General features: G+C 37.5%; 2 protein-coding genes across 3 annotated transcripts; one reads left to right on the top strand and one right to left on the bottom strand.

The window, feature by feature from the left end:
- Positions 1-63645: 63645 nt before the first annotated feature.
- LOC131063465 (uncharacterized) lies at positions 63646-213889 on the bottom strand. Of its 2 annotated transcripts, XM_057997285.2 has the most exons (12): positions 213311-213889; positions 212827-212928; positions 150854-150934; positions 124831-124940; positions 124516-124651; positions 124300-124398; positions 115859-115964; positions 115286-115707; positions 115041-115199; positions 114733-114930; positions 87696-87807; positions 63852-63984 (listed from the first exon to the last, which is right to left on the bottom strand). In XM_057997285.2, the coding sequence occupies exons 1-11, from the start codon at positions 213623-213625 to the stop codon at positions 87697-87699; spliced, it is 1839 nt and encodes a 612-aa protein (XP_057853268.2). In that variant the 5' UTR covers positions 213626-213889; the 3' UTR covers positions 63852-63984; position 87696. The 2 variants fall into 2 exon arrangements, with proteins under 2 accessions (XP_057853259.2, XP_057853268.2); XM_057997276.2 differs by lacking the exon at positions 87696-87807 and having other exon boundaries at positions 63646-63984; positions 213311-213887.
- Positions 188218-189085, top strand: LOC131063474 (uncharacterized). The gene is made up of 2 exons (XM_057997298.2): positions 188218-188309; positions 188418-189085. The coding sequence occupies exons 1-2, from the start codon at positions 188250-188252 to the stop codon at positions 188709-188711; spliced, it is 354 nt and encodes a 117-aa protein (XP_057853281.2). The 5' UTR covers positions 188218-188249; the 3' UTR covers positions 188712-189085.
- Positions 213890-288358: the final 74469 nt, after the last annotated feature.

The following is a 288358-nucleotide window of genomic DNA, read 5'->3' as shown; positions in this document are numbered from 1 at the left end:
AGATACAACAAATGAAGAATGGTATTTTCATTACTCAATCCAAGTATGTGAAAGAGGTTTTGAAGACTTTCGGTATGAGTGACTATAAACCAGTTGGAACCCCAAAGGTTATAGGTTGTAAGTTGTCCAGGGAGAATGCATCTAAGTTTGTAGATGAAAAAGAATACAGGTTATTGTTCACAGTCGACCGGATATTGCCCATGCAGTTGGTATTGTTGTTAGATTTCAGAAGAATCCAAAGGAGGCACATCTGATGGCAACCAAGAGAATTTTTAGATGTCTGAAAGGTACTGTTGACTATGGGTTATGGTATCCATATGGTGGAAATTTTGATTTGAAGGCATACACAGATGCTGATTGGGCAGGAAATATTGATAACCGGAAGAGTACTACCGGTGGAGCATTCTTTCTAGGAGCAAGGCTAGTTTCATGGAGTAGTAAAAAGCAGAGTTGTACTTCACAATCTACTGCTGAAGCTGAGTATGTAGCAGCTTATATGAATTGCACACAAGCTATGTGGATGAGGCATATTTTGGAAGGTTTGAAGATGGAAATCTCAGAACCAATTAAGATTTTGTGTGATAATACAAGTGCAATAAACATTTCAAAAAATCTTGTTTTGCACGCAAGGACTAAGCACATTGAATTGAAGTATCACTTCTTGAGGGAAAAAGTTCAAAGTAAAGATGTTATCTTGGAGCATGTTTCTACCAAGGAGCAGCTTGCAGATATCTTTACCAAACCTCTGCCTAAGACAACTTTCGAGTATCTTAGAAGTCAATTGGGGGTTGTCCCTCTTCATGAAGATAGTTGAGCATGATGTTGATTGCATCAGTCCCTGAATTACTTGTAGAATCTTACATGGATTCATGAAGAAGTGGAAGTATTCCACAGGGGGAGCATCAAGTTGCAATATGATGTTGATGCACAGTGAGAGCAGAATTACATGTTTTTACTTTCACTTTGTCATTGCTGTCAAAGGGGGAGAAGAATTTGGTGATTGAGGAGAAGAATTATGTGTCTGATTAGGTGAACCAGCGACAGGCTGAAGACAGACAGAGCATGGTGAATACTTGGTAATGTAAACTAGGATTCCTATTCACCAATCTCAGCAGCAATCAGAGGCGTTGATATTTGTATTGCCATCAATGCCAAACGGGGAGATTGTTGGCATTTTGCATAGAGATTGCATTAATGATATGTTGTCATTGATGTCAATTGAACCGGTAATGGTATTCATGTTATTGCTGATATTGTTGTTTTTGATATTGGCTAGTAACGGGTAAGAAGAGCTTTGTGGAAGATGTTGTAAACCGGTATGGTTAGTTTGTGAGTTGAACCGGTAAACCGGTGTAAAGGGTTAAACCTTTCTATGCATTGTAACTGGTAAACCCTATCAGTTGTTAAACCCTAACCGATCAGGTTTGTTGGTTTATTATCTGATGAGCGGTAATGATGGAGACATGTGTGATCATTGTATGAGGATAAGTTCAAATTGTTTTGGCACGTTTATTGTCTAGGGAAGGAGCAAAGTGGATTGCATCTAATGCACAGCGCGTGACGAGTTACAAAGTCCGATGAAGCCGTGATCATGGAGCGGTTAGAATTTTCTCGAAGAATGTGAAGAGATTGTCATGATTTCTAACGGTCAAGATTGTATCGACTTGTTTGTAATCTCGATGATGAGAATTAGGTTTTTGTTGTGTTACCGACTTGATTGATTTGTATTTAAGGTCGATGAAGTTGTTTGTAAAGGTTGTTGGCAAGATTGGCAGAAACTTGTTGAGTGTGTTGTTGCCTAACCAATGAATGGATCTGCACTTTGAGTGAAGGCAGATTGAAACTTAAAAGGATCTGATCAAGCAAATGTAGTGCTATTCAGACAAATCAAGAAAACCTGTTGTTTTCTAACAATTACAGTAGAACTGAAATCCCTTAAATTGGTAAGCTCTAACAAGCTTGGTTACTCATTAAATCCTTTAACAAGGTGGTCCTTAAATCCTCCAACGAGGTTAGTCCTAACAAGGTATTGTACTTTTCATCAAGGCATATTTGTAAATCCCTTAACGGGGTGATTCCTAACCGGAATTAGTTCTTAATAGGACTTATTGTAAAGCTTTAACAAGCTAGGCTCCTAACAGGGCGAACTTCAGAAGAGTTCGGATAGCTATCCTTGTGAGTCCCATCTCACCGTGGTTTTTACCTATTTGGGTTTTCCACGTATAAACATTTGTGTGAAGTGGTGAATGTTTTTGTGGTCATAATCTTATTTGTTAATTTGATTAAGTTTTGATAAGGCGTGATAACTAGAAGCATTGAGAGATGAATATGTTGAGTTATGATTAAACATTGTTGATGTTTACAAGATTGAAGTTGTTTACTGTTAAGTTTTCATAACAGTCAAACCGGTTGATGTCAAGTATTCTTATGAATATTGATCTTGACTGAGATATGTTTACTTTGTGTGATTGAATTTGAGTTTGGGAACTTTGTATCAGTTTTTCAATATACTGATTCACACCCCCCCCCCCTCAGTATTCTATTGGATACTTATTCTTTCATCATACAATCAATACTGTCCTGCTACGACTCCTATGCCTTCCCCTATTATTTTCAAAATCCATTATGTCAAGTGTGTCCTGTAACCTGTTGATTGCTTCAACAATTCTTGGTTGTGCTTTAGCCAAGCTCCTCATAATCTCATTAGGATTGAGTGGAATCTGCCTCTCCTGTCTGGGTGGACTCCTCTGTCCTTCAGGTATATCACCCATATTAGTCTCAAAGGGTGGTTTTGTGAAAAAATTTAAATCCACTCTAGGTCTCCTGCGTGTGTAATATCCGTGGGTACCAAATCTGCCCCGCTGCATAGAATTACTCTGATGACCCCCAGGTTGGCAGGATCATCGCTCAGATATCATTGAAAGATCCCTTACTAGAATTCTTAACCAAACTGCTGATTGTTTACAAATTCAAATTCTTTGACCACTGAAAAAAAATTTTGAAAGTTTATTGTATTTTCAATTTTTTTTATTTTTATTTTGGATCTTTGACAAGACATGCAAAATAATAAATGCAATACAATAAAGATAGAACTGATAATAGTTTCCAGTATTCTGATTATTAATTGCAGCAAGTACAAATAAACAATAAAGAGGATTCTTGATAGAACTAAGCCGTTCAAGGCTTACCAGGAGTCCTTTGAGGGTGGAATTTGGGCTTGGAATGAAGCAGTGACTGATCCAAACACCTCTAGTTGCTACCAATGGCTGCAAATGACTTTATTTAACTCTAGGATAATTACCAAAAACTAATATTGAAAAATTATTCAGACCCAGTTTAAATTCCAAATTCTTGCCAACCAAGATTCCCAAATTATGTCTCTTTTCCTCAAAGAATTGTTGTTGTTGCCCAAATCTGATATTTTCTCCACACCAAACCAACTATGATCACTTATTAATATCCCAACCATGAATTCACACACCAATAAAGATGCCAAAACCCTTAAGTTTATTTATTTGGCTTCCACAGGCAAGAAGAGTGGTACGACTGGCTCTCGAAGGTTCGATTTGCTGTCTTCGGTAGTAAACCAGGCCCAAGAAACCCTTTTGTCTGGTCAGATCTAATATATTAACCCTGGCAATGTTGTCAATGTTGTATTTTTACTGCAAAACAGTCCCAAAGTTCAAATGCTTCTCAAGGTTGCTATCGTGGTGAAGAGGGGAGTGTGGGATTCCATCCACACAACATGATCTTGAAGGGGTCACGTCCTCCAAATGTTGCTCAGACAAAAAACTTGCTGCTGCAGACTCCAATGTGCAAAGGTTGTAAAATAAACAAATCATGAATGCTCCAAATGAATCCTACAAGCCTCTTTAACCAAATCGAACCCTAGAGGCATCAAAGAAAGATTCTTCGAAATCTTTTATTCTCCAAAATGTGGCGCCCACATGAGGGGGGATCTCCAACATCAAGAAACAACCACCTTTTAAGTTATTGGAATTCGCCTAGGAAGGTGTGCAGGGACTTTTAAAATAAAGTCTTTATTAAGTTTTAATAGTAACTTACAAGTTTCTTTATTAGATTTTTCTACTTTTAGAAAAATGACTTATGTAACTTTTATATCATAAAGTTACTTTATTACACCCACCAAAGTCAAAAGAAGTGACTAATCTAAGTCCCCTTTGGCTAGCGAATTCATCTCCAAACATCAACTTCACCTGTGGAGATGGGTGATAGGTGAATCTGAGCTATGAATGGCACTAAAGAAGAGGGGACATTACAGATGGATTGTTCAGTACTACTGAATCAATCTTACAATATTTTATCTTGCACATACTGACACTACAATATGATTTCAATCTATAAATAGAAATGAAAGTACTCCAAGGAATTACAATAAGATATCTCCGAAATAACTAGCCGAATACACACTTAACCAAATCTGAAATGAATTACCAGCAATACTAGAAACGAACCAGCAACACAGAAATGCCCGTAACTCTCTCAAAACTCCACCAAAGAGCTCCATATCAGCGGCAAAAGAAGGCTAGGAGGAAGGCGATCAAACCCCAACGCAGCAACCACATCAAACCTCATTGAAAATTCTGCTCACGGCTCTAGGGCAAGGCTGAAATCGTATGGCCAGCAAGGAAACTCGACTACCAATGAAAAATTACACACTCCACCTCATAATACGAGCCTCCAGATGCAAAACCGCCCAGCAAAGGGGCTTCCAACGAGCTATTACCCAGAATGAACGTATACACGGGCAGAGAGTTATGAATTAAAATAAGCTACAGCCACACCCAAAACCAGCAAGCTGGAAACACACCAAAACACTCAAAATACTGAAAATAGGCTCACAATCCATTCTATCAGCTCACTCTATCTCTCTCTGCATGAAAGATAGTCTCATTAGACCAGCTAGGTGCTATCTCTCAAGCAGGAAACTAATGGTTGCTAGGAAGCTTTCAACTTCGAAGCTCAACTGGCACCAATCCGACAGTACAACAATATCAATAATCAAGCATCCCCAAATAAGAGCCCAACACTTGTATTTATAGCCCCAAGTCTCCAAATTCAAATTCAAATTCAAGTTCACTCCAAATGGCGCCCAAACCAAATGCAATTTCATTTCATATTAATTTGGCATTGGTATTTCATTTCCCCATTCACTCCAAATCAACCAACATAGGGGAGCATTAGAACTTAATTAAAATGCCAATAATATTGACATAAATTATAAAATTGAACTTTGGCGTCCAAATGAGGAAGTAAAATATAATGCCAAATTGACTTAGGACTTAAAATATTATTTCATTCCCTTAACTCATCCAAGTCAATAATAAAGATATATATAAATCTCATGCCAAGGCATTAAAATATATTAAAAAATACTTTTCCTCAAATATTGAACAACTGCCATATTGAGCTAAGGGCTAAAGTGCTCAAACTACATTGCTAGAAATAACCAACTCAACTGGACCACAGGAACCTGCCAAAATTGCAATTGCTAAAAATAGTGCTTACTAAAAATAGCATACTGCTAAAAATAGTAAGTGTTTCCAAAGTGATTTTTACCATATTTTGAACAGTCGTCGCAACTTACTAAAAATAGTAAGTCCCAAAAAAGTCAGATAATTTGCATGTCACACCATCGCGAAGCTCTTAGAAAACCCAGAAAAACCCATAGAAATGAGTTGTCCTCGCCCCCACTTACTACAAATAGTAAGTTTGCCAAACCCCTCAGCTTGCTATGCATGTACCATCATTGCAAAGCTTTCTGAAAACCCAGAAGGAATCCAAAATCAAAAGTATAAAACTCCAACATGCAAGCCACCAAAAATGCCAAGACATCCCCTAGAAGTAGAAAACCCTAATTTCTACTTCCGACTAGCCTACGGGTCTCTGGAATAGGCTAACAACCAACTGAACTAACTGTTGCTGAGAAGGGGACATTACAGTCTGCCCTCCCCAAGATTGCTTGTCCTCGAGCAATCGCAAGCTGGATGCTGCAAAATCTCCTCATTCTCCCAAGTAGCATCCTCTATAGGCAAATTCTTCCACTTCACCAAATACTCCTTGATCGTCCTCCTCAAAGAGCGTTCTCTGAAATCAATGATCTCCTCTGGAATCAACACCAACTGTCCTTCCTCATACAAGGGAGGTAAATCTGAAGAGACCACAACATTGTGTCCAAGAGCCTTCTTGAGGCAAGACACGTGGAAGACATTGTGAACTTTGTTACTTACGGGTAGCTCCACTCATAAGCCACTGCACCAACTCACCTAATGTGGCTTGAGTTTCTTCGCTCCACTATTCTTGAAAGTAGACTGTCTGAAAGGCTGAAGTCCAAGATAGACCATGTCTCCAACCTCAAATGAGCGCTCTACACATTGCTGATTAGCGTACAACTTCTACTGAAGTTGTGCAATCTGTAGGTTATCCTTCAAAGCTTTCAAAATATCTTGACATTACTGCACCATATCCTTTGATTGAGGGGCTTTCCTATCACCAAACACCAAATTAACAAGGCTTGATGCCTCATCCATACAAAGCAATGAAAGGTGACATTTTGAATGACATGTGGAAGGAAGAGTTATAGCAATACTCTTCCAAATGAAGCCATCTTACCCAAGCCTTTTGCTGCTCTGAAACATATTTTTTGAGATAGCCCTCCAACCATTTTGTTCACAATCTCCATTGGCCCATTTAAGTAACAAACATCAACAACCATACTAAAAATCCCGAGACAACTAAAATCAATGCCATGTAACATATCATGCCAAGGCAACTCTATAAAATCCACATCAGCAAACTCACTGATAATCACGATCTTGGGTAAAAGGAAGAATAATCTACTCAACCATAATACATAAACCCAAGCATCACTTCTCATGATGTCCTCAAAATGATGAAGATTAATCATTGTTACTATTCTAAAATCTACCAACCAAGGAATGCCTCTATTGTCACCAATTGAAATCATATTACCAACCCTTAACCTCCATGTCTCAAGGGAAGAAACTCGAGCACCCCAACAAGCCAAACTCATTGTAGTCAACGAACCATCATCTAGAAGTATGCATACTATCATTATGCAGTGACTGTAGTGAACCAAACTCTCCCATGTGGAAGTGGGGAATAACAGAACCATACCCAGAGGATCTCCCGCAACTAGTTGCATAATTGTCTACAAGTGCTCAAAATCAAACTGCCCAAAGTCAGAGGTCACCATAAATAGTGTGGAACAACTCGGATAGCTATAAACGATCTGAAATCTCATTAAATGCATAGGTGACATGAGTGTGGGAGTAGCTGAAAAGCCAACTTCTCTAATCAATTCATCTCTACCATCAATCCTCAACCATGAACTCCTCATTTGCTACCCTGAAGGAACCCTCCAACACATCTGTTGATCAAAATCTGAACTCATGTGTAAGCTGATCAAATTGTGGACAGTAGTGCTAACGCTCATTGTCACAACTCCAAGGCTCTCTGAAATATGAGCCATATCATAAAGAAGTTCATTGTCCTGGACCAACTTTGGAGGTAAACTGTTAAAGATTACAACACAAACCTTCATAAAGAGAACTCCTTGAGTTTGGAAGGTCTAAATTAAACAATAACTACTGCTGCAAATGATTGAAATCAATGAAGTGCAATCTGATTGAAGTGCTCTACATAGAGGGCAACAGTGGTACCAATGAAATTTCCAAGTATAGGCATGAAAGGTGAGCATTCCAATGCTCAAAAATAAATCAAAAGTGGCTGGAAAACACCTCCAATCAATCTCCAATTGAAAACCATTACTTGCATGACCAAAGAAACTGCACCAACTCCCCCGAATGAGAGCAAACCATAAAGTGAAGTGACTAATTTGCAACCAATCAGCAAGCCCAAATCTCAAAATTGGATCCATTCTTTTCCAAAGAAGATGCCCAAGAGCATGCATTTGATCAATGTTCCAACCCTTACTTAAGATTTCTCTCCAATCCACCTGTACGTGAAACAATGGAAACACACAGTGGCTGGTAAAGAAAGGAACAACACCTTTAAGGCTGAAATCTTGATCCTTATCACTCCAAAGGTCACTCCTATGACTCCCAGTAATCTCTATCAATTCTCGTTGAAAATCCCAAGCAAGGATAGCCAACCAAGAATAATCTCTTGCATACCTAAAGGTGCACACTAGAACTCCAAATGCCATCCAAATCAACATGCACATTAAAAAAATACATGATTTCTTGTGTAACCTCATATAAGTCATCCATGAAAGCATTAATGACTAAGGTACAAGGAGTAATTGTTGACTTCAAAACCAACCCCAAAGAAAGACTAGTATATGCCAAAACATTACTCAATCCGAGGGATGGATTATCAAGTATATAGATTTCATATTTATATCCTTTCTCCAAAGCTACATAAGAAACAAGTTGTAAACTACCTTTCCTTACAGCTGTTCTGAAAATTCCAACAAGCTTAAGAACAATGTTTGGAAACCTTTCAAAATGTAAAGTGCAGAAGTCTCTATGAGTCAATTCATCCCATGAAGAAGCAACATCTCCAACTACATATGAAAGGCATGCAAGACTACTCATCAATTCTTATATGGTATGAAGTGTCCCACTTGTTGGCCAATTCCAAAACTCAAGACCACACTTACAACTCTTCATGTTGTAAGGAACAATGATGCCTCCTACTTTCATATCACTCCAAATGCATCCTCCATCTATCTGTTCATTTGCATATGTCATATCTAATGGCTTCCCAAGAGGGTAGCCAATCACCTCATAAAGTGAACATGAATCAAAACCAAGTTGGGAAGCATATGTCATACCTAATGGCTTCCCAAGAGGGTAGCCAATCACCTCATAAAGTGAACATGAATCAAAACCAAGTTGGGAAGCACACTCCAACTAATGTCCTAGATCCCACACCTTGCTATTTTCTTCAAGTGTAATGCTACAATCGTAAGTCATTCCATCATCCAACTCAAAAAGAGGATTTTCAATTATCTTCTCAACACCCATGTCAAATAATGGGTTTTCAATGGGAACCACAAACTGATTTTGCAAAGAAAGGGAACTGCTGCTATGATGAATACCAAAATCAAAACTATCATTCATGTGATGAATACCAAAATCAAAACTATCATTCATGTCATTAATGATTTCATAGCTGTCCAAAATCTCCTGTGCATCTTCATTATTATTTTCCGCAGTATGTTGTGGGTCCAAATCTTTAAAATCCCTAAACATTTTCTCAAAGTCAACCCCATGCAAAGATAAATCAGACTTTGTATCATGATCTTCAGCAAAAGGAAATTCATCCAATATACGGTCATCATATTTAGGAGCTAACACACTTAGATCCCACATTTCAAGGAGTTGATCACCTTGTTTAGAGGAAATGTACTCACTGAACTCCTCATGGGCGGTAGGCTTTGTGAAAGTGTCATTCCCAAACTCACTAGCACTCATGTCATCATAAGCATCACTCTTCAGAAGTTACGTTTGGACATTCGATTTGTATCCATCTAGACCGACATCATTGGAAATGTCTAATATCAAACTCAAGGTTGTTGCTTTGTTCTTTTCTTCATGCAATACCTCCACCACAGGAGTTGCATGCATCACCAAAGAGTCTTCATGAAGCACTGTCTCAAAATTATGTGTCAAAGCACCAACTCCATCATTTGTCTTTGTATTAAAGATATTATTTTAAGACTCTTCCTTATGTTTGGATTTTGCAACCACCTTTACCAACCCCCTTTTAATGTATGGATCCTTCATCAAATTAATCAATCCTTCAATTAACTCACACATAGACTTATCTGTTGTAGACATTCTTCCAAACTCTGATATGTGACCCAAAAAACACGACCCAACAAGATGGCAGGGAGAAGTTGCCTCTAATACCACTGGGATGTCCCCCTCAATTTTTTTTCAATTTTTTAACAAAAGATCACCACCCGTTAGCATTAGCAATAAGAAATATCATGATCAATACAATTGGTGGTTAAACCAGCCACCTCCACTTTTCAGCGGTGAAGTAAGAACAGTAGAAAATAACAATTCCTTGGCGATATGACCAACCAATTTACAAACCAAACAGACATACAACAAGACAATCACTCAACCACTTTCCAGCAGGAGGACTATGCATAGACAAAAACTATCACTCGACCACTAATTCAACGGGGGGGCTGGAGTACAGTAAAATAGAAAAATAGGTAGCTAAGAAAGCCTCTTCCACTTATGCAATGGGTGATACAAGTATATTGCAGAGATATGGATTGTTCAGTATTACTGAATCAATCTTACAATATTTTATCCTACAAGTACTGTCGGTACAATATGATTTCAATCTCTAAATACAAATGAAAGTACTCCAAGGAATTACAATAAGATATCTCTGAAATAACTAGCCAAATATACACTTAACCAAATCTGAAATGAATTACCAGCAATACCAGAAACAAACCAGCAACACAGAAATGCTCGTAACTCCCTCAAAACTCCACCAAACAGCTCCAAATCAGCGGCAAAAGAAGGCTAGGAGGAAGGTGATCAAACCCCAACCCAGCAACCACATCAAACCTCATTGAAAATTCTGCTCGCGGCCCTAGGGCAAGGTTGAAATGGTATGGCCAGCAAGGAAACTCGACCACCAATGAAAAATTACACACTCCACTTCATAATACAAGCCTCTAGATGAAAAACCGCAGAGCAGAGGGGCTTCCAACATGCTATTACCCAAAATGAACGGATACAAGGATAGAGAGTTATGAATTAAAATAAGCTACAGCCACACCCAAAACCAGAAAGCTGGAAACACACCAAAACACTCAAAATACTGAAAATAGGCTCACAATCCATTCTATCAGCTCACTCTATCTCTCTGGATAAAAGATAATCTCATTAGACCAGCTAGGCGCTATCTTTCAAGTAGAAAACTGTAATGTCCCCTAATGCTACCCTCTTTTATTCTGTCCTAGGATTACAATTTTAGTACATAGAGAGAACAATAGAAGGACACTAATGTCAAGCTTTCTTTTCGTCCACTCAAGGAGAATCACACAAGATACCACAAGGTATTACAAACTCTATCGTATAATTTACTTAATTGTCATATAGACAGTTATTTATTAACTGTCATTATGACATTATTATATTATATCCCATTAATAACATTATATTATGTTATCTACATTATGTAATAACATTATTATATTACATTACATAATTATGTAATAACATTATCATATTATATTACAGTCTGATATTTTATTACCAACATTATATTATATTATATTACAGTATATTATATTATTACAATATTAATAATATTGAATAGTGCCACATCATATTAGTATTACTTTATTCCTTAAGGCCAGCAAACTTCTTGTATGTGTCTCCTTAATTTTTACGTGCTATTCTTTTTTACTATTCTCCCTATGCTGTGTGATGAATGTTACTAGTCAGGCTTATTTTCTTAATATTCCCTGGTATATTCCGCTTTCTCTCATCATGATTTCTATTATATATCTTGTCTTATGATGAGACACACCTCTTTATCGAGCCTTTTGACTACCTCTTAATCGTGCCTTTTTGTTTAATATTTGCTATCTTTTTATTAGTAATTGCTACCCCTTACTAATAGAGATCACTCTAATCTTAATGTTAATTCATTGCCCGTCTTAAAGGTAATTGCTATCGCATTATTTCCTTTAAACATATGCAACCTCCTCTAATTGAGCAGCCACGTAACCACATTCTTTAGATTTCTTTTAATAACTTTTAGTCACCAATTTGACGAAATCATGTATCTTCCTTAATATAGAGCTGATCATGTATAATATTATTAATAAATAAATAAATAATAAATAAGTAATAAATAATAGTATTAGTAATAAACATAATATGTAAATTATGTTTATAATATTATTAATTTAATAAACAAATAAATAATAAATAATTCGTTGGTAATTATTATATTAATTAATAATTATTATTTTATTAGAATATATATAACGATTAAGGAGGGGATATGACAAAAACTGATGGTTGCTAGGAAGCTCTCAACTTCGAAGCTCAACTGGCACCAATCCGGCAGTACAATAATATCAATAATCAAGCATCCCAAAATAAGAGCCCAACACTCGTATTTATAGCCTCTTGAGTCTCCAAATTCAAATTCAAGTTCACTCCAAATGGCGCCCAAACCAAATGAAATTTCATTTCATATTAATTTGGCATTGGCATTTCATTTCCCCATTCACTCCAAATCGACCAACATAGGGGAGCATTAGAACTTAATTAAAATGCCAAAAATATTGATATAAATTATAAAATTGAACTTTGGCGTCCAAATGAGGAAGTAAAATATAATGCCAAATTGACTTAGGACTTAAAATATTATTTCATTCCCTTAACTCGTCCAAGTCAATAATAAAGATATATATAAATCTCATGCCAAGGCATTAAAATGTATTAAAAAATACTTTTCCTCAAATATTGAACAACTACCATATTGAGCTGAGTGCCAAAGTGCTGAAACTGCATTGCCAAAAATAACCAACTCAACTGGACCAGAGGAACCTGCCAAAATTAGAATTGCTAAAAATAGCATACTGCTAAAAATAGTAAGTGTTTCCAAAGTGATTTTTACCATATTCTAAAGAGTCATCGCAACTTACTAAAAGTAGTAAGTCCGGAAAAAGTCTTCAAATTTATTTGCATGTTACACCATCGCGAAGCTCTTAGAAAACTGAGAAAAACCCAGAGAAATGACTTGTCCTCGCCCCCACTTACTACAAATAGCAAGTTTGCCAAACTCCTCTGCTTGCTATGCATGTACCATCATTGCAAAGCTTTCTGAAAACCCAGAAGGAATCCAAAATCAAAACTGTAAAACTCCAACATGCAAGCCACCAAAAATGCCGAGACATCCCCTAAAAGTATGAAACCCTAATTTCTGCTTCCGACAAGCCTACGAGTCTCCGGAATAGGCTTCCGACCAACTGAATTGACTCCTGCTGAGAAGGGGACATTACACTCCCAATTGTTTTACTGTAGGGAAACACGCCTTTCTTATGTGCTCCTCCCTTTATCGTGTGGGTGTTTTTACCTGCATGGGGTTCTTGTCTTTTGGTTGCCAAGTGCATATTGTTGTGTGTTTTCCTTGCATATTTCTTTATGCTCACTAGCAATTGGGTCTCAAAATCCCAATAGCAAGCCTTTGTTTCATCTTTGCATCTTATTTGCAATCGGGGTTTTGAGACCCGATTGCAAGTATCGTCTTCAATGCTTTTTCCCATCGCCTTTCACTTGCAATTGGACCTTTAAACCCCGATTGCAAGAATGCTTTCATTGTTTGATTGCACTTGCAATCAAGGCTCCAAGGCCCAATTGCAAGCCGCCATTGCATGAGCATTTCAATGTGCTTACTTGCAATCGGGTCTTGAAACCCCGATTGCACATTTGTCCCTACCTTGGTAACCTCTTCCACTTGCAATCTGGGTTTTGAGACCCGATTGCAAGTATTTTATCCCATCGCTCTTGCAATTATATTCACTTGCAATAGCTAATGCTTATCATGCAAACTTGCTTACTTGCATTCGGGTCTTCAAAACTCGATTGCAAATGTAAGTGTCAAAGTTTTCTTTCCTAACTTGCATTCTTCTATTTCCACATTCCAAGTTTGTTGCGATCCACTTGCATTCCACCTTCCAAGATCCGAAATTTTGTCCTTTGTCTCCATATAATATATTATTCAAGCTTGTCTACTCATTTCCCCTTTCCCATGATAAATATCATGATAGGTGAAGAGTTGGACATTGCTTTACAAGCTCTTTCATTTGAAGAAGGTAGCATGGGGTCTCCAATAGCCTGTGATGATGTTTTAACTCTTTGGGGTTTTCATCGCAGCGTTACAGATTCTTGCTCAATGACATAAGAACCCGCATCCCCTTCAAACAAGAGGATGAAGTACAAATATGACAAATACCAGAATGAGATTTCTCCTTCTCAAGTGAGTTCTTCTGTTGATGAAATTAAAGATACGGACATTGGGCATGTTGATATGTCCGAATACATTGGGAGAGCAGAAGAGTCAACGAATCATAGCATGCGACTGCTTTTGAATAGTTATATCCACTTGGTTTTCACTTTTCCAGTGGCTGCCCTGGAACCAAAGTTTGTCCTTGCTTGTGCTGCTCATTTTGACAAGGAATCTAGGATGATCAACGACGATGATGGCAATGTTGTTATCAGATTGGATGTGGAAACCATTGACAAAATCTTTAAGGTTCCTGCTACTCCAATGTATGTAGACATCACCATGAAAAGTGCTCTTGATCACTATAACCAGTTAAAGGGAGATTGCATAAGGCACATCAATTCCAAATGCTTAAGACTCCTAGGACCTGTTTGTCTCGATGGCCCAAATTGTACCGCTTTGATTTCATTGAGGAAATCAATGACATGATCACACTCCTGAGCAGGATAATGGGGTTGAAGCAATCTAATGTGTTTGAGGTTTGGATGTATAAATAAATTGTGGTTATGAGGAAGGCTCAGACACATTTTCTGAAGTGAAGTGATCGGTGATAATCTGTGTGAGCAGCTTTCACAAGTTTCAACCACTCTTACTTTCTACATGAATTCCTACCTGGTACATACAGCAACGTCACTAAGTTTCCGGGCCTTTTTACCAGAGGTAACAGGTCACTGATACCAGTATGGAAATATTATGATCAGCTCACTTTGAGACCCAACAGGGTTCATTACAAGAGAGTGTAGGATGCCTTCTTTGGTCATTTCATGTGTCTGTTTGATAAGACACTTAAGAACAAGAGAGTGTCTGAGGCAATTTGGAAGAAGCTGAATGAATACGAATGCCTATTTCTTCAGTTCCCGACTTTCACTTACATAAGAGTTGGTTGGTTTGAAGGCCATCCATATATGCTTTCAAGATATCCTACTAACCAGATCATTCTGATGGAGTTGGCGAGACAATTGATTACAGTTCATGCATACCAATTAGCTCATCATAAGTTAGGGATCAATATATCCTCACATAATCCACTGCAGGTTGGCAGATACACTTTGACAACTTCAGCAAGAGCCAAGGGGATGGAGACAGAGCTTCAAGAAATCAAGTTGAAAAAGTTCAAGGCTATGAAGGATTTTGACTACTAAGGGATGAAAGATAAAATCAAGAGGGCTTTCACTCATGTTCATCGTCTTGAGGATATCTGGGTTGATTTCGGTACAGAGGAAGACATCAGGAAGATGGACTATAGCAAGCTTACCTTAAAGAAAATTGTAGATCTGAATCTAACCAAGATTTCATAAGGCATGGTAGATGACTGGAGAATACTTTGATCCAGAGTATATAGACTAAAGAGTTGGAGAAGCTCCTCTCCCATCTGTACAGTGGTCACAAAAAGAATGCACCTCAATCTCTGATAGATTTCAATCTATTCTTGCTAATACCAATGCTTGGTTGAAGAGCAATAGTATTAATACCATAAAGATTAAGGCCGGAGCAGGGGATGATTCAGCAAGACCAATTGGGTGTAAGTCTAAAATAAGGGCTAAGACCAAAGAAGGTGCTTCTACTTCTAGTACCAGAATCAAGCTTAAAGTCAATAGAGCTTTGGTTATTCCTCCAGAAGAGGTATCGTTGAAAGGGAAAGAAAAGCATCAAGTGCAAATCTAGGTTATTGATCCTGAAGATGAACAATAAGAGGAGAACATCCCAAAATCTCTTGTTACTTTGAACTTAGATTCTCCTCACATGGCCATTTCCCAAATGTCTTTGGATGTCACTATGTCCCCAATAGACACAGATGTTTATTCTTTCTCTACGGTTCATGTTGATCATGTTGTGCCAAGTGTATTCACTTGCACTGTTGTGTCATCATCAGTAGCAAAGATACCTATGGACGCCTCAGATGACAACTTGGAGAATGTTTTTGATGCAAATCCTTCATATGCCATCCTATCAAGTATGTCACTTCCTGAGATTGACACCTCTATCGTGAGCATTAATAAGTTCATGTCTAAAGCCTGCAATGATATGTCATCCGAACAAACACTTGTTGTTGTTCAGATCGAGGCCTCCCCTAGAATGACAACTGTAGTACAGATTGAGCCCATTTCTACTCAAACTATAGTTGTTGTTACTAAGGCAAGCTCGTTAGATTTGCCACCATGGTTGAGCTCAATCACTTCAAAGAGGAAGAAGCTGGAAATTTCTCCTAATGTGTTTGACTTTCAACAGCTTAGAAAATCCAAGCCAAAGGCTGCCAAGAAAGCCAAAATAATTTCGCGAGTGATTGTGGATAGTAACAAGATAAAGTATGCAGAGGTGGTAGAACCTATTGCTAATAAGCCACAAGGGGAAATGCAACTATCTAGCTATAGGTTCACGGGAGTGGAGCTAGGAAAGCAAACACATGCTGGAATGATGCATGATGCTCAAAACTCCGCAAGCTTCATTGGTTCAAAGTTATGATGAGCTTTTAGCAAAGAAGGATAAGTTCAAGGAAGAGAATGCACAACTCATTTCAGTGATCCAGAAGATCACTAAATCTTCTAAAAAGATTGATCCCTTGACTTCTTCCACTTCCGAAGAATCCATCAAACAGGTTGAAAGAGTTACGCAAAAGGAAAAGGCAATTGACTATTGGATAGATCAACTGGCAGATCAAAATACTCAAGTGGTGAAGAAAGCTTTATAGCTGTTGGGCAATGTGAGGGCAGCAAAAATGATGCTAAACCATACTTCTAAAGCTTTTAAGCAAAGTCTAGAATCTATTGAAAAGAATTTCAAAATTTGGCATGAAATGGATCAAGTGAAGTTAGAAATCCCGTGCAACAACACCGTAATAACAAACAGATAAAGGTATATTGAATTTGAAGAGCTTATGATCAAGAAATCATTAGTTGTCAAGGACCTAATTAAAGATATAGAAGCTTCTCTAGAAATGAGTGCTGAATTGGACCGGGATATTTTCTCTAGTTTTGAGAAAATGTCCTACAAGATAGTAAGTCAAGATGAGGAGTTGCTTCCTAAAAATGTGAGTTGGTGTCAAGGCTTCATCAGGAGCTTGAATTTGAACAGTTTACGGTGGCTTCAATTAATAGATTTGTAAATTGTCAAGTCTTTTTTGATAAGATGCAAATTGTTCTTGAGGAGCATAGAGTAGCAACAGTAAGGCATTTCGATGTCATCATCAAAATGGATGTTGTTGCAAGAAATACAGCAGGTCCAGAACATGATGAATTGCAAGAATCAATTGGCAAATTCCAAGCTTTCATTGCCAAAAATAGAAAAGAACAAGAAGTATCTCCTGACACTTGAATCATGTCTTTGTTTTTGTTGTAAAATGTTTTTCCCTTTTTGACAAATTACATGTAATATCAAAACTTGTAATTACAAGTAGTCACATTACTTGTATTCTTGTAACTTGCAATTACATGTAAACAAGTTACAAGTTGAAAGACAGTAGGACTATAATTTGGAATAAGTCTTAGTTAGTTAGACTTCTCCCATTTTTTGCTCTTAGCCCCTCTCCTATATATATTGGAGGGTGCTCTATGTAATTTTTATCTTTTTGGCAATCAAGAAAACTCTGCATAAATTTACAATGATAAAAACTTTGTGTTTTATACTTGTAAATTGGACTCTCAAGCAATATAAGGAGGACATTTGAGTTTTGGACTTTGTGTTGAGGCTTTGTTCATATATCTATTGTATTTTTATGTTACAGTGATATATCTTTCTACGTATACTTGAGATTCTAATAAGGTTGTTGGCAAAGAGCTTCAATCTGATTTCTTGCAGACTTTGTGCTGCAAATGTTGAGGGTTAAATTAACATAGTTAAGTGTCAGGATAGGAAGAGACTACAAGACTTTGTGCTTGTAATTGTTCTTATTCAATAGCAGTATAGAGGTGCATCATATTGACAGACTTTGAGCTGTTGTATGTTGTATATTGTTATTATACTAATCATTTTGGAAGGTTCATAAGACAGTAGAAGAGCGAAGACTTTGAGCTTTTGTTTCTACATTCACGTCTTAGGGAAGCGACGGAAGACTTTGTGCTTCCATGGAAACTTCGCTTCCTTTTGTATAAGCATTTTTATAATTGTTGGGATTTCTTAAAAGTTTTTGTATTTGTTACTATAAGTCAAAGTTTCTTTTCTGAAAAAAGAGAAGAATATCATCTTTTTGAAAAGGAGAAAAAGATGTTGTCTCACCCAAGTTAAATTAGTGTTTATAGATAATCGTTAATTTGTAATAGTTAGAAGAATTAGGAAGGGGGGAGCCTTCCCTTAGAATTAGGAGAGTTTCTAACTCACACGCTGTGGCTAAAACCATAATTTTGCACGCCTTCCCAGGGGTACAAAATTTTCAACCAACATAGTGGTAGTTAAAGCAAGTGAATAAAGCATTTGAAGCATTGTGTTTTACCATTTGCTTTCATCTATTTGCATGGTGAAGTATGAGGATATCTAATAGATTTCTATTTCATAACATTGGAAGTTTACTGATTGTAATTCTCTATGCATGGTTAGTTTGAGCCTATTATTACTCTTAGTTCAATTGTGAATGTTTGTTTCGATTGCATTAGAATTGGGTATCCAAATGAATGTTCATGGTCTAAAAAGCTTTTATTCCCCCTTGGAGCTTGCACTATTTCTGTGGAGTTGAGTTTATCTCTGGCTGAGTAGGAAATAGTTTTATTTGAAATCTGTCTATCTGCAACATCAACCATTGATATCATTGTTCCTAGGATCTAAAAACCCTGTCCTTTTGGCATTTATTTAGCCAGTTTCAGAAGTAAAGCATCACCAAATAGCCATATCATATGCAGGCTAGCTTGTCTGATGCATAATCCCCTTGAGATTACCAACAAATCACATCAGCCCCAAGTTATCCTGAGTTTAGTCATGGCCCGACGATAGGAACCTTGAGGTCACTTTGTTTGGACAGCGTGAGGGCATACAAAGTTCCCTTATTGAAGAGAGAGTAGGATGTACTCAATGCATTTTATTATGTGTTGACAAAAGGGCCACATTTCCCCATCAACATTATCTAGCTGTTTCCTACACCTAGTTTTATTGAGGTTCAGTGAGAGATTTATTTTAAATTTTTGTCTAGTTCTTATAGGGTAGTCAGGAAGTCCAACTCTGCAACTCAAATTGTGCACCATATGTACCAAAAAAGTCGATTACAATCTTAGAAATGCATTTTTTGTCACTCTATAAGCTCTAATTTGCTCATGTTAGACACACACCAACATTACAACATTTTACAGTAAATTTCAAAGATTTTTTAGGGTAGTTGAAGAAGAAATTTTTGGAATTTCAGATTTGCGGGTTAGTTCCTTTTTTCCCTTTTATTTCAAGCATATAAAATATTTCTAATTATCTAGCATGTTAAATATTTTATAGCACATAAAATTTATAAATTTCATCACATTGAATTCAATTTATGTAATTTTTTTGTTGATCTATAGTTAAATTTTATATAAAATATTTCTTTTATATATACGAAATACGTTTTAGATAAAAAACATGTTAATTTTGTTAATTTAATTACTGTATTACATTTCAATTTTTCAAATGGATATATATTTCACAAGATTTAAAAAAAACATGTTCAAGTTGTATATTTAGTTGCTATTTTTTTATTTTATTAAAGTTGCAAGTTAGTATACAATGGCATCCGACACTCCATCATGTCCAAACTCAGCAAGAAAAAGCCATCCCATTGAAAGTAAACCCCTAGAACCTATGACCCTACTTGGAAACATGTTGAAATGGAATCGATAGCAAGGAATATGAATTCTATCTACTGCATAAAAAAGCTTAATGGAGGCATCAATCAGCTCAAACACTATCTAGCAAGAATTCCTCATCACAACACCAAGATGTGTCCAAGTGTCCTAGAAAAAGTCAAATGAAAAATGAGAGCATTTCTTGCACTATTAGATGAGAAGAAATTGAAGAGGGCAATGACACTAGCAGCCGTTGGAGTTGATTTGCCAACTGAGATTGAGGTAAATATGAAAGGCATTGTGGGATCTATTCCAAATCCATGTGCACATGGTACATCCACCTCATCCAACTCAAGTACAACCCAGTCACAAGGGCCTTTTGCGGCTAGAAGCATACCTAAAGCACAACATTCAGCAAAAGATAGAGAGTGTAATAAGGAGATGCAAGAAGAAGCAGATAATACATGTGGAAATATCTGGTATTACAATCTTCCCTTCAACACAGCAAAGAGTACAAGGGAAAGGGTACAAGGCACACACTCCAAGAAAAATTAACGGGGAGGTTGCTCCAAGATGCTATTACAGATGCCAAAACAATTGTTGGAGATCAAAAGAAGCAATTGTGAAAATTTAAATGCACAATAGATGGGTGGACGGATGGAACTGCACCCTCATCAATTTTTAAGTGGCTTCCAAAGATGAGTTAATTTTCTTGAAGTCAGTTGATGCCTCCAACAAAATAAAAAAATTGTAGAAACTTTGAGATTGATGTTGGATGAGGTTTCTTTAGAGGTAGGCATACAAAAATTTGTGCAAATTGTCACTGGCAATGCAACAAATGTGGCAACTAGAAGATTGTTTCAAGAGAGATATCCAACACTATTTTAGTGTAATGTCCCCCCTTTGAAATAGAATTTAATAATAAATAATAAAAATAAAATTAAAATATTAAAAATAAAATTATAATATAAAGAATATAATTAATTAAAATTTAATTAAGTTAATGAATGGTTAAAAGACATGGAAGGAAAAGTTGCGACTCCCTCAACAATAAGATATAAAAGGGAGAAGAGAACCTCATTTGGGAGGTGGATAATTTGGAAATCAGATGTGCAGATCTGATTTAAATAAGAAGTGCAGGTCTGATTGTGAAAGGTTGTGTCCCTTTCAAAGGGCAGAAATAATGAAGAGTTGCACACTTTCAAAGGGTGTTAATGGTGAAAGGGTGTGTCCCTTGCCAAAGGGCATACATGATGAAGAGGTATGACCTCTCCCTCACATTGAGAGATATAAAGAAAAAGGGGGGATAGTGCTAACAGGGATAGCCACGTTGGAAGCAAAAACCGTGGAAGGAGTAGCGCGTACCCAACATATCCAGGATACACCACCGACAAGTGAACGGTAAGTGGTTTGCCCTAAACCGTAGGAAATACTTCATGAATAATGTCGTGGAATTCGAATCATACCGCAAGATAAATTAAAGCAGAATAGCCAGTAAATAACAGAGATACATTCTAAATTAATATATCAGAGATGCATTTAGAATCAATGTTGCAGAGATACATTCAAAATTAGCATAATAGAGATGCACTCAGAATTGTAATGACACTTCTAGAGACAGAGATACACTCAGGATTATAATATAATAGTGATATATTAGTGATGTTAAATAACAATTACCATAAGATTGTAGAGATACACTCAGAATTAAAACAGAGGAAATAGAGATTGCTTCAGAGGCAATTTACAGAGCTAGGGATCATTCAGGCATTTCAGAGCAGAATTATATTTAGGTCCCTGATAATGTCTATGATGATTGCTCCTTTTAAAGGAGCCATAGAGACCAGAGGGCATAATTGAATGCCAAGATTCCAAGAGGAATCCAGAGAGAGATTCATAGGGAATCTCTTAGAGACAATATATATTATATTGTAGAGGTTAACCATATGCATATGTTAGAGATAGAGAAGTTTGAGCAGGGGTGGGATCTCTGCCAAGCTTTGAGAACATTAATGATTTCACTCATTAATAGAGATCCCAAATAGAAACCTTACGAGGATGACATCCTGGGTTGCTCCTAACTGAGAAATATTTCTCAATAGAGGGTTGGGTCAATCCAAGTAAGGTCCAACTAAGTATTGTATCTTTTTTTATAGATACAATAAATCAGTTAACATTATTTGTTAAATATGTAGAATAACGTATAGCATTCTTTCTTGTATAATTGCACAAATAAATATATATGTTTAATTATCTTTCATATTGTTTGTATACTAACGTTTGTTTACAAGACTTGAACGCCAAATAATCCAATCCCCAAGTGGGAACATTACATTTAGACCCCTTGTATAGTGCATCGCCTTGACCTTATTTTAGAGAACAAACAAAATTTATTGGGTGACACCAATTGTAGAAGATCTAAGGAACATAGCAAAATAATATTTCTAATGACCCTTGAGTTTTCAGCTCGATGAAAAATCACATCAAGTGGAGAAATGCTTCTGTAATTAGGTGTCACAAGGTTTGCGACTAATTTTCTAACATTGCAAAGCATTTCTAATTCATTGGCATCCTTGAACCAAATGTTTGTGAGTCAAACATGGCTAGCCCCGAAATATTCAAAGAAGCTAGTGACGAGAGAATCTTAAAGCCAACTTTTTGTCTTTGGCAAGAGAGCTATAGAGACTATCAAGATAACTTCAAGCATCAGGTTAAATTTCAAATTGAATTTTTTTTAAGAATTTAGTTTCATTGTAACTTTATTTATTTGTACTTTGTAGGTATTGCAGTCATTGGTGAGGGTTTTGTGCTTGTGCGATGGAGAAAAAACCTAATGGGATACATTTATGGGGCTATGGATAGTGCTGAAGTAGCCATCTAAAACTATTAAGGGGGGGTGCAAGTAGATCTGCCCCCATTTGGGAGATCACTGATTGGAGGTGGAACAATAATTCTACCAACACATCATGTTAGAGGGTGTCAACTCGAGTTTTTCTTTTCCAATATCACACAAGGTTTACATACTTGGCGAGTACTCACTGAGTTGACAAGTACTCACGAGTTGCAGGGATTGTTGGTACTCGCCAAAAAATTGCCATGATTTGGAGAACTCGTCGGGTGCACCCAGAACACACCATAAACCACTAGATGCACCCAAAACGCAATAAGAAAATCACTGGACACACCCAAAACATGCAAAAAATGTGACATGAAAAATGCACAACAGGTAAAATGAGGTAAACACGCATTTTTTTCTTTTAAAAAAACCTTAATTTTTGTCAAGTTCTTATTGAGTTTTTGCAGAGTCAAAAAACTTGGGCTTGTTGAGTAGTCTCCAAGTCTAAGTTTGCAATCTATGGCTTCACAGATGCTAATGGGGAGCTCATGGAGGTCTCTCAACATGCATTGAGATAATGTCACCCAAGGTTGAGATGAGAGACCTCATCATTTCAAAGTTGCAAAATTACAAACAAGTAACAAGGAAGCTCTTTTCTTTACCACTAGCTATTCGAGGAAGATCCACACAAACACCAAGAAAAATCGAAGTATTATATCTCACAAGTTACAAATTACAATTATTAATAAAATATTTTTTGCTTACAAATTCTTGAAAATCTTATAAGCAAGTTCTTGGTGGGAAGATTGGCATGAAAATATCCTAATTTTTTGTTGTTTATGTTCATGTCAACTCTTGCCATTCCATCTAAGCCTGAGCTATGATCCATCTTCTCAATGGAAAAGTTCTAAAGCTTAATTTTGTTATACATAATTTAGAAAAGTTAATTTGAACATGCATGTTATATGCAACATTATTGTGACACTGAGGTATTTGTTGTTTTTCAATCTTGATTTATGCATACTAGTTATGAACCTCCCTAAATGTATATTTCAACATTGGACTCAACTAGACTTTACATTTTTGTTAAATGATATTTCTAATGCATTATTCCAATGAACTTGATTAAATATGTTTTTATTTAAGTTGGCAATCCTAGTATGAGGACAGGAATGGGTTTGGGTATGCCTATATAACATTATTATTTTTCTCTAGGTAAGAGAGAGTGGCACTTTGAGTTGTCATCTTACATGTGAAGTAGCATGGATGAAATGGTTCCTATTTTTTAGGAGATAAGCATCCCACTTTGTATTAGTTGATCATACTTGCCAATAAGCAAAATATGTAAGTACCTCATAATTTACAAAAAAGAAAAGACAAATAAATTCATAACTTAGTGACTGGTCAAATGTCAATATATAATGAAAATTACAATCAATATTCAATGATCTTTGCATTGCTTTTCATCAAGAGCATCAAAGTCAACATTTTGTTAATGCCACTTCCACTAGCCATGTCATGTATAGAAGCCGCCTCATCTAAAGAGATTCTTGGCAAGTCGCACAACAGTAATGTCTAAGTTAGCACACTTGAGAGTTTCCCAATTCCTTGTCACCTCATTGTAATTAAGTTTCCCATGTGACAAGAGATCCCAATAAATAGAGAAGGTTGAGAGTAGAGACCCCAATGGGGTTGAGGTATAGCACCCCTAGTTGGGTTGATGGGCAATCCCTCACACAAGGTCCAAAGGCAGTGCTTCAAGTGCATTCTCAATCACTGTACAGGGCAAGGTCAACAGGTAGAACCCCCGCCACCAAACCGAAATTAAGGTCTTTGAAATCACATAAGCCTTCATGGCACATGCCATTTTCACAATTTCATCACTTCAGGGCAAAATTAGGTATTTGACACTTTTTTGATTATAAATAGGTTTCTAAAAGATTATTTAAAAAAAAAAAAATTAAAATTCTATGTCTACAACCTAGATTGAATATATTTTTATTTTCTACGAAAACTAGAATGTAATGTTTAATTGTTCCATATCTCTTCATTTTTTGTGTTTATGTGACATTTCTGATTTAACAGTATACAAACATTTTTAAATTTATTTTCTAACCTGATTGAATGTTAGAAAAGGTTTAAACAATACATTGATTTAGAAAATGTTTAAAGACCAAAGAATTGCAGCAACAAACAGTTACAAAATGCCATCAATAGAAAAGCTAAAAGCATCGATCCATAAAAATCAGTGTTCCACGAGGACACGTTTCCCCCCCTTTTAGGCCGCATCTCGGAGACGGGAACGTTTCCAGGACGGAGGGGCGGGGACGCGACATCTCCTGTCGTCCCGCCACTGCCATCGGAGCTCCACCAAAGACGGGGAAACGTCCTTGCGTCTCCCAAGGAGACGTGGGGACGTCCCCAAGTCTCCTTGGGAGACACAGAGGCATTTCTCGAGGGGCAAGGAGACGCCTAGACATCTTTCATCACCCACGACAAATGCAAAAATAAAAAAAATAAAAAATTTAAAAAAGTGACATTTTTGGGGGTTGGGGGGTAACCCTAATTTAACGGGGGCCCCATCCCTTCCCCCAAAACAACACAAAACCATTTTATTTGTTGATTTCACTCTCATTTTGAAAGACTGATTCTTTTTCCAGCAAGCTGAAGAGGAGCAAAATGTTGTAGAAGACTGATAGAAGGAGAAGTGATTGTAAGGGTGATAGAAGTGAGAAGACACAAGAAGAGGAGGAAGAAGATTCTACTGCATTTTGGAGAGATTTTTCAAGCACAAAGTAGGGTTTTTCTTGTTTTTTTTGTTTTATTTTCTAGTGTAATGTCCCCACTTCCCGAGTGATCTATCAGGATGGAGATTCACCTGTCATTCATCTCCACAGGTGAATTTAGTGGCTGGAGATGAGTTGCTTACCAAAGGAAGTTCTATACTTAGTCATTTTTATGACTTTGGTAAGTTAATAAAATAACTTTATAATTTAAAGTTATAAAAGTTACTTTTTTCTAAAATTAGAAAAAGTAAATAAGTTATAAGAAGTTATTAAACAACTTTATGTTTTCACCAAGGCACATTTTCCAAAGTTGTTTATTAAACAAAACTGGCCCCACTTTAATGACTTAACAACCCTCATGGCTGATCAAACTTATTAGAGGAATGGAGATTCTAAAGGAATCTTTGAAAGATGCCAAAAGAGGTTGAATTAGGGTTGAGGATGAGTAAAGGTGTTGGGAGATGTTTGGAGACTCATTATGTTCATTCTATTTTGTGAATTTATCCATCTTTCAGCAGGTCTTCATGATTTGCAGAGGTCTAAGATCAGATTGGAGGCAGCAATCTCATATTTGCAGGTGTTTGGACGGCAACCCATACATCTCTAGCTGGGCGGCATCAATTGGAGCCTCATAATTGGCCATTCAGGGTCATAATTCAGGGGTTTATTGCTTGTGACAAGGGTATATTGGCTTTAATCACAAATCTGATCCGCTTTAAGGGTTATTACAGCAGAATAATTGCATTTATGGCAGTCATACCTCTCCAAGTAGCTGGCCGTACCACCTAAGGAAGCCTCTACCTTCCATTAAATAAACTGAGGGGTTTTGACTCCTCCATTTGTGTGTGAATTCATTGTTTTGGTATAAATAGGTGATCATAGTTGGTTTAGTGTGAAGGAAATATCAGATTTGGGCAGCAGCAGCAAATCATTGAGGAAAAGAGACATAATTTGGGGATCTTGCCTGGCAAGAATTTGGAATTCCAACTGGGTCTGAATAATTTTCAATATTAGTTTTTGGTAATTATCCTAGAGTTAAATAAAGTCATTTGCAGCCATTAGTAGCAGTTGGAGGTGCTTGGTACAGTCAGTGCTTCATTCCAGACCCAAATTCCACCCTCAAACCCCAGCGTTGGACTCCTGGTAGGCCTTGAACATGTTAATTCTATCAAGAATCCTCTTTATTATTTATTTGTACTTGCTGCAATTAATAATCAGAAGTCTGAAAACTATCATCAGTTCTTTATTTATTGTATTGCATTTATTATTTTTCATGTATTATCAAAAATCCAAAAAACTACAAAAATTTGAAAAAACAATAAACTTCCAAAAAGAAAAAAGAAAAAACTTTTTGTTGGTCAAAGAATATCAGTTTGGAAACAATCAGCAGTTGGATCAGATTTATTAGTCAGGGATCTTTCAGTGGTATCAGAGCCCTCTTCCTGCCAGCCTGAGGATAATTTCTATACAGTGGGGCAAATTTGCTTCAAACAACTTTTACACCCGCAGGAGACCACAAGTAGAGTTGAATTTTGATACAGATTTTATACCAGCAATTGACATGGGTGATATTCGTGAAGATCACCAAAGTCCTCGTGGAGAGGCAAGACAAAAGCAGATTGATCCTGATGTGGTTATGAGAAACTTGGCAAATGCCCAACCAAGAATAGTACAGGCTCTAGATAGACTCCAGGGCACTTTGGATAGAATGAATTTGGGACGTCACAAGGGTAGACGTAATAGTCATAGCAGATCAGTTACAGCGGCGAGGAGTCATGGCAGCAACAGAGTTCCTACTTCCTACCATAGTCCATCTGTATCACCCAAACAGGATAGAGCACATACTAGGACTGTTGATAGACCTATGGTTCTGTTGATGTGTATTTTAGGCACATAACATTACAAAATAAATTACCAAGATAATTTACCCCCTCTTGAACAAAATCACCTCAGATGCTAAGAATGAGATCAACTAAAATGATTCCAAGATTTCTACATGTTAGGTCTTGACGAGTGGGTAACTCAATGATCGATGTGAATTGTTGTGTTCACTTGGGGACTTACGCAAATGTTTGGATTATCATGAATGATGCGGAATAGGTGTGCTGACAACTTAAGATTTATCAATGTGGCTCTGGATTTACTTCTTACTAAAAAAGGGGGAAAAGGAATAGGGTTCACGAAATCTATTCTAAGCCTAGAATGTAGGAAATGATGAATGGATTTAATGGAATCAAACCAGGCAAGGTCTCACAATCAGGTATTGACACAAGCTCAGTGCAATCGTCCAAGGTATACTTCAAGATTTTCAGGCTATCACCATCAAACGTTGACACCATCCAGGTTGATGCTTGTCAAAGGACGTGTAATAGTTGAAGTTAAGCTTACTTAAAATTCCAGTTGACCACACAAGGCGCACTTACCAGCGACAAGAGGCTAGTGGTATGGATTAAGGATTCCACACAAATGAATTCAACAAATCTTTCACTCAATCTAACATACATGAAAATAAATTCTAAACTAAGATTCTAATCTAACTTGAAGGAATTGAGAACCATGAATGCAAATACAACACTTGAAGAGCAAAATCACCAACAATTGAACAATGATTATGATTCAAATAGTTGCAGCATATACCAACAATTCTACAAAAACTCTCTTACAAATGAGAGACAAGGAGGCATATATAAAGTCTCTTGCAAAATGGATGGCCAAAATTGATCCAAGATCAACGGCCGAGATTACAATATAAAACCCTAATTAGGTTTTGTACAACCACCATTACATTGGCCAATAAGAAAAGAGGGTAGGTAAGATAAATAATATTTGATACAATATAAAACCCTAATTAGGTTCTGTACAACCACCATTACATTGGCCAATAAGAAAAGAGGGTAGGTAAGATAAATAATATTTGATGTAGTGCCATGTGTCACCTATTCCCTCCTTGAATGAATGTTGACTTGGTAGCCTTTGATTGAACGAGTGGTGACTAGGATGCCACCTTAGCTTGCCTTATACACTTAACCAATTTGCCTTGTACATTCTTCATCTTCACAATGTTTGGAATTCCTTATGATACTTTACATTCCATCCTTAAGTTAAGGAATTCCATGAATTGTTCCCTTCTTATGTTTGGAAAATTTCCCAATCTTGGAATCCTGAAATATTTCCTTCCTTGACGCACTTTGAGATTGGAAGTCCTTGATGTAGTTCTGGATTTCTTGATGTAAAATCCTTCGTGTTCATTTCTTGAACTTGCTTTCCTTCATTTGTTCACCATCAAAGTGAACTCTTCTTCATGATTGATCTAGTCCTCATCTTCACCTTCTGGAATCTCTATCCGGAAATCCCCATCCAATCTTTGAAGTATTTATCTTCTTTATCCTCATTGCGTGCATCCTCCTTCACCTCAAGCCCTGATCATCGTACTTCCTTAACTCGTAACAGTCCTACAAAACAAACAAGCATTGAATCAAACACGCATGGGATAAACTTGATTTCAACCTTGGTGGGAAATCCATCTGCATATGGACTGATCTTTCCTCAAAACCATCCGCAATATCCTTGTCCATTCTTCACTTGGTGGAAATTTGATGCCTATCTGGACAACTTCCTTCCTTTGTAATTCCGCCCTGTAGTGGAAATCCGACCATCCAGACTCACTGTCCTTGAAAATCTTGTGTTGACTGGATCACCATTCAATGGAGTGGAAATTCGGACACCATCAGGACTTCGTTCCTGACATTTGTCCCAATATGTGATAGGTAGTCTTAGAAAATTGTAACACCAACTTTGGAAAATATGAAGGTCGCGATTGAAATCTAGAAAATTCTCCTCAAGGAAACCAATTTTCAGACTTGGAATAAGTCTGATCATAATTGCTAAGTCTGAAGACATCCATGTAAACTCAGAAAATCAAGTATTTGGAGCCCAAAAATGAATGTCCAAATCTGGAAATATCACTTGGAGGTCTGAAAACACTCAGAAAGTGACTAATTTTTTATATCAAAGTTGTAATAAAAGTCTGATTTTCTGAGGACAAAGTCTGAATACGCCCTCCAATGTCTGAAAATACTCAGAAAATGATGTATTGAGGTCTAATTTTCTGATTCTTAAGTCTGAATACACCCTCTGAAAGTCTGAAAATGGCTCCAAAAAGTCTGAAGACACTCTGAAAATGATGAATATCAATGGCTAGAAGTGGTAACAGCCCTGCCACATGCTTGCATTTGAATTATTTTGACCCTCAAAACTCAAAAATGGTCACATCTGGGCACAACTATGTGGCTGGAAATGAAGTTTCAATCTAAAGACAACTTGGTATACTCAGAAAAATATCAAAATTAGTGCCAATAAGTATACCACAATTCTGAAAATGCTTGGAAAAGGGTGTGGAAAAGTCTGATTTTTAGTTCTTAAAGTCTGAAGACACCCTTCCAACGTCCAACAATGGCTGCCCAATGTCAGAAGAGAACCTGCAACTTTAATAAATCAGTCGTTTAAACTTGTCGCAGTCATAGGAAACACCTGTATTTGATGAATTTCATCTTCCCAAAATGAAGTTTGTCAAATGTGGACACAAACAAAGGGCTGGTAAAAAAATATCTAAGTCTGAAAACAAATCTGAAAATGGAGTTTCAGACTTCGATCAGCTATGGAAGCTCCACCAAATGCCCAAAAAACTCATAACAAATGACGCCCAAGTAAAATTTTCCAAGTTGGCAAGTGGTTGGAAATGAAAATCAGACTGAAGACAAATCTGAAAATGGAATTTCAAACTGTAACAACAATGGCATCCCTTGAAAATGCACTGAAAACTCCTCCAAACAGCCCTTAACCAAAATCGCCTTAATGTGGATGAGCTGGGCAATGAAGAATAATTCTGAAAATATGTTCCCAGCCAACAATGGAGGTCAAATCACTCCTAGCAATGGTGCCCAGCAAGGTCTGAAAATAATGGCAGCCCCTTAACACTCAAAAATATCACCAAAATTCGTCAAGATATGGAGGAATCAGCCTCCCAAATAAAATCACCCAACTTCAGCCATGGCGCCACCTCCCAAATCTGAAAATTACTCTCAAAAACTTGCTTCAATGGCTGCCAAGAAATATCGCCCAGCTGGGAATAGGCAAAAAATATACAACAAAACTAACTTTCAGCTCCAAATGTGTCAAGTAGACACTTCACCAAAATCGCCCAGCTGGAGAAAATCACCCAAATCAGCAACTTAGCAATCACACTCATCAAATATAATGGATTTTTAATACTAGTCACCTCTCTTTAAACATGTTTTCACCTTGAGTTTTCATCACACAAGCAATGTGGGATAAAACACTTGCTTATATACTTGTTTGGTAAAAACTAACTTGCTTCTAGAAGGTTTAAATATTAAATGATTATTGCAAGTTATTTAATTTTGCTTTTAAAATTTTAAATAATCCTTAATCATCATTTAAAAACAATTAAATGGGACTCACTTATTAAATATTTCGATTTAAGTCCAAATTGAGCCTCCAGGGGAAAATCGACTTTAGTTGGGATTTAAAAAATCCCTTTAAAAATCATTAAACTGTCAAAAATTTCCCCACAAGGGAAAATCGATCCTAGCTTGGATAAAAATCCATGCTTAAATTTCATCAAAATGCACATAAAACACTTCAGGGGAAAATCGATGGCAATCTGGACACAAAATCCACACTCCAAACTCACTTTACTTGCAAAAAATACTCCCTGGTGGGAAATCATCCTCTGTCTGGATGAAAATCCGGACTTGAAACTCTTCAAAATGCTCTCAGTGGAAAATCGACTTGGGTTGGGATTGAAAATCAAGACAAAAATCCGCACTAACTTGTCACAAAACATCTTGGTGGAAAATTGACCCAGGGATGGAATCATCTTCAACGTTGTCCGCGCTATAGTCCACACTCCAGTCCGCACTCCTGGTGGAAAATCGATGGCAGTCTGGATAAATTCTGACACTTAGCCAAATTTTAGCACTCCCAGGGGAAAATCGATTTACGTATGGATAAACAGTGGTGGAAAATAATAGCTAGTATGGATTTCAAGGGAAACCCATGTGTAGTGTGGATTTTGAGTGGGGGAAAAGGGTGGGTAGTTTGGAATATGAGGGGAAAAGCACCTCTAACATGGAATTTGACCCTCTAACCCTTGGAATATGGATTTCCCTTAGGAATTTGACAATTTAACCACTCAAAATCACTTAAAAACTTCAAATTTAGACTGGACTTAGGCAAATTTTCCAAAATATTGAGCGAAACGCTAGGAAAATATTGGGATAAAGTGCGAAATCAACTTAAATAATACCTTAGGTGCGAGAAAACAACTCCAAAAGGTCTAGGAATACCTTGGCACTTTAAAATCACTGATGCGCGTGTTTAAAAACACGTTAACGCTCAAAAAGTCAACACTTAGGCAAAATTTAGGATCATTAAAATATCAACGTTAACAACTTGATCCTATAACTTCGAAAACCCTAGCCAGCACTAGGCAAACACTAGGAAACTAGGCAAAACTTCTACTCTAAAAAGCGAAAAGTGGGGCTCCCCATTTGCAATGGGGCGATGTGTGAAGACGTCACAACAGGTTCCCCGATTCACTCCTAGAGAGGAACAACCATCAGCTGACCCACGGGATAATATTACCTTTTCAGACACAGTTATGGCAACCAGTGAGGAGTGGGCACGACTCCCACCTCATGTCAAAGATGCATTTCCCTTGCACCAGTTTTGTATGCAGCGTAGGGATGCCATGAGGAATAGGAATGACAGGTGGCCCAGACAGCAACGGAATTATGATTTAAATAGGGTCACTAATAAGGTTACCATGACTCCTTATGACGGAGTGGCACGATGAGTGCTAAAGCTTGGGTGCATAAGTTGGACATTTACTTATCACTCAAAACCATGCTTGAGGAAGAGGCCATACAGTTCGCTCTCCTACATTTGGAGGGTGTTGCTTATGATTGGTGGCATCGTGGATTAGTGACACAGAACCATGCACTTATCCATTCATACACAGAGTTCACAGAGAGACTGATAGCACACTTTGACCGTAAGGATGTGGAGCTCTACTACAGGGATTTGGCTCATTTGAGACAGTCGGGACATGTAGAAACTTATATTAATGAGTTTCAATGTGTGGCAGCTCTGGTTCCTGAGATGCCAGATAGACGTGTGGTTACGCTCTTTATTGAGGGCCTTCATGAGTGCCTTCGAGGGTTGGTTAAGGCTTTGAAGCCTAAGACCCTGCAGGAGGCTATACAGATTACTTTGGATCTTGATACTTCTCCTCCACCATTCACAAACCAGCAAAATAAAAATTTCCCTACTTCATCTAAACCCTTCCAGAAGACATATCCACAACAGAAGGGTAATACTTCCACTCCTAGGTTTGATCAAGAGTCTCGAAATGAGCTGAGAAGAAAGAAAGTATGTTTCTCTTGCAAGGAGCCATGGAAACCGGGTCACAGATGCCTTGGTAAAGGCAAAGCTCACCATATTGAGGTCTATTTTGATGGTGAGGAGGAGCAGGCAGCAGATACAGGTTCAAATAGTGGGAATGAGGAGCAGAGATCCCCACAGATTGAGTTGGTTGACACTGATGCTACAGCTTTGGCCAACGTTACCATGGCCACTCTTTCAAGATATCCTAAGTTTGATGCATTCAGACTTAAGGGTACTATACAAGGACAGAGAGTTGTGTGTTTGGTTGATATTGGTGCTACACACAACTTTATTAGTGAGCAGTTGCTAGAGAGGCGTGGTCTTCCTACTGAGGAGTTTTTAGGATTTGGAGTGAAGGTAGCTGATGGAGCTATCTTGGGATGCACTAGGAGGTTACCTCAATTACAGATTCAGATGAAGGACTATAGTTTGACTGATGATTTTCATGTACTCCAATTAGAGGACTATGATGTAGTCCTGGGTATGCAGTGGTTGCAGGGGATTGGCTGATATATCATTGACCACTGCAGGATGCAGTTGGAGTTCATGTCAGGAGATAAGAAGACTATATTGCGGGTCTATTCTGATGGTGGTCCCAAGGTAGTATGTCATAACCCCTCTTTGGACATTGGATTATTGTGATTAAATAAATACGATAATTAAAAACATTTATTAATTAACATTTAATAATATTGGAAAATCATCTCATTTATGAGACTTCACAATTTTCCTCTAATATATAATTATTAATGTTTATTATTATTTGTTATGATTATTATTTATGTTATATATGATCATTATTTATTAATAACAAATAAGATTTTATATAAAATTTATATTGCTTAATATTAAATTCATATTTATCAAATAATAATAATATAAGTAATATAAATAAATAATAATAATAAAATAAATATCCGGTGAGTGCATACGAGTAAAGATAACTATGATACATGAACGATATGCCAAATCGATGTTAAGATAGCCGTTTTACACTATTGATGGGTTGGCCATTTCAGAATTGTTTCTACATTAGCCGGACATGGAGACAATTAAAATCGATAAACAATTAAATAAGTTTAAATTAAAGATTTAAACTAATTCATAAGAAAACAAGTATGATATCAAGGAACCATTAATACCACTTCCGGTCATCATCAAGAAAACTATGATGTTAAAGATATAGGATCAACAGATACAATATTGGCACCATCAATTATTCATATGCAGTCTTAATACATAGCAATACACTCAGCTATGTGGTGAACACATGTAGTAGAGTCAACAAGGAAAAGAGGAATATAAACACCGTCGAAACAATGATTGAGGAGGCTATCATATTTAAGGATGCCGTAACATATACAAACTATAGTTGGCAACTATATTATTGCCGACAATGATTAATAACGACGCCTCAAGCAAGGAGGCAAATCAGCATCTAATCGACATTATTATGAAGATAGATTATGGCTCAAATATAATGATTAGAAGAATCGGTGATAACAATGCTTCAAAGATCGATTATGATCATACTAGGTTCAGGCATGAATCGATAGCAATGGAAGTTATTATAATAATTGATGATGATTGAAACGATATCCAGGCTAGTGCAAACACCGATAATTAGTTAGTATTAACTATTGATTATCATATCCATCCACCCCCCCGTATCTTACGGAATGGCACGATAATGACTAAACAATGATTATGTCTAATCGCTGACAAACGGAGAGTTATATTATATTAAGGGATGCCTAATAAATAAGTGGAGAAGATATAATAATGTTATGATCAGCAATTATGAGAGGACTCAATAATGACTACTTATCAGCAACGCCGATGTATATAAAATAATTGGGTTGCAGCGATTAGTAATGACGGGGTGCATTTAGGAAAAGGAGATGCTAAGGAGACATGTCTGTTGGCATCATGTCTCATCATTCCAAACACAAGATAAAAGAAGACAGTTGTAATCACTAAAAGGGCATTGTGTGGGTTTATATTTTATTCTCTTTATGCAGTTTGGATCGCTCTTCTAAGAGCAGTTTGCCTTTGGCACATCAGATTGCATGCATCCAAGTTCGTTAATCAGAAACAGCACCATCTTTGTTGCAAGTATATATCTCCAGATCAGAAACAGCAACCTATCACTATAGGTGATATCATCATATCCATATACAGAAAAGATGTAAGTGAATATCAATTGTATACTTATCAAGAATCAATCTGAAACAACAATTCACTCTACATCAGTTTAGGTGAAAGGGAAAGTTTATCAGCATTATGAGAGATTTCTTGCATAACTCATATCAATATATCAGAAAGAGCACATATCTCTGTAGATATAATTTGTAGATTGGAATATAATAACTTTGCATATTTCTAAGGATCATATCACATATAGCATCAACCTGTTATCCAATCCATATATTGTTCTTTTTGAATAATATTGTCATTGTTTCTCAGTTATATTTCATAATTCATACATTTGCAAGATAACATCAGTATCATCAAGGAAAGACATCCCTTTAAACTAATATTTGATATATAATTGTCCCTACCTTCTAAATAACTGAATAAGGGACATTACCAGTAGTATCAAAGAATTACATTTTGTAGTTATATTGCATTGTTCCTAAAACGGGACATTACATAGTATCTTCTCACAGGATGGAGACCATTTTCAGACACCAAGATATCATTTGGGCTACCCAGTGCTTTATTTTATCCAAGAAGTCTTCACCACAAAGTGTGAGATCATTCCATATTGATATACAAACTATCTTGGACAAGCACGGAGTGGTGTTTGGAGATATTCCTCCAAGAAGTCTTCACCACAGAGTGAGAGATCATTCCATATTGATATACAAACTATCTTGGACAAGCACGGAGTGGTGTTTGGAGATATTCCTCCTGGAGTACCTCCTGATAGAGGTTTTGAGCATGTTATTGAGCTTGAGCAGGGTGCCAAACTAGTTATGACTACTCCCTATAGGCACCCTAAGGCATACAAAGATGAGATCGAGAAAACTATCAGGGAGCTCTTAGATATGGGGTTCATTAGACCCAGTTCTAGTCCTTTTGCTTCATCGGTAGTGCTTGTGAAGAAGAAGGATGGTACTTTACGTATGTGCATAGACTACCGGGCTTTGAACAAAAAGACTATTAAGAATAGGTATCCTATTCCACGTATTGATGAGTTGTTAGATGAGCTTCATGTAGCAATGTATTTTTTGAAGATAGATCTTCGTTCTGGATACCATCAAATTAAGGTGAGGGAGTCAGATATTCCTAAGACTGCTTTCAGGTGCCATTATGGCCATTATGAGTTCTTGGTGATGCCATTTGGCCTCACTAATGCCCCAGCTACTTTTCAATCATGCATGAACCACATCTTCAATCAACATCTGCGTAAATTTGTTCTTGTATTCTTTGATGATATCTTGATTTATAGCAGATCTTGGGAAGAGCATTTGAGCCATTTAGATGACGTGTTGAGCATCATGGAGACACAGTCCTTGTTTGCTAAGATGTCCAAATGTGAATTGGGATTAACTGAGGTTCTATATTTGGGGCATATGATTGGTGTGGATGGAGTTAAGGTACATCAAGAGAAGATTCAAGCCATATGTGATTGGCCACCACCCAAAAACATTTCAAAGTTACGTGGGTTCCTTGGGCTTTGTGCCTACTACAGGAGATTTGTTAGGGGATATTCACAGCTTGCAGCACCTTTGACAGATCTTACCAAGAAAGGGGCTTTCAGATGGACTCAGGGGGCATACGGAGTGTTTGATATATTGAAGCAGGTGATGAGTACTTGTCCTGTGTTAGCACTGCCAGATTTCACCGAACCTTTTGTACTTGAGTGTGATGCTTCAGGTGAAGGTGTGGGTATTGTTCTAATGCAAAACTATCATCCCATTGCATATGAGAGTACGAAACTTAAGGATAATAAGAAACTCTACTCTACATATGATAAAGAAATGCTTGCTATTATGCATGCTTTAACTAAATTCAAGCAATACTTAGTTGGAGGTAAATTTGCTGTGAGAACTGATCATAACAGCCTTAAGTATTTTCTAGAACAAAAGGAACTCAGTGAGAAACAGCAAAAGTGGGTTAGTAAGATACAAGCGTATGATTTTGACATCGAATATGTCAAAGGGAAGAAAAATGTAGCCGCTGATGCATTATCTAGAAAACCTTATGTTGCTGCCATATGTTCATTAAGTGAGATTTCAACTAATTGGAAATCTCAAGTTTTGGTTGAATATTCAAAAAACCAGCAAGCATGTGAGATAATGGATGCGATGGTATAGGATGAAAAATTCTTTGTTGTTGATGATGTCATTTTTTATAAAGGAAGGATATATTTAGTTCCGGAATCTAAACTGAAAAATCAGATTTTGCATGCATTTCATGACACTCCAATAGCAGGACATCAGGGGTATGGTAAGACATATAGACAGGTTAGAGAGAGGTTCTCTTGGAAGGGCCTCAAAGATGATGTTTTACAGCATGTAAGGGAATGTATGACTTGTCAATAGAATAAAGATGAAAACACACCCTCTTGGTCTGATGCAACCTTTACCCATTCTGGAGCAAAAGTAGACAAGAATTTCGATGGATTTCATCACTGGACTTCCTAAGGTACATGGGAAAGATTGTGTATATGTGGTAGTGGACAGGTTGACTAAATATGCTCCCTTCTTTTCCATAGCAGCAGATTAGACTGCTTCACAGGTTGCTGATGTGTTTTTCAGAGAGGTATTCCAACTCCATGGTCTTCCAAAGACCATTGTTAGTGACCGTGACAGCAGGTTCATGAGATCATTTTGGCAGGAGTTGTTTAGACTCACTGGCACAGAGTTGACACCTTGTACTAGTTACGATCCTCAGACTGATGGTCAAACTAAGATTGTTAATAAGTGGATTGAGGGGTATCTTCGCAACTATGTGTCAAGACAGAAACGTGCTTAGGTTCGTTGGTTGTATTTGGGAGAGTTTTGTTATAACACGACATATCATATGTCCATTGATATGACTCTATTTCGTGCTCTTTATGGTTGTGATGCCATGTCATTCATGGATTTAGCACTTGGAAATAGAAGAGCACCATTGGCCCAGGATTGGCATCAGGAAAGCCAAGACATACTTAGATCACTCAAGGACAATATTCAACGAGCTCAGAATCAGCAGGAAGATGTATGATGACCATCATAGGATTGAGAGATCTTTTGAGATTGAAGACATGGTTTTCTTGCATCTCCAACCATATAGGCAGAGTTCCTTGAAGATGAGTGGAGTAGAAAAACTTAAACCCTGATTCTATGGTCCTTACCAAGTGTTGAGGAGCGTTGGAGAAGTGGCCTATGAGATTGAGCTACCCCCTGAGTGTAGAGCTCATAATGTCTTTCATGTGTCTTCCCTTAAGAAGGCAATTGGATAGGGTACAGTGAACTCATCAGTACTACCACACTTGGATGAGGAGGGTAAGTTGATTATGGTACTTGTTGAGATATTGGATCAGCATGAGAAGAATTTACGAAATAGGGTAATCCGGGAGTATTTGGTTAGATGGAAAGATTTACATATTGAGGATGCCACTTGGGAAGGTGAAGCTATTTTGCACCATCCATCTCTTTGGTTACTTGAGGACAAACAATCCCGGGAAAGGAGGACTGTAATGTCCTGTTGTGTGTTGCACACACTCCCTGTCGCTAACAGGGTCCCCCTCATTTCTTTTCCAACCTTCGTCCTGCTGAGTTTCGAATTTAAATTTTTATCCGCCATTTTTGGGATACAACAAGTGTTGATACAAATAGCATCGGTCAGATAAAACTGATACAAACCCCTTTCATCAGATAGCATTAATGCAGATATATATATATATGTTTGATATTCAAGATGTATGAATATATATATAAAGTAATATTAATTACTTCATATGTATATTAATATATATTGATATATCATGATCTATTGAACTCCTTCATAACTATCTATTTGCACTTAATAAAGATGCCACCGATATATTATCGGACGTGATTAGTAATGCACCAATTAATATATTGGTCTTGTTTAACTGCCACCGATTGAGAATCAGTTAAGGATGCCTTAGTTACCGATACATATTATCGGGTTATCCATTAACACCAATAGCAATCGGTTAATATGAATCACGTAACGGGACCGATTTATATCGGGTTAATTAGCATCATGTCGGTTGGGTAATGATAGGATGCGATCAACGGTTATCTTGATCGACCAAGGCAACTCTTGGTCTTCCCCCATTATCTTATATAACCCGATTCATTTGCTTGGAGAAGGACATCGAAATCAATTAATGTTGTCTCTCCATCTGCAGGAAATAACAATCAAACATATTACATTGTGAATAAAAGAAATAAATACACTATATTGTATTTCATATATAACTTGTTTTCAAATTGAAAATTGCTTATACCTTTCCATGGTATCAAAGCCAAGTTGATCAAAACTGAGGCTGTTCAATTTTGTGATTAATTTAAGAACAAGGTTATATACTACATCACATTTCTCCAATGGCCAGCGCTATCAGATTCGAAGACGGACTCAAAGGTGGCGATGATTTTTAAGCCTGGAAGTTCAGAATCCAGATGATCTTAAAGAAGAACAAAGTGGATTCATTTGTTCAAACTAAAAAATGATCAGCCTGAAAATGAACCTGAGAAAACAGCATGGATTGAGGGAAATGAAAAGGCCATTAAAATAATAGTTGATGGGGTGAGAAACAACATAATGCCCATCATAAGAAAACATCAGACATCCTATAAAATGTTCAAAGCACTTGAAAGTACATTTGAGATATCAAATGCAAGTCGAACTCCGGCATTAAAACGAGAAATAAATCATATCACCATGAACAAGGGGGAGACAATCAACGCCTACTTTATGCGGATATCAATTCTAAGAGATGAACTAGCAACTCTAGATTACGAGATCCAAAGCAAAGAGTTAACACTCATTGCTCTAGATGGGTTGCCTTATGGATGGAGTACATTCGTCCAAGGCATCAGTGCAAGGTCCAAATATCCAAAGTTTCAAATATTAAGGGATGATTGTCTCCAAGAAGAATCAACATTGAACAAGATGCGAATAAAACAAAAGAACATAGACGAAGACCTTCAAGTTCTAAATACTAACACAAATAAGACAACCAAGAAGAAGCAATTTAGGAAGAGGAAGGGTCATCAAGGCAAGAACACTTCAAAGAGAGACCTATCACATATTCAATGCTACAGGTACGACAAGTTCGGGCACTTTGTTGCAAAATGTCTAGAGAGAGCCAAAAAAGCCACATTTGCCAAAGCAGGAAAATCTAAAAGAGAAGATGACTCCCAGAACTATGTCCTCTGCTCAGCACTTACAAGCCATGCATCAAATAAGTCTAACTCCTGGGTGATCGACAGTGGCTCATCCAGACACATTACAGGGTTTAGAGAAGTACTAGACTCCGTGACAGAGGAGAATGATGAGGAAGTAACTATCGGAGATGATTCCTCACATCCAGTTAGAGAAATTGGTTCCTCCACAATCAAACTGCAGACAGGCATATCATTGCAACTCGAAGGAGTACTATATGTCCCCGGCATCAATAGAAATCTAGTCTCCATATCAGCCCTAGAAGATAACGGATACAGAGTAACCTTCATGGAGAACAAGGTGTTGGCTTGGCCAAGAAATTCTTCCATCAAGAAAGCTAAAGTCATTGGTCAAAGACTAGGCTATTTGTATGAGCTGTGCACAGAGCCCAACCTAGCCCTAACTCATGAAGCAACAAATGCAAATGAAGTCTGGCATAGAAGACTAGGCCACCTGAATTATAGAGCTTTATCATCTATGGGAAACCTTGTCACAGGTTTACCTAAGTTGCAGCAATATCATTCAGAGGCATGCAAGGGATGCGCCCTAGGTAAAAATATCAAGGGTGCCTTCCATAATAGTACTAGGAAGACAAGCAAAGTTTTAGAGTTAGTTCATTCTGATATATGTGGACCCATGTCTGTACCCTCTCTAGGAGGATGTTTGTATTATGTAATATTTGTTGATGACTACTCTAGGAAAACTTGGATCTAATTTCTGAAGTGTAAACAATCAGAAGAGATCCTTAGAAGGTTTAAAGAGTTTAAATCACTAACAGAGAAAAGGAAATAAAATTAAAATCCTAAGGACTGTGTTGTGACCATTTCACACATCGCCCCATTGCAAATGGGGACCCTTGCTTTTTTGCTTTTTAGGGTTTGTTTTCCAGGTCTTTTAGGGTTTTGTCCGTTAGCCTTTGCATTTTGAGTGTCGCCAAGGGGATCACATGGATAGCAAGTCCGGCTTGAGTGAAGTCTTGATCCTGAAATTTTGGCTAAGTCTGAAAGTCCTGATCCTGAAATTTGACTAAGTCTAGAAACTGAAAAACCTCAAAAAACTAGATTTTGCAATATAGCTCCTGGAGGTCTGAAACCACTCTCAAACATCCTAAAAGTATATATGGAATTCACTTATACTTAAATGTTATATTCCATAAAATTATCCTGTCGGAGAGTTCAAAAGAGTCAAATTTCGCTCCTGACCCTTGCTGAGGATCCAGAGTGAATTTCGCTCCTGTCCCTCCCAGGAGGTCCAAAGCGAATTCGCTCCTGTCCCTCACCAAGGGTCCAGGGCGAAAATCAACCTAGGACTCATTCCTGGCCTTATTCGACCAGATTTTGATTTGCAAAGCATTTTGTTTGGACTTTGGGATTGATTGAAAACCTTGAAGAAAATGATGAATTTTGGCCAAGATTGGGAATTTCGCTCCTGACCCTTGCTGAGGGTCCAGAGCGAAATTCATTGTAGATTTCGTTTGCCAACTCGCTTGAATTTGAAACCTTGTTCCTGGCCTTGAAAATGATCTTACCTCGCCCTGTGAAGTAGTTTGAAACTAAAAGATTGAACAGTTTAGCCTAGATTGTGAAATTCGCTCCCGACCCTTGCTGAGGGTCCAGAGCGAAAATTTTATTTGAGCCTATTTGTCACTAATTTTGGCTAACTTGTTTTGTGCAGGGTCTCCCAGAGAGAAGATTAGACATCACTTGATGCAAAATGAAGGTTGGAAGGCATTAAAGATGATGAATTTTGGGCAACAAATCAATATCGCTTCTGACCCTCACTGAAGGTCCAGAGCGATTTTCTTTATATGTACCATCTTGTGACCTTTTGGGACATGAGAATTTATTCATAGCATGAAACAAGATAATATCTTCCTTAGCCAAGAAATTTCGAGATGAAAAGTGGAACGATTTGATCATGATGGCAAAAGGTGCTCCTGTCCCTCACTGAAGGTCCGGAGCTAGATTCTAAAAATGCAATTTTTTGACAAGTACAAAACGAGTTTTGTGGTTTAAATGAATGGAAGAAGGTGTGTTTTGCCCGTTGAAGATAATTTGGAGGGCTAACAAAGGACGGATAAAACTTGAATTTGCAAAATCGCTCCTGTCCCTCTCTGAGGGACCAGGGCGAAAAACCTAATATCCAGCCCTTCTCTCCAAGTTTGGACAAATCTAAGCCAAGGCGCAAGTTTGAAATGATGTTTAAAATGCCTTGAGGTGGAATTGAGATACTAGGATTACGAATTTGGATGACAATTTGCAAATTCGCTCCTGTCCCTCACCGAGGGTCCAGGGCGAAATTTCTAAGTGTGCCCACTTTCCTTGCATTTCAAGATGACTTTTTGTTTCCAACACTCAAAAGGGAGTGGAGAATGATGTTCTACGCCTTGAGGGTAATTTGAAGTTGAGGTAATTAAGAATTTGTGCAAAAGACTTAAGGTCGCTCTTGACCCTCACTGAAGGTCCAGGGCGATTTTTGCAAAACCAATAGCTTCCCTCTAAGATTACGCTAAGGCAAGGTTGTGCAAGGATGGAAAAGGTCTTCTAAAGCATGGTGAACAAAGACTTGACTTTTAAACTTGATAATCCTAGATTAAAATACAAAAATCGCCCCTGTCCTTCACTGGAGGCCCAGGGCGAAAATCTTTAGAACACCTATTTTGCCTTGTGGAAGCAAATTAAACATGTATGGAGCGAATGAAAGAGATCATTACTTACCCCACAATGAGAATTGACAAATAAAAGGTGAAGGATTAAGAGCAAAAGTGAAAAGGCGCTCCTGTCCCTCTCCAAGGGTCTAGGGCGAAAAAGGTCCCAATGCACTTCCCTCCTAGAGATCAAGTGAAAATGCCATTTTAATGCCTAGATAAAGTCTTGGACAAGAAAATGAGGAATGCAAGGCCGAAATTGAAAGTTCGCTCCTGACCCTTGCCAAGGGTCTAGGGCGAAGTTGGTAGCATTTTTTATTTTCACCATATTTGAGCATTGATATCCTCCAAATTGCATTAGATGCCAAATTGCTAAATTCAAAATAGTTGGAAAAATTAAATTAAATTGGCATTTAATAAAAGGCGCATTGGTATTTAATAAATGAATTTTGAGCCTTAGAAAATCGAATTTTTGTTATAAAGGCATTTAAAATTAATTTTTGTGAAATTAAAATTGAAAATGGAGCGCTTGAGATCTTATTTTATTTATTTTATCAAGTCGGCCTCTCCTTTTTGCAATTTTATTTATTTTTTTTAGCCTATTTTGCCAAGTCGGCCTATGGGAAGTAGAGTGGTGAGCGCCCTATATAATAGGGGTGCTTTGATCAAGTTTAATCAATCATTCACTCATTACTTCAAGTGCGAATTTGGAGAGCAAGAAGGAAGTGCGAAATCTGGTCTATTCGGAGCGAATTTATCTCAAGTGTTGGAGGCTAGAAGGTGGTGGAGTTGATTCTTGTGAAGACTGAAGGAGGCGCATTTTGCTCAAGGGAGAACTTTGATCTGCATTTTGCCTAGCGAATTCACCTATTTTTGCATCATTTCTTAGAGTTTAATGCTCAAAGAGGAGGTATGGCGAAATCATCTTGACACCATTGTTGAAGATTTGAATTTTGAACTTTTATTTTGAAAATTCTAAGTTTGGCATAGTTAATTAGGAAATGATAACTCAAGATTTATCATGAGGTTTCCTAATTAAAATCTTAAATCTTCCTTCTAAGTTTAATTTCTACACTTCAAGATATATTACTAATTGTGAAATGTTGTGTAGGTATCAAGATGGCGATTCCAAAGCCCGGAGGGTCTACAAGTCGTCAGGTTCCCATCAAAGACGATCAAGCAAGGATAAGGGCGACCTCCTCCAGTCTAGCATTGACAAGGACGGCTTTCTTCGGTCAAGCATCATCATGACTAACCTCTTCCAATCCAGCATTCCAAGGCGAGGCACATCATCATCCTGCAAATCAAGGACACAAGAAGTCAGAGCAAAGGGTTCGTTGAAGAAGCAGATAGTTCCAGAAGAATTAATTAAGGCTAACTTCTCAACGTTACCAAATTGAATATCAACCAAGTGTCAAATGAGGTGGCATCCCAGTCATCACTCCTCCAGTCGGATTGATCCCACCTCAACAATGTCCAGATTCAATGTACCTAACTCATGGGAGGTGGCACAAACTTCTATGTACCTACCCCAGATATCTATTGGTCGAATTTTCCAGAGAAGACATGTGTCCTAAAGATATAATTTTATCATTCGTCAAGCATTAAATGTTATGTAATGGTTGTAACAAACCCTAATTAGGGTTTTCATTATTGAATCTTGGCCATTGATCTCAAATTGATCTCAGCCATCGAATTGTATTATGGGCACTATATAAGCCCCGACTCTTCATTTTGTAAAAGCAGTAAGTTAGAGAGTTAGAAAGGAGTTAGTGAATAGAGAGTAGTTAGAAGGTGATTAGCCAGTTGATAGAATAGCAATTAGAGTAGAGTAGAGAGAGAAGGCAAAGATTGTTGCCAAGATGTTGTAAAAGACTTGTAACTTCATTGAAGAAATGGTGAAATTTATGGGTCGATTCGACAATTTGCATGGTCTCTATACTTCTCATATTTGATTTCATGTTATTAGATGAGTGGAAGAAATGTGCTTGATTGATGGTGAAATTCGTATATCCATACTACTAGCAGTTTGTTGATTGCAGACTTGCTTTGTGTAGTCAACTGGAATCATTCAGCTTAAGCTTAACTTCAGTTATCGCTTCTTCATTGATATGCATCAGCCTGATGGTGTCTATGCCTGTAGTGATGATTTGAACATCATAAAGCTTTCCTTCGAAGATCGCACTAACCTTGTGGAGATGGTCCTGGGATGTCAAAACAAGACTTAGTTAGAATTTCATCAAAGATCATTCATTGCTCCTACATTCTTAGTATTAAGATTAGATCCTTTCTTTGCCCTCATCTTTTTTCTTTTTTCCAAATCAAAGCTAATAAAAACCTGTGTTCCAGCAATATTCAAAGCAAATCAGACGTTCAGTCATCAAGTGTAAGTCCCCTTGTGATTCCAGCAAATCACATCATAACACTGGAGCTTATCCACACGTAGAGATCCTACATACAGAACCTTGAAGTCACCCTGATTGATCCTTTTCGCGATATCTTCAACATTCAGAGGCTTCACTCAAGAGACGATAAGGTACCCTTAGGTATTTTATTCTGTGTTTGATAGTGTACAAAATACACGTCAACAAACTGATAATGGGGGGGAATACACATCAGAATTATTTAAAGATTTTTGTAAAAACTCAGGGATTAAGAGGGAGCTAACAATACCTTATAATCCTCAACAAAATGGGGTAGCTGAGAGGAAAAATAGGACAATTGTAGAAGCTGCCAAAGCCATGATTCTTGATCAGAATCTAAATATCAATCTTTGGGCAGAAGCAATTAACACTGTTGTGTATATACAAAACAGATGTCCTCACTCACATCTTGAGAATAAAACTCCTGAGGAAGTATTTACCAAACTAAAGCCAAATATCAGCCACCTTAGGATATTTGGGTGTCCTGTCTATATAAATGTACCTAAAGACAAAATACCAAAACTAGAACCTTCTGGAAAAAAGGGAATACTTATAGGATATAGTGAAACATCCAAGGCCTATAGAATATTTATACATGGTCAGAGAAATATTGAACTTAGTAGGGATGTAATCTTTGAAGAAGATTTAGCCTTCAAAAGAGCCCTAAATACAATAGAGCCTCAAAATCTATATCCCCACTCCTAACATAGAAGAAGATCCTACTCCATGAGCTTCAGAGGGAGAATCTTGAGGAAACTATAGGTGAAACTCCAAACCCACCTAAAGAAAACCTCAAGAAAAGACCACTATGGGCAACCAAGACTATAGCAGAAGCTCAAAAGTTTGCTGCTCCTTCAAGAACCTTCAGGGAAAGCAAAAGACCTAATAAATTCACTAGCTATGTTGCTCTTATGAATGATCTCTCTAAAACTAAACCAAACAATGTATTAGATGCACTTAAACATCAAGTATGGAAGGATGTCATGTCTGAAGAGTATCAGTCCATTATGAAGAATGATGTTTGGGAGATCGTTCCTAAGCCTACTAAGAAATCTGATGTTTCATCTAAATGGCTTTTTAAAATCAAACATGCTGCAGATGGCACTATTGAAAAGCACAAGGCCAGATTTGTAGCTAGAGGGTTCTCTCAAAGGGAAGGGATAGATTATGAAGAAACCTTTGCACCTGTAGCCAGATATACCTCAGTAAGAAATGTACTAGCCATTGCAGCAGCAAAAGGGTGGAAGGTACACCAGATGGATGTTAAGACATCACTTCTTAATGGTGAGATCTCAGAAGAAGTCTACCTAGAGCAACCTGAAGGATTTGAAATTCAGGGTGCAAAGTCTATATGTTAATGACTTACTAATCACGGGAGAAGATCACCTCATAGATCAATGCAAGAAAGATTTATCTAAAGAATTTGATATGAAGAACTTGGGACTCCTTCATTACTTCCTAGGTTTGGAAATATGGCAAACTTCTGAAAACATTATACTAAACCAAGGAAAGTATACCTTGGATATTTTGAAGAGATTCGGAATGCATAACTGCAGACCTATGACCTCTCCCATGGAAACAAATTTACATAAACTTAAGGAAGCAGTAGCAGAGTCACAATCCATTGATCCTACTCTATACAGACAGATGATTGGGTCCCTGATGTATCTGGTAAATACAAGGCCAGATATCTGTTATGCGGTCAATGCCTTAAGTCAGTTTATGTGTGAGCCTAAGGAAATCCACTTGATTGCAGTGAAACACATTATGAGATACTTACAAGGTACTCTAAACCTTGGTCTCAAATATGAGAAAGTTGATCTAGACCTACACGGATTTACAGACTCAAATTGAGCTGGGAGTGTGACTGATAGGAAAAGCACTTCAGGGTGTTGCTTCAGTTTAGGTTCAGCCATGACATCTTGGATCAGCAGAAAACAGTCTTCTATAGCTCAGAGTTCCACCGAGGCCGAGTACATTGCAGCTTCCATGGCTGCTCGAGAGGCAGTATGGCTTAGGAAGTTGCTTGTGGGATTATTTGGTGAACCCATTAAACCCACTGTCATCCATTGTGACAACCAGAGCTGCATAAAGCTTTCTATAAATCCAGTATTTCATGACAGATCCAAGCATATTGAGATTCCATACCATTATGTGCGAGAAATGGTAGACAAAAATGTGATCAAATTGGAATATGTTAGTACAGGAGATCAGACTGCAGATATTGATATTCTGACCAAACCACTTTCTAGAGTGAAGGTTGATCACTTCAGAAAAGGTTTAGGTATGATAGAAAGGTAATTTGTTGTAATCTGTACTTGCATATCAATAAGATATTTAATGTGTAAACTTCTTTGTCATGATAGGACTTTTATGGGTTTAACCCCCTGTGTTCATATCCAAGGGGTGACGATCTCTCAGATAATGAACACTTGTATGTAGACATTGTAAGGTGACGATCTTATAATGTTCAAACCAGTTATCATGTTTGATCTCTGGTATGTCATGGATGTGCCATGACTGTGTTGTGGTATAACATTTGAATGAAATGTTAGTGCACTTACCACAACTTGGATAAGTTGAAGATTTAACTATTTTCATATGTTTATCCTTAAGTATTGCGTGTTTAAGCAATACTGATATCACGTGGTTAGGTGATATCATGTCATCTCAAAATGATGAACCTCTTGTATCACGTGTTTAGGTGATACTTCATATGATCCTATGAAGAGTGTGATTATAAGACTCCATAAGGAATCCTGACCATCATGAGAAATAAGATGCTAGACATTATGACTTTATCTTCCCTAGCTAAGAGGGAGTGTTGATACAAATAGCATCGGTCAGATAAAACTAATACAAACCCTTTTTCATCAGATAGCATTAATGCAGATATATATATATATATATATATATATATATATATATATATATATATATATATATATATATATATATATATATATATATATATATATATATATATATATATATGTTCGATATTGAAGATGTATGAATATGTATGAATATATATATGAAGTAATATTAATTACTTCATATGTATATTAATATATATTGATATATCATGATCTATCAAACTCCTTCATAACTATCTATTTACACTTAATAAAGATGCCACCGATATATTATCGGACGTGATTAGTAATGCACCAATTAATATAACGGGCTTGTTTAACTGCCAGAAATTGGGAATCGGTTAAGGATGCCTTAGTTACCGATACATATTATCGGGTTATGCATTAACACTGATAGCAATCGGTTAATATGAATCACGTAAAGGGACCGATTTATATCGGGTTAATTAGCATCATGTCGGTTGGGTAATGATAGGATGCGATCAAGGGTTATCTTGATCGACCAAGGCAACTCTTGGTCTCTTGGTCTTCCCCCATTATCTTATATAACCTGATTCATTTGCTTGGAGAAGGACATCGGAATCAATTAATGTTCTCTCTCCATCTACAGGAAATAACAATCAGACATATTACATTGTGAATAAAAGAAATAAATACGCTATATTGTATTTCATATATAGCTTGTTTTCAAATTGAAAATTGCTTATACTTTTACAACAAGTGGTAGTGAAGCAATGAGCTTTATAGCCATTAAGAGAAAGGGTGTGTTTGAGTTTTAAGTCGCGTGGCCCGGGGGTCGTGCGCAGATTGTCTCGCAATATTTGAATGCCCAAAATCAATCCAGGGGAGACTAGTTCCAGCACAAGCTCCAAAATCGGCTAAATAGGCGAGGGTGTCAATTGTCCTTGGGTTTGCAAGATCGCTCTAAGGGCCAAATTTAGTTTCAAGGTCGGGCTTTTCAAAAAGGTCTTCTAGCCCGAAATTGAAAGCATAAAGGGCGGTTACGAAGTTTTCAAACTCCCTGTTTACCCCGAAAATCGCCTAACAAGGAAAGAACGTTAAAGTTTAAAAGGCTTGCAAAAGGCCTCTTTAGGCCGAAAATGAAGGAGGTAATAGCGTTTAAGTTAAAAAACTTTTCAAAAGGGCCTTTTAGCCCAAAATTTGCAAACAAGGCAAAATCGTGAACCTTGAAGAAGCTTTTTCATTCTCCCCTTTTAACCTGAAGTTGCAAGTCAGGGGGAAGGCGTAACTTAAGAGCTTTTAAAAGTCTTTCTAGCCCGAAGTTGGATACGTGAAGGGAGTTTCACTTTAAAATGCCCATCCAGCCGAAAAGTCGAAAGTTTACATTTTGACTTCCCAACCCAAAAATCGGATAGGAAAGAGGAATAGTAAAATCACAAAGTCATAAAGAGTTAAAACATCTAAAAACTTTTCAAAAGTGCTTCACAAGCCGAAAATGGCAAAGTTGGCAAAAGTTACGCCCAGCCTGAAAAACGCAAGTTAAGTGAGAATCGCGCAACTTTAAAACGTTTTTTTTCAAAAGGGTCCTTTACCCCGAAAAATCAATAGAAAGGAGTTTAAAGATAACTTAAACATCCTGCAAAAATCGCCTCCCGGCCGAAAATCGAAAAGTAAACTAGTAAAGCGTTTTACTGAGTTGGCCAAAGATCATTCTATCCCGAAATTCGCCAAATAGTAAAATCACGAAAGATGATAAAAGGGCGTTAACTTTTGGAGTTTGCATTTTATCCCTCTACCCCGAATACCAAAGGGGAGTCAAATCGCAACATTGGAAACTTTTCAAAAGCTTGTTTCGCCCCAAAATCGGACAAACAAGGAATATCGTGCGGGTTATAGGTGAGGCGTTTAGTCTCGAAACCCCTAAAATCACAGAGCACAAAGACTGCGGAAGTCTTCATTCCATCTTGTTTGGCCCGAAAATACCAGAGGAGTAAAATCGCGAAGTAAGAAAAGGAGGTTAAACCGCGAGCTTTCCAAAGGATCCTTTTGCCTCGAAAATCACGAAGTAGAAAAGGCGTTTTGCAAAGTGGCCCTTTGCCCCGAGAATCACCATAGTGATATAAAGTTTAACTTTGCAGTATTTCCAGAATGTCGTCCAGCCCGAAAATACCAATCACAGAAGAGGTAGAGTGTTAAACTCTCTCGTTTTTATGAAAACCCTTGCATTCCGAAAACACAAGTTAGGGGAAGATAAAGCGGCCTTTTACCTCAGCAGTTCGCAAAGCCTGGCGGTCCAATATCGCACAGGAAAGAAAAGTAGAAAGGCGCAACACTTTGCAAAATCGCCTAATTCTCCGAAATTTCAAGAGTTGCAATTTGTTGAGAGTCGTTTTTAGCCGAAGTTCGTTCATTAATTTGGCAAGTCGCCAGGTATGATTCGTTTTCTCTCCTTTAAATCTTTAATCAATGCACAACTAGTCGTTGTGCTTAAACTGATAATGGAGAATTAATCAGATGGTGAAAATTTGTAGATCACAGTTTTCTTTTTGAAAGGTATCAAGCAAAGCTTTAAACATAGTGCAAAAGCAAAGCCTATCAGGAAAATTAACCTTGAAATGTGAAATTCAGACTTAGGGAAATTTTGAACATCTCAAAAAACTGAACTTAGGCAAAACTTTTCTAGCAATTGTTAAAAGACCCAAACCCTCTGCTGCAAGATTGAGCATTTGTCCGCACCATCATAGTTAGTCGGAAGTGGCACCTTTTGAAGCTCGCTCCAATAACAGATTTAAACAATCCAGCTTAATTTCCTATTTCATAGCATTTCGCTTCTAGATAAGCAGGCTCTTTTACTAAAGCGTCGTACTTTCTTCAAATTTCGGTTTTCCCATTGATCATTATGTGCTAACATCATCCTCTATTTCGACTAACCTGTTCACTTCCTTCATCTCATCTTGTAATTTGCGTCCGATTGTGTAGTATAAATGACTAAATCGGCAGTAGAATCCTCAAAAACACCTTGTGCAACTGGAACATCTCGGGTCTCTAAATCTGACATTCCCCACAAAGGTGAGAAGATGAAATACCAATACCAAAGAGGAGGAGTGAGGGAGTCAAAAGTCCAGAGCATATGGGAAAACATAGGTGATACTAATTTGGGCCACATCGACATTAAGGATTTCAGAAACAAGGTATATTCTCCTAACGCCTATGGCAAGCCTAGGCGGATGATAGAAAGTGGTATCGCTCAGGCAGCAGGTTTCCCTCCATCCATGCAAAATTATGAGCTAGTAGTTGAGGTTGCCCGACATTGTCAGCCAGAAACCAAATTAGTGGTTCTAGAAAATATGGTGCTAGCTGATTTCACACCTGAGGCCATTGGGGAAGCATTTGACATCCCATTTCCTGATAATCCCATTGCTACAACTATAGATGAGGCACAAGTTGCTTACAACATGAACCCTGCTAAATGCAAGACATTGATAAACGAAGAATGGTATAAGGAGAGAAGGCCTCCGAGTATTACGATCAGTAAAAAGACCCCCAGAAGTGACTTTCATAACGAGCATGGTGATATGGTCACCTTACTCAACCGGGTTATGGGACTCCCTCAGTCTAACTTTTTTGAAGAGTGGATGTTCTACTTTACGGAGCAGATCTTTGCCGAGAAATCCAAGTTCGACTGGGCTCAAATCATCAGTGATAATATCCATACACAACCCGGCAGGGAAAAGAAGTACTTTACCATGACCTCCTACCTGATTTACATGTTCGCCCGACACCAGCCACTGACAGGATTAATCAAGAAGGGTGAAATCGGGAACGGCCCAAAATCAAGTCAAGGTGTATGAATGTTACCCCCAACTGCATTACTATGGCATAGCTCAAAGAGAAAAGAACAAGGTTGCTTATGCAATTGGTCAATGTGAGCGTGTCAATGACGCCTAGTCAGGTTGATGCAAGGGGGATTGCACATAAGGCTCTCAAAGCAGGCTACCATTTTGGTACAAAAGTATGGCGCATGGTTCATTCAATTCCCTAGGTTCACCTATATCAGGATAGCCGGCTTTGAGGGAGCACCATTCCGACTTCCACGCTATCCAACAAACAAAATAGTCCTTATGGAAGTCGCAAGGCAAGCACATCCAGCGAGCATCTTACTCAGAGAAAAGAAACAGTCCGGATTCACCTTCCCTATGATTTTGGGTGCCCTCGATGTGCATTTCAAGAATTCGGTGCAAGCTGATGAATCACTTGTTGAATTAGCATCTTATGGCCTATAGGAACATTTCCCAAAGAAGTATTTCGATCATGACAATTTGGCAAAAAAAGCCTATGGCAGGCGCTACAGAGCGAAGGCATCAATTGAGGATTATTGGAGCAACTGTTCCGATGACTATGAGGACCGACAACGTGAGTATTCGAGGCTAAGTGTGTAGCAAATGCGACTTTATGAGTACCGTCGGGTCCCAGATCAGGTGACAGATTATGGCAATTGCTTGCAAGTCCAAGAGTTTGAGGAAGTAAAATATCTCTTGTCGGGCATTGATTGGTCTCAGGACACAATTACTGATTTTGAGGCAGTTATGGCAGCTCCAGGAAGGTATAACGATCACTGGTTATCCCAACAGATTGAGAAACTAACCCATGAAGGAATTCGATTTACATACCATGTGATGGGCGCTCTCGATTCCCAGTCTTTGGAGGATGAGGGAACCTCAACTGCAGCGAAAGAAGAGGTTGAGAAACCCGGAAAGAAGAGGAAGAAAGCTAGAGCTAATAGAGGGACTTGGACATCAAAAAGAACTAGAAGGGAAAAGATCCCCATTAGAAGGCCAGAAGTCAGTTCGTCATCCAAAGACCCCAGTTCGGAGGATGACGTAGTCAAGCTTGACTATATACCTGCTCCGCCCTCCCAGAGTGATGTGGATGCATTCGAGGCTAATAATCCTCTAGCACAAGGTGAGCCATATGTAGAAGTCAGGATCGTTGGTTCTGATGAACCTGGAAATCAAGTTGAGAGAGAAATTCCGCCTATTCAAGAGGCTAGTAGGCGTGAGCTCACCCAAGGGAGTTGGCATGTATTACAATTGAATAGCGTCGGCAAGGATGACACCACCATTGAGGGAGAACGAAAGGGGGATGAGACACAGGAGCCCAACAAAACTGAAGAACAACCGTCACAAGGGGATACCCGACAGTTGTTCAGTGAGGTAGGGGAGAACTCGGCTATGAGTAAAGGACTAGATACTGCATTTGTTCCTTCTATGACAGATCAATTGCAAATAGGCAGTGAGCCAGCCGAAACATCTAAGGAGCAAAGTGGGAATTTGGCCATTACATCCGAACAGACCATCCCTCAAGACTGGCTAATTGCTCGTGCATAGTGGAAAGCAGTCATCAAGCCGCCTATCAACTTGGAAGATATCTTCTCTCGCATTGGAGAGATAAAGTCCAAAGGTAAGAAAAGGACCAAGACCTACTCCCAGATCACCAAGGATGAGCAGAGGAACCGTACAATTCACATTGCTACCCCACTTGTCGATAAGCCAACAAATCAAATTGCATTGGTCGATTATAGCATTGCAACCATCCCAATAGGGCGAGCCACCAAAGAGAAAGAAAGGAAAGAGTTCAAGGATTTCGTGCAGAATATGCTCAGACAACTCGACGAAACGACTGCGGAGAGAAATATGTACCAAGTTTGTGTTGAGCAAGCTGAGGGATATATTGATCACCTGCTAAAACCATTGCAACATGCCCTTGAATCCCATGCTCCCCCATTGGCATTGGCACAAAGGACTACAACAGAGTTTGAAGGAGTACGTGATACCGCCAAAGCTATCAAGGAATGGACTCGAGACATTAAGGAAAAGGAAGAGCGGATCATTGAAGATGTAAAGGAAATGGCCCACCACCGAGAGACCATTCTTGTCAAATTGTTCGAGGTAAAGGAGTGTTTCAAGGTCCATGAGGTGGTTGGTACAATTCTTCCCCTCATGAGAGCTCTTTTTTGGACCCACACGAAGATTCCCACATTGTCCGCTATCCTGGATCCTTATGACATCAGCGTTTTTAAAGAATGGTACTAGACTGCCAACATGAAGAATGACACAAAAGACACCATTAATAAAGAGCAGGAGGAATGCGAGGAAATTTTGAAAAACATGAGGGATCTTGGTGGAAAGATCCTCCGATCAATGGTTCTGGGCTGCAAAAAAAGTTTGTCCGATGATAAAGTACAACCAGATTGGGAGGATAGATTGAGAATTGAGAAGGTCGCATACTCCATAGAGGACCTAGAGTTTGCCAGTGGGTTGCATTCGGACATATTAAGTTTTGAGGCTCATCGGTCCGACTGGAAGGATGGGTTAAAGCATGTAGATCACCACTTGGAGGGGATGCCATATAAAATACGCCATCCTCCCATGCCCCAAAGCATGGTGTTGTTCCAGCTATGCATCTGATTTCAAGAATATGTCCGGGCCGAGCATACAGCAGGTCGGGACATCTGGAAGGAGTATTTGCACAGCGAGGATGAATTTTTGGAAAAACAGTAGAAAAGGAGAAAGTGCTTTCATAAATGCAAGTTTCTTTTAAAATCTTTAAAAGCACTTTTTAGGCATAAAGTTCATTTCTAACTGCCAAAACAGTTGTAAATCTTGAGCTCCGTGCATGCGCATTTTTTGGAGCAGCTTTTTGGGTAGTTATTAATTACCTTTTTGGTAGTTATTAATTACCTTTTTGGTAGTTATTGTTTCTCCTTTTGTTGTTGCTGATATTTTGCCTCCCATTTATGGGTATGGGCAGTTTTGATAGAGGATGAATTTGGCCCACTTGTTTAAGTTTAATCTTGGCCATTCATCCGTTTATGGAATTCTATATAAAGGAATTAGTTCCTCTTTGTAAGAGGAGAAAAAACAAAGTTTGTTGCAAAAACTCTGGCAAAATACATACAGGATTTGATGGATGTTAAAGTTGTGTTTGTTTTACTGTGAGTGCATGGTCCTCTTCTCCATTTATTTCATATTTCTGCAATTGTATTTAATTTCAGGCAGTTATTTATGCATATATTTGATGGAAAATGTCGGTTCATACCATTAGGGAAAAGTTGATTATTGTTTCTTCTGCATGGTTAGTCTGAACCCCCTTTTGTGCTAAGTTTGGTTATTAGATTTGGATAAATAGGTGTAAGAGTCTATCATTCGTATCTAATAGGCTTGAAAATTCAAAATCCTTAGATGATTGCACTAGTTTTTTACCTAGTTGTGCTAATTAGCTGGCAAAGTAATTTCTAGTTATTTTGAGTCTTTCGTCTATGTGTTGAGATATGTTGTCTTAGTTAGAATTAGTTAGTTGTTCTTATTCACTTTTATCCTTATCCCTCCTTTTTCCTTTTTCATTAAAGAAACCCTCCAGTCAAGCTGAAATAACATCAATCAGAAGCAAATCAAATGATACAGGACTGTAAATTTTAGGGAGCCTGTACGAAACCAATTCCGTCCAACCGTAAGTCCCCTTTGTGTTTCTAGCAAAATACATCAACTACTAAGCTATCCTGCAGTCAAGACCTGACAACCAAAACATTGAGGTCATCCCCATTGATCAAATTCACACAGCATTAGGAATTTCCTTATCTCAAGAGAGGATAGGATTCTTAGCAATTTCTATTCTGCGTTGGCCGGATGAAGTCGCAGTTCCGCGACTTTAGACACGTCAACATGTCCCCACTTCCTGAGTGATCTACCAGGATGGAGATTCACTTGTCATTCATCTCCACAGGTGAATTTCGTGGTTGGAGATGAGTTGCTTACCAAAGGAAGTTCTATACTTAAGTCCTTTTTATGAATTTGGTAAGTTAATAGAATAACTTTATAGTTTAAAGTTATAGAACTCATTTTTTTATAAAATTAGAAAAAGTAAATAAGTTATAAGAAGTTATTAAACAACTTTATGTTTTCACCAAGGCACATTTTCCAAAGTTGTTTATTAAACAAAAGTGGCCCCACTTTAATGACTTAACAACCCTCATGGCTGATCGAACTTATTAAACGAATGGAGATTCTAAAGGAATCTTTGAAAGATGCCAAAAGAGGTCAAATTAGGGTTGAGGATGAATAAAGGTGTTGGGAGATGTTTGGAGACTCATTATGTTCATTCTATTTTGTGAATTTATCCATCTTTCAGCAGGTCTGCACGATTTGCAGAGGTCTGAGATCAGATTGGGGGCAGCAATCTCCAATTTACAGGTGTTTGGACGGAAACCCATACATCTCTAGCTGGGCGGCATCAATTGGAGCCTCATAATTGGCCATTCAGGGTCATAATTCAGGGGTTTATTGCTTGTGATAGGAGTATATTGGCATTAATCACAGATCTGATCCACTTTAAGGGTTATTACAGAAGAATAATTGCATTTATGGCAGTCGTACCTCTCCAAGTAGCTCGTCGTACCACCTAAGGAAACCTCTAGCTTCCATTAAATAAACTAAAGGATTTTGACTCGTCCATTTGTGTGTGAATTCATTGTTGGGGTATAAATAAGTGATCATAGTTGGTTTAGTGTGAAGGAAATATCAGATTTGGGCAGCAGCAGCATATCATTGAGGAAAAGAGACATAATTTGAGAATCTTCTATGGCAAGAATTTGGAATTCCAACTGGGTCTGAATAATTCTTCAATATTAGTTTTTTGGTAATTATCCTAGAGTTAAATAAAGTCATTTGCATCCATTAGTAGCAACTAGAGGTACTTGGTACAGTCACTCCCTCATTCCAAGCCCAAATTCCACCATCAAACCCCAGCATTGGACTCTTGGTAGGCCTTCAACGGCTTAATTCTGTCAAGAATCCTCTTTATTATTTATTTGTACTTGCTGCAATTAATAATCAGAAGTCTGAAAACTATCATCAGTTCTTTATTTATTGTATTGCATTTATTATTTTCCATGTATTATCAAAAATTCAAAAAACTACAAAAAATTGAATACACAACAAACTTCCAAAAAAAAAAAGAAAAATACTTTTCGCTAGTCAAAGAATATCAATTTGGAAACAAGCAGCAGTTGGATCAGATTTATTAGTCAAGGATCTTTTATCTAGTTTTCAATATCATTTTTGGTTCTTTCATCTTTGTTTGTTTAGCTTTAAATTTGTTTTTTTTTCCTATTCATCTCAAAATCAGATTTGATGTTGAACCTTGAGGGCAAAAGGATGAATAAATCATAAATCATTTTGCCCTCAAGATTCAACATCAAATTTTATTATTTTTATTTTAATTTTTAAATTAAAAAAATCATAAATTGTAAATTTTATTTTCAAAATTGAAATTTCAAATTTGTTTTTCCAAAAAGATTCAACATCAAATCTGATTTTGAGATGAATAGGAAAATAAATTTAGTTGTTAAACTAGGCTGATTTTATTTTTATTTTTATTTTGTGAAATGCAGTGTCAATTTCACAATGAGCTCCCAAGACATAAGTGAGAATGAGATGGAAATCAAATTGTCATAGTGAAAATGATTCAGAATTTGAAGCTAAAAATGAGGGGGGTGACCATGGGGCTGATCGAGGAGCCCAATCTAGTTCCATGGCGAGTGCACTAGCTAGTACAGGTTGCCCTTCAGAGTTGTTGGCACCGTATACTAAGGGTCCTTTTGATCCTAAGTCTCCTCTCAAACAGTTTGCTTCAAGAATATCAGTACAAGGCACATCACATTCAGGTGGGGGAACAAGGAAGTGGAACTGCAACATTTGTGAGACTGAATGGTTTGGTAGCATTAGTAGGGTGAATGTACGTTTTCTTTTTTGGACAGGAAAAGGTGTGAGTCATTGTAAGTTTTTGAAAGAAACTAAAAATATAAAGTACAGAATTGAGTTTACCAAGCATTGGGGGGTTCCAGATGACACAAATATTTCAGTGCCTACTACTTTGTCTGCTAGGGAAGCCCTTCAGCACAACCAGAATCCGCCACATACTTCTCATGCTTCGCAAACGGGAGGAATGATATTTGGATCTCCATCCACTTCAACTTCTGGTGCCACCAGGGCAGGGAAACGTAGGTTGCAGACACCACAAAGTAACCCCATTGCTGATATGTTTAACGTGCACCTGAGAGATGAGATAGATGAATCCATTGGCAAGTTCTTCTTTGCCAATGGCATTCCATTTCATCTTACACAATCTCCTTATTCTAGGGAAATGATGGCTATGGTGGGGAAGGGAGGAACATCTTATGTGCCACTAGGTGAAACGAAAATAAGGACCTCGATCTTGGATAAGTGCTATTCCAAGATCAATATTTTGGTGGAGAAGATGAACGCATGTTGGGTGCCATCGGGTGCAGCATAGTTATGGATGCGTGGATGGACATTAGCCATCGTCCACTCATCAACATCATGGCCACATGTGCAGAGGGCCCATACTTTCTTAGAACAGTTGATTGTACACGGCATCGCAAAGATGTTGATTTTCAATTTCAAGTCCTCAAGGAGGCTATTGAGGAGGTTGGGCCACAAAATGTGGTCCAAGTAGTGACAGATGCAGCCCATGTGTGTAGAGCAATAGGGAGACTCATTGAGGCAGCCTATAGACACATTTGGTGGACACCATGTTGTGTGCATGCCATGAACAATGCACTCAAGGAGATAGGGAAGATTGACCGGATTAGAGGAGTGATCACCAATGCAAGAGATGTGCAGATGTTTATCTGCAACCACCACACTTCACATGTACTCTTTAGGACCTTCGCGAAGGAGTTCTTGAAACCAATTGAGATCAGATACTCATCCTATTTCATTCTCTAGGAGAGAATGATTGATTTGCAAGAGGCATTGCAACTCATGGTTATGACTAATGAGTGGAATAGGTGGGCTGAGACCAAGATAGAGCAAGGGAGAAGGGTGAAGGAGATAGTTAAGAGTGATGTGTTTTGGACTGATGAGAAATACATTGTCTCCATCATTTCTCCAGTATTCTAGGTGATCAGATATGGGGATGGGGATGCACCTAACCTTGGAGAGGTGTATGAGTGCATTGACTCTATGCTTGACTAGATGAGGGCTGTTGTGCGAGTGAAGGACCCCTCTCTAGCATTCTACAATGAGCAAATCCGGCCTATCATTCAACGCAAATGGGACAAGTTGAACACTCCTTTGCATATGGCTGCCATTGCCTTGAATCCTAAGTGGTACAAGGCTAGACCAGGTAAAGTGACATTGATTACGGATGATGAGGTGAAGGAGGGTTTCTTTAGGTGCATAGAGAAGATGTTTGATTCCAAAAATGCCGGCACAATTCGCACTGAGTGGACAAAATTTGCCACTCTTAGAGGTTATTTAGATGCGGCAAAGATGGAGATAGAAACTACGGCATAGGAGGACCAACTTTTGTGGTGGAATTGTCATGGCCCGAAATCTTTGACCACCACTCCAGCCATCCATCTGCTATCCCAGGTTTCCAGTTCTTCAGCTGCTAAGAGGAACTGGTCTACATATAGCTTCATCCACTCTCCTAAGAGGAACAAACTTACCTCTAAGAGAGCAGAGAAGCTTGTGGTTGTACACAGTGCTTTGCGTCTCATGGACCGCAAGACACTTGTGTACAAGGAGAGTACAATGGCACGATGGGATGTAGAGCCAAAGGAGCCTTCACAGATTGATGAGGATGATCCTACCACTTCAAATGCAAGGCTGGTTGGTGTGACCTTGACGGATCTTGATCTTCAGAAGTCCAGCAATTCCAGTGAGGAGTAGTTTGCAGATGATTAGAGGCCTCCATTTGCTACATTTTGAGTTTTGTCATTTACATTTTGGCATTTTGTCTTTTGACTCTTTTGTAATGCTATTGCTATTAGTATTTGTATTTGGCTACTCATTGTAATGATGAATCATGTAATCATCTTTAAAGACTTTGCAATGGCATTAGATATTAATATTTTCCATTTTCGATATAATAGAAATCTCCAATTTGACAATTTCATTTGTCAAATTTTATTTAGCAATTAGCATTGAAGAAATCTTGGTATTTAGATTTAGTATTTTAAATTTCCTATAGTTTCATTTGAAATGTAATTCTTCAACTGCATGAAATTTTTATAAATCAACGTTTTGGATCATACTCAATGATCCATCATTAGGATGAGATAGTTGAAGGATGATCATCAAATTTCCTATAGTTTCATTTGAAATGTAATTCTTCAATTATGTAAAAAATTTATACATCAACGTTTCGGATAATATTCAATGATCCATTCTCATCCTACATCTCTCTCATCCTGATGATGGATCATTGAGTATGATCCGAAACGTTGATGTATAAAAATTTTACGCAGTTGAAATCCAGAAACAAAGACAACAATATGGATGGACTGTGGAAATCTATCTCATGTAATTCTTCAACTGTTATACTATCATACATCTTTTCAAAACTAGTTTTTCAAGTATTATATGTATATGTATTACTATATCAGCACCGCCACCCTGTCGCCGCCATCCCCAAACTTAGGCCCTTGGTCCCCCTATCCCGGAAACCCATCCCGACATCCCTGTGTCCCGGAAACCCGTCCTTGCGTCCCCCCATCCCCAACATCGGTTGTAATATCCCGGATAAAAAAATTTTGTTTTTAAGAGCAATAAGAATTATCAGCCAACACATAACCCGTTAAGGTTAGAAAGCATAAACTCAAAGCTTGCTGAAAATGCAACCCTTCCACTTTTTGATCACCAAGTGCCCAATGTGGGAAGGTGAGAGCATACGGTGAAGAGGGGATCGTTAGATCACAAATCTGCTGGAATGATAAAGTAAATACAATACTCAGCGGCAAGCCAGCCCTTTCCGCTTATCCAGCGGGAAAGCAAGAGACTTGGCGCTGAGCCAGCCAAGAGAACCATATAGTAGACACAAATCACTCAGCCACAATATTTCAGTGGGAGGACTGAATTACAAAATACTCAACTCAACCGCTTATGCAGCAGGAGGACCATTACAACCAATCATCACTCGATCGCTTGTACAGCGGGAGGACTGAATTACAATTTATCAGATGTAAGCGGCAAGCCAGCCTCTTCCACTTTTTCTGCGGGATAAGACATTACAATCCAGAATGGGTTAGTAGAACTACTACTTAACCTTACAATGAAAGGGAAAGTGAGAGAAGAAGAATAATGCTGAACATAAAAGATAATGATCATGAACTCTTCCAACATCAAAAACAACAGACTGGAAATGCATAACCAGCAACATATAAACCCACTAAATTACTCATATCTCTCTCAATAATCACTCAATTCACCCAAAATCAGTCCTAAACCAACACTATACCAGCAGCGATGAAGACAAACCAGAAGTAAGCTACAAAAACACCCCAATTTAAATGGCACACATCCCAATGTACCCTCTAAAAGCCACGCCTAGCCAGGTATTTTCGATTTGCAATATTAAATTCAATACTCAATGAAAAGTGCCATAAACTTACAGTATGAATTACCAGCAGCAAGAAGGATGCTTGAAACAGTACCCAAAATGATCAGACACTCAGGCAGAGAGGTGTGATCAAAAACATGCTTCAGCCAAAGGGAAACCAACAATTCCAGAAATCACTGCAAACACCAAAAAGACAGATATGCAATGAAAGTATCGTAGATTACAGCACGCAGCTAGGTACTATATTTCAAGTACGAAACTGGAAAGCACTAGGGAACCGCACTTCGAAGCCTCAAAGTTCTGACGCCAATCCGGCTGCATAACAATGCAAATTTTCAAGATAACCAGAATGAAAGCCTAAGGCTCAGCTTTATAACTCCACGCCTCCCCAAATGCAAATGCAAATGGCGCCAAACTCCATTCAAATTCACCTTCATTTTGCCTTATGTCTCCCCACTAACATGGCGCCCACTTACCTTTCCTAGGCAAATTTGAACTTCCTCATGGTGGCGTCTTTTTTGCAATATTAAACATTAGACCAAAGATGTTTAATCCCCTAAATGGCCACCACAAATTCGCCCTTTGATTTAGGAAATAATCATATGAATATTAATTAGTTATTTTTCCTAAGTCATCTCCACAATTGATTAGTAACTGCAAATATTTAAATATTAAACCTTTAACAAGGAAATAATATTTAATTAAATTACTTATGACTCCCATACTGATCATTAACAGAAACCAGGATGAAGCGGAGTAAAGAAGACCAAAGAACTGCTGCAAGACCGAGATCCTGTCCCCTGCCAAAAATAGAAATACTCCATACTGCCACTTACTAAAAATAGTAAGTCATGAATTACTGCTCCAAAAAGCATGATCTTCGCACCCAGTGACAGAGCATGGAAAGCTCAGTAGGACACCATCATTCAAACAGCCAACCCCTAACTTACTAAAAATGGTAAGTTCTCGCCTCACCAACGTTTGAAACCCTAATTCTTCATTCCACATAGCCTACGGGTCTCAGGAATAGGCCAATGGACCACTGAAAGCACATCATCGAGAAGGGGACATTACACCGGTGGAGCACTATAAAAAATCTAACATTCAAGATAAGAAGCCCCAACAAACCCTAGGGCATAGACTAGAAGTAAAATCACCCTGTGATTGCATGCTGTGAAAATATAATGCAAAAATTACAAGCAAAAACTAAGTTACCGATTCGGGTACGGATTTGACCCCAAAAAAAAAAAAAAAACTTGGGTACAGGTACGGGTACGTCCGTACACACACACAGGTGTTTTTTAATTGTTTTTGTGTTTTTATGACCTGTGGGGCCCGTTTTTGGGAACCCACAGACCTTGGTTCTCTTGGGTCCGCCTGGGTTCCTCCCGGGTCCTACCCAGGTGGCTGGGTTCTTTGTGGGTCCTGCCCAAGGAGAACCCAGTGAGAACCAAGACTGGGCAAGAACCAGGACCCACACCCAGCCCATTTTGCCAAGAACCGGTATCTTAGGGTAAAAACCATACTGACAACTCCCTTGGGCAGGTAGGTGAAATCCAACATTTTCAACTCAAGAAAAATCGCAATTATACTTTAAAAAACCAGCAAGAATCAAGAAAAACCGGTTAAATTTGGTGGTCAACTTTTTTTAATAAAATCATGTTTTTTACAATGGAAAAATTGGGAATTTCACTATTTCATGATTAAATACTGTTTTCCTGATTTTTTTCCCAGTTTATGTTTTAATGGACTTCAGGTTGGGCACTCATACAAAGCACAGAGAAAGAAAGTCTTTCCTTCATATGCTTGTCCATCTAGAGTCATGGGAAAAAGAAATTTCAATATTTACGTTGTCTGGCATATTAGTCAAACCTCTAAAATTGATTATTAAAGCAACAAGACAACTACATTTATATAATATCAAGTGATTGTTAGGAAGCAAAGATGAATCATAAATTCTCTTGTAGACTTTGAGAGTGGTTGCAGATCTGATCTAGGAAAATGAAACAAATTAAATTTTACTTTTAAACACATCTTACCATTACTTGTAGTATTGCAGTTTCATTAAAAGCCAAATCTCTAGAAGGATCTAGTGGTTGATTACTGCCATCCGATGTCCTTGAAGTACTTGAACTTCCAATTACTTGTGCAGTAGCACCCGCAAAAGAGTCTGGGTTGTACTCAGAATTTAAGTTTGTGTGCATGCTGCGTTCCATCTCTTTCAACTCATTTATTCTCAGGAGTTTCTCAAATCGATCTGTACACATTTGAAGCTTAAACCATTCTTCATGAGTGTATAGAGTGGCTCTTATTATCTTCATCAATAGTGGTTCTTCAATTCCCAGACTTTCACCCAGTGCAACCTGCATTATAAAGAAATTAATTCTCCTTACTAGAAACAATAATTATGAATCCTATTTGGAAAAATAGTCTCATTTTTATCATATATAAATATGGGAAAGAAAGCTCCTCAACTACACTAAAAAAGATATAATTTCTGGCCTAAACACAACAAAGATAAGATATCAAAGAACTGACATTTAAGCACAAAACAGTCATACTAGGTAATGCTCAGCAACGATTCATATTCACTTGAAAATTTGTGTATTTTCCCATAATTGAAACTTAAAAGTTAGTGTTCATTAGTAAAGGATTCAAGAATAGCTACTATGAACAAAAAATAAGTGCCTTAAAGCTTATACAAAATCACAGTGAGACCTTTTGATTAATATTTTAATGGCAACAATTAAGAAAATAACCCATTATCTGTTTGCCTTGGCTATCTGCATCCAATCTATCAAAAAGCTTGCAGAAGCAATTTCAATTTTGACAGAAACTAAATGCCATTTATACTTACTGGACTTGAACCATCTCAGACTTGAGTTGCCATGTACTCTATGTGTTGTCTTTATTTTGAAAAAGGAATCATAAGTAAGGTTTTGTGTGCACACATTTCTTTTCTATATGTTCTGATGTGTTAATTTTGATCAGATTATAGTAGGTAGGTACTTTTAAATTTTATTTGAACTTAGATCTTAGTTTTCATATTCATTCAACTTATGAAAGGTATGAATTCAATCTGCAATATGTATGTTGAATTCACTGTGAATGTATAGAATGAACTTCTATGTGAACATAGACTGCTGTATGTATAATTCAATATGCCATGATATATATGAATAATCCGATCTGCCAATTATATATATATATATATATAAAAAATCTTTCGATGATGACAAACTGTTATATGTTATTGAATTCCACCAAGTTTGAAATTATATTTGACTGCAATCTACACAGAATGCTGTGTTTTTACTTCCACACAATTTTTGTGCATACAGTAATTAATCGATCTGTTTATTACCTCTCCTTGTCCCATTCCAAAGGAGACAAATCTTTCTAAAATAAGAAGACCGAAGTCTTCCTAAGGGGTCGTGACTCTTTACTAAGAGTCCGATATGTTATAAAGTCAAACCAATTCACTAATAGACATAATCGGTTATGCAAGGGATATTACTAATCAACCCAATCACAACCAATGCAAGGGATAATAATAATAATAGACAACCCGATACTCAGATTTCTATCTTGTTTGTCGTATCGCTGTGTTTCTTTTAATGTTCACAACTGGAGAATCTTGTTGACTTAAATTCTTTTCTCATCTGTTATCGTTCAAAGGGGATTCATATACTAATATGATGCCCGATAGTCTCTTAGTGAATCGTTTCTCTTGTCTCTTCATTAAGAGACTCGATGACTATAGGCAACAAGGATTAATACGGAGTAACTCCCAACCGTTTCAATTACAATCGGTGTTAACTTAAGTGATAACCAATACAATCAGTTTAGGTAAAGCCGATAGTAACTAAAACAATTATGAATCCAAGTTGATAATAATTATAAGTATGTCAATCGATGATCATCAGAATTCTAACTAGTATTCAATTAAGTAATTGAATATACAAATGTCTAAGGCCGATAGGCCAATTGGACATTTGGATTGGCTAGACTAATCAGAGAGATCCGACCGTAGCTACACTTCTTCAACATGATGTACATTTGTCCTTAACAAGAGTTGATAAAAATAAAAGATGATAAATTAATTATATTAAGTGGTACCAAAAACCAATTGGATAGTGCCCAACTCAATTGGAAGCAAGCACTTCATTCACAGTTAACATTAAAAATAATCCTCACCTTGTTGGATCATGAAGATTCTTTCCATTTAAGCAGAAAAAATGCATGCTTACATTCAAATGTATGACAATTGAGTCTCCAACTTAAAATTTATAGGATGGTGTTAATTTCCTTCTACTATGTCTTGGTCCTAACCTTCTAGCCACCTTCCCATGATAATCCTATTTTATGGTGCACTAATTATACAGGAGATTCCACTGCAACCAATTATAAATATTATGGGATTTGTTTACTTGTGGATTGAGCACCTATTCAGCCCTGAAACAATTGGTGGGAAAGGCAAGCTGATAAGTGAAAGGATTGGCACGTTTTGTCAACATAATTGAAGAAATAAAGGCCAATAAAAGTGAAACTGGTGAGTTTTGGAGTGGGACAACTCTTCACAGAGATTTCTGTTGAGGAAGCCATAGCAATATTTGCGAACATAACAGACCAGCAAACAAGGAAACTAGTACAACTTTTCCTGAGGTCAACTTCAGGTAATATTGACAGGTTGAAGGTGTAGCATCGGGATGTCCCCTCACCTTATAGAAAGCAAATATTTTTGCGCATAACTTTAAGAAGAGAGGCAGATAAGATTTGATGATGAGATCAACTCTTCTTAGCCACACAGAAGATAAAAGTTGGGAACAAATTTGAGACAACTTAATGGCCAATGGCAACAACTAAAATTTACTGGTTTCCTTTCCACTTTTGGACGTGTTAACATCTAAGAGGATTGATGAATCTCCCATTCACAATGTGTACTGAAATAAAACACAAACTTTTACCTCAAAGGTAGCTCACATTGCCACCATTCTCAAAAGATGGTCATATCAGACACCGTAGAAGCTAGGGCAGTCAGGATTTCAGATGAGGAACATTTCCAACATGAATTGGTATAATTCTATATGGTCTTCAAGGAAAATAGCTATCAGGAGAAAGAAATTCAATGAGCAATTAAAAGGGCAAACGAACAAGATTCCAGATATAGAAAAAAAAAGCTAGAAACAAGGGATGAGGAAATGACACCAATGGTCAACCTTCCATGTATGCAAGATGACAGATATTTGGCTAGACCTCCAAATAAAGGTCTTAAAGTTTTTTTAAGTGCTTTTGAGACCCTTAGGGGTGTGTCAGACAAGGCAAGAGGCCTGAAAGTATGAATCTATACAAGGGAGTATGTCAACTACATTTTCATACAAAAACCTATACACTAAAGAAATACCCAGATCAATGCAAGCAGGCCTAAAGGAGCATTATGCAGACATCATGCACAACTAACTTTGAAAATCAGCATTGGCAAAATAAAATGAGCATCATGTACCACGTTATGCACAACTGAATCAAGGAATTCCAACAAACAGAGCATTCTTTAAGCTCCAAGCAACATATTTGTGTAGGAGACATCAGGCATATTGCCAAAGTCAAGCACAATTGATCCAAAAAAACATATTAAGTTGGAATTGACCATTGGGGTCATGTCATTTTAGTTTAATTGGAATGTAACCGAGACATTTCAGTGTGAAAACATCATCAGACCAGTATATAAGGGTGTGGAATTGATTGGTGCAGATCAAGGATAAAATGGAACTCCTCTCAAATGCATTCCCTAAAAGTTGCAGACCTGAAAAGGAGAGAATGGAAATTCATTGGGGTGAATATAGCATTTGCCAATGGTGAACAAATTAATAGCAAATGCGGCAAACCCATCTTTTGGCAAACAATGAGCGGAATTTGAAGCATTATGGCATTTGATCTTCCACCACGGCACTTCGCTTTTCAACTTCTTGTATTTGGGAGGTTGCTGGAAGCCTATATGATGTTTTTCCATGTTTGGGAGGGTAAGACTTGTTGACGTGTTTTTTATGACTACGTTGAACACAGAATAAAGTTGCCTAACGGTCACTTCACTCTCTCTCTTGATCAAAATGCAATTGCATGCTAAGATTGCAAGAAGTTCAAACAATCAAATCCAAGGCTCCTTTATGCTACGGACGTGACTCAGTTGGCTGATGTGATTGCTGGTAATCCAAGGGGCCTTATGTTTGCATCGTTCTTTCACTTCTTTGCTGTGGCTGGAACACCATCATCGGATATGACAATTATGCGATGCTGCTGCCTCGAATGGACTAAAATGAACTGAAAGTAAAAGGGAAAGGGTTTAGAAAGATCTAAATCTACTCCTAGGGGCAGTGATAACAATGAATAGTGCTCTGGTGGACAAATTCCAAATAAACCAAGCTCTGCTTTGCCAAGATCAACTACAACTCCGCAAGAACCGGTGCAATCTTCTGGGGATGCTAGAGGATTTTCAAATCGAGAAAGTACATTTGAATACGCAATCCAAACAACTATCCACGGTCAAACTTAGCACAAATTTAGGGGGCTCAGACAAACTTTACACTGCAACTTACAATCAGCAAGATGCAAAAAGTATGAACGAGGGAAATTCATCAGACACCATTACATTCTCCATTGAAATCAAAGCACTTTACTATTTCTAATCGAAGTGAGGAAGGTGAAACCATGCAAGTTTTGAAAACATAACTTAAGTGGACATCATCAGAGAGCAATGTTTCACTGTTATTATTTCAAAATCTTATCACAACAATTTCATACAAAGCTCTCTCTCTTTACAAATGAGGGGGGTCACCCCTTTATATAGGCTTCAAGCCCTGGCTACATGCAAACCCTAATTAGGGTTTTCCCTAAAAGATTCTCGACTCAAGATGCAACATGGTGGGAATCTCCAATTAATAACCCATCATGCCCATATACAATTAATTCAAAAGTACCCAAAATAGCATCCATTGCACATTAAATGTACCACCTCCTTCAAATTCGCCCAACATGCATTGAATATTCATCCATGCAAAAATCACCCCATTATGTCATAAATGATCCATCATTTCCACATATGGCGGCTGCATGCAAAAGGAATCTGCCATAGATTCAACATGCAATGACCGGGTTGCCATTTCGTCAAATATTCTAGTAATGAATGCGCCACTCTACTGCCACGTGTTCAATAGATCCTCGCCATGCAAGTGGACCCCGTCGTCGTATATCCGCTCCTGCACATCTGGAATTGTTGGAGAGGGTGTTGTGACCATTTCACACATCGTCCCATTAGAATGGGGACCCCCTCTTTTTGCTTTTGTTTTGCCTATTCTTCTCTTTGTTTTTAGGGATTTGAGTGAGTGAGTGGTTTGTCTGGGCTAGGGCTAAGCTTTAGGAGTTTCTTTTCGATTTTTTTTAAGCTGAGTCCAGTCAAATTTTGAAAGTTATTAAGCGTCCTTCCGAGGGTTGATTATTGAAGTAAGATAAGTCTGTCAAGAAGTCAGATATGTCTCAGGTTAGGTCTAGTCAGGGTTTTTTGGGGTAAAATTCAAATTTTGTCTAAGTGTTAGCATTTTGAAGATGAAATTGTATATTCTTGCCTAGGTAAATTTTGATCAAATTTCGGAGGCAAGATGATGCCTGAAACAGAGAAAGTGCCCCTGTCCTTCACTAGAGGCCCAGGGCGAATTTCATTCTAAGTGCAATTTCTCATTTTGCAAGAGCTTGCTAACTGATTCCTGACCTTGAAGATGACCTAACTCTGCCTTGTGAAATGATTGGAGACCTAAATTTTGAATGGATTAGCCAAAAAGGACAAAAGTGCTCCTGTCCCTCTCCAAGGGACCAGAGCACAAATGTTATTTTATGCATATTTGTCACTGACTTTTCTGTTTTGTTTTGTGCAGGGTCTTCCGGAATGATAATTGGACATGACTTGATACTTTTGAAGATTTTGAAGGCACAAAAATGGTGAATTTTGAAGGTTAAAGGAAAAAGTGCTCCCGTCCCTCGCCAAGGGACCAAGGCAAAGTGCTCCCGTCCCTCACTGAAGGACCAGGGCGAAAGGACTTATTTGAGCCATTCCTGGCCTTGTTTGGTCAAATTGAAACATCAAAGGCATAGTGAAGGACGAAATGAACATGATAGAACATCCAGACTTGATTGAAAACGATGAAATGATGAAGTTTTTGCCTAGAAGGTAAAAAGTGCTCCCGTCCCTCACTGAAGGACCAAAGCACTTTTCTTTATATGCACAATTTTAGACCTCTATTGGACATTAACTTCTATTCATAGCATGAAGTAAGATGAAATCTTCCCTAGCAAAGGAATTTTGAGGTGAAAAGTGAGACAATTTGGCTTAGAGAGCAAAAAGTGCTCCCGTCCCTCACTGAAGGACCGGAGCTTGAATTTCAAATTTGCACTGCCTTTGCAAGATTAAAGTGATTTTATGATTTGAAAAGGTTAAGGGAGGCATGTTTTGTCCATTGAATATAATTTAAGCGGTCCACAAAGGAGTAAATCAGCCCAAAATTGAAAAAGTGCTCCCGTCCCTCACCAAGGGACCAAGGCGAAGTGCTCCCGTCCCTCACTGAAGGACCATGCCACTTTTTCAAGTTTCTCTTCTTTGTTTGATATTTTATGGCAAAACTTGACTTGGATGGGAAGGACTAATGATGTTTTATGCCTTAGACGCAATTGAGAGGTTTAAAGAACAAAGAAATACACCAAGATGCAAAAAGTGCTCCCGTCCCTCTCCAAGGGACCAGAGCGATTTTCCAAAAAGTGTGAATTTCCTGCAAGGCCAAGGCAAGTTTGTGATTGAAATGAATGAAAGAGGACATGATTAGCCCATTGAAGATATTTGGGAAGCTAGCAAAGGCCGGATAAGCTTAAAATTGAAAAAGTGCTCCCGTCCCTCACCAAGGGACCAAAGCACTTAACATGTTATCTAGCCTTTCTCGCCAATTTTGGACAAATTGAGGCCAAGGCGCAAGTTTGAAAAAGTGTTTAAAATGCCTTGAAGTGGAATTGAGATGCGAGAGTTGCAAATTTTGACGACAACTGGCAAAAGTGCTCCCATCCCTCACCAAGGGACCAGAGCGCTTTTTCCAAATATGACCATTTACCTTGCATTTTGAAAGGATATTTTTATTACCAAGGCTCAAGATGGAGTGAAATGTGATATTCTACGCCTTGAGGGTAAATTGAAGATTAATGTGATCAAGAATTTGCACAAGGACTCAAAAGTGCTCCCGTCCCTCACTGAAGGACCAGAACACTTTTTTATGAAACAACAAATTCCCTTCGAGATTATTCTAAGGCAAAGTTGTATGAGATGGGAAGGATCTTCTAAAACATGGTGAACAAAGGTTTGACTTCAAAAAATTGAGAATCCTAGCCTAGAAATGAAAAAGTGCTCCTGTCCCTCTCCAAGGGACCAGAGCGCTTAACATGTGCATTCTTTATTTTTGCCATATCCCAACGTTGACATCCTCCAAATCGCATGAAATGCCAAAATCATCAACTTCGAAATAAAAAAAGAATTAATTAAATTGGCATTTAATAAAAGCGCATAGCATTTAATAAATTAATTTTTAGCCTCAAAAAATTGATTTTTTATTATTAAGGCATTTAAAAATAATTTTTATTAAATTAAAATTGAAAAAGGAGCGCTTGAGGTATTATTTTTATCCATTTTATTAGGTCGGCCTCTTGTTTTTCCAAATTTATTTATTTTTTGGCCTATTTTGCCAAGTCGGCCTATGGGGAGATGAAATGGTGAGCACCCTATATAATGGGGGTATTTTGAGCGATTTTAATCATCATTCATTCATTATTTCAAGTGCGATTTGAGGAGCAAGGAAGGAGGTGCGAAATCTAGCCTATTTGGAGCGAATTATCTTAAGTGTTGAAGACTAAAGGTGGTGGAATTGATGCTTGAGAAGACTAAAGGAGGCACATTTTGCTAAAGGAGGGACTTCAATCTACATTTCACCTAGCCAAAATTCACCTCATTTTTGCATCATTTTTTAGAATTAATTCTCAAGTGGAGGTATGGCGAGATCATCCTAGTCCCAATGTTGAAATTTTGAATTTTCAACTTCAAGTTTTTGAAAATTGCGTAGTTAATTAGGAAATGATAACTCAAAGATTTATCATGAAGTTTCCTAATTAAAATCTTTTATCTTCCTTTCTACTCTATATTTCCACGTTGCAAAATATATTACTCATTATGAAATGTTGTGTAGGTGTCAAGATGGCGACCCCAAAGGCAGGAGCATCCACTAGTCGTCCAGCTCTCATGAAGGAAGATCAGAGGAATGAAGAATTGGAGACCAAGATCGTGTCAAAGTGGAGCAACATTGGAGATACCAATTTGGGAAACTTCAGTGTGAAGAAGTTTCGAGAGGTCCCTTACATTGGAAAGCCATCACTTGTCGCAAAGAGAATAATTGAAAGTGGCATCATCAAGGCAGCCGGTTTCCCTCCAGCAGTCCAATGCCATGAACTGATGATCGAGTGTGCTCGCCATTATGACCCACAATCAAGATCGATCGTATCCAAGGAAGGGAACACTTTGGCTTACCTTTCAGAGGAGGCTATAAGTGAGGCTCTCCATCTTCCAGAGCATAAAGATATGATTTACAAGAGCCTAGAAGGAGCCAGGTCTATGTATGAAGATGATCCCGACTCTTGCTTGAGCGTCATCAATAAGAGTTGGTTACTCAAAAGTCGTCCTCACCTGAGCAAGATTCCCAACACACCACATAGGATCGACTTCCAGGAGGAGTACAGAGATTTAATAACTTTGCTCAATCGAGTTACCGGGGCTCCTTAGGCCTTCTATTTTGAGAAGTGGATGTTCTACTTCATCCAAGTGATAGTTCAAGGAAAAGGAACAATTCATTGGGCTAGAATTATTAGCCATTGCTTGGACGTGCAGTTAAGAAGACTAAAGCCTACCAATTCATTTCACATGAGCTCATACATTATATATGCCTTGATCAGGAGTTTCGAATATGCAGGATTACCTCACAGAGGAGTGATCGGAAGAGGACCCGGAGAAGTCAGAGTTTGTGATTCTTATGTTCATTTGCATCATCCACCAGGAAGTGACTACAAGTTAGTCAATGATACCTTCACGATGAACATCACTAGGATATTGCAAGGCGGGATTCACAACCGACTATCTCAAGATGCACAAGAACTCATAAAGAGGTACGGTGCTTGGTTCATCCAGTTTCAAAAGTTTACATATATCAGAGTCCATGGATGTCCTTCACCCCCCTACATGTTGCCGAGGTATCCGACAGACAAGATAGTGCTACTCGAGGTGACTAGGCAGTTGGCAGAATATGCGAAGGCATTCAGACACAGGCATAGAAATGGAGCGCCCGTGCCCATCATATTGGGGAATTCAGTTGAGGTATGTCCTAATGCTCTAGCCTTGGATGATGCAGAGAGGGAGTTGGCCTCATATTCATTCACGTTCTTTGCCTCGAGAGAATTTTGATCCTTATGGGTATATAGAAGAAACATATGGTAGGAGGTACAAGCACGAATTTCAGGTAGAAGACTTTTGGATGAATCTCTCAAGTGATTTCGAAGTGAAAAGAAAGATGCATTCCAGATTACCTTTAGATTTCATCAGGAAATGCAAAGTTTACAGAGTGGCCGATCAAGCTCAGGACAGTGGCAGACATCTCCAGTCATCTTATGATAGAGAGGACAAGGCAGTGAAGATAGATTGGAACGAGCCTGAGATTACAGACTTGAGGGTTTTGATGGCTCCAGTTTTGTCATGTACTCGCAGATGGGTGGATGTACAACATCAAAAAGTTAAGAGAACAGAATGTACCAATGACTTATACTTTGGAGGAAAAACCAGAAGAAGGAGGAGCAAGCGCAAGTGAAGACAATTCTCATCCTAGAGGCGCGAAGAGGAAAGAAAGACCTAAGAAAAGGGAACCCTCCAAGAAGAAGCAAGAGGCTAATCGAGATCGCTCATCAGGTACATCATCTCGACATGAGAAAAGGACAAGTCAAGTTGAAGGACAAGAGATGACGATGCTTGAGGTTGATGAATCTATGGAGTCAATAGTACAGAATGATAGACCTGAAAAAGGGAAGGCACCTCAGCATTCGTCAAGTCGATCTCACCAAGTCAATGAGCTACATGAAGACAAGAATGATGATGAAGTGACATCTCCTCTCCGAGAAGAAGAACCATTGCCTAAAGAAATACAAGTTAGAGAGACGAGATCCGCCATTCCAGATTGGTTGAAGGAGAGACTGACAAGGGTGATTGTGATCGAGGATGAAGATAATGTAATTGACTTAGAGAGCCTTGTAGGAAATTCTCAGGAAGTAACGGAGAAGAAGAAGGCCACCAAGATGTCCAAGATGATCAGAGATAAGACAGGATCCAAGAAGTTGCAGATAGCTACACCGGCAGTGGACAAGTATGAAGGTGAAATCCTTGCAGAGGAGTATGATGTAGAAACATTTGAACTTGGTCCACTCATTGCTGAGCAGGCACTGGATGAGGCAACCGATTCATTTGAGGCACTTAAAGACAAGCTTAGGGAAGAAATGGAAAAGAATAGAAAGCTTGAAAGAGAGGTCGACGCTTGGAGAGGCTACTTTAGTCATCTCAATCAGCCCTTGGGACGTCAGGATCCAGCGGTGTCTCCTGTGCAAGCACTTCCCCTTGAATCAGTTGGCGAGGCAGAGAGAGTCAAGAGCTTGGTTCAGCTTATGAGCTCTTGGATTGACAAATCCCACACAGTAGCCGTTGAATTTGCAACAAGAATGATGCAGACAATCCATCGAGCTATCCAGGTCCTTGAGATCATCCACAACCTAATGATAACAGTAGCCGCTTTCGCCCACACTAGAGATGTTATCATTCCTGTTCTACAAGTAATCAGGCAAACACCAAGGAAGATCCTAGCACAAGAAAAGATAATGGATGGAGGAGCTCATAATTTACTCCAGTGGTCAACTCTACTCCAGATGAAGGAGGTTCTTTTCGAGGACATCAGCACCAAATGCAATCAAGTTGAAGGCCTCATCCATCCAATTCAGGACAAGGTGTTTGAGGTGTTATGTACCATTCTTGGCAGGAGGATCGAAATTGAGACAGATGTGGACCTTCAAGAGTTGGAAGAAAGAGTCAAGGTCATCTTTTGCAAAGATGAGAATATCATCACGGATGAGCAACGGAATCTAATGTTCGCTACTATGCTCCTGATTGAGAAGATCAAAGAACTCGAACCTGGATGGGATGCGACTCTTCTCAAGGCCTTTGATCAGGTTATCCACTTGGAGGAACGAATGAGGAATCTTCCCGAGATTCCTATTGCTGAGATTGAAGGAATTGTGTCCAGATTCATTGCATATGCTAAGAAAGAACATTGGAAAGGAAATAAGGTTCTAGAAGAGAGGTTGTTGTAGATGATGTGGCACCTTAATTATCATTGGTCTATGTTTCCTAGATTTTTGTGCCAATTAAATATTTGGCTATGCATTTAATATTGTTCAATAAAAGGGGAACTTTTTGTAATAAACCCTAATTAGGGTTTAGGTGTCAAAATCTCAGCCGTTGATCTTCTTTTGATCTGGGCCGTTCATTGTAATTGAGGATGCTATATATACCCTCGCTCATTTTCATTTTGTCATTAGAAATTAGATGAGAAATTAGAGTCAAATTAGATAGTCAGATAATTAGAAGATTAGAGCTTTGGAGAGAAGAAAGTTATTTTGTAGCAAGATTGAGTATTGAAGAAGGAATTTCAAGCAATTGTTGTCTATTTTGGCTTTGAGATCAATAAAATATTGAAGTTATGGTGTTTTATTGCAATTCTTGTGGCTATCTTCATGGTTGTTTACTTTCTTGAATCATTCTCGATCGAAGTAGTATTTAAATTTGAAGGACTAAGTGTTGGGCTTGATCTTTGGTGAGATTCACATTCCAAACCACTAGCTTCTTACTGATTGTAAGAACGCCTTGTGTGGTCAACTGGAGATATTTGGATTGCTTAAACCTTCAATCATTATTGAACTATTGATATGTACCTTCATGGTAGTGTCTATGATTCTTGATGAATTGAAAAATCATTAGTCACCTTAGAAGATCGCATCAATTTCAGTAGAGTTGTTATTCCTTGGCAATACTGAAATTGGTAGAATCTTACCAAGTCTAGCCTACATTGAGTCATTCTTAGGATTAGATTAGAATTCATCTCTTGCAAACCCTATCTTTTGATCTTTTTGAGAACTTGTTAGTTTAGGAAATTTTGTTCCTACAATTCGGAAACGTAAGGCCCCTTGATGAAACAGCATTCACAACGACCACTAGTGCTTATCCACACGTAGAGACCCTACATCGAAGAACCTTGGAGTCATCCTGATTGATCCTTTTTCGCGACATCTTCAGCAATCAGAGGCTTTATTCAAGAGAGGATAAGGTACCCTTGGGTATTTTATCTGTGTTTGATAGTGTACAAAATACACGTCAACAGAGGGAAAATTCGATTCAGGAAGAATTTTCTTGAAGTCTCTTCAACTTTCCTTCTCAAAGAAGGTTTTTCATCAATTCTGCACATTTCCTATTTTTTTAGGAAAATTTCCAAATCAGAGTTCCTTGGTCCAGAAGAGAGAAAATTCTCCTACGAATCCAAATCTTTAAAAAGTTTTGAAATTTGGATGTGATTTGATGCCCGGGGAAGGATTTTTAAAAACTTTTCCTGGGGGAAATTTCTTGTTTAGTTCATCCCTGATTCCTTCCTTGCCTTAGAAATTTTATCTTCAATTCATCCTTGGATGTGATTTCTTGTTGTGGAGGAATTCTCCTTTGGAAAGAAATTTGTTCCTTACCCTGAGGAAGGAAATTCTTCATACCTTAGCCAATTTTCATGATTTCCAAGAACTATGTCCTGAAGGAAGAAATTTCAAACACTTAGTCAATTTTTCACCTTTCCTGGAATTTCTTCTTCTTGGGTGCAATTCTTCCCCGATGAAGGAATTCATCTCTTTGTGCACTGTTCATTCTAGCGCCCTCCACAAGGCTGGGGCGGAAATTCCTCCTGAGGAAGGAATTCATTGTTTTGTGAATTGTCCATGTCTTCTTTTCAACATTCCAATCTTTTAGGGATCCTCCTAAAATTTAGGAGTCAGGTTCATTGGATGGAGAATTCTGCCACGATTCCAAATCTATAACAATTTCCTCATTCCGGCGAGATTCGGTGTCTAAAAATAGCAAATTCAAAAATTTGCCCGAGGGGAATTTTGCTTTTTATTCCTCCTTGACTCCTTGGATTCCATGCCTTAGGAAAAATTTCAACTTTTGGCTTGGGTGTTGAATTCACTGTGCCTTGGATTTTTTTCATTTTTTACACCTTCCATGGGTATACCATTTTGGCACCCAAGCACTCCTTCACTATGTGGAGGATTCATGAAATTTGTCCATCTATCCTTGCCTGACCCATTTTGGCGCCCAACAGCATCCTTGGGCGGAATTTTCACTATGCCATGGATTCATGGAATTTGTCCATCTATCCTTGCCTGACCCATTTTGGCACCCAACTCCATCCTTGGGCGGAATTTTCACTATGCCATGGATTCATGGAATTTGTCCATCTATCCTTGCTTGACCCATTTTGGCGCCCAACAGCATCCTTGGGCGGAATTTTCACTATGCCATGGATTCATGGAATTTGTCCATCTATCCTTGCCTAACCCATTTTGGCGCCCAACTGCATCCTTGGGCGGAATTTTCACTATGCCATGGATTCATGGAACTTGTCCATCTATCCTTGCCTGACCCATTTTGGTGCCCAACTGCATCCTTGGGTGGAATTTTCACTATGCCATGGATTCATGGAATTTGTCCATCTATCCTTGCCTGACCCATTTTGGCGCACAACTGCATCCTTGAGCAGAATTTTCACTATGCCATGGATTCATGGAATTTTTTTTCCGCTTTGCAATTTTGGAAAGACATCCCGAACCTTGGTGAATTTCAAAGCTTTCCATTTTAGGCATAGGCTTCCAGCACTTGATCAATTTCTGGCTTTCTCTGTCTGTTGTCTGACTTACCGGAATTAGAAATGTCTGTGAACGTCTGATCCTTGTCGGCTTGTCTGACTGACCCTGCCAGTACTGACTTTCCAAAAATAGAAACCTTCAAAGTGTCAGCATTAGACCCCTAGACAGGGTGCAGGAATGACTTACTATAAATAGAAACTTACTAAAAATAGAAATTACTAAAAATAGTAAGTTTGATTTTTGGCAAAATGACGACATTCCGGGACCCAAAAAAATCCCTAAAAATAGGGACTTTCTAAAAATAGAAAGTTGCTCCGTTTGGGCTCAAATTTTACTGGCAGGTTCCTTGAAGGGTCCTGATTACAATTGTATGTTCAGCTTTCCCAAAACCCTAACAGAAACCCCTAAAATCTAGGACAGAAGGCAAAAACCCTAAAATTCACAAAACGAGTCCTAGACTTCGGCGAATTTGCTCAAACGAAAGGCAGACTTGACCAATATGGCCCTCAAACACTTGCAAAGCAGAAAGACTGACAAGATTGTTGCAAAAAGACCCAATAAAACAAAGCCAAAAGACTGGAAGGGCCTAAAAAGTAGGGGGTCTCCATTTGCAATGGGGCAATGTGTGAAAACGTAGGGGGTCTCCATTTGTATTTGGGAGGTTGTTGGAAGCCTATATGATGTTTTTCCATGTTTGGGAGGGTAAGACTCTCGTTCAATTGATAGTTGTTGTTCATTTTGGAACCAATGCAAGTGATGTAGCAGTTTTCCTTCACATTGGAAGATGTGGGAATTGTTCTATTTGGAGTTAGGAGTTTAGTCATTCACGTAGTTCTATGGTTAGCTTGGGCAAGTATTCGTAAATAATCTTGTTGATGAGTAGATTTATGGTTGTAGACCCTCTCCCCATATGTTTTGATGATTGTTGTCCATTCTATTACTGTGGCACGGGTTGTTGCAGGTATTTATTGATATCAAACAGTTACAAGTGTAGGGAGTTGGTAGTTGCCATGTGCATGCTCTTATACTAGTCCATGAGGCATGTAATCGCTTGTAATGGCTGTCATACAGTGGTATGAGGAGTTTACACTCTTCCTCAATTTTTTCCAATTGAGGGATTTGGCCCAGAAGTATATTGTGTTTGCAACTGTGGGGGAGTTGCAATATGTTTATTCCACATTCTGATGCTTAGTTCTCTATTTGCTATGTTGCATTGCTTGTGCATGTTAAAATCTATTATAAATGGTAGGAACATGTGTAAAGGAGTATAGAAAATATGGGTATTGTAAATCCGCATGTTGATGACAGTGCACATGAGATATCTGACCCAGTTAATGGATCAACTATGAAGACAGAAATGTTAGAAAAGGAATTGATATTAAATTTTCCAACTAATTTAAATATGGACAATTGCCTATTTCACACAATACGCAAATGCCTCGTAATAAAAGCAATTAACAAAAGGTAGGATGATGCATTTAATTCATATTTTTTTAGTAGACAAAAGGTACATGAGCTTGGAAGGCCAAATAGTCGGCTTCAATCTTGTCTGATTGTTACCTTTCTAGTTGTGATCTTCTTCTCTCCTCAATGGAACATGTCCACTGATGATGGTCCAATAGATAGACCCAAAATGCAAAGGTTTTCAAATTAATTCTATTGCAAAACTTATAGGCATGCCCCTACGTGGACATGACTCTTCATCCTTTTATTTATAGGCATTGACACTTGTTGTGAACTAAAACCAATAACCGTGGCAGTTTCACGAACCAGCAAGCTCTCGATATTATCATAGAAGATTAATAGTTAGAGTTTTATATATATATATATATATATATATATATATATATACACACACATCGGAGGTAAAACATATTCATTGCAGTGATCTTATTGAAGTCTATCCTCACTACATATTACTAGACTATTGTATTCTCTATCTTTGATCTAAATTCGTTAACATGGTATCAGAGCCACGTCGGTAGAGAAATAATAAAATAGTGACACCTCTTTTCTAAAAGAAATTCAGACTTGCACTCAGAATCAAAGGAAAAACAATCATGGTGAACAGTGTTAGAGTGGAGGATAGACAAGAAGGCGCATCCAACTTCGTCTCATTGAGAATTCGAATAACAACAATTCTTCAAGAACTCGAACTAGATGCATACATAGAAGAAGATACTAAGATGCCCAAAGACGAGCTAGAGAAAACAACCTGGAAAAGACACAACAACAAGGCTAAGAAAATCATAATTGATGTTGTTAAAGATCACATTCTCCCAACCATCTCAAAACCAACTACAGCTTATAATATGTTCAAGACCATTCAAAACTCATATGAAATAAATAATGCAAGCAGATTGCTCACTTTAAAACAGCAATTAATGCATATCTACATGAACAAAGGAGAAACAATCACATCCTATTTCATGAGGATTTCAGAATTAAAAGACCAATTGTCAACTATTGGGAATAATATAGATGATATGGAGCTATCTCTAATAGCACTTAAGGGATTACCATCCAGTTGGGAATCCTTTATTCAAGGCATTAGTGCTCGTCCGACACTGCCAAAATTCGATCAACTCAAGAATGATTGTACTGAAGAAGAATCTCGACTAATCACAAGAGGATTAGGGGGAGAAATTCAAGCACTACATGCTAACACAAGCAACAAACGGAAGAGAGGAAATAATCACAAAAGCAAACACTTCTCCAAGATTCAATGCTACAAGTGTGATAAATTTGGACACACTCACAGGTTTTGCCCAGAAAGAAAGAAAGCTCAAGCAACCATAGCTGAAGTCAAGGAAGCAGAGAATCCTCTATTATTCTTAGCCTTATCAAGCGAACTAAACTCAAACAAAAATATGTGGATAATCGACAGTGGAGCATCTCGACACATAACCGGTTTTAGAGATCAATTCGAAACCTTTGAAGGCCACTCAACTGAAGAAGTTACAATAGGAGACAATTCTACCTATCCAGTGAAAGGAATTGGGACCTGCTCAATTCAATTAAGAACAGGAGTTACATTACAATTGAAAGATGTTATCTTTGTACCAGGTATCAAAAGGAATTTGGTCTCTATTTCAGGACTAGCTGATCAAGGATATCGTGTCACCTTCCATTAAGATAAAGTTCTACTCTGGCCTAAAAACTTTAACATAAAGAATGCTATTCCTATAGGATCTAGAGATGGTAGTTTATACAAATTATGTAATACTCAAAAACAAACACTAAATCATTAAGTATCAAACTCTAATGAAATTTGGCATAGAAGATTCGGAAATCTTCGATTTAGTGCCCTACCTTCTATAGGAAAACTTACCACAGGATTACCCAATCTAAGATCTGATCATGTTGGAACTTGTAAAGGATGTGCTCTAGGGAAGAACTCAAAAGGGTCCTTTCCCTCAAGTGAACACAAATCAAAAGTTGTACTAGAAGTTGTCCACACTGATTTGTGTGGTCCAATGTCATTACCATCACTAGGGGGATTCTTGTATTACGTGATATTTGTTGATGATTACTCTAGGGAAACTTGGATCTTTTTCATAAAACTCAAAGAATCAAATGAAGTGTTATTGAAATTTCAAGAATTTAAGGCCCTAGTGGAAAATCAAACTGGAAAGAAAATAAAGACTCTAAGATCAGATAATGGGGGTGAATATATCTCTGAAAATTTTATAGAATTCCGCATTTCTGTTGGGATTAAGAGGGAGTGTACTGTACCTTATAATCCTCAACAAAATGGAGTTGCAGAAAGAAAAACAAAACCATCATCGAAGTTGCTAAAGCCATGATGCATGATCAAAATCTACATATCTCATTTTGGGCTAAAGCCTCAAATACAGCTATGTACATTCAAAACAGATGCCCTCATTCAATCCTAGAGAATATAACACCTGAAGAAGCCTTTACAGAAAATAAACCAGATTTAAGCCATCTAAGAATCTTTGGTTGCCACGTGTATATTCACGTTCCTAAATAAAAGAGAACCAAACTAGAACCCTCCAGGAAGAAAGGCATATTTGTTGGCTACAGTGAAACCACTAAAGGATACAGAGTCTATATTCCAGGACGAAGATCTATTGAAATCAGTAGAGATGTCAAATTTGAAGAAGATGCTGCTTATAAACTATCTCTAAGTGCAGAAGATGATCTAACCACAGAATCAGATGAAAATCCTACAATTGAAAATCAGAGGGAGAATAGCATAGAAAATCATGAACTTCAATCACCTAATTTCGAGAATGCTGAAAATCCTAACAACAAGAAAAGACCACTATGGGCAAGAAAGATGATTGAAGAAAATAATGTGGGACTCGATGAAATCTTCAAAGAGAATAAGAAAACAAGAAGTCAATCATGCTATGTTGCACTCATGACCGAACTTACAAAATCTGAACCATCAAATATTGAAGAGGCTTTAACATGTCAAGCTTGGAAAGATGCAATGATTGAGGAATACCAATCTATCTTAAAAAATGATGTCTAGGACATTGTACCTAGACCAAAAGACAAATCAGTTGTCTCATCAAAGTGGTTATTCAAAATCAAATATGCACCAGATGGTAGTATTGAAAAACACAAAGCGAGATTCGTTGCCAGGGGGTTCTCTCAAAAGGCTGGAATTCATTACGAAGAGACATTTGCTCCAGTTGCCCGATATACTTCTATAAGAACCATCATTGCCATTGCAGCTTCCAAAGGGTGGAAGATACACCAAATGGACGTGAAGACTACATTTTTGAATGGTGTTATTGAGGAAGAAGTATATATAGAACAATCTGAAGGCTTTACTACACATGATAGAAATCTCTATGTATGTAGACTAAAAATAGATCTCTACGGCCTTAAGCAAGCTCCCAGGGGATGGTAAGGAAGGATAGAAAGTTATCTCTCCAAACTAGGATATTCCAAAAATGAAGCAGACTCTAACATATACTTCAAAATATCGGATGGTGACATGTTAATACTTGTTCTCTATGTTGATGACTTGTTGATAACAGGAGAAGATCACCTCATTGCAAAATGCAAACAAGATCTTGTGGCTGAATTCGATATGAAGGATCTCGGTCTACTGCACTATTTTCTGGGCCTAGAAGTATGGCAAAAAGAGAATTATATTTTCCTAAATCAAGGAAAATACACCACTGATATCTTGACCAGATTTGGTATGATAGATTGTAAGCCTCTATCCATTCCAATGGAAACAAATCTTCATAAGCTCAAAAGTGAAGCAGCAGATTCAGAACCTATAGATCCTACATACTATAGACAAATTATTGGATCTCGTATGTACTTGGTAAACACTCGCCCTGATATTTGTTACGCTACCAATGTGTTAAGTCATTTCATGTGCGAACCTAAGAAGATTCACCTAATAGCTGCTAAGCATATTCTGAGATACTTGCATGGCACTATTGGACTTGGCCTGAAGTATAAAAATGTTGAGATACAACTCCAATGGTATTCTAATTCCGACTGGGAGGGAAGTTCCATTGATTGTAAAAGTACAACGAGGTGTTGCTTTAGTCTTGGATCAGCTATGATATCCTGGTTTAGCAGAAAACAGTCAGCAGTTGCTCAGAGTTCCACTGAAGCCAAATATATGGCTGCCTCCATGGGAGCACGTGAGGCAGTATGGTTAAAGAAATTGCTAGTTGGACTATTTGGGAAGCCCCTAAACCCCACTGTGATTCACTGTGATAATCAAAGTTGCATCAAACTTTCTGAAAATCCATTTTTTCATAATCGATCCAAGCATATAGAAATCCCATACCATTACATAAGAGATATGGTAGACAAAGATGTCATCAAATTGACCTACATCAGCACTGAAGAGCAAAGTGCCAACATATTCACCAAACCTCTTGCAAAGTTGAAGTGGAGTACTTTAGAGGTAAACTTGGTATGACTAAATTATAATGGAAATTTCTGATATTAATCTTAATCATATGTAATTGATATATTCATGAATATCTTGAATGCAATATTGCATGTATGTGTTATGTCATGGAAGGTGACGATCTTTCATGTGATGTAAGTGTAAGATCGCTATTGTAAGGTGACGACTTTCACAATAGCCTAATCTGTTATCAAGATTGACTACATTAAGTTGCTGTCCCAGAATGTGCCGGAAATCTTGATACTAAATTTGCTATGATGAGTTATTGAATTGTTATCATTAAATGATTGTTCCGAAATATGTCGGAAATTATGATAACAATCATATCATGATTGACTACATTAATTTGTTGTCCCGGAATGTGCCAGATATCATGATACTAAAATTATTTCACTTGTGATAATGACAATGTTACAATTATCACTAGAATCAAGGTTGTAATCTGATAAGACTTCAAGTAGTTGTTGTCCCAGAGTTCTGGATATCAGATAATCCATATCTCTCTGAGATATGAAATATTTCACTAGTAAGTGTTACTGAGTAAATGATCATGTCAAATGAATGTGTATATCTAAAATGTTGTTCCTTAAAACTTAATTATGAAATTCAATCCTCTTTTGCTAAGAGGGAGTGTTAAGGATACAGCTTCATTCCGATTGAAGCAAGTAATATATAACGACATTGAACAAAGGGTCATGTCCCTGTAGGGTCATGACTCTACGTGGCATAAGCCACGCAGAAGTCATGCCCCTACGTGGACATGACTCTTCATCCTTTTATTTATAGGCATCAACACTTGCTGTGAACTAAAACCAATAACCATGGCAGTTTCACGAACCAGCAAGCTGTCGATATTATCATAGAAGATTAACAGTTAGAGTTATATATATATATACACACATCGGAGGTAAAACATATTCATTGCAGTGATCTTCTTAAAGTCTATCCTCACTACATATTACCAGACTATTGTATTCTCTATCTCTGATCTAAATTCCTTAACCACTTTTTGGAGTTAAAAGGCTTAATAAATTAATGAAGTGATTTTAAAGGGGAGTTTCCAGAAAGTTCCCTAAAAAGTGTATAAAAAGGGGGATGGAGAGCTGATTTGGTATGTTTAGTTTATTATTTCTAATATTTCTCTCTAAGAAAACCCTGCATAGTTCATAGAGTTAGATTTGGTTCTGCTAGAGCTTTGTGAGAACAAAAACGCTTCCAAGGAACACCTTCTCTGTTGATGAAAAGTCCAATCTGAAGGATTACTCAATGATCACAGTTGGGCTTCATTGTGAAAGATTTCCATTGTATTTACAGTTTTGAAGGAGCAGATTAAAAGAATTATTTGTCGGTTCATTTCCTTTATTTTTTGGCCATATAGCCTAGGGAGTGGCATGAGTATAGAGGAAGGTGGTGCTTGGGGTTTGAAGAGGTTTCCATTGTCCTTTGGATGATTTTAGGGTCTGCACTACCATTTCTATCTATTTCATGACCTTTGAAGAAATTATTGAAGATTGGTGGCAAAACAAGAAGTGTGAATTAGCTGATTTTAATACTAGTTCAATCTATATTTCATTGTTGCATTTTCTATATGTTTGAAATACATTTGTAAAACTATTTTATGAACTAGGTTGTTCATACTTTTGAGAAATATTGTATTATCAAATCAGAAATTAAATCTGAAATACTTTAGACTTGCGGGTTTCTATATATTGTCAATTTCCTGAATTGTTTAATTGCTGCAAGCATTTATATTTTCTGCACTTTCTATATCATTCAAAATAATTGCAAAACTCAAACCAAAAACAAAACAAAAAAATTAAGGCAAAACAGGGTAGCATATTACAACTTATCTGTGGCAGTCCTTGTACACTAAACAAGTTGTCCAATGTATGAAACAAGACAATCCTTCACTGTAACTTCAACTATGAAGATGTAGAGATCTGCAATAGGTGATATGTATTTTGTAGATTCTATGATCACGATTAATCAGTGGTCTATTACTTGGTTAGACTTATAGATTGGTGGGTGTTTGGGAGTAGCAACCCCAACAGGTTAAGGGGCAACACCACCAAGCCTAAATGAAGACCATCAAAACCACACAGACTTAATTATTTTTGTAAATCTTAGATGGGCGCGTCATAAACCAAACAGGCATTGAAAGGTTGTAAACTTAAGAAAGAAAAACACTAAAATGTTCTTATGCATGTTAGGTGGCAGCTAGCTGTCCCTAGGACAAATGGGGGATGTTTGGACATCGCCTGGCCATCCCAGGGACAGCAAACCATCCCCTAAAAACGTTTCAGTACTGAGGACATTTCCAATTGTTTTGCAAAATAGGGGAGTGGGCATAGGCACTTCCTACCTGTTCTCACATCCCTGAAATGTCCCTGATGAGGGACAATGTCATATTTCACAGGGGAGGTGTTCCCAGGGAGCATAACTTTGAAACATTCAAGATGATTAACAAGAATGTGCCAGCATTTGCAAATATCAGATATCACTTACGGAAGGACTATAATAATAAACAAAAAAAAATTGTGAAAATGGATGTAATGCTGGTAAAAGCTGAGATACAAAGAATTCGTGGAGAGAAGGAACATTTCTCATTCCAGTTTTCCAAGGTGCACCTGACATTGGTGTCTACATTGAAGGCAGATTTATGGAGGAAAACCTAAATATGTTCAGTATTAAAATCAAAAGTTACAATGCAGGTCTGCCAGGATAAACACATCTAAAAAATTCAAAGATTGCTTAAGCATCACCTCAGATAGAATATTGAGGAATATTGAATTCCGGGTGAGGGTCAAACTGCCAAAAATAATAGTGCCATCAAAGAAAATCATAGACGCATCATTGTAGTGGCTAGCTAGTGGAAGATGCTAAAGAGATTGAGCATGTATGCAACACATGTCAAAGAAAAGAAAACTGCCTCAAAATTAGAATTTCGTAAAAGAAGAAAACTTGTCCTTTGGAAATTAAGAATGCTTTGGATACAGCAACTGTAGAGGCTATTAAAGGGAATACTACAGTAATAAAAAATAGGGAAGACTAAGATGATGAGTGTAAAAATCTCAAGGGACCGAGTGCTATAGAGAGATGGATCATAACCCTAAGGATGTATCAAGACCCATACAAAACTCCACCTTGGAAGATACTGTACAGATAATACTACAGCCTAGTGCACCAACAATACCTGAGAGATATGGTGCACCAAAGCTAACACAAGAAAGGTGTTTCATTCGAACCAATCAAAAACACAAGGTCTTCACCTACACATAGATAAACCACCTATTTAGAAAAAACAAATGAACACTTGGTGGGAAAGATGAGCTTATATAGTATATACAAAAGCCTCAATGCCTTTTGTCAGCATAACTAAAGAGAAGAAAATGGATTTTAATATGATACAGCTCTTCACAAAGATTCTTTCAAGTAGCCAGAAGAATAATTGGCAACATCACTGATCAGGAGATAGGGAAACTAGTAGAAGTGTGCCTCAGATCAACCTTTTCCATGATTAAAAGTGAGAATTTTAAAAAGACATAAAGCACAGCATTTGGATTTCCCCTCTCCCTAGACAATTTTTTTCATGGAAAACATTGAGAAGAAAGAACTAAGCTAATCTCTTTGAGGCAAAAGATGGAAAAAGATTTGTTGAGGGCACAAACAACTGTTGACAGCATTGTTTCAAAACTCACCACTTGGCAAAATTTGGCAGACCCAAATATTGGCTCGACTTGGCAACCCACCAAAAACTCAGGAAAACTTGGCAAATTGTAAAAAAATACTTAAATAAATTAACTTATCAAAATTTGAAAGCATTCACCAAAACTCGGTCAGGTGAGTTAATGGGCTAATTATACAGCAAACCAAATACTCACAAGTTAGGCGAGTACTAGAGATTTTTGAAACCATGGTTGGCAGCATGGAAGATGAACTTTGAGGAAAGTTTTGAACCTTAATGAAAAATTGCCACACATCAATTTATGATGAAGAAAGGTAGCTTTCCTTTCTTGGAAATGCTCATATCAAAGAAATTGGACGGATCTCTGACACCAAGTTTAAACAAAGAAAAAACTTACAAACTTGTACCTCAAGCTGGCTCACATTGCCTCCCCTCTGATAAAATGTTTGTATTGGACATCTTGGCAACTAGAGCAGATGAGGAACACTTAGATAACCAATTGGGACGCCTCAGAAAGGTCTGCACAAATACAAAGAGGAGGAGAAACAAATTCAAGAAGAAATTAAAAGTGTGAACAAACGGGATGCCACATATCAAAGAACAAAAACAAAGGGGCAAGGAAAGACATAGGTGGCCAAGCTTCCATATATAACATGTGTAACATACAATTGGGCTAGAATGATAGAGAAGGGCCTTGAAGTTATCTTTACTACACTTGAGATCCTTAGAGACGTGTTGGACAGAAGAAGAACCTGCAAGATGCAATGCTATATAAAGGATATACAAATGTTCTGTAATTTATCCTAGAGATATACTTGACAGAAAATACTGCAGAATTTATTTTAACCATGGTAGTATTCCTTGAAACTTCAAATTGCAATGATATTACGGCATGTAGGGGACAGTGCATTAGAATGAGTATTTGAACTTGCAACCTATAAGAAACCAGAAAGAATAGAAACAAGGCACATGACACAGAATTTTAACCTGGAGACTTCAATCTAAGGGAAACAAACAGAATTTGGCAATCCACAGCTTCCTCTTCTTCCTCTTGCAATGGGACATTAGAAAGAGCTCTGTGGAGCAGTGATTCCTCAACTCTCTTTTGCTTCTAATCTTCCTAATTATGTTATACAGAGATTACAAGGAGCACAAAGTAGACATCAGCTATTAACAACTGAATACTCACCATTACCCATATGTTCATCAGTTCAGTTATTTATCATGCCTTGTAATTAAGCGTGTCCTCCTATAGAAAATTTAGGAGCATCATTATGAGTATTAGACGATTCCCAAATGACTCAAAATTGTAAGAGATGTTGCTTCCTGTCATTACTCTATCTGTTCAATTCTTTTTGTGTCAAACCAACACTTCCATCAAGGCACAACTGCCAAGTAGCTGATAAAATCACTACAACACATTTGCAATTTCTGTGCAACAAACACAAATGCCAGATAATTATCCAAACCACAATAGCACATTCAGAGAATCAGAACCTCAAGACGCAAATAAAACCACCATTGACAACAACATGATGTCACACTATTGTATCTAGCAATATTACCACTCTATGCAAAAACTATTTTGTCTACATGTCTGATTGTTATGTTTTCTTGGATTCCAGTGGAATTTGATGTTTTTTGTATATCCTCGCAGAACATACATCCTTCTTTTCTTGGTGACTTCTGTTACCACAAGACTTGGGTTTTACAAAATGTGGAAGCAGCTACCTCTTGACATTTATTACCACCATTGACAACAGCGTGATGTCACACTATTGTATCTAGCAATATTTACCACCATAGTTGAACTACTTGCCATGGCCAAAAAAAAAGTCAATAAATGAGTACACATAAGAAACAAGCTGAGTCTACATATATTTAATTCATTTAAATGCAAATTGGGTACAAAACGGCATCCTCATCTGGACTGTTGATGGCTGGTAGCCTGATAGTCTAAAGCAAAATTAAAATAGCAAATTGTTTTTGTAGAACTAAAAGTAAATACAACATCAAAACAGTTACATCTTTCTCTTCCAAACTCTAGTAAAAACCAGGGGAGAGGTAGAACTAGAGGGTCTAGTCCTAGGAGTCCATTGTGGTTGCACCTCCTCGCTCGACATGACTGGCTGTGGCTTGACCTTCAACATGGTTGTAACACTAGTTGCCGATGGCACTGGCAATGACTCCTCATCATCATCCTCAACTTCATCAATGTCATCCAGTGTAAATCCAAATCCACCCCCCTCCTCCATAGCTTGCCTCTCCATATCATAGATGTCATCCTAGGTAAACAAAAGAGGTTGCTCTTGCGATGTCCAGTCACTGTAAGGATCTATATCATCCAAATCAATTGGACTAGTTGGTGTTTCCTCTACCTTCCTTGTGAGCAACCGAAGATTATATTGCACAAAAGAAAAGGTCATTGAGGCATTTCTAAGCTAACTTGTTCCTCTTCTTCATGCAAATGGCCTTGAACAAGCTCCAGTTGCACTCACAACTGGATGAATTACAAGGCTAGCATAAGATTATAAGGGCCAGAGATTTGGGGTATGTCCACCCCAACTTCGCCACCAAGCATCTGCAAAATAAAATATTGAAGAGTTCGAAAGCAAAGTGAAAACATGTTTTATTAAATTATCAATTGTTGTAACTTGTAAATTTGAAATTTGTAGCTTGTAAGATACATGTGAAAGACTCCAAATATTATACTTGGGGTTTGAGTGATTCTTCCTCTCTCGTCCAACTCTCAAGAGAATAGCATACTGCTTGCTTCCTTGTAAATTTGGAATTCGGCAACAACAAGGTCTCCCACCTCAAGCTCAAGTATCATCCTCTAATGCATGTAGTGATGCCCTCCATTACCTCTCCATTAGGAACTGAGTAGGAATCCTCGAACTAAAACGAGGGTCGAGGAAGTATCCTGTTGCATGAATGGGTTGTTGGAGCTGACTATTTCACCTCTTATCAATAATCTTCCCATATGGGATCAAATTTGAGGCTATCCCCCTTGTAGTAATTTTGATAGACTCCTTGGCCCTATCCATAGCCTCATAAACATACCCCATTAGGTTTTGATCGCCATCTACCAAGCGGAGAACTCTAACCAAGGCCTCTGACACCCACAATTGAAAAATACGAATCACAAAAAGATTAAGCATTAAAGTTACAAATTAATAATGAGAGACTTGAATCAAAAGAAATTAAATATTCAAGTTTTGAAGTTACCTTGACAATCTCTACAGCTCTTTGTGCAAATAGATTGTCGAAGACTATACATACAACACCCTCTCCTTCAAGCTTCTTTGAAAAAGTTGAGTCTAGCCATGCTTGACTCACAAACATTTGTTTTAAAGTCGTCAATGAACCAAGAATGCTTTGCAACGTTAAGAAAACCGTTGCAAACCTTGTGACACCCGCTCTTACCAACTCTTTCCCTTAATTTGTATTTGGGATGTTACAACTACATGAGTTAGCCGAACAATATCTTACAACCTTCTCATGATGCCAAAGCATGTTACAAATTTACAATAGCTCCCATGTTCAATTTGCATTCATTCTTCCTACAAAAATTGTCATACTTAAGTTTATGCAACTTCTCTTTACACAGCTAACCTCTACTTTAATCTCTCGGGAGGATATTTGCATCAACACAATATAATCTAAGTTACCGATTCGGGTACGGATACGGATATGGAATTGGGTACGGAATCAGCAAAAAAAAACCTTGGGTACAGGTACGTCCATACAGATATATGTGTGTGTGTGTGTGTGTGCGTGCGTGCGCGTGCATGCGTGCGTGTGTTCAAACATCAAAATTATTAAATATAATTATATAAAATATCACTACCATTATTGATTATTACAATGATACAATCCATACAAATATGAAATATACAATGTAACTTTCCATACATAAATCATAAATCCATAATTGCCAATGCCTTTACTTCTCTCTCTAAAGCATTTTTAGATTTTGTTTGAAAGGTTTTTAATGCCTAGAGTCTTAGACAACTGACAACCATGGTATTAGTGTAATTAGGTAATGAAATATCATTTGCATTAAAACCCTTGCAGTACTCCATCACTGATGATGCATATCACTGCAACAGATGTTGCTCAGATCCATACAAATCCACTTTAATAACACAAAAATTGCAGTTGTATATGAATGAACTGAAAAAGATCTGGTATACAATACTAAGGAAAACATTCTAAATTTATAATTGGGTTTATGGAACATTTTCTCCCACAGAGGACCTGTTGTGTGAATCGCACACCCATCCCCGTCTTGGACAGGGACCCCCCCAGTTTGTGCCTTTCTATCTTTGCGGAAGAGGAAGGGGATATGAAGGCTCAAGTTGGTGAGTGATGGAGTCTGGAATGTCATCTTGATCTCCAAATGTCCTGATCCTGAAATTTGGCTAAGTCTGGAATGTCTTGATCCTGAAATTTGACTAAGTCTGGAAAACTAAGGAATCCTCCAAAAACTAGAATTTGCAATATAACTCCTGGAGGTCCGAAACCACTCTCAAACATCCTGAAAGTATATATGGAATATAACTTAAAGTATAAGTCTTTCTCCTTTCTTATACTTAAATGTTATATTCCATAAAATGATCCTTCAGCGAGATCTTGACAAACTCACCCAAGTGCCCAAGCCCGCACTTCTTGAGGAAAAAGCTTAAAATGCCCAATTTCGGACCCAGAAGCCAAAAATGGAAAATGTTTAAATGTTGCAAAAAGCCCCCAGAGGTCCGAATTTCACTTAAGTCCTCCAATTTCGGACCCTGGGGCCGAAATTCAAAGTTGTATAAATTTGCAAAAAGCTGGTCTAGGTCCGAAAATGCCTCCAGTTCGCTAAAAACATCTAAACACTTTGAAAATTTGCGAAAAGGGGCTAAAGGTCCGAAATTTACATTGAGTTTTCGAAAAGGTGTTAAGAGGTCCGAAGTTTTTTTTTTAAAAAAACTTGAAAAGAGTGGCAAAAGGTCCGAAGTTTCTTGTTGCAAATCATGTTAAGTAGTCCGAAAATTCTTTAAAACTCGCCAAAAGCCCTGAAGCCGCGAAATCCCAAGAGCGATGAATGCTCTGAAGTTTGCATAACGCGAAGAGGCGTCCAGGTCCGAAACTCCGTGGTTCTTGTTAAAACGCGAAAATCGCAAAAGGCATTAAAATTCATTCAAACACTCCGAAATTTGCAAAAGAGTGGTTCAAGTCCGAAAATGATAGAGTCCGCCAAAAGCGTTTAATGCTCCGAATTTGCAAACATGTTTAATGGTCCGAAATTTCTTCGATTTTCCAAAAGAGGGCTTAGGGTCCGAAGTTTTCTTTAGAGTTGCAAAAAGTGTTCGATGGTCCGAAAATTACCCTTTGACTTGCAAAACTCCCCAGGCTCCGAAATATCTCCAATCGCAAAAGGCGTCCAATGGTCCGAAGGTCCGAAAACTCCAAAATTGGTGAAAATCGCAAAAACTCCGAAGTTCTGGTAAAAACGCCAAAATCACAAAGGGCGCCCAATGGTCCGAAGGTCGCCCTTAGGGTTAGAAAACGCAGTTTAAAGTTTGCAAAACCCCCCCCATTCTCCAAAATTCACCAGAAAAGGCATGACTATTAGGATTTTAAAATTTGCAGAGGCTCTTCAAACCTCCAGAATCGCGCTATAAGAAGTTTTCAAAACGCCATAAACCCATTCAAAACGCCCAAGACTCCAAAGGTAAAATCACGCAGAAGTAAATCGCCCAAACACTATCAAGACCAAGGATCAGATTTCACATTCGAAGAGAAAGGAGAAGCATTTTCAAGATACATCTCACAAAGAGCTCCTCAAGCCAAGACGTCATAATTAAATTTAATATTTGTTAAATTAATTAATTAATTTTTCAAATTAATTTAATGAAGTGAAATTGGTTGATTGATCGCAGGACGTCATTGGAGAACCGGGAGAAAAAAAACCTGAAACGCAAATCGAAGAAGGATCGCAATCAAGGCCAGGCGCTGAAGACTGGAAAAGAAAGGATGCAAGAGCGCGAGAGCGGGAGAGCAACCAAACATTGGGAATCGTGCCGCTGAACAAAGATGAAGTCCACCACCAGGACCAAAGACCAAAGAACACTCTCAATGCTGCAAAGTTTATGCATTGTCGAGAAAAAGCACAAAGCTGGATTTAAGTCCAGAAATTCAGTTTTAAAACTGAAACTGCTTTATTGTAAATTGCCTGTGGGTCCCGTGCAAGATATTTCTGTGGATAACTATTCCCAACCACCAAGAAGATTGGATAGACCTGAATTAAAGCCAAATAGTGGCAGGTAGTTGAGATAGTTGTTGGTTGAATAACTGAAAATTAATTCGGCATGGGTTAAAGCTGCCAGCTTCTGGAAGGCAAATCAGGACCCTTGGATGCAGTCCATCCTAGCCTTCAATTCAAAATTGTAATATCTATAAAAGGCAGAGGCCTTTCTTTTGTAAAGGGTAAGATGGTTAGATAGTTAGAGATTGTTAAATAGTTAGACTCTGGTGAGAGAGTTAGATTATAGAGTTAGAATAGGTTAGATTTTAGGCAGTAGCATAGAGATGTTGCAGAAATTGTTGTAATAGGCAGCTGAAATCAATATATAGACATTGAATTGGTGTTTATTGTCTTGTTTTCATCCTGTTTGCATGGTTTCTCTCAGCATTTTAGATAGATCTTTCTATTTTGGGTGTGCAGGTATTTGATAGATTCAGGCTCATACCACTGAGGATATACTAATTGTGTATCATTTTGTGTGGTTAATTTGAGCCTTCGATTGTGCTTAGTTCAATTGTAGGTGTCCGTCTGAGCTGCGCCAGAGTTGGGTGCTTAGCCGTGCATCTCCAGTCTGAAAATCTTCCAAGTCCCTTTGAAGATTGCACCGTTCCTGCAAGGTTGTGAGCTATTCTGGCCAAGTAGGAATTGGTTATGTTGAATCTGTCTACCCGCATACCCGTGTTGTTAGTTTTAGATCTCCTAACCCTTTCCTTTTGCTCTTTATTGCGTAATTCGAGAATCACAGCAGACCAGTTTGTTGCAAATCGTAAGTCCCCTTATGTTTCCAGCATAAACACATCAAACCACTGAGTAGTCCCGCAATCAAGACCTGACAATCAAAACCTTGAGGTCGTCCCCTTTGATCAAACCAAAAAATAGCATTAGGGACTTCCTTATCTCAAGAGAGGATAGGATACTCAGCTGGTTATTCTATTCTGCGTTGGCCGTATGGAGTCTGCAGCAATGCAATTTCAGACACGTCAACAAGACCCAGCCACCTGGGAAAAACCCAAGTGGAATCCACGGGGGACCAAGCTCGGACCAGGACCCGTAAGGAATCAAGATCTGATTCCAAGGCTGCCATGGCGATTCCGGTAAATAAGAATATAATGAATATTGTAATATAGAAATGCCTTTCATTGAAAATGTTGTTGATGTTAGCAGCCTTCGAAGTGTCTCTTGCTACCATTGCTCAAGCATCCCACCTATCTGTTTTTCAATGCCAATCTTGATCATAAATTTCCATCAAACGAAAATCAGATTTGAAAACTCTTACAACCATGTCCAATATGTATACGATAACTGAAATATGCATTCTCCATCAAGCAACACCTATTGCAGCACCTTATGTGCATGCCATACACACTCAATACAGCCCCTTGCAATCATTGTGATGTCCATATACATACTATAGTTTTATGATGTTGAAATCAGTCTCATAAATAATAATAGCGTCATTTCAGTGCCCATATACATGCTACAAGAACCAAATGATGCTATACCAAACACTTTCTCATTTGCTCATCACATGAAACAACTATGATGAGAGACAATATACAAGCTACAACTATGGAAATGCAAACCAAAGGGCATCACTAAAAACCCAAAATGTTTGAAGTGGCGCCTGAACGTTGTCTTCTGTATATCCTCTTTCCTCATTTGTATCTGATGGTAACTTGATCTCAAGTCTATCTTTATAAAGCAACCAGCACAATGCAACTCATCAATCAGCTCATCCATCTGAAGAATAGGATAGCAGTTTTTAGTTGTCTTCTTATTCAGTGCCTTATAATCGAAACACATCGGCATGTCCCATCTTTTCTTTTCACCAAAACTACTATTGATGCGAATGGACTCTTGTTGGGTCTTATGCACCCCATCTCCAGTAATTCCTTAATTGTTTATTCTATTTAATCCTTATGCCTCCTAGGATGTTGGTATGACATAGTGATTACTAGTTTTGCACCCTCCTCTAGCTCAATAACATGCTCTAGCCTCTTTCCCTCTCTCAAGTGAAACTCCATGTTGAGTACTCCCAAACACCTTGCTATGCTTGAATAGCAACTTCTGAATATCAAAATGCTAACTTTTCTTCTACTAATTTGTAACCACAAAGACTACTAGCATTATGAGACACTTTGCTGCCCACTCCTCCTAATCATGTCTAATCAACTGCTCCATCCTCTTAACTGATACCACTTTAGGCCCTCCATCTAAAAGTCCTTTGAGTACTACTTCCCTCCCTTGATGTTCAAACCTCATCTCCAACTTCTGTGAGTTGAAACAGAACTCTAGAAGTGATAACATAAATGTCATACAAAAGATAACATCATTGTCCCCCATATAAACCACAGAGAATTCATCTTTCAGCTCATAATCACCCAGCAGTGTGATCAAATTATTGATCTTGTTAGCACAACGAAGTTTGTACCCATTAGCTACCATCAACTTAAACCCATTATGTTCCTCTATTTGCAAGCCTCTTATAGCCACAAAACCTTCATCAACAAAATTGTGTGCGACTCCTATGACAATTAATGCAACTACTCATTGCCCCTGTATTACACCTCTTACCTTGAATGTGATTGCCTTTTGAGTGCTAGTGAGTTGTGCAATGGTCCTATCATCCTTTGACTCTTCTTCAAATGAATTTTCCTCTTCACTAATCTTTGAATCAAACTATTTCTCTGATTTTTTTTATGCTGATTCTTCAATAGTAAAATACTCGAGCAGTTTAGCTTTGCCTTTCATATTGCACTTGTGTGATGGATTCCAAGGTTCTCTGCAATAAAAGCAAAATGTCTTCCTCTTGAGATTATTCAACTGCTCAATATCCAATCTATTTAGGTCATTGTGTGGCTAATGTAATTCTCTATTAAAGTGCTTGTCCTTATCTTTCTTTTACAGGAATCCTTTTGATTCAATTTTGCTTCTATAAGTGGAAGCCTCTATATCTCTAGCTTTTTTTCTGGCCTCCTGTAAAGTAAGTGGATCGAGAGACTTAATCCAACCTCTTAATGGATCTGTCAAACCATCAATCATAACCACCATAGGTCTCCTACTGGACATATCTGTGACCAGCACTACAAGTCTCTGAAAATCAGCTAAATGCGTATCCATTGAACCCCATTGCTTCCGATATGCCGATTCCTTGAAACGTAACTCTGAATCTTTCTTATCAAACCTTTCAATCAACTTCCTTTTAAACTCAGCATAAGAGATGATCCGATCATACCCCATGGTGATCATCCCATGATGCTACCACTCAAGTGCAATGCCATCAAGTTGTATTGTTGCATAATTAATGGCCTCTTCCTCTGGCATAAGGTTGAGCTGATAATTGGCATCTACCTTCTGACCCCAAGCTCGAGCTGAAGTCTTTCCTAAACCCTTATAATAAGGAAGAGTCGATTTTCCCACATTCCACAAATCATAGTTTTGTGCTCTATCATCAGTGTGGGGTCAATGTCAAATGATAACTAATAGTTCGATATTTACAAAGGAGATGAAAGACTCCTCAAATAGAGAATACAAGACGATCTTTCCATAATGGAAACGATCGAGAATAGAAACACAAATGACATAAACAAAAATTTCTAAATACAAGCTAAACATCAAAGATGACTAGTATAGACACCTTACAATATTATTTCAATACCCTCTCTTAATGGTCATTGTATTAACAACCCTACAAAAGACATAGTCCACAGCCTTTTGATCATGGATACATAGAAGGCCACCCCCTTCTCTTCAAAATAATCTATGAAAAGAGTTTGTTGTGAACATCATCCCTGGTTTTGCTGAACTTTTAAATAAGACCAAGATTACCACAATCCTTCCAACTTGATGTTTGGGTAATAAAACTATCCCTCCTGTTAAGTTTTATGATCAGATTAGATAAGCAATAATTAAAATACAATAACACACAATGTACCTTGGGAAAACCTTCCTCTTGAAGGTGAAAAACCCAGCAACAAATGTCTTGTAATATATTAGTGAAATGTCTTTACAAATGCTTTACTCTTTGAAGCTATACAACAAGAAGATTCACTCTAGAATCAAGCAATAAAATATAGGTTCGATCTGCCTTATATCAGAATCACAATTTGTTGTAGGAGATATCAAACTGTTGGAGATAGAACCCAATCTTGATGAAGATGATATCTCTACGATCTGCTCGAATGTGAAGGAGAGATGCCGATCTACTATAGAAGAACACGAACTGCAGAAGAAATACGATCTCCTCGTGTGTTGATTCGATCTGCCTTTTGTGAATTTGATTGCCAAGGAGATGGAATTCTTCGATCTATATACTCCACCACGATAGGATCAAGCAACACGACTTATGCCAAAAATCGGCTTCTAACCAATCAATACGACTCATTTAATATTCATTGGTTATGTTATACTTTACCTGACTTTTCACTAAACATGGCAGGATTACATTTAGTTATACTAACAAATACAAAAATCGACAAGACTGAATAAGTATTAAATCGATACACATATAAATCGATCTCCCGAAATGTGTAAGGCCGAAAGGCCAATTAGACATTTAAATTTTGCACAGTCGAGTTAGAGAAGGATACTGACCGACGCTATAAACATCAACACTCCCTCTTAGCTAGGGAGGAATTCTTCTAGATGTATGAGTCACGTAGTGACATCCATCATGGCTACTCCCATGTATGAAAATGTAAGCAAACACAAGTGCTCATCACAGAGTCACTCAACATGATGTCGTCATCTCAACATGACGTTCACCATGGCTACTCCTAGAGGGTGAATAAACACAAGTGCCAAGTCAAGGAGTCTCTCACATGACATCCACCATACCTACTCGCAGAGGGTGGAACAAGGGCTTACACCTCAAACTTCTTTCACAGAGAAGAATGCATTAACAAGGGCTTGAACCTCAAACTTCTCTCTCACAGAGAAGAATGCATGATAATACATATCAAGTAATCACTTATGCTGAGACTCCCTCTCAGCAAGGGCTTCATTCTCCACAACTCCAAGCTTGTCTCGAGAATGCACAAACTTCACTTTGGCAAGAGGCTTGGTGAGAATGTCAGACGTATGCTCCTCAGTACAAATGTATCTCAATTGAACACCATTCCTCTGTACCATATCTATTATCTCTAATATAGTGGTATTGAATCTCAACATGCTTTGTTCTGTCATGGAACACTGGATTGACTGAAAGCTTCACACAGCTTTGGTTATCACAATAAATGGAAGTAGGCTCCAATGATTGTCCAAACCATAGAAGCAATAATCTGCAAAAAATCGCGATTATACCCGATTAATCCTGGAGCCAGCCGATTTATTCCTCGAAAAAATCTTGATTCACGAAAAAAATCATTGACCTAGTTTTCAATGATTTTTTGCATTTAAATCATGTTAAAAACCCCAAACAATGGCAAAAAAAGTGAAAAAATCATTGTAAAAACTTGCAAAACCCTAGAAAAACTTGTGAAATTACTAAATTGCTTAGAAATAGGGTTGATCTGAGATGGAATCAGAGTCAATGTGGGATCAAAGTTGAAAAAGTATGTTCTTTTTTCCATTTTTGGGGGGTTTATCATTCCCCACACTTCACTTGTTCAAACCCAAGAGCTCAACAACCCAACAAAGGCAAAAAGCCTCACACTTCACTTCTCAAACCCATGAGCTCAACTACCCAACAAAGGCAGAAAGCCCACAAGCTCAATGGCCCAGCAGGGGTTTGAACCTTGGTGGCTGCCTCATTGTAATGTCCCCTTTTGGGAGGACACTAAATCTTGCCTAATATACTTGTAGAGTTGCAAGTTATGTATATTCAATCTAGTATAGTATTTTGGATAGATTCAATTTGATGTTATTTCCCTCTTTAAACGCACAGTTCTGTTGTTTATATCAATCTGATTTGCTACCTATACTCAAATATATATACATTTGTATGAGAATCCTTTCTATTCCATCAGGTTTGATTCTCTGATTATTGATATAATGTTTCCTCTTCTTTTCCTTCGATGCCTACTTTATTATTGTTTGCAGATTTATATTTGTTCTGATCTCTTTGATAAATGTTCATATTGTTAAGGCCCAAAAGTGCACCCGAAAACTAAGTTATTATCACCTAGCACTTTGGGAACAATCATGAGTCTGTGGGTAAACTATTATTATGATTGGACCTCCGGATAGGCCAGTTCCTAATAATGATGGATCACCCACTCTAACAAGACCTTGAAGAACAGCTTCTAGAGAAAAGGGAGAGGGGATAAATGAAGATAAAAGGAAAAATAAGGAAATCTAAATAGGGTGACACACCATATGATCTGAAAAATGACAAGAAAACTCTTCTAAATCCATCTGTTTTACACATATAACATCTCTGAATTCATATCACAAAAGTGTTTCATGCAAAGGATCATTGCTCAGAAAAATTGAAAGGAAATGACTTTCACAAACAATTAAATTGATAAATCACAATGCATGACCTATGATTCATGCATGAGACAGAAACTTCAAGAAAGGTTATTTAATAAATAACACAAAAATGATAATTACTCTCAATCACACAATGAAAAATAGCTCAGAAATGTGAAGGCATAAATTGATATTTTTATTGAAATTCACTGTCAGAACTGCAAATGGGTTACAAGAAAGCAAACTCAGCTAGGCTTGAGAAAAAATCCAAAACCCCCTAAAACTGAAATCCTTCCTTCCTTTATGCAAAAAGCCTTCCAAAGGCAAGGATAAGATGACTGCAAGTCAACTGAAAGCCTCCTTGAGTGATCTCCAAGTCAAAAATATCTCCAAATCCGAGTAGAGAAAGAAACCCCCACAAAAAGGCCTCAAACTCTGCATAAATGTGTGAAATCAGGTGTAAACTCTTGGTCAACTGAAGGTTGACCCATGAAATACTCAAAATCAGGCTTTAACTGCTAGAGAACTAGCTCAAACTCACGGATAACTGCATTTCAAGCTCAAATTCGACCCCAAATTCTTGAGATAACTTCACCTCTTTAGGATTCAATATTTTCCCTCCATATGCATATTGGGAACAATTTTAAAGACACAAATAACAAATATTAATTGGATTTATCAATTATCCAATTAAAATATTCATTTTACAGTTTTCATGTGTCTATGAATGAAAGGTATTGAATCCTAAAGTTTAAAAGATGCAAAAAATTCAATTTCCTTATAAGAATATTGTTAGGAAATTTCAATATATGCGAAATAATTAATTTGAATATTTATTAATTATATTAATGTTGCTAGAAAATGTTAGTTTTTTCAACATTAATATAATAAATAAATATAAAAATTAATTTGCATCTTTCAAAGTTTATAAGTCTTTGAAAGACTTGGGGGTTTTAAAGCCTCCCCACGGCTAGGCAAAGTTATTGTCTAACATATAAGTGGGAGTTTGGAACTCGACCACCATATATTAATTACCTTGTTTTACAAAATGAGAAATAGCAAGATAGGGGGGAATATAGCGATGAAAACCTAAAATCATTATTCATTTTGCATTTGTAAATTTCACATTCTTCCAACGCTAAAGAACTCGCTGAGCTGCTAGGGTTTCGGACTAAAAATGGAAAATGGGATTTGTGCGTTGACTCCTTTTGTACATCAGTTATCTGAGACTTAACTGGTCTGCTCCATGTGTTGGAAATTATAGGGTTTTCATTATAAACCACGACATTGCTCCATTTTTTGCAGAAAATGAGAGGTATTTTTGAAGTTTCTCAGCAAAACTTTTCTTTGATTTCAAACTGCAAACTTGGCATTTTGTTTGGCATGAGCTCTGCTAGTAATATTTTACTTTTCCGTTTTCCCTTACTGGAAAAAACTGCATTATCAAAGGAAGATTTTCTGTATTTTCTGGAAGGAAACTGCGTGATGACTTTTGCCATTTCATTTCTTATCTGCTCTGAAATTCAGACAGAATCTGTGAGCTTTGCTCTGCATTTTTCCTTTATAAAGAAAACTTTGCAACTTTTTAAAAGGAACAAAACTCTGTTGTGTAGTTTCTTTACGCATAAACCTTTTTGCAAATTTCTGAACCAGAAAACGTTGATGGTTTTTCGTTTTCTGTTATTTCTGCACTTTCCTGAAAATGAAATTCTGTAATTTTTCTTGGGTTCTCTGCATTTCGAAAAGAATTTGGGGTTTTTTGGCATTTGATAGAAGAAAATTCTGCACTTTTTCTGGGTTTTCCATTTTCTGTGAAATCTGAAGAAGGAATGGAATCTTTGTAAATTTCAATATCCTTATACTTTGGAATCAGCATAAATAATTTTTGTTGCAGACTTTGGTACTCCCTCCATAACTTTTTTCCTTATTTTAGAATATGTGAAGCTGCTGATCCAGACTTCAGGCCAACATCATAAGTAGAGAAATGAGGCCATTCACTTATCTTGAACATCCATCAATAGGATGCTTGTTTTTCAGTCAAAAATCCTCCAGTCATAATCTGATTTCCAGTTCCCTCGTCAAAGCATAGGCTAACATGAATCATGTCATTTAGATTGTTTGAGAGACCAAGTTCCTCTCCACAAACCGGACAGTTGTTAATAAGTATTTCCTTGCCTTCGTGATTGGTAAGAAGGTTAGCAAGCTCCTCTGAATCGACTACATCATCACCATCAATATCTGCTTTCTGTATATACCTGCAAGTACACTCTGAATAATCACATGGTTTCTATGAGCTGGGCTCAACCCTTGTGGGAGCCTCATTTAATCCCACTCATAATAAATCCTCTGAAATCTGCAATTCTTTTACCTGTCTCTGCACATTAAACAAACAGTTAGAAAAAACACTAATTCTCCAAGCAACGAGAATGACCTTTTCTTATTTGTCTTCCAAGATGTTTATTTTTCTGTCAAAAAGGGATCTTGATTAAATAATGCAATCGTATAGGCAGGATCAGTAGGAATTTAGTCATTGCTTGGATCTTTTGATCTAACCCACTTCACTTTTTGACTTTTTCAGGACAAGGAGGAGACTGGAAGAGAAAAGATGTCGGGAATGCAGACCTACAATTTTGAGAGTAGACTTATGCCAGCCATATACCCCCAGGCAATGGCTGGTTCCCTTCTTATCTCCTCTATGCATTTGCTTTGTTTAATTCAGTTCTTCTCCTTTGCATAGGAAAATAAGGATCACTCTCACGGTCTTGTGTGAGAGAAAATTTATTCTATAGATTACTTTCTCGTAATCTTTTCAACTGTATAAAATATAATGAATTGAAAAACAATTGAAAGATTTTCTGAAATTCACTCATGTAACTGTAATCTTTGCCTAGGTACTTGAATTTTCCATTAAATTGTAAATATTATGAAAATTTCAGTAACACATATCATTCTCCAAGATTTTCTTATAATTCTGATTTAGGTCTGCTCCTAAATCTGCTTTTAACGCTTCAGATATTTTGTTCTACTCCATGGATCCTACCTTCTCAAATGAAAACTTCTCCACTCTATATCCTCCAATGTAAGGGAGAATCACACCTCTTCTTAATGGTCAAAACCTTTCACAATTACCACCCTTCGAAAGGGTCACAACCTTTCATCATTGTTTGCGGTTTGAAAGAGTCACTTCCTTATCTTCTTCCCATTAATGCTTCCTTAATTCCTTTGCTCCCTTCTTTTTTCCTTTTTCCCTTTTTTCCAAATGAAGTTCTCTTCTCTCCCTTTTATATCTCATGTTTGAGGGAGTCACAACTTTTCATTTCATGCTTTTTGACCATTCATTAAACTTAACTAAATTTTAATTATATTAATTTTTATTTTTTATTCTTTTATATTTTAATTTATTATTATTATTTATTAATAAATCCTATTTCAACAAGGGGACATTACACTCACCAATGGAGTGTTTTTACCATGACACTAAATGTCCGAAGACATATATAATAATGATATATATAGATATAGATATATGATTTTTAATTTTTAGTTGATATAGTTAATTTTTGCTCAAACAAAGACATGCAATTCATTATGTGAGCAATATATCCAAAGTGCTCCATGAAATAAATTTGAATGACAACAAACAAGCTTACATAGTTGTAATAAAAGAGCCTCCAACACACAATCATTAAAATTTGTCTTTACCTAAAATAGTAGTTGCAAGCTAGGTATTGCCAAAACCAGTGGCTTGCTAATCTTTTAATTCAGCTAAACAAATGTCTTTTGTTGAATTCTACCCCATGTAAAAGACTTACTAATTGCCATCAGGGAATATAAAGCATTGCAATTGTGGAATATGATTTGATAAGCTTTCTCAAATATTCAACTACCCCTAGAAAAAGCCTTGCCTTAATCACAATGAAATTATTGGATCACTTCAAAATGGCTTCCACTTTTACTAAATTCCTAAATAGATGGATCTCTATCTGACAAATGTTGATCTCAGCTACTTCATAGAATTAGCTAATCTTTGATCTTAGACTTTGACAACTATTTGGTGTATTTGGTGAATGCCCTTTTAAAAAGTTAAATGAATATTTGCCTGTGTAATCAGCAGTATGAATATAAACAACAAAAACCGATTTTCTACTATTCATGGGTTAAACTCTATTTTATTTACTCTCTATATCTCTATGCTATGGAAATGCCCTTAAGTTTTTTAGAAAAGTAGTTTGTGTCTATTTTTCTACAATTTTTTACGATTTTTTAAAATCCAATTTTTTACCCATTTTTTCAAAATATCTTATACTTTTGGTTTGCCAATTTTTTCCCCATATGATTTTTGTTGTTATGATATAAAGCATTGCAATTGTGGAAGATGATTTCATACGGTTTCTAAAATATTCAATTAACCCTACAAAACTCCTTGCCTCAATCACAATGAAATTCTTGGATCACTTCAAAATGGCTTCCACTTTTACTATTTGTCTGTTAACTTTTGATCTCAGTTACTTCATAGACTTAGCTAATATTTGATCTCAGATTTAGACAACTATTTGGTGTATTTGGTGACTACCCTCTTAAAAAGTTATTTGAATATTTGCCTATGTGATCAGCAATATGAATATATATACAAAAAAAATATTTTCAATTCATGGGTTAAAGTCTATTTTATTTGCTCTTTATATCTCTATGCTATTGAAATGCCCTTAAATTTTCAAAATAAATAGTTTTTGTCTCTTATTCTACAATTTTTTATGTTTTTTTTTTAATCCAATTTTTTCCCCATTTTTTGCTGATTTTTTCCCCATTTTTTCAAAAAATCTTATACTTTTGGTTTGCTGATTTTTTCCCCAAACGATTTTTGCTACTATGGTCCAAACAATCCTGCAAGGAGCTTCTGAAGCCATACTACTTCGCGAGTTGCCACACATACTGCAATGTATTCTGCTTCTGTTGTGCTCAGTGCCATTGTAGATTGCTTCCTGCGACACCGAGAGATCATAGCAAATCCCAAATTGAAGCAACAACCAGAGGTTCTCTTCTGATCAGTAACACTCCCTGCCCAATCAGAACTAGAATAGGCTTCAAGAATCAGGTCCACACTAGAAGAATATTTCAAGCCATATCCAACTATGCCACGCAAGTATCTCAAGATATGCTTGGCTGCAACTAGATGTATTTGTCTAGGTTCACTCATGAACTAACTAAGTGCACTCACTGCATAGCAAATGTCTGGTCTAGTGTTAACTAGATACATCAAGGACCCAATCAACTTCCTGTACATAGTAGGGTCCACAAGATCTGAACTAGCTGCAGCTTCTCTCAATTTCTTCAAGTTAGTTTCCATCGGTGTGGACATAGATTTGCAATCTAACATTCCAAATCTCTAAAAGATATCAATGGTGTATTTTCCTTGACTTAGGATAATCTCATTGGGCCTCTACCAAACTTCCAAACCTAAAAAGAAGTGCATGAGTCCTAAGTCCTTCATCTCGAATTCTGAAGTCAACTCCTTGCATCTATGAATGAGATGATCTTCTCCAGTAACAAATAGGTCATCAACATAAAGTACCAAGATCAACATATCACCATTGAATACCTTGAAGTAAAGGTTCGGATCAGCATCATTCTTGAAGAAACCCAAACCCACTAAGTATCTGTCAATTCTTTCATACCAAGCACGAGGCGCCTGCTTAAGACCATATAGGGCTTTCTTCAATTTGCACACATGAGACTCTTTCCCATGAATCACAAACCCCTCAGGTTGCTTGATGTAGACATCTTCTTCAATCACACCATTGAGAAAAGTTGTCTTCACATCCATCTGATGTAACTTCCATCCCTTAGTTGCTGCAATGGCAATGATGGTTCTAATGGAAGTATAGCGAGCAACAAGAGCAAATCTTTCTTCATGGTGTATTCCCTCTTGTTGAGAGAAACTACAAGCCACAAATCTAGCCTTGTACTTTTCAATGTTGCCATCAGCGGCATGCTTAATCTTGTACAGCCACTTGGAAGATACAACAGACTTCCCTTCAGGTCTAGGCACAATATTCTAGGCACAATATCCCACAAATCATTCTTGATAATGGATTGATACTCTTTATCCATTGCATCTTTCCAAACTACTTGTTTTGAGGCTTCCTCAACACTGGAAGGTTCAGTCTCAATAAGATTACACATCAACGCAACATAGCTAAAAAATCTCTGTGATCTTTTACTTTCTCTGAATGTGCCTCTAGGAGCTGCAAACTGTTCTGCCTCCTACATAGTGTTTCTTGCCCAAAGAGGTCTCTTTCGAGTCACAACAATATCTCTAGGCCCATCAGTAGGATCCAAAGGTTCAATTGGATCATCATTCACTTCAGGTTTTGAAGACTCCCTCTGAATCTCAGGAGCATGATCAACATCCATGTCTAGGAGTCTCATGATTTTCATCATCTATCTCCATGCATGAACCCTTTGATTTTCTGAACTCAACATCTTCCTCAAATGTGACATCCCTGCTTACTTCTATTTACTTCTGACCAGGAATGTAAATATGGTAGGCTTTGGACATTTCATTGTAGCCCACAAATATCCCTCTCTTGCCAAAGGGTTCCAACTTGGTCCTCTTGTCCTTGGGAATACACAGGGCAACCAAAGATTCTCAGGTGACTGATATTAGGCTTAATCACTGAAAAGGCTTCTTCAGGAATCATATTTTACAATATCCGGTGAGGACTTCTATTCTGAACATATACTGTTGTTCTAGAGGCTTCTTCCCATAGAAAAGTCTAAAGGTCTTGATCATGAATCATAGCTTTTGCAACTTCAACAATGGATCTGTTCTTCTTTTCTGCAACCCCATTTTGTTGAGGGTTGTAAGGGACACAAAACTCCCTCTTGATCCCTGCCTCGATACAGAAATCACGACCCGAGGTGTACTCACCTCCACTATCAGACCTTAAAACTTTAATTCTCTTTCCAGATAAATTTTCTACCTGAGCTTTAAACTCTCTAAACCTACCTAGGACTTCATCAGACTCTTTAGACCTTAAGAAATAAATCCAAGTCTTCCTAGAGTAGTCATCTATGAAAGTTATATAATACAAAAATCCACTTAGAGATGCAATTGACATTGGACCCATAAATCTGAATGTACAAGCTCAAGAAATTCTTTAGACCTATTTTCACTGCTATGAAAAGGACTCTTAATATTTTTACCCATAGCACAACCTTTACAAGTACCATCATGTACATGATCAAGTTTAGGAATACCTTTCACCATCTTTTCTAGTGATGGAAGAGCCCTGAAATGAAGATACCCAAGTCTTTTGTGCCAAAGTTCATTGGAACTGGAAGAATCATGAAGAAGAGCTTGGACTGGAAGAGTGGAGAGCTTATACAAACTCTCATGTCGATTTCCGATCACACAAGCAGCCTTGATGCTGGACATCTTTGGCCATGCTAGAACTCTTTCTTCAGAAAATGCAATTTGATAGCCCTTATACTCCAAGGCTGAAATAGACACAAGGTTTCTCTTAATCCCCGGCACGAACAAAGCATCACTTAGGTGAAGTGAGATTCCAGATTCTAGGTTTAGAGATGTAGCACCAAATCCTCTTACTTAATAGTGTGCATCATCTCCAATGATCACTTGAACATTAGACTCCTTCTCCACCAAATCTGAAAGGTGCTCTTGATAGCCAGTGATGTGTCTAGAGGCTCCACTATCAATCAACCAGGTATTACTATATGTAGGAACATTGCTCGATTATGCTGATATGAAAAGAAAACCATTTGAGTTATCTTATACCTCCTTCTGAGATGAGACTTCATTGATGTTTGCCCCTTGATGCTTAGGTATTTTCAAACAATCCCTTGCATAGTGACCAAACTTGTCACATCTAAAGCACTAGAAGCGAGAGAGATCTCTCTTCTTCTTCTTTGAATCAAGTACGGAATCTGATTTCTGATCTCTATTCCTTTTGAAGTTGCCCTTCTTCCAATTCTTTCCTTTCTTGGTAGAATGAGTGGCAAGAACATGAGTATCTTCGTTTTGAGAGCTTTTGATAATTCCTCTAGCCACCAATCTTGATTCTTCTTGAATGCAATCTGCAGGAAGTCGATCAAACTTAGGTAATTTGGATCTTCCACTTATGCTTTGGATAAATGCCTCCCATGAATGAGGAAGGCCATTCAAAGCCAGCATGACAAGGTCTTTATCTATCACTTGATCTCCAATTGCACTTAGTTGATCTCTCAATTCTGAAATTTTCATGAAGAATGACATAACTGATTCTCCTTTTGCCATCTTTACTTGATGGAGTTTTGGCCTCAAGGCAAGAGCCCTACTTGTGTTGTTAATCTCATATAAACCTTCCAAGGTCTTGAACATATCTCTCGCAGTTATCATCTTTGAGATGAAAGGCACCAAGTGATCCCTCACAGAATCGATTAATATCTTATTTGCTTTGATGGCATTTTTCTTAAATTGAAGCTTCTCCTCATGATCTTCAAGTTCAGATAAATCCTTTTCCTCCACAAATTGAAGATCATTTTCTTCAAGTGCAATGAGCACTCTAAACTTCAATGAGGTGAAGTTAGATGCGCCTTCAAGCCTATCCTCGGCCTTAAGACCGTTCACCATTTTCGAGGCTTAGTAGATACTTAAAGAAGAGAGAGGAGAGAATACTTTGAAGTTGAAGGAAATCTGATCACGATCTTTCTTTCACCGTGGCACTAATACCGTGTTAAGTTTTATGATCAGATTAGATAAGCAATAATTAAAACACAATAACACAAAATGTACCCTGGGAAAACCTTCCTCTTCAAGGTGAAAAACCCAGCAACAAATGTCTTGTAATATATTAGCGAAATGTCTTTACAAATGCTTTACTCTTTGAAGCTATACAACAAGAAGATTCACTCTAGAATCGAGCAATAAAATATAGGTTCGATCTGCCTTATATCAGAATCACAATTTGTTGTAGGAGATATCAAACTGTTGGAGATAGAACCCAATCTTGATGAAGATGATATCTCTACGATCTGCTTGAATGTGAAGGAGAGATGCCGATCTACTATAGAAGAACACGAACTGCAGAAGAAATACGATCTCCTCGTGTGTTGATTCGATCTGCCTTTTGTGAATTTGATTGCCAAGGAGATGGAATTCTTCGATCTATATACTCCACCACAATAGGATCAAGCAACACGACTTATGCCAAAAATCGGCTTCTAACCAATCAATACGACTCATTTAATATTCATTGGTTATGTTATACTTTACCTGACTTTTCACTAAACATGGCAGGATTACATTTAGTTATAATAACAAATACAAAAATCGGCAAGACTGAATAAGTATTAAATCGATACACATATAAATTGATCTCCCGAAATGTGTAAGGCCGAAAGGCCAATTAGACATTTAAATTTTGCACAGTCGAGTTAGAGAAGGATACTGACCGACGCTATAAACATCAACACCTCCCTGTAGCCAGACACTGAGGTCAGCTTTTCAAACTAAAATCACAATTTTTTTGGAAAAAATCATGCAAAACCCTTCAAAAATTTCAATTTGTAGACCACCCACAAATTTGTGTGAAACAAACGGGCAAAAAAAAGTGTTCCACAAGCATTCAGGACAGGGGGACGCAGGGACGCAGGGAAGTGGGGACGGGTTTCCGAGACAGAGGGACCAAGGGCGTAAGTTTGGGGATGGCAGAGGGACGACAAGGGGACGGCACAAGGGGGTGGTGGGGTGGTGGTGTCGATATAGTTATAAATATAGTACATGAAAAACTAGTTTTGAAAAGATGTATGACAGTATAGCAGTATAAGAGTTACATTTCAAATGAAACTATACGAAATTTGAAATACTAAATATAAATACCAAGATTTCTTCAATGCTAATTGCTAAATAAAATTTGAGAAAAAGAAATTGTCAAATTGGAGATTTCTATTATATTGAAAACGGAAAATATGAATATCTGATGTCATTGCAAAGTCTATAAAGATGATTACATGATTCATCATTACAATGAGTAGCCAAATACAAATACTAATAGCAATAGCATTACAAAAGAGTCAAAGACAAAATGACAAAACACAAAATGTAGAAAAATGGAGGCCTCTAATCATCTGTGAACTCCTCACTAGAACTGTTGGACTCCTGAAGATCAAGATCCCTCAAGCTCACACTAACCAGCCCTACATCTAAAGTGGTAGGATCATCCTCGTCAATCTGTGAAGGCTCCTCTGGCTCTACATCCCATCTTGTCGTTGGACTCTCCATGTTCACAAGTGTCTTGCGGTCCATGAGATGCAAAGCACCGTGTACAGCCACAAGCTTCTTTGGTCTCTTAGAGGTAAGTTTGTTCCTCTTAAGAGAGTGAATGAAGCTATATGTAGACCAGTTCCTCTCAGCAGCTGAAGAACTGGAAACATGGGATAGCAGAAGGATGGCTAGAGTGGTGGTCAAAGATTTCGGGCCATAACAATTCCACCACAAAAGTGGGTCCTCCTATGCCATAGGTTTTATATCCATCTTTGCTACATCTAAATAGCCTCTAAGAGTGGCAAATTTTGTCCACTCAATGTCAATTGTGTCAACATCTCTGGAATCAAACATCTTCTCTATGCACCTAAAGAAACCTGACTTCACCTCATCATCCTGAATCAGTGTCACTCTACCCGGTCTAGCCTTGTACCACTTAGGATTCAAGGCAAAGGCAGCCATATGCAAAGGAGTGTTCAACTTGTCCCATCTGCGCTGAATGATAGGTCAGATTTGCTCATTGTACAATGCTAGAGACGGGTCCTTCACTCGCACAGCAGCCCTCATCTGGTCAAGCATAGAGTCAATGCACTCATACACCTCTCCAAGGTTAGGTGCATCCCCATCCCCATATCTAATCACCTGGAATAATGGAGAAATGATGGGGACAATGTATTTCGCATCAATCCAAAACACATCACTCTTCACTATCTTCTTCACCCTTCTCCCCTGCTCTCTCATAGCTTCAACCCATCTACTCCACTCATTAGTCATAACCATGAATTGCGATGCGATGCCTCTTGCAACTCAATCATTCTCTCCAAGAGAGTGAAATAGGATGCGTATCTGGTCTCAACTGATTTCAAGAACTCCTTCTTCGCGAAGGTCCTAAAGAGTGCATGTGAAGTGTGGTGGTTGCAGATAAACATCTACACATCTCTCGCATCAGTGACCACTCCTCTAATATAGTAAAACTTCCGCATGTCCTTGAGTGCATTGTTCATGGCATGCACACAACATGGGGTCTACCAAATGTGCCTATAGGCTGCCTCAATGAGTCTCCCTACTGCTCTACACACATGGGCTGCGTCTGTCACTACTTGGACCACATTTTGTAGCCCAACCTCCTCAATAGCCTCCCTAAGGACCTGAAACTGAATTTCAGCATCTTTGTGATGCCATGTACAATCAACTGCTCTAAGGAAGTATGGGCCCTTTGCACATGTGACCATGATGTTGATGAGTGGACGATGGCTAATGTCCATCCACCCATCCATAACTATGTTGCACCCCTATGCCAAACAAACATGCCTTCATCTTCTCCATCAATATATTGATCTTGGAATAGCACTTATCCAAGATCGAGGTCCTCATTTTCGTCTCACCTGGTGGCACATAAGATGTTCCTCCCTTCCCCACCATAGCCATCATCTCCCTATAATTAGGAGGTCGTGTACAATGAAATGGAATGCCATTGGCAAAGAAGAACTTGCCAATGGATTCACCTATCTCATCTCTCAGTTGCACATTAAACATATCAGCAATGGGGTTACTCTGTGGTGTTTGCAACGTACGTTTCCCTACCCTGGCGGCACCAGAAGTGGAAGTGGATGGAGATCCAAATATCATTCCTCCCGTCTGCAAAGCATGAGAAGTATGTGGCGGATTCTGGCTGTGCTGAAGGGCTTCCCTAGCAGACAAAGTAGTAGGCACTGAAATATTTATGTCATCTAGAACCCCCGAAAGCTTGTTAAACTCAATTTTGTACTTTATATTTTTAGCTTCCTTCAAAAACTTACAATGACTCACACCTTTTCCTGTGCAAAAAAGAAAGTGTGCATTCACCCTACCGATGCTACCAAACCATTCAGTCTCACAAATGTTGCACTTCCACTTCCTTGTTCCCCCATCTGAATGTGATGTGCCTTGTACTGATATTCTTGAACCAAAATGTTTGAGAGGAAACTTAGGATCAATTGACCCCTAGCAAAAGATGCCAACAACTCTGAAGGGCAACTTGTACTATCTGGTGCACTTGCCATGGAACTAGATTGGGCTCCAGGATCAGCCCCATGGTCACCCCACTCATTTTCAGGTTAAAATTCTGAATCATTTTCACTATGAGAATGGATTTCCATCTCATCCTCACTCGTCTTGGGAGCTCATTGTGAAATTGACACTGCATTTCACAAAATAAAAATGAAAATAAAATCAGCCTAGTTTAACAAATAAATTTATTTTCCTATTCATCTCAAAATCAGATTTGATGTTGAATCTTGAGGGAAAAATGATGAATGAATCATTCATCATTTTCCCCTCAAGATTCAACATCAAATTTTATTATTTTTATTTTTATTTTTAAATTAAAAAAAAATTGCCCAAACCCTCGAATCTCTTTAGACCCGAGTTACCGGTTTGGATTCGGGCACACGAACCCAATTCAAGGGTTTGGGCAAAAAATTTCCCCTTTGGGTTCATGGGTCGGGTTTGGCCGTGTATATATATATATATTTAAAGAAATATACAAAATTATAAACCTAAATACATTTGATAGTATGATACTTCATTATTTATCAATGTCAAATGCCAATTGATAGTTCAGAATTGAATTGGAAGATGGAATAATGCAAAATGGAAGAAGAAAAACATTTAATATATAATACTTCATCATTGATCAATGCGTGAGGAAAACCCAATGATAGAAGGGGTCCTTTTCGGGGCATTTAAGAGTTTGAATGCAAAAAAAGGTCAAAAATATCTGTTTTGTTATGTTTTATTGCTCAGAGCCTTGGGATACACCCGAGTTTGTACCTGGCAAACGCAAACCCTCGAGTATGTACCCAAGGCGAACCCAAATGAACCCCCAAGCGAACCCGAACCCAAGCAAACCCGGTTTGGGTGCATGGACCAAAACAAGCAAACCCAGTAACTGAACTTTAGATAGAAAGACCCGACCAAAATAAAATAGATTTAATGGTTTTTATCTGGTTAATTTAAATTGAAAAATGCTTGTGATGTGCACATTGAAAATTTTATTTAACAAATTATTCATCTATTTGTATGTGCTGGCTGAACTTTATGTAAATACTAATCATATAACATGAAGTTATAGAATGTATTTGCAACAATGTTACAACAAAATTTGCCTAACTCCAATTCAATGTGTTGCATCCTGACTCAATGCAACTTTGCAATTAGTTGTGCCCTCTATGTGCATCCTAGTGAGCTCTAATTTGTAGTTGTGCCCTAAAAGAGTTGCACAACTATGATATTTGTAAAATATTTTACCATTTCATGGGGGAGGGTGGGAGATTTATTAAGGTTTCAGGTGTGATTTAAATGTGAAAACAATGTTGAGAATCGCAATCAACAATTTTTTTGGGGGGGGTGGGGGGGAGGAGGGGTTGCCTGCAGTACCTAATTTGGAAAAAATCGTGTATAACCATGATTTTTAATTTAGGTTTTTCTTCTATGCTATCAACTCTGTTTTCAATTCTATATATTATGGGTATTTTATATATTTTTAATATATGTAATATATATTGTATGGTTGTACTCAGCCATACCAAACCCAAGAAAAAATCACCATATTAGTGAACTGGAACCCTAAATCCATACCAACCCTATGCCCAAACATATAACTTAGCTATTAAGGAATATGCAGAATATTAAACTGTAGAATTTGAAGATAAATACATTTATGTTAGAAAATATGCATTGGCATATGGTGAGATGAGATGTTGAAGAACAAAGGCACACAACTAACATAAAATATGCATTTCAATAACATGGTAGTGATAAAGGGATACTACCTTATTGCATATGAAGATATTCTAATGTGTTTATGTCAAGATGGAATACTTGAAACCAATTGAAGGCATGAGTAATCACAGTGCTTAAACATTGTCAGATATACATAACTTAAACTGACGCTCTCATGTTTAATTTTGCTGATCGTAGTTAGTATGGCTAGATGAGACCACCCTGATTAAAGGTAATTTTTGTAGCATGGACTAAGTTGCAATGGACAGGTGGATTGCTAAAACCACAATGTAGAATGAATGCTATCTCATTTTAAAAATTCTAGTTTAGCAGTCATACATTAATGGCTGCTTGTTGAGTTTTTGTAATCAACAAGTGAGCTATTTAAATGTCTCCTACAGGTGTAACAACATCTGGAAAATGCACTAAATATGATCTTCAGCTTCTCTTTAAAAAATTATATACTGTTATTTAATTAGAAGACATCATCACAGTGGTTTAGTTTTACTGCAAACAGAAACCACATGCTATAAGTGAAATCTCAATCAGTTAAGCTCGAGATAAAAATAAGCATGTTATATTATGATAGCACTTCTAATATAGCACAATTGAGTTAATAAGCAAATGATGCACTTTCAATTCAATTCCTTCAAAAAGATAAATATGTGATTTGTCTTAATAACACTCATAACTGTGCTATTCAGATTCCGGATTATACCTGAAGAGAAGTTGCAAGAACAGATAATGAAATGCACTTTACTGATGCAGTGTCCTTTGCCCTTGTCAATGCCAGCATTGTCTCTTTCAGAGGTTTCAACAAGTCTGAATAGCTTTGAGCAAGTGGTCCCATGTCAGAGCGTGCAACTCTGAGAGCCCCCACATAATCCCCATCCCCCACTAGCTTAAGAAACTCAACCTGCACACCATAACCATTAGACTGAAAATGCCCTGTGAACATAGACATAATTGACAATCCTTTATGTCAAAATATAGTAAAAATTATAACAGATGAGACTGTCTCAATACCTGCTTTAGTTGAAATAGCAACACAGGATTTTGCTCAAAGAATTTTTTATTCCGTTGCTTGATCTCTTCAACAACCTTGACAACCATACCTTTGCTTGCCAGTTCTCGCATCTCCGATACAAAACGAAAGTTGTCCACATAATTGCAATTCAGACCACCCTAAAGAAAAAATTAAATAGAATTGAGGGAAAGTATCTAAGAACACATAATCTCATAAAGAGAAAACTGATCCCATTTGCTCTCACCTGTACATGATCAAGAGTCTTACTACTGATGCCAGAAAGCAGCTGATTATAATCTGTCTGTTTGGTAGAATCCACTGATAAGTTCCCTTGTGATTCACTCTCATTGTGTCTACCTTTCCATCTGGGACGACTTCCCAGATGTACTCCTGATTTATCAGTCTGACATGTTCCACTGGTGCTGCAAGCCTCACCACCATAAACATGTTCACTTGGAGATCTCAATTCAACATCTTTATCTTGCTTATGTGAGCAATTTTCTAGGAGGTCATCCATCACCATGTCATTTGCAAATGTTTTAATAACTGCCTGCCTTTCTCCACTCTCAATGTTAACAGTAGAAAAGTCCATTGAGCAAGTCTCATCTGGCTTGGTATCTTCTGCGATAAGCTTCAATGATCTACTTGTGAGAGAGACATCTGAGCCTGTCAGCACAGTCACAGATTATGAAATCTGCAGTAATGCTTTGCTGAGGATAAATTCTTTATGTTGAAGAATATTGGCATTTCGAAATAAACTACAGGCACTGCTTTGAAAAGACACTTCACCTTTTCCCAAATCTATCCATGACCTTACCTGAGGGAGAATTTATGCTAGGATCTACAAGGCCTCTGTATACACAATATTCTCGAACCAGGTCATCAAGCATTGGCACATTCAGCTTCATTCGACTAAGTTCATTCTGTGAGAAGAAATGCACATAACAAATGAAATTCATGCAAACAACTTTGCCAGGCTTATCTAAAAAATTAGTTGTATTTTGAATCCCTAATGACACAGGAATGTGCAGACAAGTATATTGCACTTGCTACATGATTTTAGAAATTTCTTGAATAAAAATACAATCTGACACCAGACCAAAGTCTTGCAAGAAATCCAATTCAAGCTTACTATTTGACAGAAAGCTTCTTGTACTGATGTCAGTGCATTTCATTTAGACCAGCAACCAAAATAAAACTTCAACTTTTCATAACTGCATTGCTGGTAAAATGATTTCAAAACTATAGTTCTAGTTGCATCTAAATGAATCACTCCTCTCAGAGACTGAAATGAAGAACTTTTTCTTCAAGGAACATAAAATAGATGGAAACACACGTTTAAATTTTAGCAACCAAATTATTCAACTTTTACCCTTGGTAAACACATAGCTCCACCATTAGACAAAGCTCATTTGGTATAGAATTCACCAAAGATTCTCACTAATCATAAAGTAAATTTTTCTAGATACCGAATAGCATCTTCAAGCAAAATGAAGATTCCCCTTATTTATACTTAGATTAGTCATAAAGTTCAAAACATTCACAATTAAATCAATAGATTTCGTTACACTGAGAATTTTCCAGTGAAATACAGATGTTTCATGATTGGGACTGACCCAACCTTATAAAGACTATCACTCTTCATTGGCCCTTCCCTTCCTTTAAAATCATAGGGCCTGGGGGGCCTCACAGAGTGGCTGTTTAGCCACAACTCAGGAGGCCCATTTATCTATGTGTGGTTGACTCGACTGACTCGACTACAATATAATTCATTCTCAGCTGTCTCTACTCTAGCGAACTGATGTCTTATGCTAATTTAACAAGTAGCATCTTCAACAGTAAGTGCAACATTTTATAGCAGAATTCAGACTTGCAGAATGATACTTGTGTAAATTTTAAAGGGCACAATGGAGGTTCAAAAAAGGCTAAGCTAGTATGAATGAGCACAGCTGTGGCTCAATCATCATAAGCTTCCACTCAAAACTGAAATTGGCCGAATTACCACATTATTCTGCTTCCAATAAAATATTGACAAACTTTGCTTGAAGTTTCACTTCAGATCTTAGAAGTGGCATTGTCAATGCAAAAATCTGCCCAAGCCATCCAAAAGTGGCAATGATCCCACTAACGTGTTTCAGGCTTGGTTGAGCCATTGTGAATTTCTACTTTCATCAAAAACATGCAAAGTTAGTGGAATTTTCTGCCACAACAAGAATATGTCATAATTATGCCTAGCATAGTTGGTGAAGATTTCTGCCTGGCATAAGCATGTTAAAGTTCTGCTGTTAAATCTATAATAACAATATCAACAAGAGTGCACATAAATGATGGCTAGGCCACATGTTCTGGCTGGTGTTTTAAAAAATGGTTAAGTCACTTGAAACTTCTGCCTCAGATCTGAACATGCTTGAGTCACTCAAAGTTCTATCAAGACCAAAACTGTGCCAATTACACTTTCAAGGCACAGCTGTCAAGCAGTTAAGACACAATTTCTTAAAAAAGTGACTTCACATTGAAGAAAGCTGATTAGCTAGGTTCAAATTGATGCCACAACTATACACAGTTATCCAGGAAAGCAAAAATCAGAACTTAAAGTACTAAAACTTCAGAGATTTTTCCTTATAGATGAAAGTCATTTGTCATTGGATGTCCAAAGCAGAAATTCATCCCTTTTTAATCATTTTTCTGGTCTGTCAGCAGGATTTCATTGCCATCACAAGACATTTATAAAGTTACAGCAGCGCTGAAAGTGGTCATATTGAGTGGGCAGCATTTGAGGGGCAATAGTCAGTGCGGATTTTGTGATATTCCAGAAGTTTCAGGGCCTAGGTTGTTGCTGATAAAGATCATTTTCCAACCATATAGGGTTTCTGACACTTAGATGAATACGTGATAATTCCCTAAGGTCTGCTGAGCCTGAATTTCTTTCAGTCTATTAGATTTTGTTTTTTCATACGCGAAACAAAAGGTCAAATCCTAAGATTTAGTCTCCATTTCCTAAGAATAGTTGTAGTTATGCCCATGGCTAAGCTTTTTCTTGTCTCCACCTCTTTGTTGTCCTCATTTTTTAATTTTCAAAAATGTGACAACCCTTACAAAATTTTGGTTTAAATGTGTTGTTTTTGTCTCCAAGGCACATTTTACAAGGTACAAAACTCACATTTGTTAGTGTCAAATCATTGGGGGGTATCTTTGCCATCATTGTTCAAATTTTGGTGAGTTTTGGTCTTCATTTTCCTAGCTTTTTGTGCAATTTCGGGTTTCAGAGCAGTCACTGCAGGTTGAAGATTTTACTCTTAAGGCATGTTTCCCAAGGCATAATTTTTGTTTTTTGTTGAACTGGACTGATCTTCAGTCTATCCTCGATTCACTTTTCAAACTTCATCGCGTTTCGAGTTAGTTTGCTATGGTTTTTCTTCAATTTTGGGTTTTTTCTTCCTAACTGCAGGTAGGAAATTTTCCTTTGATTGCAAGTTTTAATTTTCTCTTGTTTTAGTGTTGTAGGGAAATTTTAAAACAATTACAAGTGCACTTTATTTAAAACTTGTCACTTGTAACTTACTTTTTATTTCCCCCTTTCTTTTTATGTCTTTTAAGTCATTGTAGGAACTTTACGGACAAATTACAAGTGAATTTAAAATTATAAATTATAAGAACTTGTAATTTCTTTTAAGAGTTCCTACTTCAGTGATATTTAGATGTAATAGGGATTTTATTTCCCTATTACATGTTTTATGTCCTTTTAGTTGTTTTTGTCTTTTAAACTTGTAAAAGGGATTTTATTTCCCTATTACAAGTCTTTTTGTCTCAGTCATTTTAAACTTGTAAAGGGGATTTTATTTCCCTATTACAAGTTATTTTGACATGTCTTTTTGTTCTTTCTTCCCTAAAACCCGAATTTGCCCAAGGAAGAGAAAAGTGAAGTAATTAAAACTTGCAATGGGGTTTCTAAAACCCGATTGCATCTTTTTGAAGGCATTTGTTACTTGTATTTGCAAATGAAGAACCTGACCTGCACATTTGCTCCCACAAATCCGGTTTTTGTGGCTTTCTTCCCCAAAATCCATCCAACATTCATGCAAAATCGTTGGGAATCAATGTTGGTTGCCACGTTTTTCACCAAAAACGGTTTTGGCAAACACGTTTTGCATTTTTGAAGGCATTTTTGAAGATGTTGTTGAAGACGTTTTTGAATCCATTTTTGCCTTACGTTTTGGCCACATTTTGCACTACATTCAAATCGTAGTGTTTGGCACTTAATACTTGGTGTTTGCATTCAAGAAGAACGTGTTTTCTTCAAATGTTTTCTGCTAAATGTGCCCTACATTCATGCTGGTTGTTGAGCCTTAGATTTTGGACGTGAAAGAGGTTGCATTGATCTTGTTTAAATTCTGTTTTTTATTTGTTCTTCCCATATTGTAAAAATAGTTAATCTTCTTTTTACAAAATTTACAAATGTTGAAGAATTGCCATGAGACTCATTCATTTGATTTCGGGATTTCAAAATCCGATTACAAGTAGGTAGTTTTTCCCATTTTCCAAAATTGTCAAGCTGAAAATGTGTCTTTCCTTGTCACATAAAGTTTGGAATTACCGGTTGGTATCATTCTTCCCATTTTCCCCCCATGTCAAAACCCAAGTGCAAGTTGTAATGTTCTCTTACTTGCAGTCAGCCTTCCAGAACCCGAAATTGGTCCAAAACGCACTCAAAAAACACTTGAAAATGAGTTTTAAAGGTCCAATTACAAGTGCAAACTTGTGGTTACCCATTACACATATGAAGTTGCATGTTTGTTCTCCACAATTGCAAGTTAATGCTCTTGTTTTTCCACACATGTAATGCAGTTTCCAGAACCGGAAATTGAGCTTTGACCCCAATTTTGCAGTCCCATTGTTTCACCCATGTCAGTCTTGTTTGCACACACGACCTACCAAATCAATAGATTAAGGCATGGGCCTTATTTTGCAAGCAGATTCCAAGATTGGAGAAAGAACAACAACATTCCGAAGCCACACAAGGAGATGGATAAGTGATATGAATGGTTGAGAGCATAGAATGCTTTCAAGATAGAGATAGGCTTCTTATTTCAGCCTTGCAAAGAACTTCCCTCCTGAGAAGTCAGTACTACCCCAAGCATGTGTAAGGTTGAAGTTTGTTGGTTAAAGACATAAAGACTATCAAGGGTGCAAGTTCTTGTTCCGGTTTGAGATGTCTTCACCAATCCAAAATACTTCAAGTTCTAACATCTTGTAGCAGCATGAAGATCGTCACAGACAAAGGATGATGTAGTTAGAGTCGTGTCTTCGGACAAATAGAATAATTTCAATTATGTATTTGTAATTTTGTTTTGACAATTACAAGTAAAAAAAAAAACTTTGTAATTGCAAGTTATTTCATCACTTGCACTTTTGTAATTACATGTAAAGCAACTACAAGTTGAGTTCAATTAGGACTGTAGTTGGAATAAGTCATGGTGATTGAGAGAATTTCTCTAGTTAGGATCCTCCCACCTTTTTCTCAAGGTTCCTCTCCTATAAATGCTTGAGGGGATCTATTGTAATTTTAATCTTTTGGCAATGCAACAAAACTCTGCGAATTTGTATGTACACTCTAAGACTTTGAGCTTAGTTGTAAGTCAGATTGTAGTCAATTAAAAGAGGCAAATTGCTTTCAAACTTTGTGTTGATTCAAGGTGTTATGTGAAGACATTTTCTAGAGATTGATTGTGAGTTTTGAGGTGTTATAGAAGGGGGATTCAAGCTCAATCTTGCAGACTTTGAGCTGCTTATTGTGTTTGGAGATTAGATTGGTTTTAAGATTTGATACTGCAGACTTTGAGCTGCTTGTCACGTCTGAAACTCTTGTAGGACGCTCAAGCAAATGGGTAACTTGCAGACTTTGTACTGCTTTTATTTTCTATGTTTGTGCATAAGAGGTGCATCATGTAGTGAGACTTTGAGCTGCTACATACTATGCTTGGTTATCAGAAAATCATCTAAAAAGGTTGATAGGAGAATAGATAGTTGAAGACTTTGAGCTTTCTTTCTATTTTCCTGTCCCGAGGAAGTGACGGAGGTCTTTGTACTTTCATGGAAACTTTGCTTCCCTTTATGTTCCAAAAATCCTACAAAAAGTCTCATTTCTATATTTGTTGTTATTTATTTCCAATTACTATTACTTTTCTGTGAAGAGAAAAGAGTATAGTTTTTCTTAAAAGAAGAAGAAAGACTATTGTCCCACCCATATTAGATTAGTTTAGTTTGTAGATAGGGGGAGCCTTCCCTAAATTAGGAGAGTATCATACTCACACACTATGGCTAAACCAACAATTTTGCACATCCCCCAGGTGTACAAAATTTTAAACCAACACTCTTGTTGTTGGTTTAACCAAACTTTGAGTCAAGGTTTTCAAGGGAGGATTTCTAACATCATCAAGTATGTTTGAAGATTCAATAGTATTGTGGTGACCAAGGTCTCGGAGGTCGTCAAAGAATTCATCAAAGTTGCAATCCAAAAAGTTTTCTCAGAATCATAGAGGGTGGGCATGTGCAAATCACTATTAGCTACATCTACTAGTAGCTATATCTGGTGTTCTACTTCTGAACAATGGATGATGGCCTATTTTTAGGCCACTTTAGTTAGTTTTATTTTATTTTAAAGCATCTTTCTTCTCCACTTTTCTGCAACTTTTGGAAGGTTTGTTTTAAAACATTTCTTTTTGGGATTGTAATGTCCCCATTTGGGATTTGCCTTGGGCTTAGTCCTGAGACCACAATTATTTATAAATCTTCCAATAATCCTCTTAATACTTATCCTTCATTTCCAGGTGTAAGTGATCAAATTCATCTTCTTTCCTTCAATGTAGATCTTCAATACTGTTCCATACATCCTTGAAAATCTTCTTTTTATTTTATATACTCACTCCCTTATTTGCATTACAAAATCTCCCATTATAGCGTCATATTCCTATGAAGATATATAATCTTTGGAATAGTGATGTCCTTTTGAGAGGACATAACCTTTTGTTAATAAATGATCGCTGCCTTTAAACTATCTCATTACTTACACTATTTCTCCCCCAAACGTCTCTCCTTCTCTTTATTTTTTTAATTGCCTTTTATATTTCTCTCTTATGAAGAGAGACATCCTTCACAAAGGAGACAACCTTTTCAATAGGTATGTCCCTTGTTAACAAATCTTTCTATGTTTTAATCGCTGCTTTAGGTAAGCATCACTAGGATTTTAATCGCTACTTTAGAAGACTTATAATCACTACTTCCTTCATTTTAGAATACATATAATCTTCCATTGACCCTCCATATAAGCCTACATATGATATTCTATTTCTCAATACTCTCCCCCTTCCGCCACACCACACCCTTTCAGATATGAAATAAAAACGTATTGTCATTGTTAGTCTTACCACATATGTCAACTCATTTAAGAATCGCAGTAGCACATAGATCGCATCCTCTGTAAAGATAATCACATGATTATAACAATTTTGCTTGATATACAATCCATTTCATCGAGCCTTCCTGGTTCAATTCAGGTCTCCGTCAATTGGCAGATTCTATCAAATCTGCTCAACAGTATATATTCATGTTTGTGGTAATAATGTGTTGATGTCTTCTATGGTGCTATATTTATATCTGCTGTGATGACATGTCATGGTCTGAATTCTACTATCCTTATTCAATTCAACCGCTACTTGCAGATTAAATTCTTCTTTTTTTCTCTTCCTCCCCCCTTCAATGGATGATGGGCTGCATATATATTTCCTTAATGTGGACGGAGGGTTATTTCCTTCCCAAACGGTCATCCCTCTTGCAAGGGTGGCATCCTTTAGTTTTTAATGACTTTGGCTTTTGATTAATTGATTGTTATTGTATCATCTTTAACTATGGAAATTATCTATTATTGTTATCGCCTTTAATCCTGGATTAGTAGCCCATACTAATGTGGGCATTGCATTATTCGCTGCATCTCTATTTTGTATGTGGATCGTTGTATCCCCCAAGTGTATGCATCGATGTCATTGATGATGCTAGCCTCTCAGGTCTACTTTATGGAGACATCTATTGCCCAAAGCATTAATTCCTTGGAAGATCATGAAGTGTAATAATCAATCGTGCTCTTCCAGTCATAATGGGGATCGATCATTACTGCTTCTCTTTCTATTGCTGCATGATATCCATCGATTAATTGTACCTTTAGACTAAACTTGATATGTTAGTCATCACAGAATGTGCATCTATAGTATTTGGTTGATCGGATACTCTTTGTCGATTCTGTGTGTTTTAACCCGCCTTTCAAAGAAGGAAACTTGGAGTGCTACGTATGTCTGATTGCTTAATACAAATTGGTATCTGTAAAGGCAATACTTATCGAGAGGCTTCTCTCATTCAGCATATATTCCTTTGTCGATTCTTTTCTAAGCTTAAATCTATTGATTATTTGCAATCTGGTTTATCTTACACATTGTTATCTTTATTTATAAAGATAATACAAGGAGCTTTCTCAAGTTGTTTGGTTCTAGAGATTTAGCATTTGGATGGGGACATCACAGGGATCATTAATCATTATTTTTTAAATCCCATAAACTTATTCTTTGTAAACCTTCCATAGGCTTTGTATCAATGTCACAATTCATCTTAGCAAGTAACTCCATGTGCTTCTAACCATTCATTTTTCTAAAATCTAAATCTTACATGATGGATGTTTGATCGAAGTACTTTTGTTTACCCATTCTTGTGTATGTGGATCTATTAAGCTCTATTTTGAGACAATTAAGAAGGATTCTATAATCTCATACACTTAGTTTCAGTTGCAAGTTTTAATCATAACAACCTTGATCATGAGAAAACATTTCAGATCTTATGCTCATCTTGCTAGAGCCAAAAAAATAGAGCAGAGTTTTATTTCAGTTATTTCATTTATGCAAACCCCTTTTGATAATATTGTAAAGTGTACGTAATGGTGCATTTTGTTTATAGCTTAGGCTTTACGACATAGTTTAATTTTCAGTGAACTTTCCTACAAATTTAAAGACCTATCTTCATGTGCTGTTAAGTCTCAATTAGTATGAAAATTGAAAAATGCCGCTCCCAATATTTAATGTATTTTGCAACTGTAAATTGCAAAAAAGTACACACAAACAAATATACTATAAATGAAACATGTCCATGAAATATGTACCTCTGCATAAAAATTCAAGTCCTAAGAGAAAATGGTAAACATAAAGTTTTTCAAGGCACCTGAAAGGCTGCAAATAAGTCACCATCTGTGTATCTCAAGCTGTCAATTGCACCTTGTCTTGGAAGCTCCACTGAATGTGCAAGGGCTTGCACGTCAACCTGGTCAAAGCCACCTTTAGACTCTTTGAGGCATCTCTAGGAAACAAAATCGATAATCTAAAATATCATAATCATTGATATTTCAAAAGGAATTACAAACCAGAAATAAAAACACACCTCGTTAAATTGAGAAGCTTCATATAAAGACTCACGAAGTGTTGCGGGAGGATCTCGTTCTTGTAAAAGTAATTTGTCGCTAACATCAGAAATTGGAGATCTAGAATTTTGGCGAAAGTAATATGAATTTTGTATACTGCAATTGATTGTGCATATAGATATCAATCATTGACTCTTTATAACCTTTTAAAACAAATGCATACAGATGAATATTCTAAAGACAAATTTGTTAAGTAATGTCTGCATTTTGAAAATTTAGACTCTCTTTTTTTTAAGAAAAACACAGAGCATGCTTGATGCAAAGCAAATGCAGACCTCAATAAATATTTCAGTGTCTGGGAAAAGCATGGATCATATGCCCGTAAGCAAGCCTTCAATGTTGATGTCATCAAGGCTGCTAGCTCAAATCTCCTTTCTTCAGACCACTAATAAAAATCACAAAAAAAGACAGAAATTCTATCATTTTCAGAATAAATTTCATAATCAGGATAAGCATGAAAATATTGCCATCAAAATACTTTGCCTCAGTACATGTTTCTCAAAAACAATCCACATATGAATCTTACTAAAGAAATACACACAACTGGAAAAAAGCATTAAACAATTAATTTAACAATAAGGTGTAAACATAAGAAAAACACACAACTGGAAAAACTCATTAACCAATTAATTTAACAAATAAAGTTCTAATACAACGGACAACAAATATCAAGAAGAAAACTGAAGCATTGGCTCTGGGATAGAAATTAACAAATCAAAAGTGATACCGTGATAAGCATCAAGAAGTTGACTAATGAAAACAATTCATGGAATTTGAACTGCTACAATCTGCACTACATTGTTGATTTTAAAGGTCCAATGAACTCTGATAAACTTATAAGACACTGAGAGGGAGGGGTGAATCAGTGCAAGCAAAAACTTAATAGATCTGATAACAACTTTCACCAACTTGAAAATCAATAAAAATGCAAGAAATATAACCACATAAGCAAACATCCAACAAAGCATGCAGACCATAACACAATGATTTTTGACGTGGAAACCCAACTGGGAAAACCACGATGGGAATTAGCACCCACAATATGTATTTGCACTCTTTTGGAATGCACCCGGATAAAAGCCTAGCCCGATTAGGAGCTTACAATATATCCGGTTAAGAGCAGACCCTGTTAGGAGTCACCCGGTCAAGGGATTTTGCCTCAGCCCTGTTAGGAGCTCTACCCTGTTAACAGTAACCTTGTTAGAGCATTTCAAACTCAAGTTAATGAGCCACCCGGTGAAGGGATTTACAATATCAGACCTATTAGGATCTACCCAGTTAAGGGATTTCAAACTGCTGTAACTGTTAGGGAACAACAGGGCAAATGATCAGATTACAGCACTTCATTGCTTGCTAGTACAAATCCTTTTCAGCACAACTCTGCTACACACATGCAGACACTTCAAACTGGTTCGGCAATACCTTCTTCTCAAACCACCAACACAAAATCTCTTCTCCAACTAGCACTAAATACACTTTTTAGTTAGGGCGCCTACAAACCCTAATTACACCAACAAGATACAATGAATTTACATTTAGCGCGGCAAAACACTACGCCAAAAATACATTACAAATCATTACAACAAATTTCTAGATGATTTTCCCCGTTGAATGATCACCGCACATCAATTTGATAAGCAATCAAACCCTTGTTTCATTCTTCTAAGCACTTTGTTGTTTCCCAAGAAATCCAATCCTTGTATGCGCTCAATACCATCTTATCATTACACACGGATTATGACACGACATCACTAAGTTATGATCATGATAAGATCCACCGCCAAACCTTAAATCATTACCGGTTAAAGATCTGATACCGGTATTCATTCTTCTTCACGGAGTCCATAACAATCAATTAAAAATGTGCTTTCCGGTTCACCAAACTTGATGCGATTTCAATCACAGACTCATGCCAATGTTATGAACATATATTTTGAACCGCAACAATGAATTCTAACCACAATGCATGATTCAGCTTCTCCTTCTCTCCTCTGCTAGTTTTGCATCCGATCAAACTAGTTGACATCAATGATAACATATACCTGATCATATCAACTTTACCGGTCATCTTCTCATCTCATCATCATCTCCAACAGCTATGCCAACAATCTCCCCCTTTGGCATTGATGGCAACACCAAAAGCTCACCATGCGAAACTGGAACTCTAACTGTTATGACTGTTGTACTGTTCTTTTCTTCTTCTATTCTGTTTCACTTGTTCTTCTCCCTTCATCAATATGTTCTTCTCTTTTTGCTCTTCACTGTTCTTCTCCCCGTTTACTTTTCTTCTCCCCCTTTGACAACAATGCCAAAGGTGCAAAGTGTCAAATTCATCTTCTATTGCTATTGTTTTCTTCATCTCTGCTGCTCCCCCTAAGGGGTAGCCCTTCTCTCATCAATCCATAGTGAAAGATCTTCAATTAGTCCACTGGATTGATGCTGCAACAGTATCTTAGTTGACCTTTTGTAGGGGTATAACCCCTAGCTTGCTTCTGAGATACTCAAAGGTTGCTTTAGGCAATGGCTTAGTGAAGATGTTAGCCAACTGCTCCTTGCTTGACACATGATCCATCCTGACTTTCTTTTCCTACACTCTTTCTCTCAGATAATGATACTTCAGTTCAATATGCTTTGTTCTAGCATGCAATACAGGGTTTTTTGAAATGTTTATTGCACTTGTATTATCACAATATATGACCACCAGTTATGTCATATTCTCCTTGAATCCTTCTAATACATGTCTCATCCATATTGCTTGAGTACAGTTCATAGATGCAACCACATACTCTGCTTCTACTATAGACTGAGAAATGCAACTTTGTTTCTTACTAGTCCAGGATACCAGTCTTCCTCCTAGAAAGAATGCACCACCGGTTGTGCTCTTTCGGTCATCTACATTACCTGCCCAATCAGAATCTATGAGCACCTGCAAAGAGAAGTTTCCTTTGTATGGATACCATAATCCATAATCAATAGTTCCTCTAAGATACCTAAAAATTCTCTTCACTGTCACCATATGAGTCTCTTTAGGACTTTTCTGATATCTAGCCACTATACCAACTGCATGAGCAATGTCCGGTCTGCTATGAACAACATAGTGTAGTTTACCGATCATTGATCTATACTCAGTTTTATCCATTGGATCGGAATCATCTTCCTTGGATAATCTGCAACCAGTAACCATAGGGGTTCCAACCGGATTAGGGTCTTCCACTCCAAAGGTTTCCAATACCTCCTTCACATATTTGGACTGGTTGATAAAGATTCCTCCTTTCATCTGTTGGACCTGCAAACCAATGAAAAATTTGATTTCACCTATCAAAGACATTTCAAATTGCTTTTTCATTTCTTCTACAAAAGTTAAACTCATGTCATCATCTCCTCCAAACATGATATCATCTACAAACACTTTTGCAATCAATAACTTGTCTCCTTCTGTCTTCAAGTAAATGTTGGTGTCCTCACTGGTTCTTTGAAATCCAATCGTTATCAGGTGTGAATGGAGTCTCTCATACCATGGCCTTGGAGCTTGCTTTAATCCATATAATGCTTTATGAAATTTGTACACCATGTCCTTGTCTTCAGTCAATGCAAACCCATCTGGTTATTCAATGTAGACCTCTTCTCCTAGAATTCCATTCAAAAATGCAGACTTGACATCCATTTGGTATACCTTGAATCCTTTGAATGCTGCAAATGCAAGAAGCATTCTTACTCCTTCAAGTCTAGCAACCGGTGCAAAGGTTTCTCCATAATCCTCACCTTCTTCTTGTGCATATCCTTTGCAAACTAGTCTAGCCTTGTTCCTAACCACTTCACCATCTTCATTCAATTTGTTCCTGAACACCCACTTAGTACCAATCACATTTTTATCAGTTGGTCTGGGAACAGGTGATCAGGTGTTCTTCTCTATTTGATCAAGCTCCTCCTTCATAGCCTTTATCCAATCATCATACTTGAGAGCTTCCCTCACTGTCTTAGGTTCAATTGTGGAAATCAGACAAGCACATTCTCTGATCTTTCTTCTTGTTTGTACTCCAGCATTCATGTCTCCAATTATTTGATTTGCAGAGTGATTCAACCTTACATATCTAGGTATAACCGGTTCCGATGTAGAAGCCTCTTCTTCTTCTTCTTCCTCTTCTTCTTCTTCTTCCTCTTCTTCCAGCGGTTGAACAGCATCCTCTGCACTGTTTTGCTCAACATCATTTTGAACTTTTGGTTCAATGATCACTAGCTTTTGTTCATCTACTGTATCAGACTTGCTAGTATCATCAGATTTGTCAAAATACTCATCAACTTTCAAATTAACACTTTCCACAATCTTCTTGGTTCTTTTGTTAAAGCACTTGAATGCTTTGCTCTTAGTTGAGTAACCAAGGAAAGTTCCTTCATCACTTTTAGGATCAAACTTTCCGGTATACTCATCTCTCTTTATGTAACACCTGCTGCCAAAGACTTTGAAATGACTAACATTAGAAGTATGACCATACCATAATTCATAGGGAGTTTTGTCACTACCTTTCTTGACCAATATCCAATTCATTGTGTATACTACAGTGCTGACTGCTTCTCTCCAAAACATTTTAGGTACATCTCCTTGCATCAACATTGTTCTTGCTGCTTCAACTATGGTTTGGTTCCTCCTTTCTGCAATCCAATTCTGTTGTGGTGTAGCCATTGTGAAAATTCAAACACAGATTCGGATTCACAGAGAAATACCTTTAGACTTCTTCGCAACTAGGGTTTCCGGTCTGAATACTCTCCCACCGATTCACTTTTCCACAATCTTCACAATCCGCTATCAATTTCGCCGAAGTAGCAATCAAATGCTCTTCTATGTTTTTGTCGCTCTCCAAATGTGCTCTCAAAAATGCTAAGTGAACAGTAAGACTATAAAACACCTTTTTATTTGCCTTTTACCAACTGCATTTAATGCTAAACCGGTTGAACATACCCTAATCACCGTTCAACCCTAGAACTTGCTACCGATTCACATATTACATCCAATGTATCGGTTACATCTCAAAATCACTTCATAACATCATTTTGCATCAAAACATGCAGATTTGACACACCGCACACCATTTAGGGGGTCCGGAAATGGATCTGACAATATGCTCCCCCTAAGCTTCATACATAGCGTAGTTTTCCAGTGAGGGATTCTCCACACCAGGTGAAGAATTGGAGTCCTCTGATGGTTTATCCTCATTTTTCTTCCTCCATATCTTGTTCATCTAACTTCTGGTTTCTTCCACATCTACCTTCTTCTTTCCTTTCCGGTCAACAGACTGATTAATCGGTTGGTTCATTCTAGCTACAAAACCTTGCAATGTCTCCCGGTTTGTGACAGTGGAAACATACCATTCCAGATGCTCTCCAGGGTCTAGCATTGCGTCTATCGGTTCTTCTCCGGCAATTCATAGCCACATGACCATAGTTGTGACAGATTGAACATGTCACATTCCATCTATTCTCCATTTCATATGGACTAGACCAGTTCACATAAGGTCTCTACCAAGTAGGGTTTCTCCGGTCATTGTAAGATCTCTGCCATTCACCATTAGACCTCTAATCCATGTAAGATCTTTGATTGTTTACTCTCGACCTGCACCCAACAGCTCTATGCCCATACTTGTTACAATTGATGCAATATCCATCAAAAGTACTAGGCTTATATCCTTCATATGTATTAGGTCTATATCCATCAAAAGTACTGGATCTACTTCTACAAACATTTGTAGTATGACCTACCTTATGATAGTTAAAACATATTGGTTTGTAGGTTCTCTTACCAGTGTTTTTCTTGGTCTTTGGTGCAGATTTGGCTTCATGCATGGTGTCCTTGGTACCGGAAGGCTCTCCTTGTTAAAAGGTTGTGTATCCCAAGCCATGTGTATCTCCTTTCTGCCTTTGTGTCTGAATCCGCTCATCAAGAATAGCAGTGCTCTTGTTGAATTTAGCTAGTAACTCATTTGCATCAGCCAGCTCCTTGGTAAGCTCCTCATTCTTCTTTGTGAGACTTTCTTTAAGAGATATAGCCATGTCTAGGTCAGCTTGTATTTCCTCTTTTCCTCTTTGGTCTCATGAAGATGTGTATGCAGGGTACCAATCTCCTGGTTCAGCTTAAAGATCTCATGCTCCTTATCTCTTATTTTGTCTTCAGCTGCCCTCCTGGCTTCCAACTCTTGGCTCATCTTGATGGTAAGGGCTTCCAACTCTCTCCTCGGATTTGTCTTTTCATCATTCACCTTTTCCACCTCATTAGACAAGGCATCAATGGTTGCTTCCTCAGATGAACTGCTTTCACTGAAATCCAACAACTGCTCAGCCAGCTCTCTTCTCTTAGCCAATGAAGCTTTGTACTTGACCTTTAGTTCATCAAGGGCTTCTTCAAATTTTGCAAGCCAGTTTGAAAGCTCTTTGTAACTCATTGAACCTTCCCCCATGTTAGCCTTAGAGATCCTTCCCAAGCGGTTAAGCCTTAAGGGAATTAGGCTCTGATAACAATTGATAAACTTATAAGGCACTGAGAGGGGGGGGGTAAATTGGTGCAAGCAAAAACTTAATAAATCTGATAACAACTTTCACCAACTTGAAAATCAATAAGTATGCAAGAAATATAACCACATAAGCAAACATCCAACAAAGCATGCAGACCATAACACAATTATTTTTGACGTGGAAACCCAAATGGGAAAACCACGGTGGGAATTAGCACCCACAATATGTATTTGCACTCTTTTGGAATGCACCCGGTTAATGGCCTAACCCGGTTAAGAGCAGACCCTGTTAGGAGTCACCCGGTCAAGGGATTTTGCCTCAACCCTGTTAGGAGCTCTACCTTGTTAAGAGTAACCTTGTTAGAGGATTTCAAACTCAAGTTAATGAGCCACCCGGTGAAGGGATTTACAATATCAGACCTGTTAGGATCTACCCGATTAAAGGATTTCAAACTGTTGTAACTGTTAGGGAACAACAGGGCAAATGATCTGATTATAGCACTTCCTTGCTTGCTAGTACAAATCCTTTTCAGCACAACTCTACTACACACATGCAGACACTTCAAACTGGTTCGGCAATATCTTCTTCTCAAACCACTGACACAAAATATCTTCTCCAACTAGCCCTAAATACACTTTTCAGTTAGGGCGGCTACAAACCCTAATTACATCAACAAGATACAAAAAATTTACATTTAGCGCAGCAAAACACTCCGCCAAAATACATTACAGATCATTACAACAAATTTCTAGATGATTTCCACTGTTAAATAATCACCGCACATCGATTTGATAAGCAATCAAACCCTTGTTTCATTCTTCTAAGCACTTGTTGTTTCCCAAGAAATCCAATCCTTGTATGCGCTCAAATACCATCTTATCATTACACACGGATTATGACACATCATCACTAAGTTATGATCATGATAAGATCCACCGCCAAACCTTAAATCATTACCGGTTAAAGATCCGATACCGGTATTCACTCTTCTTCACAAAGTTCATAACAGTCAATTATAAATGTGCTTTCGGTTCACCAAACTTGATGCGATTTCAATCACAGACTCATGCCAATGTTATGAACATATATTCTGAACCGCAACAATCAATTCTAACCACAATGCATGATTCAGCTTCTCCTTCTCTCCTCTGCTAGTTTTGCATCCGGTCAAACTAGTTGACATCAATGACAACATATAACTGATCATATCAACTTTACTGGTCATCTTCTCACCTCATCATCATCTCCAACAGTTATGCCAACAAACTCATGGTAAGAAAAGCCGACAAGTTTGAGCCTGCAACTCACCGCCCTGTCTGCAATGTGGGATGCACTAAAAACTAAGTTATTAGTTCAAGCTTGGGCTCAAGCTCGAGTTCGATGATTCAGTTCCCAGGTTCAGACAAAACAAGTTTGGGGGGTTTGTAATGTCCCCATTTTTAGGTTCTCTTACATTGTTGTTGACATTGACATTATGGTTGTGTGTCAACCAGATCAAAGTAGTAATTTTAAGTTACCATAGAGCTCAGATCGTTTAGAGGACTTATTTGATGCTTTCAAATGTTATTTTCAGCTTCCTGTGTGTTCTCCAAGATTCTTGGAGGGGGTATCAATTTATAGTAAGTCACGTAGTTGGGTCTGATTAACATCTTTCATCATTGATATCGCTCCTGTGCGGTCAGTTTTTTATTTCGCTACACTTCAGCTATTTTGACTAATTGGGTGTAATATTCAGCTATATTTAATTAATTCTACTAAAATTGTCATTTTAATTAAATTAATTTATCGGGCACCTTAGTAATATAGCTAGTTGGAAAGAGAAGGGAAAGTTTTAAATGTTAGGATGTAGAAATGTTTTGAAAATAAAATAAATCGCTTTTCAAGGTTATAAGGTTTATTTAGTTATAAAGTGATTTTATAATTGAGTTTTCAAGAATTTTCTCAAAATTACTTATAAAAAGGGATTGAGAGATCTTTTGGTATTATGCAATTTATTCTATTTCTCTTATTGAAACCCCCATGGTTCAGAAAAAAAAAGAGAGTCAATTTGTTATTCACATTTAATGCAAACCCCATTGAAACATTGTACATGTGCATACTTGTAAATTATGTTTATAGTTTATGGTTTTTAGTCCCATGGAGCTTCCCCCATGATTTGAAGAAGAGTTCTATCAGTTGTATTGTTCCATTTTTTGTTGTCTTGAAAAAGACTAATTAAAATGTTAACACATTCATATGGTAGATCGATGGTAAGTGACTTCACCAAAGCAAACCAGTATTGTATCGTAGCACTATGCATAGGGCACATCCTCATCATAAGTATACCATGGCACACGCTTCCACTCATTGCCAAGGGATCACTAGGGTTGGAAGTGTAGGATTGAGGAATTGGTGGAGGCCTAAGTTGAGGCTCCAAGCAAGGAATGATGGGGAACATGTAATGTCCCCATTTTTGTGCCTTCCTAAGCATCAGTTACTTTCAAAGGTTAGCCCATTATCAGTGGTCCCCGTAGGCTAATTGGCGATTAGAGGGCCCTTTGACGGCAATTCAAGGTTATTCAGCAAACCCTTTGGGTGTCTATTTCAATACTCTCTATCTCAATGCATCACTTTATTTGTGGTTTGCCTTCCAACAGTCATTCAAGATCCATTTATACACACTTACTATTTATAGTAAGTCACTTGGTTGTTTGGATCCATACTTCCTATTTATTGTAAGTCATCGGGATGCTTAGAGGGCACCATGGCTATATCTGAAAAGTTGGCAGGAACAGTTGTTGGTTTGATATTTGGCTTTTAGTGGAGTTTAATATAATTAATTTAATTAAATATCTTTATGATTAAAGGGGATAGAAGGGGTCAAGTGTGCATTTAATATATTAATGTCAAAGTATTTAATTATTATGCCAAATGGGATGCCAACTTTGGGAATATTATAAAGCAACAAAATCATTTAATATTTAATGATTTAAAAAAAAAGTCGAATGAGGCATTGCTTTTTGGTGTGCATATAAAAAGCACACTTAGTGCTTTTTCATTATTATTGATCATTTGCAAATTGTTGAAGCTTTTTGGAGAGAAAGGGTTTGTTGTTGAAGATCCAAACTTCTGAGAAAGAAAACTCTCAAGAGGAACAATACCTGCAAGTGTGAGACATCATCCAAGGGTGTACTTAGTTGATAATCTCATCTAGAGATTATACTTGCGCTTATTTGAATTCAGATTTCCAAGGTTGACAGCTTTACCAAGTTTATCAGGCATTCGGAGATTGATTGAAAGCAAATCGGGGTGGTTTATTTGCATGTTGGAAGAGTTGATCAATCCCTAGGTTTTGACAGGTGAATTTATGCAGTCTATAGGCAAATGACACCGTTCTTGGTGTGTTTTTGTAATTTGGAGTTGTATGCTAAATGAGGAACTGTTGATGAAGTCCATTTTCTATTGTAATCTGAATGGTTGGATCAATGCATCACAATCCCTATATAACAAGAAGGTGTTTATATTGAAATTCACTATTTCAGTTGTTACAATTTCCTGAGTTCTTTATGTTGAAGTATGTAGCGTCGATAGAGATCTTCTTCCTGTTCGTATGCTCAAAATATGTGTGTTCGTGTTGGCGTATCCTTTCATACTTTTACGGTGTGATGACTTAAGCCTAAATGATCTGGCGTTTTCTTATTATCTGCCTATATCTCTTACTCTTCATGTATCACGTTGTTTTTGAAGGCTTCCATTACTCCTATTTCATCTTCTTTGCTTCGTTGGCTTCCGTTTCAAATTCGAGATGCTTCTATCATTTATATGAATGCTCCTGGCTGTTTGTGTAATGCCTATGTGGTTGTCGGTGGCATATGTGTCTACATGGTTGTCTGTGACCTTTCCTCTGTCAGCGTGGAGTCTTTCCCTTTGCTATTCGATATATTATATATATCGTATTTCTATGTTTGTGCAACTTCTTCTTTTTCAGCAGTTTGTTTTCTGTATGCAGGGTTATCGTTCTGTTTCAGCAAGATAATTGCTATTATACATGAGTGTAGATCATTGAGATTGATCACATACTGAGTTGTATATTTCAGACTTGTCATTATCTGAAGTGTATTGTTCGATTCCCTTGAAGTTATGTGTGTTTTCTATTGAATGGGAATCATGTGTTTCAGGACTTATTGATGATAATCTGAGAATTATCAATACTTGTAATTACTTCTGAGATAGAAATAAAGATCATATTTGTGTGGGCTGGGTTTTTCACCCTCGGGTGGAGGGTTTTCCCAGGATAAGTCTTTTGTGTCCTTGTTATTCTTAAATTTTGTGATTTCTTTTATATATTCTGGTTCAAATTTTAACATGGTATGAGAGCGGGTCTAGAAGATCAATCCAGAACCAGAATCTTGTTTTAAGTACCTTATTTCTTTCAGTTGTTTTTCTAAGTCATTCATTATGGTGAATGCATTGAAAGTAGAAGATAGACTAGATGGTTCATCAAATTTCTCTTCTTGGAAATTTAGAATTCTGATTACTCTAGAAGAGAATGATCTCCTTGACTATGTCTCGAAAGATGTAGAAGAACCTTTTGTTGATGCAGAGAAAGTTCAATGGAGAAAGAATACGACCATGGCTAAGAAAATGCTGATTGATTCTGTTAAGTTGGTTCAGCTTCGGAAGACCAATGACAACCTTCTCCATTGAAGACAAAGTTCTGAAATTTAAATATTCTGGTTCAAATTTAACACTTTATTTCTGCTGTTCACTAAGATCGGAGCATTATATGTGCACATTGAGATCCCCTACCATTATGTTAGAGACATGGTGGAGAGAAATGTTATCCAGCTAAGATATATTAGTACAGATGAACAAACAGCAGACATTCTAGCCAAGCCTCTCTCCAAAACAAAGGTGGAATACTTTAGAGGTAAGCTCGGTATGATTAAAATGTAATTTTCTTGAGATTGAAGTCTCAACAATATAATATTATTGTTCTAATATTTAAAAGATGTTTAATGTGTAAACTCTTTTGTCATGTGTGATTACATGACTTCATGGGCCCCTGTGAACATCTTGAAAGGTGACGATCTTTCAATGATGTACACTTGTTCTTATGGTTACTATTGTAAGGTGACGACTTTACAATAGTTAAACCTTACTATCATGATGGATATCATGTGACTTGATATCTGTGTACATGTCATGATAGTTCATATCTCTTCAGCAATATTAACTAAGTTGTGAGTAACCAAAATAAGTTATATTACTGAGATATTTTCATGGTGGATATTATGTGACATAATATCCGTGGATATACCATGAGCGGATATCCTTATGATAGGCATCATGTGACTTAATGCATGTGCACATATCATAAGGGATATTGTGAGTATGGCAAATATCATGTGACTTGATATTTGTGGACATGTCATTACTCCTGATATCACATTGAGGTGATATCTCTCCCACTCATATATGAATCCAATGTGTTTAATTCAGGATAGTAATCATCCTCCCTAGCTAAGAGGGAATGTTAATGATTTGCAGCTTCGATCGGATTACTCCTATCGATGAAATCAAATGCATAAATGGCCTGATTACTATCTTTTCTTTGTATTTCACTATGATTATTGATTATCATAATACATGATTAATAATAGTAAGATAACTATCATATATATATTTAATATTGTACATGTATATTATATATACATATATACATGATTGAAATATAACCATTGTTAATCTTGCTAATGATGGAAATCATGCTGTTATTCATACTATTTAATAATAATAATCATGCTGACAATACTTATCGCATTGTTCATAATAATTCATACATCAATATTGAGTATCGATATCCATACTAATGATATCAATGATAGCATACTATGATACCGATATTATTAGTAATGCCTTGATGTAACTACAGTTCGATAATGTGTATCGAACTTAAATATATTGCAATGTGTATCGAACTTAATTATATCACAATGTGTATCGATGTTAGTCATCGATAATAAACAGCCGATAACAATTCGTGGACATGTCTGCGTAGAGGCATGTCTCCACGCGGACTATGTTCGCGTAGAGACATGTCTCCACGCTGTTGTATATATAAAACCGATTCAATATGACTTGGGAGGTACCGAAATCAATAAGTGCCGAACAAGTTACAGAAAAATATATATTTTTGAATCATTGAATCAAGCATACATCAGCAGCATTATATATACCATTCTGATCTGCATTACAATCTCTTTATATTGTTTACTTCTCCATATCATCAGTATTGATATTATAATTTCTGCAAATTGACATATATATATGTTGATATTCAAGAAAAAAGTACAAAGACCTTGTGATCAATATCTTATATAGAAAAATTAAAATACCATAACCTGTAAATCTGATCAAACCTTAACAGTGCGAGAACATATTGTTTCTCACAAAATCTAGGAAAATGCCGAGTTTGCATTTCGGGATTCTTGAGTTTAAAAAGGCTTCGAATTTCACTCTGAATTTTGAACCACAAAAGCCTCTCGTCCCTTTCTCTCTCATCCTCGCCCAGCAAATGGGGGTCCCCTGTGTTAATTTTTTGTAACATCGGTCGTGCTATTTCATGCTTCCGATATATATTAATTTGATTACATACACTAATATGTTAACTTGTAGTATATATGTTAACAAATGATAAATAAAACCAAAGTTAACTTATCGCATTTGACCAACGGTAATACCGTTCATGGTATCGGGTGGTAAAGCGATTCTCAAACAAGTCGCACTCCTTCTAATCGGGTAAGTAAACAAAGATTAGTTTATGTGTTGTGGTGAGAGGTACGTAGGGAAGAGCTATGTCTTCCCACGTGGGAAGACATATCTCGGAAGACATATCTCTTCTGTACGTAACCCCTCCTCCACTTATATAACATGCTTACATTGAGGAGGATGCATACACCGAAATTGATAAGTGTGGTGCATCTCTAAAATCACACTATAGCAGATAAAAATACAACTTTCAGATCATATCTCCATCTCTTCAATTTTGATCACAGAATTTTGAAAGAACTTAACATGGTATCAGAGCGAAGTTAAGGAAGATCATATTAAAATTCTGTAACGATCTCATAGACATTCACCAGGCTCTTACTAGATCACATTCCTATAATCCTAATGGCAACCGGAGTTAGGTTTGAAGATAGATTAGATGGAGCATCAAATTTTGTATCTTGGAAATTCAGGATCATGCTTGTTTTGAAAGAAAATAAAATTGACTCCCATGTCAAAAGTGAAATTCCTGAACCCTCTGATGATACAAAGAAAATTCAGTGGAGCAAGGACAGTGAGAAGGCCCTTAAGATAATTGTGGATTCAGTGAGAGACCACATTGTGCCAGTTATTTCTAAATATGAGACGGTCTTTCAGATGTTCAAAGCACTAGCTAACATTTATGAAATCAACAACACTAGCAAGGCTCTCACCCTAAAGAATCAACTACACCATATAAAGATGAATAAAGGAGAAACAGTTACATCCTATTTTTTGAGGATCGCTGAGCTTAGGGATCAACTATCCACTATTGGACATCTAATAGACAACAAAGAACTTGCTATGATGACCCTAAATGGACTTCCTACCTCATGGGAATCGTTCATTCAAGGAATCAGTGCCCGTTCTAAATTTCCTAAGTTTGATAGATTGAAAACCGATTGCATTCAAGAGGAATCTCGGCTTGTCACAAGAGGAATAAAACAAAACAATGGTAATGAAGACATTCAAGTTCTAAACTCTAATTCCCACAAGAAAGGAAAGAAGAAGAACTTCAAGAGAAAGAGGGACAACAACTCAAATGGGAAGAGGTCTTCAAAGAAGAAGAGAGACATTTCTGAAGTACAATGTTTCAAATGTGATCAATATGGGCACTATGCAATGAAGTGCTCAGACAGGATCAATCAACAAAATTCAATGGCAGAAATTAAGAAAGGGAGTAATTCCGAGAAGCTAGTCTTCTACTCCGCCCTCTCTAGTCAAGTCACCTCCAGTTTCAACACATGGGTGATTGACAGCGGAGCATCTCGACACATCACTGGATTTCGTGAGCACCTAAATACACTTGTGGAAAATTCAAATGAAGAAGTGACAATTGGTGATGACTCAAATTATCCAATTATGGGAATAGGAACCTACAATATCAACCTAAAGTCAGGCATATCCCTACGGCTGACTAGAGTTCTATTTGTACCTGGTATAAAGAGAAACCTTGTCTCAGTTTCTGCACTTGAAGATAAGGGTTACAAATTAACCTTTATGGAAGGAAAGGTACTTGCTTGGCCAAAGAACTCCACCATCAAGAAAGCCCACACCATTGGAGTAAGACAAGGGAGCCTCTACAGACTTTGCACCACTCCACCTCTAACCTTGATTCATGAGACACCAGATTCGAATGAACTTTGGCACAGAAGATTAGGGCACCTTCATTTCCATGCCCTACCTAAGATAGAGTAGATGGTGATCGGCTTACCTAAGCTAAGTCAAAAATATGAAGGAGCCTGCAAAGGGTGTGCCTTGGGAAAGAATACTAAAGGGTTTTTAAATTCTAGCAACAGTAAATCCAAAAATATATTAGAATTAGTTCATTCTGATTTATGTGGACCCATGTCTGTACCCTCATTAGGGGGATTTTTATATTATGTAATATTTGTAGATGATTATTCTAGGAAGACCTGGATATATTTTCTGAGGTACAAAGAGTCTGAAGAAATCCTTTCTAAATTTAAGGAATTCAAAGCTCTTGCAGAAAATATGATAGGTAAGAAAATCATAACCTTAAGAACAGACAATGGGGGGGAATACACTTCTGATATGTTTAAAGATTATTGTATAAATGTTGGGATTAAGAGGGAGTTAACTGTACCTTGTAACCCACAACAAAATGGGGTGGCTGAAACAAAGAATAGGACTATGGTAGAAGCTGCTAGGGCTATGTTGTTTGACCAAAATAAGGAAACCTCATTTTGGGCTGAAGCATCTAGGACAGCTGTGTACATTCAAAATAGATGTCCTCATTCTCTTCTTGACAATAAAACCCCTAAAGAAGCTTTTACTGGTAACAAACCTGACATAAGTCATATCCGGATCTTTGGGTGTCCAGTCTATATTCATGTCCCCAAAGAAAAGAGGTCAAAGTTAGAACCTTTTGGAAAGAAAGGAGTATTTGTTGGGTACAATGAAACCTCTACGGCCTGCAGAATATACATACCTGGTCAAAGACAAATTGAACTAAGCAGAGATGTCATCTTTGAGGAAGACATAGCATTCAGGAGATCCAAAAGCTCTAATGAATTAGAACACCAAGATCCTCCTACAAGCTTGGATGAGGATTCCACCCCTGAGATTCAAAGGGAGACCCCTGAAGATACTGAGCATGAAGTTCAAGGCTTACCTTTAGAAGAACATTATCCTGAAACTAGGAAGAGACCACTTTGGGCTAAAAAGATGCTTCAAGAAGCTGAAAATTATGCTGCTCCAAAGGGGACCTTCAGAGAAAGTAAGAGACCTAACCTATTTTCCAGTTATACTGCCTTGATGAGTGAGATCATTGATGCAAAACCTTCCTGTGTTGGAGATGCGCTCAAGCATCAAGTTTGGAAAGATGCTATGTCAGAAGAGTATCAGTCAATTCTGAAAAATGATGTTTGGGATATTGTGCCTAGGCCTAAAGGCAAATATGTGGTATCTTCTAAATGGCTCTTCAAAATCAAACATGCAGCAAATAGCAGCATTGAGAAGCACAAAGCAAGGTTTGTTTCCAGAGGTTTCTCACAGAAAGAAGGTATTGACTATGAAGAGACATTTGCTCTTGTTGCCAGATACACTTTTGTCCGAGCAGTTTTGGCTATTGCAGCATCTAAAGGATGGAAAGTCCATCAAATGGATGTCAAGACTGCTTTTCTAAATGGTAAGATTGAAGAAGAATTTTATTTGGAGCAACCTGAAGGTTTTGTGATTCATAAGGATGAATCACATGTCTGCAGATTAAAGAAAGCTCTTTATGGACTGAAACAGGCCCCCAGAGCATGGTATGAAAGAATTGATCACTATCTCTTGGAATTAGCGTTTTCCAAGAATGAAGCAGATCCAAATCTCTACTACAAGGTAATCAATGGTGAATTATTAATTCTTATTCTTTATGTTGATGATCTACTAATCACAGGAGAGGATAATTGTATTTCTCAATGTAAGAAAGAATTAGCCTCTGAGTTTGATATGAAAGATTTAGGAATTCTTCACTACTTCCTTGGATTGGAAGTTTGGCAGCAGGCAGATGGTATAATCCTCAATCAAGGAAAATACACCACTGATATACTCAAGAGATTTAGAATGTTGGATTGTAGATCCATGACCACACCTATGGAGACAAATCTGCACAAGCTAAAGGAAACAGTTGCAGAATCAAAGTTTGCAGATCTTGTTAATGCATAATAGCTTCTACAAGATAAGACATCTCTAACCATCACTCTATTTGATAGTTACAATTGATCTCCTTAAATCTGTTATAGTTTATTCATCTATTTTATGCTTTCCGATTTGAATATGATTATTGGGTTTTATTAGATGATTGACAAAATTATAATGTTGTCACTGATTATTATGTCATTAGCAATTGTTAACACTGTGCATATATGTTAAGCATTAATCTATATGCTATCGGGCTAATAAACCCAATAGCATATTAATGTCGATTCATTTATGAATCAACATTAATATGTTATCAAACCCGATAACATATGATGTTATTGTTATGTTATAGACCCGCAATGCATTTATCGGGTAACATAAATTAAACTCGACTTTGTAATAACACCGATTCACTATCGGGTTAATTATGAATTGCGTTCGTTAAATGCCAAACTAAAACCGATTTCGGATGTGATTATATTGAAGAGGCACCAACCAATGAATGCCTTGGTCGGTCATGTCCAAAAGACATGACCGATCAAGTCATTCATTGATCGGTTCATTCTCATATATAGACCGATATGTTTAATTGGAGAAGACATAGAAAATATCAAATGATCTCTCTCCCACACCCTGCAAATAAAATCAGACATTGTTAGACAGTAAATCTGCAATTAATAATAACATTGCATCATCAAAAATATAACTTGTTCTTCAATTGAAAATTGAATAAACTTTACATGGTATCAAAGCTATAGTTGATCGAACCTGAGGCTATTCGATTTTGTGAATAATTTAAGAACAAGGTTATATACTACATCACATTTCTCAAATGGCCAGCACTATCAGATTCGAAGACAGACTCGGAGGTGGCAATGATTTTTCAGCTTGGAAGTTCAGAATCAAGATGATCTTAAAGGAGAACAAAGTGGATTCATTTGTTCAAACTGAAGATGCAGAACCTGAAAATGAACCTGACAAAGCAGCATGGATTGAGGGAAATGAAAAGACCATTAAAATAATAGTTGATGGGGTGAGAAACAACATAATGCCCATCATAAGGAAACATCAGACGGCCTATAAAATGTTCAAAGCACTTGAAAGCACATTTCAGATATCAAATGCAAATCGGACTCTGGCATTAAAACGAGAGATAAATCATATCATCATGAACAAAGGGGAGACAATCAACGCCTACTTTATGCGGATATCAACCCTAAGAGATGAACTAGCAACTCTTGATTATGAGATCCAAAGCAAAGAGTTAACACATTGCTCTAGATAGGTTGCCTAGTGGATGGAGTACATTCGTCCAAGGCATCAGTGCAAGGTCCAAATATCCTAAGTTTGAAAGATTAAGAGATGATTGTCTCCAAGAAGAATCAAGATTGAACAAGATGGGAATAAAACAAAAGAACATAGACGAAGACCTTAAAGTCCTAAATACTAACACAAATAAGAAAACCAAGAAGAAGCAATTTAGGAAGAGGAAAGGTCATCAAGGCAAGAACACTTCAAAGAAAGACCTATCACATATTCAATGCTATAGGTGTGACAAATTCGGGCACTATGTTGCAAAATGTCCGGAGAGAGCCAAACATCAAGCCACATTTGCCAAAGCAGGAAAATCCAAAAGAGAAGATGACTCTGAGAACTATGTCCTCTACTCAGCACTTACAAGCCATGCAACAAACAAGTCTAACTCTTGGGTGATCGACAGTGGCTCATCCAGACACATTACAGGGTTTAGAGAAGTGCTAGACTCCATGATAGAGGAGAATGATAAGGAAGTGACTATCGGAGATGATTCCTCACATCCAGTCAAAGGAATTGGAGCCTGCACCATCAAACTAAAGACAGGCATGTCATTGCAACTCGAAGGAGTACTATATGTCCCCGCCATCAAGAGAAATCTAGTCTCCATATCAGCACTAGAAGATAACAGATACAGAGTAACCTTCATGCAAAACAAGGTGTTGGCTTGGCCAAGGAATTCTTCCATCAAGAAAGCTAAAGTCATTGGTCAAAGAGGAGGCTATTTGTATGAGCTATGCACAGAGCCCAACCTAGCCCTAATTCATGAAGCCACAAATGCAAATGAAGTTTGGCATAGAAGACTAGGCCACCTAAATTATAGAGCTTTATCATCTATGGGAAACCTTGTCACAGGTCTAACTAAGTTGAAGCAATATCATTCAGAGGCATGCAAGGGATGTGCCCTAGGTAAAAATACCAAGGGTGCCTTCCAAAATAGTACTAGGAAGACAAGCAAAGTTTTAGAGTTAGTTCATTCTGATGTATGGGGACCTATGTTCGTACCCTCTGTAGGGGGGTTTTTGTATTATGTAATATTTGTTGATGACTACTCTAGGAAAACTTGGATCTAATTTCTGAAGTGTAAAGAATCAGAAGAGATCCTCAATAGGTTTAAAGAGTTTAAATCACTAACAGAGAACTACTCAGGAAATAAAATTAAAACCCTAAGAACTGATAATGGGGGGGGAATACACATCAGAATTATTTAAAGATTTTTGTAAAAATTCAGGGATTAAGAGGGAGTTAACAATACCTTATAATCCTCAACAAAATGGGGTAGCTGAGAGGAAAAATAGGACAATTGTAGAAGCTGCCAAAGCCATGATTCTTGATCAGAATCTAAATGTCAATCTTTGGGCAGAAGCAACTAGCACTGCTGTGTATATACAAAACAGATGTCCTCACTCCCATCTTGAAGATAAAACTCCTGAGGAAGTCTTTACCAAAATAAAGCCAAATATCAGCCACCTTAGGATATTTGGGTGCCCTGTCTATATACATGTACCTAAAGAGAAAAGATTGAAACTAGAACCTTCTGGAAAAAGGGGAATACTTGTAGGATATAGTCAAACATCCAAGGCCTATAGAATCTATATACAAGGTCAGAGAAATATTGAACTTAGTAGGGATGTAATCTTTGAAGAAGACTTAGCCTTCAAAAGGGCCCAAAGTACAATAGAGCCTGAAATCTATATCCCTACTACTAACATAGAAGAAGATCCTACTCCTGAGCTTCAGAGGGAGAATCTTGAGGAAACTCAAAACCCACCTAGAGAAAACCTCAAAAAAAATACCACTATGGGCCACCAAGACTGTAGCAGAAGCTTAGAAGTTTGTTGCTCCTTCAGGAACCTTCAGGGAAAGCAAAAGACCTAATAAATTCACTAGCTATGTTGCCCTTATGATTGATCTCTCTAAAGCTGAACCAAACAATGTATCAGATGCACTTAAACATCAAGTATGGAAGGATGTCATGTCTGAAGAGTATCAGTCCATTATGAAGAATGATGTTTGGGAGATTGTTCCTAGGCCTACTAAGAAATCTGTCGTTTCATCTAAATGGCTTTTCAAGATCAAACATGCTGCAGATGGCAGTATTGAAAAGCACAAGGCCAGATTTGTAGCTCGAAGGTTCTCTCAAAGGGAAGGGATAGATTATGAAGAAACCTTTGCACCTGTAGCTAGATATACCTCAGTAAGAGCAGTACTAGCCATTGCAGCAGCAAAAGGGTGGAAGGTGCACCAGATGGATGTTAAGACAGCATTTCTTAATGGTGAGATCTCAAAAGAAGTCTACCTAGAGCAACCTGGAGGGTTTGAAAGTCATAATGCAGAGTCTCATGTGTGTAGACTCAAGAAAGCTCTCTATGGGCTTAAACAAGCTCCCAAAGCCTGGTATGAAAGAATTGACACCTATCTCTCAGAACTAGGTTTCTCTAAAAATGATGCAGATCCTAATCTCTGCTACAAACAAAATAAAGGTGATATGCTAATATTGATTCTATACGTTGATGACTTATTAATCACAGGAGAAGATCACCTTATAGATCAATGCAAAAAAGATCTATCTAAAGAATTTGATATGAAGGACTTGAGACTCCTTCATTACTTCCTAGGTTTGGAAATATTGCAGAATTCTGATAACATTATACTAAACCAAGGTAAGTATACCTTGGACATTTTGAAGAGATTCGGAATGCTAAACTGCAAACCTATGACCTCTCTCATGGAGACAAATTTACATAAACTTAAGGAAGCAGCAACAGAGTCACAAACCACTGATCCTACTCAATACAGGCAGATGATTGGGTCCCTGATGTACCTGGTAAATACAAGGCCAGATATCTGTTATGCAGTCAATGCCTTAAGTCAGTTTATGTGTGAGCCTAAGGAGATCCACATGATTGCAGTAAAACACACTATGAGATACTTACAAGGTACTCTAAACCTTGGTCTCAAATATGAGAAAGTTGATCTAGACCTACACAGATTTACAGACTCAAATTGGGCTGGAAGTGTGACTGACAGGAAAAGCACTTCAGGGTGTTGCTTCAGTTTAGGTTCAGCCATGATATCCTGGATCAGTAGAAAGCAGTCTTTTGTAGCTCAGAGTTCCACCAAAGCCGAATACATTGCACCTTCCATTGCTGCCCGAGAGGCAATATGCCTTAGGAAGTTGATGGTGGGATTGTTTGGAGAGCCTATGAAACCTACTATTATACATTGTGACAATCATAGCTGCATAAAACTTTCAGTAAATCTAGTGTTCCACGACAAATCCAAGCATATTGAGATTCCATACCACTATGTGCGAGATATGGTAGACAAGAATGTGATCCAATTAGAATACGTTTGTACAGGAGATCAGACTACAGATATTCTGACCAAACCTCTTTCCAGAGTGAAGGTTGATCACTTCAAAAAAGGTTTAGGTATGATAGAAAGATAATTTGCTTTGTAATCTGTACTTACATATCAATAAGATGTTTAATGTGTAAACTTCTTTGTCATGTTAGGACATTTTGGATTTTATCCCCTGGGTTCATATCTAAGAGGTGACGATCTCTCAAGATAATGAACACTTGTATGTAGACATTATAAGGTGACGATCTTATGATGTTCAAACCAGTTATCATGTTGGATCTCTGGTATGTCATGGATGTGCCATGACCGTGTTGTGGTAAAACATTTGTATAAAATGTTAGTGCACATACCACAACTTGGATAAGATGAGAATTTAATCATCCTCATATGTTTATCCTTAAGTATTGCGTGTTTAGGCAATACTAATATCACGAGTTCAGGTGATATCTTGTCATCACAAGATGATGAATCTTTTGTATCACATGTTTAGGTGATACTCCATGTCATGTGCTTAGTTGATATGGTTTCTTGTATCATATGCTTTGATGATACCTCATGTCATATGTTTAGGTGATATGAACTCTTGGAGATTGACATTATAAACTACATTAGAAATTCTGGTTATGAAAGAGAAATGTGATGCAGGTTGCTTTATCTATCTTCCAAAGCTAAGAGGGAGTGTTAATGCATAATAGCTTCTGCAAGATAAGACATCTCTAACCATCACTCTATTTGATAATTACAATTGATCTCCTTAAATCTGTTATAGTTTATTCATCTATTTTATGCTTTCCGATTTGAATATGATTATCGGGTTTTATTAGATGATTGACAAAATTATAATGTTGTCACTGATTATTATGTCATTAGCAATTGTTAACACTGTGCATGTATGTTAAGCATTAATCTATATGCTATCGGGCTAATAAACCCAATAGCATATTAATGTCGATTCATTTATGAATCGACATTAATATGTTATCAGGGTATTAACCCGATAACATATAATGTTATTGTTATGTTATAAACCCGCAATGCATTTATCGGGTAACATAAATTAAACTCGGCTTTGTTAATAACACCGATTCACTATCGGGTTGCTTATGAATAGCGTTTGTTAAATGCCAAACTAAAACCGATTTCGGATGTGATTATATTGAAGAGGCACCAACCAATGAATGCGTTGGTCGGTCATGTCCAAAAGACGTGACCGATCAAGTCATTCATTGATCGGTTCATTCTCATACATAGACCGATATGTTTAATTGGAGAAGACATAGAAAATATCAAATGATCTCTCTCCCATAGCCTGCAAATAAAATCAGACATTGTTAGACAGTAAATCTGCAAGTAATAATAACATTGCATCATCAAAAATATAACTTGTTCTTCAATTGAAAATTGAATAAACTTTACAGATCCTACACTCTACAGACAGATTATTGGATCTCTGGTGTATTTGGTAAACACAAGCCCTGATATATGTTATGTTGTTAATGCACTAAGTCGGTTCATGTGTGAACTCAGGGAAATACATCTTGTTGTCGCAAAGCATATTCTGAGATATCTTCGAGGAACTATTGGTTTTGGTTTGAAATATAAACATGTAGAACTTGACCTACATGGATTCACTGATTCTGATTGGGCTGGAAGCATAGTTGATAGGAAAAGCACATCAGGATGTTGCTTCAGTTTAGGATCAGGAATGATCTCATGGATATGTAGAAAACAGTCTTCGGTTGCTCAGAGTTCTACAGAAGCTGAATACATTGCAGCCTCCATGGGAGCAAGAGAAGTTGTATGGCTTCGGAAATTGCTTGTAGGACTGTTTGGTCGGCCCTTAAATCCTACTGTCATCTACTGTGACAATCAGAGTTGCATCAAGCTTTCAATGAATCCAGTATTTCATGGCAAGTCTAAACACATTGAGATTCGTTATCACTATGTTCAAGATATGGTGGAAAGGAATGTGATCCGACTAAATTATATTAGTACAGGTGATCAGATTGCAGACATTCTTACCAAGCCTCTCTCCAGGATCAAGATTGAACACTTTAGAGATAAACTTGGTATGGTTGAAAATGTTATTTAATTTTGAGATAGAGTCTCATTTATTCTGATATACTAATATATTTAAAGATGTTTAGTGTGTAAACTCTTTTATTTGTCATGTGTGTGACTCCATGACTGCATGGGCCTTCTGTGAACATTATGGAAGGGTGACGACTTTTCAATGATGAACACTTGTTTCAAATTGATATTGTAAGGTGACGATTTTACAATTATCAATTTAACTATCTAAGATCTTGATGGATATCATGTGACTTGATATCTGTGGACATGTCATGATAGTATATATATCTCTGAGACATTATGGTAGATATTTGTTGGTTGATATCATTAAATAAACCATGATTGTGATAGAGATCTTCATGGTGAATATTATGAACATAATATTTGTGGACATGCCATGAAATCATAATCAGTATGGTAGGCATCATGTGACTTGATGCCAGTGCACATACCTTACTTGATAACTATGAGTTATGGTGAGTATCATGAGACTTGATATTCATTGTTGAACCATATCTCTGAACATCACTATGGTGTGATATCTCTTCTCTTCCCAATCAATGGATGAATTGTGATGTTTTCTCTAACATGAAATGTGTCCTCCTTAGTTAAGAGGGAGTGTTAATTTTTTGTAACATCTATCGTGCTATTTCATGCTTCCGATATATATTGATTTGATTACATATACTAATATATTAACTTGTAGTATATACGTTAACAAATGATAAATAAAACCAAAGTTAACTTATCGCATTTGACCAACGGTTACACCTTTCATGGTATCGGGTGGTAAAGCGATTCTCAAACAAGTCGCACTCCTTCCGATCGGGTAAGTAAACAATGATTAGTTTATGTGCTGTGGTGAGAGGTACGTAGGGAAGAGATATGTGTTCCCACGTGGGAAGACGTATCTCTTCACTACGTAACCCCTCATCCACTTATATAACATGCTTACATTGAGGAGGATGCATACACCGAAATTGATAAGTGTGGTGCATCTTTAAAATCACAGTATAGCAGATAAAAATACAACTTTCAGATCATATCTCCATCTCTTCAATTTTGATCACAGAATTTTGAAAGGACTTAACACCCTGAAATAGGGGTGTGTGTGCAACGAGCACAACAGGTTTTCTGCTGACGATCCAGACTTTTTAGAAAGAAAACGCTCAAGAGAAACAGTGCCTGCAGATGTAAGACATCATCCAAGGGTACTCAGTTGATAATCTCATCCAAAGATCATACTTGCGCTTATTTGAATTCAGATTTCCAAGGTTGACAGCTTTATAGGGTTTATCAAGCATTCAGAGATTGATTGAAGGCAGATTGGGTGGTTTATTTGCAAGTTGTATGAGTTGATCAATCCCTAGGTTTTGATAGGAAAATTTATGCAGTCTACAAGCAAATAGTACCATCCCTGGTGTGTTTTTGTAATTTGGAGTTGTATGCTAAATGAAGGACTGTTCATGAAGTCTATTTGCTGTTGTAATCTGAATGGTTGGATCGGTGCATCACAATCCCTGTATAACACGAAGGTATTTATATTGAAATTCATTCTTTCAGTTGCTACAATTTCTTGAGTTCTAAATTTCTGCTGTTCAATAAGGTCAGAGCATTATATGTGCATCATTCTGATTTTCTCAGCTGTATACAGCAGTCCATAATGTTTAAACTTTAAATATTCCGTCATATGGTATTATTGCAAACTGTTTGTCACAATGTCTCCTTGATTGTATGAAAGTCAAGATAATTTATATGGAGGGGGAAAATGTTATGAAAGCATTAAACAAATCAAATAGATGATAATATTCAGAACCATTCATATTCAAGTTCCAAGTGTTTGACAAAGTAAAGAAATTGGTTGCACATCGGGGTGGGACACTTCAGAATAATATAAGGCTGTTGCAATATTGTGTGTTTTGGTCTCTCTAGAGTCCACCATGCAGGTTATGTTTTGCTTTGTTTTCCTACATTGCTTGGCAGCTTTTTGGGTTGTTTGACAGGTTTGATACTGGCACGATTTTTGGTATTTAGCATAGCATTGGTTAGCAGATGGAATTTTCTAAGCTTGGATTCATATCTGTTATCATAAGGTAGTAATATATTGATATATATAATATATGTAATGGAATTTCAAGGGAAAGGACCCCAATTGAACTCCCACTAAATTATTAAAAGAATATAAACTATATTTTTGTTTGACTTTGAAATTTTCAAATTTCACATTGAGTGTTTGAGAGTCATATGTAATCTTTAAGTTTTGACCAGCCAATGATTGAAATAGATTTGTGTGTTCTAAAAATGCATTTATTTGTGTTGTTTTTTGTATGATTGCATTTCTTTTTTTTCTTTTTTGCGTGCCGTGATTTGCCCTATTTTTTGCCAGTCCAAGTCATTACTTTGGGCTGCTGAGTGTGAGTTTTCCAACTATGGCACATAAATATAAAATTTGATAGTTCACAACTGAAAGGTATAGCATTACTAACCCTATTCCATAGCAAGACACAGCACAATATTAATGACTAATAAGGATTAATTTGATTTCCTACTGACTAGAACTGAACTTGACACGCAATAAATTGCAATAAAATAAGATATTACCTCTTCTGCCACAGGTGATGTTTTGTCATCTTTGTCATATATAAAGGCCAACATTATGCGCTTGAATTCCTCATAAGCCTCCTATGATGAAAGAAAACAATTAACTGTATTAAATAATGTAACAATAAGCAAATTACTAAAACACTATCAGTCCAAATTACAGAAAGATAAGTTTTGAATATGGCAGGCATGTATTTAAGTAACTGAGATGTGTGATGATCAGCATTCTATGGTATATTCGATGACCAATCATGCATAAAAAAACTCAGAATACAGAAAAAAAGGTAAACAGGTAGGGATATTTCACTAAACGAATTGAATTATGTGGCAATACAATCTCAGTCAAATTTTCACAGCTTGTCCACCATCTATAAATGAATTAAAGATGATAAAAGAATAGAGTTAGACCATATTCATTATATAGTCTGATATAACTATTACTATGATATGAAATGAATGACGAAAAGAATGAGTATATATCTGTGATATAAGACTCGCTGGGTACTTGGCAGACTTGTGCAGTCGCAAGCTGAGCTAGGCCAAACAAGGGTTACAGACTCAACTGCAAGCTTGGGCAAGTCTCTGTCAAACTCACCACACTCACTCGCACTCATGAGTCCCATGGGTCAAACTCAACCATGTAATAACCCCATCAAAAAAATAACAAAATGACTTTCTAAACATTGAAAAGCCAAATACAAATAAAGGAAAGAGACATAACTTGCAACCAATAACAAAGACAAGAAAAGATCATGGACAGCAAAAAGAGGACATTGCAGCAATAGGCAGCCAGCAGATTTATCTAGCAAACTGTGATTGAAGTGTGTATATGCAGATTTGCAGTAGCCCAAAATGCATTTGGAGGAACCCATGGTAAATCAGGAGCAGCCTGCGGCTTGCTCGGAGCATCAAATTTGAAGAGGTCTTTCTTTAAGGGAAAAAAGAAAACTTGTCTCTCTTCACTTTTCTCTCTTTTTTTGTTATTACATAAACCAAAATGTTTTTTCCAATTTCCTTCTCCTTTTATCTACAAAGTAGAAAACATTAAATAATCTTCCCATTTATTTATTTTGCAGCCTTCTTGCAATTTACAAAACACTAAGTTGCTTGTTCTGCTTCAGATACGGTTCAGGTTTGTGGGTTTGGTATGTGCATCTCTCGAAAAAAATATGGGTTTGGGTTCATTTTCACAAAAAAAGGTAGACAATAAATATATATTTGCAACCTTATAAACAGAGATTTAATTTAAAATAACAACATAATGAATATATAATAAATAAATCAACCAGAAAAGTTTTATAAGCTCACATGGACCTCAATATCAAAAAATTAATAAATAAATCAACCAGAAAAGTTTTATAAGCTCACATGGACTTCAATATTAAATAATAAAAACTGTAACCCAATTAAAAAGGCACTAAAAAGTAAACCATGTATTGTTTTTCTATAGCAGTTAGCAAGTAATGATTGCTTTAACAAAGAAATGCAGCAGGTAATGTGATTCAACTTGCCATGCAAAGACAAGCCCTAAAACCTCCTGACAGCTATATATAAAAACAGCAGCAGCATTAACAATGATAACACCACCACCAAAACATTTTCATTGAGAGCATAAATAGCAGCTTTGAAATGGTGTTTGTAGAGGTTGGCATGTATTAATTTAGTCAGGAGGTTGGTGAGATGAAAATTGGTGGATGAAAGTGTAAAAGGTTGCATGCTGCAGTGCAGGCAGAGAGACTACTACAATCCTACAGAAAACAAAGAAAAATAATACATGAAAAAGACGGGTTCTATGAACCCAAAACAAATTTGGCCCCTGCCTACAGAAAAACCATCCAAGATCCAAACCAAGTTCCAACCATACTTAGATCCAGAGCCCCAGGCACACAAACCAGTAGCATAGACAAAATATTGTAACATAGACAAAATATTGTAATGTCAACATCAATTTGAAAGGGCTTATGTTGGAAAATGCCACCCTAAAAGCTAAGAAAAGGAAATTGGTTTGCAATTGTTGCAAAATAAAAATTAGTGGGTGAAGCATTAATCACCTAAATGTCACCTTGTGAGTATACTGAGTAGAAGTTAAGGGAGAATTCCAAACTCTAAGAGAGCTCTTGGAGGAAAACAGCCTTAGAAAGAAGCAAAAAGAAAAGATGTTACCAAAGGGCGAGATTCTTCTTTTTCTACAATTTTTCCATTCCCTTCCAATTCAAGCACTAATGTCAAGCCTAGAGTTCAGAGATCAAGGGCAGTTAGATTTGTATACTGTACCATTCACTTCTCCAAGTTCCCCACCATTGCTTGAGTGCATAGGTTAGCATAGAGACAAACATTAAGCAGCAAGGAATGCAGTTGGAGATTTTTGGTTCTATTGTTTGTTTAAAAATATGATTTGTAATATAATTTTGTCACTAAAATTTTTTAAATTTAGTGGTTTTTCAAAATTTAGAATTTTTCTTTTAAAATCTCCTGTTTATCAAAATTTAGAATTTTTTTTTTCTAAATCTCCTGTTTATCAAAATTTAGTGGATGTCATTGTTGATGTTGAGGTGTGGGTTAGTGGATGTCTATAGTTGGAATGTCTCATGTAGCCAATTAATTAGTTCTTAATTTTGTTTTAAAATATGATTATTCATATATTTATGTCACTTGAATTTTTTAATTTAAAGATTTTTCAAAATTTAGAATATTTTTTAAATCCCCTTATCATTAAAATTTAGTGGATGTCGTTGTTGTTTTTGAGGTGGGGTTACAAGTGCCTCACGATGAAGTAATATGGGATCCAATTCTGAATTAAAAGTAGTAGGTGTGATGGTTATTACTGATGAGCAATGTGAGATAAGCAAAAGGTATCGTTGAACCATCATGTTTAATGGTTGGATAAATACAAAATATTTAAATATATAATGTTGAATTTTCTTGTTTCTTCCTCAAATACTATCATTTTTCTCAATTCCATGGATGCTTCAAGGAGAAAATGCAAATTTCTATTAAGAAAATTTGGAAGAAGTCAAGATTGAGGTAGATGAGACTAATGTTGTGCAAATCATCACAAATAATATAGAAAATTATGATTTTGTAGGTAGAGTTCTTATGAAAAAGCACCCATTTACAAACCGTACTATTTGTGTCCCTCATCACTTGACCTTATAATGGAAGATCTCAACAATATTCATCAATCAAACTAGTTGTGGGTCATGGTCAAAATATATTGTGAATACATATACAACTATGCTCCACAGGGACATGTCCCCCGCCAAAAATGACCCACCCACCATAGAGGCCATTTCAAGGGGGGGCGCAAGGACGGTGGGAAATGTCACCACTCCACCCCCTCTTTTGTTAAAAAAAAAGGAAACATCCCTAGAACTTTTTTTAAATGGACCACCTAGGTACATCAAAGAACAACTAGCCATCCCCTGCAATCTCAGCACATTTTGCTGCCTTTTTTTTAACATATCTTTGAGAAGAAAAAAGAAACAAGGGGATGGGTTGGCCTACAAGAACCTCATACTACTTTAAACTAAACCTAAACCTAAAACAGTCCCATAAACAACCAAAAAATAAAAAAAGAAAACTCATTTCAACATTTTCCACTTTGTGAAAAAGAAGAGAAAGAGAAAGAGCAGTAATGAGAAGAGGATAACAGCAGCAGAAAGAAGGCAATAGAGCATCAAATCCACATCATTTGAGTTAAGTTTACCATACATTATCCATTTATTTAAATTCCTTTTCATTTTTTGTTGGTTCCAAAGACTTAGAGAGGGTTTTTTATTTATTTTTTGTTCTATGTTTGCACATGCAGCTGTGTTTTAAATATTCAACAAAGATACATAATGATCCACGATGAGAATACTAAGAGTGACAAGATTGAACTCAAAATTCAACAAAAAAATAATAGTCATCAAAGTATGACTGCCACTGGGGGTTCTTCTAACATTAGGAGTGCTACAAGGACTATGAGTTCAAGTGACCCATCTAAATGCCCTTCTCAACTCCTAAAACAATATGCAAAAGGCCCATTTAATCCCAAAAATAACTCTCTTACTATTTGCAACACACATAAACAAAGTATACCTAAAAAAATTAGGAGGGAGAAGAGTATGGCTATGATTTGTGCAGGAGAGACAAGAGGAGTAGCTATACAAAAGTTTATTTTTATCTTTTGTGGATATAAAGGCTAGGGGTAAAAGGTGTTGGGAAAATAATCCTACTTGAAAAGGCTGAGGTAACTAGATTACACAGGCAGGAGAGGGCAAAAAAACGAATTCCAATGGAGATTATGCATCCTAGTGTAGCATTGCCTACAGAAACCTAGACATGGAAAGTCAAAGGAAAGAATTCTACTTCTAACAAGAGAAAGAAAAGAACTACTACTATTGTAATGTTGTTTAATGTGTAATCACATGAGATGGCATTGTCTTCAATTGCTAAAAAATTTATTCCCATTGCAGAACGTAAGCTATTTTTCATTTAAAGATCAAAGCAGCGATGACTCCTAAGTCAATACCGATGCATAATCATACAGTAATTCATAATCAAGCTAACTTGGCAGTGAATAAGTTAAGATATGTTAAGGATTGTATTGCATTAATACATGTCACTAATAATTGTAATACTCTAAAAATGGTCACCTAAACCATGGGCCTCTAATCTCGACCACATCACCAAGGTCCTAACCAAAGGCAATTAAATCAATCTTGAGCACCTAATTAATTAATTCCTAAATCATCAATGTCACATGGCAAATAAATCATTCTAAATTATTTAATTAATTAATCATTTCAAGTAAATCATTTTAATCAATTATCCTATTTATTTAATTAAATATCCTAGCATATTTAATTAATAAATAAATTTGCCATTAATTTACAAAAAGAATTAATTTTAAAAAAAGAGAGAATTAATTTACAAAAGGAATTAAATTGAGAAAAGAAATCAACTTGAGATATTTCTTTTTCTAAATTTGAGACAACTTGAGAAATCTCAGAAAAGCAAGAAAAGCAATTAAATTGAATAAATCATTTTTTCTAAAATTAAAACTCAAAGCAAATCTTGAGGAAAGAAGTTTAGTTGCATTGAAAAGGCTTTTTCTAATAAAAATCTTGAGCAAATAAGAGGAATGTGCATGGAATCAACTAATTTTATCTCAAGTGCATGGAATCAACTGATTTTATCTCCAATGTAAACTCAAACTTATAATCTCAATGCATTCAATCAAGCTTTAATTGGAATTTATCTCAAGATTAACTCAATCTAATCTTCTCTGAAACTGAATCAAAACATCCAATCATTTCAATTCACCTGGATTGTGCTTTCTCTTGAGGAATCTCAACCACTCATCATTAATTGATCTTGACCGTTGGTCTTTCTTTGGATTCTCTATAAATTCAGCCCTCATCTCCCAATAAAAAGACCCTAGAGATTTATTGTTATTATGCAGTTTTTGCTCTAGAGTCATTGAGAATATTGTGCTTTGAGATTATTGCATCTTAGCTTTTTGCATATTTAGTTTAATCATTCATAGCTTAATCTTGCATATCTAGCTTAATCTTGCATCCATTTAGCTTAATTTTGTGCTCATATAGATTAAATCTTTCGTCTTGGTGTAGTCTAGTCACTGGTATCGCTTAGACAAATCTGAGAGCAAGTCTATACTCGCATCTTTCATAAGGCAATAAGTAGATTTGTTATGGTTTTTATATTCATGCTTATATCTGTCTAACCATGCATGCAATGATTTATTGAAGTGTTTGTGCCTTACAGCTTACAGATTACCACTTTTCACACACACAATAATCACTAATAAGGTGCAATCATAGCAACCAATATTAATTAAACAGAAAGGATTTTAGTAACCCTCAATGGTTTAGTCAACCAAAGTCAATGGACATAAATAGAGAGACGTACTTTTTAAAAGAGGATCAATCAAAGGGACGTGACATTTCCCAAGGGATAGGTCCCAAAAGAAATAAGATGACTCCCCCATCCCTGCTTAAGGATATAAAAGGCATCATAAATTGCATCAGATTAGAGAATCAAATAAAAAAAGGATATAAAAGGGTCAATACCTATGTTACCCGGAAACGCGTTTCCAGCTTCAAGGCACCTATTTCGGAAACCATCCTGATTTCGGGGACTTGGGGACGATCGGAAACGTTTCCCAGTCATCCTTGATCCCCGAAAAATTTCCGGAAATCGTCCCAAAAACTCGGGGACGGTCAACATTTTCCCCGGGGACCGTTGACCGTCCCTGAGACGGCAGGGGACGCCCAAGCCGTCCCTGGGGACGGCTAGCATTTCCGGCTCATACAGCAATAAATAAAATTAAAAATTAAAAAAATTTGAGCAAATATAAGATTCTTGTTGTTGTTGTTCACATTCTGAGTACCTATGCATAAATCTGAGTATTTCTTCATCCATTTGCTGCACTGGGTATGTTGTTATCTGCTCAATATTAAGGTTAGATTTCTCTGCAATTATTTCCATGCATGCTGGAAGAGATTTTAATACTGTAACTATCATATATGGATGCCATGAATTATTGTTATCAATCAATGAACAGATACCATTACTAAAGTCTGTGTTTCATTTGTAACATGTGCACTCTGTTCTTATATTTCAATGTTCATAGCTTAGTCTTAATCATTCAATCTAAGTGAGAACAATTAACTTATTTTGCTGATAAATGAAAATCTTTTTGAGAACATTGAACATCATCTGCAAATAATTAGAATTAGAATCAAGACTCTAATTTATAAATGTTATTATGTTGCTACTTGCTATTATTAAATTTCATTATTCATATATATATATATAGCTAGCCATCGCCTGCCATCCCCTATTCCGGGCCAAAAAAAAACGTCTCGGAAACCAGTTTCCCTGTCCCCTTGTCCTGGAAACTCGAGGTAACATAGGTCAATACTCATTGAGGAGAAGATCAGCAGGCATTACAGTTCTATGATAGCAGATTGGTATGAAGATAATATCTTATAACATCAATTTGTTTATATAACTAAATACATTGTTTCCCAAGTATTTAATAAAATCAATTACATACATGCACTAGGAATATTGATTGCAACATGATTGATATCTATATTATGTTAATGATATTGATATATGCATATATTCATAATATAGAAGATACTAGCATATTCATAGCCCAATTACTTAATCATTTCTATTCCCCCCCCCCCACATAAGGATAGGTGTGGTATTGTTAGGGAGAGGCAGAGTAAATCCATCCCATATTAGGTGAGCCCCAAGGGTGGTCTGGATGGATATTCCTAAAACTTGGGCCCAATTATGGAGGTGATGTCATCGCGTCCTAGACAAGTAAATCCCCATCCAAGGTTGAGGATTAGAAAGGAAGTAAGAATGGTTGGATTATTTGTCATTGATGTCAAAGGTTTATTTGAGTTTGATCATGAATTTCGATTGAGTTGCTTGTGTGCCTGGTTGAGCAGCTTGAGCTGCTTGGTTGCTTGCTGGAGCTACTTGGCTGCTTGTCTATTGAAGCTATGTGCCTACTTGTCTTTTAATCAGTTGCTCAGTCAGATTTCATGCCTCATCATCAGGTGTTTGTCTAGCTGTTTTTTTTTTAAATCTCATCAAAGCTCTTTATTTTTACTATATGCTTATTTTGAGATGTAGCGGCTATTTTGAAAAAAACAAAGATAGCGTGAGCTTGCATATGTAACGCCTTGTATTTATTTGGACAGCTCATTACTTTCGACAACTTCAGATATTTATTGGGGGTGTTATTTGAAATAGATTCTTTTCCCATCTTTGATGCGTCCCTCTGAGTAAGGCGGCTACTTATTATTTGCGTTCAGCGCATATTGTCTATTTCTAGCAATTCGTGGTGTTAGTGGTGAATCGAAAATTAATCCCAATCAGACTTGAGTGTGCTGAAAAAAAAACGTTTTCTTCTTTTGTGATTCGTTTTCTCAAAATTCAGAGATGCCTTTAGATTTCGAGGTGAAGTTTGATGGGAGGCATTTTTTTTAATAACAGATTCTACATATGCAGGTTGGTGAACATGCTGTAGCGAACCCACATAATTGAAATTGAAAGAAAAAAAGTATCAATTAATAGATGTATCGCATTTTTGCATTTTTGGAGTATTGGCGGGTGTGAAAGACGTGTGCATATGCGTGGAGCTTTTGACATGGCTGGGTGTGTTTATGTCTTGCGCTCTTTTTAGAAAAGACTATACGATTTAAATGCTATTTTCGGTGATGACTTGAGAGGTGAAGAAAAACAGCCTCAAGGGGATTAAATTTCAGCGACGTGGGTCTGTTTATGTGGTACGAACAATTTGTAAAAGGTTTTAGAAAAAGTGAGTGGGGTAACGAAGGTGTTCTGGAATTTTTCAGTAAGTCGTGGTGTGAGCTGGGAGATACTTTTTGAACGTTTTTTGGAGCATAATAATTAAAGGCAGTTCGACTTAGGTGTAGCATGCATGAGTTTTTTTTCCAAACATGTATCATTTACCGTATTGAAGATGTGTGGGCTTGGAACCGAAAATTTTTGGCTATATGTGTTTGTCACTACTTTTTGAATTTATATTGACAGCATTTGCCCATCAATGTTTTTTAAAAAGGGAGAAAAAGTGTGGTCTGTCATATGCTGGTGTGAAGTGTCTTTTAAAAATTTTGAGTGTTGAGAACATATATATTTGAAGGTTTGTGAAGCTGCTCTGAAAAGTTAGTGGGAACCATAACAGTGTCCTATGTTTATTATTGAAGAAGGTTGTTCATAGCATATTCTGGATTTGAAAGTAAGTGTTTCAGTAGTAAGAGTTTTGTGTCTTATTTATTCAGAGTTGGTGCTCAATTTTGAATGGGGGTTGGAGCCCCTACTATTCTTAGTTGGCGCTCTCTTTTGATTGTTGCTTTGTAAACTGGGTTGGAGCCCAATTGAAGTTAATAAAAGTTTTCTAATGCCGTGGTTTTTTACCCAAAAGGGTCTTCCATGACAAATCTCTGTGTTCATGTTACCTGGTTGTTTCTTTATGTTTCATTTGGCTCAATTCTGATTTTTGTTTTTAAAAGTCTCAAATACTGATTCACCTCCCCCCCACCCCTCTCAAGAATTGGGGCTTGAATATAGCCACTATCAATTGTACTATGAATAAATATGGTAATCCAGTTTAATAAATTAATCTAAGGCATGATAATATTATGTAATGGGTGTTGATTTTTGGGAAATTGGCAGTAGGGGACATTACAATTGGTATCAGAGCTTTGATCCTACCATCTTGTAGGGTAAAGATGAATCAATGAATCATTCTAATCAACAAGAAGGGATCTAAAGTGCATATTTGGGTGTATGCTTCGTGTCTGCAGATATTCATGTGTATGCTCTGTGTTTTATGTGTATAGTCTGTGTTTTATGTGTTTCCATCATGTCTACCCGTGAGTATCTATGATTACAATAAAATGAGATTTTATTTTGATTGATCTAGAATATGAGGATGTAGATGTGTCACGCTTCCAATCCTCATCTTAAAATATAAGTTCTCTCTTTAACGTTAAGAAATATCTATGATATGATGCAAACGTTGGAACAACCTAATCGAAGTAATGAGAACAAGAATGAGAGAAACTTACAAACCATGACAACTCTAGATTTTGTGGTTATAAGTTTAGTTCAACGGTGCAGCTAGGGTAGCATCAGAGTTGCACAGCAGAAGTTAATTACACCATAAACTCGAGGGGTTGATTTGGATCATCATAGTAACAAGAATTCAATAAAAATTAACCTGCTTGAGGACGAGCAAATTTTGGGAAGGGGGGACTGTCATGGCCTCACCTTGACAATAAATGCTCACATCCTAATAAAAGAAAATTGTCTTTTCAAAGACTTTCACAATTTTCTGAATTCCTAAATCGAACTCAAACAACAGCAAAAGCGGGATGTTAATAAGTAAAAGGATGCACCACTTTTCTCTTGATCGACTAAAACAATACGCACTCGTTAGAAGATCAAAGCAGTGATGACTCCTAAGTCTGTACCAATGCATAAGCATACAGTCATTCATGTTCAAGTTAACTTGGAAGCGAATAACTAAAGATGTGTTAAGGATTGTATTTGCATTAATACATGTCACTAATAATCAGCGATGAGGTGCGATCATAGTAGCCAATATTAGTTAAAGGGAAAGAATTTTATTGAGTCAACCAAAGTCAACATACCCCAGTAGAGAGACGTACTTTTTAGAAGAGGATCAATCAAAGAGATGACATTTCTCAAGGGATGGGTCCCAAAAGAAATAAGATGACTCCCCCATCCCTCCTTAAAGATATAAAACGCATCATGATGTAATGTCCCCTAGTTGGAAGCTGTCATGTTTTCAACCCTTATCATACAGCACCCGAATGCATTATCAAGTTATTATGCTTTTTAAAATTAATTCCACATTTTATAATTCATAGCCCTCTATATTATGATCTAACCTTGTTACTGCCTAACCCTAAGGGAGGAAGGGGTAATTATGTTACCAAGGGCACTAAGAAACCAAACTACAATACGCTCCCTCAAGGTTTATGGATGCAGGCCCTTACCCCATCTCGGGACTACTCCCTCAAGGTTTACGGAACATTGATCGATACCCCATCTCGGGACCACCTAATTGATTGGAATTGGACCGCCTCTCCCTTAGCACAAATCTAGCCCATCCTCCATAGGCATTACAATAATATAAAGGACTAGGCTATGAGAATACTAACCTCTCATGAATTGTGAATATATATATATATATATGAAATTAAGTATGACTGTCATACATATTGTAATCTGTATAAATATTACTACTGAATTCTGCATGAGAACATTATCAGGCTTCATATATTAAGCACATCCTCATGCATACCATCGAGAACACGGATGTTATTGCCTGTAACTTAATAACAGTTCTGATCTAATCCGATTGATGGTAACCCAACCTTCTTTTATGAGCACAAACTATATATAATAATTTCCAATCCAATCGACAGTTGCAGATAATATATATTCCCTTCTCCTTCCTTCACGCCACTTGGTATATTGACCCCACCCTATATATTCCTCAAGAGGTGTAATAGGTTGTGTCTCTTGATCGATTATATCCTTCAAAAGATGGTGATCCTTTACTTCGTGACTCTTGCTTTTTTCATTGTGATTTTACCTTAGTGAATCGGTCCCTCGTTAACTTGATAACCCATGCCTGAAGTGTTGTCATTTGTACTTGTCTAAGCTTACTCTTTGTTTATTCATTTCAATCATTGACCCTTAACATTATTGTTCATAACTATGACAGAACTTGATATTGATGAATACCACTCTATTGCCGTAGTAAGGGAATAGTTGCTCCACACTAACCACATGTGCCCTGGTGTAGTAATCGCTAAGTATAGATGGTCCTAAGAATCGAGGCTGGATTGAAAGGATAGATTTAGTATCTATTTGTCTTGTCTCGATCAGATCACAGATTAAGGAGAGATACTTACAGGCTGCTATTTAGAAAATTGTGAAGTCTTATTTCATAAGACAATTTTCTGAATGCATAGATGTATTTAATTAATTTGTTCTTCTTTAGGGTAGGTTGTGAGGAGTGTCATGACAGGAACATGACACATGGATCGAATCAGACCAGAGAATCAGATAAAAAAAGGATATAGAAGGGTCAATACTCATCGAGGAGAAGATCAAGTATTACAGTTATGTGATAGCATATTGGTATGAAGCTAATATCTTATAACATCAATTTGTTTATATAATTATATATATTGTTTCCCAAGTATTCAATACAATCAATGACATACATGCACTAGGTATATTGATTATAATATGATTGATGTTTATATTATGCATATATTCATAATACAAAAGATACTAGCATATTCGCAGCCCAATTACTTAAATCATTTAAATGTTGTTAGCGAGAGGCGGAGTAAATCAATCCCAAATTACATGAGCCCCAAGGGTGGTCTAGACAGATGTTCCCGAAACCTGCGCCCAATTATGGAGGTGGTCTCATTGCGCCCTAGCCAAGTAAACCCCCATCCAGGGTTGAGAATTAGAATAGAAGTAAGAATTGGGGCTTGAATATAGCCACTATCAATTGTACTATGAATAATTATGGTTATCTAGTTTAATAAATTAATTTAAGGCATGATAATTTAGGTAATGGGTGCTGATTATTGGGAAATTGGCAGTAGGGGACATTACAATTGGAATCAGAGCTTTGATCTTGCCATCATATGGGGTAAAGATGAATCAATGAATCATTCTAATTAATGAGAAGGGATCTAACAACATGTGTATTTGTGTGTATGCTTCATGTCTGCAGATATTCGTATTTATGCTCCATGTTTTTATGTGTATGCTCTGTGTTTAATGTGTGTCCAGCATGTCTGCCTGTGAGTATCTATGATTACGATAAAATGAGATTTCTATTTTGATTGATCTAGAAAATGAAGATATGATGCAAATGTTGGAACAATCTTTGTTGAACACAATATACAACTGAGAGGGGGCTGAATCAGTGATTTCTAATCTTTTCCCCTTGTTAAGTCAACCTCAGAATACCGATTGTTATCCTAAGCTTTAAACACTCAAACCGGTAAGACAAAAGAGAATATCAAAAGAGACAATCACACAAATGCAACCCACAACACCAGATGTACGAGGAAAACCCAATATGGGAAAAACCTCGGTAAGAAATGTTGCTGGAGACTACTGCTCCAATCCAGCCTCACAAATGAAACACTGAATTACAAAGATTTAGGGCACCCACCCAAGGAGCACCAACCCCTTCTGATTTAAGGCACCAACCCAAGGAGCACCAACCCCTGCACCAAGCTCCAACTTAGTGATGTATATTGAAATACAATTTTGATACAGTTATAGCTTCTTGTTGCAAATGAGTTATGCAACTCTTGATCAAATAGGTTACTGTCGGTTGACAGTCTTCTCTTCTTTACTGGATCTCGCACTGCCAATTATGAGATTACTCTCTCTGATTCTTGGCCTCTCTTCGCTCTCTCTCTGTCACAGCCTCACAATACACTGTGTCACACTAGGATGCCTTCTTGATCATTCACACCTCACCAATTAGCAAAACTGTTAGACCTGCTACAGTTTACCGATACTCTATCACTGCCGGTTAAACCCTCTCACCGGTTTGCTTGCTCACTCACTCTGCAACTTTTTTAGAATAAATTCTAAGGGAGATGATCCTTCTCTGCACTCAAGCTCTCTTCACTCTTCTTCTTCTCCTAAAGCATCATCCATTTCTGTTTCGAGCTCATCTATTTGTAATCGTTGATTCCCGTCAAGAATGCGTTCAAACACTGTCGTGTTAGGTTTTTTCTTCTCCAACTCGATCCAAATCCGATTTGATTTGATTTGTTTTTCAGGGATAAGATCTTCATCACATCGATCAATCAGTAGCACAGTTTCGCATTCCAATGTGAGTTTTCTAAATCTGGAGGTCCGCACCACACTTTTCTGCTTCTCTGTCATTCGCCATTAATGGCTTTGCTATTTCCTTCACCAAACGGGTGTGAAGATCAAATCTTCTTGCAAGATCAGTTTAGTCGCTTTGCCAGCTTGACTTCCTCCAGCCGCAATCCTCTAGCATCCTCTGTGACTTGCAGGTTCCTCATTAAAGCCGACTTGCTTGCAGATTTGTTACGTCGATGCACACTCCACCGACCTGTGCGATACCTCCACCTGGCATCCAGCTATCATACTTGTCGACATCCACCTCTGCTTTTATTCCTATGTCGGTTTGACACTCTTTGTCGACCAAGGTCAAGGTGGACTACCGGTTTAGTTCATCTTACCGATATGACCATCAAACATCCTCTCTGTTCAGCTCAGCCTTCATAACAAGCAAACAACCTTCATCTCGGTTTATGCCTTACCGGTAAGCCTTCTTTACCGGTAGATGACACAAGTTATGTGTACCGGTAGCCTTCCTTTTGTCTTGCTCTTTTTATACCGGTCACCACATCTTACTTACTGGTGACTTTGCCAAACCAATTTGACATCAATGACAACTTAATGCCAATAATGCCAACAACTTTATTGACGCGATGAGAACAAGAATGAGAGAAACTTACAAACAAAGACAACTCTAGATTTTGTGGTTATAATTTAAGTTCAACAATAGAGCTAGGATAACATCAAAGGTGCACAGCACAAGCTAATTACACCATAAACTCTAGGGGTTGATTTGGATCATAATAGTAACAAGAATTCAATAAAAATCAACTTGCTTTAGGAGAAGCAAATTTTGGGAAGGGTGGTAAAATGGCCCCCTTACTTTTTTGCGATTTTAAACATCACAAAGCACCCGTTAAGGTTAGGAAAGAGAAATACAATTCTGCTGAAAGGTAACCCTTCCACTTTCTGATCACCAAGAACCTAGTGTGGGTGAGTGTAATGTTCCCTTGCTAATGTATGACAATATTGAGAGCGTGTGGGTGTGACCGTACGGTGAAGGTGAGGGCGTATGATGGAGGTAAGGCGTACGATGGGCGTGCGGTTGAAGGTAAGGCGTACGGTAGGCGTACGGTGGAGGTATGGCATATGATGGAGGTAAGGCGTACGGTGCAGGAATGGCGTACGGTGGGAGGTAAGGTGTACAATTGGCGTACGGTGGGAGGTAAGGCGTATGGTGGGCGTATGGTGGGAGGTAAGGCGTACGATGGGCGTACTGTGGGAGGTAAGGCATACGATGGGCGTACAGTGGGAGGAATGGTGTACGGTGGGCGTACAGTGGGAGGTAAGGCGTACGGTGGGCGTACGGTGGAGTAATGGCGTACTATGGGAGGTAAGGCGTATGGTGTGCTCCAGTGAATGTGCGGTGAAGGGTTGATCTTCCGTAAGCAATAAATTTTGAATGTATCGGATTAACAAATATGCAACGAAACTGCAAATACCAAATAGGGAGGATCTTTCACCTCTGAAATGGCAGATACCAGAACTCCAACAGGAATTCGCACGGGAGAAAACAAAATATCAAATTCGCATACCTACAACAATGACTAACTCGGCCATATATATGGGCTGCAGGAAGTTTCCCGAAGGGTTACAAACGGGCCGACACCAAAAAGTTTATAACTAACTAATTAATTAAAGGGGCCCGAAATATATTATGAAGTACGGGGCCGTACAATAAATTATTTAAATGGACTATTTAATTATATCGGGGACATTACAGTCCTCCCGTCCCAAAAATTGCTTGCCCTCAAGCAATTGCAGACTCTGATGCTCCCCGATCTGTTCACTCTCCCAGATGATGTCAACATGTCTGAAGATTGCCTCCATCCATCTTGCCGAAATTTCCCTCATGCGGCCATTGGACATTCCCCTTAGTACCACCTTCTTGCCATCCACTTCGAATGAGAATTCCATCCTCTTGAAGCTTTGTGTGTACTGGTCGAGGGTTTCCATCCATTGAATACCCAAGATGGCATCTGTATCATCCAAATCAATCACGAAGAAATCATTTGTCACTGTGTAGTTTCCCATGGTGATGCTGAGATGTGGAACCAGATGAGTACATGACAATAGATTTCCTCCCGCTACCTTGACTTCGAACCCCTCATGCTCCTCTGTATGCAAACCCCTCCTGGTGACGAGCGATGAGTTGATAGAGTTGAGAGTGGCCCCACTATCCAACATGACTATGGCCCGTTGCCCTTGGAGTGTGCCACGAACCCGAAACACACTGCACTCAGGAGTGTTGGTCAGGGCGGCAATGGTACTTCCCCTACGGACCAATGTGGAGATTCTCTCTACACGATCTATGTTTTCTTTAGCCTCCTCCGTGCTTTGCTGACCATCTTCCTCATTCTCTTATTCGCTGTCGGACACCACTTGAATGGCTAAGCATCGGTGTCCTAGTCCCCACGGCTCCTTGCAGGTAAAGCAAAGTTTCCTTCTCCTGAGTTTCTGCCTAGTGGCTTCATCTAATGATGGCTTCCTTAGGGCTAGGGGTGGTTTGTCATGCGAGTAACTCTCGGAGGAAGAAGATGAGGTTGTCATGTCATGCGCCTTCTTAATCGCTTCAGAGAGTGTTGGGATTGAACCCTTTCACCCAACCTTTCAGTGGTTCCATCAACCCGTCCATGAACAAGACCACCAATCTCCGCTCTGAGATGTTTGTTACCAACACAGATAGTCTCTGGAATTCTGTGATGTAACTGTCCACAGGCCCCAACTGCTTTAGTTGCGCCAACTCCTTAAAATTGAGTTCTGGATCCTCCCCGTCAAATCGATCTATGAGCTTCTCGGTGAACTCCGCATAGGAGGTTATCTGGTCATGGCCGAGAGTGACCATTCCATGATGCCACCATTCATGCGCGACCCCTTCCAGGTGGAGTGTTGCAAACTTAATAGCTTCATCTTCAGGCATCGGGTTGAGTTGGAAGTAGGTATCTGCTTTTTTAACCCAGGCTCGTGTCGAGGTTGCTCCGATCCCACCAAAGGATGACAGGTTGATCCTGCCAACCTTCCGCTTGATGTCATTGTTATAGTGTCCATAATAGCCCCGACTTCTGCCGCCCGAGTATTTCATCCGGAGCTCAACATAATACTTGAAGGATATGTCCCCCTCAAGATTTGCATCCCTCCAATCTTGGTTCAACTGTGCTTGCATCTCCTGGAAGGTGGGTTCTTTCTCCCCACGGGGTGCTTCTGATTTCTGAGGAAAAGTCGGCATCAGCGGCCGTGAATGCGAGCGTTGGACGTTTGACCTTGTTGTGACTGAATCATCGCCCTACCCATTTTGTTCTCCATTCATTTTCCCCAAGGCTAATTGTCATAAGGTTTCCTCCATGATTTGTTGTCGTTGCTCCCCTCTAATTATGGTGTCATTGAGCCGAGCTTGGCTTTTGGTTTAGCTCCCTTAATAGTACCATGACTTCTCTTTCAAGATCCTATGGTTCCCCCTTTCGATCGGCCGAACGGTACCTCCTTCGGGTGTACACTTGCATCCACTATACGACAAGCTGGCAAGATCACAAGCTCTGATACCACTATAATGTTCCCTTGCTAATGTACGACAATATTGAGAGCGTGTGGGTGTGACCGTACGGTGAAGGTGAGGGCGTACGATGGAGGTAAGGCGTACGATGGGTGTACGGTGGGAGGAATGGCGTACGGTGGGCGTACTGTGGAGGAATGGCGTACGGTGGGCGTACGATGGGGGTAAGGCGTACGGTGGGTGTACGATTGGCGTACGGTGGGAGGTAAGGCGTACGGTGGGCGTACAGTGGGAGGAAGGGCGTACAGTGGGAGGTAAGGCGTACGGTAGGCGTACGATGGGCGTACTGTGGAGGAATGGCGTACGGTGGGAGGTAAGGCATATGGTGTGCTCCAGTGAATGTGCGGTGAAGGGTTGATCTTCCGTAAGCAATAAATTCTGAATGTATCGGATTAACAAATATGCAACGAAACTGCAAATACCAAATAGGGAGGGTCTTTCACCTCCGAAATGGCGGATACCAGAACTCCAACAAGAATTCGCACAAGAGAGAACAAAATATCAAATTCACATACCTACAGCAATGACTAACTGTTGTGACGTTTTCACACATCGCCCCATTGCAAATGGGGACCCATGTTTTTTTTGCTTTTTAGGGTTTGTTTTTTGGTCTTCTAGGGTTTTGTTAGTTAAGCCTTTGCATTTTGAGTGTTGTCGGGGAGATCAATAGGATAGCAAGTCCGGCTTGAGTGAAGTCCTGATCCTGAAATTTGGCTAAGTCTGGAATGTCCTGATCCTGAAATTTGGCTAAGTCTGGAATGTCCTGAAAATTTGGCTAAGTCTGAAAGTCTTGATCCTGAAATTTGGCTAAGTCTGAAAGTCCTGATCCTGAAATTTGGCTAAGTCTGGAATGTCCTGATCCTGAATTTGACTAAGTCTGGAAACTGAAAGACCTCAAAAAACTAGATTTTGCAATATAACTCCTGGAGTTCTGAAACCACTCTCAAACATCCTAAAAGTATATATGGAATATAACTTAAAGTATAAGAAAGAAGAAACATAGAAGGAAATGTCACTTATACTTAAATGTTATATTCCATAAAAGTTATCCTGATAGAGAGTTCGAAAAGTCAAATTTCGCTCCCGTCCTTCATTGAGGATCCAGAGCGAATTTCGCTCCTGTCCCTCCCAGGAGGACCAAGGCGAAGCGCTCCTGTCCCTCACCAAGGGTCCAGAGCGAAAAAGCTTAGTGGAGTCATTCCTGACCTTGTTTGGACAAATTGAGACATCAAAGGCATGGTGAAGGGCAAAATGAGCATGATAGAGCATCCAGACTTGATCAAAAACGATGAAATGATGAAGTTTTTGCCTAGAAGGTCAAATTCGCTCCTGTCCCTCACTGAAGGACCAGAGCGATTTTCTTTATATGCACAATTTTAGACCTTTTTTGGACATTAACTTTTATTCATAGCATGAGGCAGGATGATATCTTCCCTAGCAAAGACATTTCATGGTGAAAAGTGAAGCATTTGGGCCTGGAGGGCAAAAATCGCTCCTGTCCCTCACTGAAGGACCGGAGCTTGAAATCCAAAATTTCCTTGTCCTTGAAAGATTTGAACGATTTGACGACTTGAGGAGAACCAAGGAAGTGCTTTTTACCAGTTGAATATAATTTGAAGGCACAAACATGAGGAAAAATAGACCAAAATGCAAAATCGCTCCTGTCCCTTAGTCAGGGACCAGGGCGAAATCCATTGTAGCTCCCGTCCCTCTCCCAGGGACCAGAGCGAAATTCTTCATAAGGTAAAATTCAGGCAAAAGCAAGCAAGTTTTAAGTTTGAAGGCAAGAAAGGAGGGTGAAACTAGACCGTTGAAGATAAATTTGGAAGTTGGCAAAGTGTAGTTGAGCTTGAAAGTACAAATTCGCTCCTGTCCCTCAGGCAGGGACCAGAGCGAAATCTTCATGAAAGCTTAGATTTTGAATGTTGATCACGTTTCAAGTGTCCAAAGGGGACCAAGGGACTTCATTTTACACGATGAAAGCAATGGCAAGTTGATGAAAGCAAGCATGAGCCCAGGACATTGAAGTTCGCTCCTGTCCCTCAGTCAGGGACCAGGGCGATATCCACCATATTTGCCAATTCATTCAAAATTTATGCCAAGTCAAGATTGTACATGGTTGCACAGGGTCTAAGGCGTCTTAAGATGATGATATGCAAAGGTTTCAAACGTCAAAAGACTATCAATTTGAACAAGGAAGCTATATCGCTCCTGTCCCTCATCAAGGGACCAGGGCGATTTTCATTAAATCATTCGTTTTCCTTCAAGATCACGTCAAAGTCAAGGTTCGCAAGATCAAGGATATCATTTGCAAGGTGATGAACAAGGAGTAAAGCTTGAGAGGTAGCAAATGTTGGCCAGAGCATGAAGTTCGCTCCTGTCCCTCACCAAGGGACCAGGGCGATATCCACCTTAGAGGGCATTCATCCACCCAATCAAGACGATCAAGCTCGAGTTTTTTGGCAAACATGCCAGTCTCAACGTGAGGATGGAGGTTTTGAACATAAAAGGCAAGAGAATCAAGACTAAACATCAAATTCGCTCTGGTCCCTTAGTCAGGGACCAGAGCGATAGGTTTGTGTCCTTACCTCTTCCAAATTTGGCGCTAAAACATTCTTTAGATTTTATTAAATGCTAGGAAAAAATCGATAAATTTGAAATCCAATTAAAGTTAGCATTTAACATTAGCGCATGGGTCTTTATTAATTAATTTTTGCCTTTTAAAAATCAAGTTTATTTAAAATTATAGGCATTAAATTAATTAATTATAAATAAAATGGGGCGCTTGATTTAAAATTTGTTTCATTTTACAAAGGTCGGCCTTTAAGTTTATTTTAAATTTGCCTTATTCACCAAAGTCGGCCTAGAGGTAAATGAGAGGTGAGCGCTTATAAAGGAGGGGTGAGTTATTTCATTTTCAAATCATCATTCAAACTTCCTTTGCATGCGATTTGGAGAAGACAAGGAGGAAGTGCGAATTTCATTGAGGAAAGGTGCAAAATTTCCATTCAAGGGGAGTGCGAACTTGGTTTGAAGTGGAGCGAATTTGCCATCAAGACGTTGAAGACCCCCCAAAGGTGGTGAAATTGACAAGGAAGGCGTTCGCTAGAGGAGGATCACATTGAAAGTTTCAAATTTCGATTTTTGCCTAGGTGATTTTCTTCATTTTGCATTTTTTGAGTTAGCTCTCAAGTAAGGTATGGCAAGATCCCTTGTTTTAATCGTCATACCCTTAAAGTTTGAATTTTGAAATTTTGAATTGTGATAGCTCAATCGTTTTTTAGGAAATGATAACTCAAGGACTTATCATGAAGTTTCCTAAATTTAATCTCTAATCTAGTTATTCATTGCAAAATCATGTTACTAATTTTGAAATATTGTGTAGGCATCAAATGGAGATCTCATCAAGGACGATCAAGCAAGGACAAGGGCGGCCTCCTCCAATCCAGCGTTTCAAGGCGAGGTACATCAATCATCCTACACATCAAGGACACAAGAAGTCAGAACAAGGGTTCGTTGAAGAAGCAAATAGTTCCAGATGAATTAATTAAAGCTAGCTTCTCAACAACACCAAGTTGAATATTTACCAAGTTACAAGTGTCAGATGAGGTGGCATCCCAGTCATCGCTCATCCAGTCAGTGTGGTCCACCTCAGCATTTCCAAATTCAATGTACCTAACTCATGGGAGGTGGCACAAACTCCGATGTACCTACCCCGGCTATCCATTGGTCAATTTTTCTAGAGAGGACATGTGTCCAAGCAATACAATTTTATCATTGGTCAAGCATTAAATGTTATGTAATGGTTGTAACAAACCCTAATTAGGGTTTTCATTGTAAAATCTTGGCCATTGATCTCGAATTGATCTAAGCCATCAAATTGTATTGTGGGCACTATATAAGCCCTGGCATTTCATTTTGTAAAGGGAATTAGTTAGAGAATTGGAAAATAATAGAAAGCAGTTAGTAGATAGAGAGTAGTTAGAAGTTGATAGAATAGTAATTAGAGTAGAATAGGAGGACAAGGCAAGAAATTGTTGCCATTGATTGTAAACAAACTCCATTTTCATTGAAGTAATGGTGAAGTGTATCGTTTCTTGCAATTTGCATGGTTTCTTGTTGAGTCTTCAATCTTAGATGGTAGATGATTAGATGAATGGAGGAAATGTGATTGATTGATGGTGGAATTCGTATATCCATACTACTAGCAGTTTGTTGATTGCAGACTTGCCTTGTGTAGTCAACTGGAATCGTTCAGCTTAAGCTCAATTTCAATTTGTCGCTTCTTCATTGATATGCATCAACTTGATGGTGTCTATGCCTGCAGTGATGATTTGAACATCATAAAGCTTCCCTTAGAAGATCGCACTAGCCTTGTGTAGATGGTCCATTGATGTCAAAACAAGACCTAGTTAGAGTTTCATCAAAAATCAAATCATTGCTCCTACATTCTTAGTATTAGGATTAGATCCTCTCTTCGCCCTTATCCTTTTTCCATTTTTTAAATCTAAGCCAGTAAGAGCCTGTGTTCCAGCAAAGCAGATCGGAAGTTCAATCATCAGATGTAAGTCCCCTTGTGATTTCAGCAAATCACATCATACCACTGGAGTTTATCCACACGTAGAGACCCTACTAACCAGAACATTGGAGTCATCCTAACTGATCCTTCATGCGAATCTTCAGCAGTCAGAGACTTTATTCAAGAGAGGATAAGATGCCTTTAGGTATTTTATTCTATGTATGATGGTGTACAAAATACACGTCAACACTAACTCGGCCATATATATGGGCTGCAGGAAGTTTCCCGAAGGGTTACAAACGGGCTGACACCAAAAAGTTTATAACTAACTAATTAATTAAAGGGGCCCGAAATATATTATGAAGTACGGGGCCGTACAATAAATTATTTAAATGGACTATTTAATTATATCGGGGACATTACAGTGAGGTTAGAGCATACGGTGAATAGGGGATCGTTAGCTCCAAAGACAAACTGAAAGTACAATGCTAGGCAGCAAGCCAGCCCCTTCCACTTGTTCAGCAGGCAAGAACAACTTAAATGTAAAATCACTCAACCACTTTTCAACGGGAGGACAGTTATTACAATACTAAAAGTAAGATCACTAAACCACTTATTCAACGAGAGGACTGAGAAACCAACTAAAAGTAATAGATAGGCGGCTAAGCCAACCTCTTCCACTTCTTCAATAGGAATACAAAATGTAAAATGCAATGAAACAAAGGTTGATCAGTACTACTGATTTTCAGCGTTACAATGAGAGCATTAGCTTGCAGATTACAATAGGAAATCAATATCCAAACACACTAAAATGTTAGGAATTGATCTTCTAACAAATAGGAGCTATCCAGCATATGAAGAGTATCCAGACATGTAAATAACTCGAGTATGATATAAAGAACAACAAACTGAAATAACAGACCAGCAAGAAGAGAAATCACCTAGATGCTCATAACTTTGCCCACACAACTCCGAATGACTTGAAATCAAACGCGAATGATCCCTAGAGAGGAGGTGTCCAAGCCATGACCAACCACCAGCTACAAATTTGATCAACACATTTAATGCACACTTCCCAAGGCATTCACATACATGGTATGGCCAGGTAAGGAGGGCGATTTTGTTTATAAAATCCAAATTGATGCCAAAAACCACGAAACTTAGCAAAAGGAATCACCTAACCAAGAGGAAAACATAGGAAGAATACCCAGAAGCAGCAACTGAACTCTCAGAAACTTATAAATGAATTTCACGATTAGCTCCAAAATCAAAAAGCATCATATAACTTTATCTTCATTGAACTCAATCTACTCCTTTGGATGAGAAACAGACACAGTATTCAACTAGGGGCTATCTTTCAAGCACGAAACTGAAGGAAGCTAGGAGGTATGCATCCCTCAAAGCAAGAGTCTAAAATGATTTCGGCAACACTTCATTATGATAAGCAATAGATAGTCTCAAATGAAGGCCAAGGCACTTATTTATAACTTCCTCCCAACTCGAACCTCTTTTTCCCTCCAATGTGGGACTAAACAATGACATTCGAATTCACTTTAATTTGCATTTCATTTCATTCCTCACCAAGTCGTCCCATTTTGCCTAGACAAGACACTTTATTAAAATGCAAATAATACATAATATGGGCGCCCAACATATAATTGAGAAAATGACTTTTAATATAACTTAAGCAATCCCTTTAATAGATCGTCCATTTTTGCCTTAAGTTATAATTCAACTTAGAACACCACTTTCCATCAAATACTAAACTTGCCGAAACAAGCTCCAAGAGTATGGGAGATCAAACTGAGAGAACTGCCCTGCCAGATATAGCCATTGCACTGAGCTGCAGGACCCTGTTGTGACCATTTCACACATCGCCCCATTTGAAATGGGGACCCCCTCTTTTTGCTCGTTTTTCGCTCGCTTTTCGCTTCGTTTTTAGGGTTTTGTTAGTTTGTTAGTTGTCTGGATCTAGGGTCAAACCTTAGGGTTTCCATTACTGTCTTTTCAGGCCAGAGTCCAGTCAGTTTTGAGAGCTTTTTGAGCCTCCTTTTGTAGGATGCAAATTTTGAATGGAATGAATTCGCCAAAATGGTCTATTTTCAATTGGAATTTTGAGTGCAGAGTCTTAAATTTGTCTAAGTATTGATGATGAAATGTGAATTTTTGTCCAATTGAGGAATTTTGACCAAATTTTGAGTTTTTTGATTTTTGATCTTGGGCATAGGGAATGATTTGTTTTTGCCTTGTGAAGTGATTAAATTTGTAAAATCTTGATATTTTGGCCTGTAGGAGCAAAATCGCTCCTGTCCCTCAGTGAAGGACCGGAGCTCGTTTTCAAATATCTTACTGTCCTTACAGGGTCAAGATGAATTTCGAATTGGAAGTGGTAGAGAAAGGCGTGATCGTTCCGTTGAATATAAATTGAAGAATTTCATGAACACGGAAATGCCCCAGGAGTGAAAATCGCTCCTGTCCCTCAGTGAGGGACCGGAGCTTAAAATCAAATATTATTTTGTCCTTGCAGGATTTTAATGACTTGACGATTTGAAGAGGTCCAAAGAGATGTGTTTTATCAAATGAATATAACTTGAAGTGCCGTCGTGAAAGAGAATGACCCAAATATGCAAAATCGCTCCTGTCCCTCAGTCAGGGACCAGGGCGAAAACCATTGTAGCTCCCGTCCCTCTCCCAGGGACCAGAGCGAAATCCTTCATACGGCATGTTCTGGGCAAAGATCAAGCAAGTTTTATGTTTGAAGGTAAGAAAAGATGTGACTTGAACTCGTTGAAGACAAATTGAAGATTATGAAACGTCAACAAGGGACCCAAATGCCCAAGTTCGCTCCTGTCCCTCAGGCAGGGACCAGAGCGATTTTTGTCTTAGATGATTTTTTTGCCAAGTTTGAGAGAATCTCAAGACATGGATGAATGAAAGGAGGTATGTCGAATCCATTGAAGATAATTTTTGAAGGTGATAAAGTGGAATGAAGCCTACAGGACCAAGATCGCTCCTGTCCCTTTCCAAGGGACCAGGGCGATGTAATGAGTATGTTGCCTTTTCTTCAAGTTCAAGACACTCCAAGTATCGGATACATGGTGGCAAGAGCATTTCGAAGCATCCCAATAAAGAATGAAGGCATCAAAGGTCACTAAATTGAAGGATTTGCACTAAAATACCTAATTCGCTCCTGTCCCTCTCCAAGGGACCAGAGCGAAATTCCTATAAAGGCCTAGATTTTGAAAGTTAAACAAGTATCAAATGATCAAGAAGGATTGAAGGACTTCATTTTACCCAATGAAGGCAGTGGCAAGTTGAAGAAGGCAAGCATGAACCCAGGACCTTGAAGTTCGCTCTTGTCCCTCTCCAAGGGACCAGAGCGATATCTATTATATTTGCCAAATCTTTCCAAAATCACGTTAAGTCAAGGTTTTGCAAGGTCGCACAGGGTCAAAGGTATCTTTTGAAGATGATATACAAAGGTTCCAAACGTCAAAATGCTATCAATTAAGCCAAGGAACTTATATCGCTCCTGTCCTTTGGACAAGGACCAAAGCGATTTTCATTAAAACACTCATGTTCCTTCAAAATCAAGATAGGGCAGAGTCGCACAAGATCAAGGATGCCATTTGGAAGACTCTGAACAAGAAAGAAAGATTGAAAGTTGGCAAATTTGAGCCAGGACACCAGGATCGCTCCTGTCCCTCTCCAAGGGACCAGGGCGATAACCTTCCAAACATCAAATACGCCTTGTAGAAGTCAAGTGAGACAAGCATGGAGTAAAGAAACAATGTTATTATTCACCTTATGATGAAAATTTGAGATCGAAGATGTAAGATCAAGGAGAAAACATCTAGATCGCTCCTGTCCCTCTCCAAGGGACCAGGGCGATAGTAGTCATAAAAGGCATTTGTTCACACAAGCAAAACACTTTAGCTCGAAATCCCTAGCGAGAATGCCAAGTTCAACGTGGAGATGGAGACTTTGAACGTCAAAAATGCAAGAATCAAGACCAAGATAATGGATCGCTCCTGTCCCTCAGTCAGGGACCAGGGCGATGAGGTTTGTAATTTTCCACTCTCCAAATTTTGGCGCTCAAACACATTTTTGAATTTATTTAAATGCTAGGAAAATCAATATTTAATTAAAAGCATTTAAATAGCGCATGGTATTCATTAATTAATTATTATTTTGCCTTGTCAAAAAAAAAAAAAAAATCGAATTTATTAATTTATAAATGATGGCATTTAATAATTAATTATTAATTAATAAAAAATTTAAAAGAGCGCTTGGTTTATGAAAGTCGGCCTTCTATTTTATTTAAAAATTGTTTTAAATTGCCTTATTAATTACCAAGTCGGCCTTAAGGTGAATATGAGGTGAGCGCTATAAAGGGAGGTGAAAGACTTTTATTTTCACATTATCATTTTATCATCTCACATGCGATCTTGAGGGAGAAGTGCGAATTGTGTTTGAAGAGTGCGAATTTCATTTCAAGCAAGGTGGTGCGAATTTATATCCAAAGGTGGCGCAAATATTATCCAAGGAGGTTCGAATTTGTCCAAGGCATTGGAGATCACATCAAGGACATATCAAAGGTGGCGAAGTTCCTAATTTGAAGAGGAGATCACGTTGAAGATTATCTAACATCAATTTTGCCTAGGCGATTTTATTCATTTTGCATTCTAGAGTTAATTCTCTAGTGAGGTATGGCGATGTGGTTTTATTGTTTTAATTTTAATTTTAGATCGTCATAGCTTAAATTTTGAATTTTGAATTTTGAATTCCAACTAGCTCGATCGTTTTTTTACGAAATGATAACTCAAAGACTTATCATGAAGTTTCCTAAAATTAATCTAATCTATGTTATTCATTGCAAAATCTAGTTTCTCATTATGAAATGTTGTGTAGGTATGGCGACCCCGAAGGCGGGAGCATCCACCAGTCGTTCAGCTCTTATGAAGGAAGATCAAAGGACTGAAGAAGTGGAGACCAAGATCGTGTCGAAATGGAGCAACATTGGAGATACAAACTTAGGCAACTTTAGCACGAAGAAGTTTCGAGAGGTCCCTTACATTGGCAAGCCATCACCTGTCACCCGGAGAATAATCGAGAGTGGCATCATTAAGGCGGCCGGCTTTCCTCCAGCTGTTCAGTGCCATGAGTTGATGATCGAGTGCGCTCGTCATTATGATCCACAGTCCAGAACGATCATGTCCAATGAAGGAAACACTTTGGCGTACCTTTCAGAGGAAGCTATAAGTGAAGCTTTCCATCTTCCAGAGCATAGGGACATGATATACAAGAGCATAGAGGGAGCCAGGTCAATGTACGAAGATGATCCAAATGCTTGTCTAAGCATAATTAATAAGAACTGGTTACTCAAGAGTCGTCCCCGTCTAAGCAAGATCCCGAACACACCGCACAGGATTGATTTCTAGGAGGAGTACAGAGATTTGATCACAATGCTCAACCGAGTTACAGGAGCCCCTCAGGCCTTCTACTTTGAGAAGTGGATGTTCTACTTCATCCAGGTGATTGTTCAAGGAAAAGGTACGATACATTGGGCTAGAATGATTAGCCATTGCTTGGATGTATAGTTGAGGAGACTCAAGGCTACCAAGTCCTTCCACATGAGTTCATACGTCATCTATGCCTTGATCAGGAGTTTTGAGTACGCAGGACTACCTCACAGAGGAGTGATTGGAAGAGGACCCGGCGAGGTCAGAGCTTGTGATTCCTATGTCCACTTGCATCATCCGCTAGGAAGCAACTACAAGTTAGTTAATGATACCTTCACGATGAACATCACAAGGACGTTGCAAGGTGGGATCCACAACAGATTATCTCAGGATGCACAAGAATTGGTGAAGAGGTACAGTGCTTGGTTTATCCAATTTCCGAAGTTTACTTATATCAGAGTGCATGGATGTCCTTTACCTCCATACATGTTGCCGAGATATCCGACAGACAGAATTGTGTTACTTGAAGTAACAAGACAGTTGGCAGCATATGCGAGGGCATTCAGACACAGACATGGGAATGGAGTTCCAGTACCTATCATTTTGGGCAATTCAGTTGAGGTATGTCCTAATGCTTTAGCTATGGATGACGCAGAGAAGGAGTTAGCCTTGTATTCTTTTTCAACCTTTGCTTTGAGAGAAAGCTTTGATCCACATGGACATTTAGAGGAGACAGTCGGTAGGAAGTTTAAGCATGAGTACCAAATAGAAGATTTTATGATGAATCTCTTAGATGATCTTGAAGTGAAACGAAAAATGCATTCTAGATTGCCTTTGGATTTTATCAGGAAATGCAGGATTTACAGAGTGGCCGACCAAGCACAGGACAGTGGCAGACATATCCAGTCATCCTATGATCGAGAAAGCAAATCAATAAGGTTAGATTGGAATGAGCCCGAGGTCGTGGATTTAGATACTTTAATGGCTCCAGTCTTGTCTTGTACTCGCAGATGGGTTGACGTACAGCATCAGAAGTTGAGAGAGCAAGGCATAGCTATGACTTTCACTTTGGAAGAGAAACCAGCCGAAGGTGGAGCCAGTGTAAGTGAAGGCAATCCTAATCCTAGAAATTCAGGTGAAGGTAACCTTCGATATGCCAGCGAGGGCAATCTCCATCCAAGAGGCTCGAAGAGGAAAGAGAGACCTGGACAGAGAGAATCTTCCAAGAAGAAACAAGAGGCCAACCGAAATCGTTCATCCGGTACTTCTTCTAGACCAGAGAAGAGGACACTTCAAGTGGAAGAATCCATGGAGTCGATGGTACAGAACGACAGGCAGGAAGGAGGACAGGCACAGCAAGGGTCACCAGATGGATCTCTCCAAGATTATGAGTTAGATGAAGATAAAGAAGACAATGAAATAACATCTCCTCCCAGACAAGAAGAAGTAGTGCATAAAGAAATTCAAGTTCAAGAGACAAGATCAACTATCCCAGATTGGTTGAAGGAAAGATTAACCAAGGTGATCGTAATAGAGGACGAAGATAATGCAATTGATTTGGAAAGCCTTGTTGGACGTTCTCACGAAGTAACAGAGAAGAGGAAAGCTACCAAGATGTCCAAGATGATTCGAGATGAGACTGGATCCAGGAAACTGCAGATAGCTACACCGGCAGTAGACAAATATGAAGGTGAGATCCTAGCAGAAGAATATGATATACAGACATTTGAGCTAGGACCATCCACAGCAAAGCAGACATTGGATGATGCTACCGACTCATTTGAGGCATTGAAAGACAAGCTTAGAGAAGAAATGGAGAAGAATAGAAGGCTTGAGAGAGAGGTCGGTGCATGGAGGACATATTTCAGTCACATCAATGAACCTTTGGGACGTCAGGATCCAGCTAGATCACCAGTGCAGGCACTTCCACTTCAATCAATCAATGAGGCAGAAAGATTCAGGAATATGGTCCAGCGTACGAGTACTTGGATGGATAAATCTCATACAGTTGCCATTGAGTTTGTAACAAGGATGATGAAGATTATTCATCAAGCTATCCAGGTTCTTGAGATAATCCACAATTTGATGATAACAGTAGCCACATTTGCTCATACCAAAGATGTTATCATTCCTGTCTTGAAAGTAATTAGACACACATCAAGGAAGGTCTTAGCGCAAGAAAAGATCATGGATGGAGGACCTCACAGTTTGCTTCAGTGGTCAACCCTACTCCATATGAAGAGTGTTTTCTTTGAGGACATCAGTACTAGATGCAGCCAAGTGGAGGAGGTGATCAATCCAATCCAGGACAGAGTATTTGAGGTACTTCGTACCATTCTTGGCAGAAGGATCGAGGTCGAGACAGATGTGGATATGCAAGAATTAGAGGATAGAATCAAGGTCATCTTTTGCAAGGACACAAATGTTACAGACGAGCAATATGATCAGATGTTTGCCATCATGCTCCTGATTGAAAGAACAAAGGAACTTGAATCTTCATGGGACGCAGCTCTTCTAGATGCATTCGATCAGGTCATCCACTTGGAGGAAAGTATGAAGAATCTTCCCGAGATTCCAATTGCAGAGATCGAAGGAATCGTGTCAAGATTCATTGCATATGCTAAAAAAGAGAATTGGAAAGGGAATAAGATTCTAGATGATAGGTTGTTATAGATGACATGGCATCTTATTTGTCATTGGTTTATGTCTCCTAGGTTTTTGTGCCAAATTTAATATTTGGCTATGCATTTAATATTGTTCAGTAAAAAGGAGGCCATTTGTAACAAACCCTAATTAGGGTTTAGGTGTCATGATCTTGACCGTTGATCTACTTTCAATCTGGACCTTTCATTGTAATTGAGGATGCTATTTATACCCTCATTTTTCATTTCATTGGGAACTAGAATAGTTAGATATCAGAGAATTTGTTGTATTAGAGAGATTAGAGTTAGAAGCAATTTTATTTTTGTAGCAAGATTGAGTTTTGAGGAAAGGAATTCAAGCAATTGTTGTACATGATGACTTGGAAATCAATGAAATATTGAAGTTATGGTGTTTTGTTGCAATTTTCTTGGTTATCTTCATGGTTGTTCAATTTACTTGAATCATGCTCAATCAAAGTAGTGTGTTAATTTGGAGGACATAGTGTGAGACTTGATTTTTGGTAGGATTCGTAATCCAAACCACTAGCGTCTTGCTGATTGTAGGAACGCCTTGCGTGGTCAATTGGAGATATTTGAATCATTTAACCTTCAAACATTATTGTATCTTGGATATGTACCTTCGTGGTAGTGTCTTTGATCTTTGATGCATTGAAAAATCATTTCGTTACCTTAGAAGATCGCATCAATTTCAATTGAGTTGTTATCTTATGGCTAAATTGAAGTTGGTTGAATCTTGCCAAGTCTTGTTCACACTAAGTCATTCTTAGGGTTAGACTAGATTAGACCTCTTGAAAACCCTTCTCTTTTGTCATTTTTTTTAAGAAAAAAGCTTCTTAGTTTAGTAAGATTTCGGAATTTCGGAGTGTAAGATCCCCTCGAGGACACAGCAAATCACATCATACCAACTAGTGCTTATCCACACGTAGAGACCCTACTAACCAGAACATTGGAGTCATCTTAACTGATCCTTCATGCGAATCTTCAGCAGTTAGAGACTTTTTTCAAGAGAGGATAAGATGCCTTAAGGTATTTTATTCTGTGTATGATGGTGTACAAAATACACGTCAACAGAACCCTGCCAAAAATAGCACTTACTAAAAATAGTATATTGCTAAAAATAGTAAGTGTGTCCAATTGCATTTTAAGCACATTCTACGCAACCGTCGCAACTTACTAAAAATGGTAAGTCCGGAAAAGTCTTCAAAATCATTTACATGTCACACCATCACGAAGCTCTCTGAAAACCCAGAAAAACCCAGAGAAATGAGCTGACCTCGCTCCCACTTCCTAAAAATAGTAAGTTTACCAAACTCCACCGATTGCTACACATGTACCATCATTGTGAAGCTTTCAAAAAACCCAAAAGGAATCCAGAATCAAAACTATGAAAATCCAACATGTAGACCGCCAAACTTCCATAGAATTCTCCTAGAAAATAGGAAACCCTAATTTCTGCTCCCAACTAGCCTACGGGTCTCCGCGATAGGTTAACGGCCAACTGAATTGATTACTGCTGAGAAGGGGACATTACAAGTGGACTGTCATGGCCCTACCTTGACAATAAATGCTCACATCCTAATAAAAGAAAACTGTCTTTTCAAAGACTTGAGAATTTTCTGAATTCCTAAATTGAACTCAGACAACAGCAAAAGAGGGATGTTAATAAGTAAAAGGATGCACCACTTTCTTTTGATCAGTTAAAACAATAAACTAGCGGTTCCCAATTGGCACTCGTTAGAAGATCAAAGCAGTGATGACTCCTAAAGTTTGTACTGATGCATAAGAATACAGTGATTCATATTCAAGTTAACTTGGCAGCGAATAAGTTAAGATATGTTAACGATTGTATTACATTAATACATGTCACTAATAATCAATGATGAGGTGTGATCATAGCAGCCAATATTAGTTAAAGAAAAAGGACTTTATTAACCCTCATCGGTTTAGTCATCCAAAGTCAACATGCACCAATAGAGAGACGTACATTTTAGAAGAGGATCGATCAAAGAGACATGGCATTTCCCAATAGACAGGTCCCAACAAAAATAAGATGACTCCCCCGTCCCTCCTTAAGGTTATAAAAGACATCATGAATCCAATCATACCAGAGAATCAGATTAAAAAAGGATATAGAAGGGTCAATACTCATCAAAAAGAAGATCAAGCATTACACTTCTTGTTGGAAATGTTGTCAATGATGTCAAGAAGGTAAGAAGACAATGTTATAGATAAATTTGTCATTGATGTCAAGAGTGAAAATATTGTTATTGGTGTCAATATGCAGTGATAAGTTTATAAGACAAAATAGTTCTGTTGATACTTAGAGAAAGCTCCATGTATTATCTTTACAGTGAAGTTGATGCAATTGGAACCAAATGATTTGACAATGAAGGATGTCTATGATAAAGGATATCTACAAAATAGATTTAGTCATATCGAGATTGTGGTCCAACATTCTAACCAAGCAATCAAATTAAGGATGCAAAACATGATAAATATTAAAGGTAAAACAACTTTATTAAGAGAAGTTGATGCAGCAAATTACAAGGGGATAAAAGCAAAATCTTGATGTTACAAACTACAATCAACCACATAGTGATCTGATATTACAAGTTTTTATATTGCCGACTTCATATATAGGACAATCTAATATAGCAATATGAATAGCGATGATATAAGAAGAATTCTAGGATGAACATACATGAACAGCGATAATATTCTAAAACCGACTTGAAGTATGTTAAATAAATATGCTCGACTTTATAAGACAAGAAAGCCGACTTCATGATAGCAAACGCTGATTCTCTACTTGGTAATGCACAACGGATAGACTTTAGATCAGCGACTACACAGATTATTGTTTGCAAGAGCAATTAAAAGAAATCAGTAACCAGAAGATTATGATAGAAAAAATCAAGATATCATATCCTCAATAAAGTTGACTTAATTCAATATGGTACAGTTCAGTTGGTCAAGCAACTACAAAGGAGCGATCTGTATATAGTTCACTGAAGAATAATAGATGCAGCAATTGAGAATCATTTATAATATTGCTCAAATAAACTAGCATTGGATTTGTTTATCAGAAGTAACATTGGATTTATTTATAAACGACCTAATAAAAGGAACAGTAATAAAGATCATTATAAGCAGCGATCATATGTCTATGAAACAAGCAGCAAGTTACAAAAATAAAAGACAATGCACAGAGACATACTATAGACAACGATTATGTAATGTCCCCTTTTCCGTTGTAGTTTGTTCTGGGGACTGTTGGCCAATTCCAAGACCTATCAATCAATCAGAGGCAGAAATTAGGGTTTCCTTTTTTCTAGGAGGATGCTTTGGCAGTTTTGGTGGCTTGGAATTTTACAATTATGATTATGGATTCCTTCTCGGTTTTCAGAGAGCTTCGTGATGGTGTGACATGCAACTGAATTTGAGGATTTTTCCGAACTTACTATTTTTAGTACGTGGGGGCGAGGAGAGCTTATTTTTCTAGGTTTTTTTGGGTTTTCAGAGAGCCTTGCGATGGTGTGACATGCAAACGAATCCAAAGACTTTTTCGGACTTACTATTTTTAATAAGTTGTGATAGCTGCTCAGAATGTGGTTAAAATGCATTTGGACACACTTACTATTTTTAGTAGTATGCTATTTTTAGTAAGTACTATTTTTAGCAATGCTATTTTTGGCAGGTTTCAGTGGTCCAGTTCAGAGGCTAATTCTGGCAGTGCAATTTTGAGTACTTCTGGCCTTCAACTCACTATGGCAATGGTTCAGCACATGGGAACAGTATTTTTAATATTTTTTAATGCCCCCCTTGGCCTAAACGTATGACTCATGTATTTTTGGTTATAAGTTAAGGGGACGACTTGAGGTGATAAAGTATTATTTTATATCATAAGGTTTGGGCGATTTATTGTTGAGGGAAAATATTTTATAAGTGAAATATTGATAAGGCAAGATGGACGCCTTATGGAGAAACAAGTTAATTTTATAATAGATTTCACTTATCTACCTTGGGCGCCACATTATTAGTTTATTGTCATTTTTATAAAGTATATTTGCTTCTATGTGAAGGTCGACTTGGAAAGGAATGGAAATGAAATGTAATTTCAAAATAATGTGAAGTGAATGTACATTTGTGTTCGGCATCCATTTGGAGGGAATGTGAATTTAAATTTGGAGACACAGAGTTTATAAATAGGAGTGTTGGGCTCTTGTTTTTGGTATCCATGAATATTTGTAACGAAGTGCTTCTGAATTGCTTTCAGAGTCTTGGCTTCGGGGTTGTGTGCCCCCCTAGCTCATCTTCAGTTTCGAGTTTGAAAGATAACTCCTAGCTCACAAAGTGATCTCATTGAGAGATTACCAGTGGATTTCAAGAAGTTTGGTGTGATAAATTGGTGAAGAAACCCTACAGCTGATCTGCATTTCTGCTCATTTTGGTTGGAGCTTTCATTCAAATTTTGTGGGTACGGATTCAAAAGTTTCATATGCCCTTGGCACCCATTTGCCCAGACTTCGGTGGATTTTGGTGGAGTGGTTGATTTCTTATTTCAAATCAAGCTTGCTGCTGTTTGCCCTCGTTCAATTTTCCGTTTTGGAGAGTGTGCCCTTGCTGAGGCCCCTTGGTGGCGTGTTTCCTTGTCTTTCCTTGGCCATCTAGCTCTTGTGCTTCATCTACAATTTATTGGAGCTCATTTGTATTAGAATATTTAATTATATTTTAGTCACCTATATTTAGTTCCTTGTTTAATGATCATTTAACTTTTTAGTTAATTAGCTTTTAAGCTTTATTTAGCATTTAGCTTTTTCTTTTTAATTAATTAGCTTTTAAGCTTTATTTAGCATTTAGCTTTTTAATCTTTTATTTTAACGTTATGTTCTAATTATAGAACATCGTCTTGTAACCTCTATATATACGTGTGTATATCGTTCAATGTAATCATCCGATTATTGAATCATTCATTCAATTTATTTTTCATGGTATCAGAACATGGAAATTAAAAATTTCGAAAAAATTTTGTTATTAAAATTTTTCAAAGTTTTTATTCAAGAGATTTTTTTTTAAAACTGTTTTTTTTTAAAAGCAAATTTTTTTCTCTTCCTGGGTAGGTTTTTTTTTTTTTGCAGGTTGAAAATTTTCCTAGGGTTTCTGCAATTTTCGACTAGGGTTTTGACCCTTCCGTTCAAGTCGAAATTTTCTTTTGGTTGCAGATTCTTGGTGGGTTTTTCGCAGAGAAATGGGACTCGCCCAGACTCGGCGAGTCCGAGTCCGAGTCATGCTCGGCGAGTCCCAAGGGCTCGGACTCAGACTCGTCCGAGTCTGGCGAGTCGCCGAGTTGGCGAGTTTGGCCCAAACTCGCCGACTCCCGAGCCTCGGACTCGGCCGGCGTCAAGCCAAAACGAAAACACAAAAAAAAAATAGTTTGCAATGTTTTTTTAAGTCCGTTTTTTTATGTTAATTGTCTTCTAGCCCTAAAAGTGACTTTCATTTCATTCACTTGCAAAAAAAGGAAGAGTAAAGTGAGTTGGGAAGAAAAACAAGGGTGCATAGAAGAAAAACCAGCAAGAAGGAAGCTCAAGTTTTCTTCAATTTGTCACATTGGAGCTGCATTGTGTTTCGATTTGGTGCATCAAGAGTTGGATAGGAAGACTTTGCAGCTCATTTCAAGCTTGTTGTAAGAGGTACGGTTGTTTTTTTGAAGATTAGTTTGTTTCTTGTATGCAAAAATTCAATTTTGTATCCATTTATTTTGAAAGTTTTACATCTTCTTTAAAAATCTTTTGTATGTGTGTATGTAGCATGTAGTATGTAGTTGTAGTGTTGTACTATGTAGGGTTTGTAAATTTCTTTTTTTTTAAAGTAGGGTTTGACAAACCCTACTTTATTTTTTTTTGAATGTATGTAATATGTATTAATTTTATTTTGTATTTGTAATGTTTTATTGCAGCAAACTTCACTTTATCATTTCAATTTGCCTCAACTTCAAGTTTCACAAAACTATCCTAAAATGTCTACTTCAGCTTCTAGACCCCCCATTAGAAAGGACCCTACTTGGAAATATCATGAGGATTTTCCAGGGCAAAGGAAGGGGCAAACAAAATGTATATTTTGCAAAACAATATTCCATGGAGGTATATATAGGCTGAAATACCATATTGCTGGTGTGCGTGGACATGATGTCGAACCATGCCTAAAAGCAGTCCCTGAGGCCGTACGTGATTGTTATTTAATGGTTGAGGAGATTGAAAGAAAAAAGAAACAAAAGGAGGATCGAGCGGCCATTGGGAGAGAGACAGTTTTAGGAAGAGGGACACAGTTAGGTTGTGTTGGAGGCCCTTCTTCCTTACCTCCATATCGTCCCACTCAGTTTGCTACTGCTGGTGCTTCCGTTTCTGCTTTTGCTTCTATAAGTGGCAATGCCACCGCCACTTCTCATGCTCCTACCACTAGTAGTTGTAGTGGGAATGTTACCATTGGACCTAGGATTCGTAAATCTAGGTTGGATTCCTTCTTTGTGCCTCGCACTACTCCTGGGTCCCAACCGTCGCTTGAGGGCATGGGTTGGAACAAGGAGGTCCATGATGCTGCTAAAATGGCAGTTGGCAAGTTTTGGAGCTACGACTGTATTCCATTCTTTGTAGCCAAGTGAATGTTTTACTAACTTTTATGTTTGATAACATTGATTGTTTTAATTTTTATACTTAACTTATCTCATTGAATTTTTATACTTAACTTATCTCATTGAGTTTCTTTGCGACAGGTCTCCTTATTGGCAACAAATGGTTGATGCCATTACCATATGCGGGGCGGGGTTCAAAGCCCCTAGTGAGAGTGATTTGAGAAGACCCATTTTGTCTCAAATGGTGGATGATGTGAAAGAGGATTTAGATGAACAACGCCACATATGGAGCACTAAAGGTTGCACCATCATGACTGATGGTTGGACGGATAGGAGAAGTAGAACTCTCCTTAATTTTCTTGTTTCTTCTGCAGGTGATTGATTAATTTTAGTTTCATATAGTCTTTAATTTTTTATTTTTTATCTAATGGTTTATTGAATGATCATTGACCTAGCTTTATTTTTTTATTTCAGGGGGCACCGTTTTCATCAAGTCCATTGATGCCTCCGCCCATTGCAAGAATGCCACCTACCTATGTGAGCAGATAGAGGAGGTGATTGAAGATGTGGGTGAGGAGAACGTGGTACAAGTGGTGACCGACAATGCAGCAAATTATGTTGTTGCGGGTAAACTTTTGATTACAAACTAATTTTGTTTGCAAATTAATTACTATCTTGTAGTTTGTACCTCCATTAATTAAAATTTACAATGCAACAAATTATGTTGCTGCAGGTAGACTATTGATGGAGAGGCACCCATCTATAGTTTGGACTCCATGTGCTGCTCATTGCATTGATCTCATGTTGGAGGATATTGGAAAAATCTCATGGGTCAAGAGATGTGTAGAAAGGGCAAGAAATGTCTGCAAATTTGTATATAATCATTCATGGGTGTTGGCTCTTATGAGACAATACACAGAGCAGAAGGAGTTAGCTCGTCCAGGAATCACAAGATTTCCCACAAACTTCCTCACATTGCAGTCCATGCTTAGGTCTAAGTCTGCCTTGAGACGTATGATTGTTAGTGAGGAGTGGTCTTCCTCATCCTATGCTACCACCCCTGCAGGGATAGAGATGGCAGACTGCATTTTTGATGAGCAAGGCTTTTGGGTCCCTTGTGATGAGATAGTGAAGGTAATTTTTTTATAAATTCTACAATTTAACTTCATTTTTTATAACTTATTATATGTATTCTCTTATTTGCTCATTTTTCTAAATTACACAATATTTTCAATTTTGCAGTTTGTTAAGCCCTTGGTGGTTTTGTTGCGAGTTGCGGATGGAGATAAGCCCACAATGGGCTATATATATGAGGGCATGGATAGGGCGAAGGAGGCCATCAGATTCGTCTATGGAGCAGATGAGAGCAAGTATGGTCCCATTTGGGAGATCATTGATAGGAGATGGCATCATCAGCTTCATAGGCCCATCCATGCGGCAGCCTATTATCTGAATCCGGCATTCCGTTTTATCCCTTCTTTCAAGGCTGATGTGGAGGTCCTTAATGGGCTATATGCAACCGTGGAGAAGATGTGACCTGCTGGTACTTCTCAAATAGACCTTTTTCGAGAGCTACAGATGTTCTCAGATGCACAAGGGGAGACCTTCTCTCGTCCTGTCGCCAAAGACGGTAGGACAACTATGATGCCAGGTAAAAATAAATTGTTAGGCTTAATTTTAGTTTTATTCAATACTATATTGTAACTTGTTAAATGAGTTCATGAGTGAGACTGATTTTATTTATTTTTCTCATTTCAAACTCAGATCATTGGTGGAACTTTTTTGGCCTAGACACACCAAATATTCAGAAGTTGGCCATTCACATCTTGAGCCAACCATGCAGCGCATCAGGTTGTGAGCGCAATTGGAGTATGTTTGAGCACATACACTCCAAGAGGCCCAATAGATTATCTGTGGAGAAGATGAATGATCTCGTCTTTGTTCACTACAACCTCCGCCTAAGAATGAGAAAGAATGCAATAGTTGACATGTCTCCTATCATTCTAGATGAGGTTGATCTTGAAGCAGAGTGGGCCAATGAGAATCAGACAGCTCCTGGGACTCCTACAGCTGTATTTAGTGATGATGACATTAATTGGATTGACCGGGTAGATATAGAGGCTGAGGCTATAGCCATGGCAGAGGAGGAGCAGAGAGCATGAGCAGAGACACGAAATACTGAGACTCAAAGTGACACAATTGTTCCTGATGTTGGCGAGCATGACACAGCTGTTCCTGATGTTGGTGAGCATGGCATGGTGTCACAGGGAGCGACTATGGCTGCTGAATCATCCAGGACCTACTTTAAACGCCTTCGCAGGGGGCCAGGGCGAGAGGGTTCAGTTGCACGGCCCTATGAGCCATAGGCTTGTACACTCGTAGTTGTATTTAGCATTTACTATTTACATTTGGTATTTGTATGAAACATTTGATGATGATCATATGATGACATGGATTTTTTATTCCATGAGTTTTGTAATATTGTATACATTTGACAATATTTATATATCTATGCTTATTATTTTCTTCAGCTACAATTTGCATTTATGCTTATGTGATTGATGTATACTTGTGTATGTAATCAAATGAGCCGCGTTTGATGATGACTTTGTTTCTTTAAGGTGTATTTAATAAAGGGTGTCTGAAACAAGTTTTAAATCTTTAAAAATCTCTAAATTTCTTGAGTTTTTCACTTTCTCGAATCCAGTCGAGTCTGGAGCCGAGTCTGACGTCGAGTCCCGAGTCCGAGTCCGAGTCAGCCTTGCCGAGTCCGAGCCGAGTCTGAGTCCCGTTTCTTTGGTTTTTCGAGAGCTCAACTGGGTCGTTGTCAGATTTTTCTGGGTGCATCGTTTTCTGTGCCTCAATTTTTGAGCCGTCGGATCTGCATTCTGTTTTCAGATTCTTGGTGGGTTTTTCGAGAGCTTTTTTGGGTTGGTCTCATATTTTTCTAGGTGCCTCGTTTTTCGTGCCTTGATTTTTGTGCCAGCAAATTTGCTTTGGAATTTAAAAACAGTTCACAATTTCTGCTATTTCTGTAGACGTTGGGTTTTTTGCTGTTTTTTTGGCACCATTTATGCTGTTTTAAGTGTGCAAAAAATTTTAATTGTTGGGTTTCTTCCAAACCTCGAAATTCGTGCCTTGGAATTCATGCCAAAATTCTCCTATAGGGTTTCAGTTTTTTCAGCAGTTGTTTCTGTTCTGATTTTTTTTTAAATCAGATTCTTCTGTCTCTTGCTTTCACTTAGTTGACCTCGATCAACCTCGATTTCCGTGATGGCATCATTAACCAACATCATGTTGGAACACAGTCAGAAGTTCAACGGCCACAACTACAACCCCTGGAAACAGCGTATGCTTACCATCTTTGAGTATCGTTGCCTTGATCAGCTTGTTTTGGGCAAGGAATCTCGTCCTACAACAGCCGGTGATGATCAAGACAAACATGATGTGAAGAATCGAGAGGCTGCCATGCTTATCAAACTCTCTGTCACAGATGATCAACTCCCACAGGTGCCTTCAGGTAAAACAGCAAAAGAGATCTAGGATCTTTTGAAGGATCTTCATGAAACGTCCGACAAGAGCCGAGCTTTCTTTCTGAAGAATATGTTGTTTTCTATCATGATGGATGAGAAGTCATCTATCCAGGCACATCTTACGAAGATCAAGGACATCCGTGATCAGTTAGAAGCTATAGGCCAAACCATGGTGGAAGAGGATATGGTAGTGATCATGCTGAAAAGCCTTCCCAGATCCTACGAGCATTTCATTGATACGCTCAATATCTCCTCTACTAGTGTTGATTCGAAGTTTCTTGATCTTTGCAACAAGCTGCTCCAATAAGATCAATGGAAGCAGCAGTTTGGAAGCAGCGCTAGTTCATCCGCTGAACAGGCTTTCACAGCCTCAGCTTCGCATAAGTACAAGGATAAAGCTCTGTCCTTCCAGCAAAAAGGACAAGGTCAAGGTCAACCTCAGCAGTCTTCCAAAAAGAAGAGCTTACAGTGTTCCTACTGTCATATATATGGCCATTTAGTGAAAGATTGCCGGAAATTGATAGCATCCCAGCAATCCAAACAGGGAGGGTCCCAGCAGAAAGCCAATTCTGCCACGCATCTTGATCAGAAGGAATCTACCTTCTATGCGTTCATGGCCCAAACCTCCTCTGATGATGTTCAATCATCAGCCTGGTACATTGACTCTGGAGCCTCTCGACATTTCACACATCATCGGGATTGGTTTATTGAGTGCATGCCTTTCACTGATTCAGTGATCTTTGGTGGAGGTGAAGAGTATACTGTTGTCGGCAAGGGCAACGTTCAGATTTCATCTGGTGGGAGGGATTTAATATTCCTCAATGTATACTTTGTACCTGGTATGAAGCTCAATCTACTGTCAGTCAGTCAGATTATGCAGCATTCACCACAGCTGGATGTCGTCTTCGGGTTGCACAAGTGCAACATTGTTGACAAGGAGACTCGCACTACAGTTGCAGTTGGTATTGAGGATCATGGTCTTTATAGACTTGTTGATTCTACTGATTCTCAGGAGCTCGCCATGGCAGCTAGGAGTACTTCCATCAGCACTCTTTGGCATCAGCGATATGGGCATCTCAATGTCCACTATCTCTCTCAGTTGGTTCGAGAGGATCTAGTCGTAGGATTCCCTGAGATTCAAACTCAGAATCATGGAGTTTGCAGAGCGTGTCAAGCTGGAAAGCAGCATAGGACTCCGTTTTCAGATGGAGACGCTTGGAGAGCATCCAAGGTCTTGCAACTCGTTCATGCAGACATCTGTGGTCCCATGAACACTCCATCAGTCACTGGATGCAGGTATTTTCTATTATTTGTTGATGATTTCAGCAGACGCATGTGGGTTTATTTTCTTAAGCAGAAATCAGAGGTGTTCACCATGTTTCGAATGTTTAAGGCCTTAGTGGAAAAAGAGTCTAGCTGTCAGATAGTCACTCTTCGGTCCGACAATGGAGGGGAATTTTGTTCTACAGAGTTCACCAACTTTTGTGCATCACATGGCATTAAGCATCAGCTTACCACACCTTACACCCCACAGCAAAACAGTGTTGTTGAGCGCAGGAACTGTACAGTCACTGAGATGGCATGGTCTATGTTGGAGCATAGAAATGTTCCAAAACACTTTTGGGCGGAAGCGGTCTTCACTGCAGTCTACCTTCTGAACCGGTCTCCCACAAAGGCCGTTAAGAAGATGACTCCAGAGGAAGCTTGGTCTGGCAGGAAGCCCAAAATCAGTCATTTGAAAGTTTTTGGCTCTACAGCTTATGTTTGGATTCCAGATGCCACGCGCACCAAACTGGATCCAAAGAGTCAGAAATTGATGTTCATCGGCTACAATGACAACCACAAGGCATATCGGCTGGTTGATATAGACACTAATCACCTCATATTCAGTCGAGATGTAGTATTTGATGAAGAAAGAGGGCCTTTTCAGCCTTCCTCTCCTAATTTGAGCACTAAGGATCACCCTCCAAAGGCTGTAAGTATGGGTGTTCGTCTTCCCTTAGCTCCACTTGATGGGAGGGATTTAGTTGACTCTGAAGTTGTGGGGTCTCCCAGGCATGACATTGCACCCCCTGACTTTCCTCAAGATCTTCTCGATCCACATCCAGAGGAGCTTGCTCCAAATATTCCAGGCACTCTTCATCCTGCAGCAGATGTTGGTACTTCTACTCTCCGGCCTAAATGGTGGGCCAAGACCACTGGTGATCTTCATGATGATGAGCTCATTGAGGGTAGATCCGTTAGAGGTAAGAGCCAACAACACATAGTTAATTTTGCTCTTATGGCCAACATTCACAGTATTTATGAGCCTCAAACATATACATAGGCTAAAGGTGTAACTGAATGGGAAAAGGCTATGGCAACGGAGCAACATAGTCTTCTGACAACCAACACTTGGGTATTGTCTGATCTTCCTCCAGGAAAGAAGCCCATTGGCTGCAAATGGGTGTTTAAAGTCAAGTATAATGTTGATGGAAGTCTTGATAAGTACAAGGCTCGTTTGGTGGCAAAAGGGTTTTCACAGAAGGAGGGCATCAACTATGAAGAGACATTTGCTCCCACAACCAAGATGAGTACCATTAGGCTTGTCCTCGCTCTCTCAGCTCAATTTGGATGGAAAGTCCATCAAATGGATGTCAAGAGTGTCTTTCTCAATGGTGATTTGCAGGAAGAAGTCTACATGACGCAGCCTCCAGGTTTCAAGGTTGCCGGTAAGGAACACCAGGTATGTAGACTAGTCAAAGCACTCTATGGCCTCAAACAGGCTCCTCGTGCATGGTACATCAAAATTGATAAGTACTTGATTGATCAAGGCTTTCAGAGGAGTCCTTCAGATCCCAATTTGTATGTCAAACATACTAGTGATGATATTCTATTTCTAGTAGTCTATGTTGATGATCTCATCATTACTGGCAATGCAGCACATCTGATCATGCAGGTCAAACAAAATTTGTGTCAGCATTTTGATATGACAGATTTGGGACTTCTCCATTATTGTCTCGGTGTAGAGATTTGGCAGACTAATAGCCACATATTCATTTCTCAGTCAAAGTATGCCAAGAGCCTACTAGATAAGTTTCGAATGCAAGATTGTAAACTTGCATCTACACCTATGGAGATAGGGCTCAAATTATCAGCCAAATCAGATTCACCTGTAGTGGATGAGTCTTCATTCAGGCAACTAGTAGGAAGCCTCATCTATCTCACCGCCACTAGACCTGACATCAGTTATGTTGTGAGCTATATTTCTCGCTTCATGTCAGCCCCAAAAGTTGAACATTGGGTTGCAGCGAAGCGTGTGCTTAGATATGTAAAGGGCACTCCTGATTTTGGCATTCTGTACAACAGAAGCAAAGATCCTAGGCTGGTTGGTTTTACAGACTCAGATTGGGCAAGTTGTGTTGATGACAGAAAGTCAACTTCTGGGTATGTTTTCAGCTTGGGTACAGGTGCAGTCACATGGACCAGCAAGAAGCAACAGGCAATAGCTCTTTCCTCGACCGAAGCAGAGTATCGGGGAACTGTTAAGGCAGCATGTGAGGCAATTTGGCTACGTACGATGCTTGCAGACATGCAAATGTCTCAACCAGGACCTACTCCCTTGTTTTGTGATAATCAAGGGGTTCTAAAATTAGCCAAAAATCCAGTCTTCCATGAGCCAACAAAGCATGTGGAGCTTCATTGTCATTTCATCCGCCAGCATGTTGAAGATGGATCAGTGATACTGCAGTACATTCCTACAAAAGATCAGACTGCAAATATCCTCACCAAGTCCTTGAGCCCGGCAAAGTTTCTCAAATTTAGAGGGCAACTTGGTGTGATAGATAGCATGACCATTAAGGGAGGGTATTAGAATATTTAATTATATTTTAGTCACCTATATTTAGTTCCTTGTTTAATGGTCATTTAGCTTTTTAGTTAATTAGCTTTTAAGCTTTCTTTAGCATTTAGGTTTTTCTTTTAATTAATTAACTTTTAAGCTTTATTTAGCCTTTAGCTTTTTCTTTTTAGTTAATTAGCTTTTAAGCTTAATTTAGCTTTTAGCTCTTTAATCTTTTACTTTAACGTTATGTTCTAATTATAGAACATCGTCTTGTAACCTCTATATATACGTGTGTATATCGTTCAATGTAATCATCCGATTATTGAATCATTCATTCAATTTATTTTTCAATTTGGAGGTGTTATGACGGAGTTATGGACTTCCTAGTGCTGCTGGTCTGACTTTGGTGATGCTGGTGTGTTATTTCACATTTGATAAGGTGTTCATTTTTGGCTTGTGTTTTCCAATATTCTTGTTGTAGCTTTTTGGAGTACTTTCTTGTATCCATTAGAGATTGGAGTTTTAATGTACTAACAGTATCTTGCAGAGTTTTCTTATTGTAAGACTATATTTGGTAGTACTAAAACAGTCCATTTCATACTACATTATACTTTCTTGTACTACCCACTGCATAAGTGGAAGAGGCTGGCTTCGCCGCCTATCTCTATTTCATTTTGTACTCCAGTCCTCTCACTGAATAAGTGGTTGAGTAATAGCTTGTTATTCCTAGTCCTCCCGCTGAATAAGTGGTTGAGTGATAGCTTTGTTGTTCCTAGTCCTCCCACTGAAAAGTGGTCGAGTGATTGTCATTTACTTAATTTCAGTCTTCTTGGGTTTGTAATTTTCCCCACTGATAGTGGAAGTGGCTGGTTATACCGCCAAGTAGTTGTTAATTTTCAGTATTTCATTATCCACTGAAAAGTGGAAGTGGCTGATCTAACTGCCAACTTTTATTGCTCTCAGTATTTCATCTTGCTAACGCTAATGGGTGAAATTATTGTGTCGAAAATTTGAAAAAAAACCTAAGTGGAGCATTTCAGATTATAACATGTTGATGCAGCGATCTGTATGATGAAAGAAGCAACTTCATAAGGCAGTGTCTATATGGTTAAAGTGGTAGCAATCTTATTAATAAGCAGATTTAAATATAAACTACAGCAATTTAAATAAAAGAAATTAATATGCATTAGAATGTGATAAAGTCTAACTAATGGGCAGCGATAAAATTAAAGAGAAGCATTAGCAAAAGTAATAGTGATCAACAAGCAGCGCTTATGTGAAAATAATGCTTATGAAAGCAAACAAATAAAGATTATCTTGATGTTGATTTTATGATCAGAAATGAATTGAGCAGAAATACAGAAATAAGAAACAATAAGACACAGTCAATACCCTGGGAAAACCCTCCTCCTTGAGGGAGAAAAACCCAGCCAAATAATCTCCTTGTATTGTTATATTGAGAAGGGCAGAAATCTGCTTTACAACTGGCCCAAAGGCTACGCCGATCTGAAGCAATGAAGATAGCACCTCTCCCTAGGTGCAATTTATACAATGAATGAGATATCTCCTTAATATATCGATCTGAAGCAATATGATAATATGCTGAAGATGATCGATCTTCTTGAAGTCACACGAACTTGCCTTGATCAAAAATCGAATGTCTCTTTAATGAATTCGCTTGAGTAAATATATATATGTATGGTGACTATTCGTGAAAGGTCAGCCTTCTTCACATATAAGGCGACTTTACAAAGAGAAAGGAGATGACTTTTGGTGAAGAGTCAGCCTCAATAAAAAAATAAAGAAAATGAATGCTGCCGATTTTATATATATTTTATTATTTGAATTTTTGGGTGGAGATACTCTCCTGCCGCTATACAACAACACTTGAAAGGTACGAATTCAAGGTTCAAATCTTAATATAAGAAAGGTGCAAATAACAAGTAATATGTTTGCTCATTAAAAGAAGATTTAAATTGAAGAGGTATTATTGTGATTTTATACCCTAGGTTTGTTAAACAGATTTATATCCTTTAAATATGCCCTAGATTGTAATCAGATTTGTAGCATTTTAATAAGTCATAATTCAGTAAAATCAGAAATGAAGGAAGTAGATTAGAGACAAACACAAATACCCTGGGAAAACCTCCAAGGAGAAAAAATTTAGCATTAAAGACCCTTAGGTCAGATTATATATTCTCTTGATAGCAAAAGTACAATACTTAGCTCCCTTTACAAATTTGAATCCTTCATGAATGACAGATCTGCACTTCTTCAAGTCTGTACCAAAATTGCCTTTGTCCTCTAGAACTAGTTCGCATAAGTCTGGACAATTTCGCACCCTCAAGAGCAAGTTCGCACTTCTTCAGGCAAAGCTAATTCGCTGAATAATGAATGAGTGATATTGACTTGCAAGGTGTCTTATATTTATATGCATCTTTAACTTTGTTTTATTGCAAGTCGGCCTCCTTTAATTTGGGCGCCAATATTTGTTGTAGAGTGGGGTTTTTAGGATAGGGTTGGGCTTAACCTTGGGGCACGTTACCCTTTAGGATAGGGCCCAGTCCTAAGTGGGTTCGGATGTTGCCTTTAAGGCAATCCGAACTCATACATTATCCTAGTTACAAACAACACTCCCTCTTAACTAGGGAAGAAGAGAATACATAATCTGAACCTTTAGAGTTCCATCTAGCACACAAGCATAGAATGGATCTAGCACACAAGCATTGAATTACATCTTCCACCTAGCACACAAGCATAGGATGGTTCTAGCACACAAGCATAGGATGTGTAATACACAAGTGGGTCTTTACATAATTACAATTATCCATCTAGCACACAAGCATAGATTGGACATAATTCATTCTTGCACACAAGCAAAGAATGATTCAAAGTGCTACAGAAGAGTCACTGAGATTGAAGCTCCCTCTCAATCAGAGTTCCCTTTTCCACAACGCCAAGTCTGTCTCTGAAGTATTCGAACTTCACTCTGGATAAAGGTTTGGTAAGGATGTCCGCAATCTGTTCGTCTGTGCTAATGTACTTTAGATGAATGGCACCTCTTTGCACCATGTCCCGAATGAAATGATAGTGAGTTTCCACATGTTTGGACCGATCATGGAATACGGGATTTACTGACATCTTTATACAGCTTTGATTATCACAATGAATGGTGGTAGGACCACTAGCTTGACCAAATAATCCAACAAGGAGCTTGCGAAGCCACACTGCTTCTCTGGATGCAACAGATGCGGCAATGTACTCAGCTTCTGCAGTGCTTAATGCTACCGAAGATTGCTTTCTACATGTGCAAGAAATCACTACAGAGCCCAAGTTGAAGCAGATACCTGAAGTACTTTTCCTGTCCTTGACACTTCCTACCCAATCTGAATCTATGTAGCCTTCCAAGAGGATTGAGGTATTAAGTGAATACTTCAGCCCATAACCAATCATGCCACGCAGGTATCTTAGAATGTGCTTGGCAACAACCAGGTGAACAAGTTTAAGTAAGCTCATAAACTGACTAAGAGCATTCACAGCATAACAGATATCTGGCCTAGTATTGACTAGGTACATCAGGGAACCAATCAACTGCCTTTACTCAGATGGATCTGCAAAATCAAAGTTAGTTGCAGAAACACTTAACTTCTTTAAGTTAGATTCCATAGGAGTATGCATAGGTTTACAATCTATCATTCTAAATCTTTTCAAAATATCAATAGTATATTTTCCTTGACTTAGAAAAATTTCATTGGATCTTTGCCATACTTCTAACCCTAGGAAGTAATGCATTAGACCTAAGTCCTTCATTTCAAATTCTGAGGCTAATTCCTTCTTACATCTTATGATTAATTTACTTTCACCAGTGAGAAATAAATCATCCACATACAAAACTAAAATAAGCATCTCATCATTATAAACTTTCAAGTAAATGTTAGCATCAGCATCATTCTTGCAAAATCCTAAGCTTAGTAAGTACTTATCAATTCTTTCTTACCAAGCACGAGGAGCCTGTTTGAGCCCATATAAAGCTTTCTTCAACCTGCAAACATGAGAATCTCTTTTATGGATTACATAACCTTCTGGTTGCTCAATGTAGACTTCCTCCTCAATGACACCATTGAGGAAGGTTGTCTTAACGTCCATTTGATGCAGCTCCCAACCTTTGGCTGCAGTAATAGCTATTATAGATCTAATAGAAGTATATCTAGCAACAGGGGCAAAGGTTTCTTCATAATCTATTCCTTCCTTCTGAGAAAAACCACGAGCTACAAACCTAACTTTATATTTTTCAATACTACCATCAGCATTATGTTTAATTTTAAACAACCATTTAGAGGAAACAACAGACTTACCTTTGGGTCTGGGTACAATGTCCCAGACATCATTCTTGATGATAGACCCATACTCTTCATCCATGGCTAATTTCCAAGCATGATGGGACATAGCTTCTTCGACATTGTGAGGTTCAAACTCAATGATATTGCACATCACAGAAATGTAGTTGGCGTGATTTTGGAATCTCTTGCTATTTCTAAAGGTTCCTCTGGGAGCAGCAAATCCTTCAGCATCTTGAATCATGTTTCTAACCCAAAGTGGTCTCTCTTGCAGACCACAATATCCTGAGGTATATCGGTAGAGTGCATAGGTTCTGATGGGTCATTCTGAACTTCCTAATCTGGAAGGTCAGTAGACTCCTCCTATATCTCAGGGTTAGCATCAACTATTGAATCTTGATTTTCAATCACCATATCATTATTGTTGGATAATGAACCTTTAGATCTTTTGAAAGCAATATCTTCTTCAAAAGTTACATCTCTACTTACCTCAACATACCTTTGACCTAGAATGTAGATCCTGAAGGCTTTGGAAGATTCGTTGTATTCCACTAAGATACCTTTCTTTCCAGATGGATCCAACTTGATTCGTTTTTATTTAGGCACATGGGCATACACCGGGCTCTCGAATATCCTTAGGTGACTGATGTCAAGTTTGATTCCTGTAAATGCTTCTTCAGGAGTTACATCCTTTAGGGCGCGATGAGGACATCTATTATGAATATAAACTGTTGTTTTGGATGCTTCCGCCCATAGAAAAGGTTGCAGGTCTTGATCATGGATCATGGCTCTTGCAGCTTCAACAATGGTCTTGTTCTTTCTTTCAACAACTCCATTTTGCTGAGGATTGTAGGGAACGCAGAACTCCCTCTTAATTCCTGCTTTAACACAAAAGTCATAGAAACTACCTGAGGTGTATTCACCTCCATTGTCAGACCTCAAACATTTAATTCTATTTCCTGTAGTATTTTCAACTAAGGCTTTGAATTCTTTAAATCTGTTTAGGACTTCTTCAGACTCTTTGGATTTAAGAAAATAGATCCATGTTTTCCTAGAGAAATCATCTATGAAGATAACATAATATAGGAAGCCGCTAGGAGATGCTACAGACATAGGACCACATAAATCTGAATGAATAAGTTCTAACCTTTCTTTAGCCCTACTATCGCTTTTATGAAAAGGATTCTTTACATTCTTACCCATTGCACAACCTTTACAAGCATCATCATGAGATAAACTGAGTTTAGGCATGCCTTTAACCATTTTACCGAGAGTGGGGAGAGCTTGGAAGTGTAGGTGACCCAATCTTCTATGCCATAGCTCGCATGATTCAGGGGTCTCATGAATGAGGGCTTGAATTGGATTAGCTGCAAGCTTATATAAACTATCACATCTATTTCCAATAATACAAGCAGATTTGAAATTAGATTTCTTAGGCCAAGCGAGTACTTTCCCTTCAAAAAATGTTATTTGCAAACCCTTATCTTCTAAGGCAGAAACGGAAATAAGATTTCTTTTAATACCAGGTACAAAGAGAATATCACATAGTTGTAAGGAAATACCAGAATCTAGTTTTAAAGAGGTAGTGCCAGAACCTTTTACCGAGTATCGAGCATCATCACCGATTACTACATGAAGGTTGGTGTCCTTTTCAATCAGATCTGAGAGATGCTCACGAAATCCTGAGATGTGTCTGGAGGCACCACTGTCAAGTATCCACGTATTGTTGTCCGTGGGAACATTGCTGGATAGAGCAAAGATAAGAAGGTAATCTTCACTTTGTTCGACAACTTCATTTAAGTTGGCTTCCCTTTCCTTTGGGTCATTCTGACAATCTCTGGCATAGTGACCATACTTATCACATCTGAAGCAACGAATGTGAGAGGAATCTCTTGACTTTTTCCTTGGATCATAGGAGGAGGATCTGAAATCTTTGCTTCTCTTTTCTTTCTTTCTTCCAATGTCCACCTTTCCTAGATTTAGCTAAGAGAACATGATTATCTTTGTGAGAGTTCTTGAGTTTTCCTCTTACCTCAATTCGAGATTCCTCTTCGATGCAATCAAATTGAAGACGCTCAAAGTTGGGACGATCGGCTCTTCCACCAATGCTACGAATGAATGGTTCCCATTCATCAGGTAGACCATTTAATGCAATCATAACAAGATCTTTATCCGAGATTTGGCAATCAAGAGTGCTTAGCTTGTCCTTTAGTTCATTGATCTTCATGAAGTAGGCTATGATTGAGTCTTCTTCTTTCATTTTCATGTGAAAAAGCTATTGTCTTAGAGCAAGGGCCCTGCTGAGGTTGTTGACTTCATACATCCCTTCCAAGTGTTTGATCATTTCCCTGGCAAACACAAACTTTGATATGACAATGACAAGATGATTCTTGACAAACTCAATTATGATCCTCCTAGCCTTGAGGGAATCTTTCTTGAACTGTTTCAGCTCTTCAGCATCTTCTGGAGGAGACAGCCTTTCTTCTTCTACAAATTTCAGCAAATCGTTCTCTTCAAGGATCAATAGAATACGGTGTTAATGTTTGTAGCTTCAGTCGAATGATCATTTAGAATACATATAATATATGTTGATTAATAATAATATATTATTATGTTATATTATTATATTATTATTAATCATAGAAAATTTAATATTCAATATTAATCTATTATATTATTCTAAATTAATAATTGATTGATGAAACATTATAATATTGATTAAATTATTATAGTTAAAGGAGAGACATGTCCGTTCAAGGACATGCCTCTCCAAAGGAATATATATAGTATAATGTTATTCAATTTGAGAACACATAGAATTCCAAGAATGCAAGTATCAGATTGAATCAGATATATACATTAAAATAAATCCAATAAAACCTGGGAAAATCAACATATGGACTTTCCAAGCAGCAAAATCAATGGCTCCCTCAAGTCTATCTTCAGCCTTCAAACCTGACATTTTAATCTGAAAACACACAGCAGCTATATGCAACAAATGATTTGCTAAAATCAGAAGTTAGTGACACCTTGGCTCTGATACCATGTGATTTTATACCCTAGGTTTGTTAAACAAATTTATATCCTTTAAATATGCCCTAGATTGTAATCAGATTTGTAGCATTTTAATAAGTCATAATTCAGTAAAATCAGAAATGAAGGAAGTAGATCAGAGACAAACACAAATACCCTGGGAAAACCTTCAAGGAGGAAAAACCCAGCATTAAAGACCCTTAGGTCAGATTATATATTCTCTTGACAGCAAAAGTAAAATACTTAGCTCCCTTTACAAATCTGAATCCTTCATGAATGACAGATCTACACTTCTTCAAGTCTGTACCAAAATTGTCTTTGTCCTCTAGAACTAGTTCGCATAAGTCTAGACAATTTCGCACCCTCAAGAGCAAGTTCGCACTTCTTCAGGCAGAGCTAATTCGCTGAATAATGAATGAGTGATATTGACTTGCAAGGTGTCTTATATTTATATGCATCTTTAACTTTGTTTTATTGCAAGTCGGCCTCCTTTAATTTGGGCGCCAATATTTGTTGTAGCGTGGGGTTTTTAGGATAGGGCTGGGCTTAACCTTGGGGCACGTTACCCTTTAGGATAGGGCCCAGTCCTAAGTGGGTTCAGATGTTGCCTTTAAGGCAATCCGAACCCATACATTATCCTAGTTACAAACAACAATTATTAGTATTGTTTTGGACATGACTCATTTAATAGAGATATCTGTTTGCAAAAGGATATGTCCTTTCTAATACACATGAATATATCTAAGAACGAAAGATTGAAAACAAAGTGGGTGGTGTGTGTGTGTTGGATGAGAGTGAGTAAAATCAAGAAAAATATTATTATACACTAGCATTGATTTGGCGCAAAGAAGAATGTATGAGTAATAAGTGTATAAGCAAATTTGATGAATAAAATATGAAAAGAGGAAAGTAATAAATGTGATAGAGAGTTGTATGTTGCAAATATTATATCTCAAATTTCAGAAGAGCAATTATCTGCAGATTTAATGAGAAGATTGTAACAGATTTTCAAGTGAAGTCTGTGATCACTCTATGATAGATTTATAATGAGTTTCATGAAGGATTGTGACCAGTTTTGAGGCAGATTTATTGTCACCATAATAGCAGTTTGAAGAAGAGAACTTGTGAAGAATGGGATCATCCATCATCCATTAAAAGGTGGAAATTCAAATGAGGGGTTGGTGCCTCTAGTCAGTTGGTGCTCACGAATTAGAATGAGGGGTTGGTGCCTCTAGTGGGTTGATACCTACAGATTTCTAAAAGAGATTCTTGTATATAAGGAAGCTATTTTGCCATGGTTTTCTCCCGTAAGGATTTCCACATATACATCTTGTGTTCTATTTGTGTTCATAATAGTTAGATCTCATGTGAATTTTAGTATGCAATGAATATGTTTTGAGATAAAGTTATATGCTTATAATATTAAGTTGAAAAAGTAAAAGTTTGTTATACTGATTCACCCCCCTCCCCCCTTTCCCCACCTTGTTATACTGATTCACCCCCCTCCCCCCTTTCCCCACCTCTCACTATAACCGTGTTCTCAACATGTGATAGCATATTGGTATGAAGCTAATATCTTATAACATCAATCTGTTTATATAATTATATTGTTTCCCACGCATTTAATACAATCGATTACATACATGCACTAGGAATATTGATTACAATATGACTGATGTTTATATTATGCTAATGATATCGATATATGCATATATTCATAATTTTAGAAGATACTAGCATTTTCTAGCCCAATTATTTAATCTTTTCTATTGCCCCCCCCCCCCCCCCCCATAAGGAGAGGCGTGGTGGAGTAAATCCATCCCAAATTAGGTCAGCCCCATGGGTGGTCTAGACAGATGTTCCCGAAACCTGGGCCCGATTATGAAGGTGGTGTCATCGCGCCCTAGACAAGTAAATCACCATCCAGGGTTGAGGATTAGAAAGGAAGTAAGAATTGGGGCTTGAATATAGCCACTATCAATTGTACTATGAATAAATATGGTTATCCAGTTTAGTAAATTAATTTAAGACATGATAATATTAAGTAATGGGTGTTGATTATTGGGAAATTGGCAGCCTTCTAGTAGGGGACATTACAAATGTGTTGTTTCAGGTGAAGGTAATTGGACTCAATTACTAAAAAGATGGGACTACATTCAAATTGAGAGGAAAAGGAAAGATACAAAAAATGGGTTCTATTTTTATTAAAGGAGATTTCAATATTCCCCAAAAGTTGCAATGGGTTGGAAATCGAAATTGATCATACACAAGCATAAGGAAATGGTTCAATGGCTGCAACTTATGAGTCCAATGCAGGGAGCCAACCAATATCCCTTCTTATTTGATTGTGATGCAAGAATCCAAAACTCGGATGGAATTGTAAAAGTTGACAAAGTGACTTGGAAAATCTTTGTAGATAAAGAATGGAGTCAATTTCAGATGAGAGGTTATAATGTACTTGCCACTATCTCTTTGGGAAGTGTTTTGGGTGATCATTTTGTGCTTGTGAAAGGGCATGGAAAGTGCACAATTTCCTACCAAAATGAGTTACTATTTGCAGATTTAGTTTTTCCGAAAATGATGGTCCAAATGTTGTTATTATATGATGCTATATGTTGCCCCTCTACATAATATTTGCTATTATAGACCAGCAAATAAAGATATATTACTGATTGTGAGATAGACAAAATTGATTGATCAATTAAACTCAGAGTGAGTGGGAGTTGATAGGTGGAAGTGGAGATAAAACAACATAAAATTAAAAAACAATAATAAATTCCTTTTTTAATTTTTCATGCATTTAAGTATCACAAACACATCAAATTAAATGCTTCTAGTTTTGTTGACAGACGTTTTTGCATCCATATGTGAGTATGATACGCCTTCGGCATAATTAGTAAGTCGAAGTACAATATAATAATAACACTAATTGATACTTTATTCAAATGTTAGTGTTCAATTACAATGCAAGTAGTATGAGGAGGACCTTTCATAAAAATCAGCTCTCTTGACCCAACAACAAGTGTGCCATTTGAAGGGTCAGTGGTTGTCGACTAAGACACAGACATTGGTCTAACCGTTTATATCCCTCTGATAACTTGCACTACCTTACCAAAGTCAGCATAGCATGGATTGACATAACACTATCTACAAGTATGCTCGTGAAGAATGTATTCAAGTTCATCTACATTTATATTAAAAAAATTCCATGAGAGAGGGCATGCCTATTTTATTTGAAAACCATTCTTCACAAAATCAAAGAGAACATGAAGAATTCATAATCAGCCAATAACCATCTCATAGAGCCTCATGATGGTAGAAAAGAAAACATATGAAATACTAATAGCATTCAACTTCTACGAAAGCATGTGAACAATGTTAAAGGCATAACTGAAACAAAAAGAATGTGTCATAGAACAAAGTTAAAGGCCTTCCTAAAGTTACAAATAATAAAGTACCTTACAGCATCAATAACAAGCCTCCTCAATAATAGCCTTGAAAGTAAAAATATGGTCAATCCTATAGAAATCTTACATAAAGTTTGCCTATCCTCTCTTCTCATGCACACCACTTACCTTTGTGCTCTATGTGATAGGTATTTGGCCAAAAATAATCTCAAGATAAAAAAATTTATAAGGAGAAATCTCTCAAAAAAGAGGGTAGATACACTTCACCCAAGATAATGTGAGCGTTAAAAAATATTTACCAGAACAGAGCAGGTTGCATATATTCTGTGACTACCCAAGAGCATAAAACATTTAAAAAGTCGATATTAAGTTTGGGAAAAATAGTACAAAGAAAATACCGAAAGATCAAATATCTGGTTGCTACAAGATGATGAGGCCTTCTCATAATGATCCCAGCATGCTTTATTTTGTTTGGAAGTTTACATCAAAGTAATTCCTTAATGAGCCATGTGGATGACCATACATCTTTTCAGTTTGGTTGAGACGGTCTTAACTGGTAACTATTCCACCAAAATTTCAATGAAACTCATATCCAAACTCATCCATTTTACAATGTTGGGACTATTCTGCTGGAAAAGAAACCTGTTAGGCCATATAACAACTACGTTCACAAGTGAAAAACAGTCTGATAGTTGTAAAACACGTATTGGATTCTCTAAAGATAAAATTGAAGAACAAAATCTTGCAAACAGTATCTCATTCAGTGAAAGGATAAACCCTTAGGAGGATTCTATGTGAAACGATCTAGAAATACTACTGCACCCGACAGTCCAACTGCTTTGGAGCAAAAAATTCTAGAGGCAATATTATGTTTCTAAGACTGCCAGTTTCAATTTTTACAAAAAAAAATAGATGACATAATTCAGCAAGTTTGGCTTTTGTTCAGTGGAATTTCTGGCAATGAAAAATAAATATTTAGAGAGTTTACGTTTGAAGCAGTAAATTTAATATAGGCTTCTTTGAATAGCTGAGTTTGGAACTCTAATGTAAGCAGTCCAAGCTTCACTAAGGCGTTTTTGCTAGATTAAGGGGAAAAAAACCCTAAATTTTGAGTTGCTAAATTGTAATGTCCCCTTTTCTCTATTTGCCACTCTGGAGCACGGATTTGCCTGTTAGCCATCTCCGCAGGCAAATGCAGAGGTTAGGAGATGATTGGCTAACCAAGAGGATTTATACTTAGTCATTTTCTTGGCCTTGGTGACCTTATATTATGTAAACTTTATAATATTTTATTATAAAATTGGACATTTTATAAAGTAACTTTATAAAGAGGGGTTAATTAAATGTCAATGATGAAATATAAAGTTTACCCCTTTATGCACGCCTATCTAGGCAAAAAGGAAAATAAACTTTAATTTAAAGTGGCCCCATCAATGATAAATCATAACCCTCAAGCTGGGTGCCTAAGTTGAGGAATATTCTTTTGGAATCATGGCATATTGGAGCCCTAATTTGGGCGTGGGGTTAAGGAAAGCATAAAGGACAGTGTACAGGCATCATTTTGCATCATTATTATTCTTTTTTTCATCTCTCTTTTAGGAATTGCAGCTCTGAGATCAGATCAGCAGCATTTAGGTGTTGGAGAACGAAAACTCTTCAATTCCAGACAAACTTGGACGATACCCCAAGCCATAATTCAGAGGAATTCATTCAGAATTCCACATTGGGCAACAAATTCAAACTTCATCAGCAAATTGCAGGCCTGTAGCAGTAAATCAGTCACATTTTTGAAGCATTAAGAGGCAGAAATAACCTTCTTTAGCTCCCACGTGACTTCCTAGGACAGGCAGTATGTTTTGGAGACACCTGGGATGCCTAATAAATAAATCAGCAACAACTAGGGTTTGAAATTGGTTGAAAATTCATTGTTAGCAGCAGGAATCATCAAATAAATTTCCTTTTCAGGCTTATCACAGCAAAAGTGGATGATATGAGAAAATCAGTGGGAGAATTAGTCAAAATTCAGAGAGCTTGCCTAGCAGTTTTTTGGGATTTGTTCCAGATCTACCTATTTCAGCAATAAAAGTTTAAGATAATTATAGTTGATAAGAATAAATCACTTTGGAGCACTTGATACCCTCTAGAAGCTCCTATATTGCATTATTCATCCATTTAGTCAAATAAAAGTACACCTCCAAGTCAGCATTGGACTCCTGGTATGCCCATTTGACTTTGGATGTTACAAATTGTTTATTTCTTGTTATTGGTGTTTGCTGCAATAAAAATCAGAATTCTGATTTCCTGATCAGTCTATTATTTTATAGTAGAAAAGTCCAAAAAGGTATCATTGTTGTGTTTATTTTCCATTTCAAGCATTCTATTGCTGTTTGGCATCAAAAAACTCAAAAATACAAACCAAATCAAAACACTCTCTTTCGCTGGTCAAAGAAAAATCAGACAAGAAAACAAACCAAAAATCAGAAAATTTCAGTTCAGGGTAGAAAGGGAATAAATTTAGAACTTTTAAAAATATGGAAAAGGATTGCATATAACCTAATATAAACAATATTTATGGCCAGTTTGTTAAGTGATTAGAGTAGGATATATTATTTGATATTGTTTGTTTAGGTCACCTAAAAAAGATTAAGCTTTAGGCCAATTGCCTTACTAGTGACTCTTAGGTACCCAAAAATGCACAGGTCAATAGTTTTGCTTCCAATTATGATTACACTCCCATCTTGCACCATTATGGCTTAAAAAATTGACAGCTGATCTTGATTCCCATAACATCCCCCATCAATTCAATCTCCTAAGTCTTCCTTGGCATACCTTCTAGTTGGTCTTACCATTTTCTCTTTGTGTGTCCATGTTAGCTGAAGGCCACCATTTTTTCCCCCAATTGACTTTGCACAGGGTTTGGGCCAGTGCCCCCAAAAAAAAGTTGAGATGCTATTCGGTTTTTCTGTAGTTTTAGCTTTGTTTTCCCAATCAGGTCAAAACCACCAGTTGGCAAGCAGCAGTGGTTGTGAAACTGCTGCAGAGATTTCACAATTGTCATATCAGTTTCACCTATGCTGCAGTGGTTTTGAGACCGTTTGTCTACAGAAAGTGGCAGTTTTGACCAGTTCGCCAAATTGGGAATTTGAAGTGTCAATAGTCACATGTTCTAGAATTCTCTTTTTGTTAATTTTAGCAATCAGATTAGCAGTATAGAACAGAAAATCAGAATGCAAAGTAATTCATATGCATAACACACATGTACCCTGGGAAAACCTCCCTCTTGGAGGAAAAACCCAGCAACCAAAGATCTCAGATCTGATTAGATTAATGTCAGAAGATAATCAAATACAAATTCGCCCACCTAGGGCATGACAGAATTGACTTATCTGAATCACAAGTTCTGATTTGAACTTGACTGAATCTCCAATCAGATGTAGGGCAGACCTTAGGGCAGATCAGTCTGATATAGTTCGCACAGCAAGAGGATAGCTTCTTGGATCAGAAGTCTGCCGATTTACAAGAATGTGAATTCACTGTCACTCAGAATGTGTTAGCTGACTCTTGGAGAATATTCGCTGACTTCAACATTGAATTCGCTGGCAGAGTGGTATTCGCTGATCAAGTGCACATTATTGTCTATTAAATGGATTACAATCCATTGATTATATAGGAGGTACAAGCATTATATCTTGCCTTAGTCGGCTAAGGACTTTGGCGCCAAAATATAATGCTTTTAGTTTAAGTTACATGAATAGGTCCATGCTTCCACACGTTACATTTGTGTTTGCCCTTTGAGTGTTTTATGTGCCTAGGCGGGACCAATCTCCAATGGTCACAAGTTACATTATGGGGTCAGACCCATTTATAACCACAAGTTACATAGGTTAGGACCTAACCAATAACCCTTTAAAAATTACACAATAAATTTTAAGGCCGAAGGCCACATCTAAAATTTACCAAGCTAGGTCGGCCCAATCAAGGGATACGACCTAGCTACATTTTCAACACTTTTGATGAGCATTTCATTTTCCTTCTTTTGGCAGGTTTTTGTTGTCTTAGCATTCCCTTTTCTTTATATGCATGCCTTCACAAGCAAAAGAAAGCAAGCCAATTTCTTAATCATTTTGTCAGCCATTTCTTCACTGCATGTTTGCCCTTAGGTCAATTCAAAGTTGGAGGCAGTGGCCAGTACTTTGCTTCTCTTCCATTGTACAATGTTCTTTGCAGTTTTTCTATTTCAATCCTCCGTTGCAGCCTCTGCTCCACGGTTGTCTTCCATTTTATTGACTCATTAAAAGTTGTTCTCTGTGATTGCCCATCATTATCAGCATGACAAACAACACGTTCTCTATGATTGTCTACTATCATTAGCACTACAGCAGCCTTAAATTTTTGGTATTTTCTTACCCTGCTCCACCTGTTCTGGAAATCATTCAGCTACAGCTTGCAAAGACTGTGTATACTCCAAGGATGACATTAGTGAGAAGCCACTAAGCCAAAAGATCAGGATTTCCGATTTTTGTTTATTTCAGGTTTTCATTCATAGCATAGTTTAGTTAGTTGTTAAAATTAATTAGTTAGAATTAGTGTTCAGTTATGGATAAGATTAAATTAGATTAGTTTTCCTTCAAGTTTATCTTGTCATTTCTATTCAAGCAAGTATCAATTCATATCAACCTATTAAACTACTTTTAAAACAGTTCAAATCTAGACAGTTAATACTTGTAAGCTCAAAATTTTGGCAACCTCTTTAAATCTACAAACTTAATGACTATATCAGTGTTGTATGTTTGTTTGTAGGAGGATTAAGAGGGATCTTTTCATGATCTCATCCTTTCATCTCTCCATCAAACCTCTAGACAATTAAGAGGGCTATCTCAATTCATTCAAAATGACCTTTGCAAACAAAATCCATTTTGGCAGCATGTTGTAACATACATTGCAAATCAAATCAGCATATACAACAACACAGATTTACAAATTTATGAAATTTACATTAAAGTTCAACAACTTTGCAAATTTATCAACACTAAACAATTCTTGGCAAAGCAAACATTCACAACAACTTTACACCGTAAAACTTCAGAACAATACATCTTGCAGATTTACAACACTTGCAAAATTGGCTGTTCTATCTCAACAAGATTCACATTTAAAACGATCCTCACACACTATCAAACTTGTTAACCTTCTCCAAATAGCAGGACATCTTACAATGATTTTGTATTCTTGCAATTTTGCAATTACACAAGAATGCAACTTTGAATTTTTTTGTAGTTCTGCGACAACCTGATAACTTTTCAGGATCTGTCAAAAACCACTGCCCTATTGCACACACTCTCAGTCAAGTCAACTGACTCTTTGGCAAGTGAAGTCCTCAGTCAACACAGAGTCTTTTCATCCAGAGTTTCCGTTTTGGGATCTCTTTTGTGAGTCTCTCAAATCTTGATTCGGGTCTGAGTATTTGAGTATTGAGATTTTGTTTCCCAAGTAGACTAAATCTCTTTCAAATTTGTAATTTTTGGATCTCATCTTCAGACTACAGATTTTCAGATTTCCCTTGTAGGTTGTTTCAGTTATCATAAATGAGGACATGGAGATTCATATGATTCAACCAAATCTATGTTACTGGGTTCTCCCAGAACCACCTCCCCTACCCCCCAACTGCTCCCCCACATGTATGGGTCTCGTCTGGGGCTGGTTTGCCAATGGGTTCACCTAGGGTCACACCCAAGGCACCCGGACAGGACCCTGGCAGAACCTAGGCCAAACTCAGGGGAACCTAAAGGCTGCCCAAAATACACAACTCGATCTACAATGGATGACTGGATCAATCATAAAGCCAACTTAAATACCGCAATTACAGGGCGACTGGCTTCCTTATACCTTACCAAGGATGGGAACTAACCGGTCTGACTGGGAGACAGGGAGACAGAACCAAGGAAAGGTCTTTACCGGTTAGTAAGGTCTTCACCGGTTAGTCAGGTTCATCAAGACTAGGTAGAAAACAAAAAAATCATTTTTTTAAACACTTTTATAAACAAAAAAGTGTCAAATACCTAGTTTCACCCTTAAGTGATAAAATTGTGAAAATGGTTTGCACCATGAAGTTCAGTGGAGGGAGCTCTGCCCCTTAACCCCGCCCTGTATCACGACAAGGAAAGTGGCAAGGACGCTGTCCCTGGACCCTACAGGGGGCACTACCCCTCAACCCCACAAGCAGAGCTGCCCCCAAAGCCCCACAAGGAGGGCTACCCCTCAACCCCACCAGAGGCATTGCCCCCAAACTCTCACTAGTTATTGGGACCTCTTGTCACATAAAAAACTCAATTACAATGAAGGAATGACAAGGAATTAGGACCTAACTCATGAGTGTTCTGACTTGTTACATTATTGTTGCACAATTTACCAAAAATCTCTTTAGATGAGGCAGCTTCTACATATGACATGGCTAGTGGAAGTGGCATTGTAAATCATTGTGGTTCAAATGAAATTGCCAAATGTTGATTTTGATGCTTTCAGTGGAAAGTAAAATTAAGATTATTGATATTGATTGTAACCATTATAATAGAATCAATTTGAACTAGCAAAACAAGTAACCATATGCTATAACAGCAAGCCAAAAAAACAGAGTTGTAGTCAACTTTAAATTAGTGCAACTGAATCCATTGTTGTTATTCTTCATGAAACAGAGAATTTCTGATAAAAACTTTTACTTCAATATCAAGAGCAGTACAAAACACACCCCTCTCAGGTGCAAAAGAAATTGCATCCTCGTTATTCAAAAAAAATTCTGTTTGGTTGATCGAACGATATGGTTGAGATCTAGCAGTAAGGTGGGTCATTTATCACCACAAAGACCCTAGTTAAAATACTAAGAGGCAAACCCCAAGGTGCTCAGGTGGATGCGTGCCAAACAGTGAAAAGTTTGAATTTTCTTAATTTATCAATGAGAAGAGGTTGTGCAACTTACATAGATTTTCTGCTCAGAATTATTGTCTTATGGGAGGAAGGCATGCTTCCCAATAGCCAATGTACCATTTACTTTAACTAAAGGGGTATACAAAAACTGCCTTTTGCTATTTATGGTTCAAACTGGATAGTGCCGTTAAGCACGCTAAACTTGCACTAATTTTAATCATCCTAGTTTTTACTTTACTCTCTGATGAGTTTGAGAATGGATGTTTATTTTTCCAGTTCAACATGCTCTCAACTTCATATATACATAAAGTAATTTATATATTTAAACATCTGAAAACCCTCGTTTTGAGTGCATCTCGCATAACCAAGGCATAAGAGATATTGATTTATTTCCCAGGTCACTTTGCAGTGAATTTTCTATCTCCATGTCCATTTCCAGTTTGAGGGAATAAGTGCTTTGCCAGTTCGGTATGATATCAATTTCATGTATACATAAAAGTGCCGTGATTTATACAAATATAGGGATCTCATGCCTTTGACAGCATCCCTGCTCCTAAAGCTATAAAAGATATTCATTTACTTGTTGGTTTAACTTACAGGATAAGCGTTGAGAGCACAAGGACCAAGTGCAGTGCGACAACAGCTGATGGCCATATTTCGAGCTTCTTCATCCCCACTCCTCAGCAATTCGATGAATTTCTACAAAAATTTAAAAAAATAGGTGTAAAAGAGATCAGATTTTGCAATAAAAATTTAGGTACAACTTTACGGAAGCACAACTTTGAGAAGTTTCTACTGACAAATTCTTTTGAATATCAAATTTTACGTTTTTTAAAATTGCTAATAATTTAAGTGAAGTGGATTCCCGTTTTTCTCAATATTTTTAAGTAATTTGTGAAAAAACTTGGTGAATTCTTTAAAACAATGAAATATCGTTTCGTAAAAATCGAGGTGAATCTCCATCCCCGATTAACGGAGAAATTTGCCAAACTTTGGAGTACCGAATATCAGTCACTAAAACTATTGCAGTAAAAACAGAAGATAGAGATAAAAGAAAGGGTTTTTATTGATAGAAAGTTGCCTGTTTCTGCAAACGGAAGAGAAGATGTTGATCTTCAAGTACGAAAGGAGCTTGCTGAGTAAGAATACTAAGGACTCCATCAATATTACCCGCCTCTATCATTTTCCGTACGCCTTGTATCATTTCGCGCGTAGAAGAACTTATATTTGAGGACGAATACATATGTGAAGCAGATGAGGAGGAGGAGGAGGCTTCTGCCTGCTCACTGTCCCACAACAGAAGTCTCTCTGATTCGACATAATCCATGGCAAGAGCGTCAAATCCAGACCAGTTCACTGACATGGTATTCATTTCTTTCGCTTCTGATTTTGCCATGAGACTATCTCTGCCTCGATCCTACGATTGGGCGCTTATCTTGGATTGTTTTTATAAATTTGTTTGCTTGCCTATAATATTCGCCCCGCTTAGATTTGTTTATTGTCTAGTACCTTGTTTGCTTGCAAGCATTCACAGAAATCTGAAGTAAGCAATTTTGTGTCAGGGATATCTATGAACGTTTTATTCCAGAGAACGTCTATAAAATGTTTTCTCCTTTGTAGTGGTACAGGGAAGATGTTTTTGTGGTAGCAGGGTCCCGGGCCGATATAGTTAATTGTTTAAATCTTTTACAACATTAACACATTTTCATATATTTTTGAATGAAGGAAGGAAGGAAGGAATTTTAATGACATTCACTATATCTTTTGGTCTAAAGAGTCGAGGGACACAAAATTAACACATTTTTATATTCTTTTCAATGTCATTTTTTTTATTATGATTCTTGATCAAGAAACGTGCAATTTTGTGAAGTCTTGCCTCCTCAAATAGCTCATTCAGATTGCCCACCTTTTTTTTTTTAACCAACTACGGATATCCTCCTAGTTGCACACTCCATAATGAAGTGTCATTCAATTTCAACCACCCTTTTGTTGCAAAAAATGTAAGTCCTTGCTTCTCAATTTTTCTTCAGTATTTCATGATGATAACCAATCCTCAATTGTGTGATTAAAATTTTAGCCTTTCTTTTAAATGCAAACCTCAAAAAGGCTTTTTTATTATGCTTCCACGTGAGTTTGAATTATTTGACAAAGTATGCTTTTTTTTGGCCAACATGTTTTGTCCACATGACAATCCTAAAATTTTCTAACACCAACTTTTTATCTTCTCATTGATAAACAAAATGTATATTATACTTCAACAAAATTTTAAAAACAATACAAATAACCTTTGAAAATTTATAAAGGATTACCCAAATTACAATCTAATTAATAAAAAATAAAAGAAAATAATTTATGGTATAAAACTAACATTTTCATAGTAAGAACAAAAAATTAAAATAATGCATAGATCAAATTTGAGTATTTTAATCTCACCTACTAGTAGATTTAAATAGGGCTTTTAACTTGAATGGTCTCCATTTCAATATAAATAATTACCATAACGTTACATGTTTAATTTCAATTAAGAGCTATTTAATTTAACCCAATTGTAATCATGAACAAGACATTACTTCCTACAACTAAGAGAAGATGACCTACATTTTCTTGAGATGTATATGTACATAGATTGTGTTTGTGTTATTTCATCTTGAGTTTGAGTTTCTCCATAATTTTGAAAGTTAAAACTTCTTGACAACGTAATAAAATAAATTTTAATAAAATTTTCACTAAAGATAACAAATAAATGTAACAAGGTCAATAATAGTGATATATAGATATAAAATAAGTAAACACCGTATATATCAAACATGTGATTGATGAAAACACAAAATATATGCAAATCTATATTGAAGAACAACATAATAGGGGGAAGATGAATTATATGAATGGTAGATGTGTGTATTTGTTTGTGTTAATAAGAGATTTTGAGGTAAATTTTGAAAGAAAATATAGAAAAGAGGGAAGATGATGTGTGTTGTCATGTGGCATATTTCATTATGTGGTGGATGCATAATTTTAGCCCGCATACATTTTGACAATTTATTTTTAATCCCTAAAATGCAGCAATTCCACCATTACAAAAGAATATTTCAAATTATCCTTCACACTTAAATTTGGTTAATTTATTTAATCAAATTTATTTTCCTTAGTCGGCTATATTAATTAAATAATTAATATTATTTAATTAGTTATGGCATCCCTTCTGGCTAAATTAATTTAATTAATCGAGCCATGCCTAATCAGTTGATTAATGTTTCAATTATTTAGTTTTCATTTATCCTTCTTCTACTAGATAAAATAATTTAATTATTTTATCTAGTTCATGTCACCCTTTTTCTCCTTTTATTTGAATTTTTATAATTCAAATAATCTAATTTAGTCGCATGTCCTCTAACCTTAACCCCCACATCTAACCCTTCCTCTAGCCTAACCCACTAACTAACCTAGGTTCTTAACTAACCTTATCCTTCTAACCTCCCTTGTCATATGTGTGCGCATTCCTAATTTCCTAAATATTAGGAAAAGAAAACCAATTTTGGGTGGCTACCTCCCAAAATAGACATGTGTAATTGTTTACACTTGTCATTTCTTGCCACGACACTTGTCCTTCTCAAGGACACTTGTCAATCCTCACATTGCCACTTATCCTTAATTGAGACAAGTGGCACATCCTCAAGCATATCCCTCCTCTCATCAAATCCTATTTAATCCCCTCATTTTCTTTCATAATTCATCCACTTTCACATTCTCGTACCGTTATAATGACATTTTAGCTATCCACTTTCATGCAATCATATTGTTACCATGTCATTTTGACTACTCATATCAACCCAATTTGCATCCATATTTTAGCCTAATTTGCATATTCAACCATCATGAAGCATCTTGGAGCATCCTTGGAAGCATAGATCGAGTACACATCAAATTGAAGGACAACCACATCAAAGAAACTTAAGAGTTTGCAATTTCATTGTTTATCATTTGCTTTCTTAATTTCCTTTTTAGCATCCTTATCTTGAGTGTTTGATTAATTTGTGGTTTGCTTAAGTTGTTTATTTCGTTATTTCAATCTTGTTTATTTGGACTCACATTTTTACTCACACACAAAGAAACATTTATCCTTTTATGAAAATAATAATAGAAGGATGCTTCCAATTTTATAATTAAATGTAATATTAATGATGGATGATTATTGTAATTTGGATTTGATATTTTAGATGTATAATTATAAAGTATGATTTGACTAATTTTATGTATTTAATGGCTTGTGACCTATTCTATTAGTTAGACATGTATTACATTACCCTCTTCATAACCCTTATGATCTATTTGTCATCAGTTTACTTATCTTGAATGCAATCATAATTACTAGATCATTTTCCCTAGAGAGGATCATTCGTGTGATCTCTCCCTAACTCTTAGACTTTAAATTTCACATTCCAAGGATAAAATTATTAAAAATTTATTGTAAGCCATCAACATGGTCCCAAACAAAAAAAAATCCATGAATATTGTGTTATGTATTAAAAGGCATCATCCAAGGTTATTTGTACATCATTAAATCACAACACAACATGAGATGCTTTTTTAAATGCATACAATATCCTCTCATTTTACAAGTGTATTGCTCATATTGTGTCATAGATTAACAAATAATCAAAGTTCTTTAGTACAAGCAATCAAGTGGCATTTATTATCAAAGTACACTTTGATACAACCACTCATTAAGTTGCATTAACAACAACAAGCAAGCAATTAGTGATCAACTTGGTAGGTTTTACTACCATCCACACATTTGCAGTCTTTGCCACCCAATTGCAACTTGTGTACTTGTGTTGTTTTTAGTCGATGCTTTATTAAGGTGTAAGGAAGTCTAAAACTTCAAGCCTCACATAAAAGCTCCATAATCCTCTTTAACGCCACCACAATTTTCAGTTCTTATGAATATATCATTAGGCGAATACATGTCACAAGTGTTGAACTTCAAAGTTCACTCAAGATCAAATTTTGAAAAAATCAAGACAACATTACATCACTAGATATGATGATTATTATAATTCTACCTTGGACATTAGTTTCTCACATGAAAATTATCTCTACTTTTTTATTCATTGTAAAATTCATATTCCAAAACTCACCAACCCTAACTCTCATTTCAATTAAGCACATGCATTCCAATCTCTATTATCTTACAACATTCAACTTAGAGACTCAACTCACATATTAGAAGGTTCAAGCATATAAAGTTAATGTATTGTCCTTAAATATTTTGAAGAGGGTATTTTTTTCCCCTTCATTCAATAACCATATAACTTACATACCCAACCTTAGGGTTATATATTCTGATTTTATCAGGTATAAATCCATATGCTGTATTTTTTTAACATTATTCATTATATGTGTTTTGTTCATTGTGCTTATTTTACTTTACCTAGCAATTTGTCCTTAGTGAATTTTCACCTTATGGGTCCATCCCTTATATTCTTTAGTTTAAAATATTTTAAATATGGATTCCATTCAACCCCTTATGAGTCTATGTACCTTCATATATCAAGGATCTTAATGTGTTTTTACAATTTATTACATCATATGCCTTGATCCTTGAGGAGATTATATCATTTTGATCACATGGATGATGATACTCCATGATGATCTTACTCTTATGTCTATTGATAGCGATTTCTCCTAAAGTATATTTTGTGAATCTTATGATACACACAATAAGGATGTACATGGTGATTGCATATATGATATGCCTTCTTTGTTTCCTCTCTCATATTATGTTCCTTTGTCTTGTGATAATGATATAATTCTAGAAACTAATAATGAACTCAATGTATTCTTAATGATTCGTTATGTAATGATAGTAAAATGCATGTTTATAATGTACATATTATTTTTGAACCAATGTTGTATTATTCTATTGCGTGCATTATTTTTTAACCAATAGTACATTATTTTGATGCTACGGTTCACTTGATAGAGATATTCTAATTAATGAGATTGGCAATTCATCTTCATCTCATAATGATTTATCTTGCAAGGAATTGAAAAGTTAATTCTTACTCAATTATTATGTTAAATATTCCTTATCACATGATGTTATTATAGATAAATATGATGATCATTCTTTCCAAGTAACAAATGCTAAGGAAACATATCTTACAAATCTTTTAACTTCTCATAATCTTTTGGATCCTACTATTTAAAATACACATGTCAAATTATATATCATGATTGATGGATTTAGGGTAGATGCAAGCATATTTATATGTCCAATCTTTCATCTTCTTGTATTGTGTCCACATGTGTGATAATACAATTCTAATATATGTATTTAGAGAAATTTGAAATGATGAAACTTAGTCTGGATTGATGTGTCTCAATATTATTATAGTTAATATGTAGGCAAGCTTCTAGAAATGATTGTGTGCGAGTTTTTTGATTTTCCAAAAGCTTGCCTACATATTGTCTATGGATTGTGGAAATCTCATCTCTTCAATTATTATAGTTCATGCATTTCTCTATCTTGTGCCTTTATTGAACACTCTAGCGATTCCCTAAAATATGCTTACTTAGTTATTCTCAGCTTTCTCTCTAGTGGTTAATCATTGTGAAGGCTTGTGAGTGTCTTTATGAGTTTACGTGATCATAATCTAGATTTCAATATTACATCTCCTAGTGCACATCATACAACATCATTTGTGGTCCACACTAACCATGATTATCATTTTATCATGTATACATATCCCATTATTCCACATAGGATCATATTTCATGTTAATGCTATCACTGCATCTCACAATAATATTAGTCAAGAAAAGGTAAAAACATTTAGTCTTCCCTAGATTAGAGGACCCTCCCCATAGAGTGTTAAAACATTTTTTTGCAACACAAACTTATCACTCCACCTTTTATCAATAAAATTGATATTTCTCAAAATAATATGGTGCTAGACTACTTTATGGTTATCATGAGATGCATGGACTTAATTCAAGTAGGTATATCACAAGTAAAAGCATAAAATTTGAGATATTATGAATAAAAATATGCTATAAGTGGAAAATGTTGATGAAAAATGGCATGTAGTTATTATATTTAACATGTAGATGTGAATAAGGAGGATCAATCTAAGCCTAATCATGGGAAACATCACAATTCCAAAGATGAATCTAGTTTGTCGCATATCTATTTTACATATTAAGACATCGAACAACATTGATAATGAAGGGAAAGGTACACATACAAGTGAGAATGACATAACATTTGGTGGTATAATGATTAAATCACATGTTAAAATAAAAATGACTTTATAATTAAAGGTACATCAAAAGAATCAACACCAGATAAAGGATGTAATTGATACATATTTAGATACAAACACTCATGATCATGACTCACCACCATCACTGCATGCACAACTATGACATATTAAGGGACACTCCCATCAAATGGGGCATTTTATTAAATTATTATGCATATTTTTGGTCTATATTAAGCTAAAAAAATGACCTATATATTACATCTTTGCATTGCATGAATTCACTCAATCTTGCCACTTGGTGACATTTTATTATTAATTTTTGTATGTTCTACATGTTCATCCTTGATCTACCCAACAACAAAAAAATATGGGGACATTTTTTAATACACTTTCCAATACATTTGTCACCTATACAATTAAGCACACTTCAAGTATGCATTTCATACTCCACCTTACATTTACATTTGATATTTTCTACTCTATGTATCAAATTTAAAACTAGTAATTTCACCTTGGTGTGCAATGGATACACCAAAGAGGTGTAGAAGGTTAGTCAGGGAAAATTTTGGTCTATTTTTTGTATACATTTGTGTAGTACATAACGTCAATTAGTAGGAAATTTTGTGAATGAAGTTATTTTTGCAACAAAGGTCTCGACAGAGAAGTGATAGCTTCAAATCAACTAGCATTCACTTACAAGGATCCAAACATGACCAAAACAAAACCTCTGAATTAAAAACATAACCAAGTTTGATTACCTATAGGCTCATTTTATGCTTACAAAGGGAGAGATGGAGAGAGAGGGGGAAAGGATATAGAGATAGAGGTAGAGATAGAGATGGATATGGAGATGGAGATGGAGATGGAGATGGAGATGGAGATGGAGAGGAGAGGGAGAGATAAAGAAAGAGGGGATCTAGACATTGAGATGGAAGAGATAAATATATATATAGAGAGAGAGAGGGATATATATGAATAAAGATAGAGATAAGAAGTGATATAAAGAGAGTCGGAGAGGTGGAGATATAGGAATAAAGAGAGAGGGATAGATAATGAGATAGAGATATAGGGAGACATGGAAGAAGAAATATGGACAGATAGAGATTGATAGGAAACGAGATAAACATATAGATGTATTGGAAGAGGGAGAGGAATAATTATGGATGGATGGCAAGTAGAGATGTATGTAGATAGAGGGGAAGACAGGAAAACATAAGTAGAAATGAAGATAGAGGGAAGGGGGAAGAGGGAGAGAAATAGATAGAGAGATAAAGAGATGTAGAGGGAGAGATAAACATGGAGAGATATAGAGAGATAGAAAAAAAAAGAGATACAAAGAGGGAGAGGGAGAGGGAGAGGGAGAGGGAGAGATACAGATAAAGAGATACAAGGAGATAGAGAGAAAGAGAAAGAAAGGAAGAGATAGAGATGAAGAGATCATAGAGAGTTATATAGGGAGAGGGAAGAGAGATAAAGAGAGATATAGATGGTGAGATAAAGTGATAGAGCATAAAGATATAAAGAGATAAATAGAGAGAAATGGAGATAAATACAAATAGAGATGAAAAAATAGAGAGACATAGAGATAGACAAATATATATATATATATATATATAGAGAGAGAGAGAGAGAGAGGTATTGAAAGATATGGATAGGAAGAGATAAAGAGAGTAGTGACATAAAAATATAAAGATAGATTTATATAGAGTAAAAGAGATGGAGGGAGAGATGGAGGGAGATTGATGTAGATAAAGGGAGATATAAAGAGACATAGAGAGATAGGGAGAGATAAATATAGAGATATAGAGTAGGAGTTATGGAGTGAGAGATGCAGAGAAAGTGATATAGATACAGATATATAGAGAGAGAGCTTAGAGATGGGGAGAGAGTGAGAGGGAGATGGGGAGGAGAAATGGTGTGTACATGTGTGAGTGCATGTGAATGAGTGAGAGAGATAGAGAGTCAAGGAGAGGGAAGGAGATAAATAGAGAGAACACAAAGGTAGAGAGATATAGAAATAGAAAGCGATAAGAAGAGATGATTATAAAGAGGGAGAGAGATAGAGAGGGGGAAAGAGAAATTAGATAATGATAGAGATGCATAAAAATGAAGTGTGTGTGTCTGTATGAGTGATAGAGATGGATAGAGGGAGAGGGTGAGGGAAAGGGAGATGGAGATGCATATAGAGAGAGATGAGAGATAAGTAAGGATATATAAAAAGGTGACACTATATAAAGAGAGGTAGAGTGATATATATATATATATATATATATATATATATATATAGAGAGAGAGAGAGAGAGAGAGGGAGTATCTATGAGTCAAAGATGGCTATTGAGATGGAGATAGAGAGGGAGAGAGATATAGAATGACAGAGTGATAGGGAGAAAGAGGGAGAGACAAGGATAGAAAGAGGGAGAGATAGAGAGATAGATTTAGTGGGAAATATAGTGGAGAGAGAGAGAGAGATGCAAAGAAAGGTAACAATATAGAGATAGGAGAGAGAGATAAAAATGAAGATAAAGATGGAGATGGAGAGGGAGAGGGAAAGAGGGAAGGGTGTGTTTTGGTTAGATAGTTTGCAAGTGTGATTATTTATTTGTGGTGGTAAACATTAGAGTATATCATTGGATGAGTGATAGGGAGAAAGGAGAGAGAACCGGATAAAAAGAGGGAAAGAAAGAGGTGTGTGTGTATGCATGTATATATACATATATATACATAAGTGTATATATGTATATACATATACATATATGTATATACATATACATATATGTATATGTATATACATATATGTGTGTGTGTGTGTGTGTGTGTGTGTGTGTGTGTGTGTGTGTGTGTGTGTGTATTGCTAGCAGCAGCCAAGAAGGAAGATTGAGAGGGGGGGGTGAATCAGTCTTCACCAGAATACAAAACTTTAAGCACAATAACAGATCTACCAAACTGCAACAATAAACAGATAATCAAATTAACAACACAACACACAACACCAAGATTTTTTATGTGGAAAACCTGGTTAAGGGAAAAACCATGGTGGGAACCTACCCATAGTAAGATGATACTCTACAGTAGTATGTGAAAATATTACAATGGGGAATGCACATGCATTCAGGCACATTGCTTAGATATCACTGCTCAAAAGATATTTGTCCGGAAGGCTTAACCCTCAGGGAAGTCTCAATGACTTACAATATGATTCATACTACAATCCGGAAGAAATGAACTGAAAGAATAGCATCTCCAAATGCCTGATTACAATTCTGATTAAGCATAGATGTTTTCTCTGCAACATCAATCTCACCTCAAACTCAACATTAAATGATAAATCACTTGTTCGCACATACACCCCTCTCTAATAATGTAGACACAATACCGAAACCCAAACTACAAGAATAACTCACCTATATATAAAAATCATCAACCTTGATAACAAGGTCGGCTAAGCCCTCAACCCTCAATTATAAATTTCATCACACGATACAAAGATTGACCACTGGACTAATATGATGATTTACATAGCATAGCATGGTCCTTATTCAAATTCCCAAACGATCAACTCCATTGGAAATCATGCCAAGATCTATCGCATAACACGAAAATCAATACCGATTGATGAAAACTACCAAAAACTCGCACAACGATCAATGCAGATCACCAAAACAAATAGGACATGATTGGGAAACACCAGCAAGCACATTAAAATCATCCAGAACAATTGCACCAACACCATTTTTCAAATCTTCTTCTATCAACGTCTAAAAGCTCAAGAACACAACCAATCAACAACTGTCATGAAGAAAGATAACTTGCAGAGCACCAACTCATGAACCATCTGAAATGAAGATACACAAGACCAACCCAAACAATATCCCAAAGTCTGAACATAAGATACGATCATACTAGAATATACCGGAGGAAATATCAACCTCCAAAAATAGTGATCAGCAAAACCAAACTACAAAACCAGATCAAAAATTTTTCCCAATCACACTAGAATAAATCACAGGAATATGTCGACATCAATGACAACAACATATCCTAGCAGCAACAATGGCCAACCATATTCCCACTTCCGTGCTTAAATTTGTCCCTAAATTCACTGGAGAATGTCCCAAGATTCTTGGGGAACACCTACAAGATGTGGTCAATGTCTGCACCGTCCATAACATTACAAAGCAAAATGTAGCTCCAAGATTGCTCGTGGCTTCATTCAAAGGGAAAGCTTTAGATTGGTACCGACCTCTCAGCCCAAACTCTATAGCCATTTGGGATAAGCTGGGTGACCACTTCTTTGAGAGATTTTTTGACAAGGCTGATAGGTCGTCCCTGATGCAGCAATTGATTACCATAAAGAGAGCCCCTCAAGAAGTGGTGACAAAATTCAATATGAGGTTTCAGAGGACCAGGCAAAGAATATCATTGTCTACTCGTCCACCTGTGGATATGGCATTTGTTTTTTATCTGTAAGCCTTCAATTCAAATATATCCGTGATGATCCAATCTCTCAGAGGCAATACTCTCCCGAATGCATTTGATTTGGTGATCCGAGTAGAAAATAATCTAATTGATGTTGGAAATCTTGTGCCACAACCACTCATGTCGATCTTTACTGAGCTATCAAATCAGGTCCCTGAGCCAGTCGTGCCTAGCATATCTGCTCCTCAATCTATGTATGTGTACCCCGGATCCCAACAAGCAAATCTGCCTTCCCCCTCATCTCTGGTTGCGGAGGTCAAGGATATGAAAATTTTGTTGAGATCTTTCTCGAATGAAATCATTAATTTGAAAAGGTCCCAAATCCCATCTGCTAGACCTCCTTTCCAACAAAATTTCCAAGGGAATAGACCTGCATATCAGCAAAACCAATATGTGAATAACTAAACTTCCTCAAGTCAGCCAAATGGTCAGATAGTTCTAGTGCCCAATCCTTTGCAAACTATCTATCCCAGCACCGGTAAAGAGTTGACCGTAGGACACAATAATCTAGCAGATGATACCAATTCTTGGTGTTTTCCATGTAATAATGCCCACGCCCCAAGAAATTGCTCGAAAGGCAATTTATAACAAAAAATTGTAGATCAACAGAACCTAGGCATGGCTCTGGATGATTCAGTTTATGCATCCCCTGGCATGGACAATGCGTCTCTCATCACACAGATGCAAGGTATGTCAATAAAGAAGGAAACAAAGATAGCTTGGGACCATGCATTATTCTCTTGGATGGAGGACAAAGACGCCAGGCTCACAAATGGTGCAACCACATCAAGCTTGGGGGCTCCTCAAGTGCAGTCAGATTACAACCTTTGGTCAAAAAGACGTTTCAAAGGACAAAATGAAGGCACACAGGGGAGATTCATCTTAGATAAAGTTTCTGAACAACCTGCAGTTGCTACCACATATCCGAGAAAGGAATTTATCCCCTATAAGCCAAGAGAGGCAAGGACATCAGTACCATCAGTGTTGGACATGGTGGAGCACCTAAAGAAATCCCTGACCAACATCTCCTTATGGGATCTTCTTAGTATCCCACAACAGAAGAATCGGTTGAAAGAAGCTCTGTTAGAGGTGGAGAAACATGTTGGCAGGAATGTTGGCAGTTCTTCGCGAGCCAGCAAAGAAAGATTTTAGCCCACCACAGAACAACCATGCTCACTGACGGTGTTGACAAATGAGGTTGTACCTCCTAAATCCCGAGTGGAAGTTAAGCCTAAACCAAATCCTTTTTATTTGACCCTCATAGTAGGAGATAAACTTTTACACAATTCTATGATAGATTTCGGTGCCAGCACCACCATCATGCCTAAGCAAATTGTCGAGGTTTTAAATATTAAAAATGAGCCTTTAAATAGGAGTGTTATGCAACTAGATGGAAATAAGGTCCAGACTGTGGGTCTTATTAAAAGCCTTTGGCTGACATTGTTTGTGTGTCCTAGTGTCATCGTGTCTCAAGAAGTAGTAGTTATTGACATTCCGCCTATTTTTAGCCTCTGCCTTTCTCGAGACTTCACCGCTAAAATAGGAGGTTACCTATCTTTAGACTGGTCTCACCTCATCCTTTGAACCCAGCATGGTGCTAAACTCAAAATTCTTTCAGAACCCCTACACACCGAGCACATAGCGGATCGGGCTATGCTCAACTTTGAGCCAACTCATGCCTTCCTATCTAATGAAGAGAAAAAAATGGTGGAGCTTATTGAAGATGAAGAGGTGACCGGGGATATTACACTAGAGCAAGAAGTTTTTCTCAATGAATTCATAAATTTTAATCCATATTCCAACTATCATGCCACGGGTCTTAGTACTTAATGTATTTTTTATGAAGATCAAGTCATCCTAAAACTAAGGATTCGCTAACCAAGGAAGAGTTGTCCTCTGTGTTTTGGACCTTACATTTTGATGGCGCAAGATGCAAAATAGGTTCAGGCATTAGGATTTGCCTTACTTCACCTTCGGATGAACATGTCCTGAGGTCTTTTAGCCTGTAGTTTGCTTGCTCCAACAATGAAGCATAATATGAAGGGTTAATCCAAGGCCTAAGTTTGGCAGAAAGGATGGGCATAAAGCAGTTGAAAGTTTTGGGTGATTCTAAGCTGATCGTGCACTAGGTTCGAGGAATCTCTAGTGCCAAGCACGTCCGTATGAGATCCTACTGTCATAGGACATGGGATCTGATTGAAAGCTTTGATGTTTTCAACATTTAGAGGGTTCCTTGAAAGACAAAAGCATTTGTTGATCGGATGGCTACTATTGGGTTGCAATTCAACCTTGTTATGGACCTGCTCGCTAATCCATAGGCGGTCTGTGTGATCGTTTGACTAGCTATTCCAAACAATTACACCCACTGGCAAGTTTTTGAGAGTGATGAGAAAATCGCTTTGTTCATTCAAAACTCAAGAGAGTTTGCAGACCAATTGCAACCTAAAGTAAAGGAGGCTTACGGGGATCAAATCATTCAATTGAAATCCAACAAGCTCCCAAATGGATTGATCACCCTAGAGAATTTGTTTGACCATGATGATGCCAAAAATGATAAGTGAAAACTCACAACCAATAAAGGTGACTATGCCGAAATGTCAATAGAGAATGGGAGGGAGAATACTTAAGGTCAGAAATGAAGTTCCCTCAGAAGACCAAGAGAGATTGGCTCAATATTGTGATGAGTATGTGGGCATGATAGCATGGTCATGTGAAGATTTGAAAGGATACAATTGTAGCATCATTCAACACACCATTGAGCTTGCTGATGGGGCCAAGCCGGTTCGATAGAAGCAAAGACCTTTCAATTCGAAGATTGAGTTTCTTATGGCTCAGAAATTGAAGAAACTGATAGAATCAAATATCATCTATCCCATCAAGCATAGTACATGGGTATCCAATTTGGCGCCAGTCAGGAAGAAGAATGGAGATATCTGGCTCTATGTAGAATTTTGGGACTTGAACCAAGCCTCTCTAAAAGACCATTACCCTTTGCCACCCATCGAATAGTTGTTAAGCACTGTAGCAGGGTTGAAGATGTTCTCGATGTTGGATGGGTTCTCAAGTTATAACTAGGTATTGGTAAAGCTAGAAGATCAACATAAGACAACCTTTACAACCAAATGGGGAACATTTGCTTATCAGAAAATGTTGTTTGGGTTGTCAAACATCGGCGCCACTTTTCAGAGAGCTATGGATCTAGCTTTCAAGGATCTCATTAACAAAATCATCCTAATATACTTGGATGAGTTGACCGTGTTTTTAAATCAAAAAGAAGATCACTTCGATCATCTCAAGCTAGTGTTACAAAAGTGCTTGGAGTTTGGCATCTCATTAAAACCAAAGAAATGCATCTTTGGGATCCCGCAAGGGAAATTACTAAGGCATGTAGTGTCAAAAGAAGGAGTCTCCAACAATCTAGGTCGAGTGAAGGCAATAAAGGATCTTCCTCTTCCTGTCAACAAGAAGGGTGTTAAGTCCTTCCCAGGTTAAGCTAACTTTGTTAGCCGCTTTATCTCAGACTTTGCTGGGATGGTGAGGCCCATCACTCTAATGCTTAAAAAGGAAATACATTTTAAATGGACTCTTGAAGCTAAAGAGGCATTCGAGAGGATGAAAGATGCCATCTCTTCAGATCTCGTCCTCTCGAACCCTGATATTTCCAAGGATTTTATAATGTATGTTTTCTCTAGCAATTATAGCATTATCATGGTTCTAACCCAGAAACATGCAAACAAAAGAGGTGAGCATCCCATAGCTTTCCATTCCAAAACTCTGAAATAATACGAGGCTAAATACAATTTTGTTGAAAAGCAAGCTGTGGCCATTGTCAAGGGCCTAAAATTTTTTAGGCATTTTATTGTCTGCAATAAGACTACTGTGTATGTCTCCCACCCTTCAATTAGGGAATATATAATGGAAGGCGACATTACAGAGAAGAGAGCGAATTGGATTACCAAAATCCTAGAATATGACATTGATGTCAGACCCACCAAGGTAATATGCGGTAAAGGCTCGTGTGAATATATAGCCCAAGAGTCTGACCCCCAAGAGGTCGAGACTACTACAGAGGAAGTTGTAATGATCACCTCCGAACCAACAAAAGCATGCTAGATGGAGAATCAGAAACATTTTATGAAGACTAGAATTTTCCCTCCAGGCCTCCTTCCCAAAAAGAAGAGATTCTACAGGATATAGAACAACGGCTTCCGCCTGGTGGAAGCAGTTATTTTTAAGAGAAATTTTGATGGAATCCTACTCTGTTGCGTGGACCAAGGCCAAGCTAGTAAGATTCTATATGAATTCCATTATGGATTATCAGGAGGCCACTATTCAACGTAAACCACCATCGTTAAAATCACCCGCGTTGGGTACTTTTGGCCCTCTATGTTTAAAGATGTGCATACTCTGGTAAGAGAATGCAAAGAATGCCAGTACTACAGTGGTAAGTGTAGAAAGGCGACAATGTCACTCAAGCCCATAATGGTGGAAGAACCCTTCACTCAATGGGGTCTTGATTTCATAGGAATGATCAACCCTCCGAGCTCAACCAGACACAAGTGGATCCTAACTGCTACTGACTACTTTACTAAATGGTCTAAAGTTGTCCCCCTGAAGAATTCATTAGAGGTAGGGATATTAGCATTTTTGGAAGATTAAGTGTGCCGATATGGTCCACCAAAGACCATAATATCGGACAATGCACAAGCATTCACAGGCTCACCAGTCACCTAGTTCGCTCTTAGTCAAGGTATCTACCTAAAAACCTCCTCAAACTACTATCCACAGGGAAATGACCTAGCTGAGTCCACTAACAAGGATCACATAAGACTCATTAAAAGGATGGGCTCCGAGCACAAAAAAGAGTGGCATCACCACTTGAGGAGCGTGTCATGGGCAGATCGGATCACACCCAAGAAGATTCTAAAGAACTCCCCATACAAGTTGGTATATGGGAAGGATGCCTTATTCCTCGTGTCTTTGGAGATCTTCGCCTTATAGTTACTCAAATCTATTGAGGTAGCCAAAAATGGTCCCATGGAGGTGAGATTAGCAGAGCTTATGGAGCTAGAGGCAGCAAGGGAAGCGACATTTTCATCCCTTCAAAACCACCAACAAATCGTCAAGTGGTGGTTTGATAATAAGAAAAGTTCTTACCCGAGACTCAAACAAGGTGACCTTGTTTTGAAGTATAATGAGAGGGCAACCAAGTTCGGTCAGCATGCTAAATTTGATGGTTTATGGGAGGGACCCTTCCACATTACGAATTGCAAGGGTTTTAATGCTTGTGATCTCGAGAATATGCAGGGGGAATCTCTTCTCGGTCAATGGGTTTCATCTTAAACCCTTTCACTAGCAGCAAATTTCCTAATGTACAATAATGTAAATAATGTATTTTAGTGTGCCTTATTTATTTAATTATGTTTCTTCATGCATTCCCAAAGAGAAAAAGTGAACCACAAGATACACCTTGAACAAGCAAAAGGAAATCATTATATTATAAGTATCTTGGAACAATATATGTAGAAGGCCTGTGGCCTAGATTTGAGAAATAAAGAGATGAAACTTTCTGAAACAGGGTGGTAGTATCTCAGCGATCTTCTTCATCATCATCCTCATCCATCCTAAATTCAGAGTCATCATCTTCATCTTCAACATCATCTCCCTCTAATCACTCGTGGTCAGAGTCGTCGTCGAGCTCATGAGCTATCGACAGAATCACCAGGTTAGGGAGAATATGCGGCATCAAGATCCGCAAGAATACGTAGTCTCTGAATTCAATATACCACTTGGTGCCAGCCAGAACAAGCACTATTAGATGGACTCAGAGGAGGAACTCTGCAGCAAGCTCTACTCGGAAGCAATGAGACAACACCGACATGGTCTTTAGACCACCTATAAGCGGATACAAGGTCATCTCCTTACCAAGGGTGATGAAACGCTGCAAATTTGAGGCTAGAGGTAAGCCTCTAAAAGGGACGTAGTACGCCATGACATCCTCTAGGCCACCTAGATACTCCAGAGAAAAGAGCACTTTAGCTAGCTTTGACATCAGATAACCAGTCATCCCGACATCCAGTAATAAAGCCACAAAACATGAGCAGATATCTGTGTCGACATGGTATCTATCCACGTCGTCAGTGAAATCCTCCCCAAGCACCCATTTGATGGCAGCAATGATCAAAGGATTTTTGCGTTGTGTCATCCCCTATAACCTTCAGTCTAAAATATTGCCTAAGAAAGTGAATTGAGCCTTACTACTGGTAAGCCTGATGAGAGTATCCATTTTTTAGGAAACTTTGTCGTTGAGCTGGATACTCTGCAAAAGAATGTCTGAAAAGACATATTTATAGCGGATTTTCAGTTCCAAGTGATGAATGAAGTGGAAAGCCAGTGCTCCCAATTTTCAACATAGCTATCTTTTATCATCAACACACACAATTAGATAGAGTTTGGCTTGAAGGTTGCATACACCCTGTCCTGTACCTCGAAAAGAGAAGTGGTGTCCTCAGATGCCATGTATATATAGGTACATTGTGTCTAAACCGGAATATTCGCAGGTCTGTTATAACTTGTGTGAGCCTCGTTGGATGTAGATACTCTCCCTAATGGGGAGATTTGTCCGGACAAACAGATCGCCTCAAGTGGCTTGAAGTAACAGCGGACTGAATAGGCATCTTCTTGGGAAACGTATTTGGCGGCGCTTATCCTTTTTTAGAATTAATTGCAATTGGGAAAATGAACTGGCATACGTGCAGACAAGCGCTTGTCATTGAATGCCTTCTTTCACGTAAATCTAGGCATGCAACACATTTAAGGAAGAATGTCTCCAAAAGTGCCTAACATATTGTTAATTCTACAACCCCAAGCGCCAAAAATCTTTAGAGGTGTTAGAAAGAGAAGCTTTCTTGCAGAAGATGGAGATGGAAACAAATTCCTTAGGTTCTTTCCAAGGAAATATGTGGGTAGATGTATTCGGGGAGCTCTCATATTCCTCTCACGCCGTGCCCCCAAAGCCAGAATATCAAAGAACCAAAGCTAAATCAAAGTCGGCCACTCGCAACCCGATGACGGTGATAGATTCTTTAGAGAGTGTCATTGAGCCCGAACTTCACAAGCAACCAAAGAACCTCAGAGAGGTCGCTTGCGGTAGGATGGTAAATCACATAAATGAGCCACAATCTACAACAGTCAAATTTTGGAATAGTGGTGCTCCTTAGTTCGTGGTTCCCATGGTTCCACACTATCTGGAGTTTGTAGCTGTGTGCGCCAACAACTTTGAGCCTGTTTTTTCTTCAATTTAGGGATCTTTTTCTGAGAGTAGTTATAACCCCAGAGGTTGTGAGAGATATGATGTATTTTCCCAATTTTGACAGAATGGAGGTGTTCGATGAGAGTTCCATGGAGGAATATTGGGACACTAGAAGAGATACCATCTCTTTTTGTCACGACGCCCTCCAAGACTCCCTTTGTCCTACAACGACTTGAGGCATGATGACCTCAAAGATATCTCCATGACCCTTGCATGGCTATGTGGTCGCAATAACGACCAAGAGATCACTACTCCTATGATGGTTTTCCTTTTCAAATGTGGGAAGCAGAAAGGGCCATTTCATTTCGAATTCTCTGTTTTAATAGCCATGTAAATGGTGAAGCAATTAGTTGAATTCCAACATTTTTCAGTGGTTCAGGTTCGCCTCATTCCTAGTTCACCTTTTCCTGCACCAAAATAATGTTTTTTTTAGCCAATTCATGCTATTGGCTATGCATGATGAGTCAAGAAACAAGATGCCTGTGTCGGCCTGGACGCCCATCTTGCTAGCTTCTTATGATGCCTACCAATTTTTGGACTATTTCCTAACTCCCATCCTTCGAGATCTCGGTTTGATCCCTAAAGAGCCTCTTGTTCGCTTTTCCCAGATACAAATAAATTGGACGTACAATGAACGCCCCCCTTGTGACTGGTTTATGGGTAGTGACTTTTCCTTTATCCGGGTGCATGGCTTCTCTGAAGAGCCCTTCCACCTACCTACCTATGTCACAGAGAGAACCCTCGCCCTTGAAATTTTTTGGTAGTTGGTGAAAGATCGACAGAGCTATAGGGGCGGGAAAACATGATACCTCCATAACAGAGGACCACAAGGCTATTGGCCCCATTACTCTCATACAAAGGAGCATTGCTGAAAATATCCTGACCTCCGAGCTGGTGCAACTTGGCTTGGTATAAATTGATGATATGTGGAGTTACGACCCAGATGGGTGCTTGTCTAAGAGAAAAAATGCAGTTAAGCATGAACGACGGAGTTCGTGGGAAGGACGCACCAACCTGCCAGTGAATGACCCAAATCTCTATGTGGGTCCCAGTGATTTTCCTATTTTGAAACGTCCCTCGTGGTTGAATTTTTACTCAATCATACAAAAGTATAATCCAACGAAGCCCATTCCTCGGAGCATGCTAAAAGCCATGAGTTTGGATTCGTGGCCTAAGAAAAAGAGGGAGGATTTCTGGATCTACCGTCAGGAAGTGAATCACCCTAGGGCTAACATCAGGAATGCTCCTTTTGACGAGTGTTTTGAGACCAAATGACGACAACACAATAAGTCAGATGAAGAGACAGGCGATGAGTCCCCATGTGGCGACTCATCCCCCGAGGTGGCCCAATAGTAGGAGGTAGAATTTATAAGTGTAGAAGAGAAAGAGACCGACTCTAGTATCCCTCTTCCTCTCGCTAGTTCAATTTATAAGTGTAGAAGAGAAAGAGACCGAGTCTAGTATTCCTCTTCCTCTCACCAATTCAATCCAGAGACCCCGTTCCCAAACCACCAAAAGATCGATTGAGAAGCAGGCGCCTGATTCCCCTTCTAGTAAAAAGTAATATCTGGGTTCTACAAAGAAGGGTTCATCTTCTTAGGTACCTATGGTTCCCTCAGCCTCTCAGCGACTAGTGACTTCTATGGTTCAGGTACGCCCTTCTTTGCCCTTTCTCTCTGCTCAATCTGTATCTTTCGTAGCATCCCAACTCACATCTATGCCTACCCAAATCCCGACTACCCTCACATTATCACCTATTGGGGCTCTGCTCAACCCTCAAATTGCATTATCGCAGGTCTCCATTTCGCTCCTTGCCCCCAATTTTATTCCTGCAGTGTTTTCCCCACAAATGCCTGATGCAACCATTGTCTCGTGTAGGCTTGGTTTTAGAGAGTCCACTCCTCCCCCAAATGTTGGGGCATCGTCCACTAATCCATTTCTTCAAGAGCCTCTCCTTTTGTCCCATTATTTTCTCCAACCACGCTTGCACATCCCATTCAGACCTCTTTCGGTGGTCCTATTTCCCAATTCCCCTTTGCAATCCCTCTTGGTGTAGCATTTGTAGGCCAAGCTATTGCAAACTTGGATTCTTATCAACAACAAGTTACCTATTCCAAGACTGCACGTATTGGAAGGACCGGTAAGAGAAAGGAGAAAGATGGTGCCAAGCCAGTCCGTCTGCATGTACAGACACATTTCAACGAGGAAAATGATAGTCTCTTCTTTGAGACCATGTTCCCCAAGGTCGTCAAGTCAGAGGCCCAAATGAGACCCAACGATTACACCTTGCATGTTGTCGGGGTCCATCTCCTGAATGCTATGACATCTAACAAAGTAGAAATGATGGAAGAAACTTCGAAGGCTATGTCTTCAGATTTCATCAAAAAGAGTTGTCGTCTGGAGAAAATGCAAGCAGAGAATGCGAGCCTCCAAGAATCCTTGGACCAACAGAGAAAGGAATATAGAGCTAGGAATGTTGAAATCAACCGCTCGCAGGGATTGTTAACCCAAGCTAACTCTGAAAAAGGAAAGTTGCAGTCTGCCCTGAAGAATGTGAGTTCTCAATTGAAAGGACAAAAGATAACGAGGAATGTGGCCTTGAAAGAATTGCAAGAGAGGGAGCAAGAAATACAATAGCTAAAAGAAGCTTCCAAAGATGCTACCCAAATTCATACACAACTACGTGAGGAGATCCACCTAAAAGAAGAATACACTCAATAGCTGAGTGATGCACAAGTCACGCTTTTGGAGGAAAGAGCAAGGTTTGAAACAGATGTGCGTGAAAAACGAAGTAGCATGGAGCAAGCTGAAAAGAAATTCCTGGATGTGGAAGGTTTGTTGCAGCAAAAGCGAGATTGCATGTCGTGACTTCAACAAGTTGTACAAGATGGAAACACCAAGATCCTCGCTCTAGAAAGTCAGGTGGTCCATGAATAAGACAAGTGCAGGGAGCTGCAAGATGAGATAAGAGAAAAAGATGAGGAAGTCTCGTGGTTATCAAACCTTCCTCCCCCTCTGGAGGTTCCTCAAGATTTCTCTCCAATTTTTGATGGAATTCCCATTGGGAAATAATTAAAAATTATTGCCCTTCACTGCAACCCATATTGAGATTCCTAGGAGAAGCGCAATCTCTCTGTGCTAAAGCGGGCGCTCTCATTAACAACTCTATGCTTTTTATTGGTCCTAAGCTACCCGTAGCCTAGAGCTTAATTCAGTTGATGTATGCTACTCCAGATGAAGAATTGAGAGCAAAAGGAATTATAGACCACAAACAATTAATCAGGAAGACTAATGTCTTCATTAACTAGCACAGGGTAATCATGCATGTATTAGTAGCGATTGAGCCTTTAAAGATTTCAGTTCCAGATATCAAGCAGCGTGTAGAGAGATTTGTTTTTCTGGGTCTGCCTTCTCCTTTTCCCGCGGATGGCTTTGTGCTAGGGATTGAACAAGTGTTGATCCATATAGAGAAATTATAGCACGATAGGACCTTCCTACAATGCCTGAGCAATCCTATTTCGGTAGAGGAAGTCGAGCGTCTCCTGCATCCCCTAGCCCAACTCTACGCGCTCTTGAACTGGTCCATGATGAACCAATGAACTTTCCATTTGATGAAGCAATCTATTTAGATCAATATTATCAGAATTTGGAAGCGTAGGTGCTACCCTCCGAGGATGAATGGTTTCCGTTGCAGCACGTCTTCGATCTACTTTTCCCCGTTCTGGCATGAAGTCTGGTCTCTGAACCAACAATTTTGGGTTCTAGCATTCCGTAGGCAAAATTCCCCATTTAGTCACCAAGAAATGTTAATATTATTTCGGGATTGCTCGTAGGTAGCATTTTGGTCAAGTGGCAGTGACTTCTTTTGATTTTCGATCGTTTTCTCATTCGTCAGCATGTCTGCCAAGTGGTTTCTTGGCATTGTCCTGAGTTGCTCACTTTTCTCACTCAAAGTTGAGAGAACATGGAGCTGCCGCGTGGATCAAGTTTTTATCTTGGTGTATACTTCTCGGCCCCACCATCCATCGTGTAAAGATGGTGACACTTGGTGTCCCCACGTTGCACGATCCGGTTCTCTTTTTCGCGCTTGACTTTGGGTCTCCCCCGAGTCGCTGTGTGTCTTCCATGGTAGTTTGTGAAGCAGAATGCGGTTTGCATCGCAATTTTCTTGTTGGGTAGGTGCAGGGGTCACCATGATGCGGTTGGGATAACAACTTTGAAGGATGTTTCGTTGGGTAGCGTCTCGCGGAGTGCCACACTGGGAGTTTCCTGTCAGAAGCAGTTGCTAGGATGTTGTTGATGTTGCTCTATATATGCTTTCTTTTTCTTGCTTTAAAGGGGTTCAGACTTTTAGAGAAATTTTTAGACTTTGGCTCATGGAAGAGGCCTTTTATGTTAATTAAATTTGGTGAATGATAGACATGTCAGATTGTGCCTATGGCCTTTGTGATTGTTTTATTTGAGCTTAATTTACTGATTTCTGTGTTGTTTTCAAATTCAATAACTTCTATGGTATTTGCTATGAGACTCCACAAATTAAACTATGTTCCGAGACTTGTTATCTATTGGATGAATGGTTAATGTCATTTTATGTTGAATGAGTTTTGTTGAATTACTCTCTCAAACGGTTCTGATCATGTAGATTGTTGAATGAGCTTTAAAGTTTCATGTCTCTGGGTTTTATATGTTGTTAATGATTTTCCAAAATATTGTGGCGTATCGCCTAAGTAGTGTAGATCATTTTTTTTACATTTCCTTCTTCCCCTTTTCTCCCCCCAATTGTATGAAGAGCCGACTTCTCAAACCCGAAGGTCATTCAGTGAGTTTTGCTCAAAAGGTCCCCCATCACTGAAGGGAGGGGGAGGGGGAGGGAGAGGGAGAAATATAGATAGAAAGAGGGAGATAATGAGAGAGGGGGAGACAGAGACATAGAAAGATAAAGTATAGAAGTGATATATAGATCGAGGTGATTCATAAACGGAAAGATATCCTAATAGTACACATCTATTATTGTCTATACTCTAGTAAAGTTTATTATAATGTATATATCTCAGTAAAAATATTTATTATTATTAATTAATATTTAAACATCTAGGGATAGATGTAAACAATTCTAGAATATTAAAAATGAGATATTGAATACAACTAAGTAAGCTACATAGTTATACACAATCTTTCCTTCTCCATAATCTCTACAATAGTATTCTTCCTAACTAGATTGCTAAATTCTTCGATTAGAGTACAATGTAATATTGATATGTATACTATGAATGCTATTTAGTCTTCCTTTATTTGTTCCTCTTGTCAATTGAAATAGGAATTGCAAGAAATAGTGACCATTTTCAGTTTCTTTTTTATATTTTGAACTAAAGTAGTTAAGAATATAGATAACTAGATAGATAACCTGACATGAATATAAAGTTTCCTTGTATAGTAGGTGTAATCTCTTACTTTGCTTATGGCCATAGCCCCATAGACATTCTATAGCTTTTGTCTTTCTAAATAAAAAACCAAGCCATCATTCTCTAGCTTTTATTGATTAATAATTTAAATAAAAAAAAAATTAATGTGTAAATATCAAGGAGTATTGTTTTTTTATCTTTTATCAATTTATATGAAACATAATATTTATCAAATTATCAAAATATTTTTATTATAATGAATTAAAAAAATAACAATATGGTAAATATCAAGGAACATTGTTTTTATCTTTTATCAGTTCACATGAAACATAATATTTATCAGATTATCAAAATGTTTTTATTATAATGAATTAAAAAATTAAAACTTTTAATATAAATAAAATACACAAACAAATAATATATAATCATAATGTCTAAAAATTATCAAAATGTAAATATACATTTGTCTAGAAATGAATAAAGAAATAATTTAATTTCATAAAATGTTGATACTATTAATGAAATTATATATTTAGGAAATAATGTATTCAACTTATAAATATAAAATATCTTAAATACTACTCTTAAATTTACTAAATATCAAGAAAAATCTTTATTGTATTTTAATAGCTGTATATATTTATTTACTTGAAATCTCTCTCTCTATATATATATATAAAAAAAAAAATTCTTACAATTAATTAATTTAAAAAATATTTATACAAAACATTTTGACTATATATTTATGTAATTTTAAAATAAAAAATTCTAATATACCAAAAAAAATAGAACGAAACTTATTTATATTTTTATTTTAATGATTGTAATACATTCACTTAGACTTTCTTAATTTTGTAAACATATATTTTAACTAATTCGTCATTTAGTCTGCATTTATACTATTAATTTTTTTCTATTAATTTAATCAATAACATATTATTATACACAATATAATAACATAAATTTTTAAATAATATGCAGGAAAGTAATGTGTGGGGGTGATAAATGACTTTTTTGTTACTATTTTTTTTAATTCACTCAATCTTTTTTTTTGGCCTAATTTAATTTTTAAGCAGCCTTGATTTGTCAGAAATCATCTTCCTAAAACCCTCGTCCTTGCGAAGAAATTATGTTCATTTGGCTAGAAAAGTGGAGATTCTTTTCAGTTGGTGTAGCAATATGATTGGATAAAGATTCAACGCCAATACCACCAGCAACATGGGGTAAAACAGTTTGGCTACAATGAAAAATGTGGAAAAGTATTGAACATACCATAATCATTCAATTGTCTTGCATGATACAGATGTCGTGGATTTGTTCAATGAGCTCATTCATTTCAAATCAAGGATACGCCTTCGACGTAAATTATAATATTACATGGTCCCATACTCTATTTTAGTCCAAAAAAATATGTCATTAATTATGTATACTCCTTTGTAGTACATGTAAAAAGGGGCATATTATCTACATATTCTATTGTTAGTTTATTCATAAATATTAAATGTGACATTGCATACATTTGCTTCACTAGCTTGTACCTTAGTTTCTACTATTAGACCTATTATTATTTTGACACCCATGAGTATTATGAGTATTGATGATTATTATTATGATGGACATATGATCACACTATTAGATTATGGCAGATGTAAATTTGCATGTGTCATATCCTAACTTTATACTTGATTAGAAAATGCAATAATTTGATGGTAATTATAGTTGATTATTTTATGATTATTTAGTTATGTGTAAATGTATCTTTGAGATTAATTATTAATTAAATTACATAAAATTTAGATTGGGAAGGGTGAATAATTTATGTGTATTTGATTCGACTATGTTTTTATGGACTAACTTACTAATGAAGATTTGAGTGCAACTGAGTGCGAGTACTTGTCAAAGGCAAGAACACGGTTGAGGTAAAAGTGTCCTAGCCTCCTAATAATGAATGTTTTGATGGATCTCGATGCACACAACATGTAGATGCAAAGTAGTTGACTTTATACGTTCGCATTGAATGATTATCATAAAAACGTAGTTAGTCAATCTTATCATTTAATCAATTGATTTCATTATGTCTTGTAACGTCATAAATTGTACGCACTTGCTAAAGCAGTACAATTTCACACCTAGTTTAGCACCCGCCTTGGCGCATTTTGCATTTTGCATTGCATTTCCCCTTTAGCACTTAATTAATCAAATTAATTAGGTCTAAGGTCCTATTTCATCATAAAGTTGGGCCCTGTCATTAAAGTGTGCCCCTTTCATTTTATTCCTCCAATACATCATTTAATCAAAAACCCTAATTAGGTCCTATTCTGAGCTTGGGGGCTTGATTTCGGGGGTCAAAACATCTCGAAATCACCTGTAACTTCGGGATTCGCTCTAAAATCATCATATCCGACTGCCCTGAAAATTTGGTGAAAAGTTGTCGGGATCGTGGTGCCCAGAGTGCACACGGTCCTGGACATTTTTCCCGAAATTTTAGGAGCGCGATCCAATCATACAATAAAGCTTAACCCCAAGAAATTGGCGGGAGATTCAATCTCTAGGTCGGCCAAAAGTTGGAATTAAGACCTAGGGTTTCATACATAAGAGCTCTCTTTCTTCATTTGAAAGGATCCGAATTTTGGTTTTCAGGAACCTCATATGCAGCAAAAGAGCAAATCTTTAAAGACTTCAACAACATTCAACATTCATCCATCAAGCATTCATCAATTTCATTCATCCACTTAGGGCTTGGAAGACATTGAAGAGCAATAGGGGATCACCGACTGAAGATTGGCTTGTACCCCTCCCTTGGGGTTGGGTATGATTTCATATTGTTTTCATGTCTTTGCATAAGCTTCATTATATCACTTGCATTCATGCTTTAGATCACTTTGCATCTTGATTTGGAGCATTTACATTATCATTTACAAGCAATTAGGGTTTACTTTCTAGGTTGCTCTAGTTTGCTTACTTGCATTTTAGGATCTTGCACACACATTACTTTTACAATACAACTTGGCTATTCGTGGAGGTGGAAATCACCAAAGCGGGGGTTTGACTAAGGCAAAACCCTATATAGCCGCCCAAAATACCTTTTCAGATATAAGTGCAGATTTCGAGATTTAGACGACGCCGCAAGTTGCAGATCCGGAAGAAGCAGACGGAGATTGAACAACACACCAAGTTTCAGAGCAAAAGACTAGGACAGGGGCGTGGGGTGCCCTGGTCCTGCCAGGACAGGGGTGCTGGGCGCCCTGGTCCCTGGGACAAAGGCGCTGGGCGCCCTGGTCCCCCTGTTAGACAGCAAGTTTTCGGCAGTTCGGACAGCTTTCCAGGTTGCAAAACAGCAGTTTCAGGGGCAGAATTAGGACAGTGGCGCCCGCGCCCCCATCCTGAACATTTTCACTCATATTTTGACTCTGGGTACGCATTTGCATTCTTGTCTTGTCCTTGTGTTTACATCTTTCCATAGTTTAAGTTCAATTCTGCAATCTGGTTATTAGTTCATACTTGCACTTTGGGGTTAGGGATTGAACTTGCATCATTTTATCTTTCAATTACAACAAAGGAATAGAAATCCTAATAGGTAGCCCGTGGCTCTCTCTTCCACAAAAAGAAGTAGCCAATTGTGTGATACCTCTAGGCTCTTTCGTATTCCACAATGTGTGTCGAAAGGTAGGATTAGGACATGTTAGCCTAGTCTCGCTTTTTCCCCTACACATTTTGGTGAACCCGATGTGAAACTCTTATTATTGCTTTCTCTTGCATTGCATTTGTTAGATCTAGATCTAGATTTAGTGTGTTTCATTTAAGTTTCATTTTTCAAAAAAAAGAAAAAAAAAGAAAAGAAAGGTGTGTTTCTTTGTTTCTTTGCATTGTATGTTTAAGTTTTATGCAATTGTTATTTCAAAATGTCAGATTTCTATTTACAAGATGTTCATATCCATGATGATGTATGCAATTATGTTGATTATGAGTATAGCCAAGATGAATTAGATGAAGCTTTAGATGAGTTTTTGAACCCTAAAGATGCCAAACCTTCATTTTACCAAAAACTCATAAACCTTGTTACTATGCCATTTCGTGGTGATGAGAAAGATAAGTCGAATGGTTCCTCTCAAGGATACATTCCTATCAACTCTTCCACTGAATCTAGTAACATGGTTGTTTTCAATGATCCCCTCTATGAAGAGATGTCTCCTTTTGAATCAAAAGATAAACCTTTTAATAGATATGATCATGCTTTATTGGATGATGCTCTTGATGACTTTGTGGCTTTATCGAAATCTTTAAACAAGAACAAAACTTCTAAATCAGTTAACATGATAAACTTGAATGAGCATAATAAGCCTCTCTTTGAAGTCCAAGGTGCTTATCCTTCTCCCACCTTTCAAGTTCCTAAATCACCTCTCCTCACTGTCCAAGGAGGGTATGGTCATGATTCCTTTTTTACTCCGAATAAATCTATCATCATTGTGCAAGGAAGAAAACCTATAAGTCCTTATAGTTATGCCAAGCAATTAACTAGAGAGAGTTATCATGCGGTTGCCCATACCTATAGTACTAGAAATAATAGGCAGCCTAATCCTCCTCCTGTTACTCCAGTTTCTCTTCCTAATCCTCAACCAACTCTTCTGCAAGCTCCACGTATTTCACAAGTTCTTGGCAAGGAATATGATCTCATAGAACAACTTAAAGCTACCCCTGCTAAGATATCCCTTTGGGATTTGATTCAAACTTCTTCCGCTCATCACGAAATGTTACAAGATGCCTTGAAAGATTTGAATGTTCCTCCACCTAATGCATCTAGTAATATAGTATCTTTAGTTAACTCTGTGATGAATCCTAAAGCTCAAATTGTGTTTACTCAAGATGAGTTGCCTACTAGTGAAATTCAACATCAATATGATCCCTTGATGATTGTGGTTATCATAAAAGACACTGCTATAAGACGAGCATTGGTAGATAATGGCTCTGGCCTTAATGTGTGTAGCATTAATCTATTGCATAAGATGAATGTGGATACATCCCTTATTGAGCCTGACTCTCGTCCCATTCGAGGCTTTGATAATGTGGCTAAGTCTTCATTAGGTATTATCACCTTACCCATCACGGTGGGACCTGTTACTTTGCCTACTCCTATCCATGTTATGTCGGGAAATCTAATATACAACTTGTTATTAGGGAGACCTTGGATTCACAGTATGCAAGTTGTCCCCTCTACATTGCATAGACAAGTTAAATTTATCTATAACAATAAGACATATACCTTGATAGGTGATACTAAGTTTCAAGCTTGTTTGCAAACATCTACTTCCAAAGGGAGTTCTTCTAAGTCTTCCTCTTCTGGTGATGACTCTTTACCTATGGACGAATCATCACCCTCTGATAATCAAAGTTTTTTGGATGAGCCTGAAGTTCCTGAAAAAGATTCTTCTCAACTTGAATCAACACATGAAAAGGCTCTTGATCCTGAAAAGGTTCGCGTAGAAGATGACTGGGGATCTCTTGATTTTAATCCCACCTTTGTAGGTGAGTATAGGGTCCCTTCTAGAGAGCTTAAAGTTGAAAAGAAGGAAGAGGCTAAAAATCAATCAATCTTACCTGAACCTATGAGCAATAATTTTGTGGCCGCCTCTCAAACTTCTTCTCCTCACACCTCTAATTTTGAAGGATTTGATTCTTTGTCTTATGAAAAACCACCTTCTCTTTCTGAAATGGCTGATCGTTATGGCCGTGGTTTTCATATTCTAGCTAAGCATGGGTATCATGGAAATGGTTGTGGCGCTCATGAACAAGGGATAAAGGTTCCTCTAGAGAATAATCTTTATGATGTGACCTTTGGACTTGGTTTTAATCCTTACAAGCGCACTAAAGCTTCTAAGAGACCATGTATTAGTGTTAATACTATTTCTACATCTCTACCAATGAGACACCCTGAGTATATTGATGGGGATCCTTCGTGTGCCTACGCTTTGGATGTCTTTCCTACCGACGATGCTTTAGCTGAGTTTTTAGGAGCATATGATCCTCTTCCTCGTTATCATCACAATAGGGGACATCCTTATTGTTTGAACACTAAAGCCTATTTTGGAAAAGAGATTGATAATGATGAGATTGTGAAAGAATTCCCTCAGTTAAAAGATACTCCTCAACAAAGTAATCTTCTCACAAGTGACACCATTGATGTTAAGATGGATCCTGGCAATGAAGAAAAAGTTATTAAAACTGGAAAGTGTTTGGATGAAGAAGAACAAAAACAATATGCAGATTTATTGCATGAATTCCCTGAGATCTTTGCTTGGACATATTCTGACATGCCTGGTATAGATCCTAAGATTGTTACTCATAATATTGTCTTAGTTCCCAATGCTAAGCCTGTGAAACAAAAGATTCGAAAAATGAATCCTAAGGTAGCTTTGCTTGTTAAGGTTGAGATTGAAAAATTATTGGAGGCTGGATTTATCCGCCCTATTGATTATTCCCTGTGGATTTCGAATATTGTCGCTGTGGCTAAATCAGATAATAAGATAAGAATGTGTACCGACTTTCGAGATTTAAATAAGGCTTCTTTGAAAGATGATTTCCCTCTCCCAAACATTGACATGATAGTTGATTCCACAGCAGGACATGCTTTGTTATCCTTCATGGACGGTTTTTCAGGATACAATCAAATTTTCATTAATCCTCAAGATCAATTCAAAACTGCTTTCACCACTCCTTGGGGTACGTTTTGTTGGGTGATGATGCCTTTTGGACTTAAAAACGCAGGCGCAACTTATCAACGAGCGATGACCCTTATCTTTCATGATTATATGCATAAGATTTTAGAAGATTATGTTGATGATGTTTTAGCCAAATCCATTCTCCGTATAGATCATATTAAGATCCTTCGTCAAATCTTTGAAAGAATTCATAAATATCACATGCGCTTGAATCCCCGAAAATGTGTTTTTGGTGTGGATAGTGGAAAACTATTAGGATTCATAGTTTCGCATCGTGGGATTGAGGTGGACACTAAGAAAATAGATGCTATTGTCAACATGCCACCTCCTAGAAATGTGTCTCAACTCAAAAGCTTACAAGGAAAGATTCAGGCTATTCGTAGGTTCGTATCTCAACTTGTAGATCGTACTTTTCCTTTTACCCAACTTCTCAAAAAGAATATCAGTTTTCAATGGAACGAAGATTGTCAGCAAGCATTTGAAGATTTAAAAGTATATTTGGCTAATCCCCCTATCCTTCAACCTGCCGAACCTTCTAAACCCTTCCTTCTTTATACAACTGCTTCCTCTCATGCTCTCGCAACATTATTGGCACAACATGATAAAGATGGTAAAGAGTGTCCGGTTTATTATATAAGTCGAACCTTACTCAATTATGAGACCCGATATTCTGCGATAGAAAGACAATGCTTGGCCTTGGTGTTTGTGACTCAGAAATTGAGACATTATCTTTTGAATTCAGAAGTCCACGTCATGGTAAAGTTTGATCCTTTGAAGCATCTTTTCTCTAAAACTGATTTATTAGGACGCCTAGCTAAGTGGGTTATGATGTTAACTGAATTTGACCTTAAATTTGTTTCACAAAGAGCAATTAAAGGGCAAGTGTTGACCAATCACTTAGTTGAGGCCCCTTCAACTTTCTCCTTCCCTGACCCTGAGTCTTTTCCTGACGACTTCATTCTGTGTACAGAGAAAGATGAAACTTGGGAGCTGTACTTTGATGGCTCTAAGTGTCGTACGGGATCAGGGGCAGGTGTTGTTCTGATTTCTCCTACAAAGAAATCCATTCCCTTATCTTATCGTCTCAATTTCCTATGTACCAATAACATTGCCGAGTATGAGGCTCTTATAGCAGGAATAAAGGCAGCCTTGGCTCTGAATATAAAGCACATACATATTTATGGAGATTCTCAATTAATTATAAGACAAGTAACAGGACTGTATAAGCAAGACAAGACAAACTATCACAATATAAAGACCTTGCTATCTCTTTGTTACAAAAATTTGATTCTTATACCATGGAACCTGTTCCTCGAAAAGATAATCGAGATGCGGACGCAATGGCATGTGTGGCTTCTCTTGTATCTTTAGAGGACCCTGTGGTTGATCTTAAATTTGTTATTCACAACCTTATTTCTCCAGCTATTGTAGATGATTCTAGCCTGGTGACATGTTGCGACTTTATAGACTCAGATGAATGGTATTCGCATATCGTAAGATACTTGACTGATGGTACCTTTCCTGATTCTGCCAATAGAAACACTAGGGCTAGAATCCGCAAGTTATTTGCTAGATATATCATTCTTTCTAATGTTCTTTACCGAAGGGGTTATAACGGTCTTCTCCTTCGTTGTCTTAACAAATCGAAAATCCCTGTTGCTCTTGAAGAGGCACATTCAGGTGCTTGTGGGGGGCATTTTGGAGGCAAATCCTTGGTTCAAAGATTGCTTCGTATGGGATATTATTGGCAAACTATGCAGAAGGATTCTTTTTCATTTGTTAAGAAATGTCATCAATGTCAACAACACAATAATCTGATTCATGCTCCTGCCCAAGAACTCCGTTCTCAGGTAGCCTCTTGGCCTTTCTCTGCATGGGGGTTGGATCTCATTGGTAAAATCTCTCCTCCTTCATCTCAAGGACATACTTTCATTATAACCGCAACAGATTACTTTACAAAGTGGGTAGAAGCTGTTCCTCTTCGCTCTACTACTGCTGACGTGATTTGTCGATTTCTTCTAGAAAACATTATTTCTTGATTCAGGATACCTTCCACTATAATCTCAGATAATGGGACATCATTTAAGAACAAGGACGTGAAGAAATTCCTCGAGAAATATCATATCAAACATCGATTTTCTACACCATACTATCCTCAATCAAATGGTCAAGCCGAATCATCCAATAAAATAATTGAATAAATTCTTCGCAAAATAGTGAATAAGCATGGTAAGGACTGGAGTACTCAGCTAATTTATGCTCTTTGGGCTTACCGAACGAGTGTACGAATTGCTACAGGAACTACCCCTTATAATCTTGTTTATGGTGCTGATGCTATTATGCCTTTAGAATTAGAGATTCCATCACTTAGAGTTTCTCTCAAAGGTATAGTAGATGATGACTCTTATAGAGAACAAAGACTTCAACAGCTTGAGATGCTTGATGAACAGCGTATAAATGCTCTTGAGCATATTCAAGCGTATCACAAAACTCTACAACGAAGCTATAATGATAAGGTTATTCAACGTTCCTTCTCAGTAGGTGACTTAGTTCTCTATGAGAATCAGTGCAATGTGAATGCCTTACCTGAAGAAAAGGGAAAATTTAGTCCTAATTGGCTCGGACCGTATATTGTTATTGAAGATTATGGATCAGGTGCTTATAAAATAGCGGATGTAGACGGTACGCCTCTTAAAGAACCTATAAACGCTATGCACTTGCATAGATACTATGCTTAATTCCTCATTCCTTATCATTCATCTATTTCCTTTTCACTTCTTCAAAATTGGATAATATGTTAGCATATCTTTGTTAGAGCAAATAGAATTAAATGATATGTTGTTTAATCTATATTGCTTTGTTCCTGACAAGCGTGTTTCTTTACTCTCTAGTTTATCTTGAATTCATTTATGTAAATTGCAAAAGATTTACATTTTCATTATGTTGGCATATTATACAATGTCTTTATGTGTTAAGTTGAATTGTGTCATGTTGTGTTTAAGTTCAAATTAAATCACATTAGTTATATGATTCTTAGGCTTAACACATATTTCTTCCCTATCATCAATGTAGTACTTGATCAAATATTTTAATTAAGTCACACATGTATCAATTTAATCATGGAGCATTGAAAAATCAATCACATGGAAATTAAATTCAAAACATACATGTAAATCTACCAAATGTGTTAGCCTTAATCAAAGCAAAACATACATTGTTTTAGGCATTAAAGATAACACGTTTGAGACAAAGAGAAGCATGTGTGTGTATATATATATATATATATATATATATATATATATGTGACTCGTATGATACAAAAGTAGGTCACTATACAAAATGTGACCTATCCTACATCATGAGATCATCTCCTATCCCTAGGGCTAGTGGCTGGAGAGTGACAACTAGACGCTCCCTCCTGATCCGACCGTGAAGGTGGACCCATAGGTGTATAGCGTGATATAGACCGTGAATGACTCCGAGAGGAACTCCTACGATCCCTATCCATAAGGATCGCGTGATACGAGGTAGCCTCGGCCTGAGCTGCTGCTAGGTCACGCTGCGCCTGCTGAAGGTTCTCTGATAGAACTCTCTCTTCCTCCATATTTCCACCTGTACTCGAAATGGGGAAAACAAGTCCTCATGCCGACCCGCGTTCCCCTGAGGCCTATAAGCAACCTGCGAGGAACTAGGGATCTGTGCCCTCGTGGAAATATCTGTCACTGCTTGCTGGATCAAGGAGCGCCACTCCTACACATTAGATGTAGCAGTAGAATAGATTTTGTATTAGTACCATTCTATATCATCAAAACATTAATCAATCAATATAAACCTACTATACCTGGATCTCCCTCATGCCAGTAGGGATCGTGATATGGTAGCATCTATGACTGGGAACTGCTAGGCTCCCCGCGCTCGAATGATCTGTGTACGATGGGTGCAGGTCTCTGTATCGCCTCGTGTTCCCCCTTTTGAGGAATATGAGGAGGATCCAAGGCTATGGTATCGTCTCCTGAATGGTGGGGAGCTGCATCTGACTCCTCCTCATCATCTCTATCCTCCTCCTCCTCGTCATCATCCTCCTCGTCTGTATCCTCGCCCGCATCCTCGTTCTCCTCATCATCATCTCTATCTGTGTCATCCTCCTCTCCTTCCTCCTCCTCCTCGGCACTAGGCTGATCTCCTATGGGTGGATCAGGATCTCCTGCCTCCTCATGACCCTCTCCCTCCTCTGGCTCCTCCGATCTGGATCTCGGATCCTCATCTTGGTCTCCATGTCTCCATGGACCTGGATGGCCTGTCGGGTGATCCGGTGGAAAGATAGGCCTTGGGTATGTCCTCACAAACCATGACAGATACCTGTGCTATGCTCCGGGATCTGCGGCATAATCAGTGACCACATCCTGATCGGACCCCTCTATATCTGTGATCTCGATATCATCTATCGTAGGTCTCGCTACTGCTCTGGGTCTGGGAAGGACTCGTGAGTGTCGAGTGTAGATGGGTACATCGGTTGGAACACACTGCTCTAGCCCAAACTGCCTCCGTACTCGTTCAAAGTAGAATGGGACTATGATATGTGGGTATCGTCCTCTCAGTAGGCGGTTCCTCTGTAAGCATGCTAGCTGCCTCTCCATCCCATCCCATCTGTGCATCCGCAGATATGGTCTCCATACTGTCACCTCAGCTGTCAATCTGTCAAATGTCACTCTCCAATGTAATAGATCCCCAAATCTCCACTCGCTGGTAAGTGGATAGGCAAACACCCTGGGTCGCTCGCTAGCCGCACTCATCAGATAGTCGACAGGCCTGGTGCATGTGAAGTGCTCAAATATCCACACCTGCAGAAGTGTGCATGTCATCAAGCTACAACCCTGTCCAAAAACATACTCCTCGAGGTCGTGATAGAGATGTGCAAGCATACTCCGACCCCATGCATATACTCTCCTATGTCTCTCCATAGCCCTAATGCACCATGTGAGACCCCCATGCAAGTGTGTACCTCGCCCATTAGGGCAGACAACTAGTGCAATGATGGCAATCATAAGACGTCTCATGAGGGGCACCTCTCCGGTAGGATGTAAGAGCCAGCTGACCATGATGCGACCTCTCGTCTCACTCGGCATGACTCTCCCTATGCAGTATACCTGCTCCCTCTGATGGTCCTCTGATGATCGATCGATCGCATATGTCACGGTAGCTCCTCTGATCGGTAGGCGAAGTATGCGGTACACATCCTCAAGTGTCGCTGTCATCTCCCCTACTAGAAGCTGGAATGTACATGTGTCAGGATCCCATCGCTCCATAAGCGCCATCAGCATCACAGGATGGAATCGAATGGCTAGCATAAGGATCATAGACCACAAACCTACTATAGACAATGTATCTCTCTCTGCCTGAGTTAGCCGGGGAATCTGATCTCGCAGACTACGAAGAATCTGCCCCGCAGTGTGCTCTCTCACGTACGGGAGACCCTGCGATACAAAAACATCAGTGTAATCAGTACTCAATCATCACAATCATCTATGCCAAAAATGAAAGCTGTCGAACATCGAAAGCTAACCCTAGCATCCCTCGCCAAGTCCTGATTGGGACCATGGCGCCCTGAGAGGACCATGGCACCCTGGGTGGGACCCAGGGTCAGAATCTAGGGCCTGCATTCGATCACAGAAACTCAAAGTCAACAGAAATGCAGAAAGTCAAAGTCAAAGTCAAAGTTTAGTCAACTCACCTCATCTAGTGGCTCGTCACTGATCACGGCCTCTCACATGATCTCCATCCTCGTGGGACGCTCCGGTCGTCGTGAAGGCATGATGATGGCTATGTGGGCTCCGCTGCAATGAACAATACTCAGAGATCAACAAAGTGACAAATGCAATAGTCACTTTCAAGGTATATACTTTCATTCCTTTACCTTTACTTTCAAAACCCTAATTCTCCTCTATCACTCGTTTCATCATAACTTGAGTTTGGGAAATGCGATTTTTGAACCGCTTTTTGTGTAGGAATCATATTTTCGTTCCCTTACTCCCTTGATGTTCCAAAATGTGCTCTGATGAAGCCTCTTTAGTGAACATCTATCATCAATAATCTCTCACACAATTTGTCGTCAGTAAACATGCTACCCTGTTTCACCTCCCTAATAAGCAAGCCGAAACAGGGGGGGCATATAGCTACTCGCAAATTTCATCACTTTCCTTAGTAAGCATTAGGTGATTTTGTGATCTAACGTGTGTTTTGTAGGGTGCGGTTCCTAACTGTGTACTGCAGATACCGCTGGGGGTTTCGTTCGATGGACTTATGGATATATCCTTTTTCAAATAATGTTTACTTTCCTGTACTTTAGCTTGCATATGCACATAGTACTCATATGACCGCTAAAGTGGGGGCTAAATGTAATGTCATAAATTGTACGCACTTGCTAAAGCAGTACAATTTCACACCTAGTTTAGCACCCGCCTTGGCGCATTTTGCATTTTGCATTGCATTTCCCCTTTAGCACTTAATTAATCAAATTAATTAGGTCTAAGGTCCTATTTCATCATAAAGTTGGGCCCTGTCATTAAAGTGTGCCCCTTTCATTTTATTCCTCCAATACATCATTTAATCAAAAACCCTAATTAGGTCCTATTCTGAGCTTGGGGGCTTGATTTCGAGGGTCAAAACATCTCGAAATCACCTGTAACTTCGGGATTCGCTCTAAAATCATCATATCCGACGGCCCTGAAAATTTGGTGAAAAGTTGTCGGGACCGTGGTGCCCGGAGTGCACACGGTCCCGGACATTTTTCCCGAAATTTTAGGAGCGCGATCCAATCATACAATAAAGCTTAACCCCAAGAAATTGGCGGGAGATTCAATCTCTAGGTCGGCCAAAAGTTGGAATTAAGACCTAGGGTTTCATACATAAGAGCTCTCTTTCTTCATTTGAAAGGATCCGAATTTTGGTTTTTAGGAACCTCATATGCAGCAAAAGAGCAGATCTTTAAAGACTTCAGCAACATTCAACATTCATCCATCAAGCATTCATCAATTTCATTCATCCACTTAGGGCTTGGAAGACATTGAAGAGCAATAGGGGATCACCGACTGAAGATTGGCTTGTACCCCTCCCTTGGGGTTGAGTATGATTTCATATTGTTTTCATGTCTTTGCATAAGCTTCATTATATCACTTGCATTCATGCTTTAGATCACTTTGCATCTTGATTTGGAGCATTTACATTATCATTTACAAGCAATTAGGGTTTACTTTCTAGGTTGCTCTAGTTTGCTTACTTGCATTTTAGGATCTTGCACACACATTACTTTTACAATACAACTTGGCTATTCGTGGAGGTGGAAATCACCAAAGCGGGGGTTTGACTAAGGCAAAACCCTATATAGCCGCCCAAAACACCTTTTCAGATATAAGTGCAGATTTCGGGATTCAGACGACGTCGCAAGTTGCAGATCCGGAAGAAGCAGACGGAGACTGAACAACACACCAAGTTTCAGAGCAAAAGACCAGGACAGGGCCGTGGGGCGCCCTGGTCCTGCCAGGACAGGGGCGCTGGGCGCCCTGGTCCCCCTGTCAGACAGCAAGTTTTCGGCAGTTCGGACAGCTTTCCAGGTTGCAAAACAACAGTTTCAGGAGCAGTTTCAGGGGCAGAATCAGGACAGTGGCGCATGCGCCCCCATCTTGAACATTTTCACTTAGATTTTGACTCCAGGTACGCATTTGCATTCTTGTCTTGTTCTTGTGTTTACATCTTTCCATAGTTTAAGTTCAATTCTGCAATCTGGTTATTAGTTCATACTTGCACTTTGGGGTTAGGGATTGAACTTGCATCATTTTATCTTTCAATTACAACAAAGGAATAGAAATCCTAATAGGTAGCCCGTGGCTCTCTCTTCCACAAAAAGAAGTAGCCAATTGTGTGATACCTCTAGGCTCTTTCGTATTCCACAATGTGTGTCGAAAGGTAGGATTAGGACATGTTAGCTTAGTCTCGCTTTTTCCCCTACACATGTCTATATACATAGAAATAATTCATCATGATTGTATGCATATAATGATTTCAACTATATGATTGTTGTAGTTAATTATGTATTTATATGTGTATATATGTGTATATTGTATATCCTATATATATACACGCACGCATGTATGTATTTATATGCATATATGTATATGTATATGTATATATGTAAATATATACATATACATGTATATGTGTATCTGTACACACACATATGCATATACATATGTATGTATATGTACATGTACATGTACATATGTGTGTGTACATATATGTTTATATACACACACATATCTGTATATGCATATGTACATGTACATATATGTACACACACACACACACATATATATATATATACAGGTACATATGTATATATACATATGCATTCTAAAATGTGTGTGTGTGTGTGTGTGTGTATGTATATGTGTGATGCTAAAAATGTGGTAAATAGAAAGGCATACACATATAATGAGACAACAAAACATAATGGAAAGCTTAATTGAAAACTAAATTAAAGATGCAAACCATAAGCCTTCCTTGAAATGTCCCATTTTCCTCTATTCTTGAGGACCTTGAAGGTGTTGGATTGATTGGCTCTCAACAGAGAAATGACCTCCAAAGTGGCAATTCAAGAGTTGAGTAGCTACTTGATCATGATTGATTATGCAAATGATATGAAATGCATGATCTAAGAAACTAGATTAACATGCTATGATTAATCCAAAATGATAATTACTAGATAATTGAAATGAAAATGCCTATAGTAATGATGCTAAAAATATGAATGCAAGGGATCCTTATTGCTGCAAAATGGAAGATATTTATAGGAATTCCAAGGCCAAAGCTGAGGTGGCAGGAATCGAAGGTCCAGATCTGATCTGAAGGTATCAAGGGCCAAGCTTGAGGAAGTTGGAGAAGAGGTTGGAGGAAGAGACACTTGTCATCTCTGTGGTGAAAAGTGTCAAGTAGCATTGCTCATGAGAGGGCAAGTGTCCAAGGGAGGAGACATGTGGAAAAAGTGCTATGTGTCTCAAGGGTAGAATATCCACACTATAGGAGGTTAGGATAAGGAGGTTAGAATGTGCAAGATAGGATAGGGTTAGGTGGAATGGGTTAGGTTAGGGGGTGATTAGGTTAGGTGGTTAAAATTTAGGAGTCATGTGCTCATTTGAATTTAGAAATTCAAAAAAATTGGAAAATGATAATCAATCTCAACAAACTTGAGTTTGTTAATTTTAATTAGGGATTAGAAGAATTGATTTATATGGGGGGGAATTAATTAATTTAGAATTAATTAATCAAAGGGGGATATGAAATGAACTATGTAAATAAATCATGTAGATTTATTTACTAGTAGATGAATAGAGAATTTAATCAAATTGTTTATGAATTCAATTAATTGGGAAGGGGGATAAATCAAATAACTGCGTATTTAATTAACTATCTTCAGACCATTTTTAGGTGTATACAATATGTATATGTATGCATGTATACATGTATGTATGTACATACATACATACATATGTGTATGTATATGTATATGTGTGTGTGTGTGTGTGTACACATGTGTATATATACATATACATATACATATAGTATACATACACATGTATATTCGCATATGTATATATACACATGTGCATACACACGTGTGTATATATATATGCATGTATGTATGTATGCGTGTATGTATACATACATACATACATACATCCATCCATACATTCATACATACACACATTCATTTATTTTTTAATACAAATAACTATTGTAGGAGGTAGCTCCCTATATTAACATAAAAGAAAAATGTTAATCCAATTGGTGGATCAAAAAAATCATTCCACTGCTGAGGTCAAAGATTCTCTCTAGCTGAGCGGCTTAGAAGGGTTATTCATTTTCACCTAGAAAGTTATTTAACTCCTCCATTTCTGCTTTTGCAATTCCCTTTTTGAAAATGGTCGAGGCCTTTTTCATTTTAGTTTTTTTGCCTTGTGCTTCTAAATTGAAAATTCCTGCAAGTTCCCTTGTGTGTGGTTACACTTGCACTCTATATACATTCTCTGTAACAGCCTCATAGTTGGGCCCAAAAGCAAACTTTCTGGCAAGATATATTATACAGTGTCCTCCCACTTGTACGATGAGAGTGTACAGGCGGGTGTAGATTTCTTCGTCATGAAAATGCTTCTCTTCATGTCCCCATACATTCCTCCCTAACACTTTGATGATAGCTTTTTTGACCTCCTGAAGCTGGTCTTGCGGATATAAGAATAGACGCTCAAATTTGGAATCCCAATCTTCCTCCTCACACCTGCATACAACACCAAAAAAAATTATCCATCTCTTCTATTAGATCACAGTAATAATCAAGAGAAAAACCTCTATGCAATTGGATACTAGATATTCTATTTGCTTTGTATGTGAAACATATATATTACTGTTATCTATTAATTTTCATTTTAATTTCTAAATATAAATAAAATGTATGTTTGTATATAGAAAAGTGGGTGGCTATTTGAAATAGAAAATGTAGTTTTAAGTTGTAATTTCAAGGAGTCGAATTGCAAGCCATTGGAAAATTTTAAATGAAACACAAATTATCCTTCTATTCCCATGCATTGGCCACTCATTAAAAACTTGGAAACATCTTCAAATCGGCCACAATAGAAAAGTCGGCTGGCACAAGAATTTGGGGAAATTTTTTTTAAAACATAGAGTTTTAGTTTTTGACGCCTAATAAGAGGCATTTGGTATGAAATTTTAGGCTTAAGAAGGAGATAAAAGAAGTGGTGAAAAAGTGTGAAAAGAGGAGACAAGATTTAATTATAAATTGAGGTGATTTTCCTTAGTAGAGAAGGGCATTCGATTTGCATTTGGGGCAGATTTTTCACATATTTTTAGCCCAAGCTAAGCATATCCACTAAATGGCCTGCACTTCTTCCCGCGTGCCCATGTGGAGGTACTTTTCATAGTTTTTTTTGGTTTTTTTTCATTTATGAAATGAATTTTTTTTACATGTATATTATTAACAACAATATTTAAATTTGTATATCATTGAATATATATATATATATATATATTCAAATGTGTGTGCATGCATCATGTTTTTATGTGAAAACTAGTCTATTAAAAGAAACTTGTAGAGTTTCTTAATAGTTGTTGTGTTACTTGTAAAAAAAAAACAGAATGAATCTTTGGCTTTGTGTTACTTTGATTTTAAAATCAATAGTAGTCATTATGTGTGTGTATGTATATGTATAAGTGTGTACACACACATATACATACATACAAATATATATATACATACATATATGTATGTGTGTGTACATGCATAGATATGCAAGGATAAACATATAAATGAAGGACAACAATTTATTCTCTCTAAATTCATTATCTCAATTTAATTGTTATTGAAGCACTAAAAAAAATAGATTGTAACATGAGCTTCCTTTTCAAAAGTTGTGCTTATCAATATATATATATATGAATGATCTTGTAAGCTTTCGTTAAATGAATAAATCTCTTGATTTCCCTGTTGCAAAAAAAAAGTACAAACATGGTTATGAGACTTGAAATTCAGTTGCAAAAGCATGAAAATGAAAAGTATATGAAATAAACGACATATAACTACATTTTACATGTAGTATTGGTTACTATTCATTTGCATGATAAATATGTATTTGTATGAATTCCTTGCATGCAAATATGTTAGGAATAAAATGTATTTTAAGTCATTATTGCATGAAAGAAAAAGGTACAAATGCACAACGTGTCTTTACTTTTCCATGCATGTGCGTTTGGGAAAGCTTACCTTCCGAGTTCGGGTGTTTAATATGAATTAACAAAGAATGTGATTCTCTTCAGGATCAACATTATACTTTTAAAGTTGGGTGTTCATTGAAATAGATGAACAAATGCGTAGAAATTTTTATTGATATTATTCTTTGTCATATCTCGATTGTAGACATTGCATATTCATGTTAGAAATTGCATGTGAGTATATTGGGTTTGCACCAAGATACCATCTTGCCTTTTATATCTAGGTTTCTAGGTTCTTCATGCAAGATGAGGTGTTCTTCATGTCAAGAAGAACTCTTGGGAAGCATAAGGATTTGTAGTTGGGTGGAAATTGTGCCTCAACCATGTTCTCATGTTTCAATTTGCGGAGTACCCATGAACATTAATGGCGATCAAAGACTTTAGTATTTGTATTTAATTTTATATGTATCACCGATGTATAATTTTAAATGAATTTGTATTTCATAATTGTTTAGATGTGCTTACATGGAATGAGAGCCAAGATGTATCATTGGACTTAAATATATATGTGCTTGAACCTTGATTTATCATGTTTACATGGAAATTTTCATCATTTATATGTAATGAATATCTTTTCATTTCGTAATTTGTGTAAAAATTGAATATTTATTTATTATGAAAATAATTAAGAAATTTTGAGACCTTACATTTGGAATGAAAGCTCCATGTCAAACACTAGGGCCTTTGTCCACTTTGCTAACATGCAAACTTTGATGCATGTTGGCCCTAGCCCGTCTCCATGGATACTAGAAACAACAACCATAGTGGATCTACAAGTGGGCCAATTAATGGGTAAAATGAAAGATTCAACCAGATTCTCAACATCCTAACCTGACAAATATATAGGATGGATAATTTAGAGCAAGAGGTTAGAGGAATTTGAGGTGATCAGGACCAAAATGAGAACCCCAAGAATGAGGAGCAAAATTAGAGAGATGAGAATCAAGGAGAAAATAATTAAGGTAGAATTGTAGAAGAGTTGGGTAAGGACCTCACGAAGGTCATTCCACCCAAGTTTGTTGGTAAGAACATTAGAGATGCAATAGAGTCATGGATCATCGAGATGGAGAAGTACTTTGAGCTCTACAATATGTCCAATGAGACTAAGGCAATATGGGTTGCTTATCAATTCACTGATGAAGTAGCTACCTAGTGGCATAGTGATAAAGTTGAGGAGTTGCTACCTGAGAAGGTCACTTGGGAATTTTCCTCCAAATTTTCAAGAAAAAGTGGCTACACGAACGTTTCTACAATAGAAAAAGAAAAATAATAGATTTCCAAAACTTGGTCCAAGGTGGCCTGACAGTCAGTCAATACTAAGAAATGAATTTCCACACTCTCACATATGTTCCTCAATATCAATTAAATGAGTGATTTTGTATTTAGAAGTTCATCTTAGGGTTGCGACATCATATCAAAGTGGAGGTAGACATCCATAATCCTATGACCATGGATGGTGATTTTGAGAAGGTCATCAAGTAGGAACATAAACCTCAGCAAGTAGCCACCTACCATAAGATCCGTGGAACCTACAAAACCCTAATTAGCAAGGAGGAAACAACTACCAAGTTAGGAACCTAAAGCATGCTAATGATTTTCAAGATAGGGGTGAAGGTATATTTAATGGGAATTAAAAGAGGGTTAACACTGATAGGAGGAACTCCTATAAGGATAAGCCTAGTGAGCATAGGGCACCACAAGGCAAATGTTATGTGTGTGGAGGAGGTCACTTTGCTAACGCTTGTCCTCAACAATCAAGGAGATGAAAGGAAAAGAATTGGAAAGAGCCACCTCAACATCAAATTCATGCAACAGTAGATAACAAAGCAAGCTGGTTACCAAGCCTCACCCATTCAATTTTCGAGCAAGATCTATAGCCAAACTATTTCCATATTAATAGATATTGAAGCTACAATATTCTCTATAGATTATAAGATAGTATCAAAATTACTAGTTAGACCAGGGTACGTGGGTAACTCATGGATCGTTTAATATGGAAATCAAGTAGAGAAGAGGGTAGACTTTTGTCTCTTTTCTAACAAGTTAGAGCTTACAAGATTTCAAACCCAAGTTAACTTCTATGTTGCACCTTTGAGATTTTATGATATAATCTTGGGGATAAATTAGATGACGAAACATAAGTCCATAGTCAATTGTGAAGAAAATGTTGTTAGTTTTTTGGATGACTATGAGAATCCCACTAAGATCTATGGATTTCAGAGACCACTTGAACTCAGGGATATCTCAACTATGTAGCTTAAAAAGGATCAAAGGAAGGGGTACTCTACTTATGCCATTCATGTTAGTGATCTCAATTATATTAAAATAGTGCTAGATGACTACCACTATAAAATTATATGAGTTGAAGGCCAAATTGCAAATATGATTGAATAAAGGGTTTATTAGGCCTAGTGTGTCATTACGGTGTGCTCTAGTTATCTTTGTGAAGAAGGATGGTACCTTTGATTATACATTGATTATATTATATTGAACAAAGCTATCATCAAAAATAGGTATCCCCTTCCAAGTATTGATGAGCTTTTTGATCAAATGAAAGGGGCTACAATATTCTCTAAGATAGACCTTAGATCTAACTATCATCACTTGAGGATCAAGGAAGAGGATATATCAAAGACAACCTTTATAACCCAGCATGGCCACTATGAATTCACAATGGCATCGTTTTGGTCAACCAACACCCCTGCAACATTCATGAATCTCATGAACAATATTTTTAAGACTACTTAGATGATTTTGTGCAAATATTTCTTGATGATATCTTGATTTATTCAAAACTTATGGGACAACATGATAATTACCTGAGGATAGTGTTGCAATGTTTAACAGAGCATAAAATTTTACGCAAGCTATCCAAATTTATCTTCTATCAAGATAAGGTACACTATTTGGACCATATCATATCAATGGATGGGATTGCAGTGGACCCAACAAAAATCAAAGTGATTATGGAATGGCCTATGCCTCAAATTGTGACAAAATTTTGAACTTTCATGGGTCTTTCTACGTACTATAAAATATTTGTGGAGGGATTTCCAAGGATTGCAACATCAATCACTTCACTCCAGAAGAAAGGAAAAAAGTTTGAGTGGACTGGGAGGTGTGAGCAATCCTTCTAGCTATTGAAGGAGAAGCTCACTAAAACTCCCACATTAGCTATTCCTAATTGGAATGGGAAATTCACAGTAATAATTGATGCATCCGGGGATGGTGTAGGGGTAATATTAATGTAGGATAGGAAAGTTGTACTATATGAGTTGAGAAAACTATAGCAGTATGAGCTCAAATATGTTTCTCATGATTTGGAACTAGCTGTCATAATATATACACATTGCAAATATGGAGGCACTATCCATTAAGAAAGACCTTTGAAGTGAAGACTAACCACTTGGGAGTCAAGTACATCTTCACTCAACCCAATCTTAATGCAAGACAAAGGAGATGACTAGAGTTCCTTAGTGAGTACAATTTTGGAATTGGATATATAAGGGGAAATAAAATAGAGTAACTAATGCTCTCAATAGGATAAGTCACTTAATGACTATGAGCACTAAGTATATTGAAATGTAACCCTATTGTAAACTCATAAACAACCCCCACAAGCCTAGAATATGCAAAACGAATTAAAAACACCAATGAAACACTAAATCAAGTACGTAAACAAAATAAAGAATATTATTTCTTCACACACATGATAAGATTAACTCTGTTGTTCTCCATGTTGGGAAATAAACAGGTTCATTACAAAAGATTGTGAAGATAAATCTCTATCCAATAAACTAATCAAAGGATGAGATACAAGGCTTGGATAGATATGAGATGAAAATTTGAAACTCGTATGAAAATCTGAAAATTAAGTTGACTTAATGTGGAAAACCAATATTAGATTATTCTTCTTAATGATGCCAAAAATCATCCTATTTAACGTGTTTAATAAACCCATCTTATCTAAAACTTATATAAATAATAAATAATGGCTAACATTATCATAAGATAGTAGTCAACAACATAAGATCACCACATAACACAAGAGTTATGTGGAGAACCTTTGCATGGAAAAAACCACTAAGAAAAGAGGACAAACTTCCATTAACAACAATAAATGTGCTTACAATACATTCACTTTCATTCTTTGCTTTTCCTCCACCATAGCAACACCTATGCACATGTGAAAAACTTCCTTATGCCTACCACCCATCCTTTATTCTTATAGGAAAACATACATTCAAATGTTACAACACAGCATTCTACATCCAAAGGGTTGAATTTATAGAATGAAAAGAGCTTTAAAACCACCAATAAAGATTCCGAAAGAATTCTCTTCATTCCTCATAACCACAACCCTACATAATGCCTCCATGGAAATTGAAAAGACACCAATTTTGGCTCCAATACTTACCCTCCAACTTAGGTATCCATTCTCACAAGATAAATATTACATTAAATGCAATCAATGATGGAATACTAAGAGATAAATGTTGCCTCTTCCATGCTCCCACTTGGAGAAGCTCAAAGGTCACACTTTTCCACTTCCCTGATTTATTAAAAATCTTATTTTAGATGTTTATAAGTGGGAAAAAATAATATTAAACATTTGTGCTCACAACCCACCTTTATCATTGCTAGTGGAACCCATCACTCCTTATGAATGTATTACAAACAATAGCAAAAAATTAAATATTCAAAATTATTTTCCGAATACATTCTAAGTGCCTTAAGACACTTTCCAAGGTTGTTGGAATCATGTAGATAGATGACACCTTAATCCTAACATTCTTCCACTTGACATCATACAGTGGAAATACATTCATAGGAAACACAAACAAGGGAAAACCATCCCTTAGGCATCCATGTACCATATGAATTTTCACCATGCTCTCATTCTCCAACATGTTACCTACAAAAACAACCATGACAACCACCATCAAGTAACAACTCCTTACATCCTTCAACATGCCACAAATGGAAGAAAAGTTAACATACCAAGGTGAACCATATCAACTGTCACTTAAACCTACACCAATATCTACATGAACATAAGAGTCAGATTAAAATGATGAAAAAGGCTTTGAGTAACTGCCTTACTCATACCACCTAGAATAGCAACCACAACAAATTGAAATTTATCCAAGCTAACCATACCTTAAAACAAGGTATAACAACATAGATAAAACTTCATGCCATCAAAATATCAACTCTAAATTTGCAACCAAGTATCTGTATATCCAACCTCCTATGTCAAAGAAACATACAAATGCACAAATGATGACAAAAAATGCCAAGTATCAAAGTTTGCATCACCAGTAAAACAATCTTGTGGATAAAGATAGTCCATAATTTATTCATCCCACTACAAAAAAATGAGAAGCTAGTCCATTACTTGCATAACTTGTATATTCAAATACAATGCAACATGCAAACTTATCATTACATTAGTAATAAAAAAATAAGATGTCACAAAGGATAATTAGACATATATCAAGAAAGTCCTATTGAACAAGTAATATCCAATCTAAAAAATAGATAAAAGCATATGAAGTCTATCTATAGTACTTCACACAAAACATGTGGCTAACTGGAGTCTATTACATATTGTCAAGTAAACATGCATTAATATACAAATCTTGCAACCAAATATGCTACAATACCTCTCTCACCATCAGTCTACATAGCTCTCCCAAGTTCTTCACACTCAACCATGTGAATACAAACATCCAAGAAGAATAACAAAACCAAAGATAGAACGCACAAATCAAATCATATCCTCGTTCCACACTAACATGTACCAATTTGTGAAATGTAGTATCTCCTTCACCACTCCCAAGTTGAAAGGATATCAACATATAACATTAAAACCAATTGAAACATGACAAAATTAGACGTAAACCTCTCATACTAAAGTTAGATCAAACAAACCATCTGTTCGCTCCAACAATAGGAATAATAACTATAGTTAAAGTCTCAAACCAAAATTTGGACATTCACTCTGTGAAGTTACTATCTCCATAACTGAAGTTCATTTGATTGTCAACCCAGGGACGTATTACTTGAAATGGGTCTGCACTATATATGCACTAAGTTCCTGCGATAGCTATCATGCATTACTGCAACAACTAAAATCTATTTGGGAAAAGCAAGAAAGAATTAAAATAATTGAATGACTACAGGAAAACTCTGCAATAACATAAAAATCACTCAAAGAAATGCTAACTAAGCCCAAAGCTATCAAATAAGAATTACTTTGTTTGCAAGAACAGTCAATGGATCTGTTTCCAGTGGTTGCAGGAACAGTTGATGGATCTGTTTCCAGTGGCTGCAGGAACAGTCAATGCTAGGACGTCTATTGCAGCAAAAAAGGAAAACTAAATTTAACAAAGGCACAGGATCACTCACCAAGTGGCCCCCCTTGGATGAGTGTATCCAGGCTTCCAAACTAACTCTAAGTGCCCAGAATAACATAACTTTATTCATTGTTTCTCAAAAGTCGATACATTATTCAGAATGAAAGGAAACTCAAACACTCTGCAACTTTATTTCTAAATATTCTGCTCTTTTTCCCTCTCTTTATTTCTAACCTCAGAGAAGAGACATAGACACTTATTTAAAAGAAAACAACAACTTCCTACAATTAAGATAATGCCGATGAGAAGAGGCAGATAACATTCATGAAGGAGAACAGTTGGAGTTAAGTCACTAAAAACGTGGATCTACACCAAACCACAACCAAGAATATAGTGTGGCAGTATTACAAGATTGATGCCCACTAAAGTCAGACACAAATGAGTCTTGCAAGCCCTACTACTCCTTTGTCGTTCTTCACGCTCATTATCCTCTTCGCGGATTTGAACTTTTAGTTGCCCCCTTGAATATCTCTAACCGCCTTCGACGTGACAGGACAACCTTCTCCACAACATCTCATTTATTCCTGCAATTGAAAAGAGAGAACATACAAGCATATACATATTTATTTTAATTAATCATAACACCTATTCATTTCACACATGATATCACCTATGACAATCCATATGGCAATAGGAACAAATCACATGGCTGCAGGAATAACTGGCATGGCAATAGGAATAATTAGCATAGACAAAACATGATTTAATGGGTTCAATTAACATTTGAAATGCATATAGTCAAACTTTAATATATCATTACCATCCCATTATACAACTTAAAATGTGACAAAAACTTATGAGTTCTAGGAATAAAAGGAACTAATATCTCAGTTCATCATGCCCCCCAACTCAGTGTCTTGTTGATCCTCCAGCAAGAGGAAAGTTTCTGATTCGGGCACTAATTCTCAAGTCACCAATAGTTCCCTGACCTGTCCCTCTTGAAGCCAAATTCCAATAAAATCCCTTCATATTTTCTAGTCTAGCCCATCTGGCTTCTTTTGTAGCTACCTCATAGGATTTGCCTGTATTGTTGCATCCCAATAATGGCCACATGAGGTTAGGGGGATGGAAGATCAAGGGTAGCCAGTCATTGTTTTTCATCCTACCCAAATGGATGTATTTAGGGGCTCTCTGAATAGCTACATGAAAATTCGGCAGTGAATGAGGTTCACCCTGCTTCAAGTCCTCTAGCAGATTATTCCAACATCGAATCAGATAGTCAACTATAGTTTCACTTTCATTTTTAATCAAGTGTTCATATGCTTGGAATATTTCCTCCCTCATTCGTAATACTTGACTCCTTACATCTGGCCTTGCTAATAACTTCCGTGAATCATAATAAAGAACCCATGGGTCCTTGGCTTCAGTCCCGAGTGGCAATGGACAATCAAATTCAAGATTTCTATTTGCTTTGGTCTGAGTTACCATGCTAATTTTATTTTTCACCCATGACATTAATGATTTTATGTGGATATCACTGATGTATAACAAGGGATTCCACTCACTATTAGAAGTCACAACATAGTTATGCAAATAGAATTCACACAATAAATTTTTAACAATTGCTGGAGAGGTCTGATAAGCATCATAAAATTCTTCTGAGGTATCTAAAGAAGGGCTAAGGTCTCCAAAAATGCAGTTTAGTTTAAAACTTAATTACGACTCTTTTAGATGCAAAGCATAAACCCTTGGTGAAGCCCTATATTGCATCAATTTAGGGAACATATTGGTAATTGTGTCAATCTTAGCTTCCAATTCTTCAATCTGATTATCCTTCCTTTCAATTTTCCTATGCTGCTTATCAATAATTCCATGTAACCTAGCCCTTTCTATTTCCCACTGCCTGTAAAATGTTAATGCAATAGACAAACTAGTGAGAGGTGATGGAGTTCTGATAGCTGTTACCTTAGGGCATGGAATTTATTTAACAGGTCTTTCAAATTGTTCTGCCACATATGCCAGACTTGAAAGTCTGTCGGCGCCATGTTCTTCCTAGAATTTAACCTCTATTGGACTCCCACGTTCCTCTTCTGATGTTTCTATTGAAATGACCTCCATTGCATCGCCTGTTGGATGAACTTTCTGTGTACTACGTCAGGTCCTTCTTGCATATACTTTTGGAGTAGCTGCAGGAATGGTTTTTACTAGAGGCATTGCTGCAGGAGTATTTCCCTTCGGCTTACGCCTCTTGGCTGCAGGAGAAACCTGCATTGCTTGAGGTTGAACCATAGTTTCTTATTTTGCATCAGTTGTCTCTATGTCTTTCCCTTTTCTTTTAGAAGATGCCGCTCCTCTTTGGAAATGAGTGGAGGGCTGCTCAATGTTTGTTTCCACCACCACATCTTTTGCCACAGTCAAAACTCTTTGGCAATGGGAGGTTCATTTCCTGCAGAAATTCTAGGAGACGAGGGCTCTCCTATATCCTCCTCTTGGGCTGCTAATTCCTCTACAACAGGAGCATCTTCAACCCTAAATTACAATATATCTTCAAATACCCCCCATGCCATTTGAGAAACATCCCTAAGAGAACGTTCTACTAACAATTTTATCAAACCATGATGACCGACAAAACAATTTCCATTCTTTCGTGTTTATTTGGCGCTTATGGAAATAAGGTGGTATGAAAAATTTGGAACATTTACCCTTCGACCATGCTGTAAATGACTAAGAAATTTGAAATGGACCGAATGTAAATTTGAATACCTTCCATCACAGGTAATGTATTTCATTATATACAATGCCACATGGGGCCATTCTGCTGGAAGAGATACCTGTCTGGCTCCCTGCTTATCCATCGTTAGAGTTCCATTTGTGGGGTGTGTAAATTTTGCTCTGGCGCTTCTTGCATCATTGGATTTAGGAAACAACTCTCCTTCCTGCAACAACCCAGTAACTTCAGCTATTCGCTATTATGTAGCAATAACCCTCAATTCTTTGACAGAAGCTTCCCCTTGATTGAATGAATGCATGAAATCAGAAGCAATTTCTTTATTATAATATGTTATTTTCAAAAAATAATCAATCCACCCATGCAACCCGAAATAATGCTCACACAGGGCATCCTGCAACAACGTGTCATGGATTACTGGTTCATGGCAAATAGGATCTCCACCCATGACTATCTCATCTCACAAAATAATTCCCGCAGGTGAGAATGAGGGCTTGAAGTAATCTGCAGAACTGAAAATATTTGCTTGAAAATCCCTTACTTCCAGTTTCGACAGCAGAATTCATTGCCCACTCATACTATCATTATATGCAATGCCACCTGGGGTCATTCTGCTGGAAGAGATCCCGTCTGGCTCCCTGCTTATCCACCGTTAGAGGTCCATCTGTGGGGTGTGTAAATTCTACTCTGGCACTTCTTGCATCCTTGGATTCAGGAAACAACTCTCCTTCCTGCAGCAACCCAGTAACTTCAGCTATTCATTTTTCTGTAGCAATAACCCTCAATCCTTTGACAAAAGTTTCCCCTTGATTGAATGCATGCATGATCTCAGAAGCAATTTCTTCATTATAATCTGTTATTTTAAGAAAATAATCAATCCACCCATGTAGCCAGAAATAATGCTCACATAGGGCATCCTGCAACAACATGTCATGGATTGCTGGTTCATGGCGGATAGGATCTCCACCCATGACTATCTCAACTCACAAAATAATTCCCGCAATTGAGAATGAGGGCTTGAAGTAATTTGCAGAATTGAAAATATTTGCTTGAAAATTCCTTACTTACTTCCAGTTTCGGTGGCAGAATTCATTGCTCACTCGTACCAAAGAATATCTCTTTAAAAAGAATGATGGTAGGCAATCAAATCAAGTTACTGACAAGGATGGATAATTACTTAACTTGGAAATCAGACCATAAAACACCCCCCCAACTTATTTTGACAGGTGTCCACACATGCAGAAAGGATAGAGGGAAGTGTACGCAGATTTGAAATAGGCCACAATCTTAGTAAAATAATAAATGCATAATTAATATAAAAAAAGCTATGTACATACCTATAGTCGTGTGAATAAATGTTGCATGAAATAGTTAGCCAAAAGAATGGTGAAATGAAATGATGTGACGTGAATGCAATGATAGATAAAGAAATGAAGTGGGACGACGTGGATGGAAAAATTATTAATGGAGAATTAATATTTCTATAAGATGGAAATATTTTTATGAAATGATGCTTGAAGAATTTATCGAGTGCTAGGAACATTCCCTGCAGAAGCTGCAAGAACCGCACCTTGAATGCTTCCTTCAGTTGTTGTAGGAACTCCTCCAGTTGCTGCAATAAATTCTCCAATTGCTGCAGGAACTTCTCCAATTACTGTAGGAACTGATATTTGATATTGACTGGTGAATTGTTGCAGAAACTGTTCTTTGGTTGCAGGCTTATGATACAGGTGTAGTCGATGACCATTTACTAAAAGCTTGAATCAGACTAGATCAATAGTGGTCAAGCGAACTGCTCCATTTTTTAAAACTTCTTCTATCTCATATGGGCCTAACCATCTTGTTTGCAACTTTCCCATAGTATCCTTATATCTAAAATCATATAGCAACGCCCAGTCACCTGCTTGAAATTTCTTCTCCTTTATGTACTTATCATGCCACTTAGCTCTCTAATTTTGAATAAGTTTTGTTTGTTGGACATCCATTTTTCTCAGCTCAACCAAAGCATTCAATTGGTGAATGCAGTCTCTTTGTGCTTTAGAAAGTGTCATAGTCAATTCTAGAGATTTTCTCAGAGTTTTGTGTTCAAACTCAATAGGCACCATTGCTACTTTTTCATACACTATTTCAAAAGGTGTAAAACCAATTGGTGTTTTCCATGTTGTTCTATATGCCCAAATGGCTTCAGGAAGTCTTTGAGACCAGTCTTTTTTATGAACAACTACTGTTTTAGTAAGAATGGCTTATAGATCCCTATTTGTGACTTCTACTTGACCATTTTCTTGTGGATGGTATGGGGTAGACTTTATGTGCCTTATATTGTATTCATTAACCAACTCTGCAATCAATGTGGAAGTAAACTGTGGTCCTTGTTCTGAAACAATTTCTCTTGGAACTCCATACCTGGTAAATATTTCTTCATAGAGAAATTCAGCCACTTTATTATCTCTTGCATGTGTCATAGCTCGTGCTTCCACCCATTTGGTTACATAATCAGTACATACAAGAATATAAGATTTTTCATTGGAAGGAGGATCAATTGGTCCAACAAAAAATGGTGCTACTAATATTTGTGGATATAATGGCACCTCATCAGATCTAGTAGGCCTACCCATGCACTGGCATCTATCACATTTCCTTGTGTATTGGTGTTGCATCCTTATATAATGTTGGCCAATAATATCTTGTGCTTAATATTTTAAGTGTTGTTCTTTTAGCAACAAAATGTCCTCCACATGGCTCATCATGGCATGCATGAAGGATATCATATGTTTCATCCTCTCTAACACATCTTCTCATGACTTGGTCAAGTCTAGTATAAAATAAACAATCAACAATCCATGAGAAGTTAAAGCTTTTCTCAACCAACAATCTTCTTTCTTTAGGACAGAAATGAATTGACATTTTATTAGCAGCTAAATAATTGGCAATATCAACATACCAAGGAGTGTGTGCTTTTATAAGGAATAAATGTTCATCTGGAAAAGCATCATCTATGGTTGCAGGATCATCCTGCAATTGAATCCTAGAAAGATAAGTGGCAACCACATTGGACTTTCCTGGTTTATCAACAACTGTAATATCAAATTCCTGCATCAACAGTAACTAGCGAGCCAATCTTCCTGTAAGTGAAGGTTTATTCATGAGATATCTGATTGCGGTATGATCAATATGCACAAATATTGAATATCCTGTTATATAATGCCTAAATTTGTTGAGTGCATATATAACTGCTAACATTTCTTTTTCAGTGACAGTGTAATTAAGCTCAGGCCCCTGCATGTTCTTGCTGATATAATAAATTGCACTCTCCAAATTATCAATTTTCTATCCTAAAACTGCTCCTATGGCATAATCTGATGCATCTGTATGAATTTGAAATGGTAAGGACCAGTTTGGACCCTTAAGAACTGGTGCTTGGGTTAAGTTTGTTTGAGCTTCAAGAAAGCTTCATTGCATGAGGAAGTCCAATTAAATTCCATATCCTTTGTCAAAAGAGAATATAAAGGGCTTGCAATTTTGCTGAAATTTTTGATAAACCTTCTATAATATCGAGCATGACCAAGAAAACTTCTGACATCTTTTTGCTTTACCAGTGCAGTGATATTTTGAATGACTTCTATTTTTTCTAGATCAACTTGTATTCCATTTATAGAGATATGATGACCGATAACTATACCTTCCTACATCATCATGGAGCACTTTTCTCTATTCAATGATAAATTGTAGTCTTCACACCGCTGCAAAAATTTCTTCAGGTTCTTCAATGCTTCTTCAAATTCTGAACCATAGGTTGTAAAATCATCCATATAGATTTCCATGCTGTCCTGGGACATATCTGAGAATATGCTTATCACTTCTCTTTGAAAAGTAGTTGAAGCATTACATAGTCCAAAAGGAAGAACATAATATGCATATGTTCCCCAAGGACAAGTAAATGTAATCTTTTCTTGATCCTCTGAGGCAATTTGAATCTGGTTGTAGCCACTGAATCCATCAAGAAATGAGAAGTACTGCTTCCCTGCTAAGGAGTCTAATACTCGATCCACAAATGGTAATGGAAAATGATCCTTTCTGGTTGCCAAGTTCAAAGCTCTGTAATTCACACATACCCATCATTTTCCTCCTTTCTAGGAAACTATCACTAAAGGTGACACCCATTGACTATCTAAAATAGGATAGATAAATCCAGCATTTAACAATTTCTGCAATTCTTCTTTAACTATTTCTCTTAATGCAAGATTGATTATTCTATGTAGTTGTCTAAGTGGTTTAGAGTCTTCTTTTATGTAGATACGGTGGGTAAAAACTATAATATCAATTCCATGCATATCCTTGTAATCCCATGTAGAAGCATGTTTATGACATTTGAGCAAGTCCACAAGTGCTACTCTTTGGGTTTTTGTGAGTTTATTGTTGATATTCAAATATTTGTTTGAATCAACTTCCACTTTGATAGTAAGATCAATCTGAGATACTTCAGACTAATGAGAAGTGCAGACTTCCTGTGGCAACATAGTATGCAATATATCAGTGGCTGCAGGAAAGTCTGATTCTGAAATATTTGATACTAACTCTTGCAACTGCTGCTCTTGTCTTAACTCATTTGTCAGAATTTTATAGAGAATTGAGTCATCATCATGAATTTGGATGAATGGTGCTCTATTAATCATCACAAGGTGATTGACAGAGTCAACTCCTTCAAATTCTTTGCCCAAGTTAGGCCAAAGGGCTTGTTGTTGATCAAATTGGGGTTGAGCAGGAGAATACAGAGCTAGAGTTTTGGTAGTATTTCCATCTGAGATAGTCATATCCCCTGTCGGCATCCAATATATGCATCAGCAGTAGCAAGCCAAGGTCTCCCCAAAATCATTGGATAACCTCCCAATGTGGCCTTAGGAGACAAGATCATAAAGTTTGCAGGGCATTCCCAAGAATCCAAAGCAACAACTATATCTTCAATCATACCATTAGGTCGAACTATGGAACTATCAACAAGCTATAAGACTGTAGGTGTAGGTCTAAGACTAGTTATTTCAAGCCGCTGCATAATATCCCTTGTCATAACATTAATGGCTGCTCCCAAATCTATCAAAGCATTCTTTATCTGAGTGCCATTGATGACTATATTCACAACAGGGCTACCTGGATCAGCATACTTAGGAATTGAAACTTTTCCTAACATAATATCAGCCAATTGACCCATTACATGCACTGTTTGCAGATCTTTTTTCTTTCTACCGGGCTTCTTTAGACATGCTTCCCTAAGTGCCTTACTGTACACAGGGACATCTTTAATAGCTTGTAATAATGGTATTTTAACATCAACTGATCTATAATATCAAAACTTTGTTCTTATTCTGGAAGAATCTCTTTTGCTTGCAACGTCTAAGGAAATGGAGGTATTTGCCGATTTTGAGGTATTGGGATTGTTGGACTAGAGATTTCTTGTTCTTTTGGTATCTTAGTTATAACTGGTGGGGATGGATTAGGCAAAGTTGTCCCAGATATGAGGTGAATATCACTTATAGATAGAGAATAGGTTGGGTATTGATTAGGATCAGCTGAATAAACTTGTTGTTGCTGCTGGGATTTGCTATTAGGATTCGACTTTGGTTGAGTGGGCAACTGTGTGGGTTTAGGTGGAACAGCAATGGCTGCAGGGGGAGGCATTATTGCATATGGTTGTGGCTGTTGCATAGGTTGCTGATGTCCAGAAGACTGATTTGTCCATGGCTGACCTCCCCTCCATTGAGGAGCATGTTTCCAATTTCCTTAAAATTGGTGCCATGGTCCCTGAGGTGGAGACCAATTTCCTTGTGGCTGCTATCATTATGGATTTTGATTGGAAAAATGCTACCCTTGGCCTCGAGGACCATACCAATTTGGATAACTACCAAAATTTTGAGCATATGAAGATTGCCATTGATTATTTGGTGTATAGGAATTTCCACTATAACCATAAAAATAAAGTGGATCGGGAGGCATACCTTGTCTTGGAAAATTTGGCCTTCTTTGAGAAACATAGAAAACTTGTTCATCATCACCTTGTATTGTCTTGAAATCAGGAACTTCAAGATTTGCAACCATTTTACATTGGCAACCTCTTTTCCTTTGTCTACAATGGGGGTAGAATTCTGCAAGAACTGCATCAACTTCCTCGTGCTTCTTCTTAGCTGAAAGTGTGTCCAGTTGAGTAGCCATATTGTTTATGATATCCTCCTTAAAGTCCTTCAACAAATGGCTAAGTTCCATTCTAGAAACTCCATTACCAGATATTGATGAAGAAACTCCTAGCTTGAAACACCTATTCTTCTTAGAAGCAGATCTGGAATACTTTTGACAAATTTGTCCAATGTCATTCCATATTGATTGTGTTATGTCACCTCCTCCCATAAGATCCAAAGCATATGTACATTTATCACCGATTCTTCTAAAAAATATCAGCTTGAGAGAATCTTCATTTAGAGTGCTATGCTTGGACTTTTTGATACTGAATAGAAACCTCTCCAGATAATCTTCAAGGCTCTCATGTTCTTTCTATGTCATTCTAAAAATATCATCCCCATGGCGGTCAGTTCCTTTACAGTAATCCTTGTATTTCGTGAGAAATAATCATTTCATCTCATCCCATGTAGTGATTGTGCTACTCCCTAGACTCATAAACCATCTTAAAGATGATTCTTTCAAAGTGGTAGGGAATATTTTGAGTCTATGGGCATTGGTAGTATAATCAAAACTCCTACAGAGGACATCAAACTCAAATAAGAATGTGTCTAGGTCCTCTATCACTAATCCATATAATTTAGGGAGAGAAGAAGCTGGAATGTTCTTGAGATTAGCAATATCATGCTGATTAGAAATAGAGAACTCAAATGTTGGTGCCACAGGTGGAGGTGGATTATTCCCACCACGGGGTGGATTTCCTTGCATTGGGCTTTTGGGAGAATTCACTAAATGAAGTTCCTCTTCAGGAGGTCCAAAGAGAAAATGGAGGCTATTCTCAAGAAGTTCAAATTCAGGATGGTTCAAATTTTCTGGGATTTGATAAAGTGCAGCAAAAGGATTTACATCTGGGGGATCATATGGATCGATTCCTGCATGATTAGGATGACTAGGAAGGAATCTACCTTGAGCATCTCTTCTTCGCCTATGCATTTAGGTTCATAAAAATTACTTTAAATGATCTGGGCTATAAAAAACAATTAAACTGAAAACTAAAAAGGTAATAACCATAACAGGTTCTTAGTTTGACACCATCCCCGACAACGACGCCAAAAATGTTCGCTCCAACAATAGGAATACTAACTATAGTTAAAGTCTGAACCCAAAGTTTGGACATTCACTTTGTGAAGTTACTATCTCCATAACTGAAGTTCATTTGATTGTCAACCCAGGGATGTATTACTTGAAATGGGTCTGCACTATATATGCACTAAGTTCTTGCGATAGCTATCCTGCATTATTGCAGCAACTAAAATCTATTTGGGAAAAACAAGAAAGAATTAAAACAACTGAATGTCTACATGAAAACTCTACATTAACATAAAACCCACTCAAATAAATACTAACTAAGCCCAAAGTTGTCAAATAGGAATTACTCTATTTGCTTTGGCTGTAGGAACAGTCAATGGTTCTATTTCCAGTGGCTGCAGGAACAGTCAATGGTTCTATTTCCAGTGGCTGCAGGAACAGTCAATGCTAGGACATCTATTGTGGAAGAAAAGGAAAAGTGAGTTTAATAAAGGCATAGGATCACACACCAAGTGGGCCCACTTGGATGAGTGTATCCGGGCTTCCAAAATAACTCTAAGTGCTCAGAATAACATAACTTTATTCATTGTTTCTCAAAAGTTGATATATTATTCAGAATGAAAGGAAACTCAAACACTCTGCAACTTTATTTCTAAAACTTCTGCTCTTTTCCCCTCTCTTTCTTTCTAACCTTAGAGAAGAGATAGAGACACTTATTTAAAAGAAAACAACAACTTCCTACAATTAAGATCACACCGATGAGAAGAGGCAGATAACATTCATGAAGGAGAACAGTCAGAGTTAAGTCACTAAAAATGTGGATCTACACCAAACCACAACCAAGAATATAACATGGTAGTATTACAAGATTGATGCCCACTAAAGTCAGACATAAATGAGTCTTGCGTGCCCTGCTACTCTGCTGTCGTTCCTCACACTCATTATCCTCTTCATTAATTTGAACTTTTAGTTGCCCCCTTGAATATCTCTATCCACCTTTGACGTGACAAGACAACCTTCTCTGCAACATCTCATTTATTCCTGCAATTGAAAAGCGAGAACATACAAGCATATACATATCGATTTTAATTAATCATAACACCTATTCATTTCACACATTATATCGCCTATGACAATCTGTATGGAAACATGAAAAAATCACATGGCTACAGGAATAACTGGCATGACAATAGAAATAACTGGCAAAGACAAAACATGATTTAATGGGTTCCATCTGAAATGCATATAGTCAAACTTTAATACATCATTACCATCCCATTATACAAATTAAAACGTGACAAAAAATTATGAGTTCTAGGAATAAAAGGAGCTAATATCTCAACTCATCACCATCCATTATGACAACAAAGGGAATATACCCAAAGCCACAAATCATACCCTATTCTTCTACAAATAAGTCCTCAAAACTATATCCAAAGATTAAGACTGAAAACAAGATGAACAATGGAAATCTATAAAATCATGGATCTTCTTCTCAATGAGTCCTTAGAACTTCTATATCTAAAACTCACTCACATGAGAAGATAAGATACAAAATAAATAATGAATTTGATAACCAAGTGGGAAATACCTTTCAAATTGTTCACCTGTTGAGTATCCCAAGAGTGGGAAACCAGATTGTCATGTGCTCAAAACACCAAACAATAAAATCTTACAAAAAATGGCAATCTTCTCTTTGAGTCCATAGTGGATTTACATCCATAACTTGGTGTAGGATCCTTGGTCTTTCTACTTTTAAAGAGTAGCCATCTCAATGCACAATCAAATAGAATATGAGATCTTATAGACTCACCCATGTCTCTCTAGTCTCCATGAGCTTTTGCCAATCAATTCATGCTAACTTCAACTCCAGCCCTAAAAAATTATGAAGCTCCAAGCAAGTGATTAATACTCAAAACCAAAGAGAACCAAAAACACCTCACCAAAGACTCAAGAATCCTTCATGGTGCCAAGATGTCACCATATCCAAATAACATTAAGATAACCATCAATCATCAAATAATAAATCTACATCACTACCAAAGCTCCCACTGAACTATGTAACCAAGATTTCCAGGCATCATGATAACCATATCCTAATTGAGGATCCTTTGTGGCCCCAACATGATGAAATAACTCAACTAAGAGCTCCCAAAGAGAAGAGTCAAGCCACGATGTCGAAACCAAGAAGATACAACTACACATCCTTTGCCAATAGAACCAAAAATGTTAGACTCTCACTATAATCTAAAAGCATAACCCAAGAGTTCCACATGACACTAGTACTCATTGAAAAAGATCATTCATTTTATAATCAAAGATTGTCAATGGCTCACAATGCACTACTACCAAAACAACTTTGAACCATAATATGAATACAAAGAAGATATAACACATTATGTGATTTCATAAAGCTCCCATTGAAAGTGATACTGAGTTATACATGGAATCATGAACAACATCATTACCAAAACTCCACCAAAAGTTAACAAAGCTTCTCATGCACCATAATATACTGCTATTTTTCAAATATACAACTTTATCATGTACTCCCAAAAAATCCTTTTCTTATTGCAATCAAAATACCAATGTAATAATGGTGACCAACAACAAGGCCTACCAAACTTAGTCCTCATCAGATAATTACAAGAGTAACACATATGCAACATCTCAAAGAAGAAATACATAATCTTTGCTCCAATCTCAAATAATTGAAATATTCAACCCAACATCAATATCACTCTAGATTTCCAAGTGTAGCATTGTCAATTGTACACATTTGTTAGTGTGTCCAATTTCACACTCTCCTAGCACTTCCCATTCCTTTGTGCATTATAGGAACTTTATTGTAATTAATTAATGTTTCATTCAATATTATGGGTCTTAGTCCACTTTATTACATCATCACACTATTACTTGGGCCCTTGATTCTAGGTGTGCCCTTTATCTTTTATTGTCCTAATTTATGATTAATCCTACCTCAATTTTGACTTCCAAAACATATTTCACATATCTATATATCATGTTTTGACCAATGAAACTAGAATTTTCATTAAAAATCCATATCTTGCATTCTTAAAAATTTAGGAAAAAGGTTGTCGAGACCAGGACGGTCACACCCCCTCGATATTGCGCTTTTTCCCCCAAATTTTAAAAGGATAGTAAGGTAGTCCTATCCTATTCAAATCTAGCTCCGTGCAAAAACTTACTAAATATAAGTCAAAATAAAGGTGATTTTATTTGTGAAATCACTATAAGGCATTCTGTTCAATTCATTTGAACAATCTAGATCATCTCATCTCATGCTAGCATTATCATCCAATTCAAGAGTAATTCTTCTTCCTCAAGAGCAAATCTGATCAAGGAGTGGAAAACTACATCAAGACATCTTAATGTTATGTTTTAATTATGATTTCATGATGGATTTTATGTGATTTATCATGTTATTTCATCAAGACATGTAGTATAATCCTAAGAGTGTTGCATCACCTATTTAAGGTATAATGATCTACATTAAAGTATTTCAATTTCAAATCTAGCCTTTCCCTCAAAAGGGAAGTTTTTCTAATTCAATTCAAGTTCAATTCCTATTTCAATCAAGGTTAATTCCAAACCCTGGGTTCAACTCAAGCAAACCCCTATCCACAACACTCTTTATTTCCTCTTGTGTGTAGTTACAAGTACCTAATGGAGCTAGGAAGTGTTGATATGTGGCGACTGATCATGTGAGTATTGTATACTTGCTATGTATCCTCGTTGGGGTTTAGGGTTGGGTCGGGCCCTGTGTGGGGGTTCAGGGGTGTAGCCCTTGAGGAATTTTTTTTCCATTTTTTGTTGAAAAAAACCGACATTTAAAAACCCTAAAAATTATTGACTTTGAGTGTTTCCCTAAAAAATTCTTGTTATAAGTGGCTGGAATGCAAAAATGCATTGTAATGGTGTTGTATTGATTTACTAGATAATTAAAAAAGATTGGATGGCTGTGTTCTGTGGATATAGCCCATCTCGGGTGAACCACGTTAAATCTTCGCGTTATTTGTGTTATGTATTTTTGTTACTAACAGGAAGCCCAAAACAACATCAGGAAGCTGGTACATGCTTGTTCCCAAAATTTGGACTTGATTTAGATAGAGACTAGGGCGGTCAGGGCACTTTTGTTTGGGATCAGGGTCGTCGAGGCGCCCTTGTCCATAGTTTTTTCACCAAATTTGATAGCTAGTTTCAAGGTGCAAATTTATAGACAATGGCATATACTCAGAAGACCAAGGTATTCTAAGTATCCCGATCTAATAGATTCAGCTTCAAATTGTAGATATGCATGCAAAGTTAGATTTCCTATCAATCTCTATGTCTATTGCAAAATCTCTAGTTGTTTATCAATCACTTACAACATTCTAAATTCTCATTTACTTCATACTTAAGTCATTGTTTCATATTGCTTCAACATATCTCCATAGTTCATTCACTTTCCAAAGCAACAAAAGGAAAAGAAACCCTGGAAGTGTCATTTGACTCTCTTCTACAATAGTTAGGTGAATTCAATCACTCCTTTAGGTAAATTCTGTATTCCAATGCATGTATGAAAGTGGATCTTGGTCTTAGTCCTACCCAATTCCATTTTCATCCATTACATTTTGGTGAACCCAACGTTTCTTACTTTGGTACATCTTTTGATTTTAATATTGTATAATTTCATTGTATATATTAAGTGAACATTGCTTTGGGTACATCTTTTATGGCTTACGAGTATCTTGTTTGATCATAATTGTATATGGAGTTGTCATCTTCTTTTGCTAGTTTAATTTCAAGCTTATTCAAGATGTTCATAATGGTCCCTTTTATTCATATGATGACAATTTAACTATGCATTTCATTCATAGCTATGATTCATCCTCTAAAATATTTGGTCCTACTAATGGACACTTTAGTGCAAGATGAGATTATGAACCCTTCTTTCAAATATGTCCCTTCTAAGGATGAAGCTTTGGAGAATGATGTTCATCTTTCTTTGAGAATGTACCTCCACATGAGGATCATTTGGTGCAATGGGATAATATTGTAGCTTCCTTTCCTAGTGATAACATACCCTTTTTTTCATTTCAATGAATTCCCCACTAGAGATGAAGCATTAATGAGTTATGTTTCTCCTTTTCCTACTGTTTGTCTTACCCATAAAGAAAACTTGGAGCAAGAAGATGAAAATAATTAGCAATTCCATTGATGCTTTGCCTTCTAAATATGAATCCTTGGAGAACAAAGACATTAATCAAGTCAATACTATTCATTAGTCTAGTCATGTGAGGCCTAGATTTGTTCAAAATGTCACTCAACCACCAAACCAATCTATGATTGATTCTAAGAAACCAAAGAAACCTCCCAACAATATCTTAAAAGTTGCAAAATATATATGTGAAAGAAGTGATATAGAAAGACCATTGGAGAAAAAATATGGTCTCAGAATACATTACAAATATTTAATGCTATTGTCACAAAGTGATATTCAAATGTTCTTATCACTTCCATTACCTCCCCCCCTCATCCTACAAAACATGTTGATAAGAACCTAATCTTTTCAAGAAACTCCATGATATCTTAGCTAAGATTTACCTTTGGGACTTAATTCAAGCTTCACCTTCATACCATAAGTTCATCCGAGAAGCCTTATAAAAGGTGGTTCCTTGCCCTTCTTCTAAACCAAATGATATTTACTTTTTCACAAGATGAAATGTCTTCTATAGAGGTTGAAAACAAAGTTGACCCCCTTATGATTATTTCTCTCATTTATGAAAAAAAATTAAGAAGTACTTTTATTGATAATGGGTCAACACTTAACATTTATCATGTTGACTCGTTAGAAAAAGATAAATTGGGATTATTTTTATGTTCAAAATGATCCTCTTTGTGTTCATGGCTTTGATAATGTTCCTAGAGATTCACTTGGTATAGTCATTTTACCTATCAAAGTAGGACCTATGACTTTACCCACTCATATTCATGTCATGCCCAATGATCTTAGTTATAATATTCTTCTAGGTAGACCTTAGATCCATGCTATGAAAGGAGTCCCTTCTACTCTTCATTGCACAATCAAATTCATTTATAACAATGACCTTCACACAATCAATAAAGTAGGATGCATTTCTCCCTTTAATACTACGATTCTTTCAACAACACAATATCCTATTAATGATTCTGTTTAGCAAAGAATTTGGGCACATCAAATTTTACACTTTCCTTTAATAGTTATAAGAGCCCTCAATATAAGAATGAATCCTTGAAGGAGCCTTTTGTGTCATTTATCCAAGCTTCTTCTAAATCAATTCCCACCTCTCCTTCCAACACATGTCTTGATGATGATATGAGCTCTTTAGAATTTGACACTAAGAACGAACTCTCTCCTCTAGACATTTCAACACCTAAATTTGATTCTAAATGTGGATGCAATAGAAATAATTTAGGATATGCGCAACAAATTTTTGAGGCTATTGATAAATATACATCACACTTTTTCAAAGAAGGTTTTCATTTCTTACCTCCTCCTTTGTCAACATCACCTTCCTCATTGTCTAATGCATCTTTTCACAAATTCTCATCACAACATGAGAGTATTTTGTATAGCTTCTTAAATCCAACTTTATTACCCTCACTTTGAAAAATAAAAGAAAGAATCACAAGAGAAATCAACACAATCCTTCTTTTTGCAAATATAATCAAATTCATGGCCATTCCACGAATGAGTTCCTTGATTTGGAGGATAAAATTCAACTACTTATTGTAACCGGTACCATTCAAATACTTGACGAAAATAAGTTGTGTTATCCTTGTTTTCATTTCAGTGAAAACAAGATAGCCCCTACGAATTTTCAATAAATTCATTCACATTTCTCTAAGGTTGGCGTTTCAACGTATTCTTGGTTGCCTCATTAGTCCTTGGTCCTTTAATACCTAGTTTTTAATCTTTCAAATCTCACTTTATTAGTTAAAATCCAAAGTTTAACTTAGAAATGAGTTTTTATTGCTCAAGTGCAAAATAGGTTTTAAGCCCGATTTTATGATAAGTTTGTTAGTTTGGTGTCAAGTTGGGGCTTAAACCCGACATTTCACCTTGGTTGTTAAAGTTGAGTGTAATTCAGACTTGTAAGTTTGACTTACACCACTTTGGGGTCTTCTGGTGTAGATCGGACTTACAAGTCCGAATTACACCATAATGAAGCACATATTCTAATTTGATGTTTTTGAGTGTTTGTTTTGGTTTCAGTTTCTTCCTCCTTTATGTTCGTTTTGAACATTCTTTTTTCTCATTTGCTTGTGACTTTTGAGGTGCAAGGATCATTTTTAGTAAGGTCAAAGCCATCTTTTTTTGGTATTTATTTTCTTTCTTTCCTTTCATTCTTTTCATAGTCTTTCTTTAACTTTTTTAGTTTAGCCCCTTTCTTTTATTTGTTGCAATGGAGGTCGGGATGACAGTCCTGACATATGCTCAAATGTTTTCTTTGGGTGTATGTTGTGGCTCCCATACCGCCATCCACATTTCTTTTTGTTTGTTTGTGCCCTATGGGTGTGAGTTGGGTTTGAGATCTCGACACACACCAAATCCCTAAGCTCTAATGCGTGTCGAGTTCTCACCCAACTCACATCGTTGTTCTTTTGTGTGCCCTTCTTGTGGTGGATGGTGAGGTCATGACCCTGCCATGCACTGGAGAATTCCTCCATGGTTCATGTCAGGGCCACGGTCCTATCACACACCATTTTATTAATTGTGATATCCTATGGTGTTAGTCAAGTTTGTATCCCTAACTCCCACCATATTATTTCCTCAGGTGCAAGTCAGGGATACAAACCCAACTAGCACCAAAGACTTGTTGCTTTGTGCTTAAACACATAAATGTATATTGGGGTTATAACTCGGATATGTACCTATACATTGGATCTTCCTCAAGTGCATATTGGGTTTACAAACTTGATATGCACCCCCTTTGAATGTATAATTTTCCCTTAAGTGCAAATTAGACTTATAAGTCCGATATGCACTTCTTAGTGTTTTTCTCACTAGTTTTAGGTGCTAATTGGACTTATAAGTCTGATTTGCACTGAACACACACACTTGCAAATTGATATTATGAAATCAATTTGTTCTCAATCAGACAATTTTTTTGTACTAAATGGGATTTTTAAAATCCTTGTAAGGAGGCTAATTGGATCATATATGGTGATGATCTTTTTCAATGTTGCAACACAATTATTTTCAAATGATGGAGCCATCACTGAGTAAAAAAGAAATGAAGTTCAAAAAGTAAGAGCTTCATCCAATCTTCCCTCCTTCATGTGTATCATGCAACATTGACCACATAAGAGATACAAAAATAGAAAATGCTGATCTTGATGAATTCATGAAAAGAGTTAGAGAGCTACCAATGTCGTACAAAATGGAGCCTACTATCAATAGTGGAATTCATTTGGTTGTGGCCTTTCTCATGTCAACATAAAACCATGAGTTTGTGTTAGCCTTAGCTAACTAGTATGATCCAATAAGCAGGTTAGTGAAGGATGCAAAGGGAAAGAAGACTCTCATCAGGCTTGATGATGATTTCTTTGACACTATTTTCAAGTGTCAGCATATAAATCAATATGTTAACATTGACATGCAGTCAACAATGACCTACTATGATAACAATTTAGACAAATGCAGGAGGAATATCAATGTAAATTGGTTGAAGACTCCAAGGCCCGCAATTGCAAGGTCATGGCCTGAGACTATTCCCCAAAGTGACTTCATTGATGGGGTCAATGATTTGATTACACTTCTTAGTAGAGTAAAAGGTCTCCCAATATCTAACACTTATCACAAATGGATGTATCAATACATACACATTATTTGGAAAAATAAGAAGAAAATCTACTGGGGTAAGTAGATTGATGATGCATTATGTGAGCAGTTGACCAAAGTACCCGCCACCTTGAAGTTCTACATGACTTCATATCTTATATATGCAGCTGCCTCAATGAGGCATTTTCCAGGTTTATCTACCATAGGAGACATGAGTTAGATTCCAGTCTATCAATATTTTACACTGCTTACTCTCGAGGAGAGTTTACATCATTTCAGGAGAGTCAATGATGATTTATTCACTCAATACATGTGTATGTTTGATAAAGATATTCAGAAGAAGAGAGTATTAGATGAGGATTGGAATGTTGTGAATGAATATGGTTGTATATTTTTGCAATTCCCAATTCACATATCTCAGAATTGGATTTTTCAATGGTGAGCCTTTCGTGCTTCATAGGTATGCATCAGATAAGATCATTATCATGGAGATGGATTGTTAGATGATATCAATACATGAGCATCAATTCGAGGCTCACAACACTGGTCTTAAGTTCTCCATCACCATTAGGATATATTCTATAAATTCTATATACAAGACTCAAGCCATGGAGGAGGAAATGAGGAGAGTAACAATGAAATTCTTCAAGGCCAAGAAGCATTTTTATTACAAGGGCATGAAGAATAAAATCAAGAAAACTTATGCTCATGTTCATCATATTGAAGATGTGTGGATTGATTGTAGGATCAAGGAGGATATCAAGAGACTTGACGAGTGTCATCTGACAGTTGAACAAATTTAAAATTTAGATCTTGCCAACATCCCTGAGGATCTTGAGGACGATGGAGACATCCTAGATCCTATGTATGAGAAGGACAAAGTTGTTGATTCTCCTTTTCCCTTGATTAAATGGTCTCAAAAGGAGAATACTTCAATAAGGGCTAGGTTCCAAAACATCAAGGTTGCGAATACCAGTGTTTGGTTCACCTAGCAAGGTATTCGGTTAAAATATTTCTAGATCAGATTTGAAGATGATATTGTAGGACCTGTGGGAAGACTACAAAATTGAGAACAAAGAATAGATACGGCACGAGAGCTCCGAAGGCACCAAAGTTCAAATTCACATTAGGGAAAAGTAAGATTCAAGGGGAATCATCTACCCAAGAGACTCAAACTGATGATGGAGATGATGAAGAAGATGATGAGGGTGAGCAAGAAGATGAAGAAGAGCCAGAAAAGGAACAAGAAGAAGAAGACTTTGATGTAGAGGGATTACTTGAAATCCCAAGTACTTCCTAGTCTCAAGAGACACAAGAAGGTGTTCCTCTTAAATCATGTGATGCTATAGGTACAATTTTAGTTTCAATTTTTGACACTATTCCTTTCAGTCCCACTACTTCATATTCATCTTAGGCTCCTATGATCCATGTCATTCCTTCCACAACTACCAGTGAGTCTACCCTTGAAACACCTCATGATAATATTGAAAATGTATTTCTTCCTAATCTATCTAAGGTGACTTCTTCCACATTGGAATATTTTGATAAGTTTATATCAGAAACTCAACTTCCTCCTAAAGTTTTTGTTGCTCAAAGTCCACCTACCATTGTTACCTCCACTCCACCCATAGTTACCACAAGCATCTGGTCTCAAGAATTAGCATCAAAAGTGCTAACTACTGGAGTGGATGATGAAACAACTTTGCCACCTTGGCTAGTGCCTAACACTCCCAAGAGAAAGAAACAAGCCATCTTCCCAGATGACTTTGACTTCAGTCAGTTGATTCTTGCTAAGCCTAAAGGTACAAAGAAGGCCAATACTTTATCCAAGGTGAAAGTGGATAAGTCGAAGAATAAATATGTAGAAATGGTAATTCCCCCTCAAGACACAGATTTGGATAAAGTGCAACCCACATATTATGTCACCAACATGATTGACCTAGGCAGGCATACACATGAAGGAGTAGTTTAATATGCTCAAGCATCTTTTTCATATCTTGTGACATTGTTTAATGAAGAAAAGGTTAGGAAAGATAAACTAAAGAAATAGGTGGATCAACTTACTGACTGATGCATAGCCTTGTGTCAAATTATTTATCTCACTCAAATGATTTGGCACAAATACACTTCGGCCAACCAATACTAGGTGTAGACACCTAAAATTGTCTAGTCTAATTAAATAAATATTTTATTTTTTAAATTATTTTAGCCTAATTCTTCTATTAATTAAATAAATCTTTATTTATTTAATTAATTCATTTATTCTCTTCTAGCCTTATTTCTCATTTAAATAAATACATTTATTTATTTAAATTATCCTTTTCCTAAATTAAATAAATATCTTTTTTATTTAATTGATCCCACTTCTTCTATTAATTAAATAAATCTTTATTTATTTAATTAATTCATTAACCTTTTCCACCTATGACACATGTCATTCATCTCTTAATTCCTACACTACCTACCCTCTCATTATTTTATTATTTCCTCTACCTACCCTCTAATCATAGCCAACCATCTATCTTTTACACCTCTCAATCTTATCCCTCCATTTCTTATAGTGTCTTCAATATAAGGAGATGCTTCCTTCATTATCAACCCTATGCATTCAACCCCTGGACATATACATTCTAATCAATCATCCTAGCATTCGATCTTTCATATGTGATCCTACTTGCAACCACATTTCCGTTCTTTGTTGAGCTCTTGTGCACACAAAATATGAGAGCAAATATATCAAGCAAGATCAATGGAGATAGGAAGAATGGAGATTCAAACCCTATTGGACATGAGATGGTATAATCTTTGTGATTTCATTTGATTTGCAATGTCTTAGGTAATCTTCATATGTTATGGTGGATCTTTGTTGTTGTTAGGCTAGGGTTTTGTGGTTGAATTCATTTAGTCTTTCAATATTGTTGTTATCCATTTTCACCGTATACATTTTGGCACGCCCAGTGGGACTCTTGTCCCTTTTGCATTTAACATCTTTTGTTGCAAATTTTGTGTTTTTAAGTTGCAGATCTGACATTTCCGACAACATTTTGATATTTTTGCGTCTGCATACATTCAGATTGCATTTTTGATTTTCTGCCATGTCTGTGACATCTAGAATTGCGTCTGTGCCTTCGACAGTATTTTATTTTTTCCTTTGCAGATTCTGGGAAACGCGTCTGTGTTCCCTATTCGCATATGTGAGGTCACCAGACGCGTCTGTGTTCAGGAACCGCGTCTGTGTCATATCCAACCGCATCTGCGCATTTATATAGTGTCTGTGTTACTTAGAACCACATCTATGTTCAATTGTTGCATTTTAACTTGTTTGATTCAGTTTTTCGACATTCGGATTTCAGATCTGGTTTATATTGAGCTAACATCTTCAGATTTAATGAAATTGGTGCACTTTGTTTTGAAAGGAAAATCGTTTTGTTGAAGGCCCCTATTTCACAAAGTCTTTTGGATCTAAAAATTTACCTAACTTGTGTGCTTGCAGGAAGGGGTGATCATTTGAAACAATCCAAACTACTAACAAATCTTTGTTGCATGACCTTGGCAAGGGTTTTTGATCTTTATTATGTGCCTTGTTTTCATAGACTAGCAAACACTTCAATTGGTGCACTAAAATTGAACCAGTGTCTTTTGTGTCTTGGGCAATAGGCTCTTTTTGTTTCATCTTTAGAGGGCCTGTCTTCCTGTGTGGTCATTAGGACTACTAGTGAGGAGAGAATGACCCAAGTTGTAGTGAGGAAAACCCACCTCTTCCAAACCACTATAAACAACTATATTCATGGTGAAAACTATGGATAACATGTGTTGATTAGTTCATACCAACACTATGTCTCCCCATAAACCCGTTTGATCAAATTTATTTGATCAGTTGTAGGGCGTAACCCCTACCGATTGGGAGCCTTCTATATTTACAGAGCTGAAAGTGCCACATGTATGGCCACACGAGCGGATGCCCTTACTAGCACCTTTTTTTTAGAAGCCAAAATCCTTCTAGTTGTTGGGGCAGGAGGTCGGACCTCTGGAGCGGCCCACACACATACGGTTCTTAGTAGAGATACAAAGTTCACCATGAGGAGTTTTCGTGGGGACTGATGCTTGGCTGCCCCGAGAAGTGAGTGCCAAGGGTGGAGCAAGTGGGCTCAAGCATCTAAGTATCCGCTCTGAATAGCGTAGCCTCATGTGGGAATCAACAACTATTGTCCCGGCCAACCATAAGAATTGTGCTTGTCTTATTTTGAACAATCAAACATTCAAGACCAAACATTAAAACATTGTGTCTTTTGTGTCTTCAAGTTATGTAAAACAATTTTACATCAAACAACACACTTTTTTGAGTCATTTTGAGTCTAATCACTTACAAACATTGAGTCCTCATCAACACTGTGTCCTCTTGTCACGAAAAATAGTCAAAATTTCAGATTTGGTCACAATAAACAACTTCACAGATTGGGAAATTTGCATAAAGTTTTCAGAAATGCGTCTGTGTCTGACAGAACCACGTCTGTGTCATCTAAACGCATCTGTGAAGGGCAGAAACGTGACTATTTCTTTTGAACAACATTGCATTTACAAAATTTGAGAAATGCGTCTATGTCTGACAAAACCACGTCTGTGTCATTTAAGCGCATCTGTGAAGGATACAGAAAAAAACAAAACTTTTACAGTCCAGCAAACAAGAACAGTCAGTTTCAGACTTATTGAGCTTCTTAGGTTATCTCTCTGGGTTTTCATTTAGCATTCAACCTATCTTTGGGTCTCACAAAGTCCATCATTTCTTTACATCTTACGTTACATTCACATTTGTCTAAACTTGAGTCAAAAGGTCACTTGCTTGTCCTCATCATACTTTGTCAACACATTACATACATACAACATTTTTCTAAGTGGTCCCTCATCAAGGTCTATCACCTTTGGGTCTCATTTGGTGTTACTTAGAGTAAAGGTCAACTTACCTCATCAAGAGAAACTATCATCTCTTTGGAAGCCACACCTACTCTACTACATACATACTTGGTCTTACACTTTGGACATTGCAAGTAAACCTCAGATTCATTTACATTTCATCCAACTCTTGGTCTTCCATACTCTTTTCCATTTTCATCTAGTCTCACACATTTTGGTCAAGACCTAGTTCATGGTTGAAACCCATTCCCAAAAACCGAGGAGAGAAGCTAAAGAGGCTCAAGAGTCCGCAAACATGAGTTCCTATGAGTATGATAATGATGTCTTTTTCAATTCTGATCATACCACATTACTTAACATGGATGCCTACAGAAACATTCCAAATGTTGAGAACATGGACACTACAAACAACAATGATACACACAATGACAATATGGACAACATTTCAGTACATTCAGAAGAAGTGGAAGACTCCATTATGGATCCCCGTTTCAATCGATTGGTTGAGGAAATAATGAGGAGAGATAGACAATATTTCTTACAAGTGATGGCACAAAGTGGAGCCAAGATCCCTCATGATTTTGACATGTCTCAAATAATGGAAAATCGACCTTTGCAACAACCTCACCTCAACATGGATCAAAGGAGGCCTAATAGTGGAGGCAATAGAGGACCACATCTTGTGCCATAATCACCATCATCTTTGTTTCAAAAACCCGAGGTCCACATACACATGGTCAAGCATATGATACTCACCTTTGAAGACCATTATGGAAGTCTTATGCAGAAAAATATACTCAATCACATGCTAATGCTAAAGACCTACCACCAGAGCAATTGGATATTCAAAGGCATGCTCAGAATTTGGACACAAGGAAACCCCGTGTCAAATTTGGGGGCAACACACTAGAACAAACTCATGACATTCCTATAGAGTATGGTATACATGGACAAAGCATATATTTTGTTCCTCATCATGACTCTATACCAAGTGGTCCATATACGCAACATCATTATAGACCTCCTCCATATGAACATGTGTATGATAAATATCATCCATATATGCAACACACTCCTCCTCCACCCGGTGGTTCAGGCATGGGGTTTGGTCTAAGAAGTTGATCTCCAGCTAAGAGCAATTTGGAACAACAAATCAAGGACTTACACAAGAAAATGGAGGACATATATACACCGAAGCCAACATACACAATGAGAGACATATGTCCCTATCCATTTGACAAAAGCATTCCAATGCCTCCATTTCCTACACACTTTGTGACACCTAAGTTTGATAAGTACAGAGGAAAAGGGGATCCTAAGGCACATATAAGACATTTTTTCATAGCTTGCATTGAGGTAGCAAGAGAAGAGACATATTTGATGAGATTATTCCCAAAAAGCTTAGGTGATCAAGCTATGGAATGGTTCTCCCAACTCCCACCTGGAATTAAGTCATGGGGTGACTTAGTAGAGGCATTTATCCAACATTTCTCATACAACATAGAGACAGACATATCAGTCACTACTTTGTGCAACACCAAGCAAAAGGATGAAGAATCTTTTTCATCATTTTTACAAAGATGGAGGAATCTAGCCAACAGATGCTCTTGTGAAATTCCACAAAAACAAATGGTAGAGATGTTCACCCAAAATGTTAACAAAGACATTGGTTATGACTTAAGAAAAGCTTGTTTGTCCACCTTCAAGGACATCATTAAAAAAGGATTAGCAACAAAGAAGGTCCTAATTGAAGAAGGCATCATCAAAATATTCAAAGAAAACAAAGAGGACTTTAAAGGAAAAGACAAGCCAAGATTTTGGAATAAAAACAAGAACACATCCAATGATGGTGTTGTTGTTGCTAATACAGTACGACCCAAAATCATTTTTTCCAAATCAAGCTCTATAATCAATCAAGTGAATACTCCAACAACTTCCAAATCACGAAGGAAGTATACCCCATTGGGAGAACCACTTGAGTTAGCTTTCAAGGAGCTAGTGGCAAACAAGATAATCACAATTCCAGATATGCTTCCATATGAGCCAAAGGTCAAACCAAATTGGTGGAATGATGATGAATATTGTGAATTTCATAAAAGCAAGGGACATAAAATAGGAAACTATCATCGACTGAAGAACATCATACAAGATCTCATTGATAGAGGTGACATTGAGATTGAAGGACACTCATCCAATCAAGAACATGGAAAGTTTAAGGAACCATTCCCAAAGCATGACAAGGGAAAAGATAAAGCCACAGATGACGAAACCAACTATACCAGAGCATCCTATAACTATGATTCAACTATCAATCACATTTCGATGGAAAATTACATCTCTACCATTATCATCAAGGACAAAACACCTAAGAATTCTACCCAGAGACCCAAGATCGTCCTGAAAGGAATTGGATCTTCTTCCGAACCTACCTTTTAATGTAATGTTACAACTCATCGAGGTAAATTCACCTTGCAAGGTGCTCCAGCTAAAAAAACCACTTCCCCATCAACCAAGCTTAAGTATGACCTTGTAGACCAGTTAGGGAAGACACTCGCGCTTATCTCAATCCTTGAGCTCTTACGCATATCCCCAGCACATAAAGCCATTCTTGACAAAACTTTGAGAGACACTTCCATCACCACTGATCTGAACGTGGACCAGTTTCAAGCCATGGTGGGATACATTTCCATTCCACACTCCCTTACATTCATAGAAGTCGATGACGCCTCCGTAAGTCAGCCACATAATGCACCTTTACACATTGAATCCTTCCTACACAAACATCGAATAAAACGAGTCCTGATAGATGGAGGAGCAGGTCTAAACATTTGCACATTGAGCACTATTAAACAATTGGGATATTCAGATAAAGCTATGAATTCTACAAACAAAATTACCATCAAGGCATATGCTGATGAAGAGCGTTCATCCAAAGGCACAGTCACCTTGCCTCTCAGAGTTGGGCTAGTTACAAAGGATGTGGTTTGTCAAGTCTTAGACCTGGATCTCACATACAATATATTATTGGGACGTCCTTGGATTCAT

This window comes from Cryptomeria japonica, chromosome 5, assembly GCF_030272615.1.
Source record: "Cryptomeria japonica chromosome 5, Sugi_1.0, whole genome shotgun sequence".
Taxonomy (NCBI): Eukaryota; Viridiplantae; Streptophyta; class Pinopsida; order Cupressales; family Cupressaceae; genus Cryptomeria; species Cryptomeria japonica.
This window is presented reverse-complemented; position numbering and strand designations above follow the sequence as displayed.

What these genes read in the sequence shown, in the direction of transcription:
- LOC131063474 (XM_057997298.2), top strand. Translation starts at nt 188,250, where the DNA reads ATGGCAGACTGCATTTTTGATGAGCAAGGCTTTTGGGTCCCTTGTGAT. An exon ending in CTTGTGATGAGATAGTGAAG is followed by an intron (nt 188,310 to 188,417) that starts GTAATTTTTTTA and finishes TCAATTTTGCAG; the next exon opens with TTTGTTAAGCCCTTGGTGGT.
- LOC131063465 (XM_057997276.2), bottom strand. Translation starts at nt 213,625, where the DNA reads ATGGCAAAATCAGAAGCGAAAGAAATGAATACCATGTCAGTGAACTGG. An exon ending in TAGCATAAATTCTCCCTCAG is followed by an intron (nt 115,708 to 115,858) that starts GTAAGGTCATGG and finishes CTGTGCTGACAG; the next exon opens with GCTCAGATGTCTCTCTCACA. An exon ending in TTCTTGCAACTTCTCTTCAG is followed by an intron (nt 63,985 to 114,732) that starts GTATAATCCGGA and finishes TTTATAATGCAG; the next exon opens with GTTGCACTGGGTGAAAGTCT.